This window comes from Euleptes europaea, chromosome 1 (genome assembly GCF_029931775.1).
Source record: "Euleptes europaea isolate rEulEur1 chromosome 1, rEulEur1.hap1, whole genome shotgun sequence".
Lineage (NCBI taxonomy): Eukaryota > Metazoa > Chordata > Lepidosauria > Squamata > Sphaerodactylidae > Euleptes > Euleptes europaea.
This window is the reverse complement of record NC_079312.1, coordinates 136,762,067-137,050,424: the sequence shown is the minus strand read 5'-3', so window position 1 is coordinate 137,050,424 and position 288,358 is coordinate 136,762,067. Positions and strand designations below refer to the sequence as shown.

Genomic DNA, 288,358 nt, shown 5'->3' with positions numbered 1-288,358 from the left:
TTGGTGCCATTTTCCTTGCCTACATTGGTGACATTTTCCTTGCCTCTGGCCTCCATAGCAACCGTTTCCTCCCATAACTACTGAGGGGCTTTTTCCTGGTGTTTTATTTAAATCAGTAATTGCTAGATTGCTATAGCATTATACCAATCTGTTGCCACAATCTATTAGTTCCTCTGAATTCCCTTTTTTAAAAATAAGTTCCTACCTTTTTGGATGCAGATATACATCTTTCTCCTTGTATCTCCACAACAAAAAGGGTCAGGGGCTTTACTTCCTTTTCAAATGAAAGCAGTAATTAAGAGGAACTAGGTGATTGTGACACTAGATCATTATAATGTGGTTGCATCACTGCTATCACAATTTTTTTTAAGTTTTCAAAAATTGTCTGATGGCGTAGCAGGAGAAAAAATGAAGGGGAAATGGTGGCTGAGTGTGGAAAGTGCAGACTAAATTTCCATGTGTTTGCTCTGCTGCCAATGAGAATGCCTCTACATTCACTGCAGCAATGACAGAGAAATGGAGAATCTTTGCTGCCTGGAGGCAGCCACAGATTACCTGAGCAGCAAAATGTGGGCATTCCAGGCCTTCATCATATTGGCACTGGATAAATAAAGTATAGGGGGTTATGATCAAATGTTAAGTAACTGGTTGGGTCCAAGTCAGAGCAAACAGTAGTCTTTCCTAACAACCTGCGTTGCCTTTTTCTCTTGTATTGATTCCCCAAAAGAAAAGGATGAGATCCCACAGAAACAGAAATGTATTTCCTTGTTATAATGTTGAGATGGAAGTAATTTGTGCCTGAAACTGTACGAAGGTATTTTACCATCATTATCTGAGCAATATTTGTCTGTGTGTCATGTTTCTGTCTCATGCCTCACTTTTATTTCATTCCTACATACAATTCGCCTTTTCATGTTGATTAATTCTTTTTCTGCTCTGGATTATATTTATTTAAATTTTTCCTACTTGGAAATTTAAATAAATATAATGTATTAAAACTAACCTTTTCATAGGATGCTTCCCTTCATGCAGATTGTTGGGGCTCATCTGGCAAATCTGCAGTGCTGAGGAAAACAAAACAGAGAAATGGAAAGTGCAAAGCTCCCTTTTCGAACCCGGAAGAATGGGCAAGGAAGGGTACAATAATGGGAAATGAGAAAGGCACAGTGGAAAAAGAAGAAGAGTTGGTTTTTATACACTGCTTTTCTCTACCAAAAGGAGTATCAAAGCAGCTTACAATCATCTTCCCTTCCCCCCCCCACAGGCACCTTGTGAGGTAGGTGGGGCTGAGAGAGTTCTGAGAGAACTGCGACTGGCCCAAGATCACCCAACAGGCTTCATGTGGAGAAGTGGGGAATCGAATCCAGTTCTCCAGATTATAGTCCATCACCTTTAACCGCTACACCACGCCGGACTCCCTCCCAGCAGGCAAAATATCCACTTGCAGAACCTCTTACACACAGTTGTTGCCATGGGGTAAGTAGAAGAAGGAGAAATGTGTCCCTGATTCAAACCAGACCAATATGAACCAAGATAACATTGCGCTTGAATAGTTAGCATAGTCAGATATTCTTGGCGTAAACAACACAGGTTGGATGCACATAAAAGCTTCTGGTTCAGCATGGATCATGGTTGTGGTTCATGTAATGGTGCATCCGGACAGTAGGTTTTTCATGAGAGGAGTGGCAGTCTATATTACACTGTAGGGTCTATCAGTGTTTGTGCTCTCCATTCTTTTCCCTCCACACAAAAACTTGTACCACATTACAAATGTACTTACATTTGCAAGAATTGTCTACATAAAACTCTTATACCTCCTCCCGCCACAATTCCATACTGTAATTGCTTTCTTCTTTTTTTATGATGTGAATTTATGCAATTCCACTTGAGCATCCATTCACCTTCCTGACCTCATTTTCGAAGTTCTTTCAGCAAAAACTGAACATGCCAACTTCATGGTCCCATAACCTAGCTGCTTCCTAATTCTGCCTCAAGGTTCTTTCCCTTGTCCCTCTCTTGGAGACATGCATATACTAAAACATGTTTGCATGCAAAGGTGCAATTATTCAGTATTTATAACCCAGGCCTGCAATTTGAATGTGTGAAAATATTCAAAGCTTAATGGTTCTGACATGGTGAACGTGAAAGGAATGGAAGGCATCCACTACTGAGAACGCAAAACTTGATGCACTCTAAGAGTTGAGTAGAAGAGAGCTGTAGGTGTAGCTTCCTCCATAATAGTGATGATAGTAATGAATCACATTGGTAGGAAACAATGGACCTACTGAAATTCTCCCTTCTTTCTAGTTACTATAGGAGCCTGGACCAATATTAAAATGTGGCATGTAGGATGCTCAAAACATTTGCTTAAAATCTGCAGTCACCTGTGGTAGAACTGTGGTGCAACATTCCTATGTGAGATGTTGAAGACTAGAAGGTAAACCTCAGTCTGTCTGCAAATGCATTTTTCCCTCCAAATGGAACCAGGGGGATTGTATTTTGCTCTGAAATATTTGGCATCAGCAGCCCTTCTATACAATGGCTCCAGATGCTTCTTGGGAGGCGCTGAGGAATGACCATGCATGCTACCCTGGGTTTTCAGTCATTTCTTTCATTAACTTACTCTTATAAGGGTTCCTGTCAAAAGCTGAGCTCTGCACAAACTAAAAAGCCTATTCATTCCTAGAGGACTAGGAATATGGAAGAAGCAGTGCAGTTACCCCACAGTCAAGCAGCAAAAGAAACCCCAAAACAGATACAAGCAAGGACAGGCATGGCAATAGAGCAAATGCAGTGTGTGAGCCACTCTGAGGTTAGAAGATTAAGATGGGTATTTGCCAGAATCCTTCATTTTAAGAAATACCTCTTATGTGACAGGTTCTTCCCTCCCAAGGAAGAACACAATAGCCTCCTAGGTTAGAATATAACTGATGTCTTTTGCAAGTGCCATTCCAAAACCTCTGATGGAGTAACATCTCAGGGCAAACAGCACCTGACCTCTCCCTCACATTGAATACCCCTAGTCCTGAGAAGAAGAGGCTAGGGGGCACACCACACAGCATGTGCGATCCAGAAGCCATCAACAGGTTAACATATCTGACAATATGGCAGGGGGCTAATATATTAGGCATGGGAAGAGAGGGAAAGAGAAGAGAATACTGTCTTCTTTTTAAAAAAAATGAGTACAAGCTGTTTTGAGGACCTTGCGCTCAAAAGCCAGGAGTCACAGCCAAGAATTAGACATACAATGCATCTGTTACAAACTGCAGTGTGGTAAGTCACCTTAATTTGAAACCTTAATATGAATCTTTCTCCTCATATTCCCTACATATATATGGTTCATGGATGGGTTGGCTGGCTGGCTGGCTGGCTGGCTGGCTGGCTGGCTGGCTGGCTGGCTGGCTGGCTGGCTGGCTGGCTGGCTGGTTGGTTGGTTGGTTGGTTGGTTGGTTGGTTGGTTGGTTGGTTGGTTGAGCGGCTCAACTAATGGGCTGATGATGCACCATTAATAATTTACTGGCCTAAACCTTCTGAACTCCTTGGCCAGTGAGTTCAAAACTAAACTTCATGTTGCTCTTGTTACCGTTCTCCAGCATCCTACGTAACTCCCTACACTGTTTCTCCTAATCAGACAATCCACCCCTACCAACAGTATTCCTCCAACTCATCTTCGTGGTGATTTTTTTTCCTTTAGCAGTTTTGCTGTCAATTTTAGTTCTTAAGCACATTCAGTCCTTCCCATTCCAAGGCTTCTGCAGGAACATCTATTGACACACTGCCAACAATGTGATTAAGCTTTCTGGAACTCAAATTATTTTAACTGGCCTTTGCTTTTTATTCTCATTAACATTCTATCACCTCTGATTTTATGGCCACTTCATTCCCCTGCATTTATGAACCAACCCTGAGAAGTAATATAGTGTACCTCACATTTGCAAATCCATCTCATGTTGGGTCTTCCTCTTTACTGCTGCCTTCAACTCTTCTAAGCATTACTGCCTTTTCCAGTGACTGATGTCTTTTCATAATGTGAACAAAGTATGATAGCCTCAGTTTAGTTATTTTGGCTTCTAGGGAGAGTTCAGGCTTGATGTGATCTAGAACCCACTGATTTGTCTTTTTGGCGGCCCATGGTATCTGTAAAACTCTCTTCCAACACCATATTTCAAGGGAATCTACTTTCTTCCTGTCAGCTTTTTCACTGGCCAATTTTCACACCCAAACATAGCAACAGAGACTACTATAGTATGAATTATCTTGATCTTGGTCACTAGTGACACATCCTTACATTTAATGATCTTTTCTAGTTGCTTCATTGCTGCCCTTCCCAGTCTCAATCTCCTTCTGGTTTCTTGGTTGCAGTCTCCCTTTTGGTTGAAAATGGAGCCAAGGAATAGAAAATCTTTAACAATTTAAATTTCTTCATCATCAACCTTAAAGTTTAATAATTCCCCAGTAGTTATTCTTGCTATTCAGCTGTAATCCTGCTTTGGGACTTTCTCCATCAGGAGTTGTTTCAAATTTTCACTATTTTCTGCCAATAATGTGGTGTCATCTGCATATCTCAAATTGTTAATGTTCCATCCATTTTCATTCCACCTTCATCTAAATCTAATCCAGCTTTCCTTATGATATGTCCTGCATACAGAGATAGGAGAAAAAATGCATCCTTGTCTGATACCTTTGCCAATTGGAAACCTTTCTGTTTCTCCATATTCTGTCCTAACGATAGCCTCTTGACCTGAGTAAAGGATGTGAATCAAAACAAGCAGATGTTGTAAATAAAAAAGTTATAAAATTTTGAGCATTACTTGCATGAGAAAATAATGGTCCAATAGTTGCTGCAGTCTTTGATATTTCCTTTTTCAGAACTGGAATGTACATAAAATGTTTCCAGTCTGTGGATCACTGTTTTGTTGGCATATTCTTGTAAACATTTTGATGGACTCCACTTCTGTGTCTTGAAATAGCTCTATTAATATCCCATCTACTCCTGCTGATTTGTTTCTCCCAATTGCTTTGGATGCAGCTTTCATCTCACTTTCTAAAACAGAAAGTTCTTCTTCAAAAGATTCTTCTTGGAAGGAATCTGTCATCCTTTCATCTCTTCTGTATTGTTCCCATCCTTTCTTTATTTTGTCCTAGTCGGATAATGTATTTGTTTGTTGATCTTTCCGCATCCTTAGCCAAAGTTTAAATTTCCCTTTGATTTCTTGGACCTTGTGGAACAGATCTCTTGTTCTTCCTTTCTTGCTGTTCTCTTCTGTTTCTTTGCCCTGGTTATTATAATAGTTCAGTACAGACAAGTCATTGGAACGCTGCATTTAGACTTCTGATTCTATTTCTGTCCTGTTACTTTTACTTCTCATCTATCTTTTGCAATTTTAAGAGTTTCATCAGTCATCCATTGAAGCTTATCATTTCTTTGTGCATTCTTCCTTGATAATATCTCTGGTTTCAACCCACAGCTCCTCCAATTCACATTCACTTTAATTTAGTAATGGAAATCTGTTCTTCACATGGTCTTTATCTTCTTCAGGAATGTTGTTTAGATTATATTTTAGCACTATGAATGTTTGGCGTTTTTCTTCAGCTTTATTCGAATTTTGAATATGAATTCATGGTCTGTACTAAAATCAGCTCCTGATCTTGTTTTAGCAGAGAGAATAAAGCTTCTCCATCTTCTGCTTCCAATTATGTGATTTCTGTATTGGCCATCCAGTGATGTCCAAGTACACAATTGTCTGTTCAGTTGCCTGAAATGTGCTCGCAATTAACAAATTGTTGTCATCACAGAATTCTACGAGTTGCTCTCCTGCTTTATTTCATACTCCTAGCCCAATTTTTCTGACAATATTTGAATCTATTTTGTTTCCTACTTTTGTGTTCCAGTCGCCTATGATTATCAGTACATCTTGTTTAGGTGTAATATCAATTTCTTCCTGGACACTTGCATAAAAACTTTCAATTTCTTCCTCTCCAACAGCCGGGCATAAATTTGTATGATGCTTATGTTGTTAGGCATTCCATGAAGTCTGATTGATACTATTTGGTCAGATTTTGCATTATAGTCCCTGATTGTTAATGTTACATCTTGCCTTACTATTAGAGCAACTCCATTTCTTCTGTGTTTGTCATTTTCCGAGTAATACACTTTTCTGACCGAAAATGTCCTAATCCCATCCAATTTAGTTCACTCACTCCCAGGATTGCAATGTTCCATTCTCATTTTATGATTTCAAGTTTACCTTGATTCATCATTCTCACATTCCATCTTCCTATTATATGTGTCGAAAAACTTTAGATTTGCTTTTTCCTTCCATTCACATCAGCAATTAAACATTTAAACATTGGCTTTAATCCAGCTGGATGATCAGAAGTACTTTGTCACCTTCTGCTTAGTAGTAACCAGGGTTAGCTGAAGTGTCACTGCCTTTGTGTAGGATAAATCCTCCACCAGTGTCACCTTCCACTACTGCTGCTGCCCAATAGCTACCATTCAAAGATTCTTCCGCCCCATCACCATTGACACTATACATTCTCTTCTGCAGACTTGGACTTTAATTCCTGAAGGGGGTGCATGCTATTTTAGTCTGGTCTCAGCTTTGACCTTTCCACCTTGAGTGTCTCTGCTAGGAGTTTAGCCCCTTGATAGTCTAAACCCCTTATGGTATTACTCTCAGCTTTGCTGACACTCTCATTAACTTGTTCCCTAATCAAATCTTTCAACTTGTTTCATGCCCTTTGGCTCATCTTGGCCTCCAGACTTTCTCTTTCACTTCACATCTTCCACCTGTTTAATAACCTGGCAGGTTTCCTTCTTTGTACATGGAAGACTACAAAATTTATAGTAATCAAAAGGATAGTAAGTTCCATCAAAGTTGCCAACTCTGCTAATGAAAAAAAAAAACTGTGCATGCACATAAACATGCATACATACTGCAATTTCACCATGAAAAGCCCACAAACAAAAAGAGACATCCATGCTAAGCATGCATTGCCTGTCAGAGTGCTTGTGCATGCCCATGTTTGCCCATGTTTGTCTGTGTTAACATTTGTTCTTGCCTTCACTCATCAGATATTACAAGAGACACAGAGATGTGATCTGATCTCTATCGGCTGGAGATCAGTTGAATTAGCAGGAGATCTCCTGCTACTACCTGGCAGTTGGCAACCCTACTTGTGGTGTTGTGAGCTCAGAGTTTATTGGGGCCCATCCCTGACTCATTAAGACAGAGCAGGTGAATGTCACGGAAGTGAATAAATAACTCCATTATTGTTGGGCTGCAGAAGTACCTAGACTTACTGATGAAGACGTAGTGTCCCTCGCCTCATTGTTTCTCTTCCCCTCTAACAAGGTGTGGAAAGAATAAATGGCAGCTTTGAAGGCAAAGATAGTCTCTGTGGGGAAGCTTTATTGAAGCTTTCTTCATCTCTCCTTGCACTAGTAGCAGAGAGTTGGGATAGACTGAGGCTTTTCTGTGAAGCTCATGGAAGCTTTGTGATCGACTGTTCAACCCACTTTAGGCTTTGTCCATTTACACCACATCTCACAGTCAAATCCTTGCCACGCTCACTCACAGAGAAGGGGTTTTTTGGGGGGTTTTTTTGTTGCAACATGCCTGTTGCAGATCTAGGAGAGGGGGATAGCTATATTTTGCCAAGTCAACATATTATGTTAACATTCCTTTTTTTTTTTTACTTTTCAAACATCTTATTTATTTTTCTTTTTTCCTGTAGTTGTCTTTTTTTATTAGTTCTTTTTATACAGGTTTTTGATATATGTTACTTATTGTTTTTATCCCGTACATTTCATATTTCCTTTTAACCCTTTCCACCCCCTCCCTTCCCCTCCTCCTTCTCCTTGTAGTTTTTAATCTTTTAGTCCCAGCCATGGGCACAAAGTCTGAATCTTCCACTGAATGTCTTTTCTTCCTTCTGTTGATATCCACTCTAGGTAAGTCTTCCATCTCCTCCTGATTTCTGTAATCTTGTCTTCCCATGTAGTCTTCTGGCACAGCCTGTCGACTATATCCGACTATAAATTCAAACAAATAATTGTGCCAGATTTCTACCGTCCATTTACTTTTATCCTTCCATCCCAGAGCAATAACTGCTTTGCTTGCTAGTATCATAGCCTTAAATGTGGGTTGATCCCCCTTGTTTACTGCCAGATTCCCTGTTATACTCATTAACATTAGATTAAAATCTATAGTTAAGGGTACTTTACATATTCTCCTTATAATTTTTAATATTTTTGTCCAAAAAACCCTGACCTCTGGGCATTCCCACCACATGTGGGAGAACCATCCTTTAGATTGTCTACAATGCCAGCACATGGGGCTCAATCCCGGAAACATATTTGCTAATTGCGCTGGTGTTTTATACCATTTTGTAAAGAATTTATGTTCCAACTCATTAAATTTAATCACTTTAATTTCCTCTATTCCTTTCACGATTTTACCTACTGTGTTTTCTGATATCTGACCTTCTTTACTCCAAGTTTTTTGTAAATATGATATTGTCTTGTCTTTGTTTGATATCATTTTCCTATAAATTTTTCCTGCTAATCCTTGTTTTGATTTTTGCATTTCTTTGTATATTTCTTCCATTGGTTCCTCTATCCATATTTTCCCTTTTTCATTAATCTTTTTAACCATTTTATAGAGACCTGTTATTTTTAACCAGTATTGCTTAATTATGTTAACATTCCTTATATCAACATTGGGAACGCAGGGAACCTGATTCCAAGGGCAGTTAAGTCTGCATGTGCAAAGGAATATCATAAGGAGTGTAATTATCCTACTGTGATTTAGGCTGAATACAGTTGTGTTTTAAAAGTTTGAATTACCCTCACTGCATTCAATGCAGTGTCATCTTTTTTTGCGGCTGGCCTAAGCTATAGAGAGAGATCTGTAGGGCTGGCATGGACAGTTTGAACCGGAAGAACCCCTGCACCGGAGGTTTTCGATTGGCTAGCAATCATTAGGGTTGCCAACCTCCAGGTACTACAGAAAAATACGTTAGCTCGCTGCACAGTATATTTGTAAAAAATAAACTGCAAGGTTGCCAATAGAATTGTATATTAACCATCAAAAATTATAACAAGTGGTGTACAATGTGATACATATAATCATTAGGTGCAAATTAACACATATTATACATTCTTAACAACTCTATATGCTATGCTATACATAAGTGATCCTATACTAATTAAATTAAATATACAAATTCTTTGTTCGGGCGCAAAATCCTCTGTGAGGAATGTTTTTATCCTCTATGGAAGTTTAAGGCTGTATAGCCCTCAATCATTTGCCTCAGGATTCCTCAGTAGGTATGTATATCGAGGCGCGTCTGAAGAAGTTCCAGCCGCTGTAAATGCGTGGCGCTGGAGAAACGGAACTCAGCTTTCCTTTGAAGGGTGGCAAAGCGTCGAACCACCTAGCTGGTGGAACCGATGACAAGGAGGGACCTGGCAACCCTAGCAATCATGTATCAGTAACATGTCTTTCTCCCCAATTGTTGAAGCAGTTGTACAACTTTTTCTTTTTTAAGTTTGTATGGGTTCTTACCAGGTAAAGAATGAAATGTTAACAAATTAACATACATGTTAAAAAGAATTTAAAAGGTGGACAGCCATCTGATGCACAAGGGGGAAGGAAACACTAACAGCTGATCGAGGATTTAACTGGTTCAAATGCATGACTGCAATACAAGCTGCAAGTGAAGAATCCACAGTGATTGCTCTTATCTGTCTTCGCCGTCTTTACCCAGTGACAATGGGCATCATTTTATAGATTTTGTCCTCTGATAAATACATACGTACCCAGTTCTTGAACTGAATTGAGAGAACCTATGGCTTTTGTTCCCCATGTCTGTCACAGAACCATGTGCCACACAGCGCACACTATCACAACTCTGGCAATATCTCAGGGTCCTGTTGTCACATTTTTTCCCCCAGCAACAAAATCTTATTTTTCACTCAAGGGAAATGTGATAGCCCCTCAGCAGAAGCGCTGCCTTGAGAAAATATTGCCTGGTCTCCTGCAACAAACAAGTAATAATTGTGTAGCAAAACACCAAAACATATAAAAATGCCTGACTGAAAGGCCACAAATCACATGCTATTGGGCATGTTTTATTAATTTATATTACCTCCACCCCCACATGCCATAGGTCACAGTCTTTCTCCAGAACAGCTCCTTACACTTGTATGATTTAACTGTCCCTAATAAAGATAAAGGCAAAGATATGGCCATAGCTAGAATTTATGCCAGACAGATCTAAAGGGCTGCCAATGGCTGTGCCTTGCCAGTGGATTACAATTACTTTCACGCTGTGGTTCACATGAAAAGGCAGAGTGTGCTTCTGAGATCTTTGATTTGGATCCAGGAGTAATTCCTGCTGACAAAAGAGATTTCTGTCAGCAGTGTGATTTACTCCTTTCCCTTCCTGCTGCAGCCCAAAATGTACCCCACAATACTGCTCCTGGAGGACAGAAGTCCCCAAAGAACAGCTTGAGGGGGGAGTCAGAGGTATACAGCAGGAGGAGGGAATGGGTAAAAAATCACTCCCTGCCTTTCATCTGCAGAAATCCTCTCCTCTATACAACCAATATCTTCTGACCCCAAACCCCATTCCAAGAAGTGGGGAAGCTCACTCTGTATGCTTATTCTTTGGTGTGACGAAGAGGTCTGATCAATGCTCAAGAGGTAGACTATTGTTATATGGCATGTAGCTCTCAGGCTGAACTATGTTATCAAGTTCAGAATGTATCAGGTGCTTGGCTATAGGAAGCCAGCCTCTAAAACCTAATTTTATTTTTCACATCAGAGCATCATCTGAACCTCATTTTAAAAATCCTGGGAGTCAGAATAGGCTGGGAGATAGTGAGGTGCCCAGCTTGCTACTTGCACTCTAGTGTTTGCCATGGTGAACATTTGGGTGGAAAAGATGTGCATGAAACTCCCTGGCATATTCCAAAGTGTTTGCAGATATTCACTAATACTGCAAACTGATATAGTTTATTTATACAGTGTGAAGTTGTCCTCTAATCAGATCTTGATCTTGGGTTTTGCATGTCCATGCACAGTGCTCTAGCCATGATACCACACTGGCTCACTGTTTTTGGTAATGTTTTCTTTAGTTTTGTGTTGACTGAGCATTATATCTTATCAATCATAAAGGGGGAGGGCAATTTTGATCTAGTTTCACAATCAGAGTGCACAAATGGATCCCAGTTCTCCAGGATACATTAATATCTCGAAACATTATCGACACCCTCTCACACGCCTATCCTAAAGACCCCAGCTTGGTTTTTTCCATCCATTAACACACACTGGCATCTAGTGGCAACTTGGGGGTTTATCAGTCTTCTCCAGCATTCTCAGGCAAAACTTCCTGAATTTGATCTTGGCATGCAGTGAGGAGTTCCAGTTCATCCACCAAGGTCCTACAATTTTTCCACCCGCCCTTTAAAAACATTGACAGTCATATTTACTTTCTATTCCATTATGATTCAGTCTGCCTGACTGTTAAAAGTAAAGAGCTTAGCCAACACCAGGACATACCACTCTGGACTGGATGAACAGACTTCAGCTGGAAACTAGTATTCTATAGAGGCATTTTAATAATGCAAGCAGATTCCCACTCAGAAACGAGAGGCCAGTGAAGCATCTTAGAGACAGGGCTAAATACAAGGTAAAGTTCATGCTGTAGGATAATCTAGGGTGGTTAGGTGGTAGAAGAAAAATGGGGGGGGGTTTCAGTATTGCTGGCAACACAATAGCATCACTTCCAACACAACCAAAATGACATAATAGCATTGCTGCTGATGTCATTGCATTTGCTGACAAAGGCCCTCCACCCAACTGGTAGGGTTGCCAACTGCCAGGTAGTAGCAGGAGATCTCCTGCTAATTCAACTGATCTCCAGCCGATAGAGATCAGATCACCTGGAGAAAAATGGCCACTTTGGCCACTGGATTCTATGGCATTGCAGTCCCTCCCCTCCCCAAACCCTGCCCTCCTCAGGCTCCACCCCAAAAATCTCCCGCCGATGGCAAAGAGGGATCTGGCAACCCTACCAACTGGTGAGTCTCCCACCAATTGCCAGCCTCATGCTGGCAACCCCAGGGCAGAGAGAGAGATGGCGTAAGCTCCCCTGCCCCGGGACATGCTGCTTTTCCTGACTTGAAACAGCTCAGGGAGCTTCTATTTGCCAGGGTTTTTAAAACACAGAAATATGGGATGAAACTGTAATATTTGCAATGCTGACCTATCACACTTCATCTTATTTCACTCCTGTAACAACATAAATGCATCATTTATCATTTCGTTGCCATATACAATTTTACTATTTATGGAATTTAGTTTTCGACAACCAAATGTTCAAATATACATACTACTTACGAGAGAGCTCCAAATCACTCTGCACCCTGTGCTACTTTGGCACAGGAAACTTAATTTTGACCATTTGAGAGGTAGGAAAAATAAAAATTGAAATCAGAAAAACAATTAGTAACCAAAAGAAAATGTATTATTTGGACAGAAACAGTTTTATACAGACACAATAAGATTACAATCATATTCAGATATTGTCGCGCCTCCCCTGCTCAGCCGCCGCCCCTGGAGTCTCTGCTCTGGAGGAGATGGGGCCTTGAGGAACCTCCTCGGCCTCAGACCAGTCCGAGGGAGAATCAGAACCGCTTTCCCCCTCGGACGCAGCCAGGGTGTCCAGAGTCAGCTCACCTCCACCACCTCTGGCTGCTACTCCTCCCCGGCCAAGGTGCCTCTCTGGCCTTATATCCTCTCCAGGCCAGAGAGGCCCCTCCCCCTGCCCGCCCCTAGCCCCGCTCCCGGAAGCTCCAAATAGGGCAGGCGAGCCCCGCCCGCGGGAGAAGGCTGAGCCCGCCGCCCGCGCGCTTTTCCCGGCCCCGCCCGTGCTCGGCCGAAGCCCAGCTGATGTGCGGGCCGGGACGCGGCGGTGCGCGTCAGACCGGCTGCGACCGCTGCCGAGATTGGGCGGCCGCCCCGCTGCTCCTGGGCGGTCCTGCCTCCGCGCCGCTCCGTCGGGTCCCTAGGGGGGAAGACTGAGGTGAGTCCTTGGTCGTGGGTGGGCTTCCTGCTGGGGAGCCGGCACCCCTGTCCCTGCTTTCCCCCGCCCCCCCGAGGTGGGGAACCCCCACGGGTGGACTCGGGGGGGTCGGTATTCGTCCCGGATGGGCCTGGGAATGGCCCGTCGCGGGACACATATCAAATTAATTTGAATACACTGAACTCTCTAACAATGTGGTATCATCAAACATATTATTCTCAAAATTATTCATATTTAAACAATAAATGTATCCTTGAAAATATTTGCCTATAACATACATTTTATAATCCTGTATTTGTTTTTAAAAGTGTTTCATTCATTCCAAAAAAATGTCTCAGAGACATTTCCCCCTATATTTCCCAAAATTTCCCAGTTTTTCCCACTGTAAAATGGGGGTCCTCAGAAAAAAATGGAATTTTCCCCCAGATGTTTCTGGGTTTTTTTGTAAGAGCCTTAACATCTGTTCCCTATTCTCTCACCACATTACACAATCTGTTGTCCACAGCCAAGCACTATGTTACAACAACAGTTGTTCCAGTTCCTTGGACAGGGTCTATGCCTGAAAGATTGACAGTGTACATTCTCCAGATTACAATACCTACCCAGTGAAATGAAGAAACAGATCAACAAAGCCAGACTGGTACCCAAACTAGCCTACTTCAAGACAGGCCCCAAAGAAATAACAGAACACCACTGGCTGGCAACAACAGCTCCCCACTCAAATCAGTCCAATGCACCATCGACAATCTATAGCCCAACCTGGATAATGATAGTTCTTTTACACAAACCTTGAGTGGCAGACACTTCCTTGCTTACAAACAGTCCCAAATCTTTAAAAGTCTTTTTAAAATTATTATTATTAACAATGGACCACTTATCAAAGACACAAACACAGAGACCAGGCTCTGCAACAAACTAAACTTTGCCCTCAGGCCCATATGCTAAGGTTGCCAACCGCCATTTGGGGCCTGGTGATCTCATCTCCAGACTGCAGATATCAGTTTCCCTGGAGGAAATGGCTGTTTTGGAAGGTGGATTCTATGGCATTAGTCCCTGCTGAGGTCCCTTCCCTCCCCAAATTCCATCCTTCCCGAAGTACCATCCCCAAATCTCCAGGAATTTCCCAACCTGGAGTTGGCAACCATACAACTACACTTGGGCAGTCCTATTTCACAACCTGATAACATAAGCTATACCGTTTTAGGTTCATTGACTTGCTCGTCCTCTAACTTGACATACATCATTATGTCAGCAATGCCCTTCTGATCCCTTCATTGGAAAAACAGGACAATATCTATGCAAAAAGAATAAATGGACACGAAACTGAAATTACAAGTAACAATATTCAGAATTCAGACACCAGTGAGAGAACATTTCAGTCAACCAGGACACTGTTGTTGACCTGAAAATCACCCCTTTTCAACAAAAGAACTTCAAAAGGGGACTCCAGCATGAACCTGCTGAATTAAAAGATTTCACAGAATCTCTCTTCCAGAGTTGAACAAGAAATCAGGGTTTTTATCACACCACCTAAGGAAATCTGTGACTCACCATACATTGCAAAATAGTTATTTGTCTCTATATTTTTATTGATAGATCTGAATTTTACATTATTGCATTTTGCCTTTATTTTTTATAGTCCCTTGACTATGTTGGTTTTTTCATATCTCCTGCATGAAATGTCTTTATAGTGAGGATCTACTCATTGTATCTGAAGAAGTGGGCTCTAGCCCAAGAAAACTAATGCTGAAATCAAACTGTATCACACAACTCTTGTTTATATTTTACTATAATCACTACACCACGTTGGTTCTTCTAATTAGCATTTGAAATTCCAATTTAAAATTCCAAATCTATTACAGTGAAATGGAATTTCAATATTTAGGGGAAGTACACCTGTTCAGCTAATACCTGAAGGACAAGTGGAATGACTTTCTTTGTTGTGCTCTCTGTTTGTGCAGTTCTCAGGGGAATCTAGCTGGTTGCCAGAGCAATGGACTAGATGAGCCTGTGAAGCCTCATCTTGTTCATGATTACTTTCAAGCAAGTGCCACAATGAAAGACATTTTGAGATCTCCTAGCAGAAGTCCCAGGCAAGCATAGGTTTAGCTCACCTGTATGCATTTCCAGCAGCTACCAGCAAAGAAGTATACAGACCTAATCCAGCAATGCATTGTTCTTCAGTTTTTATACAGCAAGCTCTTCTCACTACTTTTCTAAACACACAAAGCTGCCTTATACTGAATCAGACCCTTGCTCTATCAAAATCAGTATTGTCTACTCAGACTGACAGCAGCTCTCCATGGTCAAGGAGAGGTCTTTCACATTGCCCTAGTACCTGACACTTTTACCTGGAGATGCCAGGGACTGAACCAGGGACCTTCAGCATGCCAAGCAGATGCTCTACCACTTAGCCACAGCCCCTCCCCTTTTCTGTTTAAAAAAAACTTTCAGGGTAGAGGTATGTGTGTATCCTCCAGTACTATGATAAGCAAACAAAGATGCTTGTTAATAAGCCGGCATCTCCCTCCAATCAACAGACACCATATATTTCCTGTGGGAAATTACCAAAATCTTGGATCTTGATCCTGACTCTTCTGCTGTGTGTTGCATGGGTGTTTCGGTCATCACCCCATCAAATTTCATTCTTCTTCACTTTGCCTTTTCATTTAAATTTCATCATCTTTCAGTAGGTGCATGGGCTTTGATCATAAATTTAGCCATTCCTAGGCCCTACTGCAGAGATCATTGGGTTGAGATGTGCCACCCAGAAGGGTTAAAAGGTGAACCCTTCCTTTATTTGTGAGAGTGAAGAGGGGGAGCAAAGTGAGAAGCTGAGAGATGTGCTGTGAGACGAGAGCAGAGATGGAAGGGTCGGCTCTGCTCTGACACATGGAAACCCACCCTTGATGCTAGGATGGGAGGGGGGGGAAATGTGCTTTATCCATCTGTAGAGTTGCCAACCTCCAGGCAGTGGAAGGGGAAAAAGCACCACTGTACCGATATCAAAGGATAAGGAACTTAGTACAGGAGCGAAACGTACAACATTGTGCGAAAGTACAAATTTATATGCTACAATAAATATCACAAATTACAGGGTGTCTATACATACATTACACCAGCAATAAAAACAAACAGGTGGCTATATACAAAAATATCAGGTACAAAGTCCCATATTATGGAATCACTTTTTTTCAATAGTATATCTTTCTTGATAAATAATGAGCCTCCAAAGGTGAGGAATCCAGAGAAAGACTTGACAATGAGGAGACGATCGTTTCGAGTTCCAAGGGGCAACTCTTCTTCAGTCCTTCAAAAATCTCTGTATAATCATTTGTATAGATAGATTCCCATAATGGGTAAGGTATTCAACAGCCAAGTTTGCATCATTTCACTTAGAGTACTGTGTACAGTTCTGGTCACCACACCTAAAAAAGGATATTGCAGAGCTTGAGAAGGTGCAGAAAAGAGCAACCAAAATGATCAGGGGACTAGAGCAACTACCCTATGAGGAGCGGTTACAATGCTTAGGGCTGTTTAGCTTGGAAAGAAGGCGGTTAAGGGGAGACGTGATAGAGGTCTATAAAATTATGCATGGTTTGGAGAGAGTGGACAGGGAGAAGCTTTTCTCCCTCTTTCATAATATTAAAATGCGGGGTCATCTGCTGAAGCTGGAGAGTGACAGATTCAAAACTGATAAAAGGAAGTATTTCTTCACACAACACATGGTTAAATTTTGGAACTCCCTGCCCCAGGATGTGGTGATGGCTGCTAACTTGGAAGGCTTTAAAAGGGGAGTGGACATGTTCATGGAGAAGAGGGGTATTCAGGGCTACTAGTAAAAATGGCTACTAGTCATGATGCATACCTATTCTCTCCAGGATCAGAGGAGCATGCCTAATATATTAGGTGTTGTGGAACACAAACAGGATGGTGCTGCTGCAGTCGTCTCGTTTGTGAGCTTCCCAGAGGCACCTGGTTGGCCACTGTGTGAACAGACTGCTGGACTTGGTTGACCTTGGTCTGATCCAGCATGGCCTTTCTTACGTTCTTATGTTGTTATCTCTGGATCCCATCAAGGAAAGAATGCTCCCCAGGTTTGGGATACTATCTACTTTAAGTTTTAAGTTTGGCTTATGAACTTCACCATGCTCTGATATATAGCTGCTTTGTCTTAAAAGCATACACATTTGTGAGATAATTTACACACATTCCTGGCCAAGAAGATGTTCAGTGAAGCAGGGCATAAGAACATAAGAAAGGCCCTGCTGGATCAGACCAAGGCCCATCAAGTCCAGCAGTCTGTTCACACAGTGGCCAACCAGGTGCCTCTAGGAAGCCCATAAACAAGACGACTGCAGCAGCACCATCCTGCCTGTGTTGCACCGCACCCAAAATTATAGGCATGCTCCTCTGATACTAGAGAGAATAGGTATGCAGCATGACTAGTATCCATTCTAACTAATAGCCATGAATACCCCTCTTGTGCTTGCCCACTAGGGCGGGGTGCTCCTGTAGCAGCACGGTGCTCTGAAGAGGCCTTCAGCAGGCAGGGCAACAGGCTGGGGTTTCTGAAGCCGAGGCTTCTACAGCTGGCAGCTGTATTAATTGGGAATGGGAGTAATACGCAGTCCAGTAACAGTCCAAGGTCAGTCAGGGTGAAAGGCAATCCGTCAGAGCGAAAGGCAGAGTCAAGGTCGGACCGGTCCAAGGTCAGGCAGGGAGTCCAGAAGAATTCAGGGTCGAGAAAGCAGTCCGAGTCGATACAGCGTCAGCCAGAGTGGAGTGCCGCAGGTTCGCCACGCGTTGCTTCCACAGCTTCTGCTGACTCAGCCCTCCTAAATACTTGCAGCTGTCTGGGGGAGGCAGCTTCTGTAAAGACTCACTCACTATCTTCATGGCTGTCTCGGTTCCTTCTTGGTTGTTCCAACCTGGCTGAACACCGGCGTTGTTCTGCCAGGACCCGGCCCATTTTCCTTCGGCGAGTCCCAGGAGACATCTGTTCCTCATGGTCTCCCGGCTCCCTGGGCAGCTTCCTTGATGTTCCTGGGTCGGCCGGCATCTGGTCTTCTTTAGGCTGCTCTGTAGCCGGTGACTTTAAGGTATGTCTTGGCAATACATCGTCATCAGCTGTTTTCTCTGTCAGTGTGGGTGGGGAAGGAGGACTCTGTCCCTGGATCTGGTCTCCGTCAGAGTCTGAATCTGTTGTCAGGCAGCCTATAACACCTCTCCTCCATGAATATGTCCACTCCCTCTTAAAGCCCTCCAAGCTGGCAGCCATCACCACATCCTGGGGCAGGGAGTTCCACAATTTAACTATGCGTTGTGTGAAAAAATACTTCCTTTTATCTGTTTTGAATCTCTCGCCCTCCAGCTTAAGCAGATGACCCCGCGTTCTAGTATTATGGGAGAGGGAGAAAAACCTCTCCCTGTCCACTCTCTCCAAACCATGCATAATTTTATAGATCTCGATCATGTCTCCCCTTAGCCACCTTCTTTCCAAGCTAAACAGCCCTAAGCGTCCTAACCGCTCCCCATAGGACAGTTGCTCTAGTCCCCTAATCATTTTGGTTGCTCTTTTCTGCACCTTCTCAGAATACAGAACCTTTATTGGCATTTACAGTAACAAAACAAACAGGTAAAGCAGCTAGATATAGATCTAAAAAAGGAATGAATACACAGTTCATCAATAAATTTTATAATAAACAATTAAATGAGGGTTCCTCTCCTCCTTTCTCCCTCCTTTAGGACCCTGGCCAGTAACTCGGCTACTTGAGTGGTAACTTCGAAGCTTTTGTCATCCAACAAATGGCCTATGTTTCCAGTAGTCATTGCAATAGTAAATTGAGGAAGAGAGCTAATTAAGCTGCATCGAAGCTGTGTGAAAAGTGGACAGTACAAGAGAATATGTTGTATTGTGTCAGGTTCTTTGCATTGACACCTACAACATCTTGCTTCATGTGGTATTCCCTTGTATCTACCACTAACAACAGCTGAAGGAAATATATTAAATCTAGCCAACAAAAATGCTCTACGGTGAGAGGGTATAGTTAAGTTAGAAAAATACTGGGCCATAGAGTTTATTTGATAAGAAAGGCCTAAAAAACGAGGGGAGCAGATACCTTCAGCACCGGCTTTTATTATTTGGGAATCACTGTCCCATATCCTTTTTTGGATTGTCCTAAAAATATATAATTCACTGGAATTGGACAAGGAATCAAGATCAATCCCGAGTGATCTGATCCTATTTAAGCTAAGCCGAGACCATCTAGAAACAGTTGAGTCAGTATGTAAAGCTGCCAATAAACTACTTGGGGGGGATCGAAAATGAGAGCATAACCAGTATTTGATAGTAGTGATCCAAGCACCAGATTCTACCGTGTGCAGTCCCAGCTCAGCGCAGAGAAAAATAGCAAACAGAGTTTGTGACGCCAAGGAAGCGTCTTAAAAAAAACTGTCCTGAGACGCTCCACGTCTTTATTAAAACCCTGGATCCAAACTGGGATTCCGTACAAAAGTTGCAGGATCACAGTGGCTTGGAAAATCTGTAAGGCGGCCGGAACAAAATGGTTACCCTTCTTATAGTAAAAACGAGTTATTGCAGCCATCTTATTTTTTGCCAAGGTAAGGGACTGATTACGGTGTGCAATCCATTTTAAATTATAATGAAAAGAGACCCCCAAACATTTAAACATTTTCACTTGTTCGATTTCTCTTCCCTCAATTTTCCAAACTGATTGCTTCCAAGTCTTAGAAAAGATCAGAATCTTGGTCTTATCGAAATTAATAGATAGGGAATTCCGTTTACAGAATAGGATAAAAGAAGCTAACAAACGTTTAAGACCCATCTTTGAAAGGGATAGGACTGCTGCGTCATCCGCATATAACAGAATAGGGATCTGCACCTTCTCAAGCTCTGTAATATCCTTTTTTAGGTGTGGTGACCAGAACTGTACACAGTATTCCAAGTGTGGTCTCACCATAGATTTGTACAAGGGCAGTATGATATCAGCAGTTTTATTTTCTATTCCTCGTCTAATTATGGCCAGCATAGAATTTGCCTTTTTTACAGCAGCCGCACACTGGGTTGACATCTTCATTGAGCTATTCACTACCACCCCAAGATCCCTTTCTTGGTCTGTTGCTGCCAGCACAGATCCCATCAGTGTATATGTGAAGTTGGGATTTTTTGCCCCAATATGCATCACTTTACACTTACTCACATTGAATCTCATTTGCCATTTTAATGCCCATTCTTCCAGTATGCAGAGATCCTTCTGGAGCTCGTCACAGTCCGATTTTGTTTTAACCACCCTAAATAATTTGGTGTCATCTGCTCTCAGTAGCTGAGCTGCCGAGCTGCTCTCAATAGCTGAGCTCAGTAGCTGCTCTCAGTAGCTGAGCTGCTCTCAGGGCAGCTCTCAGTATGTGTGTGTTGGGAGCAGAGCAGGGACAGGGAGGATATAAGCTTCTTTTCTCCATTCTTCATCCAAATGCATACTACTGCTTCCCACTGATACCACATGGGGTTGTGACAATGGGGGTGGGTGGGATCCTTTGTTTTTTTATATATATAGATTTTATTGGATTTTATACTAAAAAATTTCCATTGCATTAAACAACATCTATGACAATATAAAATTTCAATTCTAACCTAAAGTTGTTATAGTTCCATAACATATAATAAAGAAAAAAAGAAAAAAAAGAAATGGAAAATTTTGACTTCCCCTTCACCTCTATCTTCCTCTTAATAAAAAGTTCATCTCGTCGTAGTTAATCTAATCTTAATAAACTATCAATATCCTGTATAAAAAAAACCATAATCTGTTAGTAAATATAATTATGCTTATCCATTATAAAAAAAAACCAAAAATAATCCTCTGGATCAGATTAGAAAATATTCTTCCATTCTTCCCAATTTTAACTCATATTCACAATAATGCATCCACGCCCCCCATTCCCCCAGAAACCGAACGTCATTTTCTTCATTTAGAATAGCTATGAGTTTTGCCATTTCTGCCACTTCAAACATTTTAACAATCCAGTCTTTTTTCTCAAGAATTTCTAGCCCTTTATTCCCAAAATGATGTCTTAATCTTAATTCCACTACATCATTAATAGCCATGCCACCCGTCCACACTATCAAAGCCTTTGGATCCAGCAATCATATTTAAATCAATCCTTTAACCATGGTCTAATAGTTCCTTCTGTAACTGAAATAGGCCAGTCAGGTATGGGAACAGGATTTCTTTGTTCTCTCTCATTTCCTCAGACAGGATACGTATCCAAAAATAACTCTTTCTGGGCTTCATCTCCATCGTGGCTTCAATCTGTATTCCTTGACCTGCTCTCTTCTTCCTTATATCCACACGTCGTTCCATGACTTTTTTAAATGAAAAGTCTATTTCTTGTATGTCTGATCTCTTTATCGCCGGCTGGTTGCTTTCTTGAACTTCTGTCTTCTTCTTTGTATCCTTGTATTCTTCCATGACTTTTTGGGCAGAAGAGTCCATTGCTTGTATGTCTGTATTTGTGGTCATCGTTTGAATTTTCAAGACTTTTATGTCTTCTATAACCAGATCCAACTTCTGATTGCCTACCTGTGATGATTGGTCAAGAGTCGTCATCATTGAAATCAGTTGAGCCATCTGTGTTGAAATCTGTTTTAATTGTTTAATTGTCGCCTCAGAATGTTTAGCAAGCATGTCCTGTATTTTTTTTTCCATGTTTGAATTCTGTAAAATTCCCTTTGATTTCGTAGGAGCAGGGCTATATATTAAGCCAAAAGAAGCTGGTAAAATACATGTCCACAGACAGGGCCTTTAAAGTTCTAATTAAAAGATAATAATTCAAACATCAGCCTTATAATTTTTTCGGGTTGAAAAGAGTCGAAATTGGCTCTAGAATTGCGTTTTAAAATTTTGAAATACCAGTGAGTTTTTTTCGGTCGCTCTAGGTCGGGCTGATCAGGAAGTATACAGGAAATTGCTAGTGCCGTGGACCTTCTACCGCCTCTTCTCGATGGTTGTTCCTTCAGGGATGATTTCCAAGTAACTCGAGTGCGACGCGTAATCGGTCCTACAACTACTTCCTGTTATTTTAGTTCCGATGATAGATAGGTTGTTATAGAGGGTCTTCCGTTCCAGGCGCTCCCTTACTGCAAACGTGGCAGGATATTCTTCGCCGGAAAATCAGGAAGAAAAATCACCCTCCCCTTCCCTTGGACCCATTGGTGATAGTTCTTGTCAATCAAAAGGTATCCTTCCGACTCTTTATTATGGTTTAGGCTGATCGGATTGATAAGGCTCCTGTCGCTAATCCCGATGGCTAACTCAGATCAAACTTTTTCAGTTCGGATTAAGGAGGAATGGGGGTCCCAGAAATATTCTTATCAGCCCCCCGTCTGTTCAAGTTTCCAGTAAGTAGACGAAGAGTTCTTTTGTACTCACTTGGGTGTCAAGAGGTGAGGTTCTTTTCTTTATGTAGTCCTTATGTTGGTATTAAGGTGGTGGAGGGTGGAGCTTGATGCCTAAGTTGCATTTTGGCGATGTCCTTCCCTAGTGCCCTCGCAGGACCGGCGTCCAGGACTCCGAGGAGCTTAAAAAGCCCCCTCAGAGTACCTAGGAGGTCAAACCGCGTTTGCGGGCTGCAGGGAGTTCCTGCTTTCCAACCCACTTGCAAGGGTCGGATTGGGGTATCTATGTACCCCAGAAATAACGCAAACTTGGATTTCTCCCAGGACAGCCTGGGGAAATGGAGTGCTCTCCCCAGCAGCACCACCGGAAGTGCCTGGGGGTGGGTGGGATCCTTTGTGATTAGCTCCATGGGGAGAACAGGATGGCAAGCCACAGATACATACACAGCACATGCAGATCCTCCACCCTCAACCCCAGCATGCTCAGTCTCACCAAGAGGAAATTTTGAGCCATTAAAATACAATAAAAGAGAAATTAAGGTAATCACTCTGTAAATTATAACTAATGGAAACATCAATTGTGATTTTTATTATCAGTAGGAACGGTACCCAGAACAGGGAACAAGCACTGCAGAAGAGAAGCAAACAAGTGAAAGAGCAGAGACATTTACTAATCAGGCCTGCTGTGAATTGCCAGTCTCCTGGCGCATAATGGCCTGCGTGCGCGGAGAAGCCTCTGCCAGTGGCCAGGCATGCAAACACATTCACATACATTCCCATGGTGGTGTATCTTTAATTGGACCTATAAAAGATTGGACCTCGGAGTGTTAGAAAATTATTAGTGGAGAACACAGAGGGCTGTAGATAGTCGAAGTGTTTGAAATGATTTTAAAAAGATGTCCAGGAAATACTGAGGGGTCATCAGATTCTACCACCTAAAAAGAAGAATTAGCTCCAGAGAGCAGGAGCTGGGGCATCAAGGAACATTTCATTTTACCATCAGAATAATCCAAAACTGAAGGCCCAGCACTAGAGTGCTTTCAGGAGATGAAAACCAGGACTTTCCAGGGACAAAAACTCATCTGACTTCACAGGGGGAAAACAGTTTGTTTGTTTATTTATTTATTTGCTTGTTTGCTTGTTTGCTTATTAGATTTATACCCTGCATTCTAGAGTTGCCAACCTCCAGGTACTAGCTGGAGATCTCCTGCTATTACAACTGATCTCCAGCCGATAGAGATCAGTTCACCTTGAAATAGGGTTGCCAACTGCCAGGTAGTGGAATCAATACAAAGTTAGCCTGTTGTCACGTAGGTAGTAAATAAGAAACAACAGAATGGCCAACAACAAATTATACGCAAGGGTGAGCGTTGTTATCAATGTATCGAAAAAGTGCAACGAAGTGCAAAGACATGTAACAAGACACAGCTTGCATACAAAATACAATTATATACGAAATACAAAAGTACAAAAATACCAAAGTGTCCAAGAAATATGGTCCTTTTAGTTCACAGTGTGAACCTAGTAAAGGTGCCTCCAGGGCTATCCACCTGTTTGCTTTATAGCATATGTTCTTGGACATAAAGAGCTGCTGTAGGGTTCCCTTGACCTGTATCAAGAGTGTAGGAATACAGGGATCCGGTAATCTTCCTGTTTCGATGATTAATCTTCCTCAGAATAGGACGTGGACTGCTCAGTGGCTAGCTCACACATCAGAATGAGAGAAGTTCTCTGATAGATAGCCGATAGAGATCAGATCACCTGGAGAAAAATGGCCGCTTTGGCAATTGAACTCCCTCCCCTCCCCAAACCCCGCCCTCCTCAGGCTCCACCCCCAAAATATCCTGCCGGTTGAGAAGAGGGACCTGGCAACCCTACCTTGAAAAAATGGATGCTTTGGCAATTGGACTCTATGGCATTGAAGTCCCTACCCTCCCCAAACTCTGCCCTCTTCAGGCTCCGCCCCCAAAACCTCCCACTGGTGGCGAAGAGGGACCTGGCAAACCTACTCCACTCCCTGGCACAGCCAGGTTCAGAAACCAGTGGGTAACCTTGGACCAGCTGCACTCTCAGACTAATGTACCCACTGTGATGTGGAGTGGATAGATGGGTAATAGGTAGATAGATAGCACATTGACTCGAAGGCAGATGTTAGCCCAGATGTCTTCCAGCACAGGAATGAGGTTTTATTAGGTATGCATTGGAGGCGGGAAGGAAGGAGCTGGCTATATGCCTGATTCTGAGTTACCTTCTGGGACTGCGACAGCAAACGAATGCTCAGCATTTTTGAAAACTTTTGAGCCGCTGAGCCAGCAAACGAGTGTTTAGGAAAATGCACAACAGCTCCTGTGCCAACGTAACACTTGTTGCATTGTACTGCTGTAGCAAGCTGGCCCAAGAACACACACACATAAAGCAGCAGAGACAAGTGTTCCTAGGCCAGCAGCAGCCACCAGTGGCAGACAGCGTCACAGCAGCACAACATGCATTTACGCATATATACAGAAATAGCAGGAGAGGGGGACAGAACTGAAGAAGATAGTTCCTCTACATCAGGGGTGGGGAACCTTTTTCCTGCCAAGGGCCATTTGCACAATTATAACATCTTTCGGGGGCCATACCAGGTGTAGTCTCCCGTGGGGGGGGGAGAGGCTAGGGTTGCTAGGTCTCCAGCCACCACCTGGAGGTTGGCAACCCCAGGAGAGGCCACACAGAGAAGGCCTGCACAGCGCCCCCGCTCCCCCCTCCCAGGTGGGAGGGCAGCCAGCGGCGAGCCCCAGAAAACAAGGCACCCGGGGGGCGCAGCCCAGAGTCGATTGGCAAGGGAGGAAGGAAAACAGAGAAAGAGGAAAAGGGAGGGAAGAAGAGAGAGAAAGGGAGAAAGAAATGGAGAGAGGGGGAGAAAGAAAGAAAAGGACGGAGGGAAAGGAAAAAAGGACGGAGGGAGACAAAGAAAGAGACAGAAAAAGAGGGAGAGAAAGGAGAAAGAGTGACAGAAAAAGAGGAAGAAAAGAGAGAAAAGTCTCTCCCCCACACACACACACCCGCGCATGCCGGCCTGCGCGACCGGGCCCCAGTCTCCATGCCCTCCCCCCCAGAGTCCATAAAAAAAAACCAAGCCCAATCGGCTCCCGCATGCATGCTCTGCCACCGGGAGCCGCTGGCCTCTTCCCCGCCCCCCATTGCTCAACAGTCGACAGGCAGCGAGAGGGGCTTACAATGTGCCGCAGCGTTCCTGCATGCCGCAGCTGTAGGGGGCAGCCTTTGGGGAAGCGTCCCTCCCCCTCCCCTCTCGCCGACCAACAACCGACAGTTGGTGAGAGGAGGTCCAAAGGGCGCTACAAGGGCGCTGTAAGCCGTGGCCCCAGGAACACCTTCGGGGAGGGCAGCCCTGTGCCCCACCTCCGCAGCAGGGTTCCTGGAGCTCCCGAGGGCCACAATAAATGTCCTCGGGGGCCGCATATGGCCCCCGGGCCTGAGGTTCCCCACCCCTGCTCTACATGCAGTCCCAAAAACAGTTTAGCCACACATCCACATGCCCCAAGTAATCAGTAGTGGCTTATCTTCTGAGACTTGGGCATGCCCACATGTCTGCAAGTTTAATCTTCCTCCCTCTCTGCCTACCTTCTTGGGACAGGCTTTTTTCAGTGGGTGGGTTCCATCTTTCATCCAGGAGAGAACTCCCTCCAGGTGTCCCTTTCCCCTAGGAGAGTACCGCTGCAACTTCCTGCTTCAAGGAGTCATACACGCTTTTGAGACACAAGCAGCCATGACACCAATCCTTATGTCCCTCGCATATACCAACACACTTCAGAGTAAAAAGAAAGAACAAAGATTGCTCTACATCTGTTAAGCATGGCAAATGGTAAATAATGATTGTGCCCATACAGAGACAAGCAACAAGAACCACATCCGTTACTTGGAAACATGACTGAATAAGGAAATCCAAGGCATATTCTCCATGGTATGTTCTTGGAACAAACAACAATAAACCCTGCTCAGACTGCAAGAATTTGGAGGAACCCTAATATTTGTACAGTTTTAAAAGGTGGGTTTTTGTTGCTATTTGTTTGTTTGTTGTCTTGAAGGCTGTTGTAATGAGCATCCAGGGGCCTTTTTAAGAAAGGCAGGAGGAATTTAAAAAAAAAATTAAATAAAAGCCACCTGGTTACTTTTCCATATCTATCCCCTCTGTTTGCTGGACATCTAGTGAACTGGGCCACAGCGTACAGCTAAAAAGGTCTGAAGAAGAGGTGAGGCAGGAGTTAAGTGGGTTGTTGAAACAGTAGATGGAAGCAAAGGTGCCAAGATGAAGTAGGGGCCAAGGGAAGGAAAGGTGGAGCAACACCATGTGAGATTGTAGTGCCCAAATATATAAGGGCTAGTATAAAACTATACTATATGCACACATATATACATATGTAGATGTTTGGGAATGTTGGCATCCACAACTATAAGTTGCCAACAGCTTACACTTGCTTACCTGGTACTGCCTCACACCAGTAGAGAGAAAGCTGTCTCTGAATTACCTCTATCCTTAGGAATGTGGTTTCTGGTTACTAGCTCACAAGATCAAGCACAGAGACGCCTTTGGGCAATATCTACAGGCTATGCTAATTAACGTGGAGTAGACACCTAATGTGTATTGGTGCATTTGTGTATCAATCTGCTTGTCAGCAGCTATGGGCCTGCCCCATCCGAATGCATAAATGATACAGAGTTTCCTTTGTTCTCTGGTGAGTAACCCTGCATCTTATCTGTGGTTATTTCACCCCAGGTCTGTGTTTAGCTAAATAAAGAACTGTTGGTTCTTGTAGGATATCCGGGCTGTGTAACCGTGGCCTTGGAATTTTCTTTCCTGACGTTTTGCCAGCAGCTGTGGCAGGCATCTTCAGAGGAGTAACACTGAAGGACAGTGTCTCTCAGTGTCAAGTGTGTAGGAAGAGTCAGAGAGGGGTTGGGTTTGAGCTGAGTACTGTCCTGCAGACGTAATGTGCTAATCATTGTCCTGTAAGTATCAAGATAATGTAGTAATGAGAGTGTGGTATGTTAATATGGAAGCATTGTATCCTGAAATGATCTGGTAATGTGTGAAATCCAAAGCTAATCTGCATGGCTATTGTTGACTGTAGCCTTTGTTAGTCTGGAGGTTTTTCAGGGCAGGAAGCCAAGCCTTATTCATTCTTAAACCCTCTTCTTTTCTGTTAAAGTTGTGCTGATGTTTATGAATTTCAATGGCTTCTCTGTGCAATCTGACAAAATAGTTGGTAGAATTGTCCAGTCTTTCAGTGTCTTGGAATAAGACCCTGTGTCCTGTTTGTGTCAGTCCATGTTCAGCTACTGCTGATTTCTCAGGTTGGCCAAGTCTGCAGTATCTTTCATGTTCTTTTATCCTTGTTTGTATGCTGCGTTTTGTGGTCCCGATGTAAACTTCTCCACAGCTGCAAGGTATGCGATATACTCCTGCAGAGGTGAGGGGGTCTCTTTTGTCTTTTGCTGATCGTAGCATTTGTTGTATTTTCTTGGTGGGTTTAAACACTGTTTGTAGGTTATGTTTTTTCAAAAGTTTCTCCATTCTATCAGTGACTCCTTTAATAAATGGCAAGAATACCTTTCCTATGGGAGACTGTTTTTCCTGAGTTTTCTGATTTTTGTTTGGTTTAATGGCCCTTCTGATTTCATTCTTGGAGTAGCCGTTTGCTAGCAGTGCATGATTTAAATGATTAGTTTCTTCCTTGAGAAACTGTGGTTCACAGATCCGTCTTGCACGGTCCATTAAAGAACTGTTGCTTTTAACTTAACCTCCTCCTTGTTGTCTATCATTGGACTCTATAAGACAACCAGGCACTTCAAGATGGAAAGCTGCAGATGGGATTTGGTCATTCAGTTAGCTCAGTCCCTGCACTCATGGACAAATCCTTTGTGTATTTTCACCACAGATGTACAGATACAGTTTGATTCGTGCATAGTTCGGGAGCTAGTAGTTATCTAGTAGTTGAGGCTTGGGATGTAAACAGGAACTCGAAAAAAATAGCCCACACAAAGCAAAGCACACTTGATGTGGGCAAATGTAGATGTACAGGAGTCCTCTCATCACACATAAAGCTGCCTTATACTGAATCAGGCCCTTGGTCCATCAAAGTCAGTATTGTCTACTCAGACTGGCAGCAGCTCTCCAGGGTCGCAGGAAGAGGTCTTTCACACCATCTACTTGCCTAGTCCCTTTAAGTGGAGATACCAGGGATTGAACCTGGGACCTTCTGCATGCCACACAGATGCTCTACCACTGAGCCACAGCCCCTCACACATAGAGATGTAAGGGAATCCACTCTCAGATGGATGGGTGGGAAATTGTATTTGCACCCAACATCATATAGATATGCACAACATATGTGCAACAGAAAGGTGTTTCCCTTCACACACTTTAATAATCATTGGATTGAGGATAGGGGTTTCCAATGGTATTCAGGAAACAAACAATTCTAAAAAAGCAGAGCCGTCTTGACTTTTATATAGTACAACTGAATTTCATCTGCAAAACTAGGTTTGCCAACTTCAGCATGGGAAATTCCTAGAGATTTGGGGGCAGAGACTGAGGGTGGCAGATTTTGGGGAGGGGAAGGAGCTCAGCAGGGGTAGGATGCCATAGGGTCCCACCCTCCAAAGCTGACTTTTTCTCTAGGGGAATTTGTCTCTGTAGTATGGAGAATAGTAGTAATTCCAGGAGAACTCCGGCCCCGCTTGGAAATGAGCAACTCTGTCCTCTGGCTAAGCTACTGTGGTATAATGAAATATTCATGAACATTGCTGCTCTCAGCATTACTGTTCAGGAAGAACGGTTTGAGAGGGCAAGGATTTTGAGAGCTGGAAAGCCAGCTGGGTGGCACAGGAGGACAAAAGTGGAGCTTGAGGGAAGAGCGGGCCAAGGGGAGGGGGGCTGAGCAGGTGCTGGTACCAAGGGTCGAGGCTTGGGAGGGGGCAGAGGCAGGAGTGCTGAGCAGTCAGAGAGGCTGGGGATAGGAAAGCTAAAGAGGCAGGGCGGGCCGTGAGTGAAGAGCTAAGGACCGGGTTAGGGGCCCGTGAGAAAGACAGGCAAACAGAGGCACAAAGCTGAGAGAAAGAGAAAGAGGACTTGGGGAAAACTTTAAAGCAGGCCTAAAAGAGGAAGATCTCAGTCTGAAGGATAAAAGATGGACAGCAAGGGGGCTGTAGGAGGCAAACGGACTGTAAGCAAGGGAGACACAATACACCTTTTATTAGGACCAACCGACATGACATTAACTGTATGCAAGTTTTCGGTTCTCCAGAACTCTTTCATCAGGCTGGAAGTTTAAAAACCAAAAGGTGGGAAGGGATTTGGGTATTGATTTGAACCTGGGGCCGAAATTGTGTGTGTGCGTGTGTGTGTGCGGGCGCACGCGCCATCTGTTTGTGGCTAACAGCTATCACTGAACAAGAGACATGTCAATTTCCTCCAGGCTAGATTGGCTAGGGATCCTGGATGGTTTGTTTGTTTTTGCTTGTTTTTTGCCATCTTCTGGGCATGTAGCAGAGGTCACTGGTAGGGTTGCCAACCTCCAGCTACTGATAAATGCCAACACTAGGCTCTATATTCACAATCATTTATATAGCAAAAGAACTTACAAATAAAACATTCATACATCTACTAAGAACAGTGAGTGCATAAGTGTAAAACATTAATTACAAACACATTAATTGTGCCATATTCAAACAATAACATATACAAAGAAGTCCAAAATCATAATTTCACTATAATCCATCAGACTTTTCTTCCAAATTAATCCTGGGTGAAATTCATCTGATCAGGTCACCTGGAGAAAATGGTTGCTTTGGCAATTGGACTCCATGGTATCGAAGTCCCTCCCTTCCCCAAACCTCACCCTCCCCAGGCTCCGCCCCAAAAACCTCCCACCGGTGGCGGAGGGACCCCCTAGTCACTGGGGTGTGGGGAGGAGGTTGTTGTGAATTTCCTACATTGTGTAGGGGGTTGGGCTAGATGACCCTGGTGGTCCCTTCCAACTCTATGATTCTATTATTCTGTGTTGTGTGCTGAGCATCCAATGCTATTGTAGCTACATTGGTGCATGTCATTTGATCCGTCGTCAAGCCTATGCGTGCTGATAGCACTGAGAGGCCCATTTAGTGCTTAAACAGAAGTTAACCTGAGTCTCTGGAAAACTGTCATTGACAGGCTGAAGGGATTTCTCACTCTCAGCACTCCCCCAGGAAGGGAATCAAGGCAGTCAAGATCCACCGTTTTTTGTTGTACAAGCTACAGAACAGAAGGGTCTCACAGGAGCTGTAATTCCTTGTTCTCCGTTAAACAGCTTTGTTTAATAGGCTTGCAACAACAACAAAAAAGGTAGATTTTAGTGAGTTATAAACGTCTCCCCCAGGTACCCAGCCATAATTACCGCTGCTCACTGGCAATCTGTCTCTTAAACATGTCACTTCATAGATTACTCCTGGTGACGACAAACTCGGGTTTTCAGCCTTGGGTGACTACTTGATCCACAGCTGGGCCTGGAAGCTCAGACTGCACAGCTTGTCAACCCCCTCTAGGGAGAACCCACAGCCCTTTGTAGTTCATGAGGGCCTGGCAATCATGCCGCTGTCACCTCAGGGCTAGACTGCACTGCTCCAGTGAGCTCCACAAGGCTACTCTGATCGTGCGCCAGAACATGGCAGCCTAGGTTGAAAGGAAGGTAAGGCACACATGGGAAACTGCTACCCCAGTGCTCCTCCAGTGCCCATGCTGGTTCCTCACTGAGTCAGCACAATTAAAAATGATGGTTCTCAGTGCCTCACGCTCAACATACTTTGGAAATCCCACACACACACACAAGCTAGGCTCCAAAACTGGAAGTGAGCCCAGGTAAGGGCAAAATGGCCTCCAGGCAGGGTTGCCATTTGTCAGGTAGTAGCAGGCGATCTCCTGCTAATTCAACTGATCTCCAGCCGATAGAGATCAGATCACCTGGAGAAAAATGGCCACTTTGGCAATTGAACTCTATGGCATTGAAGTCCCTCCCCCACAAACCCCACCCTCTTCAGGCTCCGCCCCCAAAATCTCCCACCGGTTGAGAAGAGGGACCTGGCAACCCTACCTCCAGGGAGTACGGGGTGGGGGGGTGAGTAGTGGTGTTAGCCAAAATGCTCGGTTAAGAATTATTATATGGGGGAATTATCATTCAATAACAGGCACTGGACATAACCTGCAGGATCTAACCTGTGTCTACAGGAGTCCAAACCGTGATTCAAAGAATATGCGGAGTCAATGGTTTTAGTTTCAAGAATTTACTTATTACTCGTATGTACATAGACACTCTAATAACATGTACACAACAACACAGAGAGCCTAGGAATTAAAGAGAGTAGTACAGAGACATTTGCCAATGTGGCAGGCCCTGTGAAGACGGGTAATACTGCACCTGGTCCAGAAGCGGAGACGTCCGGGGTTCTGTGGGCTAAAATACTGGGAAAGTGGGGAGAGGAAGAGGGGTTCCCGGGACTCGACCAGCGAGGCGGGAGGGGAGCATGGTCAGGCTGCGCAAAATCCAAACCAACAGAGTGACAGCAAGCATGCAAGGGGAAGACCAAAGGTAGCGTAGAGACCTCAGTTATTCCTTTTCCTGGGGGCGGGGTGATGAGATTACCCCTTTATGGTTCCCGTTGTGAAACAAAAGGTGACTGTCGTGAGTCAGCCTGAGAATTACTCTTCAGAAGAAGAGGCGGCAGAACAAGTCCTCACTCCCTCTGAAGAGATAACACCGGAACAGCAAGATGGGCCTCTGAGCCAGAAGACCGGCCGGCTGAAACAAGAGACCAGGGAAGAGAAAGCCTTTCACCTTCAGGGTCTCCTCCACCAGTGGAGAGAAGAAGAGTAAAAGGTAGAATGGCATTGCAGCAAAGGAGAAAGTCGGCCCGGCTTTTGGACAAAAGACGTAAGTTGGCGCAGGAGGAATCAGAGTCTGAAGCCGACAGTTGAGCTGAAACACCTGGAGAGTCACGAAGGCAATATAAGCAAGACTGACCGTTAAGTGCCTCGTGGGAGCAAATGTTATTGCATGCCGCCTGTCTCTTATCTTGAGAAGCTTCGTTTGGAGTCCGGTTTGCCATGTTGTTGAACTTGGAAGAAAGCTGTGGCCTGCAGCCAAGACCTTAAAGGCGAGGAGCTTGTGTCTGTCTGTGACCTTGTTCCTGTATTGTGAGTATACTGCTCCTGTCCTTATTAAGGAGCTGCCGGGCCCTCCCGGCAAGAGTAAAATACGTGTCAGGCTCTGCTTCCTTCAGCACTGATACGTTGCTGTGTGGAAAGCAGAGACTCAGACCTGCCTGTACGCAATAGTGACAATAATACTAATGGTCGGCTTCCGGGGTGGGGCAAAAGGGCAACTGAGACAAACCATTCTACTCCTACTGATTTGCGCAATTCAGGGAGAACTGGGAGTCGTTCGTAGATGGGATTAACAAGCTGGAACAAAGACACGTACAGCTGGGTTGGGGCGGGTCACTTTGCATAGCCGGGGGTGCGATCCTCCGTTACTGCTATCTCGATGTTTTCCGATGGGCCATCAATCATGCAGATGATGCAGGGAGGGGGTGGGATTGGTGATGATTACGTGCTTGACAATTTCCTGCGAGATGGCTTCTGCTGGAACGGGTGCACAGGAAAATGAATTCCCTCTGGTTCACAGGAGAGGTTGACCTTGCCGTGGTACCTTGGCTACCTGTTTCGCAGGATGGGATAGGAGCCCTTTCAGTGGCGATTCAGGCTGGCTGTCATGTCTGGAAAGGTGGTGTCACGCATCTGTTGAGGTTGCCATGACCAGTCCGGGAGACTGGCAACCCGTTTGCTTACAGTGGAGAGTTGGCAGTTGCAGGACGGCTAAGCTTCCTGTGGTTGCCAATTCTCCTCTGAATAAGGACCTCTCCCACTTGCTTGCTGATTCTCCCTGAATGAATTTATTTACAGCAATAGTCAGCACAATTGCAGCCTATAAAAGAGCAAGGTATCACTTGTTTAAGAATATCAACATTTAAAATACAGTTAAAACCAATAAATTACCAGTTTAAATTAACCAATCCCAATGTTGACCTGATTCTTCGCCTTACATTCTCAAGAAGTTGGTGTTGCCAGCCCAAATTCTAAGGATCCTTACTCCTCTTGAAGAAGGTTTTGATGAGACAAAATGACAGATCCCCTCAAGGAAGTTTCAGAAGGCTCAAAGATCAGTCCTGCCCATAGAGGACACAACAATATTTTAGACAGAGTGGCTGACCCAAGCTTGTAGCCAGAACATCTAAGGAGAGTGAGTGTCCTCGCTGCTTTCCTCTTGAATACCCTGTACCATTTGCAGTGTGGTGTAGTGGTTAAGAGCGGTGGTTTGGAGTGGTGGAGTCTGATCTGGAGAACCGGGTTTGATTCTCCACTCCTTCACATGAGCTGCGGATGCTAATCTGGTGAACTAGTTTCCCCACTGCTACATATGAAGCCAGCTAGATGACCTTGGGCTAGTCACACTCTCTCAGCCTCACCCACCTCACAGGGTGTCTGTTGTGGGGAGGGGAAGGGAAAGGTGATTGTAAGCTGGTTTGTGTCTCCCTTAAGTGGTAGAGAAAGTCGGCATATAAAAACTAACTCTTCTTCACTTCATCAGAAGATGTAACATTGGGTTCCCTGTTCAGGGCTACAAAAAAAAACACAATGTGCCTAATTTCCTGGGCACCAAGAAATGTGATGGTTCTGAAAGATCAGTCATCCATGTAATACTTAAAAAAAAAACACCTGATGATAAGGATTTTTCAGTTCTGTCTGACTGTGGTGACTTATATGTCCCGTTCACTGGGAAGTATATCGAACAACTGCTGAATGGCTATGATATTATGACAAGTCTGCAGCAAAACAGTGTCAGACTAGGAAGATCAGGATTCAAATACTTGCTCAGCCATGAAGCTGTTTGGGTAGTCATGGGTCAGTCACTATCTCTAACCTAGCCTACCTTGCAGGGTTGCCATGGAGATAGCAGATGCGCTCCATGTCCTCTGCCTATGTCCCTGAAAGAAGAGTGGGCTAGAAATGCTGTGAGTTGTAACCAATGACCTCTCCTCTGCTGAGTTTCTAAAAAAATCTTTCCAAACTTTGTGAATTATCCAATTTTCTGTATCTAATGCTTTTTATATCAGCTCTTGACTACAGAACATCAAATCGAATAGCCTTCCTTAAGATCAGCCGAATGTCCCTTCACCCTCACCCCACCCCCCACACACCCCTTGTCTGGAATTGGATTTCAGTTAAAATTATTGCTCGTTTTATTAGGACACCTGACAACCCCCCGATTTATTACAACACTATTTCAGAGGGCTGGGGTTTTCTCTTTGCTTTTTTCATCCAAAGTCCTTCTATAATTACACTATTGGAGGGTTTTCTGCAGAAAGCAATCGATAAAAAGGGAAACCAAAATACTTCTGTTTTGCAGAGATTACATTTGAAAAATCATTCCGTCTCTGCTTTTAATTTTCTCTTTTGCCCGAAGCTGAGAAACTGAGATCAAAAGCTAAATAGGGGAACAGAGTGGGCATGCTCTTTGATGTGGGACCGCTCAGCAAAAACTAAACATCAGTGATCAATCAAAGTTGGGCCAGGAGGAAGTTGCAACTGAAATGATTAGATGGTCCAGTAATGGCTTTTTTGCTCACCAGTTGGAAGGTGGGGCATAGATCCCAAGCAAATGTGTACTTTTCCCCACAGATCAAAATTTACAATCTGGGGTTTTGAAGTCCATATTTATGTTCATGGACCAAATGTACACCTAATAGAAGGACCTAGCTTCTGCCCTTTATGAAGAGTGTTGCTCAGGCCTGCAAGGAATCTGAGGAGAGCCACAAGATCTACCTGGGGAGAAGAAGCTAAAGGTACTTGGTGCCCACTATCCAACAGAGAAGTGTTCTGCATTCTGCTGTGAATTGTTGTCTGTGAGTTTAGCCTGGGTGGTTGGGGGGGGGGACGCTAAAGAGTGACTGGCTGATGCTTCTCAATCATTTAAAAGAAGACAAGGGACAACCATACACCAGGGCAAGAAGCAATGGGAGGATTCAGTGATCCATCAGTGGAAGGCGCTGATGGTCACAGGCAGGGTTGCCAACCTCCTGGTAGAGTCTGGATATTTCCAGGAATAACAACTGATTTCCAGGCAACAGGTATCGGTTCTCCTGGAGAAAATTGCTGTTTGCAGGGTGGATCTATGACATTAAAACCCTGCTGATGTTCCTCCCCAAATCCCACCATCCCCAGGCTCCACTCCCAAATCTTCAAGAATTTCCCAACCTGGAGTTGGCCTGGCCACCCTAGCCACAGATCTATACCCTTTTCTCCTCTTCCCAGTAGTCCTTTCTGATTCCAAGAAAGTTTATGGTTAGCGTAGTAATAACCATTGCTGGGAAGGGGTGAAATCCCTCTTCCATTCTCCTCTGCTAATAGAAGAGGATGGATTAAACGGTTTCATTCCTTAGCCCTGCTCACTGCAGCCATCCAGTCCATGCAGCTCTTACTGCACATGGGTCCCAGAAATCCTGGGAATAAACCTTCCCAGGGCTGGAAAGGACTGCTGGGGGGGTGGGGAGAAAGTGTGAAAGACCCATGACCCTTGTGCTGGATCCAATGGATTTAAACTATATTTAGATTTGTTACACCGTAGCGGAAATAAATTCTATCTGTGAGAGCAATTCATAGAAGAAATTAACTAACCAGAGGAGGGCACTGTAGAATCTCTATCCCTGTAAGCTTTCAAGAGACACCAGTAAGTGTGATGATATATCTCATTTTACAGCAGGCGGCTAATCTAGATCAGGGACAGGCAATTTTGTTTGGCATCCAAGGTTAGATCTCCGCCCAAACAACCGAGGCATTGGCAGTATTGCTGGAGCTAGAGGTGCAGGGAAATGCAACAGGCATGGCTTATGCCCACTGTCTCCTCCCAGACCTGTACAGGCACCACTTGAGTCCAAGAAGAATCTGAGAGGCTGGCACAACCACTGGGGTTTGGCTTGCTCCTAGCATGTCTGCCCAAGTCCAAACCTTGTCTCCCTCCCTTCCCTTCTAGGATTGTCTGGCCCCTGCTGGAAGCTGGACATCCCCCACCCCCAGCAGGCATTCCTGCCCCTACTCAGCTGGCCTGGGGAAGGGGAGAAATGGCACCAAAACAGAGGAGGGGTCATCAGCATCCTGGCATGCTGATGTCACTCCCCTGTGAGCACTGGAAGTGACATAAGCCACTGGGGGCCTCTGGAAGTGACATCGCCAGCAAGGGCCTCCACCACCTAGTAAGTCCCCCTATGCTGGTTGCCAGGGGGGATCTGGCAACCCTGCCTGCTCCCATTGTGTTTGCTGGACATAGCATTTTTCCAGCACTTGGGCCAAAAAGGTAGCCTACCTGATCTAGATGTTGTTCCTTTTACACTAGGAGGAAAAATGGGCATCTTAATTTACAAGGCCAGTAAAAAACTTGGTAGAGCTTTAATTGGCCCTTAGCATGAAGACTGTTCCTTGTGCCACCTCAGCCATTAGTTTAATACTATAGTTGCCAACATCTGGTCTTTATTACAGATTGCATGTTTTAAAATAATAATGTTATCTCCACCACTGTGATAGGAGAAATTGCATCTATGAACTTCACTCAGTCAAGCAACAATGAAGAGTACATGAGTCCTTTGCCATTAGAGCTTGGCAATTGTTGCAGAGATCTTTTCTATGGTTGCAATCAGACATCAAAGTGAGATTATAAAGCATGATTTGGTTAAACTGCAGTTAGTTGTGACACCCAAATGCAGACCTAGCATTGGTTTGGAGATGCTAAACTCAAGATTCTTAACAGTTTATAGCTGGTTTGGTAACCGCAGTTGGCACTAACTGGTTGTTGTTGTTTTTTAAATTACATCTGAATTCAGAAATCACAGTTGCTTCAGTATCTGTGCCCCTTACAGACACTTGGATGCAGAGTCAGTAGTACAGAGTGGCAGAAAAACCTATCTTCTCCAGTATCATCCAGCCCTCACTGATACTTTCTCAGTACCACATCCTCCCATTGACAACTACAAGCCCCCTCTGCATACACACTTCCAAAGTTTAGCGGGGGAAAATCATTCCAGCTCGAACCATCTCCTACAGGCAGGCTTAAAGGGCAGCAGGACAATAATACTATGGTTATCGTATGCTTTTATTACATTTGTCAACATGGGCACTACAAATATATATTTTTAAAATTGCTCCCTCAAGCAAATTTCATGACTGTGATCATGTGTTTCCTGCAAAGTTTTTTATTTTATTTCAAGAGTGAAAAGAAGTATAAGGGACATTGTAAAACAGCAGGAGAAAAAGTGCTGAGGGCTGTGAGATTTTTTTATTTATTTTTTTACTTTAAGAAATGCAACAAAATGGCTTGACAGAAAGGGGAAAGAGGCTGAAAGCTGTAAAAGACAGCAGGGGACAAAGCTGGAATGTGGCGTACAGTGCCACAGAATTCACCCTCCAAAGCCTCCGTTTTCTCCAGGGGAACTGTTCTCTGTAGTCTGAAGATGAGCTGTAATTCCAGGGGATCCGCCTGGAGGCTGGCAACCCTATCCCAGCGGCTTGCCTCACCTCTAAGTGAAGAAAGAGCACCTAGTAGTCTGTGGCTGAAATGGGTGGTCTCTGTGTTACGCATGCATGTGTGTGTGTGATTGAATCAAGGGAATGAAGCTCCTTGTAATTGCATCAGGGGAAACCTGGGCAGCTTGGAGTTCCCCAAGGCTCCAGAACTGTATGTTCCCATTGCTACTGGGGTCCCCCCCCATCACGGTCGTGTGGGGGAGTGGCCACAGGCGGCCAAGCGGGCATATAAGTGGGGGTCTGGTCACTATAGTTAGTTCAGTTCTTGTTCTCACAATAAAGCAGTTGCTGTTCGAACTCCGTCCCCGACCTCGTGTGTTCCCACGCGGACTTAACAGTGGCCACGAAGGCTGGTAGGCAGTCCGGCTGCTCCTGCTGAAATCACTTGTGGCCGGTAGGCAGTCCGGCTTGCCTTGCTGAATCACTGCGACACACGAGGGAGACGCAACGCGCCGCACAATGGCCACCAAGGGCTCTATGGAGGCGTTTGATCCGGCTCACCCCGGCGATTGGGAGAGCTACACCGCCCGTCTCGACTTCTTCTTGGACATAGCAAGCGTATTTTTGTTGGGACTCAGTCTTCCGTTCGGACCTTTTGTCGCCTGCAGAGACCGTTTCAGTGGCTTGTCCTTGGTGATTTACGCGGTGCCATCCCTATATAAAGCAGGCTTTCATTTGCAGCCAACTGTGATAAAAAAGGGTCTTTTTAATCTCCTCACCTTGGGGAACTGCAGCAGTGCTCCAGTAATTACTTTTGGAATATATGGCCATTGCTTTAATTGCTCGGCCCTGTTGCCTGGATCTGATGTAATACAGTGAAGACATCAGTCACTTTCTTTCTGGTTTTTCTCCATTAAGAAGTATGAAAGTAGACTGTCAGCCCGTTACAGGACAAACAAGAAGGCCCAAAAGAGCAGCTGCGGAGATGCCAACTAATTAGAGTACCTTTGAATGATTGACTTTAAATGCTCAATCAATGTGAACAGTTTACCAGAAAACCTCTCTGTAGAGCTCCATGAGGGCTCCTCTATAGAATGCATACGGCCCATGTTCACTTTTGCTTTTTAGTTCTGCTGTGCTGCCTATTTAAGAGCTTCATAGCAACAGGCTCCTGCACATACCCAGAGAATTCTTGCTACAGCCTTTGGATCAGTGACTAACAGCCCCATCCAATCTCTGGTTGATGGAGGGGGAAAGATACCAATTTTGTTCCTGTGTCTTTCCTGTCTTACTCTTTGCTCCTTTTGTCCAAGTCTACAGAAGGATACTGCACAGTGAAGTGGTCAAGGCAGGCTGATCTAACACGTTTTCATCCCAACCTTCCTCCACAGCGTTGCAAAGAGGTTCTGTGGTTCTCTACTCCTTAATTTTGCCAACCTCCAGGTGGGGCCTGGAGATCTTCCAGAATTACATCTGATCACCAGGCTACAGAGATCAATTCCCCTGGGGAAAAAATGGCTGCTTTGGAGGGTGGACTCCATGGCATTATACTCCACTGAGGTCCCTCCCATCTCCAAACCCCTCTTTCCCCAGGCTCCACCCCTAAATCTCAAAGAATTTCCCAACTTAGAGTTGGCATCCATACCCCTCCTCCCTTTTATCCTCACAATAAACTTGTGAAGTAGGTTAGGCTGAGACAGAAAGAGTGACTGGCTCAAGTTTGTCCTGTGACATTCATGGCAAGTAGAGATTTGAATCTGAGCCGCTCCAGCCCTCATCTGTCACTATACCAGTGGCTCCTTCCCAACCTTGGCCTGACAGGGGGGCTCACATCAGCGAGCTCCATCACTCCAGCAATCAACCCTTACTAAACCCCCCCCCCGCAGCCTTATATTAGGGGTTACCAACCTCCAGGTACTAGGTGGAGATCTCCTATTATTACAACTGATCTCCAGCTGATAGAGATCAGTTCACCTGGAGAAAATGGCTGCTTTGGCAATTGGACTCTATGGCATTGAAGTCCCTTCTCTCCCCAAACCCTGTAGTGCCCTAATTAACTTAGTTTATAGAGAAAACATATATGCTGTCACATCTATGCATATTCACATAGCATAACACACACACACACACACATATAGATTCTTATGTACAAGTCTAGAATCACTTTGCATTATGGGTAACATGTACTTTGGTCAAGCTACATTCATTGCTGAGAAGCCTGGGTCACAGTGACCCAGCAAGCAGTTTGCAGGCAGCTGACTAGGTGAGGTCATTCCCTCTTGGTACAGGCAGGTTGCTTAATTAAGCCTGGAGCTTTGATTTAAGACAAGACATGTCATCTTGGAATGTGAAGCTGTGCCTCCTCATTAACCATTAGGCAACGCCTTGAAGAGCATTTTCTATTGGATATGCAAATAATTGCTTATACGTCCAAAAGGTTTATTGAACAGTTCAGTGTTACGTGTGTATTACGTTTCTGTAACCACCCATTATCAAAGTCTATATCCATGCTTGCAATCCTTTGATGTGTGTGGAAATTGCTCTGTGCTTTAGGCAATTTTCACCAGCATTTTGTTATATTGGCCAATAAAATAACCTGCTTTGATTCTTCAGCTTCCAACTGTTTTATTGTGATTGAATATTAATTCAATAAGACAGAACATTACAACCCCACCCTCCTCAGGCTCCGCCCCAAAAACCTCCCGCTGGTGGTGAAGAGGGACCTGGCAACCCTACCTTAAATGATGGTTCCTAGTAAGTTCCAGCCAGGAACAATAATGCTATGTGCAATCAGACTGCCTCTAGTATCACCAGAAGCAGCAGCTCAGCTATTCGACACCCCAAACCCACATCTGTAAAGAAGGCCTTTCCATCCTGCAAGTGAAGAGCCAAGAGGAGCTCCCACCAGCCTCATACTCCTTCGCAGAGCTCCCTAGTCCAATGGGGTCCCTCCGAGGGGCTGTGCAAGCCCCAAGCTTTTGGTCAGCAAAGAAACAGCCCCACCGCTCTCCTAAGCAATTGTGTGTGTGTGTGTGTGTGTGTAAAGTGCCGTCAAGTCGCAGCCGACTTATGGCGACCCCTTTTTGGAGTTTTCAAGGCAAGAGATGAACAGCAGCATGTCCCAGGATGGATGTTATGAGGAGTAACACACTATGGTATGGGTAAAGTCAGTGAAATGCTCACATTTGTTTCCCCCAGAATTGCTTCCCTTCCTGGCGAGAAGCCAATTTATTTGCATTAGAAACAGGGATCAGAAACCTGTGCTATGGATTCATATGAAGTCCCCCTTGGTCCTAGAATGGCTCTGTGGCCAGGGTCCCTGGGAAATTATTACAGCCCTGTGGTGTGCCTTTCACTTGTCTATTTCTATGGGTGTGTGGTTTGGGTGCTGTTCAGTATGTAAGCTCTGGATTCCAGTTCTGCTACATCTTCCTTTATTCTTCCTCACGACTGTGGGCTGCCAGGCAGTCAGAAGTCAAGGCTGGCCCTTGAGGGGGTCATTCTATTTTTTCCAGTGGCAGGACCTCCCTTGTCCTTTTCCAGTGCTCTTTGCAACTGAGCCACCAGGGAGATCAAGGGCTCTTTCCCATGAACTTGCTGTTGTGGGCTTCCACTGTATGTGACCCTAGTGGCTAACTTCCTACCCTTGCCACCCACAAAAAAGATCCCTATTGTTTAGGCTTTATTCCTTCAAGCAGAGTAAATTGGGCAAGTTTATTTGCACAGTTTATTCTAGGCACACAATGTGGGCTTTCTTGGTACAGACTTGTTTTGTTTTGGGACTCAGGTTCCTTGGAGCCTTGCTTATGCCTCTGTATACAATTTCAGATTGGCAACATCCGTTCCCTGTTTTAGATTTCTGCTCATCCTGTGGTCAGCTGTAATAATTCAACAGAATTGGGGGCGGGGAGGGTCTGTATTCTTTGGCTCAGAATTTCCTCAACTTCCTTCTTAGCCTGGAGCCACTGATCCAAAAATAGAGCGTTTTCATTGAAAGGTGTCAATACATATGTCTGAGCGAAGCCATGGCAGGGGCACTAACGCAAACATTTTTTTAATATAAAGGGACGGTGCTGTCAGTAACCCATTTTGGATTTTGTGCAGGTCATTGTGATTTATGGTATTTAATTTCCCCCAATATTTGCACTTCTTCCTGCCTTCCACAACAGCCTGTCAGATGTTTATCTCCCCCTGCCCACTTTTTTTTTTAATTTGAAACATCCATCTGGCAATTGCCATGATTGGAGAGTCTGCAATACTGAATGCATTAATGGCCTGACAGCTTTATCGATTTCCTCTCCACCACCACATAATGCAAGATATATACAAGCCGATAGGCTGGCCTCCTGTCCCTTACTCTCGGAAGGGCTGGTACACTTCTCGGTAGCTAATGTTCCCTTTATCCATCACATTTGGATAGATTGGGAAATGCCATCTCTGTGAGACTGAAGATGGATGCTTCCCTGCTCCAAAATCATTTTCCTAGACATGTGGAAATGTCCTAATTTTCTTTGCTGCGGCAGATAAGGCTTGGGTGGTTCAGTGTTGTGAAAGCTTGGGAGACGAGAGATACTTCTACTGTCCTCTAGCCGGAACTCTGGAATCTTTCCCATTTTAAGGTTTTATCTTAACTTGAAAGGTTGGACAAATAGTACGCTTTCCCCCGCTTTAGTGCTTTCCTAGTGAAATTTCCTCTGATGTAATTGTACAAAACAGGTGATTCTAGATGGAGGATTTCCAGGTAGTAGGTGCAACAATTCAGGTACCTTTCACCCACCGTAACAATCTCCAGGCTGATTCCTATTAGTCCAAATGAAATGCTAAGGGATTAGTGGGCCCAAGATAGGTAGGACAATGCTTTAAAAGAATTGATCAACAACTGCTACACAAAAAAACTGGACAACTTCATTTCTCTTTTTCTCAGATGCTGCTTCATACATTTCTAACTTAATACCAAACTGGGCAACTGGAATCACAGAAAGCTGCTTTTTGGATGTTAATAACATTTTTTTTTACTACATGGAGATAAGCTCAGTGTAGAAAAAAACAAGGCACATTGTCATGTGTAAAGTATTGTGCACATTTTCACTTGGGCATGAGTTACGTATTCATGACTTTGATTTTGTGTATTCTGAGCAAAATAAATACTAATACCTTGTTTCACATATGAAGGTTTACAGGGCTGGCCCCAGGTTTTTGTGAGCCCCCTCCCCCAACACACTGTCACAGGAGTCCCCGCTCCCAAACTCAGCCTCCTGAGCTTCTCATGGGCATCGACATCCCAGAAGTGACACTAGCAGCTGGGCTACCAATAGGATTTTCTGTCCTGTACCGATGGCCCAGGCTAGCCTGATCTCGTCAAATCTCAGAAGCTAAGCAGGGTCAGCCCTGGTTAGTATTTGGGAGTCCACCAAGGAATACCAGGGTTGCTGTGCAGAGGAAGGCACTGGCAAACCACCTCTGTTAGTCTCTTGCCATGAAAACCCCAAAAGGGGTCACCATAAGTCGGCTGCGACTTGACGGCACTTTACACACACACACACACACACACACACACACCTCAGGTTGAGTGCAGCACACAGATGAACAAGGAGCTGTGTTCCTGCTTCAAATATTTCAGTAAATAAGTAGTGGTTATTGATGATTGTTCTGGAATCTTTCCCATCATCTAGCCCGTTTTATCCTACTGAAAGCTTATCATAACCAGGGAGTTGCCAAAGAAGGGCTACCTGACGTCAGTGAATGTCAGTCAATGCTGTCTGCAACTGATCTTAATTTCATTAAAAAGAATTCTGTCCCCATCCAACACCTACGGACATGGGTTTTTCACATTTCTTAATGACAGAATAAAAGGCAGCTACACAGTGGCCTGCTTTCTAGACAGAACTGTGCAACTGTGCTTACTTTTGTGGTGGGTTTTTTTTTTAAATCAAGTTTTCCCGTTTATTTAAAAACTATAATCTAAGTGCCCTCTTGTGTCGTACTAGTATCATTGCATAAAGAGTAAGTGTTGCAGGATATAGTTTACTCTAAGGCAAATGAGGAATGGATACAAGGGCAGATAAATGAGTCAAGGAATGAGTAGAGAAATTTGTCCAACTCCGCTTTCTGCTGCAGAAAGGAAGACTGAAATGAACATCAAAGCACTATGAGGGCCTTTCAAGTTTATGAATATAGAATACAGCCCCAATTCAGCAAAGGAGACTGACACACACAGTTTTCTGTGTGTGTAGCTGCTATGAATGCACAGTTGTGTGCGTATCTGCTATGAATGCTCATCTGGATGCTTACACCATCCACACTATGTTCACTTGGACCCCAATGAGTTGGCTGAAACCACCTTTTGATGCGAATGGAGATGCACATTCCCATCTAGTTGTTACATGTAGCTATTACCCCATGATTAGAGTTGTGTTAGAGCCTATATTTTAATAGTACAGGCCTACTTTAAAGGACTTTTGTAAGGATTACTGAGATAATGTACATGAACTGCTTTGAACATTGAAGTGTGGTATACAATTTGCCTAGTTTGAAAGGCTGTCCTGATTTATACGCCCAAAACCAATACATTGTTTCCATAGCCGAACTGCCTATCATGGCTCTAGCTGTGGGTAGGAAAGCAGCATAAACTGTAGCATATCCATGACCTGTCTTCCCAATTCTGTCTCCCTTTAGAGTTGGAGGTAGCCAGAATAGGCCCTTAGTAATGGCTTAATCTACATAGCTTCACTCCAGTATGTGGCAGGGTAATTAATCTTTAGAAGAATGAAATCGAGATTAGCTTCAGAGCAGAATGAAAGAAAGGACAATAGTGGGGGAGAGCAATGCCTCTTCAGAAGTTATATTCCTGTTCTATATGAAAATCAGCCATACCCACTTCTGTTTACCACAGAATCTTAACCAAAACATGTAAATCACAGAGAGGTAGTGATGTAATAATCATGCAGATTATTTTAGACAAATAGAGTATTGCTTGGTTCACTGTTATGGGTATTTTAGTTATATTAACAGCATGATTTTAGTTTCTTTTCAGGAATCTGTATTATGGGTATTTTAGTAATGTTATATTTCCATTTTCTTTTCTTGTTATATTCTCATTTTCTCTTAAATTCTTTCTGAAAAAAATCTTAACGAAAACAAAAAACCTGAAATGAGTTGCAAAAAGGCACATCCTGAAACAGTATTTCTTATACCCCATGAAACAGATGGGAGCAAAAGGGCTGGCTGCCCAATGTCAGGGTTGCAGAACATAAAACGATGTTCAGGAGAGACAGCAAAAGAAAGCGAGATGTACTCTCCACACCCACCCTTGAGGGGGAAACCATCAATCCGTTAGTCACTTAAGAGTGTAAAAGCCCACTTCACACAATGCATTCTTAATCTGTGTATTACACACACAAAGATCACCTTCGTGAGACAAATAAATGCATACATACACTGTATAGTTATATGGCAGAAGCCATATGACTGGCCAAGTCTCCCAGCCCCTATATACACATGTGATGTACAGGTGTGTTTGCCTCCGGGAATATGTGAAGAAGTAGCTGTGAGCAGCTTCATCATGGGTAGGGTTGCCTTTGCAACCAGTGGGAGATTTGGGGGGTGGAGCCTGAAGAGGGCGGGGTTTGGGGAGGGGAGGGGCTTCAATGCCATAGAGTCCAATTGCCAAAGCAGCCATTTTTCTCCAGGTGATCCGATCTCTATCGGCTGGAGATCAGTTGAATTAGCAGGAGATCTCCTGCTGCTACCTGGCAGTTGGCAACCCTAATCATGGGCACCTGACAGCAGTGCCTTTGGTATTACTGGCGCCCATCGTTACCCCGGCCTGCTCATCTGTAAGCCGCACTTTGAACTTTTAATTTCGCCTGTCCAACAGGCGCTCATCGCTCGGATCATTTTGACTCAATATCACCCCGCTGATCTCAATGGCGTCTGCTGCCAAGTGAGAAAAGCGCAATTCCCTACCCCAACGGCGATGACTTTAACAATCGGCCATTCAGCCAGGAACTGCTTATATTAACTAACATACGTTACCAATCCAATCTAATACTGACCTCATTAATCGTTACTAATTATGCAATGACTAATTATGCAATGATCTGAGCAGGGCTGTCAAAGTTAGGACATTTTGGAGGACTTTCATTCATAGGGTCGCCATGAGTCGGAAGCGACTTGACGGCACTTAACACACACGCACTTATGCAATAAGGTTACTTTCTTGCAGTAATAAAACTCGAAACCTTTCCGCTCTAAAACAAGGCGAGGCGGTCCTGTTTTGCGAATCACAATTTTGTCCCTCCCTGGCTTCCTTAGCTCAACCTCTCGCCGGGTTCAATTACCCGGATGCGGAAGGGCTTGTTCTTTTCCGTCTCTGGTCCTTCGGCCGTTGGGATTGGCGTCTCGGTGAGTGGCGGTTTGGATCCGGTGCCATCCGTGGCGGAGCGGGTCCGAGGACTCTGGCGAGAGGGTGGCGTGCGCAGAGGGGGTGGCCAGGAGTGTAGCGGCGGCGGTTTGGGGGAGGCTGGGGGAAAGGGGCCCGGAGAGCGGCCCCCTTTTTCTCGTGCATCGCCAGTGATTTCGGCCATATTGATTTTTCTCCCGCAGGCAGCAGCCGCCAGAAGCCGTCGCCATGGTAAGTGCGCGGGGCCTGGGGTGGGCTTCGGCTAGGAAGCCGGTTCACCTGGGTACGCCCTTTGCGGTTGAGGGGCGGATTTTCCACCCTATGGGTCAGGAGGGGAGGGGATGGAGCGTGGAGCTTTAGCGTTTCTTGAAAGGCTTAGGTGAGCGGGAACGTTTTCTGCGTAGCGCTTGGGTTAGGAGCACGTGTGTGCGCTGGGAAAGCATTCGTGTAAGTTTTACAGCTTAGTTTGTTCCGTCGTTTAGGTAGTGTTGAGCTGTCAGGAGCAGGCCGTGAAGACCGTTCGTGGCTGCGCTCCCAGGTGTTAGTTTTGCAAGTTCTTTCCAAGGCCAGATTAGATCACCACTCCGTGCCCCGTGTTTAGGCTTCATAGATTCCTTCAGTGTGGGAAAGGCCAAGTCCTCCCTCCTGCCACTGGGAGGGGGGTTGCCAGGGTTACTGGTTATCTCTGTTGCTTTGTATATATGCCAAATGCTTTCAGTTAGCCCAGAGATGGGGAACCTTTTTTCTGCCAAGGGCCATTTGGATATTTAGAACATCATTCGCGGGCCATACAAAATTATCAACTTAAAAAGTAGCCTGCTATATTAGGTCAAACATTTAGCCAAAACGCACAACTGGAAATGGCTCTGAGCGTCTGCCACATAGAGCGACTCGCTTTTTAGCTCTGCTGTCCCCAGCTGGGCTCAAGAGATTCAGGCAGGGCAGCATCCTTCTGAGCTAGAGATCTGCCAGGACCCATGAAGGGCCAGATCAAATGATTTTGCGGGCCTTATACAGCCCCCGGGCCTGACGTTCCCCACTTCTGGCTTAGCCTTTCACTAGTAACAGCCTGAAGATGGAATATTGTCGAAGGCTTTCACGGTCAGAGATCATTGGTTCTTGTAGGTTATCCGGGCTGTGTAACCGTGGTCTTTGGTATTTTCTTTCCAGACGTTTCGCCAGCATCTGTGGCAGGCATCCTCTGGAGATGCCTGCCACAGCTGCTGGCGAAACATCAGGAAAGAAAATACCAAGACCACAGATAACCTACAAGAACCAATCCTGAAGATGGCTTCTGTAACCTGTCATGCTTAATCAATAAAGCTGCTTTCGTGGACTTGCTGTCTTCTGGAATCTGTTTATGGGATTTGGCGCAAATAACATCCCAAGACCGCATGGAATGTGAACACACATGAAGCTGCCTTATACTGAATCAGACCCTGGGTCCATCAAAGTCAGTATTGTCTACTCAGACCGGCAGCGGCTCTCCAGGGTCTCAGGCAAGAGTCTCACATCACCTACTTTCCTAATCCCTTTAACTGGAGATGCTGAGGACTGAACCTGAGATCTTCTGCATGCCAAGCAGAGGCTCTCCTACTGAGCCACAGCCCCTCTAAGCTTCTGGCTGAGTAGCTGTCAATTCATTGTTGCTCTTGCAGTAGAATCTGGCTTTTATAGTCCTGCCTATACATATTATCTAACAACTCCTCATCTCTGTAGAGCTTTTTGCTTGGCTAGATTGAATGCTAACCCTTCTATGGTAATGCAGGGCAGAATTCTTAATATACCATACTCAGACAGGATCTGCCCTTGCTCTTCTGGCTTTATTGACTCAGCCCATGCCCTTTTGGAATGCCACTTTTACAAGGAACTTCGATCGCACTATATTTCCCCCATTTTAGTATACAAATCCAATGCCTCTGTGACTGACATAATGCCTTTTTTACTAAGTGATAGGAACCCCAAGGCTACATTGTCAGTGGCAAGATTTGTTTCAGTCCTTATATCCCTCCAACACTAGATATATGCTGCTCAAGATCAATTGATCAAGGAGCTTCTAAGGGATGAAAGGAAAGGCTTTTATAGCCTGCTGCTATAATCTGGAAGGGCTGGTGAGCAGCTGTTGGTTATGAGATCTAGGACATAAGAAGAATCCTGCTGAATCTGACCAAGAGTCCACCTAGTCTACCATCTTTGGTATCTCATAGCGTTCCAGCAAGATGCTTCTGGACAGCCCATAAGGAGGCCATGAAGTCAAGAACAAGTTTCTTGTTTGCTCTCTCAGAAAACGATACTCAGAATACATTGTATCCTCGTTCCCTTACCAAGTCCATTGGTAGTTTTCTCTGTTTCATTTTTATTTTTGTTGTAAAGTCTCCTGAACCAGTAACTGTCGCTGCATTTTGTGGCAATGAATTCTGGATAATTATGCAGTGTGGAATGTGTTCTTCTTTGTCCTGAATCTACTGCCAGTTGCGTTCATTGAGTGTTATGAGATGGGGGAAATATTATCTTTACCAATATTCCCATATTCATAATTTTAAACATTTTTAGCATGTCGAGTCCCTTCCTCCTTTCTAGGGGGAAAAACCCCACCTTGAAATGGTATAAACCAGAGGTGTGCACAGTATTCCAAATGTGTTTGCACTATAAATGTATGTAAAGGGTAGTAAGCCAGTAACAGTTTTAGTTTCAAGCCTTCTCTCAATGTCATTACCATGGAACCTGCTTTTGTTTTAATATAGATGTCAATTCAGGGCCCTTCAGAATTCATATTTTACGTCTTAAATCATGTCTTTCTCTGAAGGCTGAAAAAATATTTAATTTGTTATTATACCTATTATTATTAATTTTAGGTGTTAATAACAATGAAGTTTTACAGTTTGCAAGCTTTGTAGTGTGGGTATCTGTCAGGTAGGTTCAGCATAGAAGAGAAAGTTGATTTGGGCTGCAAAACTAACGTTCAGTTACATTAACCTAAGACATTGAAAGACCTGATTCTTTACTTATTGCAGCCTCGTAAAATTGAAGAGATCAAAGACTTCCTGTTGACTGCCAGGAGAAAAGATGCAAAAAGTAAGTAGCTATTGTTGATTTAGCAAAATTCATATGACTTTTATTTTCTCAAAGCAGACTTCCATTCACAGGTATTTTTGAATTCTTTAAATAGTGCTAGTGCTGCCAGTGTTGGACTGTTTTGTGTATTGCTTAAAAGTACTGCACAGAGAATTGAGAACGCCACCTCTGTGCCTAAAGGTCTATGATTCAGGTGCCAATATTACACAAAAGGCAGGTAGAAAAGAATGCTAGAATATGCTATGATCAAATATTATTATAAAGCAGTTCTCACCCACAAAATATTCTGCAACAAAGATTGTGTGACCTTGGTCTAGACCTTCTCTCCGCCTAACCTACCTCACAGGGTGGTTGTGATAATAACATGGAGACGCAGAGAACAATGTATGCTGCCCTGAAGTTTTTGGAGGAAGGGCGGGGGGAAATGTACTAAATAAATAATAGATCAAAACATTGCTGCAAGTTTCAGTCTCTGTTCAAGATTAAGCTTTCCATTTGTGAACTTGTTCATATCTGTCACCTATGCACAAGGTAACATGAAAACTGGCAGCATTTAATGTCCAAGATTTTCCATTTTGGGGTGTTTAAGCATGAATGCATGGGGAGGAAGTACACAACCATGAGATCCACTCCTGAGCTCATCATGTACAGAAGTGATGTGTGTGTGTGTGTGTGTGTGTTTTGAGTGCCATCAAGTCACTTCCAACTTATGGCGACCCTATGAATTAATAACCTCCAAAACATGCTATTACCAATAGCACTGCTCAGGTCTTGCAAACAGAGGGTCGTGGCTTCCTTTATAGTGTCAATCCATCTCATGTGGGGTCTTCCTCTTTTCCTGCTGTCTTCAGCTTTTCCTAGCATTATTGTCTTTTCCAGTGATTCTTGTCAGAAGTGATAGAGGAGAGAAAACTAATATCTGAAGGAAGATGCATTAATCTTTTCAAAGAACTATAATTAACCCTATACTTTATGATTGATTTTGATTGTAGAACTTGCATGGATTTTCCTTTACTGTTGAGTCTTACAAAACTTGTGAATGTAGAATGTGTTCTTGTTACTTGAGTAAACTTGTGACATTGAGTAGGTAGAGTAACTCTCAAGATCAAATCGGAGATGCAAACTAGAGGGGCAAAATTTATAAAGATATAGTGAAATTTATAAAGATATATAGTATTTAGAATACTATATATGCAAGCTGATGTCATGGCTTCCCCCTAAGAAATGTGTACATTTTGCTTTGGGGATAGTAATGTATGTTAGAAATGTTATCTTTTGAAAAAATGAAATTCACAGGGCTCTTTATGGGAAAAGTTGTGGCAGTTAAATGGATTTAAATTGGCAATATACACATTCCTCAAGTATTTTCAAGTTGTGATTTTAAAAAGTTCCTATGGTATTAAAAAGTTACATTATAAAGCAGGCCTGCTTTATAGATGATCCAGAACTATAGTGTAAACGATTCCAAGTTGTGAATGCTGTTTGCTTCTTATCTGAATACGATAAGAGTTTCCTCTGCAGTGCAAGATTGATGCATGAAGTCTGTTTTATTAATGCTTATAATGCTATCATTCTTATTATAATTCTTATAATGCTGCTTCCAAATACATGGCTTGATATATATATTTTACCAGGAACCAAGCTCAAGGCTTCCTTTTTGTGTCAGAAATCTAAAGCAGTATAAGGAAAGAAACTCTTCTCTGTAGTGCTTTTAGCAGAGAACGTTGCCTTGAATGTTGTGTTAGAGCCAAAACTTCTCACCTGTAGCAATTTGCTAAGTAGTTGGAACAAAACATTTCATTTTGTGCTTGAAGAATGGCAAGCAACAAAATTCTTCCTTTTCCTACTTTAGGTTTTAAACTAGAGCAAAGAAAGTGGTGTCTTCTAAGTTGTTAGGATTTTACCTTTTGTGCAGATTGTTTCACGGTTGCTCTTTGTAGATAGATTTTCTGCTGTTTGAGTGGGGTTTTACGTTTAGCATGGAAGAAAAAAAATTACCCCTCCGAGTGTGCATTGTATCGTGTATCTTAAGAGCCTGGAGGGAGAATGGGTAAAAGCTCTTACACATTGATGGTATTCTTTGGAAACCTATCTGAAGAGGCTTGTTTCACTACCTGAATTTCTTGACAGTGAAACTGATGTAGAAATGCTTGTTCTCTTAGCATCAAAACAGCCCACAGCTGGTTTTGTATACAGAACAGTTTGGTCCTACAAAACAAAAAGATCTGTGTGACCTTGAACATCTTAAGAGTTTGGCAAACGTTAGTGTCTAAAACGCTATGGATGCTTTGAATGCTTATGGGACAAAAAGGGCTATATAATAGAGATAATATTGTTAAAGACCACATGCAATTTGTGTTTTCATAAATTGTAGGTGGTGTTATATAAGTTGTATTCTTGGAATAATAGCAGGCAATTGAATAACTCCTTAAATAATGAAACGAGAAGCCTCGGAACTGTGTTGATTAGTATCACTTAGAGATGGCCATTCAAAGACCTCATGGCTTTGTAGTAAAGCATCTTCTAGTGTTTAGCAGTTTCACTTACTGCTTGGGATATCATTTAATCCACTGTCCATTCCTTGAAGGGTTCTCAGATTTGAGAAAGCAATTTTAATATTTTCTATCTTCTCCTTTTTCCAAGAAGTTCATGGTGGCGTGCATGGTCCCACACCCCATTTTTGCCCTCAGCAGTGAGAATTTATTTAGTCTGTTAAAATATTCTGTCTTTTCTTGTGGTCCAGCTTACAAGTCACAGTTAAAACACTAATTTAAAAGCAACAGAATAAAACTGTAGCTCTCCCCTGCTCCCAAGATGCCTGCAGTTTATACATTTTTCAGAGCACTGACTAATAAAATGACATTGAAGTGCTGCACTCACCTCCTCAGGTGGGGGGCTGTATTGGAAGAAGCACAGGCTCAAATTTATGCCAGGAGGTCCACTTGAAGTGAGGGAACAGGGAGTTGGTGGCAACCTACAGACCATAGTTGACACCTGAGGGCATATGGGAGAAGATGGTCCTAGCCTATGAAAGACATAACCGGTACCTTGAATTGGACTGTGAAACAAACTGGCTACTGTAGCAGAAAACCCGGGTTCGAGGGGGAGGAAAAGAGACCCAAAAACCGTTATCAAGAAAAACAGTTTATTTGCAGCTGTGGCCCAGTGACTCTAACAAGTCAAACACTGAGCCCCGATTCTACCGGGGAGAAGACATTTATCCAAAACTGTGCCCTGATGGGGGCACATCAACATTCCGTGCTTATCTGGTTGTTTAACGTTGTCTGGAGCCTAAGAGCTTCAGCGGTTCCATCCAGTATTGTTATTGTTCACTCTGACTTCTCCGTGACATTGACCCTACTAACTTAGCACACACAGAACTTAGCTTGTATCCAGGCAGACATTCTCCCTCTGCTGTCTTAATACATTTCAATACATTTACAGAAGGGGAAAGCGGTTATCACAAACTATTAAAGCAGAATACTTAAGTGGATCCTCCACATTCAGAGGAGGTCTATCTTGCTGTCTCACTACCAATGTAATTGTTTTAAATATGTTCTCATCAACTAGACCTTGACAATAAATTGGGCTGCTGCATTTTAAACCAGGTGTAGTTTCTGGATTGTCTTCAGGGGCAGCTCATTGTAAAGCACGTTATAGTAATCCAACCATGAGGATGCAAAAGCATGGCCAGGTTGGCTGAATTTTAACAAAAGGAGAGAGTTGGCAAACTAAATGCAGGCGATAGAAGGCACTCTTGACCACAATGCCAACCTGCTTTTCAAACCGCAAGGCTTGGTTCATGAGCAGCCCCAGGCTCAGAACTTGCTCTACAAATGCCAGTTCCGCTCAATCTAAGGCAAGTGGATCCAGTCCCTCTAAAATATCAGGCTTCCCAGCCAGTATCACCTCTGTCTTGCCTGAATTCAGCTTCAGCTTGTTCTGCCTGACTGCCAGAATGATTGGTTGAAGGTCATCCCGCAAGCTTTGTGGGACTGAATCTCCCTGGTCTTGGTTTGACACGCTAACCACATCACTGCACTGGCTCTCAGGATCATGTGAGTGGTGTACAATAATCAGCTAGCTTTAAGTTTTATATCACTCAAATTTTGTATCATTTACAAGGCCCACACCATGGGGTGGAATGGAATCCCATTTCTTGTATTCAAGAGATTGTAGCCACTAGGGATTTTTGTCCTCTGTGCTGAAAAAGCATAAGTGTCTTCTTGTGAAGTTGTTAGAATGCAGAAAAACAAATGGGGGAGGCATAATCAGGGTTGTATTTGGTCAGCCACAGTGGGACAAACTAGTCCCCAGTGGTGCTGCTAGGGCCTTTCAGTGGCTCCTCTCAGCCCCTCCTGGTGGCTGTGTGGGCTTGGGAGGCAGTGATAAGACACACCATTGCCTTCTGTCCCATGGTGCTGGTCCCAGCAACATGGTTGGTTGGAGACCTGGCCTGAGTGGTGAGGGAAATGATGTGATGCACTGCTGTTTGGCACATGTGCCAGAGGTTGCCTGCACAAGCCTCTTGTTCTAGTGTTTCTTGAGTCAGCCTGTTGCTTGAGGGTTGTGGATGCAGCACTAACATTAGTGTTCTTACCTTTCAGCTGTCAAGATTAAAAAAAACAAGGATAATGTGAAATTCAAGGTTCGATGCAGCCGGTATCTGTATACGCTCGTCATCACAGACAAGGAAAAGGCTGAAAAATTGAAGCAGTCTCTGCCACCAGGTTAGCTGAATGTGAGGGTTGTCATGGTTATGGGAAAAGGTTCTAGTAACATGAGGAGAGCTGTGTAAAGAATATGTTTTCTGAGTAAGCATGCATGGCCAAATCATGGGTGGTTGTTGCATTGGAGCCATCAAATCATGGTTTGAAAGCTGATGCAAAACCAGAATCTTAAATAATGATTTGACACTGGCATGGCTTTATATCGTCAGACTATCACTTGAGATGTTTGATGCTGACCAACTACTAAAAAAAGAGTATATACAGTGAGTAGCAAATGAACCACTCTGACAAATTTTGGTGGACATTTTTGAAGTACTCCCATCTTCAGCCTGACAACAAGCTGTTAACTGGCCTCTCTCTCAAGCAGCCATTTTCCAGTGATGTCTGCTACCCTTTCTCAAATTTCCCAAGCCCCTGGGGGGGCCATGTATTAAGGGATGCCATTATCTAGGAGGACACAGTGAGTGTTTGAGAGGCACAAGGGATACTTGGGACACAGCCAGTAGTTTGGAACCAAAACTATAGTTAGCACAGACTAGGTTTGTTGTTACATCAGTCTCATGCCAGTGTGTTTCTACATGAGGTAAATAATAAAGATACATCCTAAGCAAAATTGAGCATGGACCTAACTCAGTGATATCAGTGATTGATACAGTTTCTGTTCGATTGTGCCCAAAATGTCTCTGCTATTTGCTTGAGAAGTAACAAATATTGTTCCCCGAGGTTCATTCTTTTACATAGAATTTAATGAGTTTAATTTTAAAAGGTGATGTCTAGACATATAGTGAAGTGTAAAGTGTCAACATTTAAAAATCTTACCTTTAAAAATAAAACGTTCTGAATATGACAGTTTTTTAAAAAGAGAAAAATCTTATTTTAAGCTGTCCATTTATTGGCCTTGATGTAACTTAAATGAGCCCTGGATGCTAATATATTGATTGCTATCCTGGAAAGCAATACCATGGATGAAAACATTTATAAAATAATTTATTCTACTAACCTGAGCAGAATGAGCACAAGTATTTAGTATGTGCTTCAGAAATTGTAACAGGAATGAAAAAGACCTGGAAACATAATTCATTGAGAAGTGAGTGAAGTGTACTAGTATTCCTTCAGTTAAGCATACACCAAAGAGATAGCAGGAAGGGAAGTTATCTTGCAGACAAAGTTGTACCAGTGTCAGCCTAATAAGACTGGCTTTTAAAGCCTTGTGTCTAAATGTCACTTGCCTGGGGGGGGGGCACTGGACAGTGTGAAGATGTGACATCTTGAGCAATGACATCGGCACTTTCAGTGTAAAATGTCACTGAACATCCAGCCAAAGTGGCAGTATGTGTATGAAAAGCCCTGTGAGCGTTCAGGCCACCTGGTTCACAAGCCTTCAAGTCATTCTCCTGTGCACACTCACTGAGTTCTTCTTACAAGTCTCAGTCATTGAGTCTTGGCTGTAGTGAGCAATCTTTGAGGGGCTGACAGCCTGACAAACCGAAATAATGAGGGCAGAATCTGTCTCTTTGTGACTCAGCATCTTTATTTCTTCTCTTCAGGTTTGGCCGTGAAGGAACTGAAGTGAATCTCTGTCACGCCTGCAGTTTAGCCCATGGATTATAATAAAGGAATGAATCGTTATTTCTACCCAGTGTTATCTTTCCTAAGAGTACCTTAGGGAACAGCAGCTATGCATGGGTTCCAGTCTGCAGTTCTGAAGAGCAACACAAACTGTGCATCCTCTGGGATGTGGTGAAGTTGGGTCTGCCTATTAGCTTTGTTTTCCTCAGTTTCCTTGGACTTTGAATCCAAGCAATAGTACAATAAATGGGAGGCTTTCAATCTGGAGTGGAGACCTTCTAATCATTCTTCTAATAGGTTAATAATTGGGCACCATGTTGAAACACTTACTGGGCTCAGATGCACTTGGGGTACTTTAAAAGCCCCAGAGTTCATATATTTGTAGAAAATCTACCACCCACACTGGCACTTACAGGGAACAGATGGCTACTTTAAAACATTAGTAATGCAGAATTCATGAACATAACAGCCATGATCAGGTGAACTAAGAATGTCAGGCCCTTATTTTGAAGCATAATTAATTATTTTCCTACCACAGCTATAAATTTGAAGCAACCCCCTCCGAACAAACTTGTTTTTTGTAGGGCAAAATTAAATGTGCCTCCCCATGTATATCAAAAACTCTGTACAGTGGGGCTAGAGGTTTCCGCAAATGAGGGTGGTAGTGGCAGTGGTGGCATGATTTGCGTTTGCAGAAAAGTCCCAGTTAAAAAAAATGGTAACACCCCCCCTCCAATTGAGCAAGGCAGGTAAAAGTAGGATAAAGGGAAGGGCACGGGGATAGAATAGTCAAGTATGTGTGGACTGAAGCAACTAAAAGAAAAGAGTTGAACACAATGGAAGACTAGAAAGGAAAGATGAATGCTCTTGTGGAAGGGATAATGGGTTCATGTGAGAGAGACTGAGAAGTGCTGGGGAAGGAAGAATCAGCAAAGGTGTGGCAGAGGGGCAGTGGTATGGTATGGAGAAGAACAATATGGGTGACATGGAGAACAGGAATACTGAAGGTGAAAGAAAAGTGAGTGGATGAAAAGAAAGGAACAGAAAATTAACTTGTTCCTCAAACTTGTATGCCCATACTGTGGCTTACATATAGGACTGAATTTAAGGGTATACAAGGAACAAGCTAAAAATGATCTGCAACATTCCCTTGTGGGTTCTGTTTTATATTTGGAGATCGAGCATTGAGTAGTGCTTAGAGCGACTAGGATCTGGGAGACCCAGGTTCAAATCCCCACTATGCCATGGAAGCTCGCTGGGTGACTATGGGCCAGTCACACTCTTGGCCTAACCTACTTCACAGTGTTGTGAGAATAAAATGAAGGACAGGACTATGTAAGCCACCTTGGGTTTTCATTGGGGAGAAAGAAGGGGTATTAATGAAGTAAATTCCAGAAAAGCCAACGTGCATGAACTAGGCATGCTTATTGTAAACAAGCTGTAGAACTTGGCAGTTTCTTGAAATGTGCAAGCTGGCATAGCGCTCAAGCCTAGAAGAAGCCAAAGGTGGTTGAGGACCTCTGTTGTCTTAGACTGGTAGTTACAAAACAGTGGAGGACTGCAGCAGTCTGGAATGTAAAGGTATGTATTACATCTGCTAAGGAGAGGCTTGTAAACTGATAGGAAACAAGGCACTAAAATTTCACAGCATAGTCAAAATGTACTTCTTGTTTCCTATAAAATAAATCAAAATGAAAACTTATATATGAAATACAATACATTCTCCATCTGTTCCAAACACAGAGGATATGACTTGCATAGTAGCTGAAATCAAATAGATTGATTTTCAGCAGTGTACCACAGAGGCGCAGAGTGTTAAGCTGCAGTACTGCAGTCAAAAGCTCTGCTCATGACCTAAGTTCGATCCCGACGGAAGTCGGTTTCGTAGCCAGCTCAAGGTTGACTCAGCCTAACATCCTTCCGAGGTCGGTGAAATGAGTACCCATCTTGCTGGGGGTAAAGGGAAGATGACTGGGGAAGGCACTGGCAAACCACACTTCAAAACAAAAGTCTGCCTTGGAAACGGGATGTGACGTCACCCCGTGGGTCAGGAATGACCCGGTGCTTGCACAGGGGACCTTTACCTTTTTACCACCGAGGGTTGTTTGACTTTATGGCAATATGAGGCTAGCCTGCTGTTTAGACATTGCTGTTCTGTCCCATGAATTACTAGAGATTCTGTATATCTTGTAACGTTCAAATTCGTTTACAACCTTATCACATTCATTTTTGCTGCACACAGTCAGATGGGTCATTATTTTACCCAGAGCGCTTATCCAGAGCAATGGAATCCTGTTTTTAAAGCCTCACTGGCTATGTTGAGTTCTTGTTTACTTTAGCTCTGTGAGGAGCACTAATCAAAACAGATACAAGTTTACTATGAGGATATCTGGGCATACCTTCTCAAGTGAGAAGGGTTGTGTGCAGCTGCCCATTTGGAATTAGGGCCCAGGCCTAATTCACGAGATCCATCTATACAGCTTTGACTCACAGAACGGAACTGAGTGTTGTGTTTTTATAAACCTGCATTTTAAAAATTGTCACAATGAAATGGGGCACTCACTGTTAAATAGACTGGCACAGGTTGTGGGCAATTCATAAGGAAGTATGGGAGGGACTCAATAAAGCAGGGGTGGGGAATGTCAGGCCCGGGGGCTGTTTAAGGCCTGTGAAATCATTTGGTCTGGCACTTCCTAGGTCCTGGCAGATCTCTAGCTCAGAAGGATCTAAGAGTGGTGATCTGCCCCCTCCAGCGGACAGGAATAGCCTCTATTTAAGGCGGATGTGAGTGTTTTGCCGAGAAAAGGAACCTTTTCCCCTCTTTCAGAAGAGTCATTAGCTATGGAGCTGCTTGGGCCGCCCAAGAAACTCTTAACCCTTCCCAACCTGGACCATGGAGAAATATATTCCCTCTACTACAAGAGGGCTGGGGGTGGAAGTGGCGACAATGGAGGGGTTAAAGAGCCAGAATACCTGGGGGTGGGGAGTTCTTAGCCAGTGTGTCCTCAATTCATCCCTGCAGGCAGAGGTAGCAGGAGCCAGCTGTAGAATCTGGCCCTGACCATGCGGAGTAGGAGCAACTCCGGCATGCGGCTGGATGGCTACGCCCGGCTGGTCCAACAGACCACCCTGTGCCACCAGGTGGGTGAGTGTGCCACCGGTTGGATGCCTGCCTGCTTGCCCACGTGCGGGGGGGGGGGGTCATCTGGGGCAGCTGCCTGTTTGAGGCTTGGTCGGCTAATTTTTAAGTTGATAATTTTGTATGGCCCACGAATGATGTTATAAATATCCAAATGGCCCTTGGCGGAAAAAAGGTTCCCCGCCCCTGCAATAAAGGAAGCCACAGCCCTCAATTTGCAAGATCTGAGCAAGGCTGTCAAAGATAGACATTTTGGAGGTCACTGAGTCATAGGGTCGCCATGAGTCAGAAGTGACTTGATGTCACTTAACACACACATGAAATTATAACCCACTCACTCCACAGCAGACTTTGAAGATGTTCAGTTTGACCAAAATCAGGCACTGGAGCTGTAATTTTCTAATAGATGACTTTTAAGTCTGCTAGATCAGAGATCCCTAACGTGCTTGTGGGCACCATGGCACCTGCCAAGTAGGGCTGCCAACCTCCAGGTGGTGGCAGGAGGTCTCTCACTATTACAGCTGATCTCCAGGTGACGAGATCAGTTCCCCTGGAGATAATGGCTGCTTTGGCCATTGGATTCTATGACATTGAAGTCCCTCCCCTCTCCAAACCCTGCCCTCCTCAGGCTCCACCCCCAAAATCTCCAGGTGTTTCCCAACCATGAGGTGGCAACCCTACCGCCAAGTGTTTTTAGAATGTGGGCAGAACAAGGTGGGGCTTTTGCCCAGCAAGGCTTCTGATTGATCATTGGAAATTTGACTGGCTGGGCAGATTTTTGAAAACATTGCTTTAGCAGCAGCTGCCACCACAGCACAAGGATCTTCACTGTGTGGTTGAAGGTAAGCTGCAGCAGCCAATTTGTAGTTGGCTCCACTCCCTGTGGCAGCCATTCTGTGGCTGTGCCCGTCACAGTGTTCGAATTCCAAAGGTGCCCACAGGCTCAAAAAAGTTGGGAACCTTTGTGCTCGATTATATGTGCCTGGTTATATCACATTTTTGGCAGAAAGGTCTAAGCATGTGTTGGGTGCAGACCAATTTTTTATCAGCTGTATGAGGTTTTCTCCCTTTCCCCTCCCACCACAGCCCAATGATTTACATGAAAAGCAGGGCTTCCAACCTCCAGGTGAAGCATGGCGGTCTCCTGAAATTACAAGGCATCTCCAGACTACAGAGATCAGTTCCACTGGAGAAAATGGCTGCTTTGGAAGGTGGACATTATACCCACTGAGGTCCCTCTCTTCCAAAAACCCTGGGCTCTCCAGGCTCTACCCCCAAATCTCCAGGAACCTCCCAATTCAGAATTGACAACCTTAATAAAAAGCTGCTCCTGGAAGGATAGGGGACGGGGTGGGTGGGGAGGATCTGCAAAGGAAAGAGGAAATTGGTGGAAATTGCTAGTTTAGACTGGATTTAACCCCATGTTTGTTTCAGTCAATGCGTTGGTAATGTTCCGAATCAAATTCGAAAATATTGAGGAAATTATTTTTAGTCAATTGGCAGCTGCAAAAAAATATATCTAAATATTGTAGGCAAACTCCTCCAGTATGTCTTTGGTTTGTGAAGACATGACTAATATAATAGAGTTGGCTTCTGAAACCAGATTACAGGATGGTGTGACTAGGGCTGTAACTGGGGGGGGGGGAGGGCAGCCACCGCCCCTGTGGCATGCAAAGAGGGTGACAGAATTGCCTCTCCTCCAGGAGGAGCAGGCTCCTCTGCCGGGTAGTTCTGCCGTCCTCTGCGTGCTACGGGGGTGGCGGCTGCCCTCCTCGTCCCCCCCATATTACAACCTGGATGTAACAAATGTTGTGGTTGAACACTCATCTTCCAGCAGTGACTTCTACCTTTTATGTGTTAAAACTATATAAAAAGACAAAAATACACACTTGCTAGCTAAATGTTAATATTTAGAACTTTCTTATATCTCATGCTGAAACAATTCAATTTGTCCTTTCTAAAATTTGTGCATGTATACTCTCAGGTGTTCAAAGGAGCCATCAGGACAAAACTGAAGCTCAGGAACTTTTCTCAAGCTTAAACAGATCACGTTGATAACAAGCCCCTTGTGTGATTAAATATTGTATATAGGCAAACTGAATACTGTTCAGAATCCTGCCTCTAGGTGTTGCTATATGTTTAAAAATATCAATTATATGTTAGCAGTAAGAAAACAGAAGGGATTAGTTGCATGAAATCACACAATGTGAGCTGGGAGTGCATCCAAAGATCCTCCACCAACCTCCCCTGCTGCCCCATGGCAGAGTTCTCTGTACAAGAAACCCTCATGGTGGTGATAAATGCCATCAAGATGCAGCCACCTTGAGTCAACCCCAGAGGTTTTCAAAGCAAGGGACTTTCAGAGGTGGTTTGCCATTGCCTGCCTCTGTGTAGTGAGCCTGGACTTCCTTCCCATCCAAACACTAACCAAAGTTGACCCTGCTTAGCTTCTGAGATCTGACAAGGTTGGGCTAGCATGGGCCATCCAGGTCAGGGGTCAAACCCTCATACAAATGTTAATAATCTTAATTGTACTAAGAAAGCCACACTTGATTTTCATCTTATTCTAGCTGGGTACTTCTAATGCATTAAGGCTGTTACCGCACTTGTATTCCCAGCGAGGTATTAAGAGTTTGAAAATGTTATAAAAAATACTGTTCGCACTTTCTATGTATTCCCACCGATGTATTAAGAGTTTGAAAGCGTTATAAAAAATACTGTTCGCGCATGTTTGGCCCCTTTAGCTGTGAAGACGTCTTCCAACCATTTATAAGCCGTGGTATCCAAAAACCCTTTTAAAGCGATGTTTTTAATAACATTTTCAAACTCTTAATGCATCGCTGGGAATACAAAGTGCGGTAACCCCCTATGAAGCAAAAGTCAGACAAGTTAATTGCTAAGGGTTAGCCAGGCTTCCTTTATTGGAGGATAATGATAATTTAAAATTGTGCCCAAAGTAGTAGTCAGGATCAAGTTGGAATCAACAATAAAAATGATGAAAAGGAGACACCAACACAAAGGAATACCCAAAAAGGTCAGACTGGTAAAAGAGCTGCTGTTAGAAATCTAAAGCCATATGAGCTAGTTGGATACACAAGGGATCAATGTAGCCTATTCACCACCAGGAGCTACTAGCTCTGCCATATAGACAGGTCATGCTAGAATTTTTCGCGTCTGAACATATAACGGGGTAAAATTTGCTCCATTCACCTGATAAATTTTCTTGTAACCTCATAACTAGCTCTGGGGGTTGTTTTTGCCCTATGTACAGGACTTTGTGGCTCAGGAAAAACAGGAATAATCCCAGGCTGGAACACTTCAGGATCACACACCTGTAAACAACACGAGAGAAGAAATATTTTGCCCTGCACTTTTTATATGGGCTCCCCTATTCTTACCCAACTACTTGAACCATATACTTTACTGCTTGAGCTCTACAGTTGCACTTGGGTGGACAAAACTGACTGTTTTGCCACATATTTCACCACATGTCTGCAATTGATATGGGGTTCGCATCTTTTCACCACTTGGCAGGATTATACATAACAGCCATCTTACCAAGTGGTTGTGTGCGCGTTGTGATTTATTGTATGTTAAATTAGGGTCTCCATCTTTTGTCTAGTTTACGTAACATACCAGGACTGTGAAGACTAGGATGAAGATTACACAGGTGAAAGTAATTTAAATTTTTTATTGATACTGTTTCTCTTGGAGGACCTGAAGCAGAAAATGGGCAGCACCTTTTCAGCCACTTTCTTACCAGTACTTCCAGCTTACTTTCATGCTTAGAAATGGTAGATAAGGAGAAGCTGTGGATTGGTAGAAGTTCTAGATAAGGAGCATGGGGGACTTGGCCTAAATAGATCTGTCTGCTAGGAAATTCCTGAATTCAAACAAATGTTTTCTGGCCTTTAGGTATTTGTATTTAGATCTGCATAGAGGTCAGGTGTGGCCCAATCTCCAGAGAACATAAGGCTCTGCGGGTTACAGTCTTGGAATTACCTGGAACTGAAACTGCAGTAGACAATATGAAGATAGGGGAGCCACCAGGGGCAGATGGATTTTAATTTGAGCAGTACTCATTCTTGAAAGATAAACTGATTCCCTCAATGCTTAAAGTTATTTATTTCATTATTTATTATTTATAATCCACTTTTTTCACAGGGACTCAAAGCAGATTGCACATAGTGAGCCAGTACTATCACAAAAATGGGACATCCAATAATCAATGCATTCAGATTTCAGAAGTCTGGATCCACCAGAAAAAGCTGAAGCATAGCATAGGCGTAAACTATGGGGGACTGAGGGGCTCAAGCCCCCCGAACTTGGCAAGGGAGGGCTGAGCTCCCCTGGGCAACCAGTACCCACATGAGGGGCTCAGTTACAGTGGCAGCTGAAACACAGTCCTGTCCTACCTTCTTGTTGTATCATATTACAGTTTCCATGATTCTTTGGGACTTTGTTCCTGTTTGCTAGTATGTATTTGTGTGTTTATTAAGAATTTATACACTGCCTTAAAAGAACTTTTCCTAGGGCGCAGACAAAGGATCTTGCCATTGAATTCTGCAGCTTTGTTCTCATCCACAACTACTTCAGGGTTGGTGAGGAGTTATACCTTCAAATCAGTGGCACAGCCGTGGGCACCCGCATGGCTCCACAGTATGCCAACATTTTCATGGCAGATCTAGAACTCCTGCCATTGGCACCTCTCCTTTACTTGAGATTCATTGATGACATTTTCTTTTTCTTGACTCACGGCAAAAAAGCCCTCAAAAGGTTTCACCAGGCTTTCAACAACTTCCACCCCACCATCAATCTAACTATACATTTAACTGAACAAGAAATAAACTTCCTGGACACCACAGTATGGATACACGATGGATGCACAAGCACTACATTATACTGGAAACTGACATACATATCTACATGCCTCCAGGTACCACCCCAACCATATCAAACAGTCCACTGTCTATAGCCAAGCCCTACGCTATCGTCGCATCTGCTCCAACACCTCAGAGAGAGATACTCACTTGAAGGAGCTACACTGAGCATTTTTGCAACTACACTATCCTGCTGATATGGTGAAAAAGATTGGAAAGCCCAGAATGATACTCAGACGCAGCTTGCTACAAGAGCAAGACAAACCCAAAGAAAATGACAATAGAACACCTCTTGTGGTCAAAGCAGATCAACGTATCTTTCTCTTGACAGATGTCGTGGCCAATGCTATGATGGAGCATTGAATGTTGCTGGACATCTTAGTGGAGTACAGGCTCTTGTAAAGGCTGAGGAGCAAAGAGCACTATATGTTAATGGTTTTGCACATGTTGTGAACTTAGTGGTACATGATGTATCAGAAAATGTTACTATGTGTAGAAATCTCCTGAGTGAGTTATCTGACATGATCACGTTTGTGATAACTGCACCAAAACGTCTTGCTTTGTTTAAACATTTTCAGCAGGCAGAGATCTGAGATACTTTTGCCCCACTAGTTGGACTGTAAAAGCAGCTTCCTTACTGTCAGTGGCTTCAAATTATAGGGAGTTGATTCAGTTCTTTGATAATGTATCATAAGAAAGGAACATAAGAAAAGCCGTGCTGGATCAGACCAAGGCCCATCAAATCCAGCAGTCTGTTCACACAGTGGCCAACCAGGTTCCTCTAGGAAGCCCACAAACAAGACAACTGCAGCAGCATTATCCTGCCTCAGCATTATCCTGCCTGTGTTCCACCTGGTACTTGAGAGAATAAGTATGCATCATGACTAGTAATCATTTTGACTAGTAGCCATGGATAGCCCTATTCTCCATGAACATGTCCACTCCTCTCTTAAAGCCTTCCAAGTTGGTAGACATCACCACATCCTGGGGCAGAGAGTTCTACAACTTAATTATGTGTTGTGTGAAGAAATACTTCCTTTAATCTGTTTTGAATCTCTTACCCTTCAGCTTCAGCAGATGACCCCACGTTCTAGTATTATCTTTCCACACCATACATAATTTTATATACCTCTATCATGTCTCCCCATAACCCACCTCCTTTCCAAGCTTAACAGCCCTAACTGCTTTAACCACTCCTCATAGGACAGTTGCTCTAGCCCCCTGATCATTTTGGTTGCTTTTTTCTGCACCTTCTCAAGCTCTGCAATATCCTTTTTTAGGTGTGGTGACCAGAACTGTACACAGTATTCTAGACCATTCTCACCATAGATTTGTACAAGGGCAGTATGATAGCAGCAGTTTTATTCTCTATTCCTTGTCTAATTATGGCCAGCATGGAATCTTCTGAGGAGGAAGGAGATTCTGGAGCAAAAGCAGATGCATATGCACAAAGCTTGTTAAGATTTGCTACTTACTTCATGCTACAGTTACTGTTGCTTGTGTTTGGTCATTTGGACACATTAAACACAGCCCTTCAAAAAAGTAATCTGCAGTTCCATCAAGCAGGGCTTCTTTTTGCTTCTGCAAAGGAGAGCATGAAGCAACTGCGAAACAACTTTGGATAGTTCTGGTCACAGTTATGACAGCAAAAGACTTTGATTTAGAGAGTCCTGCTGTTCCTAGGTACAGAAAACCTGCACGATGTGTTGCCTTGTTGAAATTTGGAAAGGATCCTCTCAGTTATTTAACCTACAGGCAAAACATCAATATTGATGCTAATGTTTTATAAGCAGTCCGAGCAGCAAGGGAAGATTCTACACTGAGACATTAGTCCAGAATTGTGATAGCAGGGCAGAGAAGTTCTTTCCCCAACGTGTTATTCCTCTTAAACCCATGGACCCCAGATAATATATAAAACCTCAATGAATGTGTTGTGTGTTGTGCTTAATTATATTTATTTCTAGATATGAAGATTCCTCAATAAAAAATTAACTGCAAAGAATGCTTAGAGTTTGATCCAGTGATCCATCAGCCCAAGGAGCACAAATCTTTGCTGTACATATACACACTGCTAGTCCTTCCAACCCTGGGAGATTTGATTCCCAGGGTTGCAGGATCTGTGTGGACTCCATGCAAGCTGATGGGCTGCACTGAGAAGTAATGAAATCAACCCCTTCTCACACTCACACTAGACGGCCCACCACTGACCCATGTGACTCTTCATTCATGCACATCCCATGACCTTCAGAATCAACCCACGAAGAGGTTAATTGTGGCTATTGCTTCCCTATTGCTTAATAAGACCATGCATAGCTCGGCAGAACAGCAATGTGGGATAAAGGTAAAACATTTGAAGCTTTGCTTTAAACTGCATATCCTACAACAGTACATATTTGTATCTAATAATAAGTGGCAAGCTGTTCTTCTGACTTCTGTAGCTCTTCCTATTGCATACTAAATAAATGTTTTTCAGATAAGACTTGTCTGCAGGAAACCATGATTACTGGCCTCTGTTTGCTGTTTTAGTTGCACTGGAGATTGGCAAACTACCGGTACTTTTCAAAGGGCATCAGCAAATAATGCTTGGGAAGAAAGGTAGGGAAAGCCAGCCAGCCTGGGTTTTATAAAAATTGCACTGTGAGGTTTTTGCCTAAAAGTGAACTTTGATTCCTTCTTCCTCTTTGAATAGTCTGAGTCATAGCCTTGAAAACTTATCTCCCAGATGTGTTTTGTGCTCTGGAATGGATTAAGGTACTCAATCATTCTTTGCTTTCCTTATTGCAAAATGAAGCTGAAACAGCCTTAAACTCACTTTAAATCCTTGCTGTCTGCTGATTGGGGGAAGAACGTCTGGATAAATGATTTGCCTTGCAATGGGAAATAGATGGACTTGTAATTATACTTGAAAGCAGGTTATGTTTGCACCCAAAAATAACTAATTCCCAATAATGATAGACTTTGAATATTGATGTTCTCCTTCTTTTTCCCCACCTTCCCATGAGGGCAATTTTGGTTTATTGTCATCACACTTGATACAGTTCTGGTTCCCCCTCTCATCAGAAGTTAGTACTATGCATGTTAACAAGCACACAGGTTTAAGGAACTTTTAACACTCTGTAGCTGCCTTTTCATGTTTTCAAATAAATAGAGACTGGAACTCAATATACAGACACACAAAAATGGTCCCCTTGTACTCTAGCCTGGAAGCCAAATCAACACAAATATCACTGCACTAAGCTTCACTCAATACACATGGCTGCATCCCCTTGTCCACATTCTCCCAAGAGGATTCAGGAGTGGTTTGGGGGAAGGGAGCTCTGTTTGGGGGAAGCTTCCCTGGATCCTGAGTTATTAAATCAATAAGCAAAAATATTTCATTGGAGTATGAGGACTTTGCTCTGCATATGCCATAAATAAACCATTTTTAGGAAATAAGTTCCTGTTCTGATTATCTTTTGGAGAACTGGACTTCATAGGTTCGTGTTTATTAATTACATTTCATCCCAGAAATCTAGCATAACATACCTTTGTTTGGATTTTGCCAGTACAGCTATATTCCCACACCTTAGAAGGCACTCAAACAGAAGCATAAACACAGGGAAACAGCATGGCACTTTATGAAAGATTTGTGATAGCAGCACAAACCGCACAAAAAGATAATTAATTCATCAATAGAGCCTTTAGAATATGACCATATATTATATAAAGGGCATAATTAAGATCAAAAGTGATTAATAGTGCCATCCTAAGCAGAGTTCATTGAAGTAAATTTGCTCAGAAGGGTGTAACTCTGCTTCAGATGGTGCTGTAAATGCATCCCTTATAAAGACTGCCCCGCATTCATGGCCATTTTCATTACACAGAGTCATGGAGTCACAGAAAGAGAAAGAAAGCACCATTCTAACTAATTCTCACTCCCTAGAAAGGAGCCTTGAGCTGGAAGGGTGTGAAAGATTCATTGCATCTGCTGGAGGCCATAACATCATGCTGCAAAAGCTTTGAGATTTATACACTCTATTAACCAAAGGCATAGGAAACAATAAACACGAAGCCAGCTACTGTGATTCATAGAGGTCACAAAGCAAAATGGCCTATTAAGTAGCCTGGCTAATTTCTTGCAAGGTCCACAAAATAACTATTTCCCTACAAAAGTAAGGTTTTCGAGAGCTTTCCTCAGATATTTATTTTCAAGCAAGTGTTCAAACACCAGTGAAATTTGAGTTCCCCCATGGGGGCTATGCAAGGAAAATGGAGCAGCCTGCTAAGAACAACAGCAAACAAACTGACCTAAGGAAGTGAAAATAGAGACTCATTCTTAAAAACGAGATGTGGAAGAGGAGATGTGATGAGACAAGAGCTATGAAGAAATCCTTCCTCTTCTTAAGACTTCATCTGAAATATTCGGGATGTCCACAACTAGGCATGAGCAGATATCAGGAAATGCACACCAGTGGTAAAGTATTGCAGACTTTTAGAAAGTAATTTTAATTAACGTTTTACATTTTTTACACACCCAGAAATCAGTAAAATGGCAAAGTTTGAACTGGGCAGTTGCTACAAGTATCCAAGTCTATTCTTAACAAGAAAAACATGTTTAAAGTGCATTGAAGTTTATGATTGGTGAACACTGGTGAAAATAGAATACCATTTTACCCTTAGTCTGTATCAAATGTTAAGAGAAGTAATTTGCACACACACACTCAGGTGTGATGTCAGACTTATGTCCATATGGACATAAGTCTGACATCAGAAACCACAATATTCAAAAACCAGTGGGAGAACATTTCAACCTTCCAGGACATTCTGTTGCAGATTTAAGAGTAGCAGTTCTCTTACAAAGGAATTTCAAAGGGAGATTGGAAAGAGAAACTGCTGAATTACAGTTGATATTCAAACTAAAGACAATGCATTTACCTGGGCTGAATAAAGACCTTGCATTCATGGCTCATGACCAATGCTGATTTCTCCACACCCATCTCTCCCCTGGACATCACAGACTCTTCTGCAGACCACACCTAATCCCATCACGCCTGCTATTCACATTTACATACTGTTAACATTTACATACTAATGCTTGTCTGAATTCATTCTCCTCTACCTAAAGACAGATGGATTCACATTCTAGCTGTATCTGAAGAAGTGAGCTGTGGCTCACGAAAGCTCATACCCTGCCAGAAAATATTTGTGTTAGTCTTTAAGGTGCTACTGGGCTCTTGCCCTTTTCTACTACTGTAGACAGACTAACACGGCTACCCACTGTGAGAGGTGATTGGGAAGGCAAATGGGAAGAGACTTGTAAAAGAGGGACATTGAACGGATTGTTGTGTCCCTGAACAACACAAAAAGAAAACAAATAACCTCCTTGCCTCAGAATGTGCTTGTGTTACAATAAGGTAGAAAATTACTTTAGTTTCCTCCATTAGACCAGCAGATCAAATTTAATTTCATTCATTTCTTCTTTCTTTGACTCGCTAAAGGACCTGTCCTTTTTTCCATCCATCCTTGGCTGGATAGAAACATCTAAACTGGAGGTTTTTCCAGCATCCCTGGGGAATCCTGTAAGCTGCCAAGCTGAACTCATTAGGTAAGTACTGAGAGATGCTGGGTAGATTTAGCCTCGAGCCTATGAAATGAAGAATAGCCTCTGCTTTTGCCTTATCCAGATGTCAGAAACAACTGCTGCAGAGAGGAAAAGGGGCCTGAAGGCCGCTGAATTAGCCACTCCTGCCTTCTTCAGATAAAGGCTCCGACTACCTTGGGATCCTGTGATTTCTCCAACTGTTGCGGATCTTGTGAGGGGCAGGATAAGGAGCATTGCTTCATCACAGAAGCTAGGTTTAACATGTCTTTTCTTCATTCTCCCACCCACACCCCCACTCTGCTCAGGCAGATATTTGTGAACTGCTTGTATTCTGATTTTCTGAAGAAAATGCCAGACCTGAGAGGAACGTGCAAGAGTAATGGCTCTGGGAATGGCTAACACTACCCTTCCCAAGCTATTGCTTCTCACAGATGAAGCGTCAGTTCTCTTTGAACATGGCATGCTCCTGGCTCTTTCTGACTCACCAAGGGCTGGTGCATGGCTGTGTCACAAGTGGACAGTAGGCAAGGGCAGCGGTAGCATCTTTGCCAATCGTCTGACCCTTGACACTCAGCTAGCAGGATCAAAAGGCAGAATGAGTATGGCAAACAGAGGCTGGGCACTGGGGCTTCTTTAAATACTGTCCTTAAATAAGGTCATAGAGCTTGATTTTGGAAACAGTATGTTTCTCACAAGAATGCACTTTCAAATAACGCCTTCGCACTCACACTATGTGAAAATGAAGGCAGTGCAATTCCTGCTTAGCACCTCATGTATCAGCCACCGCTAATTCTTTAATTGTGGCATAGGTTTTATGATACTTTAGTCGCAAGGATAAAGGTAGACACTGCTCTTCTGAAATCTTCTTGGAGGTTCCTTTGTAATTCCTTACAGCTCCTAACCTACTTACTATTCCCTCAAGACTACAGAGCAGGACTTTGTACTTACAGAGCATCTAATCTAAGCCTAGCAACACATTATGTTTCTCCCTGGGTGCTCCCCAGGTCTGCTCAATCAGATGTGCACTTGGAGTTCCATTCTGAAAACTCAATTCCCAAGTAAAGGTATGGTCAATTTGGATCAGGACCATGGCATACAAGGAGAAGGAACATCAGGTTCTCCCCTGCAGTCTCATGCTGTCTTCTTGAACTCAAGTGGACTCCATGGGCTGCTATTTGCCTCGTTCAGAATACCTAGGTGTACCCCATCAGTAAACCTGCAGGTCTTAAATAACATTGCCAATTATGATGCAATATAAATAACACTCTCAACAAGACAGGTCTGGATTGGGTTGATAAAAGTAAGGAAGAAGATGTAAGTGGTGAAATCCTGTGGCTAGGCAGGGGTTCACATCCATATCTTTAAGACCGTTCTTACTGGGCTCATGTTATAAAACCATATGCCATCTGTTTATGGCATATACTTTAGGGGCAGAAATAAAGGGTAATCAGAAATTCGGTGATAAGACCCATGGTATCGGTCAAGCACAGGATTAAGTTTAAAGAGCAACAAATAAAGATCCCTCCCTCCTCCCCCTCTTATCTACAGAGAAACAAGAGGGGAGCGTGGAGAACCTGCATTTGGTACCCTGACATGATAGCAGGCCATTTGGGAGGCAAAGTTAGGAGTATTGACCTACCTCCTTTCTCAAACTAACTCACTGACAAAACCAACCAGAGCTTTATGTTGACTATGTAGTTTTCCACTGGAACTTTCAACAGTTTCTCCATTTCTGTCTTGAGCATAACTTGTGATCCACACATTATATTAAAGTTGTGAGACAAGATAACTTTGTTGCAGGAGTTGTACCAGCATGGTTTAGTGTTTAAGAGCAGTGGTTTGGAGCGGTGGACTCTGATCTGGAGAACCAGGTTTGATTCCCCATTCCTCCACATGAGCAGCGGACACTAATCTGGTGAACAGGACTTGTTTCCCCACTCCTACACATGAAGACAGCTGGGTGACCTTGGGCTAGTCACACTCTCTCAGCCCCACCTACCTCACAGGGTGTCTGTTGTGGGGAGGGGAAGGGAAGGTGATTGTAAGCCAGTTTGAGTCTTCCTTAAGTGGTAGAGAAAGTTGGCTTATGGTTATCATATCACCTATCACTCCTCTTCAGGCTAAACATACCCAGCTCCTTCAACCTTTCCTCATAGGACTTGGTCTCCAGACCCCTCACCATCTTTGTTGCCCTCCTCTAGACATGTTCCAGCTTGTCTACATCCTTCTCAAACTTCATTGCCGAAAACTGAACACAATACTGTGAGAGATCCCCTCTCTCTGAGTTTACTTCTCCAAATCAAATGTTCAGACGTTGATAAAGAAACAAAGGATTTATTGAAGACATCAGGAGATGAGACAGGCACAGGTAGAAAGCTGCAAGTGAGGGGCTATTCGGGTTTACAGAATATATTGACTCCAGGGCACTGGGGCACTGGGGTTCACACTTATTGTTATGGGAAGTTACAAGCTTGGCATAATACAAAACATCAGACGAGTCCCAGGAAGTCTGGTGAAGCTATCACACTTCCAAGGCCGCATCGGCCTGAGGGAGTACTGACAGGAAGAACAGCGGGGGGGAAGATACTAGGGGCAATCAGGCCTGGCGCCTGAGACCAGAAGGTGTGAACTGCTTTTACGAGTTCACTGATAACAAAGCAAAAGCAGGTGATGGAAAGCAGAGACACATAGACAGAGACCCTCACATTCTGCCCCCCTTAAGGCCCCCCTCCAGGGTTCTCGAGAGGGCGAGGCTTATCGGGATAAGCGAGGTGGAATTCTCGGATCAAGCGAGGGGCCGCCATGTGGGGTGCGGCCACCCACTCGTCGTGAGCGGACCCAAGGTTTTTCCACCGAACAAAGTAAAACAGTGTCCCTTTTTTCCATTTGGAATCTAAAACCTTGGATATTTCCAAATGGGTATCTCCCCCTACCACGGTAGGAATCTCGTGTGCGGGAGGGGGGTGGAACTGGGGAGCTGGCACATAAGGTTTGAGGAGGCTTATATGAAAGACTGGATGGACCCCCTTGAGGGTCTTTGGGAGTTCCAGTTCCACGGTAACCTCATTGATTACTCTGGTAATGGGGAAAGGTCCCACATAACGGTCGCTCAGTTTCTTGCAGGGACGCAGAGAGCGGAGGTTTCTAGTGGACAAATAGACTTGCTCTCCCACCTTAAGCTCCCATCCCAGAGACCGGTGTTTGTCTGCCTGTTCCTTGTACTTGCTTTTTGCCCTCTCAAGATTCTTGAGCAGCCATGGCCAGGTAGATTTGACTACCTGAATCCACTCCTGAAGATCAGGGGTGGACTGGAGCTCTGGCGTGACGGGAGCGGAACCGAAAGGACCGAATTCCGTCCCGTATATTACTTGGAAGGGACTAAAGCCGGTAGAGGAATGAGGCGCATTGTTGTACGCATATTCGGCAAATGGCAGCAGGTCGACCCAGTCGTCCTGGTGGAAATTTACATAGCAGCGCAAATAACATTCTACCACCGCGTTTACTCGTACCGTTTGACCATCCGTCTGGGGGTGATAGGCGGAAGAAAGGCCCTGTTCCTCCACCCCCATTAGCTTCAGGAAGGCTCGCCAAAATTTGGCAACAAACTGGACCCCCCGGTCGGAGAGGACCTTCCTCGGGATCGAGTGTAGCCTGAGGACGTGTGTGACGAACAGTTTAGCCAAGCCCTGGGCTGAAGGAAGACCTGCACATGGAACGAAATGGACCTGTTTGGAAAAGAGGTCCGTGATTACCCAGAGAACCGTCTTTCCCCGACTTGGAGGTAGGTCGGTGATAAAATCCATGGCGATGACTTCCCAGGGTCGGGAGGGGTTCTCAAGCGGTTTGAGGAGCCCTGGGGGTTTTCCCATCCGTCTTTTGGCTGTGGCGCAAGTGGGGCAGCTGCGCACGTACAGCTCTACATCGGATCTTATACCGGGCCACCAAAACTGCCTCCGTACCAGGTGAAGAGTTTTTATGAAACCAAAATGACCCGCCAACCTGGCACCATGTACAAGTCCCAATACCTCTTTACGAAGGGAGGATGGGACATATAGTTTTCCCCCTTGCACCCACCAAGTGTTGGTTCGTTCCAAGCCCGTGGGGAGGAGATGGTGCTCCTCCTCCTGTAAGGAGGCGTCCCGGAGTCGCTGTTGGAAGGCTTCCGGGATACCTTTGAGCGTAGGGGGGGTGTCAGGTTGTTGGGCTTGGGACCGGGTAGTGACGGCTAAGCTAGGAACCTCCCCTCGCTGCTCAGGAGTGAACAGGGAGTCGACTGGGCGATCGAAATCGTTGTGATACTGGGGAAGTCGTGACAAAGCGTCAGCTAGGGCATTCTCTTCGCCAGGGACATGCTTGAGGGTGAACCGGAATTTTGCGAAGAATTGGGCCCACCGAATTTGTTTGGCGGTGAGCTTTCTAGCTCCCTTGAGAGCCTCGAGATTCTTGTGATCGGTACACACTTCAAACGGCAGCTCGGCACCTTCTAAAAAGTGCCTCCATATGGTGAGGGCATGTTTGACCGCCGCCGCCTCCTTCTCCCAAATAGCCCAGTTGATTTCGGACTGGGAAAACTTCTTGGAGAAGTAGGCGCAAGGTCTCAACCGCCCCCCTTCATCCCTCTGCAATAGGGCCCCGCCCATGGCCACATCCGAGGCATCCACTTGCACCACAAAAGGCTTGGTGCAATCCGGGTGGGCCAAAACGGGTTCGGATGAAAAAAGCAGCTTTAAACGTTCAAAAGCTTGCTGGCACTGGGGGGACCATTGCAAACGGGCTGAGGGAAGCGCGGCGCTAGCCCCCTTGTCCTTGGTACGCAACAGGGCAGTGAGGGGAAGCGCAACTTGGGCAAAGTTGGGAATGAAGTTGCGGTAAAAGTTAGCGAATCCCAAAAACTGCTGAAGCTGGCGGCGGGTAGTGGGGGGTTCCCAATCCCACACCGCCTGGACCTTTGCGGGGTCCATTTCTAACCCTTGGTGGGAAATCACGTACCCAAGAAATGTAATGGAAGGTTGGTGGAACTCACATTTGGACACCTTAGCATATAGTTTGTGCTCCCGCAGCCGCTGGAGCACTTCTCGCACTAGGCGTACATGTTCTTCCATGGTTTCAGAGTAAATAAGGATGTCATCGAGAAATACCACCACCCCCCGAAACAGCAAATCATGCAAAACCTTATTAATTAATTTCATAAACACACTGGGAGCCCCCGAAAGTCCGAAAGGCATGACTAGGTATTCAAACATTCCAAAACAGCTGGAAAAGGCTGTTTTGGGTTCGTCTCCTTCTTTAATGCGAATGCGGTGGTATGCTTCCACTAAGTCCAGTTTGGTGAAGATTCGGCCCTCCTTTAATTGTGCTAGAAGGTCGGGAATAAGAGGGAGAGGGTAAGCGTTAGACTGGGTGACGGCGTTTAGCCTACGAAAGTCAATGCACAGTCTTAAATCTCCCGTCTTTTTCTTCACAAAGAAGGCTGGGGCCGAATAAGGAGCCTTGGAAGGGCGTATGAAACCCCTCGCCAAGTTGGCATCCAGATAGTCCCGTAACACCGCCTTTTCACTAGGGCTCATGGGGTAAACCTTCCCTTTAGACAGTTTGCCTTCCCCCACAATTTCGATGGCGCAGTCCGTCTCTCTGTGGGGGGGTAGTTCGTCACATTCCCTAACATCAAAGACGTCCGCAAACTGCGAGTATTCAGTGGGCAGTTGAGGAGGAACGGTGGCTGGGGGGGGAGACCCTACCACAGCGGCGGCCGGAGACCGGACAACCCGTTCCTTGTCATGCAAACTACAGGGGTTTTCGGGAAACGAGAGCACCCGTTCAACCCAGTCGATGGACGGGTTGTGTCCCCGTAGCCAGTTCATCCCTAATACCACCGGGGTTACTATAGGGGCGATGGTAAAATACAAGCGTTCCCAATGTTCCCCCACGGACATAATCACGGCTGCAGTTCTGTGGGTCCCCGGGCCCCGTTTAAAATCACTCCCGTCCATTTGGGAAAAGCGGAGGGGTCCCGGAAGCCGCTTGCGCCGGACTCCCAGTTTCTTGGCTGTGTCCTCACTAATCATGGTGCGGGCACACCCCGAGTCAACCAAAGCGGGGAATTCTAAACTGGGACCCCCTTTTGGTAGGGAAAGGTGAACACGCACATATACATTGTCCTCTTGGGCGCTTACCATCGGTGGAGCTCCTTGCACAACAACAGGGGCGGTCTGCTGCGGAGCCCCCTCTACAGCAGACCGACGGCGTTTTTTGCCGGCTGTTCCCACTCTTCCTCCTCGCTGGAAGAGGGGGAAGGAGTGGTGGCGGTCGGGGACCCGTCCGAATCAAAAGTGGTACTTGTAATCCGGGACCCCGTCGGGCCAGTAGAAGTGGAGGCTCCGTCCTGGGGGCGCGCATGGAAAGCGGAGGGTGCGCCGGAACGTCGGCCCGGCGGTCCGCTCCTGCGGCGGGGCTGGTCCTCGGCAGTCGCCTTCTGTGGTTCAGTCGGGGCTTGGCGTGGGGGGTTGGGACGGCCCGAACGAGAGGGGCACTGTGACGCAAAGTGTCCCTTACCTCCGCAGGTCAGGCAGACACCGGTCTCAAAACGCTTGCGGCGTTCAGCAGCCGAGGGACCCCCGCTGCCCCCCAGTCGGAAGTCTCGGCCCCGGTCGCTCCGGGGTCTCGGGTCTCGTCCAATGCGTTGTTTGGACAAGGTCAAAAGTTGTTTGCGATTCTCGATGTCGGCAGCGTGGCGAACCCAACCTTCCACATCCGGGGGGTTCCCTTGCATGAAGGCCCAATGTTGGAGGTCCGGGTTGAGGCCCTCCCTGAAACACTGTACCAAAGTGGCCTCACTCCAGTCCAGGATTCGGCTGGCCAGTGACTGGAACTCACTTGCATACTGCGCCACCGACTTGGTCCCTTGGCGCAGTTGCATCAGGGAGGCTTTAGCCCGCTCTCCCAGAGTCGGGTCCTCAAAGCGGTTTCGGAGTGCTACCATAAACTCGTCCAGGGTTCGCAGCACCGGCGAGCGGAGTTCATACTGCAACACCATCCAGGCGGCCGCCTCCCCTTGCAGTAAGGAAGCCACGTACTGCACCCGGGACTCCTCGGAGGTGAAGGTTCGGCCTTGTTCTCGCATAAAAATGTCCACTTGGACCATGAAAAAGGTCAACTGGTCCCCTGAACCGTCATACGTGACTTTCAGGTCCCGACGGGACGGGAGGCTAGGAGGCGCGGGAGGGGCTGCCGGTGCTCCGTCCGGGAGATTGCCGGCGGGCGGTTGCACTTTCAGCGCGTCCAGGGCCGCTGCCATCTCACCCATCACCCGCTGCATGGTTTCCATCTGCTCCTGCATAGCTTGGCGATCCTCCTGCCACTGCTTGCGTTCTTCCTCCATCAGGGCCTCCTTGCGTGCCGGGTCCCCTTCGAGTCCCGTGCTGGGGAAGGCCAACCGGCGATCCTTCGCCGCGGTTCGGGAGAGAGACCAACCCTTGGGGGAGTCCAGCCAATTGTTAAAAAGTCCTCGGGGACGTCCGTCCCGGCCTTGGTCGGGGATGGGATCCCTAGGCTTCTTTGGCTTGGCACCCTCCTCCTTGGGGTCCGGTTTCTCCGGCACCACCGGTTCATTCGGTGCGTCAGGGGTAGTAGGGGTGTTTTCCTCGTCGCCTTGCATTCTGTCCCAAAAGGTACAGCAGCAGTCCGAGAGGCAGAGACCTGCAGCTTAATGTGAGAGATCCCCTCTCTCTGAGTTTACTTCTCCAAATCAAATGTTCAGACGTTGATAAAGAAACAAAGGATTTATTGAAGACATCAGGAGATGAGACAGGCACAGGTAGAAAGCTGCAAGTGAGGGGCTATTCGGGTTTACAGAATATATTGACTCCAGGGCACTGGGGCACTGGGGTTCACACTTATTGTTATGGGAAGTTACAAGCTTGGCATAATACAAAACATCAGACGAGTCCCAGGAAGTCTGGTGAAGCTATCACACTTCCAAGGCCGCATCGGCCTGAGGGAGTACTGACAGGAAGAACAGCGGGGGGGAAGATACTAGGGGCAATCAGGCCTGGCGCCTGAGACCAGAAGGTGTGAACTGCTTTTACGAGTTCACTGATAACAAAGCAAAAGCAGGTGATGGAAAGCAGAGACACATAGACAGAGACCCTCACAAATACTCTAGGTGAGGTCTAACCAGAGCAGAGTAAAGTGATACCATCACTTTTGTGTGATCTGGACACTATACTTCTGTTGATACAGCCCAAGATCGCATTTGCTTTTTTAGCTACTGCATCACACTGCTAACTCATGCAGGGCTGGTGCTACCATTAGGCGAACTAGGCGGTTGCCTAGGGCGCAGACCTCAGAGGGGCGCAGAACTGGCCTGAGCGGCACAGTTTTAAACTGATTCGTTTCTTGGAAAAAATGCAACTGACAAGTTAAATATATATTTTTATTTTAAGATAAGTACCACAACAGTGCTATGGAATATAATTAATTATAACGTCTTATAAAAAGTTTTGCGCTTTTATTTTTTCTACAAGACATTTGTTTTTGAAAATTGGTTAGCAATGGGGGGCACAAGTAGTTAGCCTTGCCTAGAGGCGCAAAAATGACTGGCACCGGCCCTGGACTCATGTTCAGTGTTCGGTCTACTAAGACCCCAAGATCCTTTTCACACACACTACTGCTAAGACAAGTCTCCCCCATCCTATAATTATGCCTTTGATTTTTCCTACTTAAATGCAGAACTTTACATTTATCTCTATTCAAATTCATTTTATTAGTTTTAGCCCAATTCTCCAGCCTGTCAGGTTAGAGACCCTAGAGCGGCAGATAGTGGGTGTTGCCTAATACAAAAGTCCAAGTTCTCCCCATGGTATCCGTTATTCAAATCGAATAAGTTCTTTTCAAATTATTTAATGGAACTTTCGGACCCAGGGTTAAGGAGAGCATTTACTATGGCATGATTTCAAATGATGCCTTCAGCATTCACCTATGGTAGATATAAAAAAATTCCTCATAACCTAAGGCTATGTCCCTGCTCCTCAGGTTCAATAGAGGATCTCCCACATATATTGTTTAGTTGCCCATTTTATAACTCCATTCGTTTTAAATTAACCCAGCAGATTGATACACAAAAGCACCAATGCACATTAGGTGTCTACTTCACTCTAATTAGCATAACCTATAGATACTGGCCGAAGGCTGTCTCTAAGCAAGTTCTAGGTCTTGTGATCTTAGTAACTAGAAACCACATACCTAAAGATGAAGGTAATTCAGAGCTCTCTACTGGTGAAAGGCCGTACCAGGCACAGAGAGCATGATTTGTTGGTTCATGGCTCCCGGATGCCAACTTCCCAAAGCTTCCATGCGTGTGCGTATGAATACATAGTGTTCTAAACCAGCCCTTATATCTGGGCATCACATAACCAATATGTGGCTGTCTGTAACATTTTAAAAAATGTATCCATGCCACTCTGGGTGTTGTGGGTTATACATTTTGTATGGTTTTAATCTGGACATCGTTCAGGTCTGTGCCTGAAACGTTAATGGAAGTTGATTTGATTTAGCGCGGTGTTCTCATTTTGGGACCTCTCCCCGACCACTGCTGCAAAACGGAACAAAAGACTTAGAGCGGATATGTCTAAGATGCCCAGTCTGCGGCGGGGGACGGAAACCTACCTCGTGGTAGTGAGTTGATCTATGAATGAATGGGAAAGATTTCCAAAAATTAATTCACAGTAGGTAGCCGTGTTAGTCTGCCTGCAGTAGTAGAAAAGACTAACAAGAATATTTTTGGAAATCTTTCCCATTCATTCATAGATCGACTCACACCCGCTAAATTAATTCCCAGTGGGTAGCCGTGTTGGTCTGTCTGCAGTAGTAGAAAAGGGCAAGCGTCCAGTAGCACCTTAAAGACTAACAAGACTTATTTTTGGAAATCTTTCCCATTCATTCATAGATCGACTCACCCCCACTAAATTAATTCCCAGTGGGTAGCCGTGTTAGTCTGTCTGCAGTAGTAGAAAAGAGCAAGTGTCCAGTCGTGCCTTAAAGACTAACAAGAATACTTTTGGAAATCTTTCCCATTCATTCATAGATCGACTCACACCCGCTAAATTAATTCCCAGTGGGTAGCCGTGTTAGTCTGCCTTCAGTAGTAGAAAAGGGCAAGAGTCCAGTCGCACCTTAAAGACTAACAGGCTCACGAAAGCTCCTACCCTGCCAGAAAATATTTTTGTTAGTCTTTAAGGTGCGACTGGACTCTTGGTCTTTTCTACTCGTGGTAGGGATGTGCGGGGAAGTGATCGCAAGCCCATGCAGAAGAACCAGCGCGCCGCTCGAGCGTCCTGCAGGGGGCGTCGGTTCGCGGGACGCAAGGCTCCTCCGCGCCCTCCCCGGGCTTCGAGGGAAGGAGGGGCGGGGCGGGGCGAGGGCGCGCGCGCGGCTGGGTCCGGTCCCGGCGGCGGCTGCTGCTGCAAGAGGACGAGGCGGCGATGCTGCTGGCGGCGCGCGCCGATTACCTGGCGCCTTGGTGGGCGTCCTGGCTGCACGGGCTCCCCCACCTGAGCCTGAGCCTGCAGCCCGTGCCCAGCGCCTTCCGGCCGAAGGACCCCGACTACCAGCAGGTGCGCTCTCCTTTCCCCCCGCGCCGCGTTGCCCTCGTCGCGGCCGCTTCCTCCGCTCCTTCCCCCTGCAAGGGGCTGGCTGACCTTGCCTACGGCGCTTTGCAAGCCCTCCCAGTCGCCGGAGCTGGGGGGGAGGGGGGGGGTGAGGCTGAGTGAGATCCATTCACTTCCATTCATTGGCGGCTTGCTTTGGCTATACCGTTGGTTATTCAGAATGCCCTTCTGCATTTTGGAATCTCTTATTTTGCGACGGTCTCGTCTTTAGTTCCTAGAAACTGCTCTGCTTCTCTATTGAGGTTTGGAGCGGGGGGCTGCAGGGGGGGGCTGCACTGCTTCTCTGCATGGTATCAGAGGCGGTGTAAAGGAGTGAGATCATTGCCCTTGGGGGTGGGGGGGGGAGTTCTGGGCCGTCAATCGCGGCCTTACCCACTGAGAGTAGCGGGACCCCCCCCCTTTCCCCGGCATGCCCTCTCTACCATTGCTGCAACTCGCTGCCCCCTTTGTTCCCCCCAATGGCTGCTCCGCGCTGCTCAAATCCTCCCGATGCGTCCTCGGGAGCTCGCTGTGATTTGCTGCCTGGGGCCGTTTCCTCTCCCCCGTGCTGGTGCAGCGCCGTCCCCCAGGACCCCCGCCAGAAAGCAGCCTGCCCGCCAGGATTCAGGCCTGCTGCAGAGCCTCTGCCCCGCCCCCCCCCCCCCCGTCCAGCCTTCTTCCCCCAGCAGATCAAGTGGTCAACCAGGCTTCCTCGGTTATGGCCCCCGTAGAAGGATCCGTGGACTCCCAAAAAAACAAATCAGTGGGTTCTAGATCAAATCAAGCCTGAACTGACCCTAGAAGCTAAAATGACTCAACTGAGGGTGTCGTATTTTGGTCACGTCATGAGACGACAAGAGTCACTGGAAAAGACAGTCATGCTAGGAAAAGTTGAGGGCAGCAGGAAAAGAGGAAGACCCAACAAGAGATGGATTGACTCAATAAAAGAAGCCACAGCCTTCAATTTGCAGGATCTGAGCAAGGCTGTCAAAGACAGGACATTTTGGAGGACTTTCATTCATAGGGTCGCCATGAGTCGGAAGCGACTTGACGGCACTTAACACACACACACACACAGAAGGATCCACGGTCCTGAGTAGCCTGCGCTTGCTCGTTGGACTTATTTGGAGGCTTTTTAATAACAAGGTGTGCTTGAGGAGTGAAGCCGACACGAATTGCAAATTACAATGAACACATTTCTGTAATTTGAACTTTGTAAATGTTTAAAAGAAGTTGAGTTCAGTGTTAGCATGACGCTCCCGGAAGGCTGTGATTTGATCTGTTCTAGGTGTTGGAGTAGAGTGTTACGGATTCCGTGGACTGCCAAAAAAACAAATCAGTGGGTTATAGATCAAATCAAGCCTGAACTGACCCTAGAAGTTAAAATGACTAAACTGAGGCTGTCGTATTTTGGTCACGTCATGAGATGACAAGAGTCACTGGAAAAGACAGTCATGCTAGGAAAAGTTGAGGGCAGCAGGAAAAGAGGAAAACCCAACAAGAGATGGATGGACTCAATAAAGGAAGCCACAGCCTTCAATTTGCAAGATCTGAGCAAGGCTGTCAAAGATAGGACATTTGGGAGGAGTTTCATTCATAGGGTCGCCATGAGTCGGAAGCGACTTGACGGCACTTAACACACACAGAGAAGGATCCACGGTCCTGAGTAGCTTGCGCTTGCTGATGACGGGCCGTTGGACCTATTTGCTGGCTTTTTAATAACAAGGTGTGTTTGACAGAAAACGCAACATTTCTGAGGAGTGAAGCTGACACGAATTGCAAATTACAATGAACACATTTCTGTAATTTGAACTTTGTAAATGTTTAAAAGAAGCTGAGTTCAGTGTTAGCATGACGCTACCCGAAGGCTGTGTTTTGATCTGTTCTAGTACATGTGAGGGGAGCGTTTTCCACTGGGCTTCCTGGCATTAGATTCCCTCCTTCATCTGCTGTCTCCTGCCTCAAACCATCTTTTATCGGGGTGTACGGTAGGGTAGAAAACCATTGTCCAGTTTTCATTTAGCTGAATCCCAGTGTGGGAGTGAACCTTGTAAATAATGCTCCCATTAACTTCCATTAATTAGTGGCTTGCTTTAGATATACCATTGGTTATTCAGAATGAACTTCTGTATTTTGGAATCTCTATTTTGCGACGGTCTCATCTTTAGTTCCTAGAAACTGCTTTGCTTCTCTAATGACTGTGAAAGAGTTTCGTTATTCCTCTGTATTTGAGGTTTGTATTTTGGAGCGGAGAGTTGCAAGGGGGCTGCACTGCTTCTCTGCATGGTATCAGAGGCGGTGTAAAGGGTCCTGTCTCTAAGTAAAGCAAAATGTTTATTGTCCTCTTTCTATTATAAGCGGGAATTTTTATTCAAGGAGCTGTGTGCTAGTTCAAGAGGTGGAAGGGAGACCACAGGGGTCCTAACAAGCTTGCCAAAAGAGGCTTTATAAAATCAGAACATCCTTAGCAGCGTACGCTTGGTGCTTTTTGAATTTATGAAGTTCTTGTGATGTCTGCATATGTAGCTGAGAGGTGTATGTTTTTGTGAGCCGGAAATTGCATGTGATACTGAGAACTTGACCTTCTTACTAGATGCCTTGTTCTGGGGCATCCTTGCATGATTATCACTGTCAGTGATCCAGAATTGACAACCTTCGTAACAACTGCAGGACTCTTGATTATTTAAATGGGACTTTAACGACTTCTGAAAGTTTGCAAAGCGCTCTGCCGATCTAAACTGCGGAGGCTACGTTTGTGTGTGTGTGCTGTCAAGACCTTCTGACTTATGATGACCCCTGGTGGGGTTTTCAAGGCAAGAGATGTTCCAAGGTGGTTTGCCACTGCCTGCCTCCGCGTCACAGCCCTGGTATTCCTTGGAGGTCTCCCTTCCAAATATTTGCCAAAGTCGACCATGTTTAGCTTCTGAGATGTGACGATATCAGGCTAGCCTGGGCTATCCGGGTTTGGACGGAGGTTACCTAGACCTGCTGTTTTAGCCATGGGATCAGGCAGATTCAGGCATGTGTTGGGCAAAGCATGCAGTTGCAGGTGAAGTGACCATTATGCAACTCAGTATCAATTTATTAGAAGATTAACCATCCTAAAGGATCAAAAAGTTCTGAATGCGGTCCAGAATGGGGCGGCCTGGGCCCTTACAGGGGCCCCATCAACAGCACATTCGCCAGCTGCACTGGCTCCAGGTCAAGCACTGGACAAGGTTCAAGGTGCCGGTATTGACCTTAAAAGCCTTAAACTGTCTGGGACCATCATATCTTCAGGACCGCCTCTCCCGTTACGCCCCCCCCCCCTCCAAGAACATTGTGTCCCACAAATAACAATCTGCTGGTGGTACTTTGCCCGAAACTTATCTGGTTGTCCTCAACCAGGGCTAAGGTTTTTTTGGCCTTGGCCCCCAACGTAGTGGAACTCTCTGTCAAATGAGACCAGGGCCCTAGCACAGGGCCTGCAAGACGGAGATATTCCACCAGTCTTATGGTTGAGGACAGCAAAGGTTCTTTCAGCTGGCCTCTCCTCCCCTCTTCCCCTTCCTCTTTTTCCCCCTCCCCCCTCCCCTTTCTCCTCCCCTTTCTCCTCCCCTTTCTTCCCTTCCCCCTCCCCTTTCTTCCCTTCCCCCTCCCCTCCTTTCCTCCCCCCTTTTCCTTTCCCTACTTGTTTTTCCCCTGATCCTATTTTATGCCCATCCATCAACATCTTCTGGCTCCTCACAATTGGCAGGCATGGTTCTTCTGATCCTGGAAAGAATAACATCATCTGAGAGCCATGATCAGGGGCCATTATTGTTTGTTACTATTTAAGGTTTTAATTATTATAGAATCATAGAGTTGGAAGGGACCACCAGGATCATCTAGTCCAACCCCCTGCACAATGCAGGAAATTCTGAACTACCTCCTCCCCACTACCCCAGTGACCCATACTTCATGCCCAGAAGATGGCCAAGGTGCCCTCCCTCTCATGATCTGCCTGAGGTTATAGAATCAGCATTTCTGTCAGATAGCCATCTAGCCTCTGCTTAAAAACCTCCAGGGAAGGAGAGGTTACCACCTCCCAAGGAAGCCTGTTCCACTGAGAAACTGCTCTAACTGTTAGAAAATTCTTCCTAATGTCTAGATGGAAACTCTTTTGATTTAATTTCAACCCGTTGGTTCTGGTTTGACCTTCTGGAGCAACAGAAAACAACTCTGCACCATCCTCCATATGACACCCCTTCAAGTACTTGAAGATGGTTCTCATATCCCCTCTCAGTCTTCTCCTCTTCAGGCTAAACATACCCAGTTCCTTCCACCTTTCCTCAGAGGATTTGGTCTCCAGACCCCTCACCATCTTTGTTGCCCTCCTCTGGACCTGTTCCAGCTTGTCTACATCTTTCTTAAATTGTGGTGCCCCAAACTGAACACAGTACTCTAGGTGAGGTCTAACCAGAGCAGAGTAAAGTGATACCATCACTTTGCGTGATCTGGACACTATACTTCTGTTGATACAGCCCAAGATCGCATTTGCCTTTTTAACTACTGCATCACACTGCTGACTGATGTTCAGTGTTTGGTCTACTAAGACCCCAAGATCCTTTTCGCACACACTACTGCTGAGTCAAGTCTCCCCCATTCTATAATTATGCATTTGATTTTTCCTATCTAAATGCAGAACTTTACATTTATCTTTGTTGAAGTGCATTATATTAATTTTAGCCCAATTCTCAAGCCTGTCAAGGTCATCCTGTATCCTGGCTCTGTCATAAGAACATAAGAAAGGCCCTGCTGGATCAGACCAAGGCCCATCAAGTCCAGCAGTCTGTTCACACAGTGGCCAACCAGGTGTCTCTAGGAAGCCACAAACAAGACGGCTGCAGCAGCACCATCCTGCCTGTGTTCCACAGCACCTAAGATAATACGGTCTTCTACTGTATTTGCTACCCCTCCTAATTTAGTATCATCTGCAAATTTAATAAGTGTCCCCTCTATTCCTTCATCCAAATCATTTATAAAGATATTGAACAACACAGGGCCAAGGACTAGTTACTTTTCTCCAAGTGGATGAGGAACATTAACAAGCACTCTCTGGGGCGCGATCTGTCAACCAGTTACAGATCCACCTAACAGAAATAGGATCTAAACCACATTTTCCCAATTTGTCAACTAGAATACTATGTGGAACCTTATCAAAAGCCTTACAGAAATCAAGATAAACTATGTCTACAGCATTCCCCTGATCCAGCAAGGTAGCAACTTTGTCAAAAAAGGAGATAAGATTAGTCTGACATGACTTGTTCTTGAGAAACCCGTGCTGGCTCTTAGTAATCAGATACATCCTTTCTAAATGCTCAAGGACTGTTTGATGATTTGTTCAAAAACTTTTCCCTGTATAGACATCAGGCTGATGGGTCGGTAGTTACCCGGATCCTCCTTTTTCCCCTTCTTGAAGATGGGGACAACATTTGCCCGCCTCCAATCTTCTGGCACCTTACCTGTTCTCCAAGACTTCTCAAAAATAATGGACAGAGGCTCAGAAATTACATCTGTAAGTTCTTTGAGAACCCTTGGATGCAATTAGTCTGGCCCTGAGGACTTTGTTTCATTTAAAGAAACTAGGTGTTTGTGCACTACCCCAATGCCAATCCTTGGCTGCAAATCCCTTCCCTCATCATGTTTTCTGTTCATGCCATGTTGAGCACCGCTTCCCTCGCAAGAAAAGACTGAGGAAAAGTAGAAATTGAGGAGTTCTGCCCTCTCTTCATCTCCTGTTACAATTTCACTTTCCAGTCCCCGCGATGGGCTTATCTTGTCCTTGTTCTTATTCTTATTCTGTACATAGGAAAGAACCCTTTTTTGTTGTGTTTAGCATCTCTCGCTAGCCTAAGCTCATACTGAGCTTTAGCTTTCCTAACACTCTCCCTACAAGCACTAGTTATTTGTTTATATTCCTTTGTGGCTATAAGGCCCTCCTTCCATTTCCTAAATGAGTCTTTTTTATTTCTCAACTCTTTAAAAAGCTGTTTATAAAGCCACTCTGGCCTCTTTAGGCTTCTCCCATTTTTTCCTTCTCATAGGAATGGTTTGTGATTGTGAATGGTATTTCATTTTTAAGAAACTCCCACCCTTCTTGAACTCCCTTCTCCTTAAGTATTTCTGACCATGGGATTCTACCTAGCATAAGTTTAACCTTGTTAAAATTAGCTATCCTAAAGTCCAACCTATATGTCTGACTACGTACAGTTTTTCCTTTCCCCAAGACTGTAAATTCCAAGATTACATGGTCACTACTACCCAGGGTGCCTACTACTTTAACCTCATTAACCAGTTCTTCCCTGTTGGTGAGAATCAAATCTAAGATAGCAGATCCCCTTGTTTCCCTGTCCACTTTCTGGAAAAGGAAGTTTTCAGCAAGACAAGTCAGGAATGTATTGGATCTTGCATTTTTAGCAGAGTTTGTCTTCCAACAGATATCCGGGTGGTTAAAATCTCCCATGACCACCATGTCCCATCTCTTTGAGAACTTTGTAATCTGGTCTAGGAGTGTCGCATCCAAGTCCTCTGCCTGGTTTGGTGGTTGATAGCAGACCCCCACCATAATATCACTATTATTTCTTACTCCTTTTATTTTTATCCATAGAGTCTCGACTGAACTTCCTTGCTCAGATTCATGTACTTCACAAGTGTACGCATCTTTGACATATAATGCTACTCTTTCCCCCTTCCTTATCTGTCTATCCCTTTTAAACAAGTTGTACCCCTCAATCTCAATATTCCAATCATGAGTGATATCCCACCAAGTTTCAGTAATGCCTATTAGGTCAAAATCCCCTTCCTGTATAAGGGCTTCAAGTTCTTCTTGCTTGTTTCTCATACTCTGCGCATTACTATACAGACATCGGAGTCCATGGTTTATGTGCCCTGAGGTTTTTGTTTCTGAACTTACCCGTGAGTTTGTTTCCTCGTATACATGGCACTCCCTGCAAATCTTTATTGTTCTCATCTCTGGTTATTGTCATCATGCTAGGGTTTAAGTTCTTGTCTCCCTCCCCCATAGGATTTAGTTTAAAGCCCTCCTTATCAGGTTGGCAAGGCTCTCACCAAGCACATTTTTCCTACCCTCGTGAGGTGCAAACCATCTCCCAATAGAAGACTTTCATCTCGAAAGCATAAGCCGTGATCCAAAAATCCAAATCTTCTTGAGGACACCACCTACGCAGCCAGTCATTAATTTGTAGTATTGTTCATAAGGTATTTATGATTTTAACTGTAATTTTATACTGTTAGCCACCCTGAGCCCGGTAAGGGCGGGATAAAAATATAATAAATATAAATAAATAGTCCCAAAACATAAGCTGTATAATGTCTTTTCATTAGGAACCCCCCCCCCAACATAACCCAGAATAGTGTGCAGGTTTTTGAATTCTCTAGAACTGTTCAATAGTGTGGATGTTGGGCAGGGGGAGAGGTGGGGGAGAGAGAAATGTTTCAGGCCTAGTTCTCAGTGCCACCTGCTACATCCTGTGTTGAATACCAGGCAGTCTTGAATAAATTGGGTGGAGCTGGTATTGGGTTCTACCTTCAGCCTTATGGGAAGAAGCAAACATGGATGCCTCCAACTGAACAAATACAAACCTGTAGTTGATCAAACATCTCTTTAGCACCAGACAGAATGCGCAGGTCTTTTACAAGGCTAAGAACCAAGGGAAAACATATGATGTGCTGAGTAAAGAATCCCTGGGTTGTATTACTGGGGGGTGGGGGGTTGAATCTGAAAGGCATGGCCTGTTCCCAAATAATCTTCCTCCAGTAGAAGAACTGGTGTATTGCTTAGTATGAAAGTTGTTCTAGACATGAGGATTAGAAGGTGGACAGAGGCCATGCGGTCATTCTCTTATTCCTGCCTCAAGTAGTGTATATGTGTCCTTGTTTATTGGTTACTACCGTGTATGTATATATGAGGCCTTGCACTGGATTCATCCATCTCTCACACAGGGTGCATGTAGTACTTTAAAGTGGGGCATGTAGTAGATGACCAAAAGTTACTGCCCATTAACTGTAGGTAGGCAGTGGCTGGTAAGGCATGCTCGTCCAGATGTTCTGCTTGCTGGCTCCATCTGAAATATACTGCTCTCTCTTAAGGCAGGAGCCCAGTGGCCCTTGGATCTCATACAGTGCTTGAATGTTGGCCAAGGCTTTCTCATCCCTGTTTCACCTTTCCATCAGGATGCACCAAGGGGTATTCGGTTTTAGCCCTTCTTAACATGGAAAGGAGGACTTCAGAACCAGCCAGCGTCATGCTTGCAAAGGCTACACATTCTGAAGCTGCAGTTGTGTTATTCTATTGCTGTAAAAACAAAAAAGGAGCCTTAAAAATGGATTTACAGTGGTGTGAACTTCCAGGTGCTAGGGCCCGCTTCATCAAATGCACAAATTGTAGCCACAGTCAGCAAACCAAATATACTACATGAAACAAAAATGTGAAGTGTGGTGTTAAAAGGCCATGAAAGAAAGAATAAACTTCTGTGAACTTCCCTAAGTAAGCAATATAGGCCCATTCACAGCAGATGTGAGAAGTCCCCCTAATTTTGTTGAGTTAATTTAGTGCCCTGTACTTGGTGAGATCTGGATGGTCCAAGCTTGCCTGATCTCATCAGATCTTGGCTGCTAAGCGGGTTGGCCCTGGTTAGTACTTGGATGGGAAACCACCAAAGAAGTGCAGGGTCGCAATTCACAGGCAGGCAATGGCAAACAACCTCTGAACATCTCTTGCCTTGAAAACCTTGCAGGGTCGCCATAAATTGGCTGCAGCTTGGCGGCAGTTCTCACACACCCTGTGGCAGCTCACAAACATTTTCTCCATTTAAGTCCAGGTCAATGTAGTGTTTGCGAAGGCTGGATCTTGGACTCCATTCCCCTTCTCCCTGCTTGAACTGGAGAGTTGTAGAGCCTAAAGCTTAATACCATTTAACTCAGTTTGGTTAATAAACAGTGCCCTTTTATCCTCTGAAGACAGGCATAGCATAGTTTTACCACTGTGATAAAAACTGCCTTTCGCATCTGGGAAAAAAACCCTACTTATTCCCAGTTTAAAATCTTAGCACTAAATATCGTAGTACTGCCCTTTCAATACATATCACGTTGCTTGGGATTTCAGTTCGGTTTTAGATACATATTCAAGTTGTGATGATATAAAGTAACAGATTTATAGATTAAACACTGAAATGTGCATATAAAAACCAAAATGGGCTAAATTGTTGATGGATGTAGTTTTACATACTGAACACCTAATAGCCTGTATCAAGGTGATTTCTAAAAATGTCTGTGAAGTCTCTGGCCTCATCTAAAAATTAAACTGGCAGGCAATGCGCTCTCTGCCTTCAGAGCTGGATTTGCAATTACTTAGCAGCAATCGTTAGCCATTCTGGAGCCTCTGTTCTTTCTGCCTTATTTAACAAAACCTTTCCACCTATGGCTTTCCTTGACATTCACTTGTTTCCTTTTTAGCATCTGCATATCCAGGCTTCTTCCTACATGAATGCTAGTGCTGGGGCCCTCATACCCAGCAGACAAAGATGCATTCAGACTCTGAAAGATAGGAAATTGTTACTTTTCTCTTTTAACCGACATACAAGCATAGACTAATGTTCAGTTTTTTCCTACTTATGTTCATGTGGATTTTAAAGGTTAAAATAGATCTGCACATATAGGCACCATTTTTACATGTCAGGTACAGATTATTGTGTACTTCGATACAGGCTCTCAAGTACAAACTGTTAAGAAGCACTATCTTTCCATAGCATAGTGAATCAGTTTTCAAGTTTTCCTGATTAACACCAGGACAAGCCTTGTAGAAACTGGTAATTACCTGCCCCCTCCCCAAAACTGTTTTTCTTGTGGCTATTGCAAACCCAGATTTAAGATCACATCTGATGGATCGTATCCTGCTTGTACTTTGTATGGTGCATTTGTCAGCTGCTACCTGTTAAGTTGCTGTGTGTGACCATGGTACTATCACAATGAGTTCCCATGTGTAATTCTATCCCTGCCACCCCTGTTTGCCCATTTCAAAATCCTGGAGGGTTGTTTGTGGGTGAAAGTTTTCCAATTATGCTGGCAGGCATGCTGAGTCCAAACTGGGCTAATTGAATCCAGGACTTTGAGTAATTCCCCATGTGGCTGAGACATGCGCATCTCTGATATGCCAGGAGCTAGCACTGCAGACAGCAAAAGTGGGTAATGGTATTGACAGATCTGGAGGGGGAAGAGTGGAAGTGGTGGGAAACAGCACTTATAGGAACATAACTGCAGCCAATCTGTTGGTGGTGTGCCGAGCAGACAAACTAATGGAATTGAATAGAGCTTCAGTTTGGAAAAGGAAGCACGGGAGTGTTTTCATCTTAACCTGTAAGAAGTAGATTATGGGTATTCTAATGGCCTTTATAATAATATGGCTACTGAACTGAATTGGGCTAAAGCAAGGAGTTTCACGTACGTTTTCTGCTCCTTTTAGTCTTCAGAATTGGATTGATCCAAAGAGTTTGTATAAAGTTCTCTGTTGTGCATTGAGACTTCGAGGTGGTGTATACAGATCACAACCCATCATGTCCCTTCAAAAGCTGTTTTGAAGGTTGGAGTCCTCCTGAGTAGCATTCAGTGTGGAGAAAGGCACCTGGCCCCACTATGCATGCGCACACGCGCGCACACACACACACACACACACACACACAGAGAAGCTCCTTGGATCTGAGCCCTGGTGTCGAGTGCTTAGGCCTCAATGGACACAACTGTGACTGCTACAGCTTCAGAACATACCACTACAGGGGACAGGTTGTCAGTCATAATTTACGTGCTAAAAGTTACGGATGTGGTTTTTGTGGCAGGTTCTGCCTATCTAAAATTGGCTTCTTTGGGCCTCGAAGGAAATGGAATAAAATAAAGGCCAAGTAACTCAGCAGAATGCTGTAAACGTATTGTCTTAAGATGGGTGACTGCCAGCTATGTGGCTTAACGTGAAATTTGGTCCCAAAATGCAGCTGCAAGACATTGTGGCCAGATTGATTGGAGGTCCACACATGGTCTTTGTGTGTGGGTCAGGAGAAGAACAAAACAAACACTTCCTCTTCCCCTGTGGATTTTAATTGAGCCTTCTGTATTTTATTTGATCTCCCCATTGACTATTCAAGAGGGAGAAACTGGCAGAGTTAAAGCAGGAAAGTCCATTTCTTTCAGAATGCTGAGATTGTAGCCAGCCTCCTCAGTAACCTAGCAAGTCTTCTCTCTCTAGTGATATGGTTAAAGGTAAAGGTCCCCTGTGCAAGTACCGGGTCATTCCTGACCCATGGGGTGACGTCACATCCCGACGTTTCCTAGGCAGACTTTGTTTACGGGGTGGTTTTTTCCAGTGCCTTCCCCAGTCATCTTCCCTTTACCCCCAGCAAGATGGGTACTCATTTCCCCGACCTCAGAAGGACAGAAGGCTGGGCGCCAGTTACCTCACTTGTTTCAGTCTCAATAAATCATTTCTTAATTTTACTATAAATCTGGTTTGAAGCTTTCTGTGTGGTTAAAGAAATTTAAGGCCCCTCATCAGTTCTTCAGAGGAAATTTCCTATTTCAGATCTTCTCAGTCACAGGGTATGACTTCCAGGTAGTAATGGCCAGTCTGTTACAGTAAGGGCCAGGCTGCTCAGGACTGGTAGCCGCTGAGGTCAAATGTTTGGGAGAGCCCCATGTGAGGGGGTGATGTCATGTTGCATCCCACTGTAAATGACTGCTTCTTACAGCATGACTTGTATCTGTGTGGGCTGAAATTTGTAAGAGGCCATGTGGCTGATTCAGCTCCAAAGAAGCCATTTATAGGATACCCTTTGTGTATTCAATGCTGCTTCTAATAGCTGCTTAGGGTAGTGTGGGCCATTTGCAAGCTAAAAGTGGGGATGCCAATGTCTGTACTGAGCTGAATTTCATGATGCCTCTTTGGGGAAACGGCCATTTGTTCCTGCAGAAGGAAGGACTGATGTTTTCTTGTTTTAAAAAGTTATGCTTCATACATGTTTGTGTATGTACACATACACTTTTAGCTATTTTTTGAGTTCAGAGGAATACAAGGTACTCCAAGTAGCATCACGCATCATATCAATATCTAGCTCTGCCTCTCACTCCCTCTCTCCGCGTGGTAGTGAGACATGGCGAGATTTGATCTGCGAAACCACAGCAAAAATAAAAGAAGCCAGCTTGAAGGCCTTTCTCAGAGCAGATAACTAGGCAGGATTGCCAAATTAAAACTTGGCTTCTGTTGCACTCCAGTGCAGATGTACTGAAATGTCTGGCAATCAAGGCACAGAGACTTTGCAATTGTAGCAGTGCTTACCCACTTAACCTGGCAATGCTACTTCTTTTCCTTGGCTCATGTACACAGTACAGTTGTAGTGAAGTGAAAAAGGAGCGGATTTTTAATGTGCAAATATCCGTACCTCTAAACCTTTTGTCCAAAAACTCCTTGTGTGTCTTCTGTGTCACCCAGCCCTTGCATGAGATCTTTCATGCCCCTTTTCATGTGTTGTCTTTGGGACATGGACCCTGGTTCATGTTATGTGTTGAAAGTGAATACATTTAAAATACATTGGCAGTTTTGTTAGATGGCTGTATAGGAGCGGTATTTCATTTATTGTAGGTTTTTATCCTACCCTTCCTCCAAGGAGCTCAGGCTGGCAGACGTAGTCCCCCACCCCACCCCATTTTATTCTCATAACAACCCTAGGAGGTAGGCTAGGTTGAGAAAAAATGACTGGTCCAAAATCACTGAGACAAATTCATGGGAGAGTGTGAATTTGAACCCTTGGTCTCCTTGGGTGTGGTGTGGCTCTCAAGCTACCACACCATGCTCACTTTCTGTGGCCCTGTCTTTAATGTTTGCTAGAGCATGCAGTTTATGAATTGAGGTGCTAAGAAACCCAGGCATAACCACAGGCCTATGGCTGAAGGATGCTTTAATAATTCACTGACGCCATCTTAAAAATGCTTGGCAGGCTTTAGAGTTTTCTAGCATTGACCACTATATCAGATGAAGTCAGCTGCACTGTAATTAGATGTAAAGTGTATCCACCCACTGATAATTCTGAAGTGCCTTCATTTTTCAGTTATCATCTGAGCTCATCTCCCCGTCTTTGCCATCAGCAGTTTTAGAGGGGAGAGATTTTCTATTAGCAGAGGATCTCTGTGTGAGTGTGCAGCTGAAATTCACATTGTTCTTGTTAGACTCTGCACTGGAAACATAGCTCCCGATGAGATCTAGGGGCAGGGGGGAAGAGCAATGTTATATCAAACCACACAGAAAGGGAGGAAGCACTTGTATAATCTAGGGTTGTGTTGTGCTTCCTGTTTGACATCTCTGCTCAGCTGCAGGGAGGAAAGCTTCTGGTCACTGCGTGCAAGATGTGTACACAGGTGCTGAGATATGGTGTAATACCACCCCAAGTGAACCCTAATACATCCCACAAAGGGTAATTATCTGTTGTGGCTTGAAATTTACCTCAATCATGCCACACAATGTGTACTAAGTGTAGCTTACTCTGAATGATGAAACTGGCAACTTAAAAGTTCTAGGTGTCATGGCTGTAGAGATCCTTTGGAAAGGTTGAAGAAAATGAGATCATGTGGGGCCCTGCCCTTGGGGACATGGGACGTGCAGGTTTTGCCATTTCCCAGTCTATGTAACCCAGTCCATATCCTGAAACATCCGTTGCTTTCCAGTTCTCCTGTATCATCTTTTCCTCTGGGTCGTGCCAAACTGTGCCAAAATTTTTATACTGTAGGTAGGAGTGGAGAAAATGTTCAGCTTCCTAAACACATCAGTTTTAAAGCAGCATGTAAGTCCTGAGGAATTCAGCTCAATGTATGGCAAACATTTCATTTCAAAACAGTGCATATTTGGCTGTTTCTTAATTCATTTTGTTCTAAATACAGAGTTCTGTTGACCTTGTGGACTTTGAGCATAGACCTCCAGTTTGTAGTCAGTGGTGCCCCTAATCTACTTTTCCATTATGCTACAAGTTTATGTATTCTTAAGGCTGAGAATCATATTGTGAAATGGAGCTTATCCATCCTCTTTTCCAATTGACAGTTTGATTTCAGGGTTAGAGCTGTTCAGATATAGCTTCCCCCCTCCCCTTCCACAGTCACTTGAGTCCAATGAGAGCTGCAGAAAATAAAATGTTTTTAAAAATAGCTTTAAAACTTAAAAAAAAACAGATATACTCTATTTTCCCCCACTGTCTGCAGTGGCTCAGAGCTTTTAAATCAGGGATGGGGAACCTCAGGCCCGGGGGCCGTATGTGGCCCCCGAGGACATTTTTTGTGGCCCTCGGGAGCTCCAGGGCCCTGCCACGGAGGCGGGGCGCAGGGCGGTCCTCCCCGAGGCTGTTCCTGGGGCTGCGGCTTACAGGGGCGCTGCAGTGCCCTTTGGACCTCCTCTCGCCGACTGTCGGCTGTTGGTCGGCGAGAGGGGAGGGGGAGGGATGCTTCCCCTAAGGCTGCCCCCTAAGCCCCTCTCACTGCCTGTCGGCTGTTGAGCAGCGGGGGGGGGGGGAGAGGCTGGCAGCTCCCGGCGGCAGAGCATACATGCGGGAGCTGATCGGGCTTCAGGGGGGCCTTTTATGGACTCTGGGGGGGGGAGGGCATGGAGACTGGGGCCTAATCGCTCAGGGCTCCGTGTGCCACAGGGTGTGTGAGTGTGTGTGTGGGCGGGGGAGGTGGGGAGGCTGGGGCCTGGTTGCGCGGGCTGGCGTGCGCGGGTGTGTGCGTGGAGGGGGGCTTTTTTCTCTTGAATTCAGCAGGTCCCATCACACAGTCACACTGCCGGACAGTACACTGTAGCCTGCCACAGTCAAAAACAGCAAGAAGAGGATGCTGCAGTCATGTGAATTAGCGCTTTTAATTGGCGAAGGCCCCACAGTCTGCAAGGAAAAGCATCCCGTGCACATCTCCCCAGCACCACTGAGTGCCCTTGGGAGGCTTTTTTCTCTTTTCTTCCTCTTTTTCTGTCACTCTTTCTCCTTTCTCTCCCTCTCTCCCTCTTTTTCTGTCACTTTGTTTGTCTCCCACCGTCCTTTTCTTTCTTTCCCTCTATCCTTTTCTTTCTTTCTTTCTTTCTTTCTTTCTTTCTTTCTTTCTTTCTTTCTTTCTTTCTTTCTTTCTTTCTTTCTTTCTTTCTTTCTTTCTTTCTTTCTTTCTTTCTTTCTCCCCCTCTCTCCGTTTCTTTCTCCCTTTCTCTCTCTTTCTCCCTCCCTCCCTTTTCCTCTTTCTCTGTTTTCCTTCCTCCCTTGCCGATCGACTGCGGGCTGTTTGCTGGGGCCCACCACTGGCTGCCCTCCCGCCTGAGAGGAGGGAGTGGGGGCGCCCTGCAGGCCTTCTCCGTGTGGCCTCCCCTAGCCTCTTCCCCCCCCCCACCGGGAGATCTACACCTGGTATGCCCCCCGAATGATTTTATAAATATGCAAATGGCCCTTGGCAGGAAAAAGGTTCCCCACCCCTGTTTTAAATGGTAAAATAGCCAATGAAGCTGGGAAGGAGGTGGGAAACTTCAGGTGAAAATCAGGGGATCTTGGCTTGTCCTGGCATTATTAGGACAGGTAGCAAACCTCTGTGACTAGTTCTTTGTGGGCAGTGGGTGACTGCTGCAAGGACAGATGTATCTATGAACACCTGTGGCCAGAGAGGCTTGCCTTTAGCAAGGCCACAGGGCTTTGTTTCCCCTGCTTGAAAGCACGCTGTGGTTCCTGTGGAGAGTTTGAAATGGTATTGTGTCTCTGGTGGGAGGCTCCCTGTGGGGCACCATGCCAGGATGAAACTGAGCTGCCATTTATCAGCCCTTCAAAACATATAGCTGGCAATTGGGGAAGGAAGCGGATGAAATTATTCCCTCTCCTATTCTCTCTCTCCCTGTTCTCCCCCCCCCCCACTCTGCTGTGAGCTCAGGACTGGAAATGACCCAAGTGGGAACACAGACAGGCCACACTGCTCGCTCTTGCCTCTTATAAGCCTGGCAGCGCTTGGGAAGATTTGTGCCAGCAGGGAAGCAGTCTGTGGAGCATGGCACAACTGCCTGCTCTGGGGAATTCCTGATGTTTATCCTTCATTCCCAAGGGCACTCAGTGGTGCTGGGGAGATGTGCACGGGATGCTTTTCCTTGCAGACTGTGGGGCCTTCGCCAATTAAAAGCGCTAATTCACATGACTGCAGCATCCTCTTCTTGCTGTTTTTGACTGTGGCAGGCTACAGTGTACTGTCCGGCAGTGTGACTGTGTGATGGGACCTGCTGAATTCAAGAGCATTGTCCCGTCTCCCCCGTCCCCCCAGCACTGGCATATTTCAGGACTGGGAAGTTCTGAGCAGTCATAACCCTGAAGCCTTCTAAACAGAATTCTCCTAATTCCTCTGCCATCTTATGCACACAATGAAAGATTTCCCAACTCTCAGAGAAGGGGAGGTTGGTACTTTCTCAATAAACTGAATGGAAATTTAAAATTGCATATTAACTTGCACTTGGGGAGGGGGTGTCTGCTATACGTTACATGGAGAAGTCCAGATGTAAAGAGTAATAGAGTCTTAGTGCCGTTTTTAATTGAGAGAAGTTGCTTTGGGTTGATTTGGAGTGGGGAAAAGTTACTATGGATGTGCATGCATACAATTCCCTTGTTTGCCATTTGTCTGCTCCAAGTCGCACCACCTCATTCCTTTTCTCCCTGTATGGATACCAGTGTCTTTCTAATGTTATCTCTAATCTCTAAACCACATGCTTGAAAACCCAGTGGGAGGGAAATAGCTGTTTGTGTGTGTGTGGGGGGGGTGTAAATTGGAGGAGGGAAAGGTTTGGGTGCTCCTTCCACCTGCCATTCTTCCCTCCAAATACCTTCTACCCAGAATCTGCTTTGCTTAATGATAATGAATTAATAATCATTAATATATAATTATTGTTGGGGCTGTTATACACCCACGCTCACACACCCACTTCTTCCCTTCCCTTTGTGTCGTATATATTTACTTCCTTGAGAAGAACTAGAAAATATCCCAACCTGGAAATGGAAAAATTTGGTAGACTAAAAAAGCTAGCTGAGCCCCAGTCCTCCAAACCATTTGGTGGTTTGAGGCCTAATTTGTGAGTGGGGCTCGGCCCCTCCCTAAGTGAAAGAGTCACTGAGGATGAGATACGAATAGCCACTTTTACACTAAAGATCATACTTTTCAGTGCTGTTCTTCTCAATGCTTCTTGTAACTCACATACCAAGCCCTGTTTACAGCATGTGCTTCCTTTGCATGGGTCATTCCCAGATGCTGCTCTCTTCCTGCAGATGTGAGCTTGTTTCCAGTGCCAAGGAGATCTGTGTATTGATGTGGAATAAATCACTGGCCTTCAGTTACGATGTTTGTCTGTTACTGAAAGTAGTAACTATTCTGAGTCTGAGTGAACATTTGCAATATTTGGCCACTACCAGATCATTTTTTGGTTGTGAAACATTACTTTTCCAATGCATACCTTTCATGCCACGGCACCTCTTGTCCTGGGCAAAATGGAGAGCTTGAATGAGAAGAATGAGACTGAAAAACCTCTATGTTCACTCACTGTCACCAGGTTTTTAAAAATATGATTAGCAAGTATGTCTCCTCACCCATTTTTTTCAAAACTCATTTTCAGAAACTTTCTTTTAATCCATGCTTTCTGTTCTGAATTAATAATCTGAAATGTTCAAATAGTCATCTCCCCTCCGCCAACAGTGGTTCTTAACCTTTTCTGGGTCTCAGACCCCATGAAAACTCTGATGAAAGCTATGGACCTCCTCCTCAGAAAAATGCACATAAACACGTACGTACAAAAATTTGCGTACAATTTATTATAATTAACGTCTGCTTCCTAAAACATGAAATTTATCGAAATTGTGCAAATAAAACAAAAAGTAAACTTTAATTCTGCTCAAAACTAAATTTCAGTGAGAAGGCTGCTTTTGTTTGGCTTGAATAAGAAGTTGAAATTGTGGAGTGGGCTTTGACATGGCAACACACGTCATCTTTGACATCCAATCGATTTCAGCTTTTTGTTTTGTTGGTAATAATTGCTGAAAACCCTGACTTACAATGAACACTTGAAAAGATTAGATTTTACCTTAATATTGAGTGAACTGTTTGAACAAAGAGAGATGTTCATAATCACAATGGGATGGTATGTTATCTTTTACTCATATCAGTGGGAAACTTCTCTAGATATACAATCATTATGGTTGCCATGTTACAACATTATGTGACAGTGCGTAGTAGCATCCCATGCCACCCTGTACTTTTTGGAGTGAAACAATTCCTAAACATAATTTGACATACAAAAGATGTGTTTTTTCACAAAGGCAATTTTCAGGAAATCAAAGGGAAAAGTCATTTTTGGAGTGCCCAGTTTACAGACCCCTGAAGGCCATCCATAGGAGGTCCATGGGCCAAAGGTTAAGATCTCCTGCCCTAAATGCTCTTTAAGAAATGGGGGGGGGGGGAAATCCAGTCCCTTTTATAACTCTTCATTTACTCAGGCTTTTTAAAAAGGGGGTTAAAACATCAAAGGTAAATTTAGTGATGTGATCTTGTGACTGCAGCCTCTGATCCAAAGTTCTTGATATCTGCTGAGGGAGCTTTGACTATGGGGCATAGAAATATCACACACAGCAAGGCCTGCTTTTGTTCTTCTGTCACTTCAAATGAAAGGGCTTCCTTGCCTCGGAGGGCTCTCTTTGATAATAAACACTTGTTGTTTGTTTGCCATTAAGGGCTATGGATCTGTGGGGGGAAATGTCCCTCCCCCATGACCTTGAGAGTCCCTTTATGGTACGGTCACATTTGACATTCCTCATCATCCAAACTGTTTTCCCCCCTTCCAAGCGATTGTTGTGAGGTTCTCTGCCTTAACAGTTTGTACTTCCCTTCACCCCTCTGCTCCAGCGCTGGTTTGAACCTGCTGATGGGAGCCTCTGATCTTAACCCAGCCTGACAAAGCATCCTTCTGTCCCAGTGAGTAGAAGACAGTGTTTGACAGCAGCTAGGGAAAGGTCTGCAAAAGCTGCTCTGTGCCTGAAGCAATCCTTGTGATTTCTGAACAGATTCCATCCCGTTAAGGGGTTAGATTTGGTCCCCTCTCTCCACAAGACTCACACTGTGTTTCCAGGCTCGGTTGAGGAAAAGCAGCTCATGGTCTCTGTGTGAAGTCAGTGGGACAAAGGAAGCTTTTATTCAGGGGAAGCGTGTGGGAGACTCTCCCCTGTTTCATAGAACTGCCTTGATATGTCAGTTAATTCAAAAAGCACACCCTGCAAACCTGGTTAGTCGAACCAATGTGTGTGGTTGGTTGGGAGTATAGACTGCTGTTTCTGGGCTAGTTTTGATCTTAACTGCTCAGAATTTTCTTTTAGTTTTTTTTTTTTTTTTCAAAAGAATAAAGGAGTGAACATACAAGAAAAGGGATGGGGGAAATAGGGGGCTACAATAATGCATCAAAAATATTACATCTACTGTTCAATTAAATAAAAGAAAAAGTGTATACACTGGGTGGGAATATGTCTTCTATCCCAATTTAACCTGTAACATTCTAAAACACTGGTTCCCAACAAGGGGTCCGTGGACCCCCAGGGGTCCGCGAGAACTAAATTAAGGTCCGTGAAACAGTTATAAACCCATAATAAATTAATATTTTCAATTAAAAGTTCTCTAATATAAAAATATATATTCAAATATTATTCTAAGTTTAATGTTTAACTAACAGTTATGATTAAAGTTTATTTTCAAATTCTCTGAATTTTATTTTGAACCTTGGGGTCCCTGCACCGAACAAAAAAGTCCTAGTGGTCACTGGTCAAAAAAAGGTTGGGAACCACTGTTCTAAAATGTGATATTTATTCTCTATTTCTATATATTTATTATTCTAACAAAAATACCTTTAAAAACACATTTTTAATATTATCCATATTGAGCTCCCCATAACTTATGCTGTTTTCACATAAGCATAATAAAGCCTCCAATTCCTCTCTAGGTCTTAACTGCTCAGAATTTTCATTAATTCTACACCCCATAGTTTTAGGAGCTGAGGAAACGCTGAGACCAAAAGGCAGCTGGAATGTGCCACACTGCCCATAAAATGGAAATGTTACTCCAGCCACACTAGCTTCCATTTTTGTTTCTGGGCCCACTTCATTTGCTGGTATTAACCTTTATAAGTCCTAAATGACCTAGGCCCAGAGTGTCTGAACCTATGAGGACTGACATTACATGGTGCCAGCGTGGTGTAGTAGTTAAGAACGGTGGTTTGGAGCGTTGGAGTCTGATCTGGAGAATGGGGTTTGATTCCCCACTCCTCCACATGAGCGGTGGACGCTAATCTGGTGAACTGGGTTGGTTTCCCCACTCCTGCACACAAAGCCAGCTGGGTGACCTTGGGCAAGTCATTCTCTCTCAGCCTCACCTACCTCACAGGGTGTCTGTTGTGGGGAGGGGAAGGGAAGGTGATTGTAAGCCGGTTTGATTCTCCCTTAAGTGGCAGAGAAAGTCGGCATATAAAAACCAACTCTTCTTCTGCTGCTGCTTTGCTGAACGCTCTAAAACCATCCTTTTGGAATTGACCCTCATAAGCGTGTTTCTCCACAGCCCTCATTTAGGTTTTCTGACTGTCATCTGTGGACTCTGCATGGCACTGTTATCCTTCTTGGAGCCTGGCAGGATGGGTCATTCCTGCATTCAATCCTTCTCTCCTTCTGTGTTTGGGGAAATCATAAAGGGGAAAGATCCAGTGCTTCTATTCCATTGTGGACTCAGCAGGATTTTCCTCTTTCAGCTTTTGTGGTCTTCTGACTGAGAAGACAGATCTGGAGCGTTTGTGCCTCAGTTGGCTCTCAGAGTTCTTTGCATTTTGGATTGAGGCTTCGGCCTAAGTTTGGTCAGTTGCAGGGAGTAGGAATGGAATGAGAAGCACCATTCATCCGTTTTTGAGTCATGGGCCATGAGACAATCCTGCCCTCTGCTCCAGGAAATAGCTGTTTGTTGTTTAGGAGGCTATTGTTGGCCTTGCCCACAGCACAGCTGTGTTTGTTAGGACTGTGAGAATCGTCTTGCAGGACTAGTAGCAGTGTGTATCTACGATGTTCTCCATAAAAGGCACACATGAATTTCTTAGGTAGTGTGATATCCTAAAGCACGGTATTTTAATTGCCTGTTTCAGATATTCATCTATATGAACAGTATATACAAAAGCCTAAGTATTTTGTCTCCTAATTGCATGAGTTAAGATACTTAATATACTCAGAAGAGGAGGAGAGAGCCTATACAATTTATGTACATCTGCATACGTTTTCTTAATGGATATACTTTAATATGATTGTAATATTGGTGCTTTCACAAATGTTGGAATATTTCAGGCGAGACAAAAATAAATAGGAGGGACAATATGCCCCCAAGGGGAGTTGGAGTCCACTAGGCAGAAACAGTAGGTTTATCCCTCAAGCCAAGACATCCTTGGGCCCCAAAAACTATTCTCAACAGGCCTGCCTGTAGTGTTCTGCAGCCCAGTTCTGTCCTCTGCTGCATCTGCTTGGAATGTAACTCTGTATTAGTCACATAAGTAGACTTCTATTGTACTTACGGCTTGAGTTAAACATTGCCATAGAATTAGTGCACTGATTTTATAACATTGCATAGTTCATTTTGAAGTAATCTGCTGTACATTATGCTGGGAACTGTAGCCTATGCTGTCACAACATGAACACCAGACATGTTTTGACATGAGGAAGAAGAGTAGCATTTGTTTCAGTGAAATACTAATTGCAAAGGGGTAATTGTGTTAGGCATAGCAAAACAGAAGTCCAGCAACACTTCCAAGACTACCAAAGACCTTGGAATTCTGGACAAAGTTTTTAACTCACAAATGGAGTGAACTTCCATAGAGAACACTGTCACCATGTGGGGAAGATGAGCCACAATCTTGCTCCCCTTTTCCTTCTCACTGCCACCACCCCAGGTAAAATTCGGCCGGGGGGGCGCTTTCTCATGGGATTACCCGATGCCGCAGGGGAGTATTACTTTAGCATGCTAAGTAGTTAAGGCAGGAGGATAAGCAAACGTGCAGACTCGCTAATTAAACAACTTTATTTCTACAAGGCACCAACTCAGCATACTGCAAGACAGATCTAAATGCACTAAGCAAAATGAAAGTTACTAGCTAGGTACTTCCAATCCATAGCATATCTGGTCTTTGTTAGTTGCATGACGCCCCCTCCCTAACTGCATTTCCAAACATTTTTAGCATCCTTCATTGCAAAGCACGCAAGAGAGACAGCCCAACAGGATTGACCAACAGCTCCTGTAGCAACCCTCCCAAACAAAGGAACAGTTCTCCTTTTCAGACCCCTTAGCCAATCTAGATGCCAGGTCCTAGGGCTCAAGCCCACCAGGGCATGGGCCCTCCAATCAAGAGGTGTTAACACATCAAAGAGCTAGTGTCAGTTGTAAAGGATCCAGAGAAGAGCACCTTTCCCACATTCTCCCAGTCACAGAGATGCCAGTGTGCCCCACCGTCACTGTCACAGCATCTCTTGCCCATCTGCCTCTCATCCACAACTGCCTCTGTGTGGCTGTTGTGGCCTCAGTATGCTCATCCAGTCATGTGGTAGGAGGTGTTCTTTGCATATCTGCAGGGGCTATGCCACTTGTATCATCAGGGGCTATATCACTTGTAGTACCTACCCGTGTGTTATGGCAAGCCCTATCTGTGCAATACTTCTACCATGCTGTGCTAAACAGAAGAAGGTGGGACTGTGTGATGAAGGAACACCATTCTAGATACATTTTGACACTCGTGCCATCTGTATATTCAAAACTGATACCCAAGGTTGCCTCACAAGAGCATGTCGAAGTAATCCAACCTTAGGCAGCAACAACTATGCCTCACTTCCTGCAATCATAATACACTTCTTTACCAGTTTGCTGTTTTGAGATGGCAGGGAATGTGTTAGTTTAGCAGCTGGAACCACCAAGAGACGGGAAGATAGATACTTGTTTTTCTGTTCCATAAATGAGATGGTTGACCTCACCCCTTCATATGCCATCTTCTCCATCATAGCTTGTGCCATTTTTTTTCCTTTTCCACGCTGAGTATTTCCCCAGCTGGGGATACACGGGCAATGAAGGCTTGCTCATTCATTTCATGCCAGGCTCCTGCTTCTGTGACTTTTGTATTTGTGGGCAGAACTACGTCTGATGAATTAATAAGTACTATTTAAAGAGTCTAGGACAGGAAGTGTCTGGGATGTTTGATCAGACAGGAGTCTCCTTAGCCACTTTTCTGAGTTGCATTATCCACAGCTTAGTTCATAACAGGCCCTGTTAGTAAAGCCTGCTATGCTGCTGAAGGGCTGGGAAAAGAGAAGTTGTCTGTGACAGGATTTGCCGTTGGTCAGCTTGTGCTGTCAGAACCTGCAAAAATGTCTTGCAGTCCCTGTTGCTAGGGAACACAGCCCAGTGATTGCTTTATTGATCAAAAAAGTTTATTTTCTAAATTATGAACCTCCTCCAGCTATAACAGTGAATAATTTGGGGGATGGGAGGATGCCCTTAGCAACTGCATTTACATCCTGTTACCCCAATTCACTTCCTTTCTTGTAGAAGTGATCTTTGTGATGAAGAACTGAACTTACTCTGGGCATCAGTTCTTCATCTGTCAAACAGGAATAACAGCCTTGGCCAGCCTCATAAAGATGCCCCAGAAGGATGAATATATGCATCACCATGATGTCCATAAAGGAGGAAAAAGCCAAGATAAAAATGATAGCTAGCTTGAGGCCTTTGAATTTTAAAGCAGAACTGTGGAATGAACCAATGGAAAAACAGCTCCTGAGTTACTACTGTGGCACTTGGAGGGCACCGTAGATGTGGAGCAGAGGTCTATGTGTCAGGGAAGGCAGGATCTCATCTGATGCAGGAAACCAGAATAAAAGAGAGATTAAGCAATCCCACGGGGTTCTTGGGAGGCAGGTACTGGAACTATAGAGAAGGCAAGGGAAAGCACTTAACACAGTGGCAAGCTCTCATCAATCTTGAAGTAGGGTTGTGCAGGTGTACACTGAACATTTTGGTGTAAATGTATGCTCATATGGACATCTGTATAAAGAGTGAGGTACCTCAAACACCAGTCCTGGGAGTACAGAGGAAGGCCTAGTTGAGCTAACAGGGTGCTGTAGCTGTTGAAACTTCTGTGCAGCTTTTACCCCCCTGGCAGAACTTTCGGCCTCTGCTGTTGTGAAGAAAGCCCTACGTGACCCTCTTGGGAACAAATCAGTGTGTGCTGTCCCAACAGCACACACTGACATCCAGAACTCTGGTTTTCTTTCTTCAGCGCCTCAAGGCTTTGTGGGTTAGCAAGAGTTGTGGGAAATCATTGAGGAAAACAAAGAACCATTAAGTAAAAGTAAGGTCTATTCTAAGAAATGTAACACATTTGGGAATACCAAAAGAAACACAAACTACAATTTTTGTAACTCTGCCTGGGCAAGACATGTGAAGGGTCACTGGTCAAGGCTCTGAAATGTAGAAAAGAATCTACAGTTGACCCAAATCACTCTTATACAGCAGAAGTGCGGTCTTTGGCTCAGCGGGCAGAGATGGTCCCATGCAGTCTTGGTGAATGCAAGACCTCAGGACTCTGCTGGGTAAAATGTGCTGTTTGCAAGGTGAAGGTTAACTGAACTCCAGTGACATGAGGTCCCAAATTATCAAAGCATCTCTGACAGCTTTCGAAGTCTCCATCGTAATGATAAAATGGTGAATACAAAGGTTAAACACTAAGGCAGAGATAGGGAACTAGTGAGGGGGTTGAATTATCTGCCAGGAACATAAAAGAAAAATGCTGTGGCTAGAGTGTTGCTTGGAGTGGGTTGTAGGGCCTGTATCGTTCCAGTCTTGGTCCTACTGTACTGACTACCAGTTTGTTTCTAGGCCCTATCCAGGGCGCTGGCATTGACCTTTAAAGCTCTATATGGTTTGGGATCAGCATACGTTAAGGGCCACCTGCTCCCATATGAACCCACCTAACCACTGCAGCTATTTTTGGAGCCCCTGTCCTCGGAGGTGGCAACCCAGGAAATGGCCCTCTCAGTCCACAACACCAAAACTGAGGAATTCTCCTCCCAGGGAATTCTGCCCCTATGCTTGTCTTCTGCCAGTAAGTGAAGACTTTTTGTTTTGTGTGATGTTCTTTTGTTGACCCTCCTTCCTGTTTATGTTTTAATTGGTGGTGTTTGTGTGCATGTTGCTTTTAAAGTTGATTTTTAGTGTCTATTTAAACTGTTCACTGCCTTGAGGGCCCTAGTTGGGTTGAAAAGCAGGACTAAAAGGTTTTCAGTACTCTCCCACACACACACACACACACACACTCATGTAAGAAGGGAAATGAAGAATCGGGGATGTCTCATTCCTCACTGATAATAAAATGGCCAGGCTAGAAAGCACTCTGGCTTTGCATTTGCTCACAGAAGGGTAAAATATTTTAGCCAGTTAGCAGCTGTGACTAGGAAACAAACAGGTCAAATTGCACGTAAATTTTGTACCTCCAAGTCCTTTATTTTGCAACTTACTTTGCTTATGCTCCCACATAAAACACAGTGTCTGTCGCTCTTCTGCTCCTTCCTCCAGCCTCCTGCCAGATGTTGTTCGAAGATTGGCACCAACCACTTTGCTTTGAAGGAAGTGCGAGAACCGATCCCACAGGATCACCTTCTGATAGATTTTTACCAATATCTTGCTGTGCCTGACTGGAAATGTGGCCTTTTGCAGGTCATGTGATCTCTAGCTGACCACTTGACATACAAGCCTGCCCTTAGCTAAGGGCTAAGCCTTTGCTTAGTTGGATTTTTGCATTTTCCCCTTCTGAGTCAGAGCTAGGAGACACTTTTTATGCTGAGATGATGTTTCCCTGTTCCCGTCTGCATTTAATGCTGGCCTGTCCCTAATTCTTTCACTATTGAAGCTTGGCTTCAACTATAACACATGCAGCATTGTGGTTGTAAAAAAACCCCCAGCTTTGTGCACTGAGGGCTCTGCCTTGAAGCAATAACATCTGCTAGCTTCATGCATTCCAAATGTGGCATGTCCTTGCTGCCAAAAATTACTTCTCTGTGGCAGTTGGATGGTTTTAGGAACCATTAAGAAAAGCAGTAAATAGAAAGAATGCTCACTGCTATTCCAAACAGCTGCAATAGACTGGTGTGGTCAGGTTGCTTGGTGCAGTGGCTTTGCTACCAGGAGAATGATCTGTAGGCTTAGTTGAGCCATTTTTTGGGAGCAGCCACCTGTTTGGTTGCAAGTAAGCCTGGCCTCCAGGCAGGGGTATTTTCTTGTAAACTGGAAAGCAGCTGGTTCTCATCCATCATTTGGGCTGTAAATACGGTGAAAGGATAGCTTGCATTCTGGAAATCTGTGAACTTATTTGCAAGGCTGAAGTAGCCATCCAAAATGTTTCCAGGCATCTCTTTATTCCTCTGTTTTCTCTAAACAGGCAAAGGAAATGCAGTTTCCTTGTTCCATTTCCATGAGTCTCCCGCAATCCAGCAGCAGTCCTTCCTATGGGCATTAATAGTGCAGTCCTATACAAAGTAAACGCCGATCTAAACCCATTGTGTGTGTGCATGCATCATTTGTACTTGAAGAGTACCACCACCTCCTGTTTACATGATCTGTGCTTCTTTCCTGTGCATGTTTGCAAATCTAAACTTGGTATAACTAGTGTGAGTCTTAAGCTGCAGAAAAACAGTAACTGTTAAAAAGTGTACTTGAAAAATTATTACTATTTGCACATAATATTTCCTCTCCTAGGCAAGTAATTGAATTTTTTATTTGCAGTCAAAGACCAATAAATACACACTATATGTAACCATCTTACAGCATTTCAAATAAAATAAAATAGGATATAAAAACTTACCAAAATTAAAATCAGATTACCGCATAGTAATTTGACAATTATCTCTTTCCTATAAACAAAACAGCCGTCAGGTTTCTCCACGTTTGAGATCCACTAATTTAAGCTCAACTTTACCTGAATCTTTGCTTTTTAATTTACTACGTAGTTTAATCTACGCAATGCAAAATTTGGCAACCTCTCTTGTGGTCTAAGGGCTTTCGTCCGCCAGTAGTTTTCTAAGTTTATATTTGTTAGAATAACCAGATAGATTTTCCAATAGTGGGGATAATATGGCTAGTTGAAGCTGATTATAAATAGGGCATTTAAAGAAAATATGCTCCCTAGTCTTGACTTCTCCAAGTTCGCATGGACAGATCCTCCTTGCAAGTGGAATATCATACCTCCCTTCCATTACAGCAGATGGTAGTACATTGCATCTAGCTAGTGTAGAGATTCTACGTAGTTTGCTTACACTTAGCTTCATAAGATATGAGAGCGGCGCTAATATATATGTTTTTTGTAAGAAGCTGGGTGTCCTTGCTATGTCATGCTGCCATTCGATGTCCTCTACCCTTGGTCTTACTATTTGTTTAATGTGGTTTTTATCCAATTTCAATAGGTCCTGTGGGGATAGGCCCAATCTCTCTAGATCATATTGGACCGCTGTTTCCCATTTAGATTTATATTGGTCTTGTTCAAATAGCGGTAGAAGTTCTTGCTGGGATTGTTTTACTTAAACCATTGATGATAGTAGGGCATCAGCCAAATCCTTGCCCTCACTCTAATCATGCCCGTTTCAAGGCGAGCCATAGAGTTAGAGACACAGGAAGGAACCTGTAAGATGGCACACAAAAACTTAGACTGTACTTTCTCTAGCTGTTGTAGCCCTGTAGTTGATGACTCTATATAAGATCCATATTCCATCAGAGACGGTGTTTTTGCTTGGAATAGCTTTAAAGCAGCTGGAATATAGAAACCTCCCCTTGAGTAGAAAAATTTTATTATAGCATGCACGGAACTCTCCGCACGTTCTCCCACATAGTTACAGTGGGCGAGATTTGACCCCAATGCCTAAAAGACAACCCCCAAATATTTAAAGCTATTTACTTGTTCGATACTATTGCCATTCATTTTTCAAGTTTGAATTTTTGGATGTTTCCCAAAGGCAAGTAGTGAACTCTCCTGGTCACCGTATTCTTCAAAGGTTCTTATCATCTGAGTTGAGCTATAATTTTATTCTGTTAATTCAACTGCAAGAGGACAACCTTATATTTTTTGAGTAAATAGCAATTTGCTGGATGCTGCCACAAAATTAATGGTATGGCATAAAATAATGAAACTGGTTCTCCTATGCCATAGTTTGTTCCTCTCTGCAATACAGTACTACATCTGCTAGATAATAGGTTTAAATGAGAAGAGAGAGAAGAAGCACCAAGCACAGGTTGCTGATAGTTACCAAAGAGAGATTTGGATAAATTAGAGAACTGTCCTTTCTCTTCCTGATACCTGTGTTGCAGCTTGAGCAACAGCACTGGATAGGGAGTTGGTAACATGCAGTAAAGTCCCCCATAACTTTAGATGTGTAATGATGGGGCTACCTGATTGGACCAATTTGGCTAGAATGCAGAAGGTACCTGCTGAGTCCAGCATAATTGCTTGGGCTACCAACATAGCATTGAGTGCCAGCATGGTGTAGTGGTTAAGGTGTCAGACTAGGACCTGGGGGAACCCAGGTTCAAATCCCCACTTTTGCCATGGAAGCTTGCTGGGTGACTTTGGGCCAGTCACACACTCTCAGCCCATACCCTGGCTAGTATTTGGATGGGAGACCTCGAAGGAATACCAGGGTTGTGACGCGGAGGCAAGCAATGGCAAACCACCTCCAGATGTCTCTTGCCTTGAAAACCCTACGGGGTTACCATAAGTCAGCTGTGGCCTGACGGCAAAAACACACGCATGTCAACATAATAATATGTTTGCTCTGTTTAGTCTTCTGTTTCTCCTCAAGAAATATGGTAGTGAATCTTGTGTGGAAATACCCAGGTCCTTTTTCCTCTTGTGAGGTAGCAGCTCAAAATTGAGACCCTAGTATACTCTGTGGCTGGTAGATTCTCTGACATTCGTGACACAAGCTCAGTGAGCAGTGTGCAGCTTCTACTGAGTAAAATCAACTCTGGAGATAAGCAGATTTACTTTGCAGAAAACAAGGTTTAAATACAGCAAGGGCAACAAAGTCTTCCTCTGAAGGGGAGCCCTTTCACTTGGAGAGTAGCTAATTTGAAGCCAGCTTGAAATGATTTGGTATAAATGGATAGTTGCTTCAATTTCCCCCTGGGATGGGCTTAATTGAACCTCTCTGGGATAGCCAAGTTTCAAAGTTTATTACAAAAGAGGCTGTTCCGATGGTGTTATTGCCATGTCATGGTATGCCTGTATGAGGGTCCTCTGTACTCACATAGGTCCTAATTAGTGGCCTGGGGGACCTTGAAAGCTTTGTTAGACATAGGCAAGGCTTAATTTGCCTCTAAATAGAGTTTGGGTTTGCTTAACCAAATGCTTTCTTATCCTAACCAAGGAATAAAGTAGCAACAGAAGGAAAAAAAACAGTAGCCCTCAAATACTAACTCAGTCCTAAGCATCAAACTAATGATGACAACTCTAAGGTCTGTGACAAAATACAGTAGCAATTGATTTATGGTAATCCAATTATTTATTTGTTTACTTTCTTCCATTTATCCCCTGACTTTCTCCCCAGTGGGGGCCCAAAGCAGCTGGCTCTCAATAAAGACATTTATTTTTCAAAATCTTTGTGTCCAGTTGAATGGCTAGTTAAGAGAAAAACCAACCAGGAAGGAGAGAGTGTGTGGGGGGTGCCCCCAAGGGGATGCAAAAATTCAGGGGGGGGGAGGCAGTAGGAAAAGAGGGAATGAGTCTCTACCATGGGAAGAAGAGCAGGGAGACTATGGCAAGCTGGACAGCAGTAGCGCCTGCCAGCTGAAATTTAGGGTAGGATATTAAAGATAAAGACTGGGGAGGTAGGACATGAAGGGCAAGGTTCAGAGAAGGCAGGTAAAACAAGATAAATTGGGTCTTATTCTGCGTGCCCTGAAGAATTGATCTTGTCATCTCATGTCAGTAGTAGAAGAAAGGGGAAGGGGTGGGAACTGACTCCTATGTTGGCCATGGAAGAAGGTCCACGAAGCTAAACCAACTCAAAATGGCAGAGCTTGGGGAGCCCCTTTTCTCCCCTCCCATCTGGGGAGTTCCAGGTGATTGTGTTGCAGAGATGTATGAAGTCTAGTGGAATGCCTGTCTGCCTAATGCCATTAATCAGAGCACCACCCCCCCAATGGAGTGGCTGATATACCTAGTAGTCACCATTGATGGACAGTGCTAAGGTTCAAGCTGACTAATGCCTGGCTTGGGGAAATGCTGATGGGGTTGCAGATGAGATTCTCTTGCCTGGCTGAGTGCTCAGTTAGATTTCCAGAGAAGCCTACATTGCAAGGGATATTTCTGAGTGCCTGAAAGGCCAGGTTATTGTCCTGCAAGTACCAGCCATTAATCATGGCTTGGGTGTAATGGTCCTCGGAGAGTCAAAGAAAGAAGTCTTGATTAAGATGTGCCAGAATTCTCCTGGCAATAAGGCTAGTTCCTCTTGCATTCACATCTTATTTCAAATAGTCTAATCATGATTAATTCACTAGTTTGATATTAAAGGTGGCCGCTCTCTGCCACACTGGCTGCACAATGCTTGAGGATCTAGGGGAGCTTCAAAATGTGGTTCTTGGGGCAGGGGGGGAGCAACATGGAGGAAACAAATGAGGGCCTATTTGTGCATTGACTTACCAATCTGATAAATGGAAATTGGGTGAAAGGAGAGTAGGAGTAGTTTCCTAAGCAAGGCATTTGTCCATTTGTGTTGATATGTCATGGTAGTTTTATATCCTGCTGTTTATGTGGCCTAAGCTGGTGCTCATCATAACCTTTCTCCCTTTCTTGTTCTGCTCCCAGTCCTTGCTGCTCTTGGCCCTGGTGGGTGCTGTCTTTCTGGGCCTCAACCTGCTCTTCCTTGCTATCTATCTGATTTGCCTGTGCTGCTGCAAGAGAGAGGAAGAGTCCGAGACCAAGAAGCCAAACTCCTGCTGCATTACCTGGACTGCTGTGGTTGCTGGCCTCATCTGCTGGTGAGTTCCATTCAGCTTGGTTGAGAAACTGGGCACATGATGGGGGGGAGGTAATGTATGCTACTTTGACACCGTATGGTTGCCAATCTCAAGGTGAGGCGTGGAAATTTCCCAGGGCTACAACTGTCCTTCAGATATAGAGATCAGTTCCCCTGAAGAAAATGGCTGTTTTGGAGGGTGGACTTCATGGCATTATACCCCACCCACCCAGGCTCCCCCCAAAATCTCCAGGAATTTCTCAACTCTGAGATGACAACCCTATTTCACAGACAAATTGTAACTTGGTCCTGTGGGAACGATCTTAAGTCAATGGAATCGTATGTGGTGAAAGCAAGTTCTTCCCTGGAAGCACGTCTTTTGTTGAACTGCTGCTTAGGAATGGCCTACCTCTGTCTGTGAAGAAAGCCCATGTAATTGCTGTAACTGGGTTGTTCTCTCCTATGGGAAGAGAGGGCTACCAGGACGTGTCCTCAGGACTGTATAAAGCTATGCCCAGGGGAGCCATCCCAGATTGGACCAGGTTGTTGAAACTTGTTCTCAGGAACATTGCTCCTTGACAAGGTGAGGAATCCTTAGGTTGCTTAACTGCTGACTTTACCCATGGAGACCTTATGTGCCAGAAGAGAGGGTGGAGGTGGGGAAGAAGCCATTCATGATAGAGTTCAGGCAAGAACTGCACTGTTGTGACTCAGGAGAAAAGCAGCAGTCCCACATCTCCTCTCCTCCTTCTGCCCACAATGCTTTGTGAAGTGAAGTATTGATGTGAGGACATCATGTTTTGACTTTCTCATCCTGCTTCTTGTGAGGTGGGGAAACTCACCTAAGAGGTAATGTCATATGATTTTCCTTTCTGAACATTCAGTGGAGGAGGAGGAGTCCCTGCCAAAAGCAGCAGCCGTAAGTTCTAGTTCTGGGATCATGAGGAAAGACAATATGAATAGGGAATTAAATAGAGTTTGGGGGTTTTTTGCAAACCAATGTGGGGGGGTGGTTTGAGAGACTTGGATCTCAGAGGCTCAGGTTCAAATCTCAACTCTGTCATGGAAGCTTACTCGGTTACATTGGGCCAGTCACATCTGGCTCACAGGGTTGTTTTTAGTCACCCTGAGTCTGGTTTTGCTTAGAAAAAGCAGAATAGAAATTAAATAAATATCAAATCAAATCAAATTTATCAATACAGTCAATGACCAGCAAAAAAGATACAAAATGTGTAACCTATACCTAAAATTACAAATTGCAAATATATAATGGAATTTATATAGACATCACACAACTTGACATAGGTCATTTATGCATGGTCACTTTACCCTCCTTTATTTCCTGTTTCAGCAAGGATCCATTTTTTCAATATGCACATTACCTCATTCCTTGGAAGCTCAACGCTGTTTCAACGCAAAACAACCCCGGCTTTTCCCATTCCTCTTCTTGCCCGAATTAAACCATTCATCCTGGCTCATTCCGAAGTCACAGAGCATGCATACTCTGTTCTTGGGTTGAGCTTCACCCCACCCTTTCCCAAACCCCTCTTCAAGGTAGCATGCAGATAGCCAAATGGGAAGCACAGAAGATTGGCTTCTCTCACAGCCAATCACTAAGTAGTGTGTAAAGAGGCAGGGATTCAAGTGCTTCCTGCTACCTCGGAGCACTTCTGAGCAAAAGAAAGGCTTTTTAAAAACGAGGCTTGGATTTCCCCCCATTCTTTCAGATTGCTCCGTTTTTTGTTCTTAAAATGCTTTTTTATGCAGCAGTTGGGTCTGGGAGGAAGGAGATCTTCTCTCAGGGTGAGTACTGCGAAGTCAGACAATTACAGAGCAGCATTTAAAGGGGCGGGACTTGATTTGAACTTGGGAGACTGTTTTTCTGTATTCATGCCTCCATTAGCATACAGTTTCGTCCCTGATAATTCCAGCCAATGCATACAGTTTCCCCCAACCCGGGTTACTTTGATGCTGGCTGAAACGAGAAATAAAGGAGGTTAAAGTGACCATGCATAAATGACCATAATCCCATTAACATTTCAAAATGGTAGAATATTTCAGTTAATCTTGTCTTAGCAGGGTACAGTGTATTTTAATAGCTGCAGCACAAAATTCGGCGGTCAGGAGTAAAAACGGAGGTTTTCATCTATTAGGAGCATCTTGGCCAAAAATGCGTCAGGTTGGCCAGGGAAATTGTTAAACAGAGGAGAAATAAAGCTTGTGCGGACATCCTGTTAAACCGAACAATGGATCAGAACGTGTTCTGACGTTTCAATATCCCCTGACCCACAAGGGCAGAGCTTTCTGCTATAGAGACCTTCTTATATCTTCCTTCCAATACCACTGATGGTAAGACCTGGCATCTGGCGAGGGTGAAAGCTTTCCTGTGGTTAATAATTTCCAAGTGAGAAAGGAAAGCTGCAGAGGAGACTATGTATCTGGATTTCTCAGGTGACAAGAAGAATGGTGATCTCCTAAGATCTACCTGACGTTCAGTGTCATTCACCCTTTGCTTCAAAAGGCATGTTGCCTGGTCTTTACCCTAATCCAACAGGGAGAGTGGAGAGATACCCAGCCATTCCATTTTATTGTAGACTGCCTTAAGCCATAAGGACTGGAAATTATCCTGCAAAATCAAAGGCGACAGGCCTTGAGGGTTAAGATTTAATTTGAACCACAAGGTAATGAAAGCAAGGCAAACCCTTGCCTCCACCATTCCTGTCTCCAATTGCACAATTGCATTGGACACACAGTGGGGTAAGTGGAAGGCCGCTCTCAGAAATTTTGACTTGACCCACTCAAGTGGGGCAAAACAAAATGAAGGTGGTCCTAGCATGGTCTCATACAACAGTTGGAACAGCATTTTTGCGTGATATAATTTGAGAGCAGGTAGAAGATAATGTCCTCCCTTAGTTCTTAAAAATTTAATTATATTAAAGGTGGATTTATGTCCTAGCTCTGCTACATGATCGCTGTGGGCTCCCCTTAAACCAGAGGCATGCAGGACTACTCCAAGTTAATTGAATGAATGAACAAACAAACGAATGAAAGTTCTGAGGATCCAGTGGGGGAGAGGAGAGCAATGTAAATGACTTTTGGTCTCTACTGGAGAGAGAGGCGAGGTATAAATGAAGTAAATAAATTCACGGGGTGGGGAAACTGGTTGTCTGGCTGTACATTCTCTAAGCTTTTGCTGTAGGATATCCAGTGATATCAGATGGCATGAAAATGAGAGATAAGAAATGGACTTGTGGTTTCTTGTTTGTTTGTTTTTTCTAGGACTGCTATCTATGGAAGCAGACTATACATGCCACCCAAAAGAATCTTTTGTGGCACTTTTCTAATTTATGGGTAGGAATTATTTGTGAGGGGAGTAATGGTCCAGAGAATAATGTTCAGCCTCATGTGGACATGTGCTTGGATTTTTATGTCACCTCTCCAAGGAATGTTCATCAGGCAGCTTACAAAACAAAGCATAATAAAAACAAAACATTAAGTTATTAATTAAAATTCAGCATTAAAAACCAGCATTACAGAGGCATCCACAGTATAAAAACATAGTCCACTAAACAACACAAAACAACAGTTTCAGATTCCTTAAATAAAAGCCTGGTTAAACAGACGCACTTTGACCTAAAAGAGAGCCATATAGGTAACCAAGCAAGCCTCAAGAGCAAGGGCATTCCTTAAGCAAGGTATCACTACTGAAAAGCCCTGTGTCTGGTAGCCACTTACCTTTCCTCTGAAGGAGGGGTCACAGAGAACAGGGGTTGTGAGGCAGGTCTTAACTGGTGAGCTGGGCAATGTGGGAGGAAGTAGTCCTTTAAGTACCCTGGCACCAAGTACATTTTATTTATTCATGTTTAAAGTGTATCTATTTCACCTTTCCCCTGAAAGGACCAAGGTAGATTACATAAAAGATGGATATACCATCAGTAGACTCTCTCAGTGGGGTTGAGTAACATGGCTGCTCTGTGTCTCTGATTTGGTTCCTGATTTTTGTGGAGTTTGTGTGTGAGGGATTAACAACACGAAGAAATATCTTTATGTCCCCTGATATATAGCTAGAAATCCAAGTAAGGTGGGTAGATCACAATAACTAAAACACCAGCTTTCTTTGTAGTGCTTCCTCTCAGTAGGAAATTAGGCTACTTTACACTGAGCTTCCTACATGGAAGCAATAACTGTAAGCCATAATATATGACAAAAACACACATGCTATATCTGGCCCTTGGAACCACAGCCAACTCTCCTGTCAGTGTTAACCAGAGTTGCTCAATCAGAGAAGCGGCGTGTACTTGCATTGCCTGAAGAACAGTCACTAGTTAATATGGCTGGGTGAGAATTTGTCTTTTATGCTGCTAGAATAACCAGTTGACCTTTACCAATCCAGTTAAATCCCCTGAGAAATAAAACTGCTTTGCCATTGAGAATACAGTTCACTATATCAAGTACCTTGCTTCTGGCAGGAGCCTCAAGCTAGCAAAAAAACTTAACGTCCCCAGAGGTGAGCATCTTCCCAGGTATGTGAGGGAGGATATAGCAATGGAAAGTGTTGTGGCTAAGTTGTGGGTTCAGTGTCCATGCAAGTGCAAACACCAACCCCCTCATGTGCATCCATAGTCCAAATAAAAACTTCCAACAGTACTATTTCCTCCTTCCATAGGAAGGAAATGTAATACTGTTTCCTTTTTCCTGAAACAAGTTAAAAATGGGGTGGGGAGGGGGGAAAGGGGCAGAGGGAGGGGACTCTGAGGCAACTGCCCACCGGACAGAAGAATGTCCAGTCCCCCACTCTGGCTTCTCCTATATATTCGTTAACCCCAACTGCCCACAATCACGTAAAAAGGGGAATACAAATGTTTAAAGGGTTGGTAGCGTGTAAGCTATGTGCACCCTAAATGTCTCTTATTTGGGAACCTGCTAGACCAAGGTTGTAATTATTTATGAGGTAAGTAGAAGTTGCTTTTTCATAGCTATTTGGCTGGACCCACAAGCACAGATGGAGATGGAACAATAAATGTTTATTGAACAGAAAATAAAATATTTAACAGAGTAAACATCTTACGTAGAAACGTTTCAGTATATAAAGCGAGCTGCTTCTCAACTTCACCCTCATAGGTTACAAACTTTTCCCAATAAGAGTAACCATTTTGCAGCTGAGCCTCAGTTTGTATGAATAAACCCTATGGGCAGATTTAATTCCCCTTTCTCCAGACAGGTTACCTCACCAGGTTCAAGGCTGCTCTTTTGCCACACAGAGCTCCTGTCCACAGAATCTGTACACGTAAGTTAGGAATGAAGGGCCCTGAACAGGATGCTTATTGGTCCCACTGAGACAAGCTTTCTTCCCTACGCTGATCCCAACGCCTATCTAAAACCCAGCTAAATTGACACTTGGACTGGCTTTCCAAGATAGAGACAACCTGCATGTAATCAATCAATACACAGGAAATAGCAGCCTCAAATCTGCATAATACTTTTTTCTGCCATGTGTTTTCGAGGAAATTTGCATAGCACTCCCAGTACAATCCTAGTCAGAATTACACCAATTTCAGCCCATTGACTTCAATAGACCAGGAAGGATGTAACTCTGGTTACAGTTTGTGTAGTATCCCTTTGCCTTCCCAATCAACTCATTCAATTCTGCTTCCAGGGACTTTCCAGCAGCTTTAATACTTAATTATTTGAGAATGATCTAGCTTCCAAATTAAAGGGAAGGAAGGAATTTTTTCCTCTTATTCTGTTAGCTGAATAGAACTGTCTGTGTCTGGTTGAAAACATTCTGATTAAACTGGCATGCTGTTCCCATGACTTGTCTTCTTCCCTTACCAAGGCACATGACTTCCTTCTACATGCCAAGCAGATGCTCTACCACTGAGTCATAGCTCTCCCCCCCCCATTTTCTTATCTGATCTACAGTGTCAGTCTTGATACTTGTGTATCAACAACCTTCCCCAGTGCATCAGCCTTGAACTTGTTGGAACTCTTGGTGTATTGCATCTTTGCAGTAGCATAAATGTATAAGTTGTGGATGAGGGAGATGAGTTGGGCAGAGTAATGCATATCAAAGTGCTTTTTAAATCCCCAGCGTGCTTTGATTGGAAACGCTACAAGGAAGAGAAAACTGTATGCTAACCACTGGGCACTGGGCTTCTTTGAATCTTAAATGCATAACAAAATGCTGATCCAGAGTGCAGCCTTCTGCATCTAGTTCACTTCTATAGTTTCTGCTTGCAGTATTGTTATACAATGCATAATTTAGGCAGATTTGTTGGGAATCCATAGGGATGGAAGACCCTGAGTGTTAGAGTTACCGTATTTTTCGCTCCATAAGACACAACTGACCATAAGACACACCTAGTTTTTAGAGGAGAAAACAAGAAAAAATATATTCTGAAACAAATGGTGTACTAAACTATTTAATAAACAGTATATTAAATAATATTTCAACCATGTAAAGTGAACAGCAGTCAACAGTGGCATTAAGAACCATCATCACTGTCATTAACAAATGAAGAGAGACTTTAAGGTTCGAGTACTCTTCTAGTCTTCTGTGAACCCCAAGAACTCATCATCGCTAGAGTCAGAATTTAGGAAGCTCAGTTGCTCACAATCACTGTCATCACTTTCGTCGCTATCTTCATATAAGATATTATCTTCGTGACCATTCAAAGCATTGCTAATGCCACATTTTTTGAATGACTGGACAACGATTTCCTCCTTCACCGAGTGCCATGATGTTTTCACCCATTCACAAACTTGAGTGATAGTGGACCTCTTCATTCGTCCAGTAGGTGTCAGATCATGATTACCAGCAGCCATCCATTTGTTCCACTCTTCTCGCATAAAGATCTTAAATGGTTTGTTGAGGGAAACGTCGAGAGGTTGCAACTGGCTGGTAAGACCTCCAGGAATTACAGCTAGATGAGTCTTCATTTCTCTAAAGCACTTTTTTGTAGTTTCGCTAATATGTGCCCTAAACTGGTCTAGTACTAATAAGGCAGGTTTTTTCAGAAGCCCTGCAGGACGTTTGGACCACACTTTTTCAACCCATACTCTCATTCCATTTTCGTCCATCCATCCTTTCTCATGAACATGTACAACAACTCCTCTTGGAATCACTTCTTTTGGAAATGTTTTCCTTTTGAAACTTAGCATGGGTGGCAATTTGGTGCTATCTGCACAGCAAGACAACACAACCGTGTAATGGGTTTTCTCATGTCTGGAGGTTTTCACGGTGATAGTTTTGGCACCTTTCAGATCAACAGTCCTATTAGATGGCACATCAAAGGTTATCGGGACTTCATCCATATTCCCAATCTGGCCAATTTCAAAACCATATTTCTTCCTAGCATCAGTTACAAATTTATGAAAAGACAGAATCTTAGATTCATATTCTTTTGGCATTTTTTGCGCAATTCTGGTTTTGGTGCGCATAGCAAGGCCACATCGCCTCATAAATCTGTAGCACCACGATGGTGATCCAGTAAAATCGTGAATGCCTTTCTCTACAGCAATGTGTTTGGCTTCATATGTTATCATTTTTGTAGAGACTGAGAGGCCATTATTCCGGTGATGTGTGATCCATTCTTTCATGGCCACGTCTAACTGTGGCCACTTTGCAGCATTTCCACGAAGAGTGTTGCTTACTTTTATCTGCTTTTTGCAGCTTATCCTCCTGTTTCCTCCACTCTCTTATCATTTTTTCAGTTGGAGGTGGCCCAAAATGTCTCTCTGCTGCTCTGTTTCCATGCTCCTTAGCATATTTTACTACCTCTAGTTTAAAAGGAATCTTATATGCTAGTCTCTTCTGCTTTATCATCCTTGTATGTAGAATGGGGGAGGTTTTCTGCAAGAAAATACAGTAATGAAGGAACTGTCAGTAATGTACCGGTATCTCCAATGTTTACCACTGAGCGCTGACCATGGTCTTCAATCAGAAAACACACTCTGGTGGCACAAAGAAAACAAAGAAGCCCCTCTTGCTAAAAGGCAGTGTGTGCTTTCTCCATGAACAACAGACAGCCCTGCGCATCATGGGAAGAATATCCCCCCCCCCGAGGAATGAGCAGTATGGAAATTCCAGATGCTGTTCCAGATTGACAGAGATGAAATGCCAGATTTCAAAAATTAGAATTTCAAACACAGACAAAATCCTAACTGTTGGAAGACCTGACGGGAGGGAGAGAGAGAGCGGGTTCAGAGCTCAGAGGTTGTCCTCATCTACTGCCTGTTTCAAACTAGCAATCGGGCTAAGATTCTGGAAAGTATTCTCACATAGTTGTTCCAAGTTAGCTGAGAACTGCGCCCAAAGCCTCCCTGCCATGGCAGGTTGTGGGAGCAGATCAGATGGGATGAGCCAACTCTCTTTCAGGAGGTCTCTCCCTTTGGAATTGACCTTATCATTGAGGAATGCTTGATAAGTTTGTAAGAATCCCCAGGGATTCCCCAGAGCACCTGGCAAACCTGGAGTGTTTCAAGTGCTTCCTGTACATTCGCTGTCATTTGTGCAACACCCCTGCAAGGTGCAGTGAGCATGTGGGGGGGGGCAGAGGTGTCCAGGCTGAGATAACAGCGATTTCATAGACTCATAGAGTTGGACGGTACCACCAGGGTCATCTAGTCCAACCCCCTGCACAATGCAGGAAATTCTCAACTACCACCCCTATACACCCCCAGTGACCCCTACTCCATGCCCAGAAGATGGTTTGTCTAAGGCCTTGTAGTAGGCTTACCATTTTCCCACTGGGGACAGAGTAACCCTTAGCTCCTACTGCCCGCTGCCACTGAGCTGGGCAGCAAGAGGAAATGCCTGGAGGAGTGTGGGGGGGGGCACATCCCCAGGCCACCATCCTTTGTGTGTATAATACAGGCAAAACACAGAAATAATAATGCTGGGAAACCCCTCCCCCCCCCCAATATTTCTCTTCCCCTTTTCTTTTGCAAGCGCCCCATGAAATCCTTGCCAGAGTTTCAGTGATGCCTTCAAAGTTTCAGGTTGTTGGCGCTCGCGACCTGCGCTGCCTGCACGAGGGTGGGGGGACGGAGGCGACTTTTCCTTGCACGACCGTCTTCCCCAGCGAAAGCTTTCCTTGCATGAAATACCGTCTTCCCCCACCACGTGCCCTTGCTGTACGCGCATTGAGAAACGACCGCCTCCTTCCTGCTCCTCCCAAACCGCCCTTTTTCCACGGCTCGGCTCCTTGAGGCACCTGAGTGTCACGCCCACACCCTCCCCGGCCGCGCATTTTGCCAGCTGGCTGGCGGAGTCTTGGCCGGCTCCTGGCCATTCCTTGAAAATGTCCCTCTGGCCTCTGGAACTGGCAGCCAGGACTTTCTGTGACTTATTCCCAAGTAAATGTGTTTAGGATCGGGTCCTACACTCTTCCTTCCCCCCGCTCCCAGCGGCAGCCACTTGCAGTAGGCTGGGCGATGGGGGGGGGAGCGAGTACGTTTCTTAACAGACTCCCCCCCCCAATCCCTTGCCCTTGCCCTCCTCAGTCAAGGGTTGATCCGGCGGAGCGCCTCAGTTAGACGGGAAGCTTGGATCTCGCGCAGGAAGGAAGCGCGTGTGACCCACGGAGGGCTCGGGAGGAGGAAATCGGAGGGGGGGGAGAGATCCGTCCATAGACGCCTCGGTGGCCCAGGTGGGGCAGAAAGGAGGGATATAAAAGTGTAAACACATCGATTCAATATCCCGATCGATCCAAAAGAGCTGGCTGGCGGAGTCTTGGCCGGCTCCCGGGGCAGCCCTGCCCCGCTGCGCTCGGCAGTTCGGAGGGGCCTCCCGCCCCCATCTGGCTGGCGGAGTCTTGGCTGGCTCCCGGGGCGGCCCGGCTCCGCGCCCCGCTGCCGGTGTGCTGGGCGGCTGGGAGGGGCCTCCCGCCCCCCCAGCTGGCTGGCGGCTTCCTAGCCGGCTCCTGGGCGCGCCGGCTCTGCGCTGGGCTGCCACGGCCAGGCCTCTCCACAGCTTTGCCCTTCTCCCCGGGGGCCGGATTCCCACACGTTCGCTCCACAAGATGCACAGACATTTCCCCTCACTTTTGAGGAGGAAAAAAGTGCGTCTTATGGAGCGAAAAATACGGTATTCTTTTCAGCCTATTACGTTGGATCAGTTAAACTTTCCTCTTTCAGCCTTCATCTGTTTCAGGCCCTTTCCCTTCTACTCACTCTCCAAATTTCGTGGATGCCTCTGAATCTCTGAACACTTTCGAGATGGCAGAAAGGTCTGTGGTATGTACAGCATTATACTAAGTAGCATTCCACCTGTCTTAAGGCCATAGGCTTCAGTGGATTTAAAAGGGCATACCTCTGCTTAGGGCTGCACACGCTTGTCCATGTGGTAGGCCACTATGGGAAACTGCCTTGGGCAGTCTGATGGTAACTTACTGGTTCTGACCAAGATATAATGTAGGGAACTAATTTATTAATGTAGTAAGACAGAAGGCTACTGCATTGGGGAAGGTTGTTGAAACACAAGTATCAAGTCTGACACAGTAGAGCAGATAAGAAATCGGGGAGAGCCATGACTCAGTGATAGAGCATCTGCTTGGCATGCAGAAGGTCCCAGGTTCAATCCCCAGAATCTCCAGTTAAAAGGTTCAGGTAGTAAATGATGTGGAAGACCAATATATTCATAATGTGGAAGTACAGCACCCTTTAAATTAGGGATTAGTAATAATCCCTATAAATTATGATTTTAAAATATACTAGTTAAAAACAGTTTTAATCTTCAGCACCTCAGCAAGAAATTGAGCTACCATCGCCTTTATTTCAGGGATCGAGTCATTCAAGAGGAATTGTCATTTCAGTTCGTTGTTCAAAGATCTTTTGGTAGTTAATAAAGCAGACAATAGTTTTTCGCGCGTACGTTCATAAAAAGGACAATCTAAAATAATGTGATCAATAGTATCGATTGAATTAAGATTACACGAGCATAAATGTTCATGCCTTGGGATTTGGGAATATCTGCCGGAAAGCATCTTAGATAGGAAAGCTTTTACTCTAGCTAATAAAAAAGCTCTACGTTGTGTGGGAACATCCAAAGAAGAAAGATAGCCATTTTACCTATACGGTTAGTTAAACCGAGCATGGCAGGCGAACAGATATATGGTTGAGCCGGTAGAAACCTTTGGAATTCAATATCTGTGAATCTCTGCTTAATATATTTGAATATATGTATCCTTCTGCCAAGGATAGGTTGTCAAGGGTGATTCCGATTTGATTTATTCTATGTCTGATTAATGCATCCCAAGACGAGTTGTGTAATTCATTTTTTACTTTGCTTAGTAGGGAGCCAGGTACATCACTGAACCAATATATTCATGTTAAAGGAACTTGTATATGTAGATTTTTATTTTTCCCTTTCTGGTGCATGTGGGTAATGAATGGAAAAAGACTGGATATTAGTCCCTGCTTGCATGTCATTTTAAGAGAAAAACAATTTAAAAGTATCAGTCAGCGTGAGAGCATCTTTGTTTAGTTTGATATTGATCCTCCAGCTACCAGCCATCAAATAGGACGTGGCCTGTAAATGCAGGTATGGCAAAGGAAAAATTGAGTGCAATGATAAAGCTTGAAGGATAAATACGTTGCAAAATGCAGTTACAAGCACTGACAACCTTCTGCTACACATATGAAAATCTAGTTCTGATAGCAGAGATAATACTGCAGAATCTAGTTGCTTTGAGTATTCAGAAGATCTTTCAATAATGTATTATCAGGCCACAATGTATGCTGGCAGATATATCCAGTAAATTACATTTCTGCCAGTTTTACGCATATGCACAGCCTATGATTCTGTCACAGCTGCAGATTGAACACATAACTAAAACTGAGCTGAGCCCACGGTAATGTTTGTACTGGGACAGTGGGGGGAAACCTGCATTACTAACATGTTACGGTCGAAGGCTGCCCTACTGGAAAAGCAATAGTAAAGATTTCAGTGCCTTAAACTGGATATAATAAATTTTTCCCAGATGTGAAAAATATCATCTTTTTTTCCCCTCAGGCTTAAAAAATTGCCCTGAAAGTACCACAGCAAGCCTGACCTTTAGAAAAGTTCCCACATGAAAGCAGTTTTCTTCAGAAGCCAGAACATACAATTTGTGCTGAACATGTAGATGGGCTGAATTCTCTGAAGAGTTAGAGAAAGGGCCATGGTTCAGTGATAGAGCATCTGCTTTACATGCAGAAGGTCTTTGGTTCAATCTCTGGCATCTCTGGTTAAAGCAATCTGGTTCACAGATGCTGAGAAAGACTAGAGTTGTAAAATTTCTGAAACTTTTGAAACCACCAAAAAAGAGTTTTTTTCCATTTTTCTCGCCAGAAAAAAATTCTTTTTTTGGAGAAAATTGAAATATATGCAATACTTACTGTCCTAGAAAACCTAAACCAACTTTACTGCTTTCACAACATAAAATGCATCATTTATAACTTATATAAAATTGCAATATTTGATACGCTTATGGCATGATCTAGAAGATACTGATACCTTAGTTTTGTACAAGCAAAATTGCAAATATATCCACTACTTGAGAGAAAACCGCAAGCTGATGCACCCAATGCTATTTTATCACATATGCGTTAATTTTTGCTGTCTGGTTAGAGAGTGCTAAGTTCTCAATGAAACTTTCAGTTTTCCTCTGAAGCTTTGGTGCAGTTTGTGCCCCACCTCCTTCTGATCTTATTCCGTCCTGCAAGGTAGGGCAGTAAGCTACTTTTTACCCAGTCTGTGAGTAAATTGTCACACTGGTTTGAAGTAGAGGTGAAAAGAACAACCATGTCGGGTCCAAAGGACAATAGAAGGCATGCAACAGTTGAGAAGCAATGAAAGAAGCCCTGCATGCTCCCTTCAAGATGATTAGGGATAATTCTTGTTGAAGAAATGCATCTTGAATTTAAGAGCTGTAAAAGTCTACAGCATGCACACTTTGTCTTTAAAACCATTTCACTCATTCTAAAAGAGAATATATTTCATGGGAGTTTTTTCAGTATTCCCCAAAATTTCCTATTGGAAAAGCTGAAAAAAAGGCCCCAAGGAAGGAAAAAGTATCCCCCCTCCAGAATTTTCCTGGTTTTTTTAATTTAAATCAGATTTTAAAAATTTAAATTGGAATTTTTAATAAAATGTTTTTTGAGGAAAAATCTATCTAAAGATAGGCTTTTAAAGATACATTAAAGATACATTATAGTTCAACGGTTATTCATCATGAAATAAGGATTAGTTTTTAATTGTGTAGCATGAGGCTGTATATTCATGCAATGTTTAATTATTTTGGTAAATTAATTCCATTAATCCATTCACAATTTCATGCTCTTCCAGAGGTTTCTGCAAGATTATTTTGGGCAATTCTTCTATCTAGAAGATATTATCACAGATGCTTGGTTTTGCAGTTCTCAGAACTGAATGTGTGTCTGCAGAAATAACATGTTTCTTCTTTCAGAGCAAAAATGTTATAAAATAAACATACGAAGTTGAGAAAAAAGACCTTAATCCCATTGTCCCTTTGCAAATCTATGTATACAGAATCAACCCTAAGTACTAAATTTCAAGAAGTTCAATGAACAGAACATTGTTTGGAGTGGAATAGATATGCACAAGGAGCTAAGTGTGAGTGGGTGGGGGACAAGCAGTGAAAGTGAAACCTTTTGAGCAGCTACTCCACAAGTCTTGGAATCTTTGTGTGCCTGAGGTTTATCATATTATTCTCTCCTTGGAGGAGAAAATCTATAATGGCAGCCGGCCATAAAAGAGACCCAGTTTGGGAATATTTTAATGAAGTTCCTCTACCTATGGGTAAGGCAGTCATGCGTGCAAAATGCAAACACTGCAACAAAGAAATGCAAGTCCTGGTAGCCCAAATGAAACTGTAGATAGTTCATCTTGCAATAATTTCATAATTATCTATGTATTACTAGTAGTATAACCAAATCAGTAATTTTTTGATATACCTGCAAAACTAATCTGAAAAGTTATTATTCTAAAAATGAAAGCTTTATCTGGTTGTAAATATTATCAGCAAGAATTAGTCTTTATGTAGAAAATCATGATTTAAATGTAGTTTTACTGACTAGTGATTTAAATTGTGATTTAACAGTCTACAGACTAGAGATTTAAACTGTGATTTGAATCAATTTGATTTAAATCCCCCCGATACTGTGCAAGATGGATTGAAGGATCTTCACTTCTTATAAGGCAGCTTCGTACATTCAAGTATCTCTCATGCCAGCACAACGCGTTCCTTGTGGTTGTCCAGAGACAGACCTACACATTGTGGCCTCTATTCCAACCAAGTAGTTCTGACGACTTAAGGACATTTCAAGTTTGGAAAGAAGGGGTGGTGATTTCCACCAATTCCTCCCCCTCCAACACATTGAGGCCCCGACATTGTTCCTGGGGATCAGTGGACAGGGGATGAAGTAGGGAGTCTGCAATTGGGGGAGGATCCATGGAAATTTCTGCCCACTCTTGTGAGAACTTAAGCACTCTTAAGCTTTTTGGACTGCATGGCTGGCTAAGCGTACCAGCACAGATAATGTGGATCTTGCCTGTTGGAGCCACTGTATGGAAGGATTTTCAGTTTTTCACATCAAAGTTTCACATCCATATCTAAACAGCCAAAAAATCATTAAAAAGCTAATAAGGGAGAATTGGCCTGTAGGAATCACTTTAATTAGCCACCGTAGCAAGAGAATGTATTTGCATGTGAAATGTGAAAAAGGGGATTTTTTTTACTTCATTTATACCCCACTTTTCTCCCCAACAGGGACTCAAAGTGGCTTACATCATTCTCTTCTCCTGTACTTTTATCTTCACAACAGCCCTGTGAGGTAGGTGAGGTTGAGTGTATGTGACTGACCTCAGGTCACCTAGCAGGCTTCCATGGGAAAATAGAGATCCAAATCTGAGTCTCCCAGGTTCGAGTGTGACTCTAACTGCTATATTGCACTGGCTCTCAAATCTAACCTCCTTTCCACTGAACGTGTGTTAATGGATGGAGCTTGTAGCGTTAGCCTGTCTTTGGTCTAGTTTTCCTGAAGTCTTGGATTCTCTTTCATTTCGGTATGAGTGGCAGGACCTTCTTCCCTTTCTGGCAAGCATAAAAACTAATGGCAGTATCCACATGGACCCTCAAATCATGGACCCTGTGTTGCTAGGATGGCAGTATAGACCTTTGCTTTATGCCCATGTTACCATCAGCCGATCTGAGGATCCTCATTGCCAGATATTATGTATGTCAGCTTCTGAGTTTAAAACCAGTTCCAAAATTGATAGACATTGTTCCTGAACTGAGATTCAACAGGAAGTAAACAAGATTCAAAAGAATAATACATCACAGTTTCCCCTCTTTTAATAGAGGGGATATTTTAATGTCACTAGACATAAGCTCAAGGATGCACCTTTCCCTGTAACGCTCTGAAGGGCCCCCTGCTTTGCTCATAGTAAAATGGTAGATTTCTCCCATCCTTTCAACATATGCTTATTCGCAAAAAGGGGATTTCATTCCATGGTAATGAGAGTACAAAACTGGAGCAAGTTTATTACACTGAATTAATATACTGTGAAAGATTGGAGTCCTTGCGTGTGCGATGTTTAAAATAGTTTGTGTGAGGGGAGGGTTGTCATCTTTCAACCACCCAGTGATGCTTCCTTAATAATGTAGGGACCCTGGGACAAGGAGATATTTTGCAGATGCTGTTTTCAACGAGAATTTCCCTGCCACAATACTTGCAAAGAAGACGGGGATTTCCACTTCCTCTCCTGGAGCTTTCCGGAGTCCCTGGAATTCTTTCCTCTGTTTGCATGCCTTCTCTTCAGGCTTAACCAAGGAGCAGCTTTAATCCAGAGCAGTATTCTTTCGACAGATTCTCCTCATAATCTGCTTAGTCTAGGATGCCTTTTGGCCTAAATCTCTCAGCATTTGGGTAGAAACTGGCTTGCAATTCTGTGTGTGGCTGGCTTGTTGCACCCTTTTTAAACCTTAGAATTGGTGGAACAAGATGCTTCTTGTCACTTGAGCACAAATGTTCTAAAGGAACAGAACTTCCTTCACAAAACAGCCCTTTTGCTGTCCACCCAAGAAACCAAACTGTAGCTCTCCTCTTTCCACAGGCCATAATGGTCAGTCCCTGACCTCTTTCCAGTCAGTCATGTTTACGTTAGATAATGGGTTAATCTCTCGAAAAGGGGGCTTTTTACAAATGTAGGATGACACATCCCTTGTGGGTTAAATACCCTCCCAGCTTCCAGTGGTTAGAACACCCACAAAATAAAGGTATCTTCTCTCTGTTCTACTGAGTACTTTCAAATCAGATCTCAGTAAAAGCTCACCTAAATATATAAATGCATTCTTTCTGGCTTTCTTCCATTTCCAGTATTGCAGTGTCTGCACATTCACTCAAGCACACTTCAAACTTTTTTTTCTTACCTACAAAGCAAGAAACCTGCATACCCCATGTAATGACTGCATGCATACATGGCTCACTGGGACATCCATGCAAGTGTTGATCTGCGTGCAGAGGGTTGTTGCAGAGAGAGCCAGGGCACTGGACTAGGATCAGGAAAACTCAGTTTCAAATCCCCATTTGGACTAGTCCCTCTTTCTCAGCCCAACCTATCTTGCATGGTTGCTCTGAGGATAAAATGGAGGAGGGGAGAACATGTACACCACACTGAGTTCCTTAAAGGAAGGGCATGGTAAAAATGTGACAGACAGACAAGTGTCACAGTGTTCATGTGAAGAGTCCCATATTCTCTCCACTCATCTACTTCATAAGTGCACCAGTCCTAAGTAAGTTCATCAAAGGATGAAGCATAGCCTCTAACTGGTACCCTAGTACTTGTGTACACTAGTATTATGCTTGGGTTGTGCATAGGTTACCAACTCCAGATTGGGAAATTCCTGTAGATTTGGGGAGCCCGGGGAGGACAGAGTTTGGGAAGGGGATAGACCTCAGTGGGGAATAAAGCCATAGAGTTCAATCCCCTCCCCCAAAGCATCTGTTTTCTTTGGGGAACTGATCTCTATCATCTGGAGATCTCTTGTAATTCTGGGTGATCTCTGGACCCCACCTGGAGGTTGGCAACCCTAGTTCTGCATAGTATTGCTTTGTCATCGGTTTCTGGTGTGTGAAATTCAGCAAGATTGTCATGTTTGGTGACAACACTGTGATACTCGAAGCAACGTGGGAAGCAAAATGTAAAAATGTACATTTTTAAATTAGTTGTGTGGAAACATGCATTTAATATTTCTGTCATTCACTGGTGGCATTTACTGGCCACCAGCCCTCATGGAAACAACTTGCAGTCACAGTAATCGCTTGTCATTGGTATGCTGCTTAGCCATGACCCACATACTAAGCACAAGTATAAAACTAAATGAGAGCAAAATGCTGTTACATGTATAACCCCACCCATCAGCTCTTCTGTAACAGACTTGAAAGTTGCCGTACTTAATCAAAGCATCTTCAGAGAGAGGCTCAAGTATAAAGTTGCTGAGTTGTAATTTGCATGCAGGTTTGATGCAATCAGATGTGGATTCCGAACAGGCTGGGAATTACCACCAGGCTCACTACAAAAAGAAATTTGCCCCCTCTCAATACTGGATCTTGCTTTGCCAGATCATCAGTAGTTGGGAGTGACCCACTCCCACTGGATCACCGTCTCGCTCTCTCTTTTTTTTAAGTGGGTTATGTTTCCATTTGTGCTTTGCATAGTGATGTGACTCACTTATCTCTTCCATTTCTGAGCCTTTTATTCTGCCCTTACTTTGTTATGTTTTCTGTCTTCTCTCCCTGTTCTCTCATTACAAACCTTATATGGATATGAAGGTGGGATGTAGCCACAGTAGTCTTTAAGGTACCCCAAGACTCATTTTTTTAAACTTTTCATTACCAAAACAAACCATTTTATGTCATTCTTTTATAAGGTCTAAAACTATTCAAAATTCTCTTTACAAGAGGCAACAGTGTCCAGTTCCTCCAGCACAGGGACAGAGGCCAAGGCTGTCGCACCCTCCATGGTTCCCTTCTTCTCTGGCAGGGTCTTAGGAGGGCCTCAGATGGTCCTAGAGGAAGGGGGTTTGCTTCAGTCCAGCTCCCTCTCTCTTAGGTCTGTTTGCATCCTGTCCCTTTTGTAGTCTTCCCTGGCTCTTCTTGGATCTGCCTTTTGAAGGGTTCCGTGGGGGAGGGACATCCCCGGCTTTTCCTTCCTCCAGTCCAGGGGCTAGGCCCTGTAGGCTGTCAGGAGCCAGGGCCAGTGGGGCTTCCCCCTGGGTCTGGGTACATAGTGTTCCCCTCCCCAACCTCTTCTATAGGAGCTTGCCTCCAGCCTGCTCTCAGGCTTAGTTCCTTTTTCCCATCCCCCAGATACTCTCTCCTAGACCTGGCCTCCCTTTCTAGACCTTATTGTATTGGGCTGGGACCCACCCTGTTCCCTTTGCTGTCACCACACCCCCTGGGGGATTTTGGGAAGCCTTTGGGCCCAGCTGAGGCCTTGGCATATTGCTAGGCTACTCCCTTGGCTGGGCAGCCTTCAATGAGCCCTGATGCTTCCAAGCCTTCCTGGCTCTTGCTGCCTCTTCCGGCAGCTTCCCTGCTGTCATCTCCTGTGACCACTCTGCTGCCGCAGCTTGCTTTGGCCAACCCAGCTGCATTGGGCTTCTGCAGGGCTCCTCTTGCTGCAGCTGGCCCCAGGAAGCCACCAACCAAATTGGTAAGTGCAGGGGCAGGGGTGCCTCTGAACAAACAGTATTTTAAAGAGTGTGATGAATATTGCACAAATAGTATTGGACTAGCAAGCAACTCTTTGTGGAATCTATGACTTAAACACAGTTTTCTTCAACAGGTCAGTTTGAGGTCTTCAGTAAAATGGGCTCCAAGCATTCCTACCTTACACTTGTTTCACATTGCTTGACTTTGTTTTCCGCTGTTTGGAGCTACTCTCTTGGGGCCGTGTTACAACCAATGTAAGGGTGCACATGTGGAGCATGCCGCCTAACACTATCATGTGAATATCATACATATGTTTATTTTGCCACACATATGGAGGAAGTGGGAAAGAAGGCTTACCACAAAGAGGAATGTGGAACTGGGTTTGAGGGGCATATGCCATTGAACATCTCTTTGAGTCCTAATTCCCCCTTTGGATCCAAACTTCCAGACTATACAGTATGCTTCTGTCCCTGCTGCTGGTGTTTGTTCGTGGCACACATGCATAGCTCTTGCCCCCTGTTAGTATTGAGAGGCGCATGCACTTCTCCCTTCCCAAAAGTGACTTCTCATGTACATCCTGAGTATTGGCCAGTATGCAGGGATCCTTTCGCAGGGCCTGTTATGTGTCTTTCTGGTCTGTATGTATCACACACACTACACACACTTTATAATTAGACACATTGATTTGAGAGAATCTTCCCATTCTCCCTTGAGCAGATTTATCAGTCTGGACTTCGATAGTGTTCCTTACTATAAATAAAACCCTACTATTCATATTCCATCCTCTTCTAACCCACCTTTCTCTTTTTTCCCCTAGTGCTTCTGTTGGCATCGGTTTCTATGGCAACAGTGAAACCAATGATGGGGTTTATCAGCTGATCTATGCCCTTGATAATGCTAATCATACCCTCTCAGGGATTGATTCACTGGTAAGAAATCTACAGGGTTGATTTGTTTGCCTTCATCTGGGGCCCACAGAATCTGTGCGAAACTCAACAGGTGGCAGCAGGAGAAAAAGCATTAATTGTAATTACTCTTCCTGGACTACGCAAAAATGTGAAGCATCAGTTGTTGAAGCTTTTTTACCTCCGTCTTGTCAGAAGTTTGATCTCTCTCCTACATAGGCTGTCTTCACTTGAAGAGTCTGTGCCTCTTCAGTGAGCAACTTTTATTCTGTGTGAGAAAGAGATGAGAAGGTATGTGGAGAGCAAAACGCTTGTGATCCTTGTTCCTTTCCCATCAATATTGTGAAGAAAGCTGCTGCTGATACTTCTCTCTTTCTGAGGCCAGCGCTGCAGCTGGGTGGCAGTCTGATGATGGAGTGAGGAAGCTAAGGCTCAAGGCAAGGGTGGAGCTTAACTAAGGGAGAAAAATGGCTTCTCAATGGAGCTCAGGAAAGGAATCTAGAGTTTGGTTCTTGGGTCTCTTACAGGATCCTGTTGTCATTCCCCCTTCCCCCCTCTTCCAGGAAGTCTTGGTCCCCTTGCCTGCCATTCTGCGAGGCTTCCCCTTTGCTGTAATGGCTCGCCCACCCACTGCCCTCCTGGATGGGTTTGGGCCAGCCTCCCTACTGGACTCAGAATGGGAAAGAGAGGGGGTTGAGTCATCCAGGTCCTCTTCCTTCTCCCCAAGTGAGCTCACCTTTACACCCTCTCACTCTCTGGCCCTATCTGTTCCACTCTGTTGTTCCTCATAGGACTGGCTTGGAAGCCTCCCTTGCCCACCCACCCCCCGGGCCTTGGCCCCAATCAGGGTTCAGCCCACCTCTTCCTGGAAGTGATAAAAGGAGGGTGGTACCTACTCTCAGAGCTGTCTGTCCTTTGCTCTACCTCCTGGGCTTTAAAGGTATTAGGCCCAGCCTCCCTCCTCCATCATCATCTTACCCTGGCCCTTCCTGGCTACTGGCCTTCACCCCTATAGGCCACTGCTGGGCTTTCCAGGTCTCCAGCCTCTTCTCTAGCAGTGGTGGGAGGCACTATCTGGTTGGGGCCTATCACTGCCTGCCCTGTTGAGCTGGCCACTGCTCCTGGATTCCCTACTGCCTCCCTCTCTGGGTAAGGTCCCTCAGGGCACTGAGGTGTTTCTGTCTTTCCTACTGGAAAGGTGACTAATTCAGACATGGGAGCCAGCCCTGGATAGTCTCAGTCTTCCACTGCCCACATAACCAAAATCTTCCTGGACCAGAGAAAATTGCTACCCTTCAGATGTGCTTATCTTGATCAGCCCATCAGATTTGGATGTTATCAGTTTATGTTAGGGTTGCCAGCTCTGGGTTGGGAAACACCTGGAGATTTAGGGGGTGGAGCCTGAAGTGGGTAGGGGTGGGGAAGGGATGGGATGGGAAGGACCTAAGCAGGGTATAATGCCATGAAGTCCACCCTCCAAAGTAGCCATTTTCTCCACGGGAACTGATCTTAATCATCTGGAGATCAATTGTAATAGCAGGAGATCTCTGGAGATCAATTGTAATAGCGGGAGGGTGGCAACCCTAGTTTATGTAAAGGTAGTTTTCTGGCCACCATGGGTTGGATACCATCTAACTTTTCCCCCAACAGAAGGGGAGATATAATTTCTGCTAATTCCCCCTGCCTTCTGCTGACCTGATTTGCCCCTAATGCCATTCCTACAGGTCTCTTGTTTCCCAGGAGTAACATTTTGAGGAGAGCAATGGATTATTGTGGGGTGGGGGGAGGCAGGAAAGTGTGTTTCTGCTGATGGAAGTGCTTCTGTTAGCAAGAAAATAAGCTTGGAACCAACCACCTTTTATGTTAATTAATTATTCTTCTGAACAATTGCACACAGTGTGCAATAACATAAAGAACTGGCTTGAGAGGCATCTTTGTAATCCAGTGGAATTTATTATTGTAATTTTATGAATTGTTTGTTATATTTGTGAGCTGCCCTGAGCCCTGCTTTGCTAGGGAGGGCAGGATGTAAGACTAATAAAATAAATAAATAAAATCTGTCAGTTTCAATGAAGGATTGTACCCAAGGCCTCCTTTAGAAGACAAGTGAGAGGTTGATGAATCTGTGTGTGTGAGATGTGGCCATTTCTTTTTTTATTTTATAATAATAAGATACAAAAAATATAGAAAATAGAAAACATACAAAAATACACAAAAATTAAAAAATACAAAGAGTACAGTAAATAGAAAGACAAATAAATATAATAAATCATACTGAGTTTGTTGCTATACATATAATTAATCTAGCATGCTAAATTTGCTGCTAAACAGTTAATCTAGTTTACTTGCCCCAGAATACCTAACCACCACCATCTGTGCAGTCTTTAATAGATCCAAGTTACAACTTTCTGTTCTACCTTTCTAAAGAGACAGTTCATTAAATATATAAGCCTCTGTATTCCTCCTGTCGCTTCTATATTTAACTCTTTCCATCCCACTATGTTACTAATTTCTGAATGTTTTAACTGTCCTGTATTTATACCATCTTATTTGTAGCTTCTAGCCATTATACAAAACATATAAACTTGATTGGTCTGCAGTTTCATCTCAAAAGATGTGCATCTCACCGGTCCATCTTTTCCTTCACATCGAATTTCTACTTGATTTAGCTGTCTCTTATTTGTAATATCTAAACATTATGTAAAACTGTATTTTTAATTAATCTAAAATTTCAACTCCAAAGATGTATATCTCTCAGATCTCATCTTTCCCCTAACATACAATAATTCTTTGCTTGGCCTTCTGTTCACATAGTTTAACAATTTTGCCATCACCACATATTCTGCAAGTTTCCTTTTCTATGTTTGGGCATTCTTCTGGTTTCCATTTTGTTGCTAACACAAGTCTGGCAGCTGTAGTCATATATTTAAACAGTTGTTCTAGGGTTTTTGTGATGCTTGTTGGTACAATTCTTAACAACATACCCTCTGAGTCCATTGAGAATTTAGTTTTTTGAATTATTCGTATTTCTGCAGGGATTTCCTTCCAATACTTGTTAATTTTTTTGCAAGACCACTACATATGATGAAATGTTCCTTCATTCTCCTTGCATTTCCAACACAGTCCTCTGTATTCCTTATTCATCTTCTGAATGTCTTTAGGTGTTATATACCAATCTTATACCAATTTTCTGTCAACTATTGGCTGGCTGTAAATTGTATTCCTTTTGATCATAGTGTCTCCCATTGTTGCATCAATATCTCTTCTCCTAAATTCTGCATCCATTTCACCATACATGTTTTGACTTGTTTGGATTCAGTGTCATATTTAAGGAATAGTTTGTAGGACCTTCCCAAAAGATGATCTTTATATTGCTCTTTCAGCTTTTCAAAGTCAGCCAGGTCTCTTATTCTTTCACTTGTGAGCAGGCAAACTTTTCTTAATCTTGAGACTAAAAGTAAATGAGCCATTGCAAATTTTTATTCTCTTCTTTGATCATCTGCCACGTTTTGATTTTTCCTTTATTGATCATATCTTGGTATATTATATAATCATTGTGTTTCCTTAATGATCTACCATAGTAAACGTCTATAGTTGTGAAGGGGATGGACTTAATCTTCTTCTGTTGAGCTCCCATATCTTAATTGGACTGTGATTAAATGATCTGTGTTTTATGTTATTTTTGTCCCTTGTGTTTTCTTAATTCATAAGTGGTAATGCAATCTTTCTTTCATGTCCGATTTTTCTAATTTTGTTAGCCTTGATTCAGGATTTTTAATTCAATCTGATATCCAAACTAAACCTGCTGCTTGATAATATAATTTTATATTTATATTTAGCTCTTCTTCTTTTTTTAAAAAAAAATTTTTTTCCACCCACAGGCTCACAAAGTAGATGGATTCTAACTGCTAAAAGATGAGGATGGAAATAGGGTTCATTCAGGTTATGGTGTTGATGCTTCATTGACCCAAGCATCAGTGAATAGTGGCAGCCAACTATATAAGCCGCACTTGTTTGCATGTATGTTTATTTGAATGGTGTTTCCTTTCTTGTATGCTGTGGGGCTAGGCTAGGACAGTATCACAAGATGGTTTGGCACTAGTACTGGACTGAGAGAACACAGTTTTCTGGTTACAATTATTTTAAAAAGTATTTGTCAGCAATGTGAGTTCCTGTCAAATTGCAATAGTAGGGGCTTTGTAGAAGCTCTTAGAATGGAACAGGCTACTTTGCTTTGAGTATCTACTCAACATGAATTGACACAGATTAATTACCCATAATTAATTACCCATAACATGCTTCAACCATTTTCTGTCACATAATGGGCACTTCGTACAAAAGTACACTTTGCCTACTATTTTAGTGCATTTATAAGTGAAATGATGATTCTAACTTCCCTCTTGGAATATTTTGAGTGTAGAATGGAGGGTGGTAATTCTTACTTAGCGTCTCAAGAAAAGGAATGTAATTTTATGTGCCCAAGAGAGACTTCAGCCAAAATACGGGGGTTTTGTTTGTTTGCTTGTAATAATTGGAGGAATCTCTTTGGCCTGTCAAGATAGAAGGCTGGCCAAGTTGATGTTGGCTATCCATTCTGCCCATAGGAAATCTGAATATGCAAGAATACTAGCCCATTTGTTCTCATAGATCTGTTATTACCCTTTTACGACAGGTCTCTGGCACTGCTACACAGATGAAGGTAACTTTGGAGCAGCATATGGCTCGACTGAATGAGATCTTTGCCATGCGCGGTGACTATGTGCAGACCCTCAAGTTCATGCAGCAGATGGCAGGCAACATTGTCTTGCAGCTCTCAGGGCTCCCTGTTTGGGAGGGCGTTACTATACACCTGTCTCAGGTGACTACTGAAATCAGCACTGTGGAGTATTACAGGTAAGAAAGAGTGGATTTCACAGAGGAAGAGGGGCATGGTTGATCAGGAGTCCTGGATGAGTTGCTTTGTGCATTGATTGACCATGGGAGCCAATCAAGACCATCTCCATAGCGGAAGAGAAGCCTTCTGGGTTCATGAAACTACACTATCATCACACAGGATGTGGTACTCTTTTTCTCCACCTCACCCCATGGACTCAGTCTAAAGGCTTTGTGGCTTTTGGGGCGGGGGCTGGGAAAATAACAGGACTGGTATATTCACAGAGAGTGCTGGAAACCTGCTGCCACTTAGGGCACAACTACATGAGACCGTGTCCCTGGGTTGGACCTGGGAACACCACCACCATTTGAGTAAGTAACAGGGGAATTTCTTTAAAAAGCCCCTTGTAGCCTTTTCAGCACTTAAAAAGGTGCGCTGAGAGGGGGACAAGAGTTCCTGGTCCCACTACATTGCGGGGCCCATTAGGATCAGGCCCCCGTAGCTATTTAAAATCTCCCCCGTTAGGCCCTCAAATGGTAGCAGCATCCCAAGGTCCACCCAAATACATCATCTCTAGCTCTGCCCTTAGACTTACTCTGTGGGGTAAGGAGCCACTTTCTGAAGATCGTTTATTTATTTCATTTAACATATAGTCATGCCACCTTTCCACCCAGCTTAGGGTCAGCAAGGTGGTAAACCTTCAAAACTCTTAAAACAAGTTTTTGAAATACATAATACAAAAAATTAAGTGAAACACATATATAATTGCATTTATCATTGATTAACTATCTTTTCATATGCATCTTTGGAGTGGCTAAAGAACTGTAACATTTCTGTCATATTGATAGTTGGTGGCAGTGCAAAAGGGGGTTCTGGTTTGTTTTGGTCATGGAGAGTACAGAATCAGACAGTTGTCCCCCCATCTATGAAAGGAAGAGGTAAATTCTGAGTGATTGTCACCAACCTACTTGACTCCTTTTGCCTGAATCCTATTTGAAACTTTCACACTGTAATATATTTTTTTCAAAGTGAGATTCTGGTGGAATGCTGCTACATCAGAATTCATATGCAGATATCATCAGATGGGCTCAACAGAGACTGGGAGTGACTGGAAGTGAAAGTAATTCATCTTACTATGCCAGTTGGGAGTGCCCCACACCTGCTCTGATTGAATCCTGTTTTCTTTTGGCTGGATTTTCCTTTGTCCTCTGCATAATAATCTAGCATACTATGTCTTGCATTGCTGGGCCGTCTAGCCCCACTTTGCAATAACAAAGTGTTTCCCTGTGTTTCTGCCAACTGTGGGGAACACTTCACCCATCCACCAAAAGTGGGCTCTTTCCACAAAACCTTATGCCACAATAAGCGGCTTGAACCTTTAAGGTGCCACAAGACCCTTCATGGTTCTGACTGCAACTGAGTAACAGCACTGCTCTCTGTTACTGGAACAAAGTCATTGATATTATTATGTCGGAATGCTTGTGCCCACCTTGGTCTGAAGGATAGGGATTGCAGCTAAGTCATGACCCTTTTCTTGTCTGTGAACCCTCCAGAGAGTTCTTTTGTCAGGCTTCGTTGGGTGGGGTGACAAGATGTCTGGAATCTTGTTCCTTCAAATGCACTGTCTGTCTCTTCTCCCCCCCCCCCCCATTTTCAAATACATCACCTTACCACCTCCGAAGCTGCTCGGAGGGCTTTTTTCAAAGGCAAGGCAAACACACCAGTATCCTCTGGGTTCAGTGACACCCTTTAATTGGAAGATTTTTTTTCGTCTCATGTTTTCCCCCATTTACTCATTGACCTTTGGCACCAGTGACTTTGTTGAGTTTAAAGTAGCTGTTGAATTATTGTGTGTAGGAGCTTGCTTGCTTGCTAGTTGGATGGTTTTAAAAAAGAGGAATCTTAGGTGGCCATTTGTAATGCTTACTTACATGCCCAGCAGTATCAACAACAATTCTTTTTCAAATGCAGTTTGAAAGCTTCCATAGTTCTAGTTGGAAGCTTTATTACTTTGTGGGTTTTTAAAAGCATGTGCTAGATGCAAGTGAACTTGGAACCTCAGAATTCCCTCAGCGGATCACTGAGAGCTAGCTTCCTGGAGAATGTTAGGATTGTCCATCTAAGAGCTCTGGTGTGGCAACACTGATAATATGGTGAAATGAAACAGAAGTTCAGTAGCACCTTAAACACTATCAACAGTTATTCCAGCATGAGCTTTTATGAGTCAGCTCTCATTGCTTCAGATACAGTGGACGGAAAGAATGGAACCTTGACTACTTAGCGTGAGGGTTTCTTCTACTCTGAGGTAGGGAGGGCATCTTGAGCGTCGAGTGATTCCCTTCCCATGCTCAGGGAGGCAGGATCTGATTTCCTCTTCCTGTCTCCTGGGTGGGAATTGCCAGCTCAGTTTCAAACTTACCAAGCTATAACTCAGATAGGAAGGAATTAAAGGAAGAACAACAACTATAACAATAACAGCTAAACTATATTTGGAAGAAAAAAAACATGTAACAAGAACTGGCTGTAATCCAGGCTGATAGAAGGTCCTTCTGTGGTCCCAGAAAGCCCTTGTTGCCACCAGGGACTGATCAGGCTGAACCCCGCCTTGCGCATCTTTTTCGTGCTCTTTTTTGTTGCAACGCCGTTCTTCCTTTTAGAGGAGCTGCTCTGATGCTTGCTCTCCTCCTCTGTAGGGCCGCAAGGGCGGTCCTCTTGAGCGATGAAGTGTCAGCTCCACATTCCTCTGGGTCTGTTGTCGTCTCCCTCGTTCATCCAATGAGGAGGAGAAGGAAGGGAAGGAGAAAGCGAGTGGAAATAGAGTCAAAGTAAAAAGGCTGTAGGCAAGAGGTTGGTAGAGCTAGGAGTAGATCGGTAGAAGGTAGAAAGGAATAGGATTTTCCCTGAGTTAAGGCTACCTGCTCTGGTGCTGCTGCTCTTCTCCCAGTGAGGCAGGAGGGAAACTGAGCTTGTGATTCCTGCCCAGAGACAGGAAGAGGTAATCAGATGCTGCCTCCCTGAGCATGGAAAGGGAATCACCCGACCCTCAAGATGCGCTCCTCAGAGCGAGAAAATAATTTTCCTCATATTTATCCAAACACTTACACGGAGGGCGGGGGCGGGGGGGGGGACATGAGCAAAGAGAGGCCTGGTATCATAAATCAGGTGTGGTTCTCTGTCAGGGACTTGAACAACTTAAGTTTTTATAGATAATGAATTATGAGAGAAGTCAGAGGTTATAGCCTCTCTTCTGCAGTGAAGGGAAATAAAAGTGAAATAAAGCAGGATAAATAAACTAATTAAGGAAGGAGGAATCTTAAGCATGAGAGACTAAAATGACACCAGTAAAGGGTCATGATATGCTAGAACATTCGAAAAATGGTTTATTAAAGTTTCTAAGAAGTGGGTCCTGTTCAGTCATTAGAAATGGAGTGAAGAAAGACAATGTGGTGCCCCTTCTGCCTGCCCAAAGTCTGAGGAACGCAACCAAAATTTCTTCCTGGCTATTCTGGCATTACAGGAGGTTGCAGAGGAAAGTGGTCACTTGATGGTTCTATCATGCGGCCAAGTTAATTTTTTTCAGCTTGCTGTGGTTTGGAAAAAATGGGCTTGGCTGAGCATGGGACAAATTATACACTTGCTTCACTGCGCTTCCAGCTGCAGTGTGCGTTGAATTCCCCATTAGGCTTTGGGATGTGCATGATCTTTCGGTTTACAGAATGTACATTCGTACTGTAAGCTGTTCAGGAAAGCTGTCTTCAGTAGGTTGCAAGGGTTGGAATATACTAGTGTGGGGGGTTAAAAATCCTGAAATGCTCCCCCCACTCCACTGGTGGCCTTTTTCTTCCAAACTTAGCAGCTTCCCAAGGAGAGCCGTGAAGGTGGACTCCAAGCTGCATCCTGCTTGCACCCAGCTCTTGGCTTCAGCAGCAGAATTGTAATTGGGTCCTTGCTGATTCCAGGCGGTGATTAAAAGAAGGAAGACTCTTCTGATCTCACCCTTCCCCTCCTCTATAGTGTTAATGAAGCAGAAAACCACTCACTGTGAGTAAAACAAGAGCACAGCATCATCTGCAGGGTAGCAGAGATATAAAGCCACCAGCAAGTGGAAGGGAGAATTTGCTCCCATGCTCCAGAGATGAGGCTTGCCTGCATATCACTCACACATATAGCACAATATGAGCTGCGGTGTGTCATGGCAACATCTGCCTTTTCAGAGCAAGGGGGTATCTTGTGCTAAAACAACTGAAGAGCCACCAAATCTGGCTAGTGATAATGCCCATTGCTACTTAAGCTGTGCCCTGACCAGGATAGCCCAGGCTCGGAAGCTGACCAGGGTTGGCCTTGGTTAGTATTTGGTTGGGAGACCACCAGGGAAGTCCAGGGTCATTACACAGATGCAGGCAGTGGCAAACCACCTCTGAACTGTCTCTTGCCTTGAAAACCCTACAGGGTCACCATAAGTTGGTTGCAACTTGACAGCACTTTCCATCACCACCACAAATGCTTTGCTTTGAACAGAAACCCTACATCAAAGCAGCTTAGACTCCTTGCTGAGGAAAAAATGAATTCTGCTATCTGTTCCTTAAGCATGTGGGCAGCATAATTTGCTTCTGCTGTTTATGGTGTAGGAACTGGGGCCCAGTGATACTGGGGTACATTTTTTAAAAGCTTAAGGTCCCAGGTTCAGTCCTCAAAATGATTTTGCTAGAGGGTATCGGGAAAGGCTTTAGAGAGCCACTGCCAATTGAAAGAGACAACACTGAGGTATCAGATTGGTATAGAACACCTTCTTATATCCTAGAACACAGTAGGCAACTTGGTTGCCTCATTTCTCACGCTCCATGACTGTGAAGGTGCTCCCTTACCTATTGAGATGGGGGGAAGTTGTGGCTCAATGCTTTGCATGCAGAAGGCTGGGGTACCAATCCCCAGCATCTACAGTTGAAGAAATTCAGGTTGCAGGTATTTAGAAAGACCTTTCTCTGCTGAGACCCTGGACAGCTGCTGCCAGTCTGAGTAGACAGTATTGAGCAGGATGGACCGATGGTCTGGCTCAGTATACGGCAGCTTCATATGTTTGTGACTGCTCAGTGCACAGAGACACATTTTCAGTATTTCAGCAGGCATTTCATACAACCTTGCAACCCTATTTTCATAACCTTGTGGGCTACGAAATGCTGAAATTCTCAATCACTGAGCTCTGCACCCAGTGTGGTTAGAATATCAAGGGAGAACTTGTAGGGAAAGTGCTTTGATTGCCACAAGAGTAAAGCTGGAAAGGATGCTTCATTCCAGGCTGCCACTGGAAGTAAGTTGTTGAGGACCACCTCTTGTGGTAACAAGATGGCACTCAAAGTTCTCAGGCTGAGGAAGGGAGATCCAGGAGGATGCAAACAGGGTTGTTACCACCTTATCTTGAATAACTTCTAACTGTAGCAGTTGTTTGTAGGGCTGTTGGGAAAAGAATTTTGGTAACATTCAGGTTCGGGTTTATTGGCCTTCTTTTTCCTCGGGAAAACCCAAATGCCGAATTTCCTATACCGGTAAAGGTAGAAACTGGGTTTTAAATTCGGGTTTCTCGAAAAATTTGGCCATTTAAACCCTATGGGGGCTTTTTGCAGCTTTCCACGGCTCCTGGGGGGGCATTTTTGGAGGTAGAGGTCCCAAATTTTCAGGGTAGCTAGAAGGGACTCTCCTTTCAAGAACACCCATGTTTGGTAAAGATTGGGTCAGAGGTCCAGAGTTGTGGGGTCTGGAAGGGGTCACCCCATCCTTCTCCATTGAAAAGCATTGGCAAAGTGGCTGTAGTCAGATGCTTTAGTGTGATCTTTGCAATGTATCTTAATGTATCTGGATACATTGTATCTCTTTGGAGGCTCTGGGTGAACTTTCCCACCGTTTAAAGCCCAGCTTCTCCATTGAGATACATTGTGAAGATCACACTAAAGCTTCTGAACACAGCCACTTTGCCAATGCTTTTTTTCGGTTCGGTTTTTACCAAATCAAAAGCCTTAGTTGTTTGTTCCTTCTATATTGTGTTCCTCTCCCCACATGAACAGGGTACACAACCCAAGCACGGTATCTCATTTTTTCATTCAACAAGCTTCTATATAATTGTATCAGTCTTTTTAATGATGAAAGAAAAGAGGAGCTTGTTGTAACTGCATGTTTTCAAGCTGCTTTTTTCCTGCACAATGAGGACTAGAATCTCAGAGCATTCATAAACGTGTCTGCAATCAAAATTGTGCTCCCACACACACAAATAAATCCTTGTGATTGACTCACTCACTGCATTTTCACACAATAATGGTATCCACAAAAACATATCCCTGCCCCAAAATAATTGGTACTTTTTTCTGTGATATATATTGCAAAATCCTCAGGAAAGGTAGAATTTGAAAGAGAAACTGGGATTTTTTCTTTTTTTGCCATCAAGTCACAGCTGACTTATGGCGGCCCCATAGGGTTTTCAAGGCTACAGGTATTCAGAGGTGGTTTTGCCATTGCCTGCCTCCGAGTCACGACTCTGGTATTCCTTGGTGGTCTCCCACCCAAATACTTGCCAGGGTCAACCCTGCTTAGCTTCTGGGACCTGACAAGATCAGGCTAGCCTGGGCTATCCAGGGATTTTCTAGTCTAAATGAAGGCCCAGCTGATCCTTCAATTTATAATGCAGCCACAGCCATTCACAGTCCATTTAAATATTGTAATCCTTGCTTTCTTCATTGGTGTGCCTGCAAATCTCCACAAAAGGTGGATCTGTAGTTTTCACACATGCATATTTGGGGAAATCCAGCAGAATTGCTATGAAATTAATCCATTGCTACTGAGGAACAATCTTTCTGGTTTTTTGTTACCTGTCTCAGGTGCTGATATGCCCTATGCTGGCTGCCACTGATGCCTAGGATTTCTGCAGGTCTGCCTGGGTCTTACCAGCTTCCTTTCTCCCCAGGTGGCTCTCCTACCTCTTGCTGTTCATCCTAGATTTGGTGATCTGCCTTATCGCTTGCCTGGGGCTGGCTAAGCACTCAAAATATCTTCTTATTACGTAAGTACCCACAGCCATTGCATGGGGTGTGCTGGCATATCTATATGCAGAAGGTGTCTGACATTGTGTGGAACTGGAGAGAGTACCTTTTCCAGGCAATGGCTTGTGGGACTTCCCTACCTTGTAGCCCCTAGAAGAAATGGGTTCTTACCTAGGTTGTCCGCATGGAGCAATTTCATTCTTCCTATCTTGGCTTTCTAGGCACCAGGGAATTGGGGTTCATCTCACTACAGGTTCTGCAGGAGACTGCCTTTCTCCCCACCCCTGTTTCTCTGTTTCAGCTGTACCACCAGGCTGTTTGGCCTGGCTTTCTCATTTCCTCTTAGCAACCTTTCTTCCCTTGCATTACTGTGTCTGCAGCCAGGCAAGGCTAATGGGTCAGAATGTGGGATGAGCAGATGATGGGCCAATGAAGATCCCCGTCAGGGTGAGGCCATGGCTCAGTGGTACAGCATTTGCTTTGTATGTAGAAGGTTCCAGGTTCAGTCCCCGGCATCTCCAATTATAAAGGACCAGCAGTAGGTGATGTGAAAGACCTCTGCCTCAGACTCTGGAGAGCCGCTGCCAATCTGAATAGACACTATTGACCTTCATGGACCAATGGTCTGATTCAGTATAAGCAACTTCATGTGTATGTGTAAAAAAAGAAAGAAAAAAAGGGCTTATATAGTAGATGACAAGAAAGACCTCTACCAGAGCCTCACTGCACATCTGAGTAAATAATGCTGACCTTGATAGGCCAGTGGTCTGACTCAGTGTAAGTAAGCCTTATGTGTTCAAGATGCCCACTCTATATTGCTTAGCACAGACTGCAGTTTCCTTCTATGGCACAGGTTTGTGAGCACTGGAGAGAGCAGGTATTTGTGTACTTGGTGGGTACTTAGGCTAGTTCTTACACTGGTTAATTACCCTTTTCGCCACTTATTACATAACTATGTGGTATGAGCGCTCCTAGAACGGTTGATAACAAGGAAATCAGATACTTTCATAGTTGTTCACACATTATGTCTTGCACAAATTTTTCAATGCAGATATGTGTTGGGTGTCCACAGATCTGCATGAACAGATGTGATACGTCTTGGGCAGGAGTTGTCCAGTACAGATCATGAGGCAGGAGTCTTGCCCAGTTAGTTAGACTTGGAACTGAGCAACCTGCATTGATCTCCTCCTACCTCTCTGGTGGTCCCAGTGTGTGGCTTGTGGCCTGCATCTGGATGTGATAACGATCTGCCTCCGGGGGTTGTTTTAAAAGCTAGTGTGACAAAGATTACCACTTAGAAACTAAGTGATAAATGGTGCAGGCAGCTGTGGGATTTCTAAGCCTAGTTTTGGCCGGGAAAGGGTGGGGTATAAATTTAATAAAATAAAAAATAAATAGTTCCTAGACTTGTCTTCCCAGTAAACCCCACTTCTGTGCTCTTGCTGTCTGCCTTTGTCCATAGGATGCTGTGCTGTGGGCTGTTCATACTCATTCTCAGCTGGGGCTCCTTTTCAGTGGATGTTGCGGCAGCAGTGGTAAGCACAACAACAGCTGCTTCCCTTTTACTAACCAGTTTAATAAAGCTGAGGTCACTCTGAGTGCTTGAATCAGTAGCTCAGTGCATCATGAGGGCTTTGGATCAGTGGTAAAGCATCTGCTTTGCATGCAGACAGTCCCAGGTTCAATCCCTGCCACCTCTAGGTTTTTTTTTAAAGGTCAAATAATAGATGGGACAGACCTCTGTCTGTGGTCCTGATGAGCCACTGCCAGTCTGAGTAGAAAACTTACTTTGATAAACCATAAGGCAACTTCATGTGCATTTGTGCATTTTGCATGCGTCTTCTCTGGCTAATGCAGCCTCTCTTACTGGTAACTAGGGGCTGTCTGTGAGCTTTCCAATGGGTAGGTGCAAAAGGCCTGCTGATAAGGCTGCACTTATGCCAGGGCAAACACTTTTGTTCTCTTGCTGTGTATACTGTTCAGTCTTTCCTGCCCTCCCAACATTCAGGGTAATATAGCCTCTTGGTTACTCACATGCCTTGGGATTCCCACTGCCAGCCTGATTGTGAGTACGAAAGGGCTGATTATTAAAGGGTGTGAAGAGGTCTTGAGACTTGTTTTGTTTTTCTGCTTTTCCCTGGGCTGCACTGTATTATATGCTGGGCTTCCAATGGCAGCAGAACTTCAGTATTCCGTAACTTAGATCCTACTAGATCTGCGAGTGTCGCAGAGTTCACAAAGGAGTACTTTCTGGCCTGGCCCTTGCATTGCAACCCACTGAAACGTTGTTCCTGGCTGTGTTTGGGGATCCTCATAACCAGCAGAGGGTGTAAACTGGAGGGTCTGTAAGGGGGCGGGGGAGGGGGAAATCAGTGAAATCCACCAGCCCAGCCAGTGGAAGCGCTCTTCCATTTTTGGGAAATGGACTGCCGGAGTTGAGCCATGTTTGTGCCAGTCCCCCTTTAAGAAGAACTAGTGGAATGTCGTTCCTCTGTTAGATTTTGGGGCAAGAAGTTAGGCACTCGGCGCCTTTTCTGCCATTTGTCAATTAGTCAATTTGTCAATTCCATTCTTTCAGCAGCACCAAGCAGATCCCATTGATCAGGAAGTATTTCCCTGGTTTTGCAGCCTCCTGACTAGGGCTGTCGATTCGGTTCGTCCCGAACCGAAAAAAACAGCTGAATTTCCCCTGATTTGGCGGTTTTTAGTTCGGGATGAACCGAACTCAAAAAAGGCGGGAAAACAGGGAGCCGAATTCAGTAAGTTCGGGGTGTTCAGGAATAAATTCGGGGTTTGGGTCAGCAGCAGAGGGGCAGGGGGTCTTTAAACCCCTCAGCGCAGTGGGGCTTGACAACCCGTCCCCCCTCTGCCCGGGTCTCCCGGGAAGAGGGGTGGGGGTCTTTAAACCCCTCTGCCCTGCCCTCGCAGACAGCGCAGAGGAGCTTGACAACCCCCCGCCCCTCTTCCCGGGAGTCCCGGGAAGAGGGGGGATGGGTTGTCAAGCCCCTCTGTGCTGAGGGCTTTAAAGACCCCCCGCCCCTCTGCTGCTTCCCCGAACCCTGAATTTGCTGAATTTATTCCCGAACATCCCAAACTTTTTGAAGTGGTGGGCGCCGCCTGGCCAGGCGGCGCCCAGTACTTCAAAGACCCGGCCGAATTTTTCCCCGAACTCCGGATCTCCCGCCGAATTTCGGGGATCCGAAGCGGGGGAGTTCAGACTTCGGCACGGCCCGAATTTAAAAGGGCCGAATTTTGCTGAAGCCGAACTTTACCGAATTTCTTTTTCAACAGCCCTACTCCTGACCACTCTGCTTTCATCTTCCACCATACCAGAGGCTGATTTAATTCAGGAGAGAAAGTCAGACAGCAATTTTTTTGAAGCAAAATGCTTCTTCTATCGATGTACATTCATAATATAGGTATGGGAGATGCCAAGATCAGTTTAAGCCTCATGTGTGAAAATGCTTCCTAGTCCCACTTGCAGTCATCACAGTGGCTTCCTTTTTCATGCACTTCTTGCAGGGTACCAGTGATTTCTGTGTCGCCCCGGACAAGATTATCCTGAACATGACGCAAAGTGGCCTCAGTGCAGGTAACGGGTTTTGCTCTTGCCATATTGATACCAGGTACCCAAACTCTGCTTTCAGAACCACTGGACAAAGAGACACATCACTGGCAACAGTTTATGAAACCCAAATAGCATCCCTGCACAAACCGGCATACTTCTCTGTAGGATGTCTCTAGAGTTCATAGAATCATAGAGTTGGAAGGGGCCATACAGGCCATCTAGTCCAACCCCCTGTTCAATGCAGGATCAGCCTAGAGCATCCCTGACAAGTGTTTGTCCAGCCGCTGCTTGAAGACTGCCAGTGAGGGGGAGCTCACCACCTCCCTAGATAGCTGATTCCACTGTCGAGCAACTTTTACTGTTAAAAAAAATCCTAATATCCAGCCAGTACCTTTCCGCCCGCAATTTAAACCCATTATTGTGAGTCCTATCCTCTGCTGCCAAAAGGAATAGCTCCTCGCCCTCCTCTAAGTGACAGCCCTTCACATACTTAAAGAGAGCAATCATGTCCCCCCTCAACCTCCTCTTTTCCAGACTAAACTTTCCCAAGTCCCTTAGCCTTTCCTCGTAGGGCTTGTTCTCCGGGCCCCTGATCATTGCTCTCCTCTGCACCTACTCCATTCTGTCCACATCCTTATTGAAGTGAGGCCTCCAGAACTGCACACAATACTCCAGGTGTGGCCTGACCAATGCAGTGTATAGTGGAATTATGACATCTTGTTATTTAGATATTATGCCTCAGTTGATACACCCCAAGATTACATTAGTTTTTTTGTCGCCGCATCACACTGGCTGCTCCTATTTAACTTACGGTCCACTCATACCCCAAGATCTTGTTCACACACACTGCTACCCAGAAGTGTATCCCACATCCAGTGTGCATGTCCCTCATTTTTGTTACCCAGGTGTAGAACTTGGCACTTATCCTTGTTGAATTGCATCTTGTTCACATCTGCCCATTTTCCCAGTGTGCTCAGATCTCGTTGAATGCTATCTTGATCTTCTGGTGTGTTCACTGCTCCTCTCAATCTGGTGTCATCTGCAAATTTAATGATTAGCCCCTCCACACCCTCATCCATATCCTTTATAAAAATGTTGAAAAGTACCGGGCCCAGAAACAAGCCCTGTGGCACCCCATTGGACACCTCCCTCCATTCATATGAAATGCCATTGACAACTACTCTTTGAGTGTGGTTCTCCAACCAGTTCCCTATCAACCTAACTATGAGTCCAGTCCACAGCCCTCTAGTTTACCCATCAGAACATCATGGGGAATCCTGTCAAAAGCTTTGCTGAAATCCAAGTAAACAACATCGACCACAGTCCCTCGATCCAGTAAGCTCGTCACTTGATTAAAGAAGGAAATGAGGTTGGTTTGGCAGGACCTGTTGGGGACAAATTCATGCTGACTTCCCCAGATCACCAGCTTGGCCTTCAGATGCTCACCGTTTGACATCTTTAATATCTGCTCCAGTATCTTCCCTGGGACAGAAGTCAAACTGACTGGCCTGTCGTTTCCTGGGTCACCCCTCCTTCCTTTTTGAAAAATGGGATAACATTCTCCCTCCTCCAGTCTAGTGGCACATCTCCCATCCTGCAAGAGGTCTGGAAGATGATAGACAAAGGACATGGTTCAAGCAATAATGCTGCAGCAGATTTAAACTGTAGGAATGTAAGCCTAGCTGTGTGCGGAGTGCCCACAGCCATAGCTGTGCTTGTGTCAGAGTTGAGTTTAGCTTAAATAACAAGTGGCTTATTTTAAAAGGATGTTCTCTGAGCTGACTCCTCAGTTAGCCCAGCACTTGCCTGTTGCAGCTGATGAACTGAGAAGTGAAATGCACTGTTGATACTGCCCCCCTTCCTCTTCCAAGTGGCATGAAACTATAACACTGGACAAGCTGTAATCTAAACTAGAGGTTGCTAAAGCTGTGTTGAACTACAGTGGGTGCCACTGTGACTGATGCTTCCCCCTTGTGTTTTTTTCTTTGTAGAGATAGTTCGCTATTACCTGTATTGCAGCCAGAGTCTAACCAACCCCTTCCAGCAGGTATGTGCTTGACCACATGTGCTCTCATCAGAGAGCTCCGCACTTCAACCCTTACTGGGCAGAGAAAACTGCATTATTTCAGGAATTAATGTAACTTTCTGGCTCCCTCTTTGGAGAATTGAGTCCCTTGGCTCTGTCCTGTGAAGTCTATCCAAGGAAATGGGCTCTTGGTTATGATAACTGAGCATAATTCAACAATGATGTTTTCCTTTGGATGCATGCCTCGTGGCTTCCCTAAATCTTGGCATGCCCCTGCATTCCAAAGCTGTCAGTAGAAAGGGGCAGCCATTCATAATAAGCTATGACATGGTTGTTGGGGATCCTTTAAGCAGAGAGATCCATCTTCTGTAGCTTTCACGGCCATGGTATTTTGGGTCTTCCTTGGCAATTAAGACCTAGCTTCTCGGATTTGGAGGAGGCCGACGTTGACCTGTACGTTTGAAGGGACTGACGCTCTCCAGTACTTGGGTTTGGAACGTTCTGTGAGAAGGAACGCCTGACTATTAATTATGACAAAACAAAAGTAATGGCTTTTGGTAATCGCCCTAATTATAGGAGGTGGAGCATAAATGGCCATTGGTTGGAACTGGTAACCCAATTCAGATATTTTGGAACGACAATCCAGGCATCTGGCTCCAAGCTGGCCCATAATACCTATGTTGCCAATTTAGGGGAAAGATCAGCCTGTTCAATAATAAATTTTCTCCGGACCAAAGGGACACACTATATTCCAGCCGCCCTTAAACTTTTTCAGGCGAAAACTCTAGCACAAATGTTATATGGAACACAACTTGACTCTCCACCCTCATGTCTTATTCCCGTGGAACGAGTGCAATCTAAGTCTCTTAGAGCTGCCCTGCAATTGCCAAGATGTGTATCAAATGCTATGATTCGTTTAGAAACTGGCATGATGAAGGTGGAGGCAAGGGTTGTCTTTTCCTCGCTTTATCTCTGGCTGAAAATTAATTTCATCCTCAAGGGTCTTCTTCCACTGATTCTTTGTGATACCTTTAGGTCAAAGTAGATAATAGCCATTGAAGACAAACTAAATAACCTGGGTTTTACCCCCCTAGCACTACTTCAGTTAGGGTGGGATCAAGCTAAGTCAACTATAAATGAAAGGGTTAAAGATACTGAGTGACAAGTAGATCTAGCAAGAGTGCCCCAATTTATGGCTCCCCCCCACTCCAAATTTATCCTTTCACCAGCAGCCTATCTCCGTTACTTAGAGATAAACAAATATAGGAGGGCTTTTACCTTGGCTAGGTGCGCAGCCTTACCCTCTGCTATGTTAGAGGGGAAATTCAAGAAGGTACCCAGGGCAAAGAGACTATGCCCCTGCAAATCCGGGGATTTAGAAACCACTGAGCATGTTCTCCTGAACTGTAACTTTTACACTATACCCCGTTCTAAGTTCACTGAGCCCCTCATACTGAGAATGGGACCCGACAGGGAAAGAGAAAAGGTAGAAAAGCTCCTACAAAATGATAATCCCTCAATAACCTCTCAGGTAGCAAAAATTTTGTACGGCTGCAATGAAAATTCGTTGTTACAGAGTAGTCTCTATCTATCTATTAGTACTTGGGTGATAGTGCAGGATATTGGGACCCCTGGCCTGATGAGTCAAAGCTTGGATGATTTTGTGCTGTTCTTTGTTTGCAGGCTCTGACCATCTACCAGCGTTCTCTCACTACCATGCAGATCCAGATCCAAGGACTGATGCAATTTGCTGTACCCATTTTCCCTTCTGCTGCGGTAAAAAGCATATGTTATCCTAAGGAGCAGTGCATGACTTTGAGGGTCCATCTGTGGAAATTTTTGAATATACATTTAAAACTGGGACTCTAAACAAATTTGTACTTTCTCTTAGGCTAGCTGTAATAGAGGAGGGGCATAGCATAGAGAATGCCAGATTCTGCTGTGGACCAATTGAAGTGCTGGCAAACAGGAGAAAGAATAAAGCATGCAGTTAGGAAGGCATGGATGCCCTTAACATGGAGTAGGATAAGTGAGCCAGGAGACCAAATAGTCTGTGCTGCAACTATCCTGGAAGCAGTCTCTCATACCATTTAGAAATTGCTGGTATGGGGAGTGGCCATGGCTCAGCCGTGGACCATATGCTTTGCCATGGGTACCAGGTTCAATCCCTGGCATCTCCAGTCTCAAAAGGGTTGGGTAGTACATGATATGAAAGATCTGCACTTGAAACTCTGGAGAGCCACTGCCAGTGAGAGCAGACATTGTTGGACTCAATAGACCAATTAGTCTGAGTCAGTGTAAGGCACATTCCTATGTGTGTTCTTGCAGATTTATAGAGATAGGAACCCTGACCATGACTCAGCATATCTTGAGCAAGTCATGCCAGGCACATGCTCCTGTCAATTAAGATCACCAACAGAGGTCCTGCTAGGGCTGTTGAAAAAAAAAATTCAGTAAAATTTGGATTCGACAAAATTCGGCCCATTTTATTAGGGAAATGCCGAAGTCACTTCGGGTCCGTGCAATTCGGCATGAGGTCCGGAGTTCGGGGAAAAATTAGGCCGAATAAAGCCATTAAAATCACAACCGCACCTTTCCACGGCTCCGAGGGGGGCATTTTGGGGGGTAGAGGTCCCAAACCTTCAGCGTAGCTTCAAAGGACCCTTCTTGCAATAACCCACAAGTTTTGTAAAGATTGGATCAGCGGGGGCTGAGATATGGGCCCCGAAAGGGGTCCCCCCTCCTTAATGTGCATTTGCAATTAGCAGAGCTTGCTGCCCACTCAAAGCTCCCAGCCCCAAGGGCAGGGCAGGTGCGAAGAAGTTTGCAAACCATGCAAAGCAACACAACCATGCAAACCATCATGTTTGCAACCATGCAAAGCAACACCTGACGCCTGGGAGTTTGCAAACCATGGAAAGGGACAGAAGAAGTTTGCAAACCATGCAAAGCAACACAACCATGCAAAGCAACAGGTGATGCCTGGGAGTTTGCAAACCATGGAAAGGGACAGAGGCATGCTAGCTAAGCATAAGGAGCAGGAGCCGGAGGGGGTGGAATTTCCCCTTTTGCATCGGACTCGGGACCAGGCAAATGCATTCTTTAAGTCACAATTTGAAAACCAGTTTTGAGCAAGCATCAAAATAGACTTAACCGATCTTATGAATGAGGGAAAACCTGAGGACACACAACTGAAGCCCCCTCTCAAACCAGGGAGAGAGAGACTCGAGGGGGCACACCCCCCCAGGCAGAATAGGCGAAAGCCCCCTTTGGCTCCCCCCCACACTGCTCCCTCCCCACACATACACACAGACTCTGCTTCCCCCCCACACACAGGAGAAAAATTATAGATTAAAGCCCCAAAAGGGGTCTTACTGTGGATGTCTTCTGTTCCATCAGGAGGGACTGGGAAGACTGGATAATCCAATACGATTCCATTTAAGCATAGGAGGTTTTGCCTTGGATTTGCCGCTCTCGAGATGCATACAGGATTGGCTGATCCCATTCATCCCAATAGGGAAAAGGGGGGACCCCATATCTCGGGACCCCCTGACCCAATGTTTACAAAACTTGGGGGGTCTCGCAAGAAGGGTCCTTTGAAGCTCCGCTGAAAGTTTGGGGTCTCTACCCCCCAAAAAGCACCCCCTGCAGCCACAGAAAGGAGCAAATGTGCACAAGCACCCCCCCACACGGGGATTTCTCTCTCACACACAAACAGATACTCTCTCTTTCTTTTCCCGGGCCGCGCAGCAGCTGGGCTCATGCACTCAATCGCTCAAACTGACTGGCCAGAAGAAGACCCAGCTTGGCCACCGATTGGCTGCAGGAGAATGCTGCTTACTAACTGATGGTTATTCTGCTGCACCGAACCCCAAATTTGCCGAATTTATTCGCTGAACACCCCGAATTCGCTGAATTCGGCTCCCCGTTTTCCCACCTTTTTTGAGTTCGGTTCCATCTGAACTAAAAACTGCCGAATCGGGAAATTTGGCTGTTTTTCAGTTTGGGACGAACCAAATCGACAGCCCTAGGTCCTGCTCAGCCTTCTCTAATTTTCTGAGGTTAGGTCAGCATCAGGTGCAGGGTTTTCTCAGTTGTGGTGCCAGGCATATGGTATGTCCTCAGAAGAAGAGGAAGAGTTAGTTTTTATACCCTGCTTTACCTTTAAGGAGTCTCAAAGTGGCTTACAATTGCCTTCCCTTCCCCCCCCCCCCACAACAGACCCCTTGTGAGGTAGGTGGGGCTGAGAGAGTTCTGAGAGATGAGCCTGCCAGATCAGACCAGTGGTTCACATAATCCAGCAAACTGTTTCACACAATGACCAGCCAGTTGCCCTGGAGAGACAAATAAAATAGAGCACAGAGGCTGAATTCAGAAGTTTGCTGCCTCTGGATATGGAGGCTCCCTTCAGTCACCATGGCTCGTAGCCATTAATAGAGCGGTCCTTCATGAATCCATCTAACTCCCTGTTAAAGCTATCTATGCTCGTGGGCATCACGACCTCTGCTGAGAGTGAATTCCACAGTTTAATTACTGATTAAGTAAAGTATTCCCTTTTGTCTATTCTGAGTCTATTTCCCAACAATGTCATTGAGCGCCCCCCAAGTCCTAGTTTTATGGAAGAGGGAGAAAAAGCTCCCTCTATTCACTCTTTCTACTCCATGCATAATTTTATAAACGTCTATCATGTGTCCCCTTAGCTGTCTTTTCTTTCTAGGCTGGTAAGTCCTAGTCTCTCCAACCTTTCCTCATAGGAAAGGTGCACCAACCCATAATCGTCTTGATTGGCCCTCTTTTATACTTTTTCTAGTTTTGCAGTACCCTTTTGGAGATACAGCAAGCAGAGCGGCGCACAGTATTCCAAAAGAGGCCGCAACATAGTTTTATACAAGGGCATCACAATATTGGCCATCTTTTTAGTCCCTTTCCTAAAGTTTTCACTAGTGCCTCACTCCAAGATCTCTTTCAATCTCAGCCTAAATTTAGGATTTTTTGTTCCGGTATACATCACATTACACTTACATTGAATTTCATTTGCCACACTGTTGCCCACTCACCCAATTTAGAGAGATCCTCCTCTAGCTTTTCACCATCCTAAATCACGATGGGTTAGTTAATAGCAGTACAAAAGAGCAAGAGTCCAGTAGCGCCTTAAATACCAACAAAATTTCTGGTAGGGTATGATCTTTCGTGAGCCACTTTTCTTTTCTACTACCATCCTAAATATTTTGGTATCATCTGCAAAACTGGCTACTGCACTGTTTGTTCCCAATTCCAAATCATTTGTGACAGAGCTCTGGTCCCAGTACTGATCCTTGTGCAACCCACCTCTCTCTTCCCAGCACTATGAGAGGTGGTAGTGGTGGAAAGGGCTGTCAAGTCGCAGTCAACTTATGGTGACCTTGTAGGGTTTTCAAGGCAAGAGGTGAACAGAGGTGGTTTGCTATTGCTTGCCTCTGCATAGAGACCCCAGACTTCCTTGGTGGTCTCCCCCCCCCCCAAGTACTAAAGAGGGCCAACCCTGCTTAGCTTCCAAAATCCGACAAGATTGGGCTTGCCTGGGCCATCCAGTTCAGGCTCCATTGTAAGTACTGTCCCTTTATTCCTACTGTCTTCTGCCCTCAGCAACTTGCCTAGCTCCAGACCACTTGAATTTTCAGCACTAGATGAAAACATTTATTTGCCCAGGACATTAAATCAGCCAGTGTCGTGTCAAAGACTGCTTTTTCATAGATTCATAGCTGCAGTTCTGCTTTTGAGCAAGGAAATGGCCAAAGAACCTTCCAGGCCCCGGTTCCAATATGCAGTGATGCTTGACAAAGGATGACAATGGTAACAGTTACCAGAGTAAGTTGCAGGAGGCTCAAGATTCTTTTCAGGACTGTAGGAAAAATACTGGGCTGTGAATTCCAGCTTTGTCTCCACTGCTGGGTGTATTTGGGAATGTATCCACTCTGGTACTGCTGCTAAGCCATCCTACTGAATATGTTGTTCTGTTCACCGCTGTCAGCCTTTGTTTATGGCCATCCTCCTTCACCACTTTCCCCTCACTGCAGAAAGACCTTCTTGGTATGCAGAAGCTACTCAACTCCTCGGAGACTAGCCTCCACCAACTAACTGCCATGTTGGACTGCAGGGGCCTGCACAAGGTGAGCAGAATGCAAAAGGTATACAGTGTGGTTTTGGGGCACAGGCCATTGGCAAAGAACTGATTTGTTCCTCCCCACTGATTACAGGATTATCTGGATGCCTTGGTTGGGGTCTGCTATGATGGGGTGGAAGGCTTGTTGTACCTCATCCTCTTTTCTCTGTTGGCTGCCATGGCCTTCTCCACCATCATCTGCGCCATGCCACATTCCTGGAAGCATTTAGCCAGCAGGTAAGATGTTGAATAGTCTGCCTGGGACAAGCCCTGGGAGGAAGAGAATGTTGCATGGAGGGTGGTTTTCTTCATGGTGGCATAAAAATGGGGGGAAATGGTGTACTGTGGTTTTATTTTCTAAATCTGATACCTCTGCTTGCTTGCTTGCTTATTTCTGCTGCCTATGTTCATGGAACAGTATCATCGGAATCATGGGGAAGTCTTTTTCTCCTGCCTTGATCGCAAATCACTTCAAAGATTCTGAAGAGCATCCTAAATACCACCTAATGGGGATCCTCCATTTAACCTTAGGTTTGCCTAGCATAATGTGACGTTACTTAGCAACACTCCTACATGATCTCCTGGAAGCAATTAAGGAAACTCATGAGTCTGCTGCCTGGTAACAGACCCACATATGCTCATCATACATGTACCAAAAACACAGGAGAGAGGGGGTGGGGGTTGAGGAATGTAAGCAAGCAGGTAGGAGAGAAGGACCAGCCAAGAAGAGGCCCCCTAGCCTTGCCCATGCAACTTATGTGCATCACCATGGTTTAAAACATCAGCTGCTGATTACCTCTCAAGCTTATGAGAGCCGCAAGTCCCACTTCCAACATCACGTCAGAGTTGGGGACACATAAACTGTCTGGTGTCTTCTCATGCTTTTGTGTAACCTGTGAACCAGCCTTTGGGTTCTGTCTGTAGAGAAAATTAAATCTGTGTTTTTCAGTTGTGGGGAAGGATGGAAGAAGTTTTAAAGCGATCACTTTTTCACCGTTACTTATTGATGCTTGGTTAAGAAACACCACAAGAAGGGGATCTCTAAAATATCTAAAATACCAGACTCTGTTGCTTCCACAACATTTTTACTGGGGTACCCTACCTGTGTGGGTTTTGCAAGTGTCAGTCAACACTCGTCTGCATATGTAACCATTTTGTTGGCAGGACACTATCATTTCCTGTTCATGGTGGGCTCAGTTGGAGTCCTGTACCTACTCTTATTGCATTGTTTCTCCTGCCCCAGGGACCGGGAATATGATGACATAGATGATGAAGACCCTTTCAACCCCCAGGCTCGGCGTATTGCTGCCCACAACCCCACACGTGGGCAGGTTCGTAGTTTCTGCAGCTACAGTAGCAGCCTGGGCAGTCAGACCAGTCTCCAACCTCCAGCACAGACCATCTCCAATGCCCCAGTGTCTGAGTACATGTGAGTACAAAAATGTCAGCACCAGTATCTTAGGCACCCAAGCCTACATATGGACCTTTGTGGGTCCCAAGATCTTTTCAGACATTGCCGAAGCTATTTGGTCACCTCCCATGCCTCACGCTCCAGTATCACATGCCTCTGCTGAGACTCATGGGTCACTTTTCCATGTGCTTCCTCTTCATCATGCTTGTTTGAGAACCATGATGTGACTCCATCCCATTTTCCTAACAACTAGCAATCCAGTATCCCCAATAAACTAGATACCCGGTCATGTGTTCCAACTACCCAGTGGATGAATCAGCTCTGGGTAACTCAAGATGTTAAAACTCTACAAATTTTGTCTTGTTGCAGAAGGGAATCCCAGGTATTGCCAACTGGGCAGGCACTCTAGAAGGTCTTCTCAAAGGGCTTGTGGATGCAGTCCCTAAAGTGATAATTCCCTAGGGAATGTGTGAGTGACTAAATGGGTAAAGCAATAAGTGTGGGGGGGGGGGTTGGACCAGATGTTGTTGGCTAATACTCTGCAAGCATTTGATGTTGTCCATTCTACATCTCCAGTGTGGTGTAGTGGTTAAGAGTGGCGGACTCTAATCTGGAGAACCGGGTTTGATTCCCCACTCCTCCACATGAGCGGCGGACTGTAATCTGGTTTACCAGGTTTGATTCCCCAGTCCTACACATGAAGCCAGCTGGGTGACCTTGTGCTAGTCACAGTTCTCTGAACTCTCTCAGCCCCATCTGTCTCACAAGGTGTCTGTTGTGGGGAGAGGAAGGGAAGGAGATTGTGAGCCGGTTTTGATTCTCCTTAAAAGGTAGAGGAAGTTGGCATATAAAAACCAGTTCTTCTTCCTTTCATCAAACAGCCCTTTGTTTAAAGGGTATCGCTGTTCTCTGTGTTTGCTAGCTCATTATCTAGGGAATGGTTTTTGGAGTGGCTCTATCAGGCTTTCATTTGATGAGGAAGGCTTGCCTGCTTTAGCTCCTTCCTACGCCCTTCCATCTGTTTGTTTGCTTGCATCTCTTCTTGAGAGATTAGTTGCTTGACTGGGAAAGGAGGGGAGAAGAGCTTGGTCAAGGAACAGCAATACAGGCAAGTTCTTTTGTCAGGCCCAAGTAAAATGTTACAGGGAGTGTGCTGCTGCCTCCAGCAGGTATTCAGCAACCAGTAAGACGTAGTTTGGGCCTTAGCCATTTGTTGAGCTTGTTCTTTTAGCAGTCATGTGTTGGGGAGGGGGAGAGAGAATCCAGTTCTTGATAGGATCCAATACCAGACAAAAAGGGAGATGTTCTAATAGAAAGGAAATGTGGAATGTATCTTAGCTATTTTTTCAACCAGTTGCTGCATTCGCTATGCTTTGTAGTTCTGCCCAGTATCAGTTCTTCATTTTACATGAGGTCTGATCCTGCATATCTGAGTATGGATGTCATTTCTCTGCATTATGCTATATTTATTAGGATGCACATCCCAATGTGAGAAAGCATCAGCCCATCTGCTTCAGCAATGGGGAGATACTCCCACACATTCCCTCCCCAGCCAAACAATTCCACACCCCTTTCCTTATGTTAGGCTCACTGTTGCAAGCAGAAGAAGAGAATCAAGGGGTTGAATAAATTCTTTATTGTTATTTCCTGATCCCTAATGCTCAAGGTGAGACTGGAGACTTAGGCTATGATAGATCTGCTGATGAAGCCACAAGCAAAATGTGTCGGGATCAGAAAATAAAAATAAAGAAATTTATTCAACACCTTGATTCTCTTCTTCCTCTTGCTACTACTGGTGTGGCCCTGACTTCTTCCTAGGCTCCCTGTTGCAACTTATCATGCACATCCAGAATACTATAGGTGATTTCACAAATAGATGACTTTGTGGCCCTCTTTGGTTATAAATGTCAAGTCAAGAGGGTTGCTTAGGAATGATAAGATTTCCTTGCAGTGAAAAAGAACCACTTAATCTTCTTTTGCAAAATCTGGATGAAACTATAGGACTGAACCTAATAATGGTTCAAACTTAATTTAAAAATAAACCCTTGAATTTGCATTTCAGTCTGTGCCAGTTTTGAAATGACAGCAGCAGAGCTGTCTCTTGTTAAATGTCTATAGTATGTTTCCGCTTTCCTTGCTGCATGTGTTTCTCAAACAAACCCTTTAGTCTGCCCATTCCAGACATGGAACAAATGGGAGCTGATTCCAACATCTGTTTCCAACATGCTGCAGAACATTCCTCACACAGAAATGTACCACTTAAGAATGCCTTAAAGAGGAAGTTTTTGAAATAGTGGTAAGCTTTGGGGCAAGTTTTTCCTCTGTATGTACTACATACAGTCCCCTGAAAGGACTGCACCACATGCATAGGTGCCTGTAATAGAATTAGCAGAGTTGGGTCAGTAACCTTAACCTGACTTTAGTGCAGAAATGGCAACCCTTCCAGCCTACACCAGGTAAGGTGTAGTGGGGAGAACTGAGAGAATCCCTAGGTCAGAGGCATAGGCAGAATATTCAATCACTGGCCATTTTCTAGTACAGGGCTTCTTAAACTTTTTCCACTCACAACCCCTTTTCGTCTGGGAAATTTTTATGCAACCCTGGGTATATAGGTATATAAAATAGGTACACAAATCAAACATTTACTGATAATAAATCAATTTTTTGTGACTCCCACGTTCAGTTACCCGATATGGGGTCACGACCCACCTTTTAAGAAGCTTTGTTCTAGTAGACTAGCAGAACAAAGTTGTTTCTTTCCCGAACCATGACAAGGGAAGACAGAATATGTGTATACCTTTTTCCTTGTCTCTTTAACTCTCACTGCCCCGCCCTCCGCTCACCACGGGCACTCACATAGTGTAGCAGGAAGTGCATGCTGGCGTGACTCTGTTTCCCTCAGTGAGTGTCATAGGCAAAAGATGGAGCTAAGGAGAGCTGAGAGACCACAGGCTAAAGGTATGTGCGTGTTTTCTCTCTCATCAATGTAGAGGAAATGGGGAGACTGTCATTAGCCCCCAGCAGCCAGCTCATTGAGTTAGTCTCTCCGCTTTCCCTTTCCTTCCTTCCTCACCCCTCTCCCCATTTAGGACGGCTACTTCTGTGGGAACTTCAGGGGAATATTTCCTAGCCAGAGGCTCACAACTGAGGTCATTCAATAGACTGTCATCCTGACCTTGCTCCTCTCTACCTGCAGGAACCAAGCTGTGCTCTTTGGTGGGAACCCACGCTATGAAAACGTCCCACTGATTGGAAGAGGATCGCCTCCCCCCACGGTACGGTGGGCGTCAGAGGCCAAATCATTTTTATAACACACTCTTTTATTTCCCTCTGCTTTTACTAACCACACACGTATTTTAAACTGGGACAATAAAGCCTGCTTTGTCAGAAGCTTAAAATAGTTTTGTTTCTGATGTTAGAGATGAGGAAAAGAGCAACTTTTTTATATTAAAAAATTGCTGAACAAACCTCTCCGAAAATGACAGTCCTGAGCCGGAATTTTGTATCTGTGGGAAGATGAAAAACTGCTGCAGGAAGTCCTGCCTTTTTGGAGGCTGGCAATCCTTGTTCCCACAGATGTTTAGCTGCAACATCTGTAGACAGCATTGGGTGCAATCCATTGAGGTTGCTTCCTTGCAGGCTAGCTGTGGGCAGCAGTGGGGCAATGAGAGAGCATGATTTATGGCATTTGGTTCTCAGCTGACTGTCATACCTGCAGACTGTTCAATGGAGGCTGTCCTGCAAACTCATCACATCGGTGGGTTTTCCCATTGATGTCTACTCTTTATCTTAACTCTTATAACCTTGTTTACACAGTGCCATATTTTAAAAAATTTTTCCTCTGCACACTAACATTCCCTTAGTTGTCTTGATCCTGGAGAAAAGAACTGCATGTTGTAATCATCCATAAAATTATATATCATTGCTTATTTTTTTGTTTTGATAAATCTTTCCCATTTTTCTTTAAACTTGGTTTCACTATAAGGAAAAGTACTTTATTCAGTTTGGCGTAATATTTCTTTGAGACATGTCTTGCCTGCTAACATTTGCTTTGTTTTTGCATCAATTCTTTTGGAGCTATGTTGCCCTTCAAGAGTAAGTTGGTTATTTGTTGTTGGATTTTTTATTGTTGTTTATTTTCTTGGTTTGGGGCAGGGTTTTTATTTGTTTTGTTTTTGGGGGTTTTTTTGTTTTTTGTTTTTTGCTCCCTCCTAAAGACTTTCCACGATTTTCAGTTCCCTGTGCTGTGAATTTCCTCTCCCTGTCAGCAACCGTAACAGTTCTAGAATGAGGGCCCTTCAAAATGTTAGACTTTTACTTGTATTCCCTTGATGTATATGTTGGGGCTAGTGGATTTGACGAGACAGAGGATTTTACCGTGCTGGATACAACACTGGATAGAACTGAAGAAAAAGCAAAACCAGGGGACACCCAGAACTTCAGGCTGATTGTAGTTTTCCCATGTAATATACTGTGTATATTTTAAGTGTTGTTATTAGATGCAGGGGGGGGGAGAGTTTGTTTCTTTGGAGACAACTGGTTACCTACTGTATCTCACTCCATATCTTGCAAATATAAAACACACATGCACAATTATGTCTTATATTATGACAATTGTGTTTCTTTCGTAAAGTTACAAACTAACAGTTCTGTTGAAACCAGAACAAACCAATTTAGCTAAGTGACTTGTAACTGACCTGGGGTAATTTTGTACCCCAGTACTTAACATGGGCCAAGTTATCACAGTGAGAAAATCCATTTTTTTTGCCTGAGGTAAAGGGAACAATAAATGGTAAGTCCTTTTCCTTTGGGTATATCATGCAACAGTGATGACGTCTTATAAAAGCAAAGTGATACGTCCACTGACTTTTGACTTTTTGCAAGAAAAGTGCACCTGGGGTAGGTAGTTACCCCTAGCGTCCAGGACAAGGTAGAAAAACATTGAAAACTCTTAATTGGTCTTTAGGTGAAATGGTTTGCAGTCTTTGTCACTCGCCTGTGCTGGAGAAGCATCATGGAAAAATCTACCTTCCCTTCAAATACTGTGTTTCCATAATCAACTAGTATAACCTGATACAGTGAAACCTCAATGCTCCTTGTTTCAGTACAGTTTACTGGTGGGGCTTTCCCGCCTCGCTGGGCCGAATCCTACAGATTGTTCTTCCCTCCTCGTTTGTCAGGGGAAATCTTGTCCAATTCCCTTCCTCTCTGCAGCCCTTCAACCTTTGTTTCTTTTGGTCCACAAGGGTCCCTGACCTCCGGTGGTACCTTTTCAGGAGTCACAAGGGCTTCTGGTGGAAGAGGAAAGGGCGGGGGGGGGAGGTCCCCTTCTACCAGCAGGACCTTTAAGAGCCAATCCATGGTATAGATGGTAGACCCATGCTACTACTTGTTTAAAGAGTTCAGTTTGAAACTGAAAGCAGGGGAAACAAAGGTCAGGAAGCAGCAATCAGAAGGCAGACAAAAGAGATTGATAGCCACTGAGCAGTTACTGTTTTGCTTTATTTTTCTGCTGTTCTGTAACAATATTTTTTAACTGGATACTTATTAGTCTGTAACAAAAAAAATAACGCCCTTAATTTAAAATTCCCAGTTAAACTGCTTCCCAAATAGTAAAATATTATTCATTAGCAGTGCTTAATGCCAACAAAACCATGTGCCCACTATTTGGCTAAGAAACATATCCAGGAATTAACTTTTGAGCTTATTTTCCACATACCCAGAACCTTACTGTAGTATTGCAAACCATATTTTTGAAACGTATGCATTTAGCATTCAGGTCTGACCTACAACAGAGGTACCATCCATGGGGATGACACACACACACAATGACACCACAAATTGGGGGGGGGGGAAGCCCCAGAAAAATCCCTGTTAATCAACAATATGTTGAATAAAAAGGCAGGAAAACAACTGGGGAATTTCTTCTTTGGACTCAGGTCAGTATTTGAAGAAAATATATTCCTATCTCTAATCGTTACTAGCCTAAGGTCAGCTTCAAATGTGACTCGGTTGCAGGAGAAACAGAAAGAGACCAAGTGCCTTCACCCCTCCTTGTCCTTAGCATAAGCTCCTTGTCTGAAAAAGACCCCGCACTGTTCATCCCAGCCTGAGAGATGAGTGACCTGCCAATGCAGAGGCAGTTTGAAGACCTCTCCGGTGGTCTAGTTGGCCATGTTCTGTTTTGGAAAAGATAGGGACAGGGTCGTGTCAGTGTGCCCCAAGGTGTGGCAGCTGCTGGGGGCCAGGACTTCCAGCAGGGTCCGCTAAAGCCACCTACCTGTACGCTCTTCACCAAGCCACCCCCTGCAGACCTTCTTGCCACCCAAGCTCCTGTCTGCATAGGCTGTCCAGCACAGTCAAGAGTATGGAGGGGTTTGCTGCTGGGAACACAGGCCATGGGGGCGGCTTGCAGGTGAGTGGGCAGCTGGGAAGGACACGCAGGCAGCTGGTGGGGGAGGGGCTTGTGAGTAGGTGGCTGGAAAGGATGGTGGGAGCATGAGATAAGGCAGCAGGCAGGGCTCAGGCACTCCCTGTCCGGAGCTCTCCCGGGCACACTCTACTGAGGGCATCCCAAAATCTGGAACCAGCCCTGCATGGAGCTATAGAGGAGCAGGAAATGGAAGGCACTGAAAATTACTGTTCCTTCCACGTTAGCATCTCATCCCACACTGAACTAGGTGTAGCCAATGTAGAGATACCAATGTTCAGATGGGTCCTGGAATTCTCCCAGAACTACATGCGATCTGACTACAGAGATCAATTCCCTTGGAGGAAATGACATCTTGTCCACAGCACAGACCAATTTAGGGTTTGTGTGTGAAACACTGTGGGAATTCCAGTTTGAGCTTGCTGTGTGATACTGTGGAAATGCCAGTTTAATGTGCATTGATCTTTTGTGTGTACCTGAGTGATGTTCCATAGTGAGATGCTTTAATTAGAGGTACGTATCTGTGTATAAGAGAAGGAATAGCCTTCCCTTACAGCTGTGTCTTTGATGATAAAAACTCTTTAAGATTTTGGTGGTATTGTGGCTTTATGGAAATAGAAGCTCCAGGATGTAGGTCAGCAAAACTGTAACCATGGATTCCCGTGCAATGAGGATTCAAAGCCTAGGCTATGCATAAGGCTGCTTGAAACAGGATGAGTTGAAATTTGAATACAGGCTGGCACAGTTTCATTTTTTTAAAGCCCGAGTGACGATCCTGCCCATCTTTTGCTAGAACTATTTTTAAATCACTTGTTTAGGTGCTGGAACTGGGCCAGTTTTGAAGGTTTTAATCTTGCTGTTGCAGTTGTTGGGAAGCTCAAGGATGAATTTGAAGCTAAACGCTGCCAGATTAATTTCCAGCCCCTCCCTCCACATACATAAAACAGTGCAATTTAAATAGGATTTAAATCCCTCAGGGAAAGGCTTTCGAACTTTTTTGAGTTCCAGAAAAATATGGTGTATTTTTCCCCTTAACACTGTGGTGTGCAGGAGACTTTCTCCCGCTTCACCACCCTGTACATATGCACACTCCTCCTTAGTGTCTTTGCAGATGGACAAAACACAGCTGCTATTCCTTAGTGCTGTGCTCCCAGTATTATTGCAGTTTTTATTACTCTGACCATCCTCTAAAGAACTCAAGGCAGACTCCTGTTTTATCGTCATAATAACCATGTGAAGCAAGGCTGGTAAGGAATTAATGACTTTCTAAGTATCCTCTCAGGGCCTTTGCTCTACGATACACTGTTTCTGGGTCCATCCCAGTATCCTGCCATGGGGATGTCTGCTGGGAATTCCTGAATGAAAGTTGGATTCTCAGGCATGTGGGTGCTGATTCAGATCAAGACCATGGTGTATGTGAAGAAACAGCTTAACCCTTCCCCTTCATCACCTGTTTGCCTGACTTGAAATGGCTCTGAGAAGCCACTCTTTATGTTGTTCAGGGAAACTTACATGTAGCCTATTGGTATTAATGTAGCTCTATTAATGTAGTATTAATGTAGCTCTAGAAGAACTATACAGACCATTACAGGGCTGAGATCCTGCCAGTCGGAGTACACAATAATTACCTTGGTAGACCAATCGTATAAGGCAGTATAAAGCAGATTCATGCATTAAATGCAAATGTTACATTTTTAGCATGTGGAGTAGACTATGTGCTAAAAAGTAATGAGCCAGGTGGCTTTTATGCCAATTGACTAATTAGTGTTTCCTAAACTTTATCAAAGCTGTCAAAGATAGGACATTTTGGAGGACTTTCATTCATAGGGTCGCCATGAGTCGGAAGCAACTTGACGGCACTTAACACACACACACACACACACACACACAAACTTTATCATGCCCTGACCTGGGTGGCCCAGGCTAGCCTGATCTCGTCAGATCTCAGAAGCTAAGCAGGGTCAGCCCTGGTTAGTATTTGGATGGGAGACCACCAAGGAAGTCCAGGGTTGCTGTGCAGTGCAGAGGAAGGCACTGGCAAACCGCCTCTGTTAGTCTCTTGCCATGAAACCCCCAAAAGGGGTCGCCAAAAGTCAGCTGCGACTTGACGGCACTTTACACACACACAAAAACTTTATCATATAAATAGGGAGTCTCATTCCACCCTTTTCACTGAAGCACTTTGAGGGATGCTTGTTTTTGTAAACAACACTGGAGATAATCTTTGTGGAGGGGAACTTGTTCAAAATCTTTGCCTTGCCTATTAGATGTGGGGGCCTCAACAAGGAATCATAGCAGTTTGCATCCATATTCTTAAATGTTTTTAGAGCCACTTTAACATTTTTGTTTGGGTGGAATAAATTGATGTGATAGAAAACTGCAGGAAGGTTTTGTTACTTGAGTGAGTTGGGGATCCTTCAAAACCCTGTTTAGTGGGTAAAAATATTTCGGCAGCAGGCATTCACCTAACAAACCCAAGAATTGGTGTGCTGAACTGTTGAATCTTTTGTAACATAGTATCTTCCTTGTCTCCTCCTTTCCCCAGCTTTTGCATGAGAAAATTTTTTGGATACTTGATTCTGCTGGGTTTCTTCCCTCAACTGGACTCATTATCTTTCCAAAACAACACAAGGCATAACCCTCAGTTTACTTTATCTGGATGTGTTTGTGTTACCATCTCATTCCCACCTCACTGACCATCAGGATATTTGTGCTTCTGTTGTTTCCAGCAACATGTAATTTGAACAAGTTTCACCTAAGCTTACAGAACAAATCAGGACAAATTTTTATAGTTTTAATGCTACTCTTATGAGACTTCACATAAACATATTGCAATAGTAGTAATCAACCTCAGTCTGTCAGCCAGCTCCTACGTTAGCAGATGAAACTGTGTGGTATAACTTTTCTCTTCCTGTCTTTCTTCTCTCCTCAGTATTCTCCAAGTATGCGAGCCACCTATCTATCGATTAATGATGATCACAGGCGACAGTACAGCAACGAATTTCCAGCCTAGAAATTCTCTTGTAGAGAAAAACCCTCAAACAATGTTTCTATAGTGGAACCTGACAAAAACTCAAGGTGCGTGGACTGCAGGGAACAGGAATGCCTCCATAGGGAAGTGGCAGAGAAGGACATTTGGAGAAGGCATCAGCCAAAGAAGACAACCACTGGGATTCTGCATAATCTTCTTAGAGGGGTATCCTGTGTGTTCAAACTGGCAGCTTTTGTTCATAATTCTTAGTCTTCCTCTCTTGCACACATTGGATGGTACCCCATACCTCCAACCTCTTAGCTGACTGCTCTGAAGTCTTCTCCTGAACGTATCTCCTGCTCCTTTCCTGCCACCAGTGCATTGTATTCCCCAACCTCTGGGGTGGGGTGGGGGCAGGGATGAAGAGATTTTGGTACTGCCTCAAGTTTGTGCAAAGGCTATTAATTCCTGTTTTTTTTTTCCTTTGCACTGACTTTTGGGGCTGGGTTGTCCTTAGTTTTCAGTGTGTTTGGGGTTTCCTTTTTTATTAGAGCTAATAACAAGACCAGTACATCGTCTGCTCATCACCAGAGACAGGCCTAATAAATGGGGTACTTTATTCTATCCTAGAAATAAAGTTCAGCCACTTTGCCACACAACCAGGCAAAGCGTCCACTCATGCTGTCCGCTATTTTTCTTGAGCCAGACTTGAGCTGTGACTCATCTCCACCTGAGGCAGAACTCCACTAGCCCCTTCTGTGCTTCCCTCCAGCATTCAAAAAAAAAAACCTCTTCTGAAACGTGATTGGCTGCTGGAATAGCCCTCCTGTGGGCTACTGTGAGTGGCTGTTTTTCCTTTCAAGGGCAGGACAGCCTCCTGTCCGTCACACCCAGTACACTGTACAAGTAAACGGAATACTGACATGCGGTGTTCAGTGGCCAAGAGGGAAATGGGAACTTGTCACAAAAGAAAATGCTCCTTGCTGCTGTGTCAGTGCAATACCAATCACTAGAATGGATTTTGTGTTATCGTTTTTCTGGAGAGGTCTCTGCTCAAAGCCTTCTGCTGGCTTGGCACTGTACCACTTGAGCATCATCATCCTTTCTCCATAGCAGCTCTTCTTTGGAAGGTATGGTACAAGATCTGCACAGTATTTTCCTTCTTCACCAGTTTCCTTTGTTCTTGGAATTGACGTGAAATTCACCAGTCATTGCTGTGGTGGCCTCAGGTATTAATTGGAACAAACTGATCTTTTTTCTTTTGTGTGTTTCTAATTTGTCATGTTTTTAAATGTGTGTGTTATTTTCCTTCCAGTATTTATATCAGTTGTCCAAAGAATGCAAACATAACCTTGACTTTTTAAAAGATTTTTTTATTGAAATATTACTCATAATTTTATACATGTAAGAATATTTTGCAAATCATTTTTTTCCTTTTTTTAGCACCATTTCCCTAAGCAACAAAGTAAAATTAGCTCCCCAGCTGATGCAAATCTCCACTGCCTTGTGTGTGAGAAACCTTCAACAGACATTCTTTACTCTCATTCTGTTGGGGGGGGGGCTAAGTAGCGTGGGAAAACTGGGCCTGAATTAGTGTGTGCTGCAGAATGCTGCAGTAATGATTGTATTGACAAACAATGCTGTTAGCCCAGTTTCACTTAAGTAATGACTGTCTTCTTTCTCCTGAGATGACAGCAGCTTATGTCTTTATTGGTTCTTGGAAGTAATTCCAGCTATCAACACTTATCAAGGAAACCTCACTAAACTATGACTGCTCTTCCTCACTGCAGGGGTTGTTCACATGGTTCCATCTGTCAATACAAACAGAACCTGATTCTCACTTTTTTGTGGCTATTATGTCGAGGCGATCTCCTTTGACTTCCTGCATTTCTTAGTCTGAGAAGGGGGTGTTTCCCCAGGAAGCAAGGCTGGATTGCTGGGAGGGGAAAGAGACTTCCAGGGAATCCAAATGTGTGCAAATAGATGAGGTGGGAGGTTCTTCCACCCACAGGTGCTCTGGTGCTGTCCTTTTACTGGTCTAATTTCTGCCTAAAACAGTTTAATTTTTTTTTAAGTCAGTGAGGTTATATTTGTTTAGGCTGTGGTGAGTTTGTCCAATAAATCATTAAACATATTTTGAAGATGTTTGAAAGCAATATTATAAACTCTTTCACGGTTAGCCAAGGGGATGGGTCCTACCTGTCCAAGCAAAAAGAGCCACGAAATACTCCCAAACCTGAACACTGCGACTGAGACTTTTCAGATGGTGTCAGTTACTGTAGCTCTGAACCTCACATCCTCCAGAATCACTTACACCAACTTATGTGTAGAGGTAACAGTGCTAAATGCTGCAGAGGTACAACAAAGTTGCCCTCCTATGCACATGATGCTACATGGAGGTTTTAATTACTTGACAGCAATGACTCACTGTGTCTTTTATCAAGGATAACTTGTACATATCATGATTGGTGACATAATTTGTACATCCATCTTATATGTGACTGACTACAACTTCAGGCATGTGGAGGGGAAACCCTGATTTTATGCTTTTAACCTTGTCATTGTAACAGCACCGTTTAAAACTGTTTTTTAAAAACCGCATGTGAACTAACCTCATCTCAGGCTCCTTTCAGGGCTATGCCTGATTTGTATGTACTGGCTGGGAAGCAAACAAATAAAGACTTGTACTAAAAAGTGTCCTTTCAGTATCTAGATTTTTATTATTCTAAACATATGGTTCTTAAACTATTATTACATATGTCTCTAAGGTATGACAGTCTCAGTAGTTGAAAGCCCTGAGTAATTTGGGTACCTTTGGCTTAAATACACACTCAAGTTTTTAAATTTACATGGTCTTTAAGCAGCACTCTACACAAGGTCATAGGGAAGTATACATGCCTATTATCAAAGGACCTGGTAATCTGTTCAGACTGAATCATGCAGCAGACGGTAAATACAGCTTCTGTCATACAAACTGCTAAGTCCTTTTGAATCCTGAGATGCTAAAAGAGCTTCTTTGTCTGAAAAGGAGAATGAGTCACAGAGTTATAACCCAGAGTAGCTTTAGAACTATGCTGTAAAGTGGTCTCCAGCTTAGTGAGCACCTGTTTAGTTTTGGGTATTGGATTCGTTTGAAGCTGAATAAGCACAAACACGAAGTAATTATGATCATCATACACTGGTATCTTCACTGTTGTCAGTATCAGATTTATTAACGCGGTATATGCCAATAAAACAATGATATATAGATTTCAGATAAAACCAGTAGACATTTAAGTTTATCAGAAATAAAGCAGTTCCTGTCTAAAATAAAACAATCATTGTAACACTTTAGGATTTGGAACTATTACCTATACTCAACCTTGCAAAGTGGACTTTAATCGCTATTGAACAAAATTTAGCTACCTGCTTTAGCACTGTTGTCAGGTTTCAGTCTTTTCCCAGAAATTCAAGCTCCTTTTTGGTTTTGATTCTCTAGGGATGTCCCCAAACCTGGAATTCCAGTCTGCAGCAGTATTCAGTGATCCTCTTAAGCCTACCACATCCTTGGCTTTTTTGCATATTACAGAGTGCAAAAGTTGAGTCTGGGGTCCCTACCCTGTGTCAGAGACACGAGTTTCAGATTTTCCTCAGTTTCTCTCTCTCTGTCTCTCTCTGTGTCATGCCTGATTAGGGTAAGGGCCACAGTGCATGTGAAGAAGGGGCTTCAGACTTCTTCTCTGTGCCACTTTCCCCGCTTGAAACAGTCCTGGGCAGGGGTAGTATATCCTAGGGAACTTGCAAGTTTCCCCAGGTTGCACCCCTGGGATTGTTTAAGGTTGGGAAAATGGTACAGGCAGGAAGACTGACACCCCTTCTCTATGTGCAGCATGTTGCTGATCCTAATTCTGCACCACCTGCATGGGAATTGAGAAGAAACCACAACTGACGTGTGACTGAGTTATGTCTGACACAGGGTAAAGACCCAGCCTGTAGCCCATAATGTGTGAAGAGCTGTGACTCCCTTTTTATCAGAAGCAGATTTGGTAACTGTCATTTATGCTTTCAGAATACTGAGGCTGGACTACTGTGGTAGGCTGCCTTTGCAGAGGCTGTAGCTGGCGCAAAACATTGTATCTTGATGGGGTTGGGCAGTGGGAGGTATTACACCACCATTACTGCATGACACCTAGATTTCTGTTGTCTACTGAGAACCTTTAAAATGCATAGCTGCCACAATGTACATGATGGATCTTTTCCCATGTTCCCCTGAGATATCTTCCAGAAGGTATATAAACGTTATTGAGCTAGGCACAGATCATAGGGTATGTTCTGGTAACAGGGAGCACCACACAAATCAATAGCCCATGACAAATTTTTGCTCTTGATGGATAGCTTTGGATGTGCATTGCTACCTTATAAGCTAGAGCCAATGATTTCCTTTCTCTAAGTAAGGTGTCTTGCTCTTCTGGAGCGAGACTTTTCAGCAGATGGCGGGAAATTGGATACCATCACTCTGTACAGTCAAGAAGGAAAGCTCTGTAATGCAGCCATATGTGCCTAACTCTGTGGTATTGTGAGTTGCCATGGAGTAAACACACCTGTATCGATGGTCAGTTTTACTTAAAGATATCTTCCTGAAAAAATTGTTCATACTTTTTTCCTAACCTCAGTGTACATTCAGTGGAATACAGTATGTTTGAAAAGAGTGTTGAGTATATTTCTCATTCAAATCCATTGCCATGATCAATGATCTGTGGTTATACAATAAAACTAAATTGAAACTGATTGCCAAAATGTGCAGCTGCTTCTGAGCTTTTGCTTGGGGTTCTAGAGACTGCCTGGTATATTCTGCAGTATCCAAAGGCATAAATGACCTTTGATAGTAAACCTATTATTAGCTAAGAGAACATATGAGTGGGAAAACATACACACACTCACACACAAGATCTCTAGAACATCCGTTGTGTCTTTCTGTGTAAACTTTCCCCTAGTCAATCAGCAGAATCACATGATAAAGCTTATGCTGGATGGTATAACTTGAGACTGTAGGAAGAGAGGCTGTGTGTATGAAAAATTATTTTAAACAAAACAAGCGTACTAAAAGTCTCTTCTTGCCTTGTCCTATCTGATGCGCTGTTCATTTTAATGCGTATGCGCAGGAAAGTTTGTGTATGTTAGAGCATGAACATTCAAAACATTGTTTAAAGAGGCTTGTTGAATAATTGTGACAATCCCCGTGCCTAGCTGCTCTCTTCCCAGCAGCTGGAAAAAGTTAAGGCAGACACTTGAACACGTTGCAAGGTATGTGCCTTAGTGAGTAGCGCCACCTTATGGCAAATGCTATCCTTGCACTCAATGCAAGGATTTAGCCTACATAAATCATTCATCCCCAGTAATTCATCTGAATTTTCATTGGCTTTTAGCTCACAGTAGAGCATGCTGAAGCATTACAAATGTTAATCACAAGAGGTTTAAAGAGCATTAAATCTAAATCTTCTACTACTCATGGGTTTTAGAAAACTGACTAGTGTTTCACATTTCAAAGTGCTGCTGAAACCAAATTATTTTTAAAATGTTAGCTAACTGCCGCTTGTGGAAAGAGGTAGTGGAACCAGGAGGCAAGTTATAACTCAGTCTTCAAGACTGTTTTGGACATAGCTGTCCCTAAATATGTTGTGTGGTGTAGTGGTCAGAGTGTCAGTCTAGGATCTGGGAGACCCAAGTTTAAGTGGGCGACCTTGGGTTAATCACACATGCTCAGCCTAACTACCTCACAGGGTTGTTGTGTGAATAAAATGGAGGAGGGGAGAACTATGTAAGCCACTTTAGATCCCCATTGGGGAGAAAGGCGAGGTATAAATGAGGTGTTTTTTAAATTAAAAGTCTGTCTCAGAAATGGCCCATACCTATGTAAGTCACCTTAAATAAGTCACAAGCCTGTGCTTGCAACTTCCCAAAATTTTATCCAGCTTATCCCTACTGCATGAGATCCAGTTACCTTCCAGCAGCAATATGCTGCTCTTTGTGACTGTCCCCAAAATAGAAATGGCTTCCCTGAACGATCGCATCCTGCAATTTATCATTTGTTGTGCTATATGATTCCACCACCACCCCCTGTACAGTATGTATTGCATTATAATGATCGTAGCTGATAGGTGGCAGAGCATTTACAATTTTATGTTGTTGGCTGTTTTGTACTGATGAAGAAAAATGAGATATAAGACTTATAAATAGATCAGTTTTTCTTTAGGAATGGTGTTTCAGGAGAGGGGCAAGCTATCTATACTATACTATAGTTTACTTTGGAAGCTACTAGAAATAAAATTATATGCTCAGAAACTCATCAGAAGCAGCAATACATGATCTTTAGTAATTCTATAACAAATGTAAGGGCCCTGCACTCTTTGGATAACGATTTGATAATGGGTAGCATTTGTGCTGAAGCATCTGACATTCCATCTCTCTTGCTATTTTATGGCTGAAATTAATGTTATACCTGTAAAATCAAACCAAAATAAAATCTTAAAAGTGGCTGTTCAAGGGCCCTGTGAGTTTTGAAACCGTTTTTTCCTTATCTGAACCTCTTTGTGAATATGGAAAGCTGTTCCGTCCCATTTTTCTGACAATGACTCACCCTATTTTTTCTGAATGGCTTCCAGCAACAGCACATTTTCATACTGATACTTTATTATGCATTCTGTTCCATTATTCCATGGTGCTTGCAGCAGTCTGAAAATGGGCCACTGGTAGATGATAGCTGTTTTGATAGTGAATAGGGGTGTTTCTATGACTGTTGGCAGCACATGGCTTTTGGATCATTTGGTACCCTGGTAACTCATTAAGAGAATACAAAAAAGAGCAGTCTTTTCTGTCTGTTTTCTGTTTCAAACACATGTCATGTGCTTGTGGGAAACAGCTGGGTTACAACTGAGATCTGTTCCCTTGTGAAGCCTGCTGCCAAAAGCTGCTCTCTTCAATCAAATCTCTCGCCTTTTACAAAGATTTTTTTAAAAAAGAAAAAGACCAGCAATGTGAATTTCTAACTGACCTTGGGGTACTTGGCAAAGCTGCAATTGACTTGCTACAGACCTGGTGCATACAGTTCTACCCAAAACTGTAAATTCTGTGGGTGGATGAGAGAACTCCTAGTTTAGAGAACTAGAGAACTAGTTTAAAGAACTCCTGTCTATAAAAAGAGGATGTTACATTAGTTGTGCGACATTCTAAAGAGTATTAGAGTTAGGAATGAGCAAGAATGGTGGAGTGGTTAGAGTGTCAGATTAGAATCTCCACTCTGCCATGGGTGGTCCTGGTCCAGGCCCAAGCTTTCAGCCTAACCTACTTTACAGGATTGTTGTGAGGATAAAATTGAGGAGAGGGGAATTATTGTAAGCTGCTTTGTGTCCCTACTGAGGAGAATGGCAGAGTATAAATGAAGTAAATAAGAATATATGATGAGCAGTTATATCATGTCATTCTCATACTGTGCCCTTAGATGGGGAAATGTTCTAATGCAGTGGTTCCCAACCTTTTTTTGACCAGGGACCACTAGGACTTTTTTGTTCGGTGCAGGGACCCCAAGGTTCAAAATAAAAATTCTGAGAATTTGAAAATAAACTTTAATCATAACTGTTAGTTAAACATTAAACTTAGAATAATATTTGAATATATATTTTTATAATAGAGAACTTTTAATTGAAAATATTAATTTATTATGGGTTTATAACTTTGTTTCGTGGACCTTAATTTAGTTCTCGCGGACCCCTGGGGGTCCATGGACCCCTGGTTGGGAACCAGTGTTCTAATGGGACAGAGATGATACACTCATGCCATCTTTGTTACTATCTATCCAGTTAGTTAGAATCCTTTTCGTGTCCCAGATTGTGTGGGGAGGTGAATTAATGTTGCACATTTTTTTATCATCATACCATTAGTGTTCCTGCTCTCACTGTCACAGTCCCTTTACCAGCAGGCTGTCTAATAATAAGAAGCCAAGCGGAATGGAGTACAGTACTTTGATTAATGTTGTAAACAGATGACAGCAACAGGAACAGAAGGACTGATCTAGAAGCCACTGGGGGGCAGGGAGTAAAATGCAGCTCTGTATTCCCATTTCTAAATTAAAATTGGAGATTAGTTTCCATCATCCAGAACACTTGTGCCCCAGTAATGTTTAAGATGTTAGGCTATAGCAGATACACCTCCCAAAAATACATCTAACAGAGATGCACGGACAGAGATTTGACCATTTCCAACCATCACAGTCATCTTAAAATTGATGATACTCCTGAGCAAATCTGGTCCTATACCCTGCTGAGTTTATTAGGTAGCTTTAGAGCAGGGTCAGATTCTGACATGTAACAGATGTGGAGATGGATAGGGGATTCTATTTGAGACACAATTTCCTGTGCAGCAGACAAATCTGCACCCCTCGCCCCACTTTTCTGTCTGCCCCCATTAACCCTAGGAGCAGCCCAGGTGCTCACTTCCCTCAACTTGGTTTGGGGATTTTACTATTACTTGGAGAGGACCCACACTACCTCTTCTTCTGTTCTAATTCCTTGGCAGTATGTTCTTACAGAAGAGTGTGTGTGTGCACTGCCCAGATGTGCAACTCTGCCTGAGACTCTTTTATTATTATTAAAGGACTGTATTTAACAAAAAAGCAAAGAAATGCAAACAGTTGATAGCATTTTGTAGCTTTCAAAATACTAAACAGTTGGCTAAACTTTGGCCCCAGAAAAATAACCCTATGGTCTAGCAGAAAAAAGGAAAACAGTCAAAATAATAATGACATTCTTAACATGATTACCTGAACCTAGTCCATCTATTTCCTTGGTCTAGACCGCATCTTAGGTAGGGTTGCCAGGTCCCTCTTCGCCATCGGCGGGAGGTTTTTAGGGCGGAGTCTGAAGAGGGCGGAGTTTGGGGAGAGGAGGGTCTTCAGCGCCATTGAGTCCAATTGCCAAAGCGGCCATTTTCTCCAGGTGAACTGATCTCTATCGGCTGGAGATCCGTTGTAATAGCAGGAGATCTCCAGCTAGTACCTGGAGGTTGGCAACCCTAATCTTAGGCCAACCACTTCCCTAGCCACAGCAACCACCTGGCTGAGCAACTTTGAGAAATGCACATTGAACTCTTGGGGAAGAGTGTTTTGCAAGTTTCCACAAGCTCCTGCCTCCTTCCCCAGGGCTGGTTACAATTTTCCCTACAGAATGGGCAAGGGTTTCAATCCCGAGTCCTCAAATTCTTCAAATCAGGAAGAGAAATTCCTCATAGAAATTCTCCATTAGGCACATGGTGTCTATCACTGCGTAAGGAAATGCTGAAGAAGTTTCCTTAGGAGCCTCAGGAGCCTTAACTTTGGCAAAACACAGGGGGTTACCGCACTTTGTATTCCCAGCGATGTATTAAGAGTTTGAAAATGTTATAAAAAACACCGCTTTAAAAGGGTTTTTGGATACCACAGCTTATAAATGGTTGGAAGACGTCTTCACAACTAAAGGGGCCAAAGTGCGAACAGTATTTTTTATAACATTTTCAAACTCTTAATACATCGCTGGGAATACAAGTGCGGTAACCCCCACAGATATATAACAAATGGGTCATGTCACGTGATGAGGACCTAAATTGTGTCAGTTTAAGAGACAGCATATGATAAACATACCTTTAATTATTATTACTAAAAGGGCACTGGAAATATAAATAGGAAAGCAATTGATGGCACAGTCAGCCACTGCCTTAGGTTGGAGATTAAAGTTTTTTTTCCTTTATTTCGTGACCATATTGTGAAGCCCTGACCCCGCTAATCAATCCCTAAATCTGGCTCTGCTTGAGATAATTTTCTCTCTCCGTTTCTCAATTCCTTGCCTGTACAGTGGGAATAACAATAGCCTTACCATCGCTGGGTGGGGTGGGGTTGGAATCACGACGGTACGCACTTTGCAAACTAAAACTCTAAAATAGGTAATTCCCAGTGGGTAGCCGTGTTAGTCGGTCTGCAGTAGTAGAAAAGAGCAAGAGTCCAGCAGCACCTTAAAGACGAACAAGAATATTTTTGGAAATCTTTCCCATTCATTCATAGATCGACTCACACTGGCTGAATTAATTCCCAGTGGGTAGCCGTGTTAGTCTGTCTGCAGTAGTAGAAAAGGGCAAGAGTCCAGTCGCACCTTAAAGACTAACAAAAATATTTTCTGCGGCTCATGAAAGCTCATACCCTACCAGAAAATATTTTTGTTAGTCTTTAAGGTGCTACTGGACTCTTGCCCTTTTCTGCTACTGCAGACAGACTAACACGGCGACCCACTGGGAATTAATTTAGCAGGTGTGAGTTGATCTATGAATGAATGGGAAAGATTTCCAAAAACATTTGTGTTAGTCTTTAAGGTGCGACTGGATTCTTGCCCTTTTCTACTACTGCAGACAGACTAACCAGAAAATATTTTTGTTAGTCTACAAACAAGTGAAAACGACGGTGAATCTATATATATACAAGCAAGTCCAGAGTGGAAAGTCTTTTCCAAGGTAAGTAAAAGTCTTATCTCTAGGTTGTTTCTTCAAAAAAAGTAGCACTTTTTTGAAGAAACAACCTAGAGATAAGACTTTTCCACTCTGGACTTGCTTGTGTATATATAGAGAGATTCACCATTGTTTTCACGTGTTTGTAGCTGTTACCCGTCTTTCACAATATATGTTCGCATAGCTTGCTTGAGTACTGTTTATTGTGCTCGGTTTGAGCCCAGTACTATATTTCCACTGCTATCCTGGTAGTACTTGTGCATATTTCTCTCAGTCAACCCTAGATTCATGGCCGAGCGGGATCTGATCGGAGCTCCTAACCCAACCTTCGCGCGACGCTGGCAGAGAGTTTCTTCTGCGCGCCGTTTCCTTAACTTGGTAACGGCCACGTGGGGGTGGGGGAGGGGGAGGGGATAACCGCCCCGCCCCTTAACGGCAGCATTCTTCCTTCCCGCCCGCCTCTCCGCTCCGCTCCCGCCCTCTTCTCAGACATTCCATTATCTCCGCCCTTCGCTGTTAACCCCGCCCGGCTCGGCACGTGACCCTTTCGGAGGTTGCTAGGAAACGGTTTCACGCCGTTCCAGTCGGCGGCAACTGCGCTCCGCGAGAGGAGCTGGGTAAGGAAGAGGGGGGGCGGCGGGGTGACCTCAGTGCAGAGGGCGCACAACCTGTGCACCCCTGGCCGCTGCATCTCCCCTTCTCGTCCTTTTAACGTGGGACGATGCAGCCCTCCGCCCTTCCCCGCGCTGTTCAGTGCTGTTGACGATGACCCCGTTAACCCTCGCCGCCCCTTTTCACCGTGGGGTTTTAATTTCTAACGTGGGTAGGGTTGCCAGCTCCTAGTTGGGAAATACCTGCAGACTTTGGGGGTGGAGCCTGGGGAGGGGAGGGACTTCAGTGGGTAGGATGCCGTAGAGCCCACCTTCCAAAGCGGCCCTTTTCTCCAGGGGAACTGATCTCTGTCGCCTGGAGATCAGTTGTGAGACAGCAAGGTAGACTTCCCCGGACTATGGAAGATCCGCTGATTTAGCAATTTGTAATAATCTCTTTTCCTTTCTGGGAATGTATTGAAATGTATTAGGACAGCAAGGGAATAGCTTGTTGCTAGGCAGGATATCTTTGTGTGTCTGTGTGCTCTAATTCATGCATTCATGGCCCATGACCAATGCTGATTTCTCCACACCCATCTCTCCCCTGGACATCACAGACTCTTCTGCAGACCACACCTCATCCCATCACGCCTGCTATTCGCATTTACATACTGTTAACATTTACATACTAATGCTTGTCTGAATTCACTCTCCTCTACTTAAAGACAGATGGATTCACATTCTAGCTGCATCTGAAGAAGTGAGCTGTGGCTCACGAAAGCTCATACCCTGCCAGAAAATATTTTTGTTAGTCTTTAAGGTGCTACTGGACTCTTGCCCTTTTTGTGTGCTCTAAGTAATTGGGGCAAACAGCCATGGAGGGTTACAGTGAACCATAACAAAGAACTGGGTGAAGCGACTACTGTACTGCCGCCTCTCTGTCTGTATTACAATCAGATATGCCCTAAATGTTAATGGGCTGTCATAACTTGAATTTGGATAAATATCTCTCCCTCAGTACAATCGGGACTCAGAGATTTGGCTCGCTAGAGCACCTGGGTCGTAGCTACAGAATAAATAACTGTTTTCTTGATAACGGTCTCAGGTCTCTTTCCCCCCACGAACCCCAGTTTTACCATACCAGTTGTAATAGCGGGAGATCTCCAGCCATCACCTGGGGGTTGGCGTCCCTGCATGTGAGGGCTCAGATCTCTGTGCCTGGCAGTTCTAATCCCAGAGGTCCAGAATGCTAATTGTGATGACTCAGTGCGATGAGGAAGAGGACATTGACTCTGTACATAACTCAGAGGCATGCTGTTCTCTTCTTGCGCTTCAAAGTTGAGCATTGGGACTGAAAGAAAGAAGAGCCTACATTCAGCCCAAGCAGGCCAGGAGCCAGAAATTCTTTGGGGTGTGTGTGGAATAAGTCCAGCAATGGTTATACATTATTATTTATTTACCAATTTTCTGTCTTCCGGCCTGGTGGAACTCCCTCTCAAATGAGACCCAGGCCCTGTGGGACCTGACTTAGCTCTACATGGCCGTCAAGTAGGGTTGCCAACTGCCAGGTAATAATCAAACAACGGCCTGCAAGTGCTGTCAGGAGCATAGAATTCAAAGTATGGCACAAGACAATTATTTCCAGTCTAGGAAAACCATAATGCAAATCTTGCTTTTAGGAGAATATATTGAGAACAATTTTCATACAGGCACACTTCTAGAGCAACAAGGTATGTGACAATAGGTCAAAACAAGACCCCAAAATTAAGTAGGGTTGCCAACTGCCAGGTAATAGCAGGAGATCTGCTAATTCAATTGATCTCCAGCTGATAGAGATCAGATCACCTGGAGAAAAATGGCCACTTTGGCAATTGAACTCTATGTCATTGAAGTCCCTCCCCTACCCGAACCCTGCCCTTCTCAGGCTCCGCCCCCAAAATCTCCCTCCGGTGGCAAAGAGGGACCTGGCAACCCTACCTGCAAGACTGAGATGTTCAGCCAGACCCATGGTTGAGGACAACTGTTCCACTCCAGCTGGCCTCCCTTCCCTTCCCCTTTCTTTGTTTTCCCCTTCCTTGATTGTTGTTGTTGTTGTTGTTGTTGTGGTACCACCTGAAATTTAATCTTAGCCTGGCCAGGATTTTAAATGTTTTAATTCACATGCTCAAAGAGTGTATTTTATCTAAATTGTATATAATTTTATCCGTTGTTAGCTGCCCTGAGCCTGACTTTTGTCAGGAAAGGGCGGGGTAAAAATCAAATAAATAAATAATAAATACTTGAGCCTCAAGATGAATTAGATGATACAGAGCAATGTGATTTAATAGCAAGAGATCTAATAAGCAATGCACTAGGACTAGGATTATAAAAATTAGAAAAGTATCAAACATGCTATGTGAAGCAATGCAGAAAATAGAATGACAAAAAATGAAAACAATGCTGTAAAGGCATGATAGAACAAACAACAAATCAATAATGTAAAGCATACACTGAGATATAGATTACAATCCTATTCTGTATTAGCTTTATAAAAATGCCCCCCCCCCACAACTGATTTATATAGTTTGCAGAATTAAAGAAGTGTGGAGCCTTTCTTCCAGTTACTGAAACCTGAAATTCAACCTTATTTTCATTGTAAATTGCAAGCTACAGCACCATTTTTACCTTTTCATTCCTTAATCTCTCTCTCTCCTTTACTCCCTTGTATGCTTTTTAAATCAGTATGCTTCAGCCCTTCTAACTGCTAATTCTGTTCTAGACAATTCCATAGAGAATTTACCCTTGAAAGGTTTGTGACAGGATTCACACCTTTTAACCTCAACTCTTTTTTACATAAAGAATGTACACTTGAAAGACTTGTGACAGAGTTCTCATCAATTCCTAGTGCTGATTGGAGGGACATGACAAGTGATCAATGGGAACTAGTCCCTTCTTGCACCAATGTGGCTACGGGCCTAAGCCCTGGTGTGCCTTTGCTCAATTTATGGCTGTCCCACACATCCCTTCAGTATCTCTTAATCCTTATTATTTCTTCCCCCAAACTCTATTTGGCATTAGTAGTATCATAACTTGCAGCCAACTTATTAAGTCTATCCCACTTGTCCCTTCAGTGTCAATTATTCATTATTCCAACCCCCCCACCAAAAAAATACTGTTTGGCACTAGTATTTCTACCCCACCCATCCCTTCATTAAAAAAAAAAATCTTATTACAAACAAACACAAACTTTTATTGGCATAATTACGATGCCATAATAATAAATCCATATAAAATACACTTAAAGCATAATATAGATTGGACGGATACAATAAAATTCCATATAAACTCAGATATAAATATACTAATTAAAAGCAGTTTTAATCTTAAGCACTTCTGCGAGATATTGGGCCACCGTCTTAGTTATTTCAGGGATCAAATCGTTCAAAAGAAACTGGCATATAAGATCATTATTCAAAAATCTTTTGGTAGCTAATAAAGTAGATAGCAATCTTTCCCACGGACATTCATAAAGAGGACATTCTACAATTATATGATCAATGGTGTAAAAAAAGAGAAATTCTTATTATTCCTCATCTCCCAGCTCTGTTTGGCATCTACCATTATTTTGGAGGGAGACACGATAGAAAGGTGGGCAAGAGAGTCTAGTGGGGACTGTAGTGATTGATTTTTCACAGGCAGGATTTGGATGCTGTTCCCAGGTAAAAACAGTGAAGCTGTCTACTGTCTTTACATTAAAAGCTCCTGAAAGAATAAGCCTTGTAACTCTCGAGTATAACGCACCTCCCAGTTCTGGTACTGTGTCAACTAGCCAGCTGGAGTGGGAAGGAATTACACGTCATGCTTACCAGCCAAATAAACTTATTTGTTTTGTTGTATATGGCTCCCATGTCATCCTCGAACCAGCTCGAATCCAGTCTGTAGAGCCCAGGGAGCAGGGTCTGGGTTTGTAGTTTATATGCTCTCTTATTTCATGATTAAGGAATCTTGTGTATGTGTCAAAGTAGACAAACTAAATAAAACAAATCAATTTCACCACATGCACATAAAGGGGGCAGTGAACCTAATATTAAGAAATATAAAAGGATGGTGTGGGTGGTGAGGTTCTGTGTAACTCTACAGCCTGAGGTGTAACGAGAGGTTACTCCTGCATCCAGTTAGAGAATCTGGACTAAACAATTTAATAACCTATGCAAACTGTTTAGCAGCAGAGTTCTCTGGGATTTATCCAGTGTGGTATAGTGGTTAAGAGCAGTGGTTTGGAGCAGTGGACTCTAATCTGGAGAACTGGGTTTGATTCCCCGCTCCTCCACTTGAGTGGCGGATGCTAATCTAGTGAACTGGGTTGGTTTCCCCATTCCTACACATGAAGCTGGCTGGGTGACCTTGGGCTAGTCACAGCTCTCTTAGAGCTCCCTCAGCCTCACCTACCTCACAGGGTGTCTGTTGTGGGGAGGGGAAGGGAAGGTGATTGTAATCCGGTTTGATTCTTCCTTGTAGTAGAGAAAGTCGGCATATAAAAACCAACTTCTTCATCATCTATTAAAGGATTATCAACCTTTAAATCTGATAATACAAATTAGTAAGGGATGAGTTCGGTTCTTTGAACTATAACCAGCAAATTAGAATAAAAGCCTGTAAAGGCTTTTGTTGAGAAAATCATTCTCTTTATTTTGCAAGACAGTAGGGAATAAGCATGTAAAAATTTACCCTAAAATTACTGTAAAAATAAGTGCTAAAATTGTCAAAGTTCCTAGCATTGTTTCATCATATTATAGGAAGTAATAGTTTCAAAAGCAAATAAGGTTTCAGCTTTTTGACTCACTACTTTAGCCTGAGTTTAATCCTGAACGAAGTCGGTTTCAGTTAGCCAGCTCAAGGTTGACTCAGCTTTCCCTCCTTTCGAGGTCAGTAAATAAAACAAGCTCCCAGCTTGCTGAGGGTAAAGTGTAGAAGTCTGGGGAAGGCAATAGCAAACCATCCTGTAAACATAGTCTGCCTATTAAACGTCGTGATATGACATCAGTGCTTGCACAGGGGACTACCTATCTTTTTACCAAATTAAAAGGTAAAGTTAAAGGTCCCCTGTGCAAGCACCAGGTCATTCCTGACCCATGGGGTGATGTCACATCCCAACGTTTACTAGGCAGACTTTTGTTTACGGGGTGGTTTGCCAGTACCTTCCCCAGTCATCTTCCCTTTACCCCCAGCAAGCTGGGTACTCATTTTACCCACCTCGGAAGGATGGAAGGCTGAGACAACCTTGAGCCGGTACCTGAAACCAACTTCCGTTGGGATCGAACTCAGTTCATGAGCAGAGCTTGGACTGCAGTACTGCAGCTTACCACTCTGCACCATGGGGCTCTTTCACACCTAGTCTTCTTCTGAGACTTCCATCCAGAGCACTCTGATTTACTTAGCACAGCAGGGCATATTTTTAAAAATATATCAATATTTTCTAAATCTGTTCTATTATTATTAAGTGATTATTATCTACCTAAGCTTAGTAAATTCCCTAGCTGTGTGTGTGTGGGGGGGGGAACTAGTAGGATGGTGCAAAAAAAAATTATAAATTTTGGGTTCGGGTTTATTAGTCCCGATTTTTTCGGTAAACCTGGAATAAGCCAAATACCCATACCGGTAAATATCGGCATTTGGCTTATTTCCGGGTTTCCTAAAAAATTCAGGTCCATTATAGTCTATGGGAATTTTCCCCCCGAAGCTCCTGTGGAGGCATTTTTGGAGGTTGAGTCCCCAAATTTGCAGTGGGGCTGCAAGGGACTCTCCTTAGACAGTCATCAATGTTTAGTGAACCTTGGGACAGGGGGTCTAATTTTATGGGCCCACAAAGGGGTCGCCCTCATCCTACAGGCAGTTGCGAGCCAAGCTGTCCATCGGTTTTCAGGTTCAGAAGTTCAGCATTACCAAGGGCTGGCGGAAAGAGCCAATTGCCAGGCTAGCGCCTCAAAGTCTGAGGACTGCCTTCATATCTGGGGCACATAGCATTATGTCCATGCAAATTAACTTCCAAATGAAGGGAGAAGAAAAACAAGGCACAGAAAACATTAGTTTTGGTGGCAGATAACATCCCGTGAGCAGTCCTTCATAGTCATCAGAAATCTGATTTCAAGAGATGGTCACGATGTGGGGCAACGAAGTCACTACTCCTGGTGACCTTCTTTTGGAAAGCAGGTTTTCATGGGGGGAGTTGTGATATCGGAGCCAGCCAAAGTCTCGATCACGGGGGGCTGTTTGAAGGCGATTGCTCATCTGCGCAGGTGAGGGAGTCTCCTTCGGAAGCCTGGTGGTGTCAGCAGCTGTTAAAGCCGGTTCTTTGTAGTTGGAGGGTATATCCCTCCGGACGGGACTGGGTGAGCCCCATCTTTTAAAAAACCATTATGCTCGATCCATATCAACCCACTGAAAGGTTGGTCAGACCAAGTTGGTTCCGATTACATGATCCCCATCTCAAAAGGGCCCCAACTATGGGGACCTAACAAAACCAATTTTAAAAAAGATAGGAAAATGGGAGAAAGCACAGAGCCGTGCCTCTGAGCAAAGGCATATAGCTGAATCCGAAAATGCCAAATTATTCAGCTTTTTCATGAAGCTCCTATTCGGCTTCGGGGAGATCCCCAGGTTTTGGCATTTGGTAAACCCAAAGCATGAATATTGCCGAAATGGCTAATTTCAGGTTTATTTTCAGTTTGGGTTTATCAATATGCACAACCCTAGAAACTAGTGGCAGATTATTATAGTTTGAACGCTTGGAAAATGTGATATCTCTATAACGAGCTGTCTCGTATGAAAATTTCTAAAGTGTTGTCTTGGCAATTGTATTTTCATAGGCTCCCTCAACCTACACCGAGAAAAGTTCACCAGTGCTTTTGGCACTGGGTAATCATTTCTGCTATACGGATCACTCCTAACTATCTGCCATTCATTTAACAAGAATCTGCTGCTTCAGTGTTTGCAAAGTCTCAAGCCAGTCCTGCTACAAAGGCTACTTACTTCCTTACTCAGAGTTGTTTTGTAGACAGCATAATTGGCACTATAATGATAGTTAAAAAGTGATATCAAAGGAGTGATGTGGACTTTTTCTCTCCCCCTATCTGCAGTGGGCACCATGGAGATCGTCTATGTTTATGTGAAGAAGCGCAGTGAGTTCGGACGACAGTGCAACTTTTCTGACCGAGCAGCAGAGGTCAACGTGGATATTCTTCCAGATGCAGTGCAAGCTATGAATTTTATAGAAAAAGACCCTATTGATACTGCAGTGCAGTGTGCATGTAACATGTCAGAGCATGAGGTAGAGTGCTTCAACTTTCTATAGTACATGAATTTTCTGCCTAAAAGAGGCCCTTTACAATTCAGTGGCAAGTATCTTACCCTCCAGCCTCAGAAGCCTCCTTCCAATTAAAGTGGATCTTTGGTTAGAGGAAGAGCTGCTTAAGTTTGGGAAAAGGCTCCTTAGGCTGCAGGAAGGCTTTCAACTTTCCTTAGTGGAGGGGCCGGATACAGTTCAGTGTAAACTTTTAGTGCTGTCAAAATAAAAACTGAAGCAAGAAAATCCAAATGCAATTCTTATAAAAAAATTTGTAATGAATGGCAAGAATGTGGAATGGTATAGCATAGCCCGAACTTGTCAGATCTTAGAAGCTAAGCTTGAGTCGGTACTTGGAAGAAAGACCTCGAAGGAAGTCTCTGCAGAGAAACACAATGGCAAACCAGCTCTGCTTAATCACTTGCCTTGAAAACCCCACCAGGGATCGCTACAAATCAGCTGCAGCTTGATGGCACTTTATACGCACACGCACACTGAATGGCAAAACCAGAAATGGCATTTTCATCGGAAGTTGTATCTTCCAACACAAAACCCATAGTGCTGTTTTCTTCTTTTTCTAGTGATAGTTAATAGTTCTGCATTCAGTTATTACAGGAAAGAGGGAGCTATGCCTCCAAATTTATTCAAATATTGTTAAATTTATCTATAAGGCTCCCCACCAGCCGGGGGGAAGGAATTGCATCAATTACTTTTCTCAATCATTGGTCATGTCTTTGCTTGCAGATTACTATAGGTTTAACATGGCTGAAATGATATCTCCAAGGTGTGGTTTCCTGTGCCATACTAATTTCTTTTATCCCCTTGTTGCTTCTGGTCAAATGGGAACTGGATGTTTTTGAAGCACTCCGTAACCCCTCCCAAACCTGCGATGATAGTTTTATCTACGTGTGGGCGAGACACAAGACCGGAAACAGAATTCCAACAGCAACTGCTTTCTTAGGTGAACAGGAACAGAACTAGAGAACTGTGCAACGACCCCTGCTTATATTCCCCCTCAGCCACCCAGGGCCGCGCCCCCCAACTCCATGACTGGGTGGCTGCAACCCTTACAGCCAATAGGGACACACAAGCGCAGGAGGCTCCAAGCTCAACATGTTTCCAGCTTCCCACTGCATACATAACAGACAGTATAATTAATGTCTATGCCACAAGCAGCAGCTCCTGGTTCAAACCACTTTCTACAGTCTGTTAAAATAAAATGTCTGTCCCCAGCCCTACAGTAGCTATAATTTCATCCAGCACTGCCAGGTCAGCCTAGCAAGCTGTCCTTCATGGAGAAAATAAAGTCTCTCATTTTCAGAATTACAGTTAATGAGTTAATGAAACCAGCTGCTGGGGGAGGGATCATAGCTTAGTAGCAGAACTTCTGCTTGGTGCACAGACTGTCCCAGATTCAGTCCTGCCATCTCCAGTTGAACACAATGAACAGTCTTGAATAGTAGGTTTGGGAGAGACCTCTGTGTGCCTAAGGTCCTGGAGAGCTGCTGGTAGTCCCAAGTAGACACCGTAAGCCAATGGCCTGATTCAGTACAAGGCAGCTTTGTATGTTGATATGCCAGCCATTGCAGGCTGATCCAAATACACTATAGTTCACACTGAGGTTTTGCCAAGTAGTTCTGTACATGGGAGGGAATCCTGTAGAGACAACAAGGCACCAGCTCTCATCCCAGAGTAGTCAGATTACCACTGATGATAATTATTTACTTTGTATCTTAATTATTACATGATTGTGACTGACCCTTCCTACCCCACACGGTATCTTTATGAGAACTCTGTAAGGTAGATGAGGCTGAGAATAGTGACTGGCCTGAGATCACCCAGTAAGTGTCATGGCAGACTGAGGATGGTCCTGGGTCTCCCCAGTCCTCAGTAGCCACTATACCACACTATCTGTATAGTCAGCAGGGTTCACACTGACGTTTTTCCACATGATTCCACACATGGGAGGGATCTCCAAGTGTGGAGTATATATATATATATATGGATGTAGCCTGCATATAAGTAAACCAATTTGTCTTACACTAAGTCAGACCACGCATACATCCATCAGTGTTGCCTGCTTGGCTCACCGTAATTGGTTGTGGTTCACAGTCTTGTTCCTTTATCACTGTAGACATGCAAGGCCATTGCATCAGTCATAATGCTCCCTGTGTGGCACATTAGTTAGCACATTGTACTGGAGGCTTGCACGTACACTCACAATGGGAATTAACAGCCCTTGTGATATATCACCAATGCATTGTTAAGAATGGTCTTATATAATATAACAATTAGGCCTCTAATATCAAAGAAACTGAAGTTTTTGGTTTTCCTTTGAATTAGGTTAACACAGAACGGTTTCAGATGGAAACTCGGGGCATTAACCACGTAGAAGGTGGCTGGCCTAAAGATGTGAACCCCCTGGAAATGGAACAGACAATTCGCTTCCGGAAAAAAGTTGAAAAGGATGAGAACTACATTAATGTCATCACACAGCTTGGCAGCGTAAGATCCTTTTGGGCACCCTATTTGCACAATGTTTTCCAGCAAAGCTAGGCAGGGCTGCTTTGCAGGATATTTTTTCCAGAACATCTCAAAGATTGTTGTCTGACCATCCAATGATCAATTCCATTACTTATTTTATAGGTGATGGAGCACTGCATCAAACAGAACAATGCCATCAATATCTATGAGGAGTACTTTGAGGAGGAGGAGGCAGCAGGGATTACTGATGAGCCTCCATCAGCAAAAACTATAAATGTTTTCAGGTAACTCTTTACAGCCAAAAGATTCTATGCATTCAGAATTTGTTTCTAATCCATTCAGGCTGATCACTGATCAGGAGCCACATGCGGTTCTTTAATATGCTACCTGGGGCACTTCTGAGTGCAGTTCACCAATATGGCACCCACCCCATGGTTCAGGAAATTAGACAGGACATTGGCTGGTGGGCTTGTGGTTGTTCCCACCTTGAAACAGCCATAACCAGAAGGAATGGAGGATGGGTAAGCTGCAGGCCTCTCTGAGGTGCAAATCTAATGCAAGGAATAGCAGTAAAATTCCTGTCCTCTCCATCTATCCCCCACCCTTCTCTGCAACATCTGTGTTTTCATCCCAGCTTTCAGATAGCTGCCAGAAGGACAGCAATCTGACTGCAGGGGAGAATAAAACACAACCACCACAGCAACCACCTGGGAAAAGAGTAATCTGGTCACAGTGGCAGGAGGGTGGTTTTATTCCCCTTTCTCTGTAGCCAGCTTGTTTTACTGGCGCTTTGACAGTCTCACTGTCTCACCTGAGCTGCTAGAGAGAGACCAAGAAGGCCTGGAGGGAAGCACCTGCTTCTTGAGAGAAGGGACTTGTAGTTGCTGCTGCCTGGCTCAGAGAAGGCTTCTGACGGAGGTGCTAACCACCCCGTCTCCTGTAATGCTAGAATTCAACTTAGAAAGAGCTTTTAACACCGAGAGGCATTTTTTTAAACATCCAGCCTAATAAAGAGGTCTGGAAAACTTGGAAGCCTGTGCACTGTTTTGTGTCATAAGTCTGATTTGCAAGCCCTTCCCCTCTCTCCAGATATGCAAGGGATGGCTAAGGTTCAGTGGTAGTGGAGAGAGACAGCCCTCCATGCTCAGAAGTACTCTGGTATTTAAAAGGGTATGCTGATTTGGTGCATTAACATGCAGGGCATGCAGTTGCTATGTAGTTCTTTTGGTAGATGGTAATTGCGTACGGGACTTACCACGAGCCACAGAGTAAGTGCCACTGTAGTAGAGGGTCTCTCATAGGACCTCTCCTGTTCAGTTTCTGGAATCAGATGGCCAAGTTTGCAGGTGGTGCCAAATTATTCAGGATTGTGTGAATGAAGCAGACTTGTGAAGAGCCCCAAGAGGAACTCTCCTAACTGGGCAACAACATGGCAAATGAGATTCAGTATAAATATGTGTATAGTGATACAAATTGGAGCAAAAAAAAATTATCATTACATATATGCTAATGGAGTCTGAATTGATGGTGACTGATCAGGAAAGAGCTCTTGGGATTGTGGTAGATAGCACAGTGAATATGTTGACTCAGAGTACAACAGCAGAGAAAAAGACAGATTTTATGCTAGGGATTATATCAAAAGGGAATAAAAATAAAACCCAGTATTGTAAAGCTTTTGTACATCCTTTTAGTGCAGCCACATTTGAAATACTGTATACAGTTCTGGTTGCTCCATCTGCTGTGATATTGTAAAGCTGGAAAGGGTGCAGAGGATGGCAAACTGATCAAGGGGTTGGAGCACCTTCCCTGCGAAGAAAATCTAAAGAGTTTATTTAGAGTATTTATATATATACCACCTTTCTCACAATATAACTGATGGGGGGCATGGGCTATCAGTGACTGTTAATCATGACAGCAAAATGGAACTTCTTATTCAGAGGCAGTGTGCCTTTGAATACCAGTGTAGGGAAAGCAGCAACAGGGAGAGGCTTAGGCCTCCATGCCCTGTTTGTAGGTCTTCCAGAGGCATGTTGATGGTTCTGTGATGCTGATCTTGATGGCCTATTGGTCTGATCCCATCTAGCTCCTCTTATGTTCTGGTTGTCCTAAAAGCAACTGCCTGGATACCCTGCATCTGAAGAAGGGGATTGCCTGTCTTGTGCTGGCATTCATTTTTCAATAATCTTGTAAATTACTTCCAGCTGCTGTTCATTGACAGTTCTTGAAAGCAAACACTGAACATCATTATGGTTATTTTCGGCTCATTTTTCAGAGTGGGTTAATGTATACTAAGGTTCTTTCAATCTCTTCCTTGCAGATGGCTCAGGGCTGGGTATCTTGGTTGCTGCCCACGAGATGCAAAGTAGCACCATGTTGGGGGGAGGGGGAGTTGCAGTGTGTAAGTGTGAATGGATGGCTGGTTAGGCAGAACAGGATACTTAATCCTTCTTCCACCAGCAATGTTCTCTATACATCCACTTACCATAACTCTCTTTGCTACACTGTAGGGAAAACTGACAGGAGGAGGGTGTGTATGGAAGGGAAAAGCAACAGGCACATGAGGGCTATCACACTGTACCTCACTGTTTCCCGGCCTGTGGGTCAGGACCCAGAAGTAGGTTGCGAAGCCTCTGCAAGTAGGTCACAGGCCAATCCTCCCTAATGGCTCCCCCAGCCCTTTTTATTACTCTCTTTTGTATTTTGGAAACCAAGATCTGACCCTTAAACACTGTCTTCCATAGCATACATTTGTTGGTATATTTTTTCACTGCATATAAATGTTGATCACGTAAAATGTGTCCTGATGGTTACTAGAGTGAGTTTTTTAGAATCTTAGGGGTGATTGGAGGGTGATCAAAGCCTGGAATGTAACCTCCATATGCAAAGGCTGTATATGTCATAGAAACCATGGAGCATATTCTCATCCGCTGCCCTTACTATGAAGAGATCTGTGGCAAATTTATCTGACCCTGGATTAACAAGCTCTCTGATAACTTGGAGGTGGAAAAGGCAAGGAAGCTCCTCTTGGATGAAAATCCAAGGGTTACCTTAAAGGTAAAGGTCCCCTGTGCAAGCACCGGGTCATTCCTGACCCATGGGGTGATGTCACATCCCGACATTTTCTAGGCAGACGGTTTGCGGGGTGGTTTGCCAGTGCGTTCCCCAGTCATCTTCCCTTTACCCCCAGTAAGCTGGGTACTCATTTTACCGACCTCGGAAGGATGGATGGCTGAGTCAACCTTGAGCCGGCTACCTGAAACCAACTTCCATCAGCATCGAACTCAGTTCGTGAGCAGAGCTTGGACTGCAGTACTGCAGCTTACCACTCTGTGCCACGGGGCTCCTAGGGTTACCTTAGACACTGCTAAATTCTGTGCTACTGCGACTAAAATTAGGTGCAAATTGCTGGGATAACATCCCCTATAACTTGTGTACATAGTAGCGCCTTCTTAGGATTTTATGTATTTTATACTTTTTATACTTGTATTTATGTATCTTATATTTTTATATCTGGAATTTCTGCTTTTAATATCAATGGGATTTTAGCCAACTGTTGACAGATTTTATTCTTTTGTATGTGACTGGCCATGTGCCGTATTAATAAATGACTGTATATGTCAGAATGCCAGTTGCTTAGGATTGATGGTAGGGGCAGCTGCACCCTTTGTGGGATGCTTGTTGGTTTTTCAAAAACATTTGGTTAGCCATTGTAGAAAATGGGATGCTGAACTACATAGATGTCAAAGCCATAGTTTGCCTGACCCCAAAAACCTTGGGTCAGCCTTGGATGGGTCACCACACCAAGCAAATTTTGATTTGTGGGTCACCATACTGAAAAGATTTGGAACTGCTACTCTACCCCATTGCCCAAAGGCTGTAATGTTGTTGGAGCACACATTGATTGATTGGATAAGTCCCAAGACTTAAGGAGAGAAAGCTCATAGAGCTATGAAAAGAATAGGATCATATGCAGTTGTCACTTTCTGGTGCTATTTGGAGGCTGCCATGTGCATGGCAACACCATGATGCAGGTAGGGGGAGATGCTGTAGCCCCACATCTCTGTGGAGCACATTTTATTTTCCTAATATTGGTTTCCACCCGAATGATTTCATTCAGTTGGAAACAGGAACTGAATGCCAGTCAAACTGCAGTGGGACTTTCACCCCTTGGCGTTAATACCTGAACATCTAAGTATTCTCCTAGTTTCAACTAGATGAACACAGAGTGTTGCAGAAAGGCGACAAGTTGGCAGAAGGAATTAGCGAAGGCTAAGGGCCTGAGAATTCCAGACCAGGGGTCATGGATTATTAGGTGAAGGAAATACTGGGAGGATATCCTAACTAAGCCACAGTGACAACTTTTGAAACATGAGGCTTGCTGGCATTAAGATCAGGAAAACTTTGTTGCATACAGTTTTTCACTTGGTAAGGAAATGAAGGATTTGGGTAGCCCTTATTTCAAAATATGCAGTGAGATTTCACTGCATGACCTATGAGATGCCATTGCCTTCTGCTTTATTATCCAAAAGGGACCCAAACTTAGTGAAGAGAACAGCCACACATCTTTCCTGGCATCCTGACAGAAGTCGGAAACTGGCAGTAGCTTATTCCAGCCTAGAGTTCCAGCGGAGTTCGAGAGACATGAGCTATGACTCCTATATATGGGATCTAGGTAAGCAAGGAGACAGCAGAAATTAGGCCGGCTGCATAATTGTCGATAGGGCTTGGTTGGGGGCTGATGTGGACTGGGTTCTACAGGGTGCGCTTTAATTGCTGCCATAGCTGTCCTGCATGCTGTGAAGGAAACAGAATTTTTCCCTGAAGCTGATTTTGCTTGGCCTTAATGCAGCTTCTAAAGCTAAGCCTTACTGCTCATTCTGCCTCTTGTTCCTTTGTCCTTCCCCTCAATGTATCTGAGCTGTCAGGTGAATTTCTCCCAGTCCCAATTCAAATATGCTTAGGAGAGGGTGATTGCTGAGGCAGCCCTGACTGTGTGTGTGTGTGTGTGCGCGCATGAAGAGACATGACAAATCTTCTCCTTTGCATTATTTTACATATTTAGAATGTGGAGTCTGGAGGGGACTGAATGTGGAGTCTGAATGTGGAATCTGGAGGAGGAAAAACATTCATGTTTCCCCCTTCCTTGTCATAATACACTTTCTCTTTCTTAGAAACCCCCAACAAACCAGAAATGATTATCCGGCCCTCCTCACCTCTGGTCTGCTTGGAATACAACCCCAAAGACTCGCATATCCTGATTGGAGGATGCTACAATGGACAGATTGGTAAGGGAAATAGAAATTGGAATTCTAAATCCCCATTTAATTGACTCCCAGTTTACAGGACGCAAACAGCCTCCAGTTTGTCCAGACACCTGCATTCTCATCACAGTGAACTAAAGTTTAGATTCAAGAGTTTTGAAACTAGAAACAGTCCTTCGGTTGCACTCCCTAAATGAAAGGAGGCAGAACAAACTGTTTGTTGGGACATCTGAATGCCAAAGGGACTAGCCACTTAACAGCTGTAAGGAATTACTGCGAACACAACAATAAAGCTCTGACTACACACACATCCTTATTTTGGAAAGGACCTGATCCTGACGAAAACAGAAAATGGGATAAAATGGCCCTGGGGCGCCTTCCTCATGCTTCATTCTGTGCCATAAGTACTCTGGGGGGGGGTTCCCACTCCCCACAGGAATCAGTTTTGCCAATCTCTGCTAATATTAAACCCTACCAATATGAGGTTTTAAAGCCACAGCATGCTTTTATGGAGGCACAGTGTGAATCAGCAGGTAATATTTGTAACAAGAAGACTGTTCATGAGGATTCTGTTCAGAGTGGGACTCGTACGATACATAGCTGCTTCTCTGAAGTTTCCCCAGGAGTCACATGGTGCCCATTCTTCATAATTGCCCCGTTTGATTAACAGGAATGCCTTTACATTACTATGTTAAGCATTCCGCAAGGCCCCACTTTGCCAAGTGCATTTATGATCCTCGTACCCTTTGATTTAATTTTGCTCTCTTTAGGTTTTGGTTTCCATTTTCAGCTGCAATCAGATGTGATGGGGTGTATGTTACAGGGACATTATCAGGCACTCCATAGGTGATTGAAGAGAGAGCTGATTTCCCTTTGTTTTTAACAGGACTCCCCAGGCATGCCGTAATGGTCCAATGAAATGCATTCTGTCACTTCCACTTGCTTAATTATAACAGAGCTATAGATAGCAAAAGCCTGCTGTGTCTGCAGAGATCCTGGCCAGGTGCCTATTTTAAAAGGGGGGGGTTCTTTAAGGATCAGTCTAGAGGGGGCAGAGATCAAGGCAGAATTCAGTTACACACAGCTCTGGTTCAGATATATCACCATATAGGGAGGGGAAAGGGTGATTAATCTTTCTAATCCCCCCCTCACAATGTTGCTAATTGAGCCTTCCCCCACAAAAGAAGTGCTGTCATTAGCCCTGTGAAGGAAAAAATAAAGGATGCCTGTCTTTTGTCAGTCTTGTTTTTCTAAAGGGTCATAACAGTGTCGGAGAGCATATATTTTATTTGTGAAAACACAAACACCCCAGCTCCAAGTATGGCCTCATTCGACTGGAGTCATGCATGGATGTAATTGAACTGGAAACACTCTGGGATTATCTGATCACGGATCTCCCATTGTATCATATTTTGATCCTCATTCGTTCATTCATATACAGTGTTTCAAAAAGAATGAATTTATAGTCACAAGTAGAGGAAAAGATGTTCCTGGGAACATGAAATGTGCCTTCTAAATAAAATAAAGCTTGAATAGTAGCAGGAAAAGATAATTTGAGTGTGTATTATAGTTGGTTAGGAAACTTGGTAAAAGGCCAGGAAGTTTTAGAACAAGAAGAGTTGGTTTTTATATGCCGACTTTCTCTACCACTTAAGGAAGACTCAAGTTCGTTCATTCATTCATTCTCCACTGAGTCTCAAGGTGGATTACAGCATTATAAAAATAATGCAATGTATTGCATAATATATGCAATGAACAATGCAATAAAGCTGGATTATGCAATTAAAGAATAATGAAAGAAGACACTATAATACATCCAGTAAACTATGCAATATGAAGGGGAAGGAAAAGAAACTGTTTAAAATTTTGATATGCAATTAAAATTAGAACCCTATTATCTTAAGACAAGGGGGTATTCTTCACAATAGATTTTGCTTCGGTTTCGAATCGGAGCAAACAATAAACTGATTTAAATAGCTTTTTCATGGCAGCGCAGATTCTCCCCCCATCCCGAGGCATTTTCAATTTTTCATGGGAGAAACAGCGCACTTCTCTGCGCTGCTTACGTCTGCTGCCGCTCATGACTCACCGCTCCAAATCCGCCTCATCCCGCCCACTCTTCCCATGATCCTCTGTGTGTGTGTGTTTGCGGGGGGGCATCCTGAGAGCAGCAAATCCAAGCCAAAACCCCCATCACCCTTCTGAAGAGGGGCAGCCAGTCTGCTCTGGGTCTCCCTCCAGCCAGTGCGATCCTATGTGTGTGTGTGTTGGGGGGGCATCCTGAGAGCAGCAGATCCAAGCCAAAAACCCCATCACCCTTCTGAACAGGGGCAGCCAGTCTGCTCTGAGTCTCCCTCCAGCCGGTGCGATCCTATGTGTGTGTGTTTGGGGGGGGAGACATCCTGAAAGCGGCAAATCCAAGCCAAAACTCCCGTCACCCTTCTGAAGAGGGGCAGCCAGTCTGCTTTGGGTCTCCCTCCTGCCGGTGCGATGCTGTTAGAGTGGCAACTCCCCCAGCCAATCACCGTTCTTGGGGGAGGAGAAAGGAGAGGTCCCGGGGAGCGAAGCAAACATTTTTTCATGGGCATCCAATCAAGAAAACACTTTTCTACTGGAAAGTACGGCTCAGAAGTGGTTTGGATTGCCTCTCTTTTAGCCCGGCTTATTTTGCTCAGTGGGGGAAAACATGGATCTGCAGTGAATAACGAAAATTTGCCTCCGACGCAAGTCAGCATCGAAACAGCAGCAAATCTCCGTGAAGAATACCCCAAAGTGTCACTAAATATAACTTTTTGATGATATAACACTTTTGATATTAGTTTGAGGTTTTAATGCCCTTAAATCATACAGCCAGTAGACCAATGGCATGCATATTACCTGCAGAGGGAAAGTGATAACTGGCTCATTTACCTCTGATGGTGAAAATGCCAATGCAAGGAATGCAGGAAAGGGCACAAAGCATTTCCTGGCAATCAGGAGTAGCCAGTATCAGGCCATTTATATTACTGAATTTTAAAGCTCTCCCATTTTCTATGTCTGAAAATCAAATGTAAATGCTGCATAGACTGGAATATATACATGACTTAATTCTGCATTTATATTCTGTTTATTAGACTCAGAAGATTTCCATTCATACTAAAATATGTTCATAGACTAGTATCACTTTTGAAAGCACCCCCAAGACAACTGGAATGTTGAGACTGGAGTAAAGAACAGACAACTTTTGGGGGGTGATTTTCCTGGGACTTCATAACCCAGGAACTTAGCATATATTAAATAACTAGAATCTCTAGTTCTATACAATCAACTTAACTTTTTTTTAACACAGACACAGGAGAAGATCACTGGAATTTTTAATATAGAACAACTGGCACTGGGTGTTGGGGAAAGTGGCTGTGATTATCCTGTACAAATCCCACAACTGAAAGAAAGAGGGGAAAGAGGAAGGTGTCGAATTTGTGGTTATGTTTCTTTACTATCTTTCACTGTCCTTCAGCTTACTGGGACACCCGAAAGGGAGCTCTGCCTGTGGAGCTGACCGCGGTTGAACTTGGCCACCGGGATCCTGTGTACAATGTAATCTGGCTGCAATCAAAGACTGGAACTGATTGTTTCTCTGGCTCCACTGATGGTCAGGTAAGGGGTAGTTTGTAACAACAAACCATGGTCTAATTGGTGTTTTTGGTTAGAAAAGGCAGTGGAGCGCTTTGTTTGGCTCCTCCTTTTCCTGTGTTTAGGAGACATAAAGTCTTTTTAGTTTTGTCTCATTTGGACTGTGGCTAATTAGCCTCTGGGACAGGCATTCTGTAACTGGGCTTATTGACTGGATTCACTTGATTTTTGAAAATGTTGGCATTTGATTTTGTGCTCTGATTTTATTGTATGTTTATTCCATTCCATTTGTTACCTACTACATTTTTAAACTGCCCTTCCTCCAAAGTGCTTATAGTGGCATACATGATTTTTCCTTTCTCCATTTTATCCTGGCAGTTTCTCTGCGAGGTAAGTTGGGCTGAGACTGGGCCAAGATCACCCTTTGACCTTCATGGTAATATAGGCGTTTGAACCTAGTCAGACATACTAACTCACTACAATCCACTGGCTCTAATTGCTGTAAGCCACCAGGAAGACCAAATTGTTTGATAAGTCAGGGTGTACATCATTTAATAACTAAACAAGCAGTAGTGCAACAGCTGGAGCAACTGGTGCAGACACCTTGTGCTGCTGTGGCTTGGTCCCCAAGTAATAATATAAAACAAAGACAGTTCCAGCGGAGTTTGAGAGACATGAGCTATGACTCCTATATATGGGATCTAGGTAAGCAAGGGGACAGCAGAAATTAGGCCGACTGCATAATTGTCAATAGGGCTTGATTGGGGGCTGATGTTGACTGCTGAAAGCGTGTGTCGCCAGGCAGCCCCAATAGAAGAGGCTGCTGGCCATGAAGGGGAGGGGCACAATAGAAGCCATGCTGGCTTGTGGTTGGTGACCAGGGTGCACGCATGCGCAAAAACAAAAAAGGGAGGAAGGGAGAACGTCCTGCACACCAGCAACCTCACAAATTATGTGACACTCCCCCTGGGACCATGTGGTTTATTTTTCTGGAAGTGCGGACAGGGTGAAACATTCTCAGGACTTAGGCAAGAGGCAGCATGCAGACAAAAAATTGGAATATGCTGCCAAACCTAATAGATCAACAGTGAGGATACTCTGCGGTAAGTGATTAGTGTGGAAATGGCCATACCAAATTCTGCCTCAGTCCAGAGGATTCAAATGAAATGACTAACACCATTTTCACCCCTGCAGTTCAAGGATTCAGTACACCAGAAGGCAGGGAGACTAAGAAAGAGGGCTGAAGTGAAACACAGGTAGTTCAGGGAGGTCAGGAGATAAGAACAGTCGGCGATAGCATACATGCCTGGCTCAGGCACAGCGTCCAATCAATGCAGCTAAGCTTGCTTCTTTTTTTGAAAGCACTAGTTGGAAATTACATGCGTCTCATTCAGGACCCAAAAAACAGAATGAGCACAAATGGCTTCAGCACCATGCTGTAATTGTTAGAGCTGCTGATCAGGAGTAGGTCTTTGTGGTCCCTGATGCTTGCAGTGCACACAATGCCCTGGTCATTTGAAGTTCTCTTTATGTGGCAATTGTCCATTGTTTATAATCTCTTCAAAGTAGTAGCAGAAAGCTTCCATGTGACGACATCATGGCTTTTTCTTGAATACAGGCCATCTGAAACCATCATAATGTGGACCAAAAAAAGGTGAACAGCAGCAATTATATGCCTTTCTGTTTATCAGGTCTTGTGGTGGGACATTCGTAAACTCTCTGAGCCCACTGAGACATTGGTAATGGATATCAGCAGGAAAGGAATCTTGGAAAATGCTTTAGGAGCCATTTCACTGGAGTATGAGCCAACCATGGTGAGTACTTCCTGAATTCTCCCCTATGTGTGAACTCTAGGAAAGCCTTGGCTTCTTTGTCCACTTAATATTTCTCACCTTTTAGTACTCTGGTCACTAGACATAGCACACAAATAGGCAACTTTGGGGCCTGAGTGACAAAATGAAGTGTCTACTTATGAATACGTTTGAGTGCTGGGCAACAAACTGGGGAGAGGGGACAAAGGCCGTACTTGACCAGACACGTTGTATATAGTGCGCACACACACATAAAATATGCATTGGCTTAAGGGAGTAAAACAAGCCTGCTTTAGAAATGGCACTGTAAAACATTAGTGTTTTACTTTCAGTGTCCATGCTTAGAAATAGAGGTTCCAGGTAGGTCCAAAGCAAAATCCCAAAACAGAAGTCATGTAATATTTTGTATTAAAATAAGCCAAAATGACACAAAACAGTCCAGAGGATTGCAGTTTGATGATAATAACATGTGTAATATCTTGTCCTAAAAGGTATTTTGTGATCAGAGTCCTAGAAGAGCATTAGTGTACTAGCAGGAGAGTTGTCACTGTAAGCATTCAGTTCAAAGACAATCACGCAAATCATGGTTTGCCTTAACGGAATACTGGTTTAATTTCCTTCTTTCCATTGAGGGGGAGGGGAAAGATTGCCAGAGGAAAAACCAGGATAAAATTATGCCAAGCAGAATGGCCTGACGTGCTGCTCTTTTGTACCCATGCATGAGGCTACTTATCCCTGGAACAGACTGAATACTGGGTGGAAGTATATGTCATTACAAAACTGGTAAGAAAGCTGATGAAGTGGTACTTCCCATCTCCTGTTTCAGTATCCTCAAGAGAGACAGTACTGATAAGAAATTTAAATTATTTTCACCCCCAACTCCATACGGAAAGATCCAGGGCATGGCTAAGTATGTCCAGGATAAGCAAAAATAGCCAAACTCAGTTTGGTGTGGAGTTAGGGCAGAAAAATAGAGTAATTTGAATGCCCAAAGCCAATGAGTTATTGCTACTTTCAGTGACTAGCAGCAAAGTAGCAATAATTCTGTGGAGCCAATCGAAACAGTAAAAAGAATATTTAAAGTGATCATAGGCATGGCAGCTGTAGCTAGTCCCAGAGACCATTCAGTTGAACACCATAACAGAAGACCACCAATTATTAAATAAGGGCTAATCTGGGTGTGCTGGGAGGGAAGGCAGCATGGTATAGCCCAATCTCTTCAGATCTTGGAAACTAAGCAGGATCAGCCCTGGTTAATATTTGGGTGGGAGACCACCAAGAAATACCAGTGTTGCTATGAAGAAGAAGGCACTGGTAAACTACCCCTGTTAGTCTCTTACCTTGAACACCCCATAAGGGGTTGCCATAAATCAGCTGCGACTTGACAGCACCTTACAGACACAATCTGGGTGTGTAGGATTAAAAGCCCTCAAGTGCTTTCCCCCCGAATTTTCCTTGCTTGTACTGCTTTTAAAAATGCACTTTGGAAACTGAATGTGTTATGGGAAATGCAGTCCCTGAGCATTCTTTTTGCTTATTGAGTCTGATATTAGTTTGGAGATTGCAAGTGCTAAAGAATTTTTTCCTCACCATGCTGGGCAGTCTGTATCATGGATAACCAACGGCCTGTCTCTTTAAAAATGAAAGAATGTGTCAAGAAACATTGACAGTGTAGGGAGTAATTTCGTGAAGTATTTGAATATTCCTTTCATGTACCAGTTATCTGAACTTCCTTATCATAAGCTGAACACAGATCTGTTACTCAAATTCAGTTGCGCACCACTGAGTTTAGCAGAGAATTTAGCCCGCCCAGGGGCTGAAATTCTTACCTCCTGTAGATACTAATTTAAGACCCTTGTTTCCTCTCTTTGTATAGAAGTGATTGAAATAATGTAGCATGCTGGCTTCCTTTCAGTCTCACCTGAGGTTTCTGTTGTCATACCAGGGCAATAATGACAGGCAACTGTACCTTGTAAATTGGTGTTTTTACAGGGGAATCATGTGACTCTAAATACTGAAGTACTGAAGAATGCATTTTCTAACATTATGTTCACATTTCTAGTTCTAAAATGGTTGTTACTTAGAATGGGGTTCAGGAATCAGTTGCAGAGGGTCTAATCTCTACAAACAGCATGGAACCCATCTTGATAGGCATCTTTATCTCTTTGTTACACGGCCAAGCAATCTTCTAATCATTGAGACTGCAGGTTTGCTGTGAACCATCAGGAAAGCTAAATTGATAATTACACTTTATACCCACCATCACTTCCACCATGCAAACCCACTTAGAAGAAAGATGTGAAAAGAATACAACTACACAGAGTCCATGGAGCATAATGAGAATGAAGAAAATAGTTCTTCCCCTAACTAGGATAGGTCTATAGTCAGATTTTTATGATGGGGATCATGAATGCATGGGGGCAGGTAGGATTGCCAGGTCCCCATCATTTCAAACTCTGAGACTCATTGAACAAGTCCTGATGATGTCATGGGTAGGGGACCAGTGATGTCATGGGCTGGGATCTTGTGGTGTAACATTGAATATGAGCATTCATTACAGTATTTCCAGACATACCAGTAGGTGTGTACCACATGATATCTGTGTAGGGAGCCCTCCCACTGACTGCCAGCTCTGCCAACCACTGCTCAGCTGGGCAACGGGAAAAATGCTGAGAGAAATGGTGTCACTACCAGTGTGCCCAGAATTGATGTCATCATGCCAGCCAACACACTAGCATTCACCCCAAACTCTATGATTAAACCATAGAGTTTGGGGCGAATGCTGGATTGCCCCAATTACATCACTTCCAGGTCACACTGGACAGGACATCATCATGATGCCATGGTGTCACCCGTGAGGCCCCGGCCCACCATGGTAAGTCTCCTGCTGGTTGCCATCCTTGGACTTGCAATTCGGTATCTGTGTGTAGTTAATTTCAATGTTACTTTTAGTCTGCAAGATTGCCCATCTCTTCAGTGCTACATGACTATAACTTTATGCTAAATGTAAAATGTAGATGTATTGTTAGTGCTAATTATTGCCTCCCATCTCCAATTTAATCTTCTAAAATGGAAACAAGGAATCTGGGGAGCAGTTTAGCATATTTCTGAGCTGGAATTGCCCCCATATGCTCCCTCTAGCTTCAGGCCTGAACTAATTTGTTATAATCTGGGCAGGAAGAGGAAGAACCCATGTCATTCTGCTGCTTGTGGTATATGCACTGAGGACTGAAGTTTACAGCAAAGTCATAAATCATCCCTTTTAGACAAACAATTAGAGTAAATAAAAAATCAGCAGTATTTTGCAGCCTCAGATCTCGCATGGCATGGAGATAGGCAGAAACCTAATGAAAATGGAGGGGGGGATTGCTTCAGGACCCATTAAAGGACTAGCTAACATTCAATCATTTTATGTGGTAGTATAGAAAATGTGTAATAGAAGCAACTGCAAGTGCTCTCTGCCCCTGTGTAGCTTGAGGAAAGCTGATGAAATTTTATCAGCTGGCTTAGACTAGAGTAATTCTGCATAAGAGAGCACTGTGAGCCTGGCAGCGCTGAATGCACAAAATTCCATATCTGGGTTCTGTTTCTTTTCTTATTTGGACCTTGCAGCAATGTTGATAGAAATTATTCATCCAGCATCCCTGGTCTTTCCACTCCATGTGAATAACAGGAAGCAAACTGCATTATGCAGGTCTCTTTGTGGGTTTTTTTTTCTTTGTTCAGTGAAAGAGGAGCTCTGTGTTCAAGTAACAACTTTGCTCTCCTGTATTTCTAATAACAGCCAACCAAATTTATGGTGGGGACAGAGCAAGGGGTGGTGATTTCCGGCAACCGCAAAGCCAAGACTCCTGCGGAAAAAATTGTCAGCACGTACAGTGGACACCATGGCCCCATATATGCCTTGTCTAGGAATCCTTTCTACCCCAAGAATTTTTTGACAGTTGGAGACTGGACTGCACGCATCTGGTCAGAAGAGAGCAAAGAGTCATCAATCATGTGGACCAAGTAAGGAGCACATTCTTTTGATCTTTTATTGTTTCAGTACCTTGATTCTTGTCATTCATGCCCTAGTGGCCTCCAGGTTGAATTACTGTCAAGCATGCTACATAGGAGAGCTACCTTTGAAAACAACCTGGAAGCTTCAATTGGTACAGATTGCCTCAGCCCATCTCTTTTAAGTGGGGGTTAGTGTAAACATATTGCACCTGTTCTAGAAGATTTGAGTGGTTTGCCATTCTTGCTACCAGGTCCAATGTAAAGTTCTGTTTTTGATGCACAAGGTCGAACACTACCTGGGCTCTATTTTACATTTAAGCCCCTTTGAGGGCTGAAAAAGGCCTTGTCGAAAGGCATATTATATATTTTCCAAATAAATCGATCGACATCAATAAATAGACATATATCTCAGGGAGTGCCTTTTCCCTCAGTCCCTGAGGACCTTAAGATCTGCCATTTTCTCAAGAAATAATATTGGTGTCTAGCAAGAGCAAGGACTTTTTTGTTGTGGCTCTGCAACCGTGGAATGCACTTTCTTCAGAGGATCATTTATGTTCCTCTCTGGTCTGGTTTTGGAAGCATATGAACTCTTCTTTTATTCTGGCAGGAATGAACCGGAATCAAGTGTATGTATGTTTTCAATTGTTGCTCTGCATTTGTTTTAAACTGTTAAATCATTTGATATGGTTTAACGTTTTTTGTTTGTTTTTAAATATATAAACTCTTTTAATAGCTGTGAACCACTTCTGGAATAGTTTGTCACAGGTATATAGAAGTATTATATAAAATATTGAAAACAAATCAGTTCTGTTCAGTTTATTTGCCAGCCAAACATATTTAACTACATAAGATATAACAATGAGAATAATATAAAACAATAAATAATGAAAACCTACCAAAAACAGCAACAAGAGGGGTGGGCGGAGCTGAGTCAGATAATGGTAGATGCAAGGGCTCCACATCTCTAAAAGCCTCTAAAATACAACTTGATAGCAACAGACAAATTTAGCCATAATTGAAGACTGAGGTCTTGAAGAGTTTCAACATCTACTCCCTCAAGAAACTAAAGAGGTAATGCAGATAATGGAGCAAACAGGGGACTTGGGAATGTTCAGTCTGGAAAAGAGGAGTTTGAGGCAGGACATAATTGCTCTCTTTAAGTATTTGAAGGGCTGCCACTTAAAGGAGGGCAGAGAGCTGTTCCTGTTGGCAGCAGAGGATAGGACTTGCAATAATGGGTTTAAGTTACAGGCAGAAAGGTACCGTCTAGATCAGAGGTGTCAAACATAAGGCCCACAGGCTGGATCCGGCCCCTTGAGAGCTCTTATCCAACCTGTGAGCCAGCCGAGGCAGCCACACACCCCTACTCTCAATCTGGGCTGGCGAAGCATGACACGGCCTGACCTAGTGTCATTTATGTTATATCTGACCCTCGTATCTATTGAGTTTGACGCTCCTAATCTAGATATTTGGGGGGGGGGATTTACAGTGAGAGTAGTTCAACAGTGGAATTGGCTGCCCAGGGAGATGCTGAGGTCCCCCTCAGTGGCAGTCTTCAAGCAGCCGCTGGAAAAACACTTGTCGGGGATGCTCTAGGCTGATCCTGCATTGAGCAGGGGGTTGGACTAGGCTGAGCGTTCATACTATGTTTTCTGACTCCCAAATTGTACAAGGGAATGGCTGAATGTCTGTACTGCAAAACTGAGGAAAGGTCGACCTTACCCTTTTGTCTCAGTGGCTGCAATTTAGTATCTGATGCTGTTCTGTGAAGCTTAGCGCTTTGTGTAAAACTGCACTCTACTATAATCAATGAAAGCAGCAGTTTTTTAAAATGGATCCTTCGGGATGAAACAGCGCAGCCCCAATAAACATTCTATTTTTTTGGCAGATACCACATGTCTTACCTCACAGATGGGTGCTGGAGTACCACTCGGCCAGCTGTCTTCTTTACCACCAAGATGGATGGGACCCTTGATGTTTGGGATTTCCTCTTCAAACAGAATAACCCTACCCTCAACCTGAAGGTAATTCCAGAAAAGCAATTCTTCCACCTTTTATGTATTGGTATCCTACTCTTCGGCCATTTATGCTTGGGAATTTTACCTTGGGTTTGACTCTCTTGACCCACACTTTTCTGATCTGAATTCTCAAAATCTTATGCATGGTGGTTGTTTGCCTCGAAGAAAGTTCTGGAGTATCAGGAGTAAGTTTTTGTACTGCAGAATCACCAGCAAAAATCCAGAGCATCAGAGTCTCAGCCCCCAAAACGCTGCTTTGTAACTGGCTGTAGTGTTTATTGTTAGAAAAACATCACCACCACAACCCCAGCCACCAGCTCCCCTCTGCCCCCAGCAAGTGGGAATTCTGAAATGCCTCCACAAAAGAAAAAAAAGTCAGCATTGCATTCCGGAGCTTAGCTGCCCGTCCCCTGCCATTTCCTAAGAATAAGCACCATTGAACAACATGGGCTTACTAAGCAGTAGACCACTTCTAAGTCTTAACAGGGAGTGGAGAAATAAGCAGTCTCATAGATCACTTGCTCCTCTCAATAATCCTGATTGGGGGAGGGGGGAAATCAGGCAGCTATGTTCCTCCCAAGTCTGCAAACGCTGGCAGCTATTGGGGGGGGGGGGAAGTTCTCTATTCATTCCCAGCCTTCAAACACTCATTGCTGAAACTAAGTAGAGAATATGCTATGGGGGGCAGGGGGAATCTCCATTTGCCCCAACACACGCTACTGAAACTTACTAGAGAAGACGCTATGAGGAAGGAGGTGAGGAATCAGGCAGCTATGTTAGTTCGTTTTCATGGCTTCTGTGCAGTCCCACATGGGACTGCGCAGGCGCAGGCCAGCCACGGAGAAGATTTAAAAGCTTCTAGAAGAGTTCGCTCCCTAGGAGCACTCCCCTCCCCCTTGTCTGTGACCAAGCCTTAACGGCTTTTCCCGCCCAGGGATCACATGACGGGGTGGGGAGCACTCTTCCCTCAGTTCTCTTTCTGCCACTGCGGGGAGAACACCTAGCTTCTGTTCCTGTGACCGTCTGTGGTAGCATTGATCTGTTTTCCTCAGCGTCTACCTTACAGTTGGTGTTTGTTACTTTTAAAAAAAGAGAGAGAAAATTGTGAGGAGAGGAGCTACTGAGAATATAGCCCCGTGGGTTCATGGCGCTATTCAAAAAGTGTCGCAGTTGCGGCATGAAAATGGTGACAGCCAAAGAGCGTCTTGATTGTTTGATCTGCCTGGGCAAGGAACATATAGTCTCTTCGTGTAAAGCAGGTCCCCTCTACTCAGTAGTCGAGACAAGACTGGGCAATCAAGCTTAAGGCCACGCTCTGTGAGAAGTCACTCCGCCTGGAGGGGATGGGGGATAAAGCAGTCTCCTTAAGGTCCCCGGCCTTATCCAGTTCTATTACTAAGAGAAGCTTTCATGACCCTCTCAAGGAGAAAAGGGCTGCCTCTGAGCATCAAAGAGGCATAAGAATAAGAAAAAAAGATCCTCATTCTCCTCTAAAGCTAAAAGGGAGTCAAAATTGGCTGATGTCGACTGGTTGAAGTCGACACAGCCGGCGCCAAGCGAACATCCATGTCATTCATCGTCTCCAACCAGACCGTCCACTTCGACAGAGGCGGTGGCTTCGGCGCAAAAGGTGATTTCGGAGCCAAGGAAGGTTCCATCTCCTCGGCATCATTCCCCCTCCAGAAGGAGCAGGGAGTCCCCGAGAAACTGCTCGCCTTCACCTTGTCGTGAAGAGGGAGCTGCACCCGTTCCTCAGAGAGAGAGAGGTCGGGACACAGATCCACGGCCATAGAGTACTGAGTTACCTGCCTTGGGGCGCCCTCGAACCCCGTTGCCATCAGGGGTCGAGGCTCACTTCTCATCCTCTGAAGAGGATGTCATAGAGATCCCGGAGTTGGTGTCGTCGGGAGACGAGGGCCCATCTCATGAAGCTCCAGGGGATCAGAAGCAACGCCAATGTTTCCGTGGCTGAATTCCATACTGCTACTGCCCTCCCCCTTTCTACCCGGGGTATGGCTTCATGGACTTCCAACACCATGACGTCGAGATGCAATACCAAGGATGGGACGACATCCCACCGCCTCACCCTTTCTCTTGTGACCTGACTAGACACTCCATTGGAGAGCTGGGTCGACGTCAGGAGGCGGTTGTCCCTTCGACGTCAAGCTGCCAATGCCATAAAGTGGAGAAGCCATCGGAGTTACACAGCCGACCTCAGCCCCAACCCTCTGCCTCGACATCGACACTGCTCGACCCCTTGACATCGATGCCATGTCAAAGGCAAGTGACTCCTGAGATGGAGGAGGAAGGCGAACTCGCTTCTGAGGTGGGGTCAGAGGACACTTCCCTACCTTCCCTGGATGATGCCGTGGGAGACCCCACACTGGTCTCACCAACGGAGGATTTGAGACTGTTCTCTGAGCAGCTAATTCGAAAGGCGAAGTCCCTCGGGCTCGAGGTTGTTCAGTCGGACCTGAGGCAGCAGACCCTATAATGGAAGTCCTATATAGTCCTGATTCTGGCCCCCCTAAGCTCCCCTTAATTCAAGGGATAAGGGATGTTATGATGGTGGGGTGGCAAAAGCCAGCCTCAGTGGTGGCCTCAATTTAAAAAATTGAAAATCTGTACAAGATAGCTGAAGGGGTGTGCGACTTCCTCTATAAACACCCTCAAGCCAATTCTATAGTGACAGAAGTGCTATCGGCCAAATATAAATCTGGCATGCATTTGGCTCCACTTGATAAGGAGGGCCGAAAGTTAGATAAGGCTTAGGCAGAAAATTTAATTCCTCTGCAGCCTTGGGGGTTCGTATTTCTAACTTCAGTGCTCTAATGGAGCATTACCAAATGTCTCTGTGGGAGAGAACATCTGAGCTTTTGGATTCCCTCCCTGAAGAGAAGAAAACCCTCCTTAAGGTGTTACAGCTAGAAGGTCAAAGGTTGGGCAAACATCAAAATGCAGCTTCCCGCCATATGGCGGACTGCTCAGGCCGTGCTATGGCTTCAAGTGTAGTGTTGAGAAGGCATTCACAGCTGCGCTCATCCTCACTTGCCCCTGACATTAAAGCCAGAGTGGAGGATTTACCTTTTGATACTAAGGCTCTGTTTTACGAACAGACAGACAAGATTCTCCACAACCTTAGGAAACAGAAAACGACTGTGAAATCGCTGGGGGTGATACAAAACTCTGGGCCCTCCTTCAAGCCTAGGTCCTATTATAAGCAACCACAAACCTATTTCCAAAGTAGACCCTATAGAGGTAACTCCTGGGGGTACCAGCAAGGCCAGTGCCGGCCCTATTCCAACCCTTCGCAGGGTAGGAAGTTCACGCCTAAGAACAAGGGCAAGAAGGGGGGATATTTCCCTACTGACCAAGCCCCTAAGAAGGGGTCAGCATAACTAGGTTCTGGTTCTATTGTTCCTATGTTCTTTGAACAGTTGTTTATTTTTCAGTAAATGGCTTAATGTTTCATCTGACTCGTCGGTCTTGAATATCATCCTCCATGGTTATTGTATCGAGTTTTTATCAGTTCCTGACTTCTCTTGTCCTCGACAAACGGGCCCAGACCCTCCAGAACTTGTCTCAGAGGTGGAAAACATACTCCACAAAGGGGCCATTCAGATTGTCCTGCCCAAGTTTCTATTCAAAATACTTCCTAATAGATAAAAAAAGATGGTGGCAAAAGGCCCATACTCGATTTGAGGGCCTTAAACAAATACGTACACCTCAGAAAATTTAGAAAGCTCTCTCTAACGGACATACTGCCTCTCCTTGCTGACCATATGTGGTTCTCTGTATTGGACCTGAAGGACTCTTACTTCCTTGTGGCAATTCATAGGGAATGTAGGAAGTTCCTCCGCTTCATGTGTAATGGTGCGGTTTATGAGTTCACAGTCCTGCCCTTTGGCTTAGCCACAGCACTCAGGGTCTTTACCAAGGTGGTGGCAGAGACTGTAGATTTTCTAGCCACTAAGGGCTACACCGTCTTTCCTTATCTGGTTGACTGGCTACTAGTGGGCCACTCTGAGCAGGACCTTTCCCACTCAATAGATCTGGTCACAAACACTTTGATAGATTGGGTATGGTTATTAATCATGAAAAATCCAGCTTGATCTCAACAAGAGTTGTTGATTTCATAGGGGCAGTTCTGGACGCGGATAGAAACGCGGCCTTTTTGCCCATTTCCAGAGTCAGGGCTATTCAAAAAATGACACATTTTTTCACTACACAACGCTTTCAAAAGGCAGTCGCTATCCAAAAATTGCTGGGTCTCATGGCCTCCACCACGGCGGTGGTCCCTTTTGCCAGATTACGAATGAGGCCTTTACAGAATTGGTTCATTAGGGCCTTCTGTATGAATGTAGACCCCCAATGGAAGAAACTCTCTATACCAAGGTCTGTTGGTGGTCCCAGGACTGCAACCTTCTCAGAGGGGTCATTTTCGGAATGCAATCACATGAGTTACAGGTGTTCACGGATGCCTCATTGGGGGGCTGGGGGGTGCACTGTGGTCTCTTGGTGGCAAAGGGACGCTGGTCTCATACCCAAGCCTCCCTTCACATAAACATCTTTGAGATGAAGGCGATTAGAAACGCCCTTATTTCTTTTGCAGACATTCTCAAAAACAAGTCCGTCCTGGTCGCCATGGACAACATTACGGTGAAATTCTACGTCAACAAACAAGGGAGCACAAACTCCCTTGCACGGTGCGACGAAGCTGTCCGCATTTGGAATTGGGCGATCGAACACCGTGTTTCTGTCACTGTTATTCACGTAGCTGGCCTTTCAAACTACACGGCGAATCTCTGCCTTCCATGATGGAATAAACTCCTCGTCCCTTTTCTCTAACCTCTACCCTCCGGTAAAGACCCCAGTACATCAGTGGAGTCTCTCCTTAGTTCTAACTCACCTAACTTCAAAACCCTTTGAGCCAATGGCTTCTTGCGACCTCGCCCTTCTGTCTTACAAGACAGCATTTTTGGTTGCTATTATGTCTGCACGTAGGGTTAGTGACATTAGGATGCTCAGGTATGACCTGCCTTTCACCAGGTTTTTCCCCAATAGAGTGATCCTGAGACCCAGCTTATCATATCTGCCCAGGGTGGTCTCTAAATTTCACCTATCTCAGGATATTACACTACCTGTTTTTTTCCCGAACCCAGAGTCATCTGCAGATAGACAGATGTATTCCCTGGATGTTCATAGAGCTCTGCTCTTCTATTTGGAAATAACAAAACCTTTTAGATTGGATAATAACTTTTTTATTTGTTTCAGAGGCCCCAACATGGGGAAAGCAGTTTCCACGCAGTCTCTCTCCAGGTGGATTGTTTCGGCGATCAAGTTGGCATACGACACTGCAGGGGTGGAGTGTCCATTACGTCTTCATGCTCATTCCACCAGAGCAATGGCTGCGTCAGCAGCGTTCTCCTCTAGTCTCAATATACAGGAGATCTGCAAAGCAGCAACATGGTCTACTCCAGTGACCTTCATTCGTTATTATGCAATTGACGTTGACTCCAGATCCGAGGCATCTGTGGGAAGAGCAGTGTTGAACACATTATTCCGCTGATCAGCACATTCCCACCTCCTCAGTAGGTAAGCTTGCCATTCTCCCTTGTGGCTTCACAGAAGCCATGAAAACGAAAAACAGTGTTGCACTTACCTGTAACTGTTGTTCGTTGAATGGTCTTCTGTGCAGGCACTCATCCCTCCACACCGTAAAAGTGTGTGCTCCCTGCGGTGGCGAATGGAGAACTGAGGGAAGAGTGCTCCCCACCCCCTGTCATGTGATCCCTGGGCGGGAAAAGCCGTTAAGGCTTGGTCACGGACAGGGGGGAGGGGATCGCTCCTTGGGAGCGCACTCTTCTAGAAGCTTTTAAATCTTCTCTGTGGCTGGCGTGCACAGTCCCATGTGTGCCTGCACAGAAGACCATTCAACGAACAAGTTACAGGTAAGTGCAACACTGTTTTTCCTGAGCATGCAAATGCTCGCTTCTTCCCCACCGCTCCTGGCCTTGCAGCTTCCATGTGCTGCACTGGCTGGAGGAGGAGGGGAAAACCCAGCATGCCTTATGCACAAAAATTGCTACAATTTGAATCAAGTTGATCTCAGAGCAGACTGTAAATCTGTGGAAAAACACCATCGGGAAAACCTGAGAAAAGCATAATGTGAGAGCAAAGTGAACTCTGAGGGATGAAAAAAAATCATGCATAACTCCAAGGAAGAACCGAGTCATTCCAGGGGCAAATGTGAGTCAAAGTACCCATGCATAAATGTTTGTTCTGAGACTTCTTAGAGGTGGAATGGTAATTGGAAGATCTTTCTGCTTGGTGTATATGTTAAACACAATTGAATGTTGGAGTTGTTTCTACAGGGCTCTGATATTAGCTGCTGAACATGCTTTGGTATTGAACCAGTGACCTGGTGAGATAAATGGTTCATGTTAATTCATTTACCAAAGCTATCAATGAATATGCTTAAGGCATAAAGAAATAAACTGGAATCCTACCTGCCAGTAGACAATCTCCTAGAACTACTGATTTCTTGGAAGGGAAAACAACTTACTTAACCTTCATACCTCACAGTTCTTGAAAGTAACACATGCTGTTGTTTTAGGATTACATGTGTTCGGCTTTCAAATGTGCATAATTCCTGAAAAATAAATTTCCAAACATTTTATAATTTGGAGATAAGTTCTGTTGTAGGAAAAATCTGTGAGTGAAGCTATCCTTGCCGTATAGATGGGTGGGCAGGTTGGCACAACAGAATGGCATTTGAATAAAAACCTGAAGAATCGCAGGCACTCTGCTGTCAGTTTGTTCTTCTGAGATTATTTATTTGTTTTGTTTTAGATATTTACACCCTGAGGGCTCAGCCATTTATGGCTACCAAAGCTGCTGAGATGCTGATGGCCCTTGTCCTTTCCTTACAAAACTCCTCCTTCCTTCCTGAATTGGCTTTTTCTTCACAGGTCTGTGATGACCCTCTCTTCAGTCTACGTTTGCAGGATAATGGCCGTTTTATTGGCTGTGGTTCCAAGCTGGGCACGGTGACACTGTTGGAAGTTTCTTCGTGCCTGTGCACTTTGCAGCGGAATGAGAAGAACCTGGCTTCAGCAGTGAGTGGTGACCCTTGCCTCCAGCTCTTTTCCTTGGGTGTTGCCATATCTTCTTACTCAACGGTGCCAAAACAAATGAGCCTGAGGGGTCAGCCTGCTAATGTATTTGCAATGCTAAGAGGGATCTGTACAATCCAACTATTACTCCTTATACACAATATTAATTCCATTTTTTTCTGTTTCATACTCACCACCTTTTTAGGTTAGCTTATAACTCAATGCACTATTTTATTACATGGGTTGTGGATGTCCTTCCTTGAGGAAACATTTGTGTTTCTGGGGTATAATGATTTCTTGGTCCTAAAAACATAAAATAGTGTTGCTTGGAAAATGCCATTTTCCTACCTCCTGGCATGATGATTAGAACTATGTGGAATGTGGATAGTGTCAGTGCCTTTACTAGGGGTGAAAGATTCAAATCCCAACTTATCTCCTTGCCAGTTTGTGAACTTTTAAGAAGTTTTGCATATTTTCTCTTTTTTAAATCTTATTAATTCCTCATGTTCTTACCCTGTCCTTATTTCACTGTGCTCAGGATGGCAAATATGGTATTGTCCAGGTTTTTTCCCTCACAACAATCCTGTAAGATAGTTTAGGTTGAGAGATACAGTGATTGGTCCATCATCACCTAAAGAGCTTGACAGCTGAGCAGAGGTTTGAACACAAGTCTCGTGCATCTGGGGCCTGGTGTACACATGGAGTCTGTGGTGTACACATGATGTATGTGGGAGGGGTTATCTTGTGGGATCTCAACGGACCAGCATCACATCGAAACTAGGTTGTCACAATTAAACATGCACTATTAACATGCCAGCAATCCAATGTAGACACAATGTGAAATGGGTAAGTTTTTTTTACATGCTGAGAGACCCATTTAAGCCAAGCCTAAATCCTGCTCTCCTCTGTTTTTCGTACGTGTAACACAAATGTTGAAACACAAGCAAGGCAATTCTGTTCTTTTACCTCAGAGTTCTTCCTGCAAGAAGAAAAGACAGAATTTTCCCTTTGTCCTCTGCCCTACAAGACCCTGGACTGGGAAGTGTTGTTGTCCCTCCTACCTATTTATTTTAATGAAACAAAACATCAGCAGCTGGAGAGCTAAATGTATAAGGGAAAGGTTTTGTTGTAACAATGCTCCTTGTATATACTCAAGCTATATTTCTCATAGAGATAAACTACACAATACGTTCGGTCACTTGTGTACACTAGTTTGTGCCTGAAGCACATGAAGCAGCAAAATCAGTGAAATAACCACCCCAACCTTCAGAAAACTGCAAGAAAAATGCTTGGGGGGAGGCAAGAGCCCTTCCTCTCTCCATAGTACCATTCCAAGCCTGTTTGGGGTTGTTGTTTTTTAAATTGAAGCAGTTCCCTGCAGCTGCAGTGTGGCTGCAGGGAACAGGCAAACTAGCGTGAACAAGTGACCAATCATATTGTGTAGTTTGCCTCATATTGAGTTACTTGACACACTTCCCTAAAAGGGATTGTGAAGACCCTCAGGAACAAATGGAGACAGTTCAAGGGAAACGGAAAATATCTGGCCTTCTCTTTGGCTTCAAGGGAAGGGAAAGAAACAAGCAGTGATGAAAGACAAGAAGACCTAAGGCCCTAACTACACAGTACATTTTCCCCAGCACATCTCCAGGTGAAGATGTAGTGATCAGCTGCATGTTACATTTCCTAAATAGGGCAAACAGTTCTCCTCCATTCAGCCATTTCAGGTCAGGTCAGGAAAATGACACCAAGGGAAGGTCTAAGCCCCCTCTCTCTACACACTGCAGTGCTAATCTGGGAAACATGGAATATCAGGAGTTTCAGATATAACCTTTCTGTGTATCCCAGATGTTTGAGCGAGAGACAAAGCGAGAAAAGATTCTGGAGGCCCGGCACCGTGAAATGCGGCTCAAGGAGCGAACCAAAACGGAAGGCAAGGAGGAAGAGGTCAAGGAAGAAACAGAGGAAGAAAAGCCTGAGGAAATCCTGGCCCGAGTCCGGAAAGAGTTCTTTGATGTCATTGAAAATGAGCTCAAGCGCAGGGAACGAGGTCGAGCTAAATCAGTGGCAGACCAGGTAAGGGGGCCGCTGACAGGAGAAGAGGGAAAATTTGGGTGACACACTTCTAAACCTCCATTTCATAGTCAGAGCATCAGAATGGAGAGTGTAATGGCTAGATCTGCTTCTTAGTTACAATAAAAGACATAGAGAAGTATTCTAATGGCAAGGCAAGTTTATGCAAACTGTATTAGGTCTTTGTATCTCTATGAAAGGAACATCCTAACTCTTCGCAGGATTGCAACCATATTTTTAAGGGTTCATCTTGTGCGGCTAAATAATGGGTCCTATTAAATTCTACATCTCTTTCACCAATAGACGAGAATACTGTGCATCAAGGTGTTGCTTGTACCTGTATCACTAATCTGTTAACATACTCATATATTTTAAAAAACTACATTAGCTTGGGAAAACTTCCTACTGGTGTCAAGGTGATTTAGGATCAAGGTGCAAATAACTTATTAAGCAAACACACTAGCATCAGAATCTCTCAAAAATCTACTGGAGCAAACCATTTTCCAGTAGGCTGAAATGTACTTTCATTATTAGGCATTAACATAAATAGACAAAATTACAGAATCAAGTAAAACGAATTACATTAAAATAGCATTACTTAAAAGTACGAACAAAGTGTTCGCATATCCTTTGTACAGAGCAAAAATCTGGCAACTTGTTGGGTGGCAGAAGAGACTCTATCGGATAAAAGGTACATCACTAGCTGCTGATCTGAGAAACTCTGAACACTAAGCAGTAGGGGTTTAATATAAATATTTCTCGGCCTCATATAAAACTTACAATATAACAGCACATGGGTTAAGTGTTCAGGGACCCTGATCATACATGGACAATACCTGTCGTTGGAAGGGATTCCTTTGTATCTTCCTCGTAGGATAGCTGAAGGGAGTATGTTAAGTCTAGCAAGCATAAATGCTCTGCAGATGTCAGGTGACTCCAAGTAAGACAAGTAGGAAGCTGCAGATCCATAGACCGGGATAACACCATGAAACATGGGAGAACAGTATCTATTAGCTAGGGAGGTCAGGGTCTGCATTTCTATATCTAGTATGCGCTGACGTATTGATCTAAATGCCATCTCTTTCCCAAGCATCAAAAGAGAGTCAAATGAAATGCCGACAGACTTGATTTTTCTAATAATTAATTTTGACCACTGGCTTAATGAGAATCCGCTAGCAATGCAGGGATATAATCAGGGTACTCAGGAAATTCAGGCGTAACCAAAACTTAATGGTCTGGATCCAAGCCCTAGTCTCCAAAAAACCTTGTCCAGTTTCAAGGCACAGAGCAGCGTATCCTACACAGTTGGGGACACCAAGAATAAAGCATAAAAAGGTGGACTGGACTCTCTCAATGTCTTGGTTGAAAGCGCTTACCCAAATGGAAACTCCATATAGGAGTTGGGAGATGGATTTAGCCTTAAACACTCATAGAGCAGCGGGAACTAATTGGTCTTTCATAGACATTAAAAAAAACGAATTGTGGCCTCGTTTGTATGTTTAGCTGAGGAAACAGCAAGGTTCCTATGAGTTGTCCAATTATTATTGTACTGAAAGTTCAGGCCCAGGTACCTGAATTGTTTCACTTGTTCAATTTCTTGCCCCTTAATTATCTAACTATGGCGCCTCCAGATTTTAGAGAAAACTAAGATCTTGGATTTCTTGAAGTTAATAGATAGTAAATTGGCATTACAATAGCTCACAAACATAGATAGCAGCCGTCTTAGCCCCTTCTGTGTCAATGATAACACTACAGCATCATCGACGTACAGTAATAAGGGAACAGAAAAGGGGCCCAGCTTGGGAAAATGGCCTTCTACAGTTCTTAATGTTGGGTCGAGATCATTTAGAAAGAGGTTAAAGAGATAGGGGGCCACCACGCACCCCTGTTTCACTCCTTGATTGGTAGGGAGGCTGAAATGTTATGAACTTTCCTGCAAACGATTTCAAGTCATTTGGTATTATCACAACCTTACTTTTTTCAGGATCGGGAGCTTGATGATGATGATGATGATGATGATGATGAATTCCTTCCTAAGGTCAGGATTCTAAAGTCTAAGCACACCCTTGTAGTTTAAAAGATGCCCTGTCAAAAGTATTTTGTTACTGGAGTTTGCCTGCTGAAGGGGAAGGTGGTGGCGCATATATTACAGAGGATTGGAAATTGGGAGGTATTAAGGTGGTATTGGGAGGTACAAAACCAGTGGCTGAGGGCCCTATTAGCCTTGCTACAAGTGGATCAGTGGCCCTGCTCTGTTACTCACATGTAGATGGTTTCTGTATGTACAGAACAACGCAAATGTTCTGGGGTAATTGGAACCATACCTGTCTTGGATACATTCCCCTCTTGGATGTACACCGTAATGTAGTGAGGGGGTTTGTGTGTGTCAGCAAAGCTGAGAGCAGTACTGTAGAAGGTTAGACTCTGTCAGGAGCCTGACTCCTAGTGGAGTCACTCAAGATGGAAAGGTCACAGCTGAGACACCAGACCAAGATGCATCCACCCCGTTCAGGGACCAATGTCCACATCAGCAGAAGAGAATGGACAGTTCCAATAGTGATGGGTGTGGAGGAACCCTAGAAGGGTAGCTACTGGGCAGCAGCATTAGTGGAAGGTGACAGTGGTGGAGGATCTTTCATAGACAACAGCAGTGACACTTCAGCTAACACAGTTAGTACTGCACAGAAGAAGGCAATGGTAAACCATTTCTGATAATCTCCATGAAAATGCTATGACAAGACAACCTAAAACAAAAAAGATATAGCGCTGGAAGACAGGACTGATTTCCACAATCAACAAAATTATATGGTAGAGTTCCTCTGGGGCTGTACTGCTTCAGATTACAGGAGGGATATTATACTGTTGAGTGGTCTGCATTAAAAAAAAAACCTTGCATGTAGAAACGACTGCTTGAGGGAGTGGGGTTGGGATAGAACTGGTGTTTTTACATGGGAGAACCATTCAAAAGCACAGTCTCCCACCTGTAGTCTCAAGTGGCATAGACCAGGAAGGTCATGCCATGTGACTTTGCTGACCTTGCAGTTTGGTCCTCAGTATTGTCACTGTAATCCAGAAGTCACTGGGATATCAGAAACTGATCTTGACAAGAGATTACCTCTTGTGAGAACTTTGAAAATTATCTGTGTTGTTTTTCACTTTGTTCACAGGAAAAGGAAGAAGAGGAGTGAATGCAGAGCCTGCATGGAACTCACTTACTTGCCATTTTGGACTGTTCCCGTTTTATTTTTTATTTTAAACAGAACAGACTGCATCAATAAATGTAGCAGTATTTTTATTCCTTTTTACTCTGTTCTCCATCAGTCAAGCAGGTGTCCAGCTGAGCTTTGAGTGTCTTTGCCATGGAAACTTGTGGTAATCCTCAACAGTAGCAGGCCAAAATAAACGACAAGGGAGTCAGATACATATTGGACTGAAAACAATGAAAGCAGCTTCAGCACCATGAAATATTGCATACTGAAAAGAAAACTCCAATGCATAACATAGGGCAAACCAGCTCTTTTCCTTCCATCATCTCCCAGGAGGAGCAAAATGTTTTCACTGATGAAATGTGAAATGGGGCACAGCTGCAAAGGAGAAATGTGTTGCTGCTGTATTAAGTGATGCGCTGGATGCAAGGAATGGGTGAGAATGGTACTGCTCTGCTCAGAACAGAATCAGCCTTTTGTGCATAGGGTGGCCAGTTTGGATCACTGCCTTTCAATAAGGATACAGAGAGATTGGGGAATTCAGAGAAGAGCCACACGCACACAAAAAGAGGGTAAATGGTTTGGAAAGGGCATATGGTGAAAGGCAGAAGAAATGGCATGTTCAGAGAAGGCAGTAGAGGGGGTGGAAATTACTGTTTTTGAATACTTCAGCCCATTTTATGTATTACACAGGAAAAAAAAGACAGGTGGCAAAATCTTGGGTTTCAGACTACAGGCACAAAGTCAAATTTTTGAACACTGTTCCACATAAAAATACCTCTGCATATAGTAAGCAAAATAGGAGACAGATGGCTGTGCTAAATCTTTCTTTATGAAATGCTAGTTTACTAGCTTCAAGGCAGTTTTTATGTGAGTCTCAGAGAATATGGCTCCCTGCCTGCAAAGTGGTACAATCCAGGATCTGCCACCTTGTTCATTGTAATGCATAAAATCACTTTAAAAGGTTGCCATTCTGAACGTAAGAATAATTAGGCACACTGAATACCTGAGATGGCAAACTCGTATTGGTAGTAATGCTCATATGTCAGAGAAATGATTCTTAAGATTAAGTATTATAGCAAAGTGGACTCTGTTATACAGGAAAGCGATGGAATGTTGCTGGTTGTTGCTTGAGAAAAACTGGATATAATCCTGCCTTGGGAATTCTACCAGTACAGGAGTTAAATTGAAGACCCTGAAGTGCCTGCCAATTCTATGTTCTCTCCTTTAATTTTTTCCTACATTTTCCTCCCTGCCCACTACTTATCTAGTTTATAAGTGGAAACATGTCAGCCTTTCTACAGTTCCAGTCTCTGTAACAGAAAAGCAGTGTTTTCTGTGTGGACACAGTGAGTGTAGTTCTGCCAAATCTGAGGTGGGACTTAAGGTAGTAAAATTCTGTTAGGATCAAGAAGGCAATATAGTAAGCATAGAGCTACCCATGTTCCATCTATATAGCAGAGCCCCCATTAGACATGACCAGGCGCTGCCTGTATTAATGACTACGCAAAACATGAAGCGTGAGTGTGAAAGCATCCCCCTGTAGTATTTTTGAAAGATTTTGCCTGCTTTCTGAGCTCAGAGCCGTCGGCCTGCTTGCTCTTCCTAATGTACAAGCCAACTACAACTTTGTTTGCCCTTTGACAGGTGACAGAAAGCGTCCTCTGTTCCTTCTCATCCCTTTAATGTTAAACTGTAAAGGACACATCTGCACATTGCTGAACTACACTATGTTGAAGCACCAGCGACCAACCAACCAAGAGAGAATGCCGGTTATCATGGAAATGTCAACATTTCCAGAGCTTTTTATTGCAGGGCAACAGCTTTGCCAGTCTCTGGCAGGTGAATTATTAAAGGGATGATCATCTTGCAGCTCATGCAAAAAGCCTCCTCTCTGAAGTAGTAGCAGAAGGCTGGAGTAATGGAGAGGAGTCCTATTACAGTTGTTCCACACGCACACCACTGCTCAGACAAGGCTTGCACAAGGCTTGGCCCGTGGGCAAAATTGATTTATAGCGGTGTTGTTTGCCTTCATCTCCAGGATATGGGAAACAAATTGGCCAGAGATGCTGAGTGGGAGGTAGTGCAGGGCTGGAAACAGAAAAAAGTTTTTAAGAGAGTGAAGACAAGAATCATTTATACGCAGATATTCCTTTTGTTCCCCAGCTGCCTCTGGTGGAAAAGTTTCAGGGGGCTTGTGAAACAACGCAAAAGCCTGTTATAACTCGAGACAGAAGTGGAGCACACACACACACACTACGAGTAACAATTCTTTCAAACAGCCTACACTTTTCTATTATTGTCTATCCAGATCCTTAGGGAACTCATCATGGCAGGTGCACCCCAGGATCCCCTGTGATGCAGCAAAGGATTCTGGGGGCACAAATCATGGCTTGCCTGCGTCAACCAGCTCACTTCAACTGTAGCAGAGCCCTGAGGGAAGATTCCCGAAGGTTTCATGAGAAAGCTATCTTCAGCATTTCCATTCTCTGTGCTATTTTTTAAAAAGTGACTTCATGCTTGATTGTTTCCAGAATGCTGCCAATATAATTTCTCAGTGTGTTTTAAAGGAGAAAGGTGGCAGTAAATCAAACCAGTCTTTTAAATCATTTTTCTTTCTATGGCTTGAGCTGCGCGACTTTCTATGAACTCTCCATTTTGCTTTGGATGGGTCGAAACATGAGAACGTACAAATATGACTAGTTACATAAATGCAGACAAATGAGTAGAGAGGCATCCTTGCTTTGCAAACTCCAAAGCAGGTCTCCCACAGAATACACAATGTAGGCAGAGTGGTTCTCAAAAAGCCCTGGAAGCAGCTTGGATTGTGAATCCATTGCATAGACTAATTACTTATGATGTGCAGCACAGGCAAGGGTACCAGCTGACCAGTTTTTTAGCAGCATGACCAAGTTTGCCCCCTTCTGGCTGGCGACCCAATCAACAATTTTTCCTCATAAGAACATAAGAAAGGCCCTGCTGGATCAGACCAAGGTCCATCAAGTCCAGCAGTCTGTTCACACAGTGGTCAACCAGGTTCCTCTAGGAAGCCCACAAACAACACGACTGCAGCAGCACCATCCTGCCTGTGTTCCACAGCACCTAATATAATGGGCATGCTCCTCTGATCCTGGTACTCTCATAATGGCAAGAGTAGGAGACCTGCTTTAAAACTACTGGAATAATTCAGACCACTTTGGGAGTTATACAAAGTCATCTGATTTGTCCCAGTCATGAGGGAAAGGAGCCAGGGTGGTCTTTGGGATTTACAGGCCTTTGTTCCTTGCTGCTTTCCTGCTCTTTTCTCCCTGCCCCCTCCCCCAAGCACTGGCATAATATTCAGCTGAGCCAAGGGGGAGCCACTGTCTCTCACTGTTGTCTGCTTTACATGGGTGTTGTGAGGATGAATTAGAACAGGAATTCTAATTCCCATTCTGGTGGATGCTACGGAAATAATCAACATGTTTTTAAAAGAGGGAGATTCAATGATAAGGAAAACTACACCTGGTGAAGTTCTGCCTGATGGGCTGTTAAATCTACCACGTTCCCAGCTAAGAGAGGGAAAGCGGCAGACCTGCTCACAGATTCTGTGACCGAGCAGGAGGCAGCAGATTTTGCTTGCTTTGGGTCCTGTCCCCATTCCCCTTGCAGCCCCGCTGTTACTCTTCATCTCCCATTCAACTTTTCTCCTGTTGGTCACAGTAGAGGGTACCCTAAGATCAGCTGTAATACTGGGATAACCCCATGCACCATCTGGAGGTTGGTGACCTTCACTGGTTAGAGTATCAGAAAATGTTCTGGAGCCTTTGAATCTCCCCTCTTCTAACCTACCTCACAAGGTTGCTGTGAGGATTAAAAGAGAGGGGGAGAACAGCATTGCAAGCCACTCTGGGTCCCCTTTAGGGAGAAAAGCAAGAGTATAAACAGATTTGATGGCGGTGCCAGTTTCCCTACTGATGGGAAGCATTTGGACAGGTACCAGTAGGTCATGGTAGTAAAGGGGTTTGACAAGGGTGGTTCTATAAATAAAAGGCTGGACAACCTGAGGTTATTTCTGACCCCTTTCAGGAATTCCTATTTCATTGTCTTAAAGAGACATGACTAGGCTTTTCTCTTTATTGTCAAGTTCCAAAGACAAAATTGATAAACTCATGGTACTGTGCCCTGATCTCCTTGTGTGTGTGTGTGGGGGGGGATAGTGAGAGAGCCGTGGTAGACAAAAAGCTCCCAGTGAGTAAAACAAATCAAAATCAAAATATCTGTTAGGGGGCTGTACAATGCAGACCCACACCCAGCAAGCCAGAAATAAGTGCGTGCAGCCAGCTGTTGCCCCTCTTCCTGTGACATGGATTAAGGGGCCTGCGCCAGCCTGGGCTTCTCTTAGGGTTGCCAGCTCCGGGTTGGGAAATACCTGGAGATTTTGGGGGCGGAGCCTGAGGAGAGCGGGGTTTGGAACAGGGAGGGACTTCAATGCCATAGAGTCCAATTGCCAAAGCGGCCATTTCCTCCAGGGGAGCTGATCTCTATGGGCTGGAGATCAGTTGTTAACAGCGGGAAATCTCCAGCTAGTACCTGGAGGTTTGGCAATCAAAACAACAACGAGTGCCCAAATTGTAGCTACTGGAAAATCACAGGCACTTATGGCAAAAAAACAAACACAACAGTGCAATTATTCAAACTGTATTGTATGCACTAGCACAAACCGTATAGTATACAAAAGCGCAAAAATATATATGTACTTCCCACAATGTCAGAACTCTCAGAAAATGAACTCCATCAAGTCCTGAAGATGTTACATCCCACGGATCGTTGATGTAACATCTTCAGGACTTTATGGAGTTCATTTTCTGAGAGTTGTGACATTGTGAGAAGTGTGTGTGTGTGTGTGTGTGTGTGTGTATACACACACACACACATATTTATATATACACATATACACACACACACATATACATACATACATATATATATATATGTACATAAGTGTGTGTGTGTGTGTGTGTGTATATATATATATATTCGTGTGCTTTTGTATACTGTACTGTTTATGCTTGTGCACACAATACAGTTTGAATAATTGCACTATTGTGTTTGTTTGTTTTTGCCATAAGCGCCTGTGATTTTCCAGTAGTACCTGGAGGCTGCCAACCCTGGCTTCTCCTCCTAGCCGTCTGACTCCACAGCTTGACCCGTGCATCCGCCTTCCACCTTTTCCCCCCGCGGCCCCCTCCTCTCCCACCTAGTAGAGGCAACGGGGCCGCGGCGCACTCCGCGCCCGCAGGGGCGCATCCGCCTCTGATCCCCGGCCCCCTGGCACAGAGGCCCGGACGGGTCGCACGGCCTGCCAGCCTCTACCCCCGCAGCCCATCACGACCCCCCTCCCGGGTTCTCCGAGGACTGGCCGGCAGAGGGCGCCGGAGAAGCGCCAGCCGGAGCCCGGCCAAGCGCGCGCCGTCGGGTCGCCAAGAGGCAGCCTCCCGCGCGCCTGGTTGTTGTGGACGCTTTGGGAAAGGTCTCCAGGGGACCCGAAACACCGGGAGGCGGACGGAGGGAGGCGGCGCGAGGCGGCGGGGGCAGGGGAAAGGCTGAGCCGCTGCAGAGCCCGGCTGGGGCACGGCCGGCTCGCCCAAAGCGAGGCGCGGGCCGGGCAGCGCGGTGCAAAAGCGCTCCCAAAAGAGAAGGAAAGGGGGGGGGGGGAACTGCAATTGATAGGAGGGTCACCGAGCGGGCAAAGGGGTTTCCATGCTGTTGACATGCGGCCCCGAAACCCTTCCAGCAGATCGGGCGAGCTCCTTCCTTGGGAAGGGTCCGTTTAGCTTGCAGATGACCAGGCTCTATTAAAGGGCGGGGAGGGGGGGGACGAAAAGGGGACCGGACCAGGCGACGGGGACAGGGCAGTTGTCCCGCACGTGGGTTTTGCCTTTGCCGAAAGGAAGCCTTCCCCGTGCGTCCTTGCCATGATCATGAAGGAGGCGAGCGACTGCAAAGACCAGCAGCTCACGGTGAGAAGTTGTTTCACCTGTTTTATGCATCCTTTGCAACTTGGTGAAGAAAAGGAGAGAAAGGATTGGGGGGGGGGATTCAGTGGTGCATTTTAAAGGTTGGACTTGCTGCAATAAAAACTGTAATTTAAAGGTTGGACTTGCTGTAATAAAAACTGTTAGACGGGGGGGGGGTCAACTGTCATTAATAGGAAGGTCCCAGAGACGCTTAAAATACCCACTGGCTTCTCTTATCTAAATGGGATCCAGAGTTTAGCTGTTCTTTTGCCCATCTAGCTACACTGTGAAGCGTAGGCAGGCAATGGCAAACCACCTCCAAACCTCTCTTGCCTTGTAAACCGTACAGGATTGCCATAAATCAGCTGTGGCTTGACGGCAAAAAACAGCCCATCTGGCAGGTTTGAATAGTGGTAGTTATGCCTAAATCTGAACTAATCCTTTTATGCCCCAGACCTAAGAGGGCTAGCTGCTGTAAATAACTTTAGCTGCAAGTAATGACCCAGGGATGGAAGATCAGTGTCTGTCTGGGTTCACCTTCCCACACTAGTGTTATTACATAAGAGTAATTAGAGCTACTCGCTAACTCACCAATAGCCTGTCTGCTATACAAACTATACTAGCTAACCATTAGCAGTATTATCTAAAGAAAATGTAAACCTGTGGGGTTTGGATTGCACCTTGGAAGAGAGCTGTGGATGTTTTCTGAATGAATTTTTTTTTTTTACAGGAGACTGCTACCTTCTCAAAATATAAAAAGCTCTGTGAACATTGTAGGACACATGCAATATCATGTATATTGATGTATATTTAGATAAGGGGCAGGGAGGGTATACTGATGTGAAGGTAACTGCTTTGGACAGCATTGTACACATGAACACATGAAGCTGCCTTATACTGAATCAGACCCTCGGTCCATCAAAGTCAGTATTGTCTACTCAGACTGGCAGCAGCTCTCCAGGGTCTCAGGCAGAGGTCTTTCACATCACCTACTTGCCTAGTCCCTTTAATCAGAGATACGTGGGATTGAACCTGGGATTGAACCTGGGATCTTCTGCATGCCAAGCAGATGCTCTACCACTGAGCCATGGCCCCTTCCCTTAGCCAATAGTCTAATTGCTAAATAAATAAACAGAAGATAAATTATTCTACACAAAATAGAGGTCCTATGAATTATCAGTATTTAGATAATAAACGTTTCTACTGTATTTTACATACAATCTGTTGCGGGTTTTTTTCCAGCTCTCCCTAACAGACATTGGAGGAATAAATTGAGCAAAAAAAAGACACGTCCCTGCCCCAAGAAACTTACAAAAACCAAAACCACGTGCTCATTGGAAAGCACAGGTTGAAATATAAGTCAACCGCCCTATATGGCCACCAATCAATTCGGAAACCTGATAGAAGCACATTTGAAGCAGCTTTTCTGTTTTTCACATGTGCACAACAAAAGCAGAGGAGCCAAAAAGTGCTTTAAGAGACATGTGAATTTGGCCTAAAACTACACATCAACAGAGGGATAGACAAGGGTAGTGACGGATAAATAAAAGTATATGCAGTTGCACATCCTGAACCTTTGTACAGGATGTGCAACTGCATATACCTTTCAGATCTCAGCCATCTGAAATTCCTGTTCACATATGCATGAGGAGCCCTCTACAACGTGTTATCACCTCTTAAATCACCAATGTTTGAGGCTGTCTCCAAAAAAAACTCTAGTGTTTGAGACTGATGTGGAAACTCTGACTTTGGTGACTAACCTCAAGAGGCTCTCTTACTCATGCAAGTTGTGGCAGTGATGCAGACATTAAACAACATACCTGGTTGAATGGGGTCCTTTTCGTAGAAATGTGCTAGATGTTTGTTCTCTGTGTGTCCTCAGTCATTTGTAAATTATATTCTCTTATTATCCAAAGTGTGCAATTCCTGTTTTTTTTTTTTTGAAGGATGCTCATATGTGAAGGATATGTGAAGTTATACTGTTTGCACGAGAGAAGATAATGGTGCGACATCTGCTTTGTTGGCTTATATATAGCAAAAAGCCTCCTTGGTCAACAAACAGCTCAGTCTTGGGCCTTCCATTTGTATGCTTTAGAGGGCGAGTGAAGGAAAGCAAGGAACCTTTTTGGCTCACGTGGATAAAGCTGCTTCTTTCAATCTATGGCTCAATCTATGGCTCTGTGTGAAGCCAGAGATGCTTCTCTCGGGGCGGTGTTTTCTTTCTTCCAGGAAAAATGCTGTAATTGTCCATGTATGGCTGCCTGCCAGGGCTTCAGAGAAACACAGATTATTGTCTCTCTAGACAGGCAGCGCCTCAGGTGAAGCACACAGGGCAAGTGTGAGAGATCCCCCTCTCTGAGTTTGCTTCTCCAAATCAGTTGCTCAGACGTGGATACAGAAACAATCGATTTATTGAAGCCTTCAGGAGATGAGACAGGCACAGGTAGAAAGTTGCAAGTGAGGGGCTATACGGGTTTACAGAATATATTGACTCCAGGGCACTGGGGCACTGGGGTTCACACTTATTGTTATGGGAAGTTACAAGCTTGGCATAATACAAAACATCAGACAGATCCCAGGAAGTCTGGGCGGCTATCACACTTCCAAGGCCGCATCGGCCCGAGGGAGTACTGGCAGGAAGAACAGCGGGGGGGGGGAAGATACATGGGCCATCAGGCCTGGCGCCTGAGACCAGAAGGTGTGAACTGCTTTTACGAGTTCACTGATAACACAGCAGGTGATGGAAAGCAGAGACACAAAGACAGAGACCCTCACATTCTGCCCCCCTTAAGGCCCCCCCCCGGGGTCCCCGAGAGGACGAGGCTTATCGGGATAAGCAAGGTGGAATTCCCGGACTAAGCGAGGAGCCGCCATGTGGGGTGCGGCCACCCATTCGTCATGAGCGGAGCCAAGGTTTTTCCAGCGAACAAAGTAAAACAGTTTCCCTTTCTTCCATTTGGAGTCTAAAACCTTGGATATTTCCAAATGGGTGTCCCCTCCTACTACGGTAGGAATCTCGTGTGCGGGAGGGGGGTGGAACTGGGGGGCTGCCACATAGGGTTTGAGGAGGCTTATATGAAAGACTGGATGGACTCCTTTCAGAGTTTTTGGGAGGTCCAGTTCCACAGTAACCTCGTTGATTACTCTGGTAATGGGGAAAGGTCCCACATAACGGTCGCTCAGTTTTTTGCAGGGGCGAAGAGAGCGGAGGTTTTTGGTGGACAGATAGACTTGCTCCCCCACCTTGAGTTCCCATCCCGGAGACCGGTGTTTGTCTGCTTGTTCCTTGTACTTGCTTTTTGCCCTTTCCAGATTTTTGAGCAACCATGGCCAGGTGGATTTAACCACCTGAATCCACTCCTGAAGGTCAGGGGTAGACTGGAGCTCTGGCGAGACGGGGGCAGAACCGAAAGGGCCGAAATCCGTCCCGTATATAACTTGGAAGGGACTAAAGCCGGTAGAGGAATGAGGCGCATTGTTATACGCATATTCGGCAAATGGCAGCAGGTCGACCCAGTCGTCCTGGTGGAAATTTACATAGCAACGCAAATAACATTCTACCACCGCATTTACTCGTTCTGTTTGACCATCCGTTTGGGGGTGATAGGCGGAAGAAAGGCCCTGCTCTTCCACTCCCATTAACTTTAGGAAGGCCCGCCAGAATTTGGCAACAAACTGGACCCCCCGGTCGGAGAGGACCTTCCTCGGGATCGAGTGTAGCCTGAGGACGTGTGTGATGAACAGTTTAGCTAAGCCCTGGGCTGAAGGAAGGCCTGCACATGGAACGAAGTGAACCTGTTTGGAAAAGAGGTCTGTGATAACCCAAAGAACCGTTTTTCCCCGACTCGGAGGTAGGTCGGTGATAAAATCCATGGCGATGACTTCCCAGGGACGGGAGGGGCTCTCAAGCGGTTTGAGAAGCCCTGGGGGTTTTCCCATCCGTTTCTTGGCTGTGGCGCAGGTGGGGCAGCTGCGCACATACAACTCTACATCAGATCTCATACCGGGCCACCAGAATTGTCTTCGAACCAGGTGAAGCGTTTTTATGAAACCAAAATGACCCGCTAGCCTGGCACCATGTACAAGTCCCAATACTTCCTTGCGAAGAGAGGAGGGGACGTACAGTTTCCCCCCTTGCACCCACCAAGTGTTGGTACGTTCCAGACCAGTGGGGAGGAGATGATGCTCCTCCTCCTGCAAGGAGGCGTCCCGGAGTCGCTGTTGGAAGGCTTCCGGGATGCCTTTGAGTGTAGGGGGGGTCTCCGGTGGTCGGGCTTGGGACCGGGTGGTGACGGCTAAGCTAGGAACTTCCCCTCGCTGCTCGGGAGTGAACAGGGAGTCGACTGGGCGATCGAAATCGTTGCGATACTGGGGAAGTCGTGACAAAGCGTCGGCTAGGGCATTTTCTTTGCCAGGGACATGTCTGAGAGTGAACCGGAACTTAGCGAAAAATTGGGCCCACCGAACCTGTTTGGCATTGAGTTTTCTAGCCCCCTTGAGGGCCTCAAGATTCTTGTGATCGGTACACACTTCGAATGGCAGTTCGGCCCCTTCCAAGAAGTGTCGCCATATGGTAAGGGCATGTTTGACCGCTGCTGCCTCCTTCTCCCAAATGGCCCAGTTGATTTCAGACTGGGAAAACTTCTTGGAGAAGTAGGCGCATGGTCTCAACCGTCCCCCCTCATCCCTCTGCAATAGGGCCCCGCCCATGGCTACATCCGAGGCATCCACTTGCACCACAAAAGGCTTGGTGCAATCTGGGTGAGCCAAAACGGGTTCGGATGAAAAAAGTAGCTTCAAACGTTCAAAAGCTAGCTGGCACTGGGGGGACCATTGCAAACGGGCTGAGGGAAGCGCGGCGCTAGCCCCCTTGTCCTTGGTACGCAACAGGGCAGTGAGGGGAAGCGCAACTTGGGCAAAGTTAGGAATGAAGTTCCGGTAAAAATTGGCAAACCCCAAAAACTGCTGAAGTTGGCGGCGGGTAGTGGGGGGTTCCCAGTCCCGCACTGCCTGGACCTTGGCGGGGTCCATTTCCAACCCTTGGTGGGAGATCACATACCCCAGAAATGTAATGGAGGGTTGGTGGAATTCACATTTGGACACCTTAGCATACAGTTTGTGCTCCCGCAGCCGCTGGAGCACCTCTCGCACTAGGCGCACATGGTCTTCCATGGTTTCAGAGTAAATAAGGATGTCATCGAGAAATACCACCACCCCCCGAAACAGCAAATCATGCAAAACCTCATTAATTAATTGCATAAAGACACTCGGAGCCCCCGAAAGTCCGAACGGCATGACTAGGTACTCAAACATCCCAAAACAACTGGAAAAGGCCGTTTTGGGTTCGTCTCCTTCTTTGATGCGAATGCGGTGGTAGGCTTCTACCAAGTCCAGTTTGGTGAAGATTCGGCCCTCCTTTAATTGTGCTAGAAGGTCAGGAATAAGAGGGAGGGGGTAAGCATTAGACTGGGTGACTGCGTTCAGTCTGCGAAAGTCAATACACAGTCTTAAATCTCCCGTCTTTTTCTTTACAAAGAAAGCTGGGGCTGAATAAGGAGCCTTGGAGGGGCGTATGAAACCCCTCGCCAGATTGACATCCAGATAGTCTCGCAACACTGTCTTTTCACTAGGGCTCATGGGGTAAACCTTTCCCTTAGACAGTTTGCCTTCCCCTACAATCTCGATGGCACAGTCCGTTTCTCTGTGGGGAGGCAGTTCGTCGCACTCTCTAACATCAAAAACATCAGTAAATTGCGAGTACTCAGAGGGTAATTGAGGAGAGACTGGGGCGGGGGACCCTACCAGTGCGGCGGCTGGAGTCCTGAGTACCCGTTCCTTGTCATGCAACCCACAGGGGTTTTCGGGGAAGGAAAGCACCCGTTTAACCCAATCAATGGAGGGATTGTGCCCCCTTAACCAGTTCATCCCTAACACCACAGGGGTTACAATAGGGGCGATAGTGAAATACAACCGTTCCCAATGTTCCCCCACGGACATAATCACGGCTGCAGTTCTGTGGGTCACCGGGCCCCGTTTAAAGTCACTCCCGTCCATTTGGGAAAAACGGAGGGGTCCCGGAAGCCGCTTGCGCCGGACACCCAACTTCTTGGCAGTTTCCTCATTTATCATGGTGCGGGCACACCCCGAGTCGACCAACGCGGGGACCTCTAACGGGGGACCCCCTTTGGGTAGGGACAGATGGACACGCACAAATACATTGTCCTCTTGGGCGCTTACCATCGGTGGAGCTCCTTGCACAACGATAGGGACGGTCTGCTGCGGAGCCCCCTCTACAGCAGACCGACGGCGTTTTTTGCCGGCTGTTCCCACTCTTCCTCCTCGCTGGAAGAGGGGGACGGGGTAGTGGCCTCCGGGGAGCCGTCCGAATCAAAGACGGTATTTGTAATCCGGGACCCCGATGGGACCGTAGAGTCGGATGCCCCATCCTGGGGACGTGCGTGGAGAGCGGAGGGTGCGCCGGAGCGCCGGCTCAGTGGTCCACTTCTGCGGCGAGGCTGGCTGTCGGCGGCCGGTTTCGTCGGCTCGGCCTGGGTTTGGCGGGGAGGGGTCGGACGGCCTGAGCGAGAGGGGCATTGCGATGCAAAGTGACCCTTTCCCCCGCAGATCAGGCAGACGCCGGCCTCGAACCGCTTGCGGCGTTCCGCGGCCGAGAGGACCCCGCCACCCCCTTGCCGGAGTTCCCGGCCACGGTCACCCCGGGGCCTGGGGTCTCGCCCAATCCGTTGCTTGGACAAGTTCAGGAGTTGTTTGCGATTCTCGATGTCAGCAGCATGGCGAACCCAACCTTCCACATCCGGGGGGTTCCCTTGCATGAAGGCCCAATGTTGGAGGTCTGGGTTGAGACCCTCCCTGAAACATTGTACCAAGGTAGCCTCACTCCAGTCCAGAATTCGGCTAGCCAGTGACTGGAACTCACTTGCATACTGCGCCACCGACTTAGTCCCTTGGCGCAGTTGCATCAGGGAGGCTTTAGCCCGCTCACCTAGAGTCGGGTCCTCAAAACGGTTTCGGAGTGCTACCATGAACTCGTCCAGGGTTCGCAGCACCGGCGAGCGGAGTTCATACTGCAACACCATCCAGGCAGCCGCCTCCCCTTGCAGTAAGGAAGCCACGTACTGCACCCGGGACTCCTCAGAAACGAAGGTTCGGCCTTGTTCCCGCATAAAAATGTCTACTTGGACCATAAAAAAGGTCAACTGGTCTCCCGACCCGTCATACGTGACTTTCAGGTCCCGACGGGCCGGGGGGGCAGGGGTTGCGGGCGGAACTACTGGCGCCCCGTCTGGGGGAGCACCGGCTGGAGGTTGCAATTTCAGCGCATCTAGGGTCGTGGCCATCTCACCCATTACGCGTTGCATGATCTCCATCTGCTCCTGCATAGCCCGGCGGTCTTCCTGCCACTGTTTTCGTTCTTCCTCCATGAGGGCCTCTTTGCGGGCCGGGTCCCCTTCGAGTCCCGTGCTGGGGAAGGCCAACCGGCGATCCTTCGCCGCAGTCCGCGAGAGCGACCAGCCCTTGGGAGAGTCCAGCCAATAAGTGAGCCCCCGGGGACGTCCGTCCCGATCTTGGTCGGGGGCGCGACCCTTCGGTTTCTTTGGCTTGGCTCCCTCCTCTTTAGGGTCCGGCTTCTCCGGCTCGTCCGGTTCCTTGGGGGCATCGGGGTTAGGGGTGGTGTCCTCGTCGGCTGACATTCTGTCCAAAGCGGTACAGCTGCAGTCCGAGAGGCAAGGACTTGCAACTTAATGTGAGAGATCCCCCTCTCTGAGTTTGCTTCTCCAAATCAGTTGCTCAGACGTGGATACAGAAACAATCGATTTATTGAAGCCTTCAGGAGATGAGACAGGCACAGGTAGAAAGTTGCAAGTGAGGGGCTATACGGGTTTACAGAATATATTGACTCCAGGGCACTGGGGCACTGGGGTTCACACTTATTGTTATGGGAAGTTACAAGCTTGGCATAATACAAAACATCAGACAGATCCCAGGAAGTCTGGGCGGCTATCACACTTCCAAGGCCGCATCGGCCCGAGGGAGTACTGGCAGGAAGAACAGCGGGGGGGGGGAAGATACATGGGCCATCAGGCCTGGCGCCTGAGACCAGAAGGTGTGAACTGCTTTTACGAGTTCACTGATAACACAGCAGGTGATGGAAAGCAGAGACACAAAGACAGAGACCCTCACAGCAAGGAAGGGATGAACGAAATTAACCAAGAGTTTGTTTAGTGAAGTTTAGGAGTGAAAAGCACTTTCTTCATGCTCTCTGTCCCTGGCTGTGTGGTAATGGCAGGGAGGGTTGTGGCTTCCATGCAGGTGCTGCTTCCGTCTGCTTCTCTTTCCTTTCTCGCATTGCAACCTGCGGGACTTGCCTAGAGCTCATGCATCTCCTCCTTGTCTTCTAGGTGGCCCTTCGCATACGGCCAGTCAGCATGGCAGAGCTGGAAGAAGGAGCCACACTCATTGCCCACAAAGTGGATGATCAGGTATTATGGGAAGCCTTCCTGTGAGGGGGAGGGGAGGGGGCTGTGTTGGACAGCTTATGAGTAGGCGCACTCACCTTTGAAATACAAGGTTAAAGAGGGCACCGGGAAATTATTTGGGGTAGGTTCCATTTTTAAAACACTGTTGTACGGGTTTTGAAAAATCTCCCCAAATGGTATTTCTGACTCTGCAAACTGACATTCCTGGTTGGTGCTGGGACATGGTCACTTTACACACACACACACACACACACACACACACACACACACACAACGCTGTGGCTCAAACCTGCCTGGGAGCCACCAGCTTTAACCTGAGAAGCCTGATGCCAAATGCCAGAAGTGTTATGGGATCTAGCTTGATGTGAGTGGTGAGGAAAGAGCATTCAGCATAGTATGCAGGTTCCTCTTTTGTCTCATTTTGCATAGTCACGGGCTACATGCTGGGCCTGAAAACAGGCTCACCTTGTTCAAAGGAAGCCCCCCAAGGGGATTTTGGCAAATCTGAAAATAGGAGAGAAAAGACTAAGAGTTGCCATGAAACTGAGAGTCAGGACAGAAACCTTATCATGGGGCGGGGGTGCAGCCAGGGTTAGCTGAGAGACCCAGGACTTAGATAACTTTTGATTTGAAGTAAGTAGCATAAAAAGAACTGGGATCACAGTGTGCAAGAAGGGGAATGTAGTAGACCTTCTCCCTGTGCTGGTTTCCTGACCCAAAGGCCGCTTCCTGATGCTGTATGCCTCATTGGTGTAAACGTCTGAGTACATTGTGGCTCTCTGGAGCTATTTCCGTTCCAAGAAATGGCACAAGGGAGAGGTTTAAATCCCACACACATACTACTGTTCCAATATGAATAGTCCCACCATGGGCCTGAAAATTGGGTTTTAAAAAAATCACTGGTGCTCTGAACGTGGAATTCCCCAAATACATACGGTTTAGTTCTCAGGGAACCCTTTCCAAATCAGTGTGTCTGCTGAAGAACTCTTGCATGTTGCATTGGATTCTGGGGTGCATTGTGAGGCAGACTCGTAGTTCACATGAGGCATCAGCCATAACCACTGAGCTTTACAGTTGCCCTAGGGTTACTCTAATGCACCTGTCATTCAGGGATATGTATCTACTCTAACACACTGTCTTAACTGTGGATTCCCTCGTGAAATCGTGGGAATTCTAGAATTCTAAGGAACACAGTTTAAATACTGTGGTTATTTATTTTTATTTATTATTTTATTTATTTCATTTATACCCCATCTTTCTCCCCAGCGGGCACCCAAAGTGGCTTGCATCATTCTCTTTTCCTCCATTCTATCCTCATAACATCCCTGTGAGGTAGGTTAGGCTATGTGACTGGCCCAAGGTGACCCAGCAAGATTCCATGGCAGAATGGGGATTCGAACCTGGGTCTCCCAGATCCTAGTCTGACACTCTAACCACTACACCACACTGGCTCTCACTGGGTTTATGGAGAAACAGAAGCAAATGTAATTATGAAAAAAGAAATCACAGGAGAAGAATCAGTTCCTCAAGCACGGAGAAACATGTCTGAATATTTAGTCCTAGTTACAGGTGAAGAAGAAATACATTTTAGGTTTTAACTTTCTTCTGTATGTATTATTCCTTAATGAAGGCTAGTTGAAATTTCAGTATTCATTTATTTAGAATATTTATATACCCTGCCTATCTCCCAGTCAGGGACCAAGGCAGGTATCAACTATAAATACAGTACAAAAATTTTTTCAGTTAAAATCATTTATAATGCATTAGTTAAAGAGATAAGCCAGATTCCTTGCCTGTGGCCTTCAGGCTTAAATAATCCCCTTTGGCAGCCTCATTTGAAAACAGCCAGGGTAGGCATGTGCCTCACCCCTCCTTGCAGGCTGTTCCACAGCAGCAGGGCAGTAATAGATCAGGCCCAGGTCTGGACCATAACAGATCATACTGTTGAGATTCAGGAGACCTCTAGAACATCCCATTCTCATTTAAGACCTAGAGGAACCTCTTGAACTGCCATGTTCATGCTTCCTAGGTGAGTATTTTTTTGTTCGTACACTAAAGGCTCCGAACATTCCAGGAGGATCAGCAGCAATAAAAAGATCATCTAGATAGATGTCAGAAAAACTACTACTTTGGCCTCCATGAAAGAAGTCGTGAGCCAAGACGCTCCTCTCAAATACTGCTTCTGCTCCATATATCTTTGCTGTCTGCAAAGCTGTTTCAGAGGCGCAGAAACTAGGGCTAGATTTACGGAGGAGGCAGAAGCAAAAGTAGTTATGAGAAGAAATCCCAGGAGAAGAATCACTTCCTCAAGCAGAAAGAAAATGCCTGAATATTTCTGGCGACAGAATGTAGAAAATGCCAATTAGTGATCTCACCATTTTGAATTCCAATCTTAAAAGCCGTAAGATTGCAAGGAAGTGATATTTAGCTCTCTCTTCTTTGGCCTTTGCTTCCTGCTCTCCAAGAAGGCATGCCTTTTGGCCAGTGTGAGGCCTCCATAGCCACTCCTTCCTTCCTTTAGCCCGACGGCTCATTCTCTCAGGACTTTGTTTCCCTCTTGCCCATCTTAGCCCAGAACTGGTTCTGCCCCCTTACCTTCAGCCCCTCTCCCTCCTGGGTAATCGCCCCCTTGCTCCCACGTGCTTCTCTGCAATTCTTCCTGGCCACTTTCACCCCCTTTCATCTTCAGTTCTTCCCCTTCTTACAGCTGCCATTTTGAATTTCACAGAGCTGAGCTTGAGGGCAGTATCTGGCCACTACCAGACGCGAGTGTCCTTTTTAAATAATTTTTATTATTATTATTATTATTTTCCAAATTTGGTACATAAGCATATTTACTAAAAAGTTCATAAAGTAATAAAAAACAACAAAAATAATAGAATATAAACTTAAAAAGACTTCCCCCTCACTCTTTTCCATCGAAAAAATAAATTGTATATCCTTTTGCTAACAAAATTAATCCCCATATTGTTTAGTTAAAATATGCTTATCTTGTTAAAATTTGTAATTTCAGTACCTTAATATAACCATCATACAAAGTATAAAAAAAGGGATTAAACCAAAGAATATCCTTTAAACGGTCCCATCAAAAATGGATTTTCACAGTAAATTCTCCACGCCTCCCATTCCCCCCAAAATTGTTCATTATCATTCGGACGCGAGTGTCCTTCAGGGGCCCTGCGCTGCGCGTTTTCTGTTGAGTCTCTCCTGGCAGCTAGAAACGTTTGCTGTTCTACGGCCACTCAGAGCGCAGGGGGCGCGCAGCTAGCCGCCTGGTGCATTTTCCCAAACCAAAGTCCTCCGTTTCTCCCGTACCATCTCTGAGCCCAGCGGCTTGCCTCCCCCCACCCTGCCCCACACTTGCCGGCCTGCCCAGCGTTCGTGACCAGGCCCGTCTACGCAATGATCTTGTCTGGCCCTTCCCCACGCATACCAACGAGGTCCAACCGAAATATAATGTAAAAACAAATCGTATCGCACGCCTGGCTCTAAGAGCCTCAGGGTGACCAGAGCCCCCTAATCTTGCCCCTTAGCCCCCCCCCCCATAAGCCCTTTCCACTTTCCTGGCTCCATCTTTGAAATGTGCCTCAGCTGATAATTAGCCATACTTGGTTCCCGTTTGTTGCAATCCGGAGGGAAATTAGGTGTGCTGATTAGAAGGATATATTTTTTTCTCTCCCCTTGAGAGTTGCTGGGAAGTGCTAACTGCATTTGACCCAGCAAGGGACCCAGACGGCCTCCAGTGAGAGCTAAGCTGTTGTGTCTACTCGTTACATGTACTAGATTTGATGAATTGCATCAGGTCTAGGCATAAAGTTTTTTTGAAGAGATGAAGGCAGTTTGAAAGAGGGATTAGTGCCTATGATGTTCATCCCATCTTCTCCTCTGGTTTTGTGCGTTTTGAGGAGCAGCTATATTCATTTTCATTTCATTGTTGCATTTATTCATTATTCTTTTTTAAATTTTCAGTTGGTTTCAATGAGTTAAGCTTTCCTGACTGTATCTTTTTGTTGTGTTTTGTTTTCCTTCCAACGTTCATGAAGTGCTCAGGGATTATTTCCCGCACCCATGGGATGCTTCCTCCCAAATTCCAGGCAGAAAGGGTACCTTTCTGGATAGACAAAAAAAAAAAAAAAAATTCTGGCTTGCAGACCAAATAGAGAAAATAATTTGGCACCCCCAGAAGAGAAAATAATTTGGCACCCCCAGAAGATTATGGTGCAGGCATGTCAAGGTGTTTGGTGTCCTACAAGGACAGAGTTATACAGTAGGCAGTGGATTGCACTTGACACTGGCACAAAGGCAGGGAGAGCTTGCAAAGAGGCATTTGGCATTCCTAGAGAGGAAGGTTCCTAAATCAGAAGGAGATTGAGACTGGGAAGGGCAGCCGTGAAGGAGCTAGAAAATATTTTGAAGTGTAAGGATGTGTCACTGGCCACCAAGACTAGATTAATTCATGCCATCGTATTCCCTATTACTCTGTATGGGTGTGAAAGCTGGACAGTGAAGAAAGCTGATAGGAAGAAAATAGATTCCTTTGAAATGTGGTGTTGGAGGAGAGTGTTACGGATACCGTGGACTGCCAAAAAAACAAATCAGTGGGTTATAGATCAAATCAAGCCTGAACTGACCCTAGAAGCTAAAATGACTAAACTGAGGCTATCGTATTTTGGTCACGTCATGAGACGACAAGAGTGACTGGAAAAGACAGTCATGCTAGGAAAGGCTGAGGGCAGCAGGAAAAGAGGAAGACCCAACAAGAGATGTATTGACTCAATAAAGGAAGCCATAGCCTTCAATTTACAAGATCTGAGCAAGGCTGTCAAAGATAGGACATTTTGGAGGACTTTCATTCATAGGGTCGCCATGAGTCAGAAGCGACTTGACAGCACTTAACACACATGGAGAGGAAGGTAACATTGTAGAGCAGAGACACAGGCTTGTATTCCAACAGACTGAGGAACTGGGTGACTGTGAGTCTCCTGAAGTGCTTCTCTAGATGGCTCCTATATTCCAGTCAAAAGGCTCAGCTTTCTTTAAAACAACAGATCTCCAAGGAAGAATATGCCTGGCGTTGCACCGAGGATACAAAACAAGGCATCTCACAGCCCCAATAAACAAGGCAGAGTGGCAGGCAGTGGCTTGCACTGGACTACCCCAGGCAGGCAGCAAGACACAGCTAAGTGTTTGGATTTCCCAAGAAAGATGGCTGTAGCACACACACCCAAGTTTTCAGGCTCTAGTGTCATCAGATGCTAACTAAAGGGAAAGTAGAGGTGTTGCAAAGACATCAGGAAAGCAGGAGGTCAAGTTGCACTGTTTGAAATTCTGTTTTTACTTGTCTTAGGAGTGGTTAGACTTGATGGCTTTTGGTCTTCCCATACAGCTACGTGAAGCAAGCTAAGGCAGGGAAGACCAGGGCATCGGAAGTGGGGAGAAATACAGTAGTGAAACAAGTGGGAATGGGATTACCAAGTAGAGCAGATTTTGAAGAGGAGGGAATGCTGGTGCCAAACTCGGGAAATATGGAAGAGGTGAACAGGAAGTTGGATTGGTTGAGATTTGAGAAGAAGACTGAAATTTGGGGAGCCCGTCCAACAGTGATAGCTGCCTCTTCCCAGGAACTCCATGCTGGAATAATGGAGGTTTCATACGTGAAGCCATTTCATATGTGACAGAATCACTTCCATGCAGGAAATCTCCCTGTTCACCGTCATCCGTATGTACACACGGCAGGGCTGTGACTCCCACTTGTAACAAAATGGCTACGTGTGCATTTCTCCCCTAGAAGAGTGGACACACAGAGCCTGCACGTAGGTTTCCTACACATACTTTAAAACACTGGTTCCCAACCGGGGGTCCGTGGACCCCCAGGGGTCCGCGAGAACTAAATTAAGGTCCGCGAAACAAAGTTATAAACCCATAATAAATTAATATTTTCAATTAAAAGTTCTCTATTATAAATATATATATTCAAATATTATTCTAAGTTTAATGTTTAACTAACGGTTATGATTAAAGTTTATTTTCAAATTCTCGGGATTTTTATTTTGAACCTTGGGGTCCCTGCTCTGAACAAAAAAGTCCTAGTGGTCCCTGGTCAAAAAAAGGTTGGGAACCACTGCTTTAAAAGATTGCGTGTGCAATGGTGAATTGGGGTCTTGGAGCTGTGGGTGAAGATCAGTGTGCCGACAGGCCGGCCGAGAGCTCCTGTGGGCCTCCGCACAGAGATGCCTCTGACAACTTCCTCACATTCACTGACATGTTCGTAGGATGTTTGATTGGAACAGTTTTGCTGCTACTAACACCTTGTGGCCCGTTTCCCTGCTTCCCAAACCCTTCGGGCTTCCTGGTCCCCTGGAATTTTGCCCTTCTTGGCAGCCCAGGGTGTTAAGGCTGACAAGTCCGGCACTTGTGCGCGGCGAGCGTCTCCTAGCAATTCCTCGGATGTGGCCGGCCCTTTTTTGCCTTGCAGCTTCCTTTGCAGTGACCTTCAGCTGGTGTTTTTTTTTTTTTTCTCTCTCTCTGTTGCGAGCAGGAGATGGTTGTAGTTGCGGGGAGGTGCAGTTATTCCCTGTAGTTGTTCCTACTTCCACTACCACGCCGGGGCTCCTACCCTTCCCCTAGGACCTCGGTTGCCTTGGAGACTACCACATCCTTCTGAAGACAATGTTGTATTCGAAGTGCCAGCAGATTGTTTATGGGAGTGACTTGTTGCCAGGACAATAATGCACTGGATTAAAAAAAGAAGAATCGGGGAACTGTTTCCAGGGCATGGTTCGGGACTAATAGAGGGATGAATAGAGACCCCCCCCTTTTTAATATTACTCGCTTCCCTGCTTCCGGTGTGAGTCTTGGAACAATTTTGTCACAAGTGTCGTGCCACCTGCCATGAGCCCAGTTAAGCTGTGGAGCTGGTTTTCAAGTCCAGAATTCAGTAGGCAAAACAAAAGTCTATATTTCTATTTTCTTTCACCTGGAGGTCCCAGAGCAAGTCCTGCTGTCTCCCCTCTATCCCTAACTCACAAAAGCTTATGCCGGAATAAATGATGTGAGTCTTTGAGGTGCCATTGGACATCTGTTTTATTTTGCTCCCACAAACTAATATGGCTACATCTCTGGAAACATCAAATCCAGGGAGAGTCAACAAAAGCACGTTATTCCTTTACACTTTTTCCTCACCAAAGAGCTGTTACTACTAGGCAGGAACTCTCAGCCTGCTTCATGTCTCCATCCTGCTCCCACCCACCCACCCACCCCCAAGGCAGCCTTTCTGCCTGACACTGATTCCCTTAGCTATCTCCTCTATCACCCCTTCCAGATGGGAAAAACAAAACAATTACCCCTATTCCTTTGTGCATGTTTATTCATTTAAATATATGGATGTTTTAATTTGCCCGTTGCCCGGCAGTGACATTAACCTATAAAGAGTGCAGGTAGAAGAGCAAACAGTCTGTGATTAAACAGCTTTCTGAGATGACTGGTAAACGTGTCCCCTCACATGCAACCCCAAAAGTAGGGATTCTTCTGTGTCATAAGTGCCGGATATATGTATAAGCTAAACAAGCTATAACTTAAGGCCCCACTCTCTTGGGGCCCCCCAATTTTTTTTAAAGGAAATAATAATTATTTCACTATTAATATACTTCTTAATTGTATTTCAGTTCAACAATTACTTTGATAAAATACATATTTTGTTATATGCAAATGGCTTTAGATACCTATTAGGTCCATAAGTTACCATATACCATATATTCAACACAAAAAACAGTGACAATTTGTTGTTGCAAAGGACAGCTGGACATATAAAGGGCCCCATTACCTTCAATAGCTTAGGGCCTCATCAAACCTAAATCACACTAGCTGGTCCCAGGCCTGGTTCTCCACCCCAGCCATCAAGTAGCCACTTGGAACAGTGCAATGAAGAGGACGACAGTACACCCCTTGAGCTGCGCTTGGTCCCAGATGTGGGTGCTGTGGGAGGAGGCAATAGGCATACCCCCATCGGCACCTGCTAGCCCCACCCCCCGGCCAACACCCAACCCTGTCTGAGCCGTGCCCCTGAAGCCTCTCTAGCTCTGCTAGGGCACGGCTCGCTCCTGCGGCAGCAAATGATAAGCATCAAACCTGATGAAGTACCTTGAATCGGCCCTGGATGATACATTGAATAATCTGATAGGATCAACCATGTCTATAAAAGTCAATATATATCTGAGCATATGAAGCTCTCAGTTTGGATCAGGCTGGTGTAGTGCTGGGGAAGAATGTAGGATTAATGTGCCCTTTCCCCCAAACTAAATTGGCCCCCTGTAGGTGCTGTTTGCCCTGTAGGGAAACCACTGGGGCAAACAGAGCCTGATGGCTAAATTACACCAGGAAAGGGAGCAAATGGAAGAGTTCCCCCCCTTGCTTAGTGCTATGGTGCTGATCAGAATTGGGTTCTCCAGTGATTACTGTTTGTAGAAATGTTAAGAGATGGGAGATCTGATCATGGATCTACAATGTCATCTAGTCTGGTCCCAACAGTAAGATGGGTAAAAAGTTCCTACCACAATATTACTTCTGATAGCAGATACACACACCTCACACTAATTAAAAAGCAGAGTGTAAAAGAATTACTCAGAGGAGCGCACTTTTTGAGTATTTCTTTTGGCATCTGTACTGAGCATGCCCCCTGGCCAGAAGCTGGCAAGGCAAGCAGAATAGATCATGCAGAGATGCAACAGGAAACTCTTAGAGGCAGGCAGTCACATTGGAAGTGGCTGGGTGATTCATTCACCCTTTGTGCAGAGATGCAGGTGAATTACCCACCCTCAGCAGAGGCTGAATGGAAGATGGCAAAGCCAGAGAGAGCAGTGAGATTTACAGAGATGTAGCAGACAGCATTTTCTGTGGAAGGAAGATATGAGCTTACAGAAGCCTTACTGGACACTGGTATGACCCAGCGCATACGGCTCGGTGGTAGCACACATGCTTTGCATGCATAAGGCTCCAGGTTCAATCCTTGGCCTCTCCAGTTAAATGATGTCAGGCAGGAGGTGTTGGGAAAACCTGGAGAGCTGCTGCAAGTCGGAGGAAGCTGTACTGTGTTAGAGGGACCAGTGGGCTGACTCGGTGTAAGGCAGTTTCATTTATGTCCTTATGGTCATTGTCTTCTGTGTTCTAATTCTGAAGTTCTCTAAAGGTAAAGGTCCCCGGTGCAAGCACCAGGTCATTCCTGACCCATGGGGTGACGTCACATCCTGACATTTCCAAGGCAGACTTTGTTTGCGGGGTGGTTTGCCAGTGCCTTCCCCAGTCATCTTCCCTTTACCCCCAGCAAGCTGGGTACTCATTTCACCGACCTCAGAAGGATGGAAGGCTGAGTCAACCTTGAGCCAGCTACCTGAAACCGACTTCTGTCGGGATCGAACTCAGGTCGCGAGCAGAGCTTTTGACTGCAGTTCTTCAGCTTACCACTCTGAGCCACGGGGCTCCTGAAGTTCTCTAAGAGACCCTTAAAAAAAGCAACCAAAATCCTGTCTCTCACATACATCTGTATAGGGCCAACACACATAGAATTGGAACAAGCTTGCTGTCTCCCACCAGCACATGTTGCCTCATGTAAGCACAGGCGTGATTAGGAGCAGGGGTCCCAATCATGGGGACAGAGCCTACAAGGGTACCGTTTGAATGCATGCAGTGCTGTGCCCGTGTGAGACATGCATGGAGGTGAGAATTGGGTCCAAGCCCAATGCCCCCTTTGCATGCATTGGCCCTATATGTAAGGTTCTCTCCAGGATCAGAGGAGTATGCCGAATATATGAGGTGCGGTGGAACACAGGCAGGATGGTGCTGCTGCTGTCGTCTTGTTTGTGGGCTTCCTGGAGGCACCTGGTTGGCCACTGTGTGAGCAGACTGCTGGACTTGATGGGCCTTGGTCTGATCCAGCATGTCTGTTCTTATGTTGCCAACTCTGGGCTGGAAAATTCCTGGAGATTTGGAGAAGATGGAGTTTGAGGACAGAAGGGGCCTCAGTGGGGTACAATGCCATACAGTCCACCCTCCAAAGCAGCCCTTTCCTTCAGAAGAACTGATCTCTATTGTCTGGAGATCAGTTGTAATTCAGGGAGATTCTCCAGGACCCAACTGAATACTGGCAGCCCTACCTGTATGTCGTGTGTACCTGTATGTCATGTAGAGGCTCTTGCCTCCACTCCTTAATGAAATCCTAGCAAAGGTCCATCCTGTTTATCTCTAGCTGAGTACGGATTGTGTCTTCAATATATAACAGGCAGAAATCCACTAGTGAAATAGTTTCCTGGCATGGACTAGCAGGGATGAGAGAAGGCTTCACCTGTTGAATTTCTGCTCAAGCTGTAAAGCTCACCTCTGTTTGTTTTAAAAAATGGCGCTACCCTATTTACAAACATCCCTCTCCACTGTAGGTCACCTTTCCTCTTCCATTGGATCGCTCTGCTGAAACCTCAGAACTGAACCACACAGAGGCCCAATTGTCTGAGTGAAGTTATGAGGCCGGCCAGCAACATTTTTGGCATTGTTCACAAAGCGCCCATTAATGCCCATTGAAACAAGGTTCTGATTCTGGAAGCACAAAAGGCAAGAGCAGCCAGCACAGGCTGTCCTTGTTGGTGAGAGGTACCTGCACCCTTACCTGGAAGAGAGTGACCATTCATATCCAAATGCAAAAAGGGAAAACGTCAGTTATCAGTACCCAGAACTTCAACAAGGCTTACAGTATGGTAGCATCTGCCCACCCCCACCCCACCCCCACATGTATACCCAATCTGATAGCACAGAGCTGGCATGGTGTAGTGGTTAAGAGCGGTGGACTCTAATCTGGAGAACCAGGTTTGAACCCCCACTCCTCCACATGAGTGGCGATCGGGGGCTAATCTGGTGAACTGGATTTGTTTCCCCACTCCTACAGATGAAGCCTTCTGGGTGACCTCAGGCTAGTCACAGTTCTCTTCGAGCCCTCTCAGCCTCACCTACCTCACAAGGTGCCTATTGTGGGGAGAGGAAGGAGATTGTAAACTGGTTTGATTCTCCTAAAAAACGTAGAGAAAATTGGCATATAAAAACCAACTCTTCTTAAAAATTCTACCGCAGTCATGCTGGGTCCACCCACATCCCTCCCAATCCAGTCATGCTTGTCCCTTGTCAGCCTCCCCTTCTGTTTGTACATTCATGCACAGGTCCCAGGCCACCTCCTACCCCAAATTCCTAGGACTGTTCATGCTTGGCGCAGCTTCTGGGTATTTGTATTGGGTGGCTCGCTGGGGCTTAGAAAGGAATCCAGTAATTGTTCTAATGTATTGACTGGAGCATGTGCTGGATAGTGACTTTTAAGTTGGCCTAATTTCCCAGTAATTACAGTTTATTGGAAGTTCCTCTAGAAGCCATAATACAGCTGGAAAGTGCACAGGTTTGTGACTACTTACTGAAAATCTGAAAGAATAAATTAACAGCTCTGAAGTCAGAAATACAAAGCAGAACTATTCATAGGATTGTCACCCTCCAGGTGGGGCCTGAAGATCTCCTGGGATTACAACTGATCCCCAGACGACAGAGATAATTTCTCCTGGAAGAAATGGCTGCTTTGAAGGGTGGGCTGTGCGGCATTATACCTCTTGAGGTCCCTCCACCCCACAAACTCTGTCTTTCCCAGGTTCTACCCCCAAACATACAGCAATTTCCCAATCCGGAGTTGGCAACCCTAATTCTAGAACTAGCCTGTTGCAGCAAGAAGTCCAAATGAAGAGGAAAAAGGGATAGGCCCTCATTTATTAATTATGGCATGACTCACCTTTCTCCAGTAAGCATCAAAGACTGGTTAATGAATCAAAGAACAATTAAAACATTAAAGGCATTTTTAAAAAACCCTGAAAACTAGAGAAAATGTTATTGATGGCCTTTTAAGGTTGTTTGATACCTTTAGATCATTTTGATGATTGTTTGTCAGAGGTTGCCTTGAAAATATGCATATTGAGTTGTGTGATATAATTTTTAAAAATAAATAAAATTAAAAACAAAAATCAGGATAGTTTAAAATCATTCTTACTCAGCACCAACTGTTATCTGAAAGAGGAAGGTTCACATTCCTCCTTACAAAATAACTTAGGTTTATCTGCACTTCTCAAGGGAAGGAATTTTACATTTATGGCACCACCAATGAGAAGGCCCTGCACCTCATGCTTGGCAACCTGATCTTGAAAGCAGAAGAGCTACCTTTGCAAAATAATAGATCAAAAGGGTTTATTTGAAACGAACCAGAGTTCAAACCATGTAAGTGTTAAAGGCCAAAAAGAGTTGTTGTTTTCCATACATCTATACCTTTAAAAATTGTCCCACATTCAATACTTAGGTTTTTTTGGGGAGAGGGGAGAATCAGAAATTAGGCAAGTATAGAATTTTGCAAGCAAGGTCATATGACAAGAATTTAATTCCCACACACACATACCACACTCAGATTAATTTCTCGTGGAATAACAGGAATACTAATAATAAGCTGACAGATATCATACACATGACCCTGTCAAATCCAATGTGAAATTCTAATTGTATTCCACACCCCATGAAGTCTCCAAATCTAAACTTAAGAAGCTGTCTAATTGGGAGATCGCTTAGCTGCATAGTGTTAGCTTTAGGAAGCACTGTCCTTTTCATAATAATGCAAACTCTGCAGTTGACTTTTGAGATATGTGAAGTCTGCCTTGGACTTTTCCCTTTTGTTTGAAAGTTCACTATGACTGAAATGAGACAGCTTGCAGCAAAAAAACAAAACATGGTTGGATGAATCCTTATCCCCCATTATCTGTTGGAATGAAGAAAAACTTTTATACACTGAACTACTTTTTATGAGTAGAGATTTTTACATCTCAGTTGCTCTTTTGGTAATTGTAAGGTTCTCATAATAAGAATTACCATTTCTACTTCTGTGGCTTTTCTCTGATTGCTAGGGTTGCCAGGTCCCTCTTCGCCACCGGTTTTGGGGCGAAGCCTGAGGAGGGGAGGGTTTGGGGAGGGGAGGGACTTCAATACCATAGAGTCCAATTGCCAAAGCAGCCATTTTCTCCAGGTGAACTGATCTCCATCAGCTGGAGATCAGTTGTAATAGCAGGAGATCTCCAGCTAGTACCTGGAGGTTGGCAACTCTACTGATTGCTAATACTTCTCTCATCTTGATAAATGAAGGCCATTCCTGCAGACTAGGTTTCAGAAACATGCTTTTTCCAGGAAATGTTCCCCACAAATAGCCTCTCTTGTTCATGAAGGCGCCTCCCATGAAGTGCAAGTGTTGCTCCATGAGGTCCTCTGTCTAACTCTGCAGAGAGATGAGGTGATGCGTATGACCCCATCTCTCTCCAGAGTTAGAAGGCTGCTGATACCCTGAGCCCCCAAGAAACTCAAGACCACCGTGGCCTCCTTCCCTTGGTAGCACTGTATCAAGAGGGGACAAGGTTTTTTATTCTCTTTTCATTCCTTCCTCTACCGTTGGGCCTCTACATCAGCCTCTTCTGACCTATTCATACCTCATTAACACCAGAGTGCAGCATTTGTTTAGTTTTAAATATTTATATACTGCTTGTTTGCTCCAATCCTCACCACCTTGAACCTCCCTCTACATGCCTGGGTGTTGCCTTTTTTGCTTGGCGACTCAACTAATGGCTCAACTAATGGTGCAGCCACATCGAATGTTGCCCGCTTTTTGGCCAGAGTGGCTGCTCTTAAGAAGAAAGAACTCTCAACGCCTACCTCTGGCAATTTTTAGTCAGTTCGCTCCGCCCCCAGTTTATTTTAGTTAGGATTATTACTTATTGGGCTACAACCTTCAAAGAGCATTTGACACAGTCAACAGGCAGATTTTATGGGAGAAACTATGCCATATGGGCCTTGACCAACGCCTTTTGTTTTTATTACGTAACCTCCATACATCCAATACCTGTCAAGTTAGATTTGATGAGGGGAGCCTCTTAACCCAAAAAATCCCGCTGACAAAGGGCGTAAAGCAAGGCTGTGTAATGGCACCATCCTTATTTAATCTATTTATTTCAGATCTCCCTGCTTTTTTGGCTAATACTGATGGTCATGCACCTAAGCTAAGCTCTGAGAAAGTCCCTATTCTGTTATATGCGGATGACGCAGCAGTCCTATCCCTTTCAAAGATGGGTCTTAAACGTTTGTTAGCTTCTTTTATCCTATTCTGTAAACGGAATTCCCTATCTATTAATTTTGATAAGACCAAGCTTCTGATCTTTTCTAAGACTTGGAAGCAATCAGTTTGGAAAATTGAGGGAAGAGAAATCGAACAAGTGAAAACGTTTAAATATTTGGGGGTCTCTTTTCATTATAATTTAAAATGGATTGCACACCGTAATCAGTCCCTTACCCTGGCAAAAAATAAGATGGCTGCAATAACTCGTTTTTACTATAAGAAGGGTAACCATTTTGTTCCGGCCGCCTCACAGATTTTCCAAGCCACTGTGATCCCGCAACTTTTGTACGGAATCCCAGTTTGGATCCAGGGTTTTAATAAAGAAGTAGAGCGTCTCAGGGCAGTTTTTTTGAGACGCATCCTTGGCGTCGCAAACTCTGTTTGCTATTTTTCTCTGTGCGCTGAGCTGGGACTGCACACGATAGAATCTGGTGCTTGGATCACTACTGTCAAATACTGGTTACGCTCTCATTTTCGATGCCCCCCAAGTAGTTTATTGGCAGCTTTACATACTGACTCCACTGTTTCTAGATGGTCTCGGCTTATCTTAAATAAGATCAGATCACTCGGGATTGATTTTGATTCCTTGTCCAATTCTAGTGAATTATATATATTTTAGGACAATCCAAAAATGGATATGGGACAGTGATTCCCAAATAATAAAAGCCGGTGCTGAAGGTATCTGCTCCCCTCGTTTTTTAGGCCTTTCTTATCAAATAAACTCTATGGCGCAGTATTTTTCCAACTTAACTATACCCTCTCACTGTAGAGCATTTTTGTTGGCCAGATTTAATATATTCCCTTCAGCTGTTGTTAGTGGTAGATACAAGGGAATACCACGCGAAGCAAGATGTTGTAGGTGTCAGTGCAAAGAACCTGACACAATGCATCATATTCTCTTGTACTGTCCACTTTTCACACAGCTTCAATGCAGCTTAATTAGTTCTCTTCCACAATTTACTACTGCAATGACTACTGGAAACATAGCCCATTTATCGGATGACAAAAGCTTCGAAGTTACCACTCAGGTAGCCGAGTTCCTGGCCAAGGTCCTAAAGAAGGGAGAAAGAAGGAGGGGAACCCTCATTTAATTGTTTTTTATAAAATTTAATGATGAACTGTTTATTCATTCGTTTTTTAGATCCATATCTAGCTGCTTTACCTTGTTTGTTTTGTTACTGTAAATGCCAGTAAAGGTTCTGTTTTCTGACTTATTGGGCTGACGCCTAATTTTTAGCATTGTTCACTTAAGATTGTATTATCCTTATCATGTTTACTACGTATTATGCTTCCTATCCTCCCTCGTCTTCTCCCTTCCTTTCCTCCTCCCTTGGTCAAAGGCTGCGGTCATAGACCTAATAATAAATTATTAAAATATACTGCTTTTATGTCCTACACTCAAAGCATTTCCATAGATAAAGACATCAAAAATATTAAAACCTTGAGCCAGCCAGGCCTCCCTCACGGGGCTGTTGTGGGGATAAAGACAGGAGAGGACAACAATGTAAGCTGCTTTGAATTCCCATTGAGGAGAAAGATGGGGCGTCAATGAAATGAAACAAACAAAGCAATAGCAGATGAGCAGACCATCAGCACAACAGCAAATCAATTTGTAAAGGCCCATTCAAATAGTTCAGCCTTGTATTTTGTTGTTCTAAAGATCGACAGAGGTGACACTTCCGGGCAACCCCTTCCCGAGGATTGGGGCTGCTACTGGAAAAGCCCAAGTATGAGCTAAAATCATCCTGACATCCCTCAGCACTGAGACTGTATAAACAGCCCCTATGGTGATGAGCATAGTGTTCTTGGTGGCTCCTACCTATCCCTTTAACAGCACTGAAGTTCACTGAAATGCTATTATGTCGCTATCTCTGAGAGTACCAGCAGGTGAGGCTACTAATTTACTGGATTCAGCTAGAAAATCCTTAATAAAACAGTCGTTCTGGTAGAGGCTGCTCAGTTGCCCTGGTAAATGCTCTGCAGTTACTCTATCCCTCCATCTTTGCAAGTCACCTTAAAAAAAAAAAGGCTGCTTATTATGTTGATTGCTGTACACTGAGCCCCTTTTAAAGCCTCTTAAAGAGGCTGAAACCCAATCTAATGTTGTTCTTTGTGGCCATCTGATCTGTGTACACACACAAGGAAGACAAGCTGTGCTTACAGGGGACAGATGCTGACATCGATTGAGACATCAGTTGCTGCTTTAGTAGCAGATGCCCAGTCCAGCTACTGGTTGATTACATTTTTTAAAAAAAGTCTTCCCACCCTCTGTGAAAGCTTCGTAGCCACATTGGGGTCTCTAGGAGTAACGCTAGTCCTTGCATATGATTAGTTCCATGCGGGTTTCTGGAGATGGTATTACTGAACCACCCCACCCCACCCCCCAGGGAACACCGAAAGCATTGTGGGAAAGCACCATGGGGTTCAAGGGAACTAGTCTCATCTCAAAGTAAAATGTCTAGGCATTTCTTCCCATTTCTAGTGGCTGGAAAACACACACACAATGCTGTCCTGTTCCTTGTAAGCATGCAAATGTAGGCATCAGCAGAGAATCAAGTTTGTCTCTCCTGCTGCAAGAGTAGTGTACAAGCACTCTCCCTTCTCCCGAACTCCCTCCCTAGTTGCTTATCTTGTAAGGATTAAGTCCGGCAAACAGAACCTGCCCTGAGTCTAGCAATGAACATCCCCATGGCTAGTGTGGGCCTGTCCCCTTTGTCACCCTGGATTAGGGTTGGCAGGGATCAGAGAAAAACAAAGGATTAATGATTCCTAGACAGGTGGGAGGGTGCCTGGATTAAGAGTAACCGTCATTGCTAAAGCTCTAAAAACTTACAGGCATTTTCCTCTATTGCCTCTCCGTCTTGTTACTATCTCATACTTTCTGAAGCTACCATCCAGTTCTACTGATGCCCTCAGGTCAGGCTCCGTGCTACTGCAGAAAGATCTGTCCCTTGAGGTGTTCCTTGTTGGTAATGGCTGCATTCCCATTGAAGAATTGGGCCCTCCTCAGGGCAACATTGAAGCCTAAGGCCTGCCCATTGGCCACATCTATTCCTCCGTTGGTAGCAGGCTTTTTAACATACTAGAGCAGAGTGGTAATTTATAAACTAGTAGACTCAGAATCTTGAAGGTTCCCCACTAACTATGGAGGCAGAGGTGAGTCAATCCAGCAGGTTCCCTATCAGCACCCAGCCTCCTGCTAGCTGTCCCTCTGAGTGTTTCCCAGCACCTCTTCTCTGCTTATTACAGCTATGCAATCTAATTAGCCAGTTGCCAGCTCCAAGCTCAGTACCCAGGGGGATCCAGAGGTGCTTTGCTGTTTAGTAAAAGCCACTGTATCTTAGAGGAGAGGAGCTAAGTTCCAGAAAAACAGGAGGAGCTGACACAAGGAGATGTTAACTTCTGCATTGGATAGGCTACATTGGCCACAGGCTCAGCCAGATGTTTCCTGGAACACCTCAATGCCATTTCTCCTAGAGTTCTGCACTGTGTCAGGAAGGAGAGGAAGAATAACTAGCTGTTGCACTCTGAGCCATTGAGTTATATACCAGAGTGGAGAAACTGGGGAACTGGTGTAAATACTAAGAACTTGGCATTCTTTCCTTGACTGGTCAATGGAGCAGTAACTTCTTGTCAGGCCCCAGCTTGCTTTTGCTGCAGCCACTGACCTCAGGTTCTCTAGCTTAGGGTTGCTACTTCCCAGTTCCAGATCTGAGTACCGTCTTGAAAATGCTAGTGGTCCCCAAACAAAGAGCTGGGGCGTACCCTGTGCGTTGTGTGACCTTAATGAAATGGGAAATTAGACTATTGGCTATAAGTGGCAGGCTGGTATAATAGAAGCAGCCTGGAGGGTGGTTAAAATTCTCATTTAAGTGGTTGTGGTGGGTACTGAAGAGAAGCAAGAAACCAGTGAGCAAGTCTCCTTAAAATTAAGCTGGAGACAGGCAATAGGATTTAAGAGAGTTAAGGATGATGTGACAGAGAGGAAATGTTTCCATGGGTTACACAACTCATTCTTTTGTCCCACTGTGATTTGCGGACCAATAGATTTTGCAGGTTTTTGAGGCACCACAAAACCCTGTCTGGTCAGAGAGAATACTGGGGCAGAAAAATGAGCCCTATACACCATGAGCAATGATGCTCTTTGCTTCATCATCTTCAACTCTCTTTAAAGAGCTTGTGTCTCTAACCTAATGTGGAGACCCTTATTTTGATCCGTGTCAGCATAACTGTCTTCACTTCCTTTCAGTAAGGAATCAATGAAAGGGTGGGGAAATGTATCCACTCTGGGTTTAAAAACTGGACTGGAGAGCAGGGCTGTGTGGACGCGGCTGCAAAATGTCTCCTTTTGGCCCGTGTGCACGTTCTCTGTTGCACTTTCCAGCCATCACCTATAATGTGGACAAACAGTGTTGTCCCTTTTTTGCAGATGGTCGTCCTGATGGACCCAATGGAGGACCCTGACGATGTGCTACGTGCCAACCGCTCACGGGAGAAATCCTACATGTTTGATGTCGCCTTTGATTTTGCTGCTGCGCAGGTCAGAATTTCACACGTCCATATCCCACTTACCCAGGGCCATCAGGAACAAAGGCGATATTATGAAACAGACACATTTTCCTAATGAAAAGTTTTTTAAATGAAAAACCGATGCAGAAGGGTTCAAATTTAATCAGAGGATCAAAGTAGGGGGGGAGAGATTCCAACCATTTTTTCCAGTCAAAACCTCTTATTTCCAGCTGCTTTTCCACCCCAGGGGGAGGAATACCTCAGTATTCTTCCCGTATTCTTCCCGTGGTTGAAAAGTGGCTGGGGGTGGATTTTGAGAGAGAAAATAGCCAGGGGTGGAAAGGGTCCCTGCCTCATCTCATTCCTCTGCTTCTGATCTCCGCTTCCTAGACATGCCAGGAGCATATTGGCCATGTCTGCTGTGTAACATCTAATTTAGTCCTAAAACGGTTCATTAATCCCAGCCTCCCCCTTCTTGCGTCTTTCAGGTATAGTGCCAGATGGCAGGTGGGATGGCGGGACCCAGACCTCAAGATACGGTTTCATCAGCTCCATTTCAAGCTAATTTGCACATTATGGTGAAACTGGAGCTCTTTAGTGAGGTCTGCCCCTCCTCTGCCAGTTGGTGCACCTGGAGTGAGAATTGGGAAGAGGGTAGTGAAAGAGAAGGAACAAGAGAGTGTCTGGTTTTGAGCAGACAATTATTCAGTTGTCACAGGGTGAATGGGCACTGCCTTCCAGTGGCTAATAATTGTTGCTCAGGGCATAGGTAAAAAACATGGAATTCTCCTATTGGACCTGTTACATCAAAGTGCTTTGTTTGACAGATTGTGTAGTGAAGGAGGCACACAAACACACACCCAGAGCCAACTCCTCCGTAGTTTGCATGTTGTGGTTGGGACTGGAGGCAAAATTTCATCTTCCCCTCCCTCTAGTCAATGTGATGGAAATGTTTACGTGCAACATGGTATGAGTTTCCTTGTTCCTTTATTTTCCACAAGATGTTTAGTTCTCTAGAACCAGGTCTTTTTGGCCTGTTTGCCCTCCAGTTTTAACATAATTAATGCTGCCAGAAAAGATAATTTTTGGTCTTAGGGCTGCTTCTCATGTTAACTCTTCCCCACATGGAGCAGTTCGATCTGGCTTATCTTGGGTTCGGCATCTCTTGCTGCAATGGGCATTATATTATGTGGCACTATATTATCTTTTTTAATAATTTAGGAGTGGTTTTATGGTTTTTACTGGTTTATCATTATATTTGTAATTTTTAATGTTGTTACCCACCCTGAGCCCGGCCTTGGCTGGGGAGGGCGGGTTAGAAGTTAAATAAATAAATGAAATGTAGGGAGATGTAGGGAAGATGCCTTCAAAGAGGTATAGCCTGAGGATGACCACATGTATTTCTGATTTCTGGAAAGATACACATCTGGCTTTGGAAAGTGTTGATAGAAAACAGACCACAAAACATTGCACCCCAACATTCTCAAAGTACAAATAAATTGGTGAGGAGTGGAAGAATTCTTCTTTAGATCAGATTTACTATCTGAGCAAGAGAGGAATTTGGCAGCTGGAAAGCTTAACTCATACTCCAAGCCAAAGGAAGCCAAATTTCATCAACATCTCTCAAATCAGTGAGAACTCCTGGGGCAGGAGGAGATACAGAGAGAAAGCAATCAAGTCCAGAGTCTAAAATTACTTAACGGTACCATTGGGATGGCCCTGTAACCCAGCTGTCTGGTGGAATAATCAGTTTCTTCCTGACCTTGGATGGTTCACTAGGGATTTGAGAATCTCAGTTCTCCTGTATTAGGCAAGCAGCAGGACAGTAACTTAGCATAAGAGCTAAACCCTGGTAACGTTACAAGTGATGTTGTTGTTCAGTGTACTTTGTTTCCTCACACTGAGGTTATTGTATTCCATTGTTTCCCTGGAAACAATTTATTTCTTTGATACCCTCATGTTTTCATCTGCCCCTGCAGGAGATGGTCTACCGTGCCACCACCAAAGGTCTCATAGGAGGTGTCATCTCTGGATACAATGCTACTGTTTTTGCCTATGGCCCCACTGGTAAGAGAACGGGCTCTGCTCTGAATGAGACACACTATAGGGAAATTGTTTCATCTCACCATCAGTTTGTGACAAACAGGCTCTGGTTACTGCAGGCGTTTAGGTTTTGGCTTGGGAAGGAGTGAGAAAGACATCAAAGTTGCCGAATTCCCTGAGTGTGACGCAGGGCAGGATCAAGGGAAAGCACCCTTGAAGCATTTGCTTTGCTTCCTTCAAACTAACGGATTTTTGAACCTTCTTTGCTGTGCTCTGTGATTGGTAGAAAATAAACAGCCCTTTCACTAACTCTAGAGTAAATCTGAGACAAGAACTGGATAAATGTTCTTATTAAATCCTTGGACAGAGTGTCACTCATACCTCTCTCTAGCATACCTGACTCCAGCCTAGCTGCTCAGATCAAACTGTTCATCTTCGTGGCCTCCTTGCAGTTCCCATGTGGGACTGCAAGGAGGACCACTCGATGGACAACAGTTACAGGTAAGCAACACTGTTTTCCTCTTCATTCCAGAATAGCCACTCTGATAATAACCGATACCAGGAAAGTCATTTTTAGAGCGGAAATAGATATACAGAAATTCAGTTGTGAGCCTACAGTGGAAACACATTATTGCAGTTATGACACACATGCTGCCTTCTATCCAGATTTTGATGGGGGGGGGGGCTTTTTCTGTTTGAACAGAAGCCAGATTTGCATAGTACTGGTTGGCTGGCATTAACATCAATAAAGCAAACTCCCCTTCTAAAACCCACGTTTGGTAAGGCTGCGTTCCAAATTTGGGTAACCTCACCACCACCAAAATGCAAACATGTTACCTATTTATCAGCCATCAATTTCTGTATTCTCTTTCTTATCCTAGGGTGTGGAAAGACCTACACCATGCTTGGCACCGACAATGAACCTGGGATCTATGTTCGGACTCTCAATGATCTTTTCCGGGCTATTGAGGAGACCAGTAATGACATGGAGTATGAAGTGTCCATGTCCTACCTGGAGGTGAGGGTAGGGCAGGAGAAGGAAGGTGTGTGTGTGAGGGTTGGCCTAACCAGGTATCATGGCCCAGAGGCAGGAAGGACGTTGGGTTTCTCACCTGCTGTGCTCTGAGTCACATAAATATTTCTGAGGTGCTGCTAGAACTGCGGCATTCCCCGTGTTGTTTTTCTTGGAGAAGAGGCTGAACTGCATCTTTTTTTAATTTTTGTTTTAAAAAGTTTTTTATTTACAGTAACTAATACCCTGCCCTTTCCCGGCAAGGCCAGGATCAGGACAGCTTCCAACAATAACAACTCACAACATATTATAATATAAATGTAAGATTAAAACATACAATTTTAAACCAGTTGTCCAGTTTAGATTAACAAGATGGCGTCCTAACTCCATAACCACTTCTTAGAAATGACAAAAATATCCTCGATGGTGAGGATAATCTAGGGTGATACTCAGGAGACCAACATTGACCCAGAAAGTCCCAGGTCCTCCAAGGAATAGGGACAGGAAGAGAGAACAAGGAAAAGGGGAAAAGGATAAAGAAGGAAAGGGAAAAAAGGGAAGGAAGGGAAGGGAAGAACAAAGAGGGACGGGACGGGAAGGGAGGTCAGCTGATAGAATGGAAGAGAAAATGGTAGAAAAAATTAGCCACTCCAACCCGAGCCAAGATCCCAACCATCGTGCCCATACTTTTGGTACCTAGCACTTGAAGCATGAGGAACAGGAAATATGGCTTCTGGGTTACATTTGCACAACAATTCTCAGATGCTGTCAGTGCCTACAAGTTAGTATGAAATCAGTCTTATCCTACTTATGAACTACTAAAAATATGACCTCTTTACAAAGGAGCTGGATTTTAAGTGAAGTCTAAGGTCAGAAAACTGTTGCCTTTGACAACATAATGAGATACAAACAATAATCAGCAGAAGCTTTAAAGTGGGTTCTGGCACAGATTCGGAAAGTTGGCAATATGGTCTGCCAGATCTTTTAACAATTTTGAAACCAATTCTACCTCCTCAATCTTCTCATCTGTTTCCCCTGGCTGCGATAGCTCTCCCCCATCTATAATGTTACATTCTGCGCCCGGTGTCTTGTTAGGATTATCCTCCTTTGATGCTGTAATAGAGGGGTGCATAGAAGTTGAAGTAATTGAGCAGGGGGACTACATTTCATCTGGTGAGGCTATCCTTTTAGACTGTGGGGTGTTCACAATGGGGCTATTTGGTAATTCCGTCCAGTCCATTGAATCCTGCTGTGAGACATACTTCTGCGTATTCTCTGGTGTACTCTCCTTATCTGGCAGGGATTTGGGCAAAAGGATTTCATTTTCCGTTCCCCTATTTAAGGGGGAACTGTATCTTTGAAACTGAAATTGGGCCACCAAGCATAACTCTGCTTCTCATCTGTTTGCTCATTACAAAGATGCACATTTTCTATTTTTCAGCCATTTTCTTACTTTCATGTGAAAAACCCAAGAAGCAAAGAGTTGCACAGGAAGGATCCTTCCCAATAAAAATGCAGTTCTGCTCTAAATCTTGCTGTTGCCCAGCTGTCCTTAACTCTCCCTCCCCCAACCCCCTAAGTTGCTTCTCCCAAGACACCCCATTCATTCCTTCCGTTTTTATGGCAGGCGAGCACGTCATGCTGTGCACAGATAATCCCCTTGGTTACACACCAGGATGGAGGCTAGTACAATATTGACACATGTGAGCAGCTTGGAACAAACAGCCACCCAGCAACAAAGCAGGAAAGGCAGGCAGGAGAGGCTGGGACCTCGACCCATAGCCCAGTTCTCACCTGCCTCTGTTTCTCCTCTAGCACCCATTTAAGGCATATTCAGGTTTTTAGCCCATGACAGCTGTGGTTTTCAGTACGCTTGGACTGCCAGGCACCAAGCTCAGCCTAGATCAGCGTTTGGTGCAAGAGCAGCTTTTCAAGCAAATGGCAAACGCATACCAAAACTGAGCTCAGCAGGTGGCTAGGACATCCACACAACCAGCTCACTGCAGGCTGATGCAGCTGGATGTCAGCCTTGGCTGATGGAACAAGATCTTTGTTTCCACAGGCTGAACCATAATGCCAGTAGTCTCCATTCCAGCTCCTCTGATTCCTATGGCCTCAGGTAAGGTGATACGGTCTCACTGATACTTCTGGAAATAATTTGAACTAGCTGTCACTCTTAACAACAACGATAATTTAGAAGAGATCTACTCCACTTTTCAACTGTAAACAATAGCTTACATAATAAAACTGTAAAAAGAACAAGCGAGCAAATGCCATAAAAATGTAAAAGCATACATTACATATGTATGTATTTGCTTTAATAATATCTATTCCACTTTCACCATCAGAGTGCTCAAAGTGGCTTATAGAAAAATTTAAAAATACAAATAGTAATCACATTAAAATTACATTTTGGGTAGTGCAATCCTAAGGGGGCTGTCTGCACCACCACAGCCAGCCACCAGTGTAACTATGGTACCGCTAGTCTGCTCCCTGAAGGGTTTTGTCAGTGACCTGCCGGCAGTTTCACTGGGTTTCGGAGGCTACAAACACATCAGCACCCCCAGCAACCACTCCATAGTGTACCAGCCAGGAGTTTTGTTGTGAGGGCTGGGCCGTGGCAAACAGGGCAGGCAGATCCAATCAGGAGTCAGCAGGCCTGGGAGTGGGGACTAGCCCTACACACCCACAGCTGAGGGACAGGAAGGGCATGGCCAGGGAATGATGTTCTGTGACTGCAGCACACACACCCTTAAGGGAACAGAGCCCTGCCATCAGTCACTGGGCAGCTAACAGAGTTGGCAAGGGCCCCAGCAGTCCCCTCCCCGGTGGAGACCCCAAGCAGGCCCTCAGCCCTTAAAGTGCAAAGGCTGCCATCACCTCAAAAGGGGCAAGGGGACATATATGGCGCATGAGGCATTCTGCCCCCCCCCCCCGCCCAGACGTCCAACTGGGACAGCTGCCTCTCTTCCGTTATTGGAGAGGGTTGACTCTCCAGCAACTGTATTGTCAGAAACCCCTTGTTCTTGCAGGCAGTCCTGGGGGCCCCAATTCACTCCAGCCATGCAGCGGTGGTTCTACTATGAAACTAATGAAGCTTAAGCTTCAGGGCTCCTAATCCCGGAGGGGCCCTGAAGCAACTTTTTTTTAATGAGTGAAATTTTCAACAAAATCAGTGGAGTTTTTTAAAGCGTTTGCTATTAAAATAAGGTTATTCTAGTGATAGAATCATAAGCCAATGGGTTGAAGTTCTTAATATTGACCTTAAAATATGTTCTAATACCCATTTCATATGGCCTCAAAATGTTCCTGTAATTGGTCAAATTTCAAAATTTTCTTGGGGGCTTACGGCTCCTGAACCCCCAGCTGTATGGGCTCACTGAGCTCACCAGAATCTATTCATAGCCTACATTTTGGCAGCTGGATCCTCGAATCCTTCGTTGATGCACGGCTTAATAGTTCTATAGCTCAGCCCTTAGGTTAGAGCCAATCGGAACCATAAAAAGACATCTGAATTCCCAATTCAGGCTGCACTTGCTTGTGCATTTTAACACCAAAAAACAGATTTTCACATCTTTATCCTAACGAGCCCCCTCTGATGACCTCCTACCTCTCTATTAGAGAATGAACCAATACATCTGTCATAGAACAACCCCACTGAAGAAGATAACAGTGGTTACCCAGACCTTGTTGCTGTATGGCCCATTTTCAAGGACTCCACCCCACCACCCTATTCTCCACCATTTGGGCCTCGAGATCCTTGCATGGGCACAAGGCCCTTTGGACCTTGTTGGATGTTGCCCTATTGTTGCTGGTTGCGAAGGGGCCCCCATAACAGTTCAAGCTTCAGGGTCCCCAAAATGTAGGTCCACCACTGCACCCATGGCAACTCATGTCCTTGGTCAGGCTGCCTCAGAACAGGCTTCCACATCCTAGTACCACTATGGGTTTCCCTCGCCATATGGGAGTTCTCCAATGTCTCCCGAATAGCCCATGGGAAGCCCTTGGCATTCTAAGTCCCCTCCAGACCCGGAGGTCCAAGGAGCCCCTCCCCGTGTCCTGCTGGCCCATTCCTGTCTTTCACACCAGCACATCCCCACTCTGATCAGCAGGGAAGTGTGTGAGGCAGAGAGGGAATGAAGCTCCTGTCATGCAGGTGGTATCTCTCTCAGCTACATGCATGATTCCAGTTTGCCCAACCAGATGGACAAGTGTCTTACTCAAAAATACTTAAACTTGACTGCCATGCTACTTCAGCGCATCACGGGGATCCGCTGTCTTTCTCTTAACTAGATCTACAATGAGATGATCCGAGATCTGCTCAACCCTTCCCTTGGCTACCTGGACCTGCGTGAAGACTCCAAGGGCATAATCCAAGTGGCCGGTATTACTGAAGTGTCCACCATCAATGCTAAGGAGGTGAATGGGGATCAGCCAGTTATAAAAGTGGAGAGGACCAGAGGGCCGGAAATGTTGCTGCTTTCATATGCAGTTCTGCAGGGTAGTGACCTCACTTAATAAGTTCATGTTCTGCAAGAGCCCGTCCCTAGTTTGTACTTTTCACTGCAGGCAGTAGGGGATTGTTCTGGGTGAAGATTCAGATCCAGCCTGCTAAATTTAAAGAACTGACCGCCTTGGTTAAACTTGCCCAGCCTCTACTCTCTGACAGGGCCAGAACAGCACTAGTTCCTGGTTGTTAGAGATGCTGCCAGAATAACATCCTCACTTTGCATCCTGGCTAATGGTCTATGAATAATCCAAACCTCGCTTTTCTTTTTATATTAGTGTATTTGTTGATGGAGCTATGAGCACTTTCAAGTGGCCTGATTGTTTGTTCTGCTCAATGAGAGATGGGAAAGGTATTAAAATGGGAACAAGATTGGTTCCTGTTTGTATTTTGATTTAATTTTTCAGTTTTCGGACTGGGCAAGAAATGTGATCCTCTTTTCTGGATTTTGATTAAGAGGCGAGAAATCAGCTCAGCACCTCTTGGCCACCATTCGTGTTAAACAGTACAGACTCCAGAGGAATGCCTTGGCTGTATTTCATGTTTTGGTGAAAATTACCAAAGCAGAACTTGTTCCACTTCTTTCCAAGGTGCCACTGTCTAGAGAAAAGGATTGTTTTGTCTCTGGAAAGCTGAAATGAGGGGAAGACTGTCGCTGAATATAATTCCCCACATGGAAAAAGATGAGGAATGCATCCCTTGTATATCATAATGTGGGGATAATACAGAAGTACATTCTCAGATGACACCTACCAATGTATCTGACTCAATTGCCTTTTGTTTTTTGTGTACACGGAATGAGAGGGTTGCAGGCCAGAGCTTTTCCTTTTAACTGTGGTTCCTTTGCTTTCTGTATCCTGGGTTACAAAGAGTACAGAACTGCCAGTCACGGCAAAGAGGGGCTATTTAAGTTCTTGGAGCACCAGAAAGCTTTATCCTGCATAATGTTCAGAAATAAAAAATGTGTAGTTTTTAGGAATGTGTCCCAGTGTCCACATCGAGTGACTTGGCTACCACCAATGTCTTTGAAATTCGCTGGTGTGGGGTTTGGAGGTGTGGGGGTTGTTCTTTGGCAACATGCACAGAGAGAGAAATGCTAGGGTGGGATTCTGTCCATCATTTCTGCTGACGAGGCAGTTGATTTTCACCAGTTCCCTGTTCCTGCAGCAGATTTCCAACTCCCCACTCGTCCTGCTCCTGGAGGCACCCTGTTCCCCTGCATGTCTGGGAGCATTTGGGGCTGCAGGAGGAAGGTGGGCAGTAAAGTTGTGTCAGGGCAGAATTTCAGCAGGATCCACAGAGGCCGCTTGGTTTCCAGGCTGATTTGCGAAATCCATCCATCTCAGTCTGATCTTCCTGTTGGGTGAGGCAAGCCATGATGGCCTGCGTGTACATTGCGCGTCCATTGTTGACCCCATGCGTACGCTCCCAACACTCAAGGAAGCTTCCCTCTTCCTCCACCCCAGGTGATATTCATGGCTGCTGGTTTAGAAGGATGCTTGCGTGTCTTCAGCTGCGTCTTTTCTTTGCAGATCATGCAGCTGTTGATGAAGGGCAATAAGCAGCGGACGCAAGAGCCCACAGCAGCCAACCGGGCTTCCTCACGGTCCCATGCTGTGCTGCAGGTCACCGTGCGCCAGAAGAGTCGCATTAAGAACATCATGCAGGAGGTGCGCGTGGGCCGACTCTTCATGATCGACTTAGCCGGCTCTGAGAGGGCCTCTCAGGTATGAGGAGAAAGGGACAGTCCTCTCAGCGATGAAATATTCTAGGGCAGGAGGGTCCTATTCTGATACTCTGCTGCACCACGCCGGCTCTCAGATATGTGCAGCTCCTTGCCATTTTACTCACGAACGTGTTATTTTGGTCGGGACATTGGAGTGGGAAAGTGAAAATTGTCCCACAGTCCCTTTTTCCTCCTCCAACTTTTCCGTCTTCCTCAGCACGCCGTGTCCGTACTCTGCCCATTCTTCCCTCATTCCAGCCTTTCCCTCGCGTTGTAGCCTCCTGGATTAACTCAGCTCAAGTTTCTTCTGTGCCTCTCTCTCACAACCTTACTTTCCTTCCTGAGGCTGCTACTTTGAAAGCTGCTTAAATGTTGGAGAGTGTAAGCTCCTGACCCTTCGAACCAGAAATCACCACAGAGTCATATAGAATCCAAGCAGATGGCTTTTACTGGTCAAAAAGGCAATACAGTGCATACAGGGAACTATGGCAGGTATGAGAGTCTCACTAGCTGAACGATAATATAAGGCAGTAAATGGCGGGTGATTACACAGCATCAGCACACATAAACAGAGTACACTTTCCCAGGAGCAGCATTCCCAGGCCTTGGTATGCGTGGTCGACCTTGAGGCTAGACAGTACAGTACAGACACAGAAACCACCTCAATTGCACAGTCCGAGACCCGGTGGGGGGGCAAGGCATCACATTCTTTAAGGTCGAAGACATCCGCAAAGTCCCGATATACGTTAGGTAGGATTGGAGGTGCTGGGACCTCGGAGGTTAATGCTGGGACGGGCGGATATAACAGCGCAAAGTTTTGCCGGTGTTGGTCGCACATGGGACTAGCGAAGGAGATAGTGTTCGTTTCCCAGTTAATACTGGGACTATGTCCTTTAATCCAGTTAATACCTAAGACCACTTCAAAACGGATAGGGGCTATAGTGAAGTCTATTTGCTCCCAGTGGGAGCCAATTCCCATTGCCACCCCTATGGTGCGGTGATCAACTGGACCCCCCTGGAAATGGCTCCCGTCCATTTGGGCAAATTGGACAGGGGCGGGTAAAGCCTCAGATTCGGCTCTGAGTGCAGCAAAAGTGGCTTCGCTTATGAGAGTGCGACAGCAACCGGAGTCGATGAGTGCTTTGACGGGTAGTTGGGGGCCACCGTTAAGGTGTTGTAAAACTGCATCCACGTAGACGGTGGAGTCCACTTCTTTGATTTTGGTAGGAGCATTCGGTTTAGCAGGAGGATCTGGAGAGGTCTGTGGAGACGCTCCATTCACCACAGACCGGAGCCGTTTTTTGACAAGTCGAGGGGAGATTCCAGGTTTAAGGCTGGAGAATTCCATGGATTTTCCTCATCCGAAGAGGGAAGGTTGTCCCCCAATGGGGCACTTGTAATCCGAGACCCGGCGGGGTCGTTTGTAGTAGGCAGGGAGGCTGGGTCTCCAGCATGGAGTGCAGAGGGTGTGGGTCTTCCCGGAGCTGCGCTGCGGGTGGCCGCGGTGCCTCTGCGTGGTGGACGACCTCTGGCTCGGGTTATCGTGCTGGGACGAAATAATTCATGGTGGTGCGGGCAAACAGCTGCAAAGTGGCCCATTTCTCCGCAAGTAAGACAGGCACCTCTCTGAAATCGGGCTTCACGTTCCTGGGGCGGACGTGGAGGATTTCGTAGGACGGGCGGTGGTGCCTTGGATTGGGGCTTTTGGGTGCCTTTTTCCTTGTGCTTTTGACGGACTAGAGAAATAAAGCGTCGGCGGCTTTCCACTTCCTCGGCCAATAGAATCCAGTCTTCAAGGGTATCGGGATCACCCCGCATGTATGACCAGTTCAGAACATCAGGGTGCAAGGCTTCCCTGAAATGGTGAATTAGGGTGGTTTCGGGCCAACCTACAATTTTACTTGCTAGTCGTTGGAATTCATCGGCAAATTCTCGAACTGTAGCAGAGCCTTGTTTTAGTTGTAAGAGTTCCGCTTAGACAGTTTCTGTACAGTACAGACACAGAAACAATACTGAAACTGAGATAGCAGCCTGACAGAGAGAGAGAGAGAGAGAGAGAGTGCAGTGGTTATGAGGGCAATAGATTCCAACCCACTCCCAAAACTGCCACCAAGAAAAATGGCTCTGCGTGCCGCTCGCTGGGTCTTTGCCGGAACAACGGCCTCATTCTCACGTCCATCCCACACTCCTCCTCCTCCAGACACAGAACCGTGGGCAGCGAATGAAGGAAGGAGCTCACATCAACCGCTCCCTCCTGGCTCTTGGCAACTGTATCAATGCCCTCAGCGACAGGGCAGGCGTCAAGTATGTCAACTATCGGGACAGCAAGCTGACCCGCCTCCTCAAGGTAGGTGGCGCTGGCATCCTTTGCCACGGATGCAGGGTGAGCAGAGCCTGCGTTAACTGGTATATTAAGGCTAACCTCAGCCACCACATATTGGGATAAACTGGCAAAAATGGATTTTACTAAATTATTTAGTGAGTTATAGAATTTAGATTTTTCTTAATATCTTTATATTTTATGGGTAAATTTTCAAAACTGTCCGACACTTCTGCGGAAGTCGGGTGATGGGTCACGGTTATAGGTGGGTGGTGGGTTTATCGGGTATCTTATAAGATTATTTAATGGTATAATCAAGATTGTGTTATTGAATTTATATAGATCACTGGTTCCCAACCGGGGGTCCACGGACCCCCAGGGGTCCGCGAGAATAAATCAAGGTCCGCGAAACAAAGTTATAAACCCTTAATAAATTAATATTTTCAATTAAAAGTTCTCTATTATAAAAAATATATTCAAATATTATTCTAAGTTTAATGTTTAACTAACAGTTATGATTAAAGTTTATTTTCAAATTCTCTGAATTTTTATTTTGAACCTTGGGGTCCCTGCACCGAACAAAAAAGTCCTAGTGGTCCCTGGTCAAAAAAAGGTTGGGAACTATACTAAACAAAAAAATTTCTTTTTCTTTTCTGCATATATATATATAATATATATATATAATATAATATATATTATATATATATATAATATTATTGTTGTTGTATTTGTTTATTTTGTTTTATATTATAAAAACTCAATAAAAATTTATATAAAAAAGGCTAACCTCATCACCTTCTTGAGGCAAGAAGGGACTTAATGTGAGCACTTGTCCTGTGATAATCCCATAAACAAACATCCACTGACGAGTAGTCCAAAAGAGAGTTGATTTATTGGAAGATCTACAGGTTTACAGCAGCCAAGAGTCAAGTTGGCACTAATGAAAACTATAAGCATGGTGCAGGGCCTATACCAGAGAACACAGAAAAAATCAGAATGCCATGGCAACCCCCCTCCCACTGAGGTACGATTCCCACAGAGTCCAGAGTCAAAACAAATAGTTGGCAATAGAGCTGACCTTGGCCAGCACCTGGAGAAAGCACAACATCCTCTGTCAGACCATGCCTGGTATTCTCTGTACACCACACAGGCTAGGCCTGACATTTACTGGGAAGGGCGAAGTACTAATATTTGTTAAATGTTATACTCATAAGACTGAAACTAAAAATATGGTGAACAAAAATGGGCAGCCCTGTGGCTGCATTCTCTCTTTTACCTCATGTCGCGAAGTGCATTTCCCCCACCCTAGAGAGGCTGCTTGTGGGGAAATGTTTAGCAAAATTATGACAAGACATGAGGCAATTCATGCTCTTCATAACCGAGGGAGAGGGAAAAGCTCCCAGGTGCCATTTTCTGCTCTGAGTGGTCTTGTATAAATCTCACACAAGTGAGATTACAGAGATGTAGGGCTTCCTCTGGCCTATATGAAGCCCTGTGCCCCTGTTCTCTAATCGTAGGACTCCCTAGGTGGGAACAGTCGGACCGTGATGATTGCTCACATCAGTCCTGCCAGCAGTGCCTTTGAGGAGTCGCGGAGCACCCTGACCTACGCTGAGCGTGCCAAGAGTATCCGCACCACGGTACGGACCTGCAGCCCCCAGCCTCTTTTCTACCCATTCTGCTCCTCAGCCAGAGTCCTGGACTCTCGTTTTTGTGTAAGGCTGTTATCCTACCTACCCCATCAGAGTCAAGCCAGTCCTTTGGCATTCCAGATCCAGACATTCATATGGGAATGCTTGACCCACTCTACAACAGTCACAAATTTTTAGGGAGCATGTTTCATTGAGAACACAACTCTTCTGTAAGACACACAGGATTTTTCGTTGCAGAGCCATAGGGCACTGTGCTTTCCAGAAACATCTGGCTGGTCAGTGTTGGAAGCAGAATGCTGGATAAGGTGGACCTCAGACTCATCCATCCCACAAGGCCCTTCTTGTGTCCTTTTACAGTAACGGACACCAGGTCTCCAGAGTGTCCTGCGTTTTTGATCTGGCAACCTCATAATTTTGATATAGCAACCTCCTTTGCAAAGCCTTCCTCAAACCCCTCCATCCCGTGAACTCCCTAACCATTCTCCAGCACTGCCATTCATTAACTACATCAAAGCAGTAAAAAGTGGTGGGGTGCCACAGAGTTATTTCGCCACGTTTGGGGCTGAAGGGAACCATGTGCTCCCTAACACTCTTATTGGTCTCCCCCTCCCTCTGCCCGGCAGGTAAAGCGTAATCTTCTTAATGTCTCCTATCACATCGCCCAGTACACAAGCATCATTGCTGACCTGCGCAATGAGATTCAGCGGCTGCAACGGAAGATTGAACAACAGGAGCCGCGCCCAATGCGGCCTGACATCCGTAGCATTCAAGGTAAAACGAGTCCTGCAGGGGGTGAGGGAGTTGACTGGCATCGCATGAAGATGCATTCCGGCATTCCCTCTGGCATTCAAGTGAACATTTGTTTTCTGCAGTCTGTCTTTGGTGAATTTATTCCTGACAAAATGTGGTGTCGGAACACAAAAGGAGGGGGGTGGGAGGGTTTGATGCTTCTCTGGAGGACAGCATATCGTAGAGATTACACTGGAAGCAGTTCTTCTGGCAGATAAATAAGATGGCATGCTGGTGGTTTCGAAGAGCCTTGTGATCAGGGAGAGGCCGAGGGAGGTAGAGCGTGGTTCCTGGAGTGAGTAGAAGAGGCATGTGGCTGTTCTGTGGCTTCTTATCTGCTGACGTGTTCCTTGGCCTTTTTGCATCACTTGAGCAGTTCTTCTCCCCCACCCACTGTGTGTCACAGCTGAAGTTCAACTCCATGGCAACCCCTTTGAGAGGCAGGAGATGGACCAACTGAGAGAACAGCTGATTAGCTCCTTCCGGGAACAGATGGACGTGCGGCGCCACCTCATGGAGCTGGAAAACAATTACATGGAGATCCAAATCGAGAGCTCCCGCCATCTGCTCACCGTTGCCGAGTAAGAAGGGAGCCGACAGTGGGCACAACGTGTTCTGGAGTTGGTTGGGTTGCCCAGGCCCAATTCTTTTAGTAAGGGTAGCAGATAATGTACTGGGGGTCCCTGTGGCTTGTGTCCTGCCAGGTCATGGTCCTGATGCAGTCCCTCCACCTTCTTTCCTCCCCACCTTCCAGCTGGGAGCAGGAGAAGACACGTCGGGCCCAGAAATGGCAAGAAGAACAAAGGAAAGAGAGCTACAGCAAAGATGAATGCGAGAAGGATTCCGACACTGGCGATGACCTATCGGATGTTCCGGAGCCACAAGAAGTGACACTGGCTAGGGAACACATTGCCACTCTTCTGGGAGAGCAGGATAAACTTCACAAGCAGAAGGTGTTCAAGGCCAAGGGGACAGAGGGCTTCTCAACTAAAATGGGGCGGGGGGTAAGGGAAGGAAGCCTAGGACAGTGGCCATAAGGAAGTGCTCCTTTCTGTGGGGTGCCCAGTCTGCCCTCCGCAGGGCTGCAACAGCAAACCTTACGTGACTCTTTTCTTATGCCAGGCTGAGCTGGAGAGGAAGTTCTGGGAGGTGCGGCAGCGTGGTCACCGGCTAGAAGAGGCCTTACCATGGCGCATCAGCTCTGAAGAGCAGCGGGAGGTTCTGAGCCTGCTGTGCAAGGTACATGAGCTAGAGGTGGAGAACACAGCCATGCAGTCCGGGGCCCTGCTCAAGGACAACCTCATCCGGAACCAAGAGCGAACTGTGCGCCGCTTCGAGCGCCGCCACCACCTTTGCCACCGCATCATTCATGAACAGAGACAGATAATTCATGGTAGGGCCACAACCACAGCTCAGAGTTGTCTTTCAGAATACGCTGTATTTGCATTCATAGGTGCTTACCTGTAAATATGCCCCAAGAATAACTCAGGTTTATCTATGGTAATGGGGACAAGTAGATCCTAAAATTACTTCCCAGGAGGGAAGAGAGTACTGAAGTAACCACCCCAAGTAAAAGGGGGAATGGGAGGGAAAGGTTTTTTAGACCAGTATCCCTTGGCTCTCAGCAAACCTTGGCACAGGGCAGCTGAGGACCAAGTAGGTAGCTGTGACACTCCGTATCAGTGCAGTGCTAGAGGAAGCTCCATTTCCTACCTCACAGAGATTTTTAGGGGTCTGTGTGTTTGTCTAAAGTAGAAGGAGGTGTTTGTGTGAAAATCTGCTCTCCCTGAAGCAACACACAACATATTTTGTGTGTGTGTCGTCAAGTTGCAGCTGACTTACGACAACCCATAGAGTTTTCAAGGCAAGTGAGTAAGCAGAGATGGTTTGCCATTGCCTGCCTCTGCAAAGTCTTCCTTGGTGGTCTCCCATCCAAGTACCGACCCTGCTTAGCTTTCAATATCTGACCATTCCAAATCCCACAACAAGGATTAGGCCCTGTCCTTTCAGTCAGACGCAGACTGCCTAGCTGAGATTCTTTTGCATGACCACCCAGCAAGTCACAACTCCGGCACAGCTCAGTGTTGTTATCCTGCAGTGTGATGCCCTGGCTTAGGCTGATTAAATCATGGCATCAATTTCCTGTACCAGCTGTGGTGTGGCTGAAAGTGACGTCTAGTCACAGCTTACTTACGGTGACGTTGTAGGGTTTTCAAGGTAAAGGTCTTTTGGAGGTGGTTTGCCATTTCCCCGTGTGGGCTGAGAGAGCTCTGAGAGAACTGTGACTTGCCCAAGGTCACCCAGCAGGCTTTGTGTGCAGGAGAGGAGAATTGAACCCAATTCTCCAGGTTAGAGTCCACCGCTCTTAACCACTACACCATGCTGGCTCCCCTGTACCGGTTGCCCTTGCACAATATATTTCTTAACCAGGGTTATCTGTCCTCCTGGCTGTCGGAGGACCACGGTTTCTACCACAGGCCAGAGCTGCGTTGATTCCTGAGTTGTTTTTGACCACTCTCCCTCTCGCTCTCCTCCTGCCAGAGTCTCAGCTGTTGGTGCCGTCCCACCTGGAAGAACTGTATCAAGCCTACCTGCACGAGCTGGAGGAGGGCAGCTTGGACCGTGTGGCAGCCATTGACCGTGCAGCTGCTAGAGCCTTAAAGGTACTGTGCCACCACGTCTGACCCACGTGCACAGCGCAGCTATTTGGCAGTGTCTCCATCCACTTGCCAGTCTTCTCCCCCCCCCCCCCCAGGTCAAAGGGTCTGCACATTTCAGAGGCCTGGGCCTACTAGGCAGCGAGTGCCTGGGCTGGCCTGGCCTTGTAAAACTCCTGGCCTTTGGGTTAAATTCTCAAACAAAGGGACACAGACTTCTCCCTACTGGTGTCCTTTCCCTGTGAAATCCCATTGACGTTTAAAAAAAAAAACAAAAAAAAAACAAGCCAAGGCAGGGCTTTCCCAACCTAGCCATTCTCAGTGGATTTCAAATCAGGCAGTTGTCACAATGTATAAGCCAGTTGCACCCAAGGGTTATGCATCCACACCTCAAAGGTGCATTTTAGTGGAATTATCCCAAAGAAAGGAGAAGATGAGAACCAAGAAAAAAAGCAAAGCTAGGAACTGAACTCTTCTTTCCCGGTGCTTTAAAAAGTCAGGGCAGTTGCCATTTTACCATCATACTTCAGCTCATAAACCTAAACTGTTGCTGGAGAAGTTTAGTTGTATTGCCTTGACGGAAGCTGCTTAACTCTCTGGGCACGTCTGCTGTTTGCCCTGCAGGACACGTCTGTGCCAAAGCTCCCCCCTCTCGCAGTGGAAAGCGTCCTGGACTCAGACCAAGAGAGCGTCAAGACACTGGGCTCTGAGCATCAGCAGCTCCCACGGCGGGATTCCCGGAGGGGCATTCTCCCGCCCCTTGTTCCAGAGACAGATAGGTAAGATCCATCTGGTACCTGTAGGGAGAGTCTGATGTGGCTTGCAAGAAGGTTTTTCCAGAGTACGTGCCGTGTGGCTGGCTAGTGCATCTCTGCAGCCGAAGGGTCGTAATAGCCCCGGAGGAAATTCAGGGAAAGAGCAAATTATATTAGAACAAGCAGAGCTGCACGAAACAGCCAACAAAGACACACAGACAAAAAATACTTCTCTAACTTTTTCCCTCATCCCTACAATTCTTTCTGTCTGACACCAACTGTGACAGAAATCCTAAAACTTGCTAAGGCTCAAGAGTGCCACCTAGAGCACCTGGGATCTTGGACCTCTAGATTCCATTGGGTGTGTAAAGTGCCGTCAAGTCGCAGCCGACTTATGACGACCCCTTTTGGGGGTTTTCATGGCAAGAGATTAACAGAGGTGGTTTTGCCAGTTCCTTCCTCTGCACAACAACCCTGGTATTCCTTGGTGGTCTCCCAGCCAAATACTAACCAGGGCTGACCCTGCTTAGCTTCTGAGATGTGACCAGATCAGGCTAGCCAGGGCCATCCAGATTCCATTAGAACGAGCTATTCACTACCATTCCACATTGGACCATCCTGGCAGACTTAATCCCTTTTGAATAAAGGAACTATATGGTTTGGACCAGACCATCTATTTGTCATGGAAGTCCAGAGCCATTACCTGGTATTTGATGGAGGTGGGTGTCAGAGCAAATATATATTGCATATGGCTCTGATTGGTAAAAATAGCCTCTGACAGCAGAGATGGGGATTTGCGTGGGATCAGAGAAATCTGGTGGTCAGTCTTAGAAAGGGGGCTCTGACACCAGGAGCTGGATGTAATGCTGGACAATCTGAGCAAGCATATTCTGTGCCAAACCTGTTTTTCCTGAGAGCTTGAAGGTTAATATCAAGCCCTAGAATACATTTGTCCAGATGGAGAACGAGAGCCCATGCTGCACTTGAGAGTTGGGGTTTAGGACTGAGCCTGAAGAGACCCAGGTTTAAGTCCCCGCTTGGCCATGAACCTTCACTGGATGACCTTGGGATAGTCGTTATCTCCCACCCCAGTCTACCTCATAGGGCTGTTGTGATGGTGAAATGGGAAGAGTGGGAAATGTGAGTGGCCCTAAGCTCTTTGAAGGGAGTGCTGGATAACAATGTATAAATGGGGAAGGACTCTGTCCCACTTCCCCCCCCCCCTTGCCTCCACCACTTTCCCCTACAATGCAGCAAACTCATATCGGGAAATCCTGGAGGATGGAAAAGTGTCTGGGGGGAGGGGGTTAGAGGGGGAAAGTTTCTGGCACTTGGTTTATCATCCTAGTGATACAGATGCTCAGTACATGATGGATGAAGTTGATAACAGTCAAGCAGAATTTCCCAGAAAGACCAGGTTCCCTTCACAGCCATTGAGCATACCTGTAAATATTTCATGTACAGAGTTGCCTCAAATGAATTGTCCTTCCTGCCTGGTTCTGTCTAACTGGCCGTTAATACTAGAACGCGAGGTCATCTGTTGAAGCTGGAGGGTGACAGATTCAAAACAGATAAAAGGAAGAATTTTTCACACAACGCATAGTTAAATTGTGGAACTCCCTGCCCCAGGATGTGATGATGGCTGCCAACTTGGAAGGCTTTAAGAGGGCAGTGGACATATTCATGGAGGAAAGGGGTATTCATGGCTATTAGTTAAAATGGATACTAGTCATGCTGCATACCTATTCTCTCTAGTATCAGAGGAGCATGCCTATTATCTTAGGTGCTGTGGAACACAGGCAGGATGGTGCTGCTGCAGTCGTGTTGTTTGGGGGCTTCCTAGAGGCATCTGGTTGGCCACTGTGTGAACAGACTGCTGGGCTAGATGGGCCTTGGTCTGATCCAGCAGGGCCTTTCTTATGTTCTTCTGTTCTTATGCCATGGTTCTGAGTTGTCTCCAGCGGAGGCTGTTCTGCATAAAATCCTTGAGCTGATGATGGCAGGGATTCAGCCTTTCACAAGCCAGACCTTTCCTCCATCAGTCTTCCACAGGAATATCCACATGGGCATGTATTTATTTATTTGTTTATTTTATTAGATTTATACCCCTCCCTTTCCTGACTGCAATCAGGCTCAGGGCAGCTACCAACAGAAATAAACAAACAATTTAAAACACATACCATAAAATTTAAAAAACCTTATACATTCTAAAAGTCTAAAATTTCTGCAAATGAGGGCCACACATCGCAATTAGATATACAATAAACAGAATACAATCATGTTCCCTTTATAAAAGTGTGCTGCTACAGCCTTATTCCCTTTACAAAAATATCCTCCTAAACAATTCCGTTTATCTCACTCCGACATGTAATTTAGCCTTAAAGAAGCAGCGTCATGGTCGGGGAGCAGTGAGGTACTGGGACATGGTAGAGAGGAAGGAAGGGGAACAACTTTTCCTGCTACAACATGAAAAGCTGTTCCCCTAAATGTAGGACTGAACAAGGCAAGCAAGGGCTGGCCCCTCACAGTGCAGCAGGCTGGGAGGGCACCCTTGCTATTTCCCTGTAGTCTCTTTTGCTCCCGCCCCTTTGCCCTATGACATGTCAAGCATCTATCTAGAAACCTTAGGTGTTTGGAAAGCAGCTGGAGGAGGGAGTCACAAGGGAAAAGAGACAGAGGTGAGTGAAGGGTGAAGCTTCCACACCATCCTTCATATCCCCCCTCCATGCAAATCGCACCCTCCTCTGGTCTGCCTCTTTGTGACTGTGGATTGATTACTGGGCTCCCAGCCTGGCTTCTGCATCTTCCAGAGATCTGAGGCTCTGCAGCGTTTGCAGGTAATCTCTCTCTCTCTCTCTTCTTCCCAGCAGCGAAGCCAGTCAGGTGTTCAAGACCAGTCCTCGGGCCAGGCAGATCAAGAATTCAGCCGTGGTGACCCCACCTCCTATCCGTGTCAATGGCATGATCAGCCAAGAGGTGTGAGCCCTGTGAAGGGAAAACTTTATATGCAGGGGATAGGATGTGCTTCAATTTCATTAATCCATCTTTATAAGAGACAGCGTTACATAGCAGGTAATGCTCTGCAAAGACATATAATTGCACGGGGCCACCACTTTACAGGACTGCGTGCCGAGCTGCAAGATGAGGACTTCCACCTCTGCAGCTGGGAGAATGATGGTCGAAACGTCTGTGTAGTGTTTTCCACCGGTGGAGCCATGTGGGTGTGTCTCTCTGTCTCTGGGGCAGTGTGCGCTCACAAGTGCAAGGGGATGGCTCCAGTGCTTTAAGAGACGTCTTATTGACCTGTCCTGCCTCTCCCTTTCTACAGTACTTACCCCGAGAAAGTCTGGTTAGCCTGGGGAGCCAACGAAATTCCTCCCCTGACAGCAGCGACCACTGCTCTGATGGCATCCTGACACGTGGAGGTAATAGTAACCTGGATATCTTTGGGTCCCCATGAAGCTCTCTGCCTACTCTCAGTCACCTCCCACCCTAGCCAAAGCCCCCAAGATCTGTTGGGGAGCTGGCAACAACCCCCATGGGCAGGAGTCTCTCCTCTGAATCAAATACGTGGGAAAGGCAACAGTTGATTGGGGTGGTGTCACCCACACACACACACACCCCATTGGCCGTGCTTTTGTTTCCTGGACCACAAACTGATTTGCCTGAAGCCAAACGCTCTGTTTGGCCAGCAGGGCCAAAGCATCGTTTCTCCAGGCCCTGAGCAAACTTGTAACACAGAACCTGGCTCCCTAAATGCACAGGAGTACCTCCCATACGCACATCCTTACAAGCTGTGAAAGAAATGTCTATTTTATTTCTCAAATGACATATATAGAGCACATTATGGCTTGCCTGGGACCTGGAAAGGTGTATGCAATCCCCAACCCCATCCTTTAGCCAGACCACCAATGGGTGCTGCTATAATTTTTCGCCTGGGCATACAGGTAAGAGTGAAGATCCATAATAATTCTAGGGGGAGGGAAGAAGGAGGCTCTTTGCCCTCCTCTGCCCAGCCAGTCCCACAACTCCCTACATGCATGACTCTTCTGAAGGGCCCTTCTGTGTGCTGCTTGGGCAGAGATAACTCAGAAAGAGAAAGCAGCTGCTGGCCATTCTTGCCATAAGCCTGCTCCATGTGGCATCTTCATGAAGGCAGGTTGGGTAGAGACTCAACAGGTTCTGCTGCCACAGATCAGTTTGGCCCTGGAACTCTCTGGGGTGAATGGCAAGCAGTCCTTCTGTCTTCTCCCCATAAAGAGAAGATGAAGGGAGGGACCAAGTTGATGCAATTTAGGCTAAGGGAGAGTGTATAGACAGCCAGCCTGAACCTTTGGAGCAGCCTGGGCAGCTAACTGGTAGGGCCATGGGGGTCTGCACTCAATGCAGTTGGCCCAAGCTCCCCAACAGATCTTGGGGGCTTTGGCTAGGGTGGGAGGTGGGCAGTGGACGTGTTGTTCAGGAGGGGGAGAAGGTTCAGTAATCCACAAGGCTTTGACAGCAGGGTTATTCTGACAACCAGCAGGATATTCTGCTAACATTTAGCTCCTGTTGTCTTGCCACTGTATTCCTCACCTTCTTGGGGAAGAATTGTGATAAAGGCACTTTGTCCTGTTAAAAGTAGAACCATATTTCCATGGCTTTCTGGCATGTCTACCCGACCCATCTCCATAGCCAAGGCATTTCATACCCATGACCAAGGAAGCATGGCTTCTGTCTGGAAAGACATTATGCACATAAATACCTGCGCATATGCACTCTTCATTGACAGAGCGCAAGGAGATTGTGAGTGGCACCAAGAGCATTGCTGTGAAGGCCGCCCGACGCCGCTCCCGAGTGCTGGAATCCGACCGCCTGACCCTGCTGGAGCCCACCAAGGAGTGCAGCAGCCTCTCCCTGCACTCCCTAAGCGAGAGCGAGGACCCCTCGTGCCGGGAGACGCCTTCCCTCTGCCAGCCCCCCAGCCTACAGCATGCTGTCAGCGAAGACAACCTGTCCAGCAGCACTGGGGAAACAGCCCCAGGAAGAAACGCCTCCCGGCATTCGCCTGGACCCTGGCTCCGGACAAACAAAAAGGGGAGCAAGAAGCAGGAGAAGAGGGAGGAGTCACTGGAAGCCAAGAGGAGGAAGCGAAGGTCACGGTCTTTTGAGGTCACTGGTCATAGGGTATGTCTTCAATATCCCAGAATTGCAGTGAGGGAGATCTAGGGCATGCCTTCCACAGAGTGTGCTCACCAATCAGAGCAGAGCAGAGTTCTCATTCCCCACCAGTCAACCTTTTGCAATAAAGCTAACCGCCTTCACTGTTGTTGCTGTGTTGATTGGAAGTGGGTGGGGTTTAATTCATTTCACTGTTTACCATCATGTGACCTTTGCAAGGTTTTTGCAGTAATGAAGGCACTATCTGGTGTTCCAATTCCTTTGCTTCTTCCCTTGAACTCTCTGGGAGGTTTTCACGTTCTTGCCTAACACAGGAAGGCAGGATGGGGAGACTCCAGTAGGGCCTTCCCACGGCACGGAGTTTGCGGATCGTACAATGATAGGCTATAGACCCTTGAACAACAGCAATTTGAACAACATAAGTCTTGGGAGAGGAAGGCGCATGTGGCAAGTTTCTGTAGTGCAGCACGAAAACACAGAAAGCACACGGGACAAGTCCTTCTGCTAAATGCAGCATTCTCTTCTCCAGGGTTATGAATCAGAAAACTGGTCTTGCATAACTGATGAAGGGAGCTTTCACTCTTGAACGCTCATACCCCCCAAAATCTTGTTGGCCTCTAAAGGTGCTACAGGACTCGAATCTAGGTGTGCTACTTCAGACCAACATGGCTACCCTCTGAAACTGGTCTTGCACATAGATCACAATGGTTAGCCGTGTTAGTCTGTCACGAGCAGTAGAAAAGAGCAAGAGTCCAGTAGCACCTTAAAGACTAACAAAATTTCTGTCAGGGTATGAGCTTTCTGAAGCAGTGAGCTGTGGCTCACGAAAGCGCATACCCTGCCAGAAATTTTGTTAGTCTTTAAGGTGCTACTGGACTCTTGCTCTTTTCTACTGGTCTTGCACAGTACGTCATGGTTCTGGTACCCAGCTGATGGCTCTCTGTGATGCATACCGCAACCAGCTCTCCTTTTCAAATCCTCTTTGCAAATGTGCCTTTACAGGAAACAATGGAGTGGTAAAAGAGATTCCTTCTCCACTTCTAAATCCCCTTCCCCGAGCCATGTGACCATGTATTGCCTCCTCTTTAGCTCCAGTGTCCGAAGAACAACGTTGTCCATCGTCACCCACTAGAAAGCAGCTCTGAACACAAGATAACGGCCACAGGAGGGCCGCCCACCACCCGAGGAGTTGGAAAAACAGCAGTACAGTTGTCTAGAGTGAGACTTCTGCAGGCCCAGCCGTCATCAGGTGGGTGAGCTGAGGCAAGTGGGGCTGGAAGGCTGTGGGACTGTGACATGGATTGATATAGCTATAATTAAGAGCTGAGGAGTAGAAGAGTTGCATCTGGACAGCCTTTGGGATGGGATATGTTTGTGATGGGAGCACGTGTACATATGGCGCAACCTAACAATTTCCCACTTTTTCCTTTCCCCATTCTTTCCTTCAGGCTCCACTGAGACCTCGCCCCTCTCGGTCTCCTCCAACCAAACTGGTATATCCAAAAAAGTGTCCCATCCCAGCCAGCGTCCACGCTTGAACTATATTGCAGTGAATGACTGCAACACTCACAGCAAGGATGGCAGAAACAGGCGATGCTAAGAACAGAGGTCAAAAATCTCTAGAGAACTGTGTTTGGTGCCCACTCAGAAGGCACTGTGGGAAGGTAGCTACTGCAGAAATGGCTGTGGCAACCGAAAGGGAGGTCCAGGGGGTGTTCTGGCTGCAGGCATTCCCGTCAAGATTTTGTCTTGCCCTGAAAGTCATTTCGGCTCCAAGACAAGACCCCCCAGGCTGAAAGAAGTGACTGTCTGGATGGGCAGACGCATGTACCCCCAGAGACATTCATTGCCATCTGTAAATGGAATCGAACTGGAAAAGCCTTTTCTCTTCAAGCACAGATCTCTGCTTTTAAGTTGAAGGACTTGCAGCTCTATTATGCCTTTGTGATAGAGGGAAGGGAATGCCACACAACTTCTGCACAACCTGCAGAGAGATGGGTCACCCCATGCTGTCTGTGTGCACACGCTATATTTTTGCATCACGTTAAGTAGTCGAATAAATTTCAATAAATCGGAATCCTTTAAATTTGCTCCTTTCTGTCTTTCCATTACATTCTTCATAGGAGTATGGATCTGGGAACAGGAATGGGGAAACTCCTCTGTAGCTCTACGTGTCATGACCGATTTTCAGGAAAAGGCAAGCAGAGCCCTTAGCTGGTGGGGCCAAAGAGCAAAAGGGCTCGGTACCCATCAAGAGGAGTTATTCCCCGGGGGTGGGTTATACAGGACTTGGAGATTATATACAGAGTTTCTGGTAAGCTTGCCATTGGGTTGGCTACCACAAAGTTTCGTCTGCAAAGGATCTTCACGACAGCTGGCAAATGATTAACGGTCTGCCTTTTCCATATCCCGTCACGTGCACAGAATACCATGGAAGCAGATGAATAGTATCATGCATTTTCCCAACACCCCAAAGCATTATCAAAGTCCTCTTCAGCCTCTTTTTTGTTGCTGATGCTGGATTTTAGGATTCAGTTCCTGCCAAGTGGCTGCCTGCTGCTGTTGAGACGTCCACAAGCAGCTGGGCTGTCACCAGAGCGGCATGGGTTTGTATGGGCACTTGCATATGTCTCATACTATTAAGGTGGCTGTGCCAACAATGGACACACCTTCTTCCTGCCCATTGTTTTAGTCTGGAAATATTCATCCCATTCATCACATGGGCCATTTGCCACGCGATACCCACGAAACTGCCCTGGGTCTTCTTTTGAGTTATTCATGACTTTTCCTTCCTTCAGGGGCCACCTCGTGGCTGCCCCACACTTGCCCCATGCTTTCAGAAACCTCTTTTAGCATGAATTTAAATTTTGCCTCAATCCCAAAGCAAAGCTAATTGAGGCAATTTTAGTGAATTGAGGCAATTTAGTGAGTTTGGGGTTTTCTCTTTCCCCTCCCCTTCTCGCTTATCCAGGCCTCACATAAGCCATTTCAGAGAAGCCATTTTTATAAGTAATTTAAAAATCTCCGAACGGTGCCTGCTCCCACCTCCCCACCCCATGTGTCCTCTCTGGTCAGTTTCAGCAGCAGGAACGGAGATGAGCAAATGAAAGAGTCCGGCTGCTGGGCAGGCGGGGGAATGTTGAGGAATGTGCAGGCTGCTGGGCTGGTGAAGCAGTGGCGACAGCCATGGGGCAGGAAGTCTCTGACAGTGAGCCACAACGGTTTTTGTTTTTTACATTGCTGCTTTAATGATATAACAATTAATTTATTAATATGTTAGCTTTTATTGCTAAAATATTAATAAATTAAGCATATCATTAAAGCAGCAACGTACAACAAAACCGCTGCGGCTCACCGCCAGAGACTTCCTGCCCGATGGTCGCTGCTGCTGCCTGTCTCCTCCTCCCCCATAAGCATTCTCACTTATCCAGGAGCCAACAATGGGCCCGGGGCGACTGCCACCACAGCTCGTGATCTGCTGGCCGCCGGCATCCCTTGGCAGCCAATACAGGGGGAGGGACTCTTGACGATCTGCATTTTTTCTGGGGTTCTTCATTGATTTAATTTACTCCTGCTACTCCTGGGATTTCTTCGTGGCAATAAACCTCCATGCATAGGGCTTTTAAGATTCGGGTCAGAAAACTGCGCGTCTACCGAGCAGCACATCCTTCAAAGCATAAATGCCCATGGTTGTGTGTCCCTGACTTCTTCAATCCCATTTCCACTAGTTAACATTTCCTTTGGCGCACCTTAAACTTGTCTCACATTAACAGTGCAATCCTAAACAGAGCCACACCCTTTAAATCTACTGAACTCAGTGGGCTTAGAAAGTATCATACTGTTTATGACGGCTGTGTAGTCCTGTCAAGCTTCCTTCACGTGTACTGTCACAAACAATAAGTGCCTGCAGGGATACTATAAGCACCAATCCTCAACCTGGGCCTCAATGTAAACATGTCTACCATGTGCCATCCCAACCCCTTCCCACAATTCCAGGCCAGATCTCATCTTCTTTTACACAGAGTATCATGCAGTTTGTGTCTGCACATGATGCATCTATTTTCTGAACTTCTATATAATATATCACAGCCATTGTTTATTTTCTAAGCTTGTAATTACCTCTTAATGGCACCCATTCAAACAAAGTGAGAAATCCAGTCATTTCCCTTAATCAGTCTCCCAGTTATTTATTTACTTAAGTTATTTTCTGTTCAGTATTAAGAATTTGTGCATATTATGGGGAAAGCATCTTGAATGGGAAAAATATACAAAAGACCAGTGATGAAAGGCAAGGGCTGGAGACGGACAGTAATTTCTTTTTTTAGACTGTTCAGTGTAGTATGATAAAAGCATCACCATCCCTGGTGTGTCCACTCATCTCACTTTTCCTTTTGCTGAACAGGTTTTTGAACTGTTTCAGAATCCTATTTGATACGAGACTACATCAGGACAAAAGCACTAAAGCACCAACACCACTTTTTACACTCTTAAAACTAATGTCTAGCTGAAATTCATGAAGGAAGACCAAAGTCCATTGACAAAAGCTCTGGTTCTGTAGGTATGCATTATAAGAAGAGTCTTCAACGTATCTGGCCTCTGGATACTTGGGATGTTGAGAAAAGTTGTGGGGTCCACTACAAAATGGAGGCACTTCACCATTTTCCTTCCTGCAAGAGCAGAGGGAGCATACTATTTGAGCTTTCATTTTTCATTCACTTTTCAGCTCTGAATGTTGGAATTCTCCAATTTAACTCAATGAAACATTTGGAAGGGGACTGGAAGATTTCTGTTTCTGAAAGAACCTGAGAAAACTTTCAGATAATTGCTTACTCTTAACTGAAATAAATTGTGGTGAGTAGCCATTTGCAAGTCTGCAGAACCCAGGACTCTGATCCAGGAATCAAAACCAATAGTACAATGCTTGTGTACCACGGGTTTTATTGGGGGGATGGGTTCTGGACGTGGTAGGTTCCCAGAGGGTGGGGTGGGTTGCTCTGGCCAAGACTGGAGGAGCATAAATCATCTATTTTCCTCCTCTCTTTCATGTTATTCTCATACTTACGTTCACTTCTCATAATGGGGGTTGCTTCACACTTTTTTTTTCTGTTGGTGGTAGATCTATTATGGCTAAGTAGTTTCAAGCAAATACACACCCTTAATGAAGACAAACCGAACCAAGTAGTGAGCTCAAATGCCTTTTATCCTTTACGCTACCCTTTCTGGACTTTGCAGGAGTCAGCTGGAGATTGTTTTTCTCTCTCTACCCTATCCCAGTCTACACACACACACACCATGGATTCCTTGGGCTGGTATCAAGCGTACCAGAATGCTGACATATCTAGGACAAATGAAGATAACACAAAGAGACCATTTCTTGTTCTACCAGGGTGCTTCATTCTTTGCCTGTATTCCGTCAACTTCACACAATACCACAGGCACACAAGTTAAGACACAAAGAGCATATCAGGTTCTAAGTAGGTGAGAGACAAAGCTGTTGCTATTGGTGTACCTTTGAGAATACCCTAGTCCAAAGCACCACAGAGATCCTCCAATTCTACCTGAGTAATTTAAAGGAAGAGGGACGGGATCTAAACATAAGCAACTTAAAGACCATAGAATTTCCCACCCTCCCTCCCATGATTTCCCATCTATCTAAAAAGCTAAAAATCCCAGATTTGCCAGTGCAGGTGTTATTCTTGTTCTAGGAGTGCTGTGCGCTTATCCCAAAAAGTCATTCTGGCATCCATAAATTGCAAAATACAGATTATGCATCAAACTTTTTGCAGTGGATGGTGGTTGAGTCACCGTTCTTCAATGCAAGCCAGCAGAGCTCACCCCATGCCTTGCCCCGCTATTCCTTTTCTTCCCACTTCTTTCTACTTCTTCACCTTGATCAGCGAATGGTAAACTGGCTTGATGATGATATGCAGGTGCAGGGAATTGTCAATGAGGTATTCAGAAGTGCGTTTCTGCAAGTCGGCATGCATCAGGAAGTCAGCCACTTCATCTGTGCTCTGGTGGAAGCTGTAGGCATGTTTGACAAAGACTTTGCCCTGCTGCTTCACCCCCACTAAGATGGTCTTCTGGAAACTTACCCCAGCAAAGTCAGAGCTCGTTGTGGCTGGAGTGATAACCAAGCGAGGGCGCCCATCCTCAATCCTAATAGACTGGATAGCTCCTGAGACAGAATCAGAATAGACAGGACGCAAGCTGACAGGGAGCCAGCGTGGGGAGAACAGGACGTTCCAAGTCACCCGCTTGGAAGAGTCATGATTGCTGGGTCCCAGCTGGGTCTGGAAACTGGTGCTGCGGTCATCCCGAGCCGGGTTGTTAATGACCCATTGGGAGCCCCAAGAGGTGGAGAGGTAGTTGCGAGGCAGGAACATGCTGCAGTTGACATCAAAGTATTTGGCAAAGTGGATCGGGGATGCAGAATGGAACTGGAAAGCTTGGAAGAGCAGGTCCTGCACAGCGTTATAGTGCTTCACCATCACCGAAGACTGCTTCTGCAGGTGGAAGAGATGGCTGGGGGAGATCATAGGGTAGCGCACAGACCTCAGCATCTTCTCGACTACTGGGCTCTCGGGCTGATGCGTAGCCACCCACTCCTCCACAGCGGTGTACAGTTCCAGTTCGCTTTGAAGGACCAGGTCAGAGCGTTCAAGCAACAGCAGCAGCAGCTCTACACTCACCGAGGCCCACTCAGCAGTGTTCATCACAGCGGAGAGATTCCAGGCTAAGAACTGGAGGCAGCTCTCTTGCAAAGCCTCGTCGCCAATCCTCACTGCATAGTGATACCAGCTCACCACATGGCCCTGGTTTGACTCACTGGCCAAGTGGCTCTTCATATATTCAGCTACCCCCCGCTGTAAACTGGAGACCCGATATTTGCTAGCTAGTCGGTGAAGAGGGATGGCTTGATGGAGGAGGATGGAGATCTCACCGCAGTACAGATACCTGGAGGAGGGAGGCAGAGTCAGTTTCCCTTGACCCTTTTTCTCCTTCAGTACCTATTCAGCAATGGTCATGCTTACGACCTCTGCTCTCACAGCACACAACTTCAGGATTCCTATTGATTCAAAGATCTATAACCTCAGATCACAGTATTTCTCGTCCGATTTGTACAAGATTCTGTCCTTTCTCAGAAACAGATTATCTAACTACACATTACAAGCGAACACGTGAAATGAAACTCTTAACAGCCTGCTTCTTTGCTGCAAAACAATTCTGGTAGTGGGGATTTGCAACGAAGAAGCAATCGGGTGGAGAGGTGCTTATACTCCCTCTTCTGCCTGTCACTTTCTCCTCAGTTTACCCTCACAAGGTACTCTCCATAAGATTACAAATGCTAGTTCCTAGGGTTGCCAGCCTGGGTTGGGAAATACCTGGAGATTTTGGAGGTGAAGCATGGGGAGGGACCTCAGCAGGGTATAAAGCCATAGAGTCCATAAAGCAGCCATTTTCTCCAAGGGAACTGAGCTTAGTCATCTGGATATCAATTGTAATAGCAGGTGCCAACTAGAGGTTGGCAACCCTACTAGTTACCCTTCCAAACATGCATCTAGAATTTTGCTGGGGGGAAAGCAACCAGTGGAAGCATTAAACATGCACTTCCCCCCAATGCTTCTCCCATTCCAAATCATTCACTCCTAAAGCTGTTTTGCAAAGAAGAGTTTCCTGTTGGGGATTTATTGCTCATTCACATGTAGCATGTTAGGCTCTCAAAGCATGATGAGATGATGATAGTGGGCCTAAGAGTCCAGAAAGCTTTGGGCCCCTTTGCAGAGAACATTCCCAGCAGCAGCTCAACACTCCAGCAAACCCAGGCCACAGGAACAGTGCTTCCCCTTACCAGGTGTCCTTGGGAATTTGCTCTTGTGGAAGTGCATCATTAACCCAGGTGTTGAGTTCTGGTGATATGTTGTGGTCTGCACTGTCAACTCACCAGTTGGCCGCTTCAGCTTCCTTCAACTACACTGGACTTCAAAAGTGTCGTTCCTTCAAGTCTGCCATACTGGCTTGCTTAACCACCTGGCTGTACCTCTTCCTCTTTAAGAGGGTGGTGGCGGTGGCCACTAAAAACAGCATAAGTATTTATATAGAGCTAAGGTTATGGATGCAGCAAATCTCCTAATTCAGATTTTGCAACAATGCTAGTCAGGGTTGCCAATCTCCAGATGGTGCCTGGTTCCTCCTGGAATTACAACCAATCTCCAGTTAGGGTTGCCAACCTCCAGGTGGTGGCTGGAAATCTCCTGCTATTACAACTGATCTCCAGTTCCCCTGGAGAAAATGGCTGCTTTGGCAATTGGACTCTATGGCACTGAAGTCCCTCCCCTGCCCAAACCCCGACCTCCTCAGGCTCCACTCCCAAATTCTCTACGTATTTCCCAACCCTACCTCCAGTTGACAGAGGACATGGCATCTTTGGAGAGCGTACTCTATGGCATCACATCCCCTCTGTGCTCCCACTAGGGTTGCCAGCTCCACTTGTCTGTGGGAGAACATGCAAGGGCAATCTCCTACCTGATGAACTTTTCAAAAAGGGCAGCGCTGTCGGGTGACTCGTGGAGGGTCAGCATGGTTTGGTTGTGCAGGAGGCTCTCGAAGATCTCACTTTGCAAGCTGAGCATCAGCTGGTGGGTGTGGAAGACTTTGATTTCATCAGAGCCGGTTGTGCGCACCCGTAGGGTGGTATCGCTGGCATTCCCATTGTGCATGAGCTCTTGTAATCGCTGCAGCAACGACAGGGAGTGGTTGATGGTGGCCACCGTAGAATCCCCGCCAAGGTCTGCCTTCTGGACTGCAGGAAAAAGACACAGATGGGCATGAGCAAGAAAATGATGCCAGCTCTCATTTGTTTTATTGATTTATATGGGGGAAAACACTGGGAAATATAAAACCTGTTTTCATCCCAGTCGTGTGGTTTACTGCTGGCCTGGAGGAACATTCCAGTTTGTTTAAATGTTTCCTATTTATCTCTATGATTATATTTGGCGATCTCATTCTTGTAAATTTTCCTTGAATTTACCGTTATCATCTTCAAGATGGGGCCTGGAGTTCTCCCAGATTTACAAATGATCTCCAGATTTGCAACAACACTTGCAACAACGACAAAAACCTGGCAGTATGGGAAAAATTCTCCCCAAACACCTTCTAACCTTCACAATTACTCTAAAAATCAAGCATCACTGCAGTGATGATTATAAAGACCCACATTTCTGAGCAGGCCCAGCTTCATAAGGCCCTGAGGATATCCAGTCATGGGCAATTATGAGCCCATCTTAGCTGCCAGCAGTGATTAATACTTCACCCATGCTGACTTCAAGAAACAGTGCCAGCTAATGCCACCAGTTGTGTTCTTCTTTTGGCCATCTGTTAAATTCAGACCTGCAGATTAAAAAAAAAAAAACAGTTCCCTAGCACAGATTCCTGGAACCATATTGCCTCCCCAGCCTTGGCAGATGACACCAAATTATTTAGGGTGGTTAAAACAAAATCAGACTGAACGACCAAATTCTACGCAGTAAGAAGATGGTGGATCAATGTGAACACGATCTCATTGAGTTCTTCAAATTTAACAATACTCCAAATATTGCAAGTTTCATGGTCTGGGAAGCAAGTAAGGCCTTCATGAGTGGTAGACTGATTGTCTTCAACGCTAAAATTAAAAAGGATAAAGAAAGAACTAATAGAGATCTTCTAAAACAACTGAGAGAACTAGAGAAGCGTCACCGGAACTGTCTGGATAAGAAAACAAAACAAGAAATGAAATTGATTAAACATAAGATTGCAACCATTGAGACGGAAGAAATGCAAAGGAAAGTCAAATAGGACAAGCAAAAATATTTTGAAAAAGCTAATAAACCTGGAAGATATCTAGCAAATCAACTAAGACAAGAAGAAATGAGAAGGAAAATTCTAGGTGCGAAAAGTAATGGGAAAACATATAACAACTAACAAGCAAAAAGAAATCGAGAAAATTTTTAAAGAATTCTTCAAACAACTCTATGAGAAAGACAATTTACAAGAAGAAGATTTACAATCATCTCTCTTGCACGTGGACCTCCCTACATTAATGATAGAGGACCAAGAAAGTCTTAGTAAAAAAATCACCACACAGGAAATTGTAGACACAATAAAGGACTTAAAGAATGACAAGGCACCAGGGCCAGATGGGATCACACCGAAATTTTACAAACTCTTCGAACAGCAACTTACACCTATCTTGCTCAAGACTTTTAATGAAGTAACTGAGACTGGGAAAATCCCATGCTCATGGCAAGAAGCACACATCTCCCTGATCCCAAAGGCAGGCTCACATCCATATTTACCTCAGGCGTATAGATCAATATCTTTATTAAACGTGGACTACAAACTATTTGTCACCATCTACACCAAAAGACTGCAAAGATGTATCTTCAAATTGGTGCATCCGGACCAAACTGGATTTATTCCCAAGAGATACATGAAAGACAATGTTAGACTGGTCCTTAGTGCCATCAAACATATTAAATCCAAATCATTGAAGGCCGCTCTGATATTTTTGGACTCTGAAAAGGCCTTCGACAATGTTTCCTGGAAATTTACCTCTGAAACTCTGAAACAAGTGGGTTGGTGACACCTTTTACAATGTCTTCAGTGTCATCTACTCCAGCCAAAAAGCTCAACTTTTGATTAATGGAAGTTTATCTGATGAATTTGAAATCGCGAAGGGCACAAGGCAAGGCTGTCCTTTGTCACCGATGTTATTTGATTTGGCAATGGAAGTCTTGGCAAACTATATAAGGATGGATCCTAATATCAAAGGAATAAAATATAAGAACGAAGAACATAAAATCAAAAGTTATGCTGATGATGTTGTATTAATCTGTCAAGATCCTGTGGATGCAGTACAAAATATACAACTTCACATCAAAGGATTTGTCAACTATTCAGGTTATAAACTTAATAAAGACAAAACAAAAATTTTAACCTTTAATCTCTCTGAAAGGGAGCAAACGCTTATTAAAGAAACAACTAGATGTCAAATAACTAAGGATCCAGTGAAATATTTAGGCATCTTCATATCATCACAGAACAACATACTCTTTAAAACAAACTATTTAAGGGTATGGAGAGAAATAGAAAAAGATCTGAACTGCTGGACAACATTGAATATTTCATAATTGGGAAGAATATCGACAGTGAAAATGAATGTACTTCCAAGACTAAACTTTTTGTTTCAATTTTTACCAATAACCTTAAATGAAAAAGTGATTTAAGGTTGGTAAAGAAAGCTAAATCAATTTGTTTGGAATGGGAAAAAACCTAGAGATTGACTTAAAACACCTCAAGATGACCGAGAGGTGGTCTAGGGCTGCCTAACCTCAAGCTATACCATCGAGCGTCCTGCCTGACGTGGATTGCGGATTGGATCAAATCTCCAAAAAACAGGACCATCGCTTTAGAGAAAGCGGATTTATCTTCTGGGTTTCATAATGTGTTATGGGGCCATAAAACATTGAGGAGCTTGAAGCAAACATCCACTTTTACATGGAACTTCAATCGCATTATATCTCTCCCCTTTTAACATATAAATCTAATGCCTCTGTGTCTGACATAATGCCCTTTTTACTAAGTGACAGGGATCCCAAGGCTACATTGGCAGTGGCAAGATTTGTTTCAGTCCTTATATCCCTCAAACATTAGATATATACTGCTCAAGATCAATGGATCAAGGAGCTTCTAAGGGATAAAGGAAAGGAAAGGAAATGGAACAAGTCAAAACAAACATGATTAAATGGATGGAGAACTTCAGAGAAATGGTATCAATGGAAATGTGGGAGAAATTATGTACAAAGGATCTGAAATTCACTGCCAGACAAGGTCAAAGAAAATTGATACAAAACGTTCTATAGATGGTATCTTACTCCAAATAAAATTCAGAAGATGAGTAACGTCAAAAGGAAACAGGGAGCATGTTGGAAATGTCAGGAGACAGACTGCTCTTACTTTCATGTTTGGTGGACCTGTTCGAAGCTGTAATCATACTGGCACAAGATCCACTGTAAACTACAAAACATGTTCCAGAAATAATTTGAACCCTACAAGTTTCTTACTTGGCATAATGCCACCGAAACTGTCTCTGCAACTAAAAGATTTATTCAAATATGCCACAACAGCGGCAACAGTAGTTCTTGCAAAGAGGTGGAGACAACCAAATTTGCCAGATATAGACGACTGGAAAGATAAAATGATGGAATATGCCACAATGGTTAAATGACCCACATGATGAACATAACTGACGAGGAAATTCTTGAACAGTTTAACGAAAAATTGAGTTTGTTTTATAGATATATAGAAACCAGTCGTTGAAACTCTATAATAATAACACCAGATTAAATGGTATAAACACTGTTATTTTCTATAGTGAAGCTATTTTCTAGTAGAACAAGAATAAAGGTATAATCATTGGTTATTGTAAAATGAAGTTATTTTCTATTAGAACAAGATGCTTTATTTAATTAACTGGAGAAATAGATGTGGTAATTACATTGAATTTTGTTTATGCTGAAACGTTCTTTTTTTTCTACATATATATCTTATCCGTGGACGGTCCCCTATTCCTTCCTTTTTTCCCCTTTGTATCCCTTTTTTGAAATAAATAAAATAATTATAAAAAACAACAATAACAACAATAACAACCAAAGGATCTCTACAAACTGGAAGAATGGGAATTAAAATGGCAAATGAGATTCAATGTGATCAAATGTAAAGTGATGCATATTGGGGCAAAAAATCCCAACTTCACATATACACTGATGGGATCTGTGCTGACAGCAACAGACCAAGAAAGGGATCTTGGGATGGTAGTGGACAACTTGCTGAAGATGTCAACCCAGTATTTGGCTGCTGTGAAAAAGGCAAATTCCATGCTGGCCATAATTAGACAAGGAATAGAGAATAAAACTGCTGCTATCATACTGCCCTGGTACAAATCTATGGTGAGACAACACTTGGAATACTGTGTACAGTTCTGGTCACCACTCCTCAAAAAGGACACTGCAGAGCTTGAGAAGGTGCGAAAAAGAGTAATCAAAATGATCAGGGGACTAGAGCAACTGCCCTATGAGGAGTGGTTAAAACGCTTAAGGTTTGTTAGCTTGGAAAGAAGGCGGTTAAGGGGAGACATGATAGAGGTCTATAAAATTATACATGGTATGGAGAGAGTGGACAGGGAGAAGCTTTTCTCCCTCTCTCATAATACTAGAACGTGGGATCATCTGCTGAAGCTGGAGGATGAGAGATTCAAAACAGATAAAAAGAAGTATTTCTTCACACAATGCATAGCTAAATTGTGGAACTCCCTGCCCCAGGGTGTGGTGATGGCTGCCAACTTGGAAGGCTTTAAGAGGGGAGTAGACATGTTCATGGAGGAAAGGGGTATTCATGGCTTCTAGTCAAAATGGATACTAGTTATGATGCAGACCTATTCTCTCCAGGGTCAGAGGAGCATGCTTATTATATTAGGTGCTTTGGAACACAGGCAGGACAATGCTGCTGCAGTCGTCTTGTTTGTGGGCTTCCTAGAGGCACCTGGTTGGCCACTGTGTGAACAGACTGCTGGACTTGATGGACCTTGGTCTGATCCAGCATGGCCTTTCTTACGTTCTTGTGTACACATCAGGAGAACTGGTCACCAATCCCCAGCATTTAATTCCCATTGGAAGTAATGGACTTAATGCTTATCATCACCCTTTGGGTGATTTGTACCCACTTTTTCTCATTAACTATAAGGTCCTCTTGTATGTTTTCAGTTATTTCATTCAACCAACATGGTTACCCTAGTTGAGTCATGGGAGTGCTATCAACATACACACTGGAGAAAGTCCAGGCATCTCTTCTTTGACACATCAATTCCCCATCCAATATTGTTTGAGTCCATCTCCCCTCCACCCACCACCCACACACAGGTACCTTTTAAACATTCCACTAATTTAGAACATGGCATTTTCCTGTGCATTCACCCCATGGCACTTGTAATGTTTACAGGTCTGAAGCCATGTGTGAGGGTCCCGTCAGATTAGTCTTTCGCACAGAAAAACAACCCCTCCTCCAGAAAAACACTGTCATGGTGTAATGGTAGGGTTGCCAACTCTGGGCTGGGAAATTCCTGGGGATTTGGGGGTGGAGCCTGAGGAGGGCAGGGTTTGTGGGGGGAAGGACCTTATCAGGGTATAATGCCATAGAGTTCACCCTCCAATGCAGCCATTTTCTCTGGAGAACTGATCTGGAGATCAACTGTAATTCCAAGAGATCTCCAGGCCCCATCTGGAAGTTGGTGGCTCTGTGTAATTGTTAAATGGTACCACATACCATATACTCTAAATGTAGCAACTGTCAATACTGTTTAAAAGGCAATATCCATTCCATATATATCTAAGGAATGAAAAACTCCAGTATCATTAATCCCCAAATATTTAAAATCCATGGATTTAAAAACTACATATATGCTTTTATACTTGCTGCTTTCTTAATCTTTGACAGACTGCAATAATCTTTCCAAACGTGTGCCACCAAGCCTAAAAAGAATGACTGCTTTCTCAAGGATTTGGTATGTCTTACCACTTCAAGCTTCTAGAAATACCCCCAAATTGCAAGGTTTGCAATGAAATCATTAAAAGTCAGTAGCCTTTGACTGCCTCCAACCTCCTCACGTTGACAATGGTAATTAAAGTCACCCTAGTCCTCAGAGCCCTGCCTAATCCTGGCTAGCTCTTGTGGGTATCGGAGCATTCACTTACCACTCTTGGGAGCTGGATCAGAGCCAGAAGCTTCACGGTCGTCATTAACTCAATGAAATCACTGCCACCGGATGAATTAAATTCTCTCACTGAGCCAAGTTACACTCCTTTGCCTCCCTCGGGAAAGAAAGCTTAGCCTGTTCATACTCTCTGTATCTTGGCTTCCTCCTCCTGCCCAGTCCAACTTGGGCAGGGATAAAAGGTTAAAACTCAAAGGCAAAAGAATCCCACTCCTTCTCAGAACAAAGAGGCACAGTAGGATGGGGAAGCGCTGACTAAAGGGGAGAGGAAACCTGGCTATTTCCATGAAAACATCGCTTTTTTGTTGAAATCGCTTAAGAAAAGTATTGTGACACTTTGCTCCAGAGAACAGGCAGGAGGCAGGCTCACAGCTGCAAAATACCCCTCCCCTCTGTAAACTTCAAATTGCCCATCTCCCTGTCTGTCTCTGTGTGTGGCCTTCAAATCCCATTTCTGTTTGGTTCAGTATTTGCATACATTGGTGTGCTTATTTTACATTAAATAAAAGACTCATTAGCACATTAATGAGAAAACACTTCTTTGCAATTCCAGGCAACCCAGTTGTAAACGGTCATTCCAATTTGTCATAAAACAACTCACTTGAATAACTGCATTTTTCAGAATTTAAAAATTTACCCAAGCCAAGCTGTGAGATTTACAGTGCAATCTTACACAGAGGTGTACACTTCTAAATCCATTGAAGATGATGCATTTAGAGGAGTGTAACTCTGTTTAGGATTGCAGTGTTAGTTCCCAATCCAAAACATAGGCCATCATGTACAAGTCAGCCAGGTACACTTGGCAGGTAAGCGGCAGTAATGAATTTATACCTCTTGTAAAGTCCTATTAAATGGGGACAGCTGGAGCATATGCAATCCTGATTTACGCTTTGGCACTCCTGCATCCACCCTACTACTAACACCCACAGTGAATCTGGCCCAGATATTATATCTTGTAAGTCCATGTCTTATCCAGAGGATTAGAAACACAAGCGGCACAGTTAAACCAAGATGAGTAGAGGATTGGAAACAAGAGAGGCAGCCTTTTGGTTCAGAGGATAGATGTGAAATTCAGCACTGAGATGATGCTGGAAGTTAGCTGTGTATAAATTCTTTTAAGGATGCAGTCCAATTTTTTCTTCCACTGGGCTTTGTGTCACCGAGCATTGTTGGGCAGACCTGAAGGGGTCAGTTCCTCAAGGTCAAGGTTGCAGTGAGCTCCAGCTGGACCCAGCTCGCTCAGTGGATGCCCAAATTACACAAACCTTTTGGGCTGTTACTTTAGTACACTGGTCTAGTAATGGGGGAATTAGACTGCGCCTAGAGTGAGCTCGAGGGAAGGCAGCATGGTACAGCCTGATCTCGTCAGATTTCGGAAGCTAAGCAGGGTCAGCCCTGGTTAGTATTTGGATGGGAGACCACCGAGGAAGTCCAGGGTTGCTGTGCAGAGGAAGGCACTGGCAAACCACCTCTGGTTTGTTAGTCTCTTGCCATGAAAACCCCAAAAAGGGGTCGCCATAACTCGGCCGCGACTTGACGGCACTTTACACACACACACAGAGTGAGCTCACGTCACACAGGCTGTTTGTGTGATCTTCATGTGTGTGGGGATCAACATCATGGAACAATTTGCTCGGGAACAGCATCATCCCACTGTCTGTTGCCATAGGATGCTTAAGCCGCAAACAAAGATATGTCACCAGAATCATTATGTCGCTCCTGTATCCGATGCTCAGGGTCTCAGTTCTTGTCAGTCCCTTAAAAATTACAACACACCTGGCTTCTGCACTTCTGAAAAGTGTCTCTCTGAAAGATTCTTCCTGGCACTAAAGTTCTGCAATATGTGCCACTTTCTGGCTGTATCTAAGTCTCCAAGCCGTGCCCTGCATAACATAACCATAGTTCCTAATAACATCCCAGAAAACTCACCCAGCACCATCCTCTTACCTGCTTGGGCTGCCAGGCACAGAAGTGACAGTGCAGCTAAGGAGCAGGCCCATCGTCGGGGTGTGGCGTGCCGGACCCCTATCGCTTTCGCCATGGCTCCTTCTTCGAGCGTGTCCACTGTGGGAATGAGCCCTCAACGGAGCGGGCGAATGTGTCCGACTCTTTATGTAGGACACTGACTCTCCCAGCCCCGCTTGCCATTGATTGGTGGAAAACTAGTAACAGCTGTTACCAAGGAAACCACTTAAGATTGTGAATTGATTCCTGTGGGGCTTTGTGGGGCTCACTGGGCCGCTGGCTGAGCCTCCCCAGGAGAGCAAGCCTATCTTGGCCTCTCAGCATATAGGGAGCTCTACGGTCGCACACAGAGAACCCATCTTTGTACTTTCACCCAACAAGTTTCTCAACTTCAAAGTCTCTGACTGGAAAATTTTATAGTT

At 44.8% G+C, this 288,358-nt stretch overlaps 5 protein-coding genes across 6 annotated transcripts; 4 read left to right on the top strand and 1 right to left on the bottom strand.

Annotated features, from left to right (window-relative positions):
* Positions 1-46,671: 46,671 nt before the first annotated feature.
* RPL38 (ribosomal protein L38) lies at positions 46,672-55,935 on the top strand. Its single transcript, XM_056863869.1, has 4 exons — positions 46,672-46,749; positions 49,533-49,593; positions 54,201-54,323; positions 55,871-55,935. Exons 1-4 carry the CDS (start codon positions 46,747-46,749, stop codon positions 55,894-55,896), a joined length of 213 nt encoding a protein of 70 aa, XP_056719847.1. The 5' UTR covers positions 46,672-46,746; the 3' UTR covers positions 55,897-55,935.
* A 24,013-nt stretch (positions 55,936-79,948) lies between these two features.
* Positions 79,949-165,723, top strand: TTYH2 (tweety family member 2). 2 transcript variants are annotated; one of them, XM_056855515.1, is made up of 14 exons: positions 79,949-80,102; positions 111,109-111,281; positions 130,794-130,905; positions 135,554-135,774; positions 142,707-142,802; positions 144,245-144,317; positions 146,305-146,374; positions 148,342-148,397; positions 150,060-150,152; positions 154,433-154,525; positions 154,613-154,755; positions 155,762-155,947; positions 159,126-159,204; positions 165,292-165,723. In XM_056855515.1, exons 1-14 carry the CDS (start codon positions 79,971-79,973, stop codon positions 165,370-165,372), a joined length of 1,608 nt encoding a protein of 535 aa, XP_056711493.1. In that variant the 5' UTR covers positions 79,949-79,970; the 3' UTR covers positions 165,373-165,723. The 2 variants fall into 2 exon arrangements, with proteins under 2 accessions (XP_056711493.1, XP_056711501.1); XM_056855523.1 differs by lacking the exon at positions 159,126-159,204.
* A 17,823-nt stretch (positions 165,724-183,546) lies between these two features.
* Positions 183,547-215,302, top strand: DNAI2 (dynein axonemal intermediate chain 2). Its single transcript, XM_056848706.1, has 13 exons — positions 183,547-183,729; positions 186,088-186,249; positions 186,391-186,512; positions 190,758-190,900; positions 191,400-191,513; positions 194,986-195,125; positions 196,793-196,915; positions 200,697-200,920; positions 202,800-202,935; positions 209,901-210,047; positions 211,890-212,117; positions 214,099-214,152; positions 215,282-215,302. The coding sequence occupies exons 1-13, from the start codon at positions 183,547-183,549 to the stop codon at positions 215,300-215,302; spliced, it is 1,797 nt and encodes a 598-aa protein (XP_056704684.1).
* Positions 215,303-221,255: 5,953 nt separating this feature from the next.
* KIF19 (kinesin family member 19) lies at positions 221,256-272,765 on the top strand. The gene is made up of 20 exons (XM_056848694.1): positions 221,256-221,322; positions 229,740-229,820; positions 248,465-248,575; positions 250,524-250,611; positions 251,469-251,605; positions 255,893-256,018; positions 257,639-257,833; positions 260,033-260,179; positions 261,670-261,792; positions 262,428-262,575; positions 263,000-263,174; positions 263,348-263,546; positions 263,716-263,986; positions 265,135-265,256; positions 265,875-266,029; positions 268,873-268,981; positions 269,334-269,430; positions 270,777-271,171; positions 272,255-272,414; positions 272,614-272,765. The coding sequence occupies exons 1-20, from the start codon at positions 221,278-221,280 to the stop codon at positions 272,763-272,765; spliced, it is 3,036 nt and encodes a 1,011-aa protein (XP_056704672.1). The 5' UTR covers positions 221,256-221,277.
* Positions 272,766-276,875: 4,110 nt separating this feature from the next.
* BTBD17 (BTB domain containing 17) lies at positions 276,876-288,042 on the bottom strand. The gene is made up of 3 exons (XM_056867008.1): positions 287,919-288,042; positions 279,692-279,968; positions 276,876-278,122 (listed from the first exon to the last, which is right to left on the bottom strand). Exons 1-3 carry the CDS (start codon positions 288,010-288,012, stop codon positions 277,042-277,044), a joined length of 1,452 nt encoding a protein of 483 aa, XP_056722986.1. The 5' UTR covers positions 288,013-288,042; the 3' UTR covers positions 276,876-277,041.
* Positions 288,043-288,358: the final 316 nt, after the last annotated feature.

What these genes read in the sequence shown, in the direction of transcription:
- RPL38 (XM_056863869.1), top strand. An exon ending in CAGGAGAAAAGATGCAAAAA is followed by an intron (nt 49,594 to 54,200) that starts GTAAGTAGCTAT and finishes CTTACCTTTCAG; the next exon opens with CTGTCAAGATTAAAAAAAAC. An exon ending in GAAGCAGTCTCTGCCACCAG is followed by an intron (nt 54,324 to 55,870) that starts GTTAGCTGAATG and finishes TCTTCTCTTCAG; the next exon opens with GTTTGGCCGTGAAGGAACTG.
- TTYH2 (XM_056855515.1), top strand. Translation starts at nt 79,971, where the DNA reads ATGCTGCTGGCGGCGCGCGCCGATTACCTGGCGCCTTGGTGGGCGTCC. An exon ending in AGGACCCCGACTACCAGCAG is followed by an intron (nt 80,103 to 111,108) that starts GTGCGCTCTCCT and finishes TTCTGCTCCCAG; the next exon opens with TCCTTGCTGCTCTTGGCCCT. An exon ending in GCAAAGTGGCCTCAGTGCAG is followed by an intron (nt 146,375 to 148,341) that starts GTAACGGGTTTT and finishes TTTTCTTTGTAG; the next exon opens with AGATAGTTCGCTATTACCTG.
- DNAI2 (XM_056848706.1), top strand. Translation starts at nt 183,547, where the DNA reads ATGGAGATCGTCTATGTTTATGTGAAGAAGCGCAGTGAGTTCGGACGA. An exon ending in TGGAGTATGAGCCAACCATG is followed by an intron (nt 196,916 to 200,696) that starts GTGAGTACTTCC and finishes TTCTAATAACAG; the next exon opens with CCAACCAAATTTATGGTGGG. An exon ending in AGAAGAACCTGGCTTCAGCA is followed by an intron (nt 210,048 to 211,889) that starts GTGAGTGGTGAC and finishes TGTGTATCCCAG; the next exon opens with ATGTTTGAGCGAGAGACAAA.
- KIF19 (XM_056848694.1), top strand. Translation starts at nt 221,278, where the DNA reads ATGATCATGAAGGAGGCGAGCGACTGCAAAGACCAGCAGCTCACG. An exon ending in CAGCTGCTAGAGCCTTAAAG is followed by an intron (nt 265,257 to 265,874) that starts GTACTGTGCCAC and finishes TTTGCCCTGCAG; the next exon opens with GACACGTCTGTGCCAAAGCT. An exon ending in TGGCATCCTGACACGTGGAG is followed by an intron (nt 269,431 to 270,776) that starts GTAATAGTAACC and finishes CTTCATTGACAG; the next exon opens with AGCGCAAGGAGATTGTGAGT.
- BTBD17 (XM_056867008.1), bottom strand. Translation starts at nt 288,012, where the DNA reads ATGGCGAAAGCGATAGGGGTCCGGCACGCCACACCCCGACGATGGGCC. An exon ending in GTGCCTGGCAGCCCAAGCAG is followed by an intron (nt 279,969 to 287,918) that starts GTAAGAGGATGG and finishes TTTTTCCTGCAG; the next exon opens with TCCAGAAGGCAGACCTTGGC. An exon ending in CTTTTTGAAAAGTTCATCAG is followed by an intron (nt 278,123 to 279,691) that starts GTAGGAGATTGC and finishes TCCCTCCTCCAG; the next exon opens with GTATCTGTACTGCGGTGAGA.